This window comes from Thamnophis elegans, chromosome 1 (assembly GCF_009769535.1).
Source record: "Thamnophis elegans isolate rThaEle1 chromosome 1, rThaEle1.pri, whole genome shotgun sequence".
Taxonomy (NCBI): Eukaryota; Metazoa; Chordata; class Lepidosauria; order Squamata; family Colubridae; genus Thamnophis; species Thamnophis elegans.
Window position 1 is genome coordinate 68130064 of NC_045541.1, and position 274133 is coordinate 68404196.

A 274133-nucleotide genomic window follows, 5' to 3' on the forward strand; every position below is an offset into this window, starting at 1 on the left:
GTCCAGGGCATTCTCTATCTCTTTTTTCAAGGCACTAACTTCTCATCAAAGGGCAGAAGACAATGCCCAATGGCTTTTATACACCATGAAGCAGGTTTTGGACCCTGCAGAAGAAGACAGGGAGAACTAGTATCACTTAAGTTTTTTACAATTAGAAATAAGGCGATAAACTTAAAACAGGGATGGACAATCCATGCTGATTTTTTTTTTGAGGGTGGTAGTTTTTCAGAATGATCATGTCAATATTTGGCAGCAAGCAGCTGAAACATAAAAAAATAGAACTCACATATTAATCACTAGAAAGAGGGAAAAAATGGCTTCACAATCATAAATCTTAAAAAAAAAAAAATATTCCCAAGCCCTCAACTCAGCATACTTGCTTAACATCAGTATGCTATTGTTAGCATTTTCTGTCCTGGCTGCCTAATGTAATGCTGTTTGCCCCTCTGGCTGTCCATAAGTTGGTTCCCAGTGATCTAAAAGGTCCCAGTGAATTAGAGGAAAATGTGAGGCCGGATTTCTGGCTCATACCTTTAAGACCTATCTTCAGCCAGAAAACAAATGGATTTTAAAGTCCCCTTTGCATACATTTTAACCTACTTCTGAAAGCACACACTGAATTAGACTTTATTTTCACTTAACTTGTCAAAACAAGTAAAACCACAAAATAGAGCTGAAGCGATTGCTCGGAGCTGTCTGTAGAGCAAACGTGAATGCTCAAGGTTTGGGGAGCTGATCTCAAAACCACAAAGATCATTGCAAAAACAGATGTTGAAAGATAAGGCAGCAGAAATGAAAAACAAAATCACCCCACAGTAAATCTATTATACTGTAATTTTCCCAATTATGCACCTTCCGGAGTTGTTGGAATAGCACCATGATATTCCAGAATTCCTAGCTGGTAAGATCTTTGGCATCTTCGCTGGAAATTCTGGGTGTTTCCATCCTAATATATCTGGTGGAACACAAACTCTGTCATCTTGCATTAGCCAAAATGCATGCAATGGGTTGTTGTTTTTTTGCAACAGAATATATCATTTTGCAGTTTGTTTGTGAGACAAATGACTAGTAGATTGAAAAAAAACATTTCTACCCTTTTGCTTGCATCACCTAGCTCAGTTTGGGTTTGAAATGTACCTTTTAGGATTGTTTTTAAAGCACATGTGATGTGATGTGATGCCCTACTGTACACCATCAATAAATTCTTGTGACTCATAGCCAAAAATGAGTTAATAGCACAGTTGGTCTTCAGAAATAAAAATCCCCAAATCATTTTACAGGAATACTTCTATTGGGAAACCTCACAGATTACAAAATAGTACATAGTGTTTCAAGAGAGTCAGAATTCTTCATTTGGTAAAGTAAAATTAAAGCAGGTTTTGGGCAGTGGGAAAGAAGTTGCTTGGGTAAAATCATGGTGTTAATATTTAAGGTGGGGGGAAGAGCTTGGTTTCCAAAGGCATGTCCACAGCAGCAATAGAAATCGGTAAGAGCTGGGCAGAGTCCAGCCCTTGCTGGATTCATGGCAGAAGTATCACCTATCAGGCATTTAGAGAGGCTTATGCTAGAAAAAGATAAGAGAACATTACTTTCACATGAGATCTGAAAATAAGTCCACCCAGCAACAGGTTCGACTAAAAGAATGCCTGTGCCAGGCAGGCATGTCCTTCCAAGAATTTACAAGGCATCATTGAGCCAAAATTAGGGAATTGTGTAAATGTCCCCTTGATGATCTTATGAAGATAAAGATAACATTAGGCTTTAATAAATCCTTCAATGTTTTCTGGTTCACCTAAGACTGCTCTTAAAATTGCTTGGATGAACAAATAAAGAATAGCCGATCTGCTGTTTCTGAAAATATAAAGTGGGAATGTTATCCAGACTGATCTCCATCGTATGTCAAGTAGACAGGGGTAGAGCACAGCCAGGCCGGAACAACTGAGCTCATTCCCTGTTAATCCCACTTGATAGAGTGATAGCAATCTGTGGAATGAAGGCTGCAGTATATAATGATGGCCAAAACATAGCAGCAGTGGCCCAGTTAGAACATTTTCATCTGTGAGCTTATTGGTTTTATGTACCATTATTCATGCACATCCACAGGCTCTTCTGCCGACAGATGTCCTTCAGATGGTCTGAACCTCAGTGTTGTATTTGTACCCAGTACAGGTTAGGTCATGTAGATTATGGGGGTTGAAATCCAAAACATCAGGCTGGAGAAAGCTAATGCACATAGTAATGTGTATAATGTGCTTTACTTCAACATGTGGTAAGCTCAGGCTCCTGCATTCAGGAATTCAGCCAAAGTTGAAGAGCAGCAGTTGCAAGGCTGAGCCGGAAACTGTCTAGATAAGCGATGGGTAATGGGCCTTCTCTGCTGCCACTGCTGCCAACATCTATTATGAGTGATGATATTGACAGTTCAGGATACTAAGGGAGAGGTAAAGGGCTGGTATACCCAAGGAGCCCCTACAGTAAAATCTTTTTCAGTGGCTCTTAGCACTGTTGGGAGTTTTTTTAACATCAAGAGTAGGCAACCTGATATCTGCACATTACTCTGCTCCAAGAGCTTAGCAGTTTCCTTGTTCACCTTGCTTTAAAAAATGCTTTCAATTAAATTAAATAATAATTAAAATTGCAAAATGGTGGAAAGCTGAATCTCTCTCTCTCTCTCTCTCTCTCTCTCTCTCTCTCTCTCTCTCTCTCTCTGTGTGTGTGTGTGTGTGTGTGTGTGTGTGTATGTGTGTGTGTGTAAAATCCCCAGAAACAAAGACCAAAGTCTCCTGGGAATGACTTGGGGAAGGTTCTTGGGGGACAGAGGAATGAACACACTTGCCTTTTGAAAGTAGATTCTTGTGATCAGCAATCACTCCACAAAGACCACTTTGTTTACAAGTAGACCTTCAAATGTGCTTTCCTGCACCAAATGTCTGCTTATCAATGTTAGCTTACACACCTGCTTACCATTTGTGCAGAAGCCTCAACGCCAGGAAGATCCCCAAATTGCACACAGGTTCTGTCTGGGGTGGTACAATCCTATCCAGAAAAAGAGATTAAAAACACCCCAGTCTCTCACCCACCCTTCAAAAACACTTGATCTTCCCCACCTAGATGCCCAGATCTTCCAGGCAGCAAAACAGGACCTCCATGACATTACACAGTACAGCTCAGGTGGCCTAGGATGGAAATGTAAAGCTGGATATCACAATAATTCACACTGAACCATTGGATGATCTCACACAGCAGTTTTTCTTCCTACCCGGCACCACACAATGCAGCTTCTGACAGCCTGAATCAGCTTTTTTCTTTTATGAAAAGACAGTTGCAAAATAGGAATTATGAAGCTAAAACTTCTTGTTCTGCAGTATCATCTTGCCATCTTTTCCAATCAGCAAACTGACTGTTTCCTTGACTTTCCTTGTTCCACATATACCCCCAAAATGCTTTATAGTGGTTGTTGCTATTTCTTATTTTGGGCATTTATTGGAAGCCTCACTTCATTCTTAGCTTTAGCCTTACATATTTTCCCTTCAGGATTTCCATCAATGGTATGTTTCCTATTTGTCCCGTTTCCCCTTATTGAGGAAATCTAGACTACTAATCTGTTTGCCTTCAGTTCTCCCTGCCTGCAATATGGTGAATTTTAGAATCACATGGTCAGTTTCTACCAAGGCTCCTACAACTTCCGTTTCTTCAATTATTTCTTCCCTCTTAGCAAGTCTTGAGTCTAATGTAACTGATCCTCTAATTACCTCAAGTACATTTTGGACAATGATGTGGCCCATAAGACACATCAAGAACCTGTTGGCTTCCTTACTTGGCTGCATCAAAGGGTTTACTTTCCATGTGATGCTGGGATAGTTGAACTCTCTCACTATGCCAGCAGTGATTTCTGGATTCCTTGCCCGTCAGACTGGCAAGTATTTCATTCCTCTCTTTGGCTTGATACATGGCCTGTATGTCAAGTGCCAGGAAAATCAAGAGATCCATACAGTTCAAATAGATATAAACATTTATTGTAAGCTTAAGCTCCCTACAACCATCTGAACCATTAGGGCCCAAGAGAAATTAGCAGGAGATAAGAGTAGAAGGAATTCAAGGTAAGTTGGACCTCTTGTGGGTGCGAAGGGACTTGAGACTGATGATGCATTTATCCCCCCCCACTTTGGTTTCAGCCTGGTCATCTCCTACACTGTAGCATCCTATCATAAAAGTGTCATTTATAGTTAGGTTCTTTTCCCCACCCCCACCCCCACCGCTTATTTTCATCCAGGCTCCTTCAGTAGAATTTTGATGGCATGAATCTTCGCACAGGTATAGTCATTCTTTACATATAATGCAAAACCTATAGTTGGCTTTGTTTCTTTTGAATAAATTACATCCCGATGAATGCTATTCAGATGAAAAGTCTGGAATTGTCTTTGTGATATATCTAATCTTTTCCCTTTAATTTCTCTAAAGGGTGTTGACAGCCTAAGGCCACCATATAAACCACATGACTGAATAAGGATTTGCTCTCATGCTTCTAAATTTAATTTATCTACTCTTCCACCTTAGCTGGAACAGTAGCTATGTGCAAAGAATGTACAGTTCTTCTACCAAAATATAGATCAAGAAATCAAGCACATTTCTTCATGCTGCTGTTGTCATCGCTAAAGAGAGCAAAGATTAGTGTTATGTAGAACACCAGAACCATGGTTTATACACTTTTATAATCATCTAAACTCTCATGTATTTGTAATCCTTCTTTTGCAAGCTTAAGGACTAGAAACATTGCTAGTGGAAAAAATAGACAAATTCAATTTTCCAGGCTAAGCAAAAGCCTCTTCATAGTCAAGCTATTAATGCAACAGAAACTATTTATAGCGAAACCAGCCAAACCAGCAGGTGCAGCAAATCAGCCCCCCTTCTTTTTCTAACCAGCAGAACACCCCTCTCCCACAAGAAGGCAAATGGGGCCCCGCATTTCTGCCCAGCTTGTGCTATTCTTTCCTTCCTGAGCTCAGGTGCAAAGGCTGCAGCGAGCTCTGGGCATCTGGTTCCCTCTGCTAGGCCCAGGCCAGGAAGTTCTTGCCGCCACATTGTCAACACGTGACAGGAAACCCAACAGCTTATGATCTCTTCCCAGCTGCTATAGTAGCAGCACCAGGCTGAGATGGCCGCAGCACCAATTTACTCCTGCTCTGGGATCCTCGGACTCCGCTTCCCCCATGTCCTCCTTGCCTTCTGGTGCAGTAAGTGCCCTGAAATAGGCCTGGACCCCTTCCTTCAAAAGAGCCCTATTTTCCTCCAGATCTCACTATCCACCCTCGCCTTAATTCCTCCATGGTTCCCTGGGCTCCTCTCTAGCCTCCCCACCTGATTTTGCCTTTTTCTTTCTCCTTCTTCAGCCTTTGTGGACAGTGGCTCTGCCGTGACAGTGACCCAGACTCCAAACTTTGTCACTGGCCCAACCGGGCAGAAAATTTCCTTCAGTTGCTCTGTGGATGATACAAGCTACGGGATTTTTTTGTATCGCCAATTGCCTGGGGAAACAGAACTGAAAGCCCTGGGGTACCTCCCCCGTGCTAGTAAAACATTTGAAGATATTCCACCTGAATTGAAGAATCGGCTGAAAGGACAGGGTTCTAGCCAGAATTTGAATTTCGAATTGTCAAATCTTCAGGCAGATGATGCAGGCTTGTATCTGTGTGCTGGGGTGTACACAGTGAAAGAGGAAGGAACAGTGGCAGGTGCAAAACTGAGTATCAGGAACAAATCTGCCCTTTACTCTTTTCTATTCATATCCATCATTTACCTGACATCCATGGGTAGCCCTGTTCTACATCCTAATGGTCTCACATTTAAAATAGCCTTTGGTCAGTTTATGCCTTTTGAATGCCCAGAATTGCCATTTTTACATAGGCTGTGGGATGAGACTTTTGAATCTAATAAATTACAGGACCACAAGAACAACCCCACAAAACTACTTTTTGTATTATTTTTACTACCGGTTTACTCATGGGCCGAACAAGCAGCAACCCATCTCTGCCACACAATAAGGAACAGGCTGTTGTAGGCTACCATTTCACATCTCACACAGGGGCCAGAGAGATCTCTCCAAGCTGCTGTCAAAGAAAACATGGATACTGTTCTTTTCCTGTAACTGGAACTTGAAGGCTTGGTGCCCCTAACCTACAAGTAACATTGCTTTACAAAAGACAACAGATCCTGTCTGGTAAAATGGTTGAGAGTTTGGATCAGAACCAGAAAAGGCCAACTTTGTATTGTATTGTCACCAAAAAAAAGTGCATAAACGTGGGTAAAAAACATAAGATAAATTGGATGAATGATATGGGACCCCGCCTCTTTCCTCAACTTCATTTTGGAGAATATTGATATATAAGTTGGAAGCATTCCTGTTTACTGTAGCAGAACATTAAGGGGTTGTGGGTAATGTAGTCCCATAAATCCACAAAGAAATGTTCTCATTAATACTGTAAGCAGTGAAAGACATTTTAGATTTCTCAGGTGGAAATGATGCACTTCTGACAAAACACTGGTACCAAAAATCTCTATACCTTGAAATCTGAACCAATTGCTGAAAATAAGCACAGATACCCAAGGGGTACACAGATGGGAGTCAGCAGTGTCAAAATGGTGCGATTGAAGTTCTTCCCCTTTTAATGTGCACATTTTGCAGGTATCAAAAAGAACAGCAGCTTCAATCTCTCAATCATATCTACATTTTTGATGATGATGCCCTTCACACACCTGAAAATAGGTTTTTGGGAGTCCTGGACAGGAACAAACAGTACAACTATCCTATATAGGCTGAGATCTCCCTGACCCTCTGATTTCAAATCCATCTCTAGAAACATGATTAAGGATAGACAAAGATGCTTCAGAATAAGGGCATTTCAACCTGTGTTCAAAGCCAAATGAAATCACTGAATGGCCTTTTGGCTGTGTATATAGAACCATCACCTTTGAAGGAACAAATGAATGTATGAATGACTTTGCCCTTAAAATTACTTATAGCCAAGCCAGCAGGTGTAGCAAACCAGCCCCTCTCCAGCAGCTTCTTTTTCTAAGCAGCAGAAATCCCCACCCACATGTACACAGAAGGCCTTTTGCTTTACAAAAGACAACAGATCCTGTCTGGTAAAATGGTTGAGAATTTGGATCAGAACCAGAAAAGGCCAACTTTGTTTGTATTGTCACCAAAAAGTGTCCATAAAAATGGGTAAAAAGATATGTTAAATTGGGATGAATGATAATGAGACCCCGCCTCTATTCAGAGGCAAAGGCCTTAAGGGGGTCTGGGCATCCGGTTCCCTCCCCCAGACAGTTCTTGCAGCCCCATTGCCAACACGTGAGAGGAAACCCAGCAGCTTATCATCTCTTCCCAGTTTCTGCAGTAGCAGCACCAGGCTGAGATGGCCGATATACCTCTTCATTCCTGCCCTCGGTTCCTTGGACTCTGCTTCTACCATGTCTTCCTTGCCTTCTGGTGCAGTAAGTGCCCTGAAATGGGCTTGGATCCCTCCCTTCACCGGAGCCCAAATTTCCTGTAGATTTCACTGTCCTTCCTTGATATAATTCTTTCAGAGACTCCTTGGCTCCACTCTAGCCTCCCCACCTGATTTTGCCTTTTTCTTTCTCCTTCAGCCTTTGTGGGCAGTGGCTCTGCCGTGACAGTGACCCAGACTCCAAGCTTTCTCACTGGCCCGACTGGGCAGAAAATATCCTTCATTTGCTCTGTGGATGATACAAGCTACAGGATTTTTTTGTATCACCAATTGCCTGGGAAAACAGAACTGAAAGCCCTGGGGTACCTCCCTGCTTCTGGTAAAACATTTGAAGATATTCCACCTGAATTGAAGAATCGGCTGAAAACACAGGGTTCTAGCCAGAATTTGGGTTTTGAATTGTCAAATCTACAGACAGATGACGCAGGCTTGTATCTGTGTGCTGGGGTGTACACAGTGAAAGAGAAAGGAACAGTGGCAGGTGCAAAACTGAGTATCAGGAACAAATCTGCCCTTTACTCTTTTCTATTCATATCCATCTTTTACCTGACATCCATGGGTAGCCCTGTTCTACATCCTAGTGGTCTCACATTTAAAACAGCCTTTGGTCAATTTATGCCTTTTGAATGCCCAGAATTGCAATTTTTACACAGGCTGTGGGGTGAGACTTTTGATCTAATAAATTACAAGACCACAAGAACAACCCCACACAACTGTTTTGGTATTATTTTTACTACCGGTTTACTCATATGCCGAAGAAGCAGCAACCCATCTCTGCCACACAATAAGGAACAGGCTGTTGTAGGCTACCATTTCACATCTCACACAGGGGCCAGAGAGATCTCTCCAGGCTGTTGCCAAAGAAAACATGGATACTGTTCTTTTCCTGTAATTGGAACTTGAAGGCTTGGTGCCCCTAACCTACAAGTAACATTGCTTTACAAAAGACAACAGATCCTGTCTGGTAAAATGGTTGAGAATTTGGATCAGAACCAGAAAAGGCCAACTTTGTTTGTATTGTCACCAAAAAGTGTCCATAAAAATGGGTAAAAAAATATAAGTTAAATTGGGATGAATGATAATGGGACCCCGCCTCTTTCCTCAACTTGATTTTGGAGAATATTTTCACCATACATTAATTTATATATAAGTTGGAAGCATTCCTGTTTACTGTAGCAGAACATTAACCTTCACAATGGGTTGTGTTTAATATAGTCCAATCAAATCCACAAAGAAAAGTTTTCATTAATACTGTAAGCAGTGAAAGACATTTTAGATTTCTCAGGTGGAAATGATGCACTTCTGACAAAACACTGGTACCAAAAATGTCTATACATTGAAATCTGAACCAATTGCTGAAACTAAGCACAGATACCCAAGGGTGCCTGCAGATGGGAGTCAGCAGTGTCAAAATGGTGGATGCCATTGAAGTCCTTCCCCTTTTAATGTGCACATTTTGCACATATCGATGAGAGCAGCGGCTTCAATCTCTCAATCATATCTACATTTTTGATGATGATGCCCTTCACATACCTGAAAACAGGTTTTTGGGAGTCCTGGACAGGAACAAACATTACAACTATTCTATATAGGCTGAAATTTCCCAGACCCTCCAATTTCAAATCCATCTCTAGAAACATGGTTACTGATAGATGAAGAGGCTTCGGAATAAGGGCATTTCAAGCTGTATTCAAAGCCAAATGAAATCACTGAATGGCCTTTTGGCTGTGTATATAGAACCATCACCTTTCAAGGAACAAATGAATGTATATGAATGACTTTGCCCTTAAAATTACTTATAGCCAAGCCAGCAAGTATAGCAAACCAGCTCCTCTCCAGCAGCTTCATTGTCTATGCAGAAGAAATCCCCCCCTCCTACACACACAGAGAACACAATTACGGGGGGGGGGGGGATTTCTGCCCAGCCCCCCCACTTCTTTTCTGCCTGAATTCAGGGTCAAAGGCCTTAAGGGGGTCTGGGCATCCGGTTCCCTCCCCCAGACAGTTCTTGCAGCCCCATTGCCAACACGTGAGAGGAAACCCAGCAGCTTATCATCTCTTCTCAGCTGCTGCAGTAGCAGCACCAGGCTGAGATGCCCTCAACACCTCTTCATTCCTGCCCTGGGTTCGTTGGACTCCGCTTCTCCCATGTCCTCCTTGCCTTCTGGTGCAGTAAGTGCCCTGAAATGGGCTTGGATACCTCCCTTCATCGGAGCCCAATTTTCCTCCAGATTTCACTGTCCTCCCTTGACCTAATTGTTTCAGAGACTCCTGGACTCCCCTCTAGCCTCCCTACCTAATTTTGCCTTTTTCTTTCTCCTTCTTCAGCCTTTGTGGGCAGTGGCTCTGCGGTGGAAGTGATCCAGACTCCAAGCTTTGTCACTGGCCTGATTGGAGAGAAAATTTCCTTCAGTTGCTCTGTGGATGATACAAGCTACAGGATTTTTTTGTATCGCCAATTGCCTGGGGAAACAGAACTGAAAGCCCTCGGGTACCTCCCGCCTGCTAGTAAAAAATTTGAAGATATTCCACCTGATTTGATGAATCGGCTGAAAACACAGGGTTCTAGCCGGGATTTGGGTTTTGAATTGTCAAAACTGCAGGCGGACGACACAGGCTTATATCTGTGTGCTGGGGTGTACACAGTGAATGAGAAAGGAACAGTGGCAAGTGCAAAACTGAGTATCAGGAACAAATCTGCCCTTTACTCTTTTCTATTCATATCCATCTTTTACCTGACATCCATGGGTAGCCCTGTTCTACATCCTAATGGTCTCACATTTAAAACAGCCATTGGTCAGTTTATGCCTTTTGAATGCCCAGAATTGCCATTTTTACACAGGATGAGACTTTTGAATCTAATCAATTACAGGACCACAAGAACAACCCCACAAAACTGTTTTTGTATTATTTTTACTACCGGTTTATTCATGGGCCGAACAAGCAGCAACCCATCTCTGCCACACAATAAGGACCACGCTGTTGTAGGCTACCATTTCACATCTCACACAGGGGCCAGAGAGATCTCTCCAGGCTGCTGCTAAAGAAAACATGGATACTGTTCTTTTCCTGTAATTGGAACTTGAAGGCTTGGTGCCCCTAACCTACAAGTAACATTGCTTTACAAAAGACAATAGAGCCTGTCTGGTAATATGTTTGAGAGTTTGGACCAGAACCAGAAAAGGCCAACTTTGTTTGTATTGTCAACAAAAAAAAGTGCATAAATGTGGGTAAAAAAACATAAGATAAATTGGGATGAATGATATGGGACCCTGCCTCTTTCCTCAACTTGATTTTGGGGAATATTTTCACCATACATTAATTTATATATAAGTTGGAAGCATTCCTGTTTACTGTAGCAGAACATTAACCTTCACAAGGGGTTGTGGGTAATGTAGTCCTATCAAATCCACAAAGAAATGTTCTCATTAATACTGTAATCAGTGAAAGACATTTTAGATTTCTCAGGTGGAAATGATGCACTTCTGACAAAACACTGGTACCAAAAATCTCTATACCTTGAAATCTGAACCAATTGCTGAAAATAAGCACAGATACACAAGGGTGCCTGCAGATGGGAGTCAGCAGTGTCAAAATGGTGGGTGCAATTGAAGTCCTTCCCCTTTTAATGTGCACATTTTGCACATATTGATGAGAGCAGCAGCTTCAATCTCTCAATCATATCTACATTTTTGATGATGATGCCCTTCACATACCTGAAAACAGGTTTTTGGGAGTCCTGGACAGGAACAAACATTACAACTATCCTATATAGGCTGAGATCTCCCTGACCCTCCGATTTCAAATCCATCTCCAGAAACATGGTTACTGATAGACAAAGAGGCTTCAGAATAAGGGTATTTCGAGCTGCGTTCAAAGCCAAATGAAATAACTGAATGGCTTTTTGGCTGGGTATATAGACCCATCACGTTTGAAGGAACAAATGAAAGTACGAATGACTTTGCCCTTAAAATTATTTATAGCCAAGCCAGCAAATGTAGCAAACCAGCCACTCTCCAGCAGCTTCATTTATAAGCAGCAGAAATCCCCCAAAACACACAAACACACAGAAGGCAAATGGAGGTCCTCATTTCTGCCCAGCCCCTGCATTTCTTTTCTGCCTGAATTCAGGGGCAAAGGCCTTAAGGGGGTCTGGGCATCCGGTTCCCTCCCCCAGACAGTTCTTGCAGCCCCATTGCCAACACGTGAGAGGAAACCCAGCAGCTTATCATCTCTTCCCAGTTTCTGCAGTAGCAGCACCAGGCTGAGATGGCCGATATACCTCTTCATTCCTGCCCTGGGTTCCTTGGACTCCACTTCTCCCATGTCCTCCTTGCCTTCTGGTGCAGTAAGTGCCCTGAAATGGGCTTGGATACCTCCCTTCATCGGAGCCCAATTTTCCTCTAGATTTCACTGTCCTCCCTTGACCTAATTGTTTCAGAATCCCCTGGGCTCCTCTCTAGCTTCCCCACCTGATTTTGCCTTTTTCTTTCTCCTTCTTCAGACTTTGTGGGCAGTGGCTCTGCCGTGACAGTGACCCAGACTCCAAGCTTTGTCACTGGCCTGATTGGAGAGAAAATTTCCTTCAGTTGCTCTGTGGATGAAACAAACTACAGGATTTTTTTGTATCGCCAATTGCCTGGGGAAACAGAACTGAAAGCCCTCGGATACCTCCCCACTGGTAGTAAAACATTTGAAGATATTCCACCTGAATTGAAGAATCGGCTGAAAACACAGGGTTCTAACCGGGATTTGGGTTTTGAATTGTCAAAACTGCAGGCGAATGACACAGGCTTATATCTGTGTGCTGGGGTGTACACAGTGAAAGAGAAAGGAACAGTGGCAGGTGCAAAACTGAGTATCAGGAACAAATCTGCCCTTTACACTTTTCTATTCATATCCATCTTTTAGCTGACATCCATGGGTAGCCCTGTTCTACATCCTAGTGGTCTCACATTTAAAACAGCCTTTGGTCAATTTATGCCTTTTGAATGCCCAGAATTGCCATTTTTACACAGGCCATGGGGTAAGACTTTTGAATCTAATAAATTACAGGACCACAAGAACAACCCCACACAACTGTTTTGGTATTATTTTTACTACCGGTTTACTCATGGGCCGAACAAGCAGCAACCCATCTCTGCCACACAATAAGGACCACACTGTTGTAGGCTAGCATTGCACATCTCACACAGGGGCTAGAGAGATCTCTCCAGGCTGCTGTCAAAGAAAACATGGATACTGTTCTTTCCTGTAACCGGAACTTGAAGGCTTGGTGCCCCTAACCTACAAGTAACATTGCTTTACAAAGGACAACAGATCCTGTCTGGTAAAATGTTTAAGAGTTTGGACCAGAACCAGAAAAGGCCAACTTTGTTTGTATTGTCACCAAAAACGGTGCATAAAAATGGATAAAAAAAACATAAGTTAAATTGGGATGAATGATAATGGGACCCTGCCTCTTTCCTCAACTTCATTTTGAAGAATATTTTCACCATACATTAATTTATATATAAGTTGGAAGCATTCCTGTTTACTGTAGCAGAACATTAACCTTCACAATGGGTTGTGGGTAATGTAGTCCTATCAAATCCACAAAGAAATGTTCTCATTAATACTGTAAGCAGTGAAAGACATTTTAAATTTCTCAGGTGGAAGTGATGCACTTCTGACAAAACACTGGTAACCAAAAATGTCTATACGTTGAAATCTGAACCAATTGCTGAAAATAAGCACAGATACACAAGGGCCCCTGCAGATGGGAGTCAGCAGTGTCAAAATGGTGGGTGCAATTGAAGTCCTTCCCCTTTTAATGTGCACATTTTGCACATATTGATGAGAGCAGCAGCTTCAATCTCTCAATCATATCTACATTTTTGATGATGATGCCCTTCACATACCTGAAAACAGGTTTTTGGGAGTCCTGGACAGGAACAAACATTACAACTATCCTATATAGGCTGAGATCTCCCTGACCCTCCGATTTCAAATCCATCTCCAGAAACATGGTTACTGATAGACGAAGAGGCTTCAGAATAAGGGTATTTCGAGCTGCGTTCAAAGCCAAATGAAATCACTGAATGCCTTTTTGGCTGTGTATATAGAACCATCACCTTTCAAGGAACAAATGAATGTATGAATGACTTTGTCCTTAAAATAACTTATAGCTAAGCCAGCAAGTATAGCAAACCAGCTCCTCTCCAGCAGCTTCATTGTCTATGCAGAAGAAATCCCCCAAAACACACAAACACACAGAAGGCAAATGGAGGTCCCCATTTCTGCCCAGCCCCTGCATTTCTTTTCTGCCTGAATTCAGGGGTAAAGGCCTTAAGGGGGGTCTGGGCATCCGGTTCCCTCCCCCAGACAGTTCTTGCAGCCCCATTGCCAACACGTGAGAGGAAACCCAGCAGCTTATCATCTCTTCCCAGCTGCTGCAGTAGCGGCGCCAGGCTGAGATGGCCGATATACCTCTTCATTCCTGCTCTGGGATCCTTAGACTCTGCTTCTCCCATGTCCTCCTTGCCTTCTGGTGCAGTAAGTGCCCTGAAATGGGCTTGGATCCCTCCCTTCATCGGAGCCCAAATTTCCTCACGATTTCACTGTCCTTCCTTGATCTAATTCTTTCAGAGTCTCCTGGACTCCTCTCTAGCCTCCCCACCTAATTTTGCCTTTTTCTTTCTCCTTCTTCAGCCTTTGTGGGCAGTGGCTCTGCAGTGAAAGTGATCCAGACTCCAAGCTTTGCCCATAACTCAGGAGGGGAAAATATTACCTTCCACTGCTCCGTTGATAACACAGAGTATCATTTCTATTGGTATCGCCAACTGCCTGGGAAGTCAGAGCTTGAAGTCCTTGGATATCTCTACACTTACAGTAAAGCACTTGAAGGTACTCCACCTGAACTGAAAGCCCGGCTGAAAGGACAGGGTTCAAAGTTGGAGAACCCACCTAGGCGTGAAATGAATTTGGAATTGTCAAATCTTCAGCCGAATGACGCAGGCTTGTATCTGTGTGCTGGGGTGTACACAGTGAAAGAGAAAAGAACAGTGGCAGGTGCAAAACTGAGTATCAGGAACAAATCTGCCCTTTACTCTTTTCTATTCATATCCATCTTTTACCTGACATCCATGGGTAGCCCTGTTCTACATCCTAGTGGTCTCACATTTAAAACAGCCTTTGGTCAATTTAAGCCTTTTGGATGCCCAGAATTGCCATTTTTACACAGGCTGTGGGGTGAGACTTTTGATCTAATAAATCGCAGCCTGTACAATAAGGCCCAGGCTCTTGTAGGCCAGCATTTCACATCTCACAGGGGGCAGCCAGATCTCTCCAGGCTGCTTTCAAAGAAAACATGGATACTGTTATTTTCTTACAACTGGAACTTGAAGGCTGGGTGCCCCTAACCTACAAGTAACATTGCTTTACAAAGGACAACAGAGCCTGTCTGGTAAAATGGTTGAGAGGTTGGACCAGAACCGGAAAAAGCCAAATTCAAACCCATCCTCAACTATGGAAGCTCTCTCTGGTGACTTTGGACCTTCAGCCCAGCCTGTCCAAAAGGGTTGTTATTGTGGAGAAAGCTTACAGAATGGAGTGACATGCATACCAGCCTAAGCTCCTTGGAAAATGATGAGTTGTAAATCTAACATCTTGATAGGTACATCCTTCAGTCCATATTTAAAGCCTTCAAATCAGTAGCCACTGCTACAACTTAGTGTTGTACCATGAACAGAAGGATACCTTCCTTTTTGTGTTCTAAATTCTCTTCTCAAGCAGCTACACTGGCTGACATCTGGACCGACATCTATGAGAGAAGATAAAGCCTTCTTCCTGTCTACTATCTCCATGCCATGGATGACTTTAAACATCTTGGTCATGTTCCCCTCAACCTCACTTTTTCTTATAAAGAAATGGTGCATCTTCCTTCACCTTATTTGAGAAAACAGATGGGCAGTAAGGAGATATCATTTGGTCCAGGGAAAAGGCACTCGTTTGCACAACTACAGCATTACACTGGGTTTGCACCCCCTGTCATCTTTCATTTCAGAGTCATCACGTGAAATCGATTGACAGTGCACTTTGGACAGGGATATAGAAGCAAACCTTCATCTCCCGCAAAAAAATGTGGCAGATCCAGGGGAGGGTTCCTGTACCGATTGGTACCAGTTTGCTTTGCGTGCTCTTCACACGCGCTTTGTCTAGAAACATAGTTACTGACAATGGTAGAAAAGAGAAAATGCTCAAAATAAGGGCCTTCGCAGCTGCATTCAAAGCCAAATAAAATTATTCAAGCTCTTTTGGCTGGATATATAGAACCATCACTTTTGAAAGAATAACTGAACGTATGAATGAGTTTGCCCTTAAAACTATTTATAGCCAAGCCCTCTCCAGCAGCTTCATTTTCTAAGCAGCAGAAACCCCCAGGCATAAGAAAGCAAATGGGGACCCCCATTTCTGCCCAGCCTCTGCTTTTCTTTCCTCCCTGGGCTCAGGATCAAGAGGCCTGGGAGGGGTGAGCTGGGCATCCGGTTCCCTCTGCCAGGCTCTGTACGCCAGTCTGCCCTTGCAACCACATTGCCAGCACGTGACAGGAAACTTATGATCTCTTCCCAGCTGCTGCAGTAGCAGCACCAGGCTGAGATGGCCGAGATACCTCTTCATTCCTGCTCTGGGCTCCTTGGATTCCGCTTCTCCCATGTCCTCCTTGCTTTCTGGTGCAGTAAGTGCCCTGAAATGGGCCTGGATCCCTTCCTTCAACAGAGCCCAATTTTCCTCCAGATTTCACTGTCCTCCCTTGACTTAATTCTTCCATAATTTCCTGGGTTCCTCTCTAGCCTCCCCACCTGATTTTGCCTTTTTCTTTCTTCTTTTTCAGCCTTTGTCGGCAGTGGCTCTGCTCAGAATGTGATCCAGACTCCAAGATTTGTCAATGGCTTGACAGAGCAAAGTATTTCCTTCAGTTGCTCTGTTGACAAAAACTATAATTTGTTTTGGTATCGCCAACTGCCTGGGAAGACAGAATTGGAAGTCCTTGGGACTGTCTACTATTACAAGAAAGAACTTGAAGAGATTGGAAATGATTTCAAGGGTCGACTGAATGGAAATATCGCAGAGAGATCAGGCAAGCTGGAAATGCATTTGGAATTGTCAAAACTGCAGGCAGATGATACAGGCTTATATCTGTGTGCTGCGGTGTACACGGTGAAAGAGAAAGGAACAGTGGCAGGTGCAAAACTAAGTATCAGGAACAAATCTGCCCTTTACTCTTTTCTATTCATAGCCATCTTTTACCTGACATCCATGGGTAGCCCTGTTCTACATACTAGTGGTCTCATATTTAAAACAGCCTTTGGTCAATTTATGCTGTTCGGATGCCGAGAAATGCCATTTTCGCACTGACTAGTGCGGGGGCGGGGTGAGACTTTTGTTCTAATAAACTGTAAGACCACAAGAACAGCCCTGCACGATGAGGGCTAGGATATTGTCCATGAGAGTACATAAGACTTGCATATAGGCGGGAACCTATGCACTATGGTAAGGAACACCAAAATCAAAGTTGGAAAAGGCAGGAACAAATCTTTTTGGTGGTTTCACCAAGTAGGTCAAGTAGTCCTTGACCTATGACTTAGTAACTGCTCAAACTTACAACCAACTCGGAAAAGGGGACTTATGATTGGGATCCAAAGTTCTGATGATCATTCTCTACCCCCTTCAGTCACGTGACTGCCCTTTGGCATTCAGCAACATGGCCACATTTATGCCCTCTTGCCGCAAACAGTGATGGCATGAATATTGTTTTATGACAGTTTTGCCAAGAACTATTCTTTGGCAAAACTGCATCGCACAGCTATCCATGGATTCACCTAAAAGCCACTAGGTTTGCTTAATGTCCATCTCATTTGTTTAATGATGTGAGCAAAAGAAAATCATGAATTGAGGTCAGTCGTGTGACCAACCAATTTACAAGCCTTAAGACTTCTGGCTAGGTTGAGAAGGCTCCATTATGGTTGTAACCTGAGGACTACGTGTCACCATGGCTTAAAAAATAATATAAATTTGGATGCCAGATAATGGGACACCTATTCCCCATATCCATTTTAGGGAATATAATTTATTTTCACCAAATACATTGATTTATATTTAAGTTGGAATGGTGGTGATATGCTACCGGTTCAGACCGGTTCACCCAAACTGGTAGCAGAAATCGTGGATGGCCCTGCTCACACACCCCTGCTCTACGGCATCCCATTTAGGCCCTTTTTTAGGCAAAGCGCATGCCCTGAAATTCACTCACATTTGCGAACCGGTAGGGAAGTTAAGTGATTACCACTCCTGAGTTGGAAGCATTCCTGTTTACTGGAGCAGGACATTAACTTTCACATAGAATTTCTGGGTAATATAACCAGTTCAAAGCAACAAGGAAATCTGCTCACTAATAGTGCAAGCAGTGAAAGAGGAGCTTGTCCATTTTGTACAAATATGTTTATCTAGGATGCAGAGTGTGAGAAACATGATCCAAGAAAAACTAAAAAATTTCAAAGAGGAAATGAAGCATATTACAGTGGGTGCTTTAAGAATAAACAAACTTAATTGAATTGGCATAGCCAACTTAAATCAGATGATTACATGATGTATTATTCAGGTAATGAAAACATACAAGGAAATGGCATGTGAATGATATCCAAAAATCCAATCAGTATGTGCTTAGTTATAGCCCAGCAAACAATGCCATAATATCTGTTGTTATTAATGAATGATATCTATTCAACATCTGTGTTATGCAAGTATAGGCACCTGTTACAAATGCAGTGGGGAAAAGACACTGAGGAAAATGACAAGAGCTGCAACATGAAGAAAGTATTTGAAGCCTTTTCATGGAGTATTTGTGAAGGTTGTTTAATGATGAAGTATACCCTGGTGATGATTTATGCCATTTTTTGTGTCATCAGGCCCTCACAACCTCCAGATACTCATTGACAAAGAACCTTGTTGGTATCAGCTTATCATCCCAGGGTGGAGATGTATCATAAGCATACTGATTATATCCAGTCCTGTACCGACAATTTCCCTCAGTAGTATAAAGTATAAAGATGTTGGATAAGAGAGAAGAGCCTATATAGCTCTGAGGAACTCCACAAAACAAGGTTCTCATCCTTTAACAACCCTGGCTTGAACCACCCATGAAGGAAGGAGGAAATCACTATAACACATGCCTCCAATTCTTAACTTCAAAAATCACTTTGGAAGAATACTATGATCAACAGTATTAACAGTTGCTAAGAGATCAAGAAGGGATAGGATAGATGCAACACTCCAACTTGGTCCCACCAAACGTAATTAATGCCACTTTGATATTGTATCCTAGTCTGAAACCTTATTGAAAAGAATTCAGATAATTCATTTCCTTCAGGGCCCTCTGGAGTACAATTATTCAGTACTATGGAATCCAAGAATGGCTTATTGAGGAGGAGATGGATCACTGCCTTTTAAATCCAGCAGAATCCCCCAACTCTCACGGAAGCATTCACCATCATTTTGATGCTCCCATATGCTTTCTCCTGGGAGGCATGAATCCAACCAGAAGCATGGATCCAATATGCAGGTGCCCATGCTCACAGACTCAAGGACCCTATCCACTTCCTCAGGACCAACAGGCTTGAACTCTTTCCAGATAACTATGCTAGAGCATGCCTCACTCAATTTTCTGGGATCTGCACATCCAGAATCTAACTCAGAGCAGATTTGAGTGACTTTATCTGATTGATGCCTAGAACTGTTTCACAGTAGTAATATAGATGTTCCTCCAGCCCATTCTTTTTGAGGAGTTACCAAATCATTGTAAACAGGGCCACCAGATAATTCTCTACACATACAATAAGAACAGAAGACTCACTATAATTTTTCACATTTATCTTTACAAGGTAACTCTTAAGAAAGGCTCTTACCAAAGTCAATCAGATTTGCCTTCCAGCACTCTAGACATGTCTTCATCTCTCAGAATTATTCTAAAAACCAAGGATTCATGGATAGAAAGAATCTACACAGGGACAATTCAATTCAGGGTCATTACCATTCCCTCATTCCAGCTGTGGCCAAGACTGCTCAAACTATGCATCATATAGCCATTAGGCAACTAGGCAAATAAAAACACTGTGGATGAAACAGATTTTTTAAAAAATGAAAAACTAAGTAAACCCATCAAGGGCAAAAAGTATAAAAATTATTGGGTGAAAAGGGAAAGAAGAGAAGCAAAGTTTTAATTCAGCTGACAAGCTCAAGTTATGATTCCTCTTCTCACTGTAGCAGAATTATCTAAAAATAGTAAGCATACATTTCTATACTTGTGAGTTCTACTTAATGCAATGAAAATTTCTCAACAGAAGTGTACAATATCATTAGGCAATAATGATCTGGGGAATAAAGAAACTTCCACAAAGGTAAGCAAGCAGCCCTGTAATTCACGCTCTCTTTAGGATAGTTTAACCTAAGTACAGCAGCAGTAGGCAAGTTTGTGGTGAAGGTTCAGAAATAAATCTGAGCCAAAAAAAAAATAGCTGCAACAGCATCATCTGTACAGTGTACCACTGGGCATTGTCAAAGTCTTCATTTTCATTTTCCTTATAAGGGGAGAATAACAGAATCATAGAATCAAAAGGAGTCCTAGGAGGTCATCAATTCCAACCTCTTGCTCAGCATAACAGCATCTCTGAAAAATGACCACCCAATCCCTACTTGAAGACCTCCAGCAAAACAGAATTCACTACTACATTTGGCAGCCTGTTCCACTGGCAGACAACTAATATAATCAGGAAATTCCTTCTGATGTCTAGCTTGAACCTCCTTCCTAATCATTTTAATCTATTGCTTCTCATTCTGCTGTCTGGGGTTCTATTTGACACTGTTTCAGATTCTGAAGAGTGCCATCATCTCTCATTGCATTGTCTTTTCTGTAGGTTTAAAAAAATCTCCTTAACAATGAAGATACTGATGTCACAGATTGCTTCTGCCCTTTAGGATCAACCATCAACAGTAAGGAACTAGCAGTCAAGAAAGACATCACAGAGTAAGGACTATGAAGGCCTTGGAAAAAATATTCACATCGTGTTAGGTAACTACATCTGTAACAATCAAAATCATACAAGGTGTGGTATTCCATGTGACAGTCTATGTAATCAAACATTGGATTTTGAAGAAGCACGATAGGAAGAGCATTGACACTTTTGAACTTTAGTATTGGGGAAAAAAATCCTGAGAATACTACAGAAAAGCAAGAAAACAAAAATCATAAAACAAATGAACTTTTGAGCTCTCACTCAAGGCACAAATGGCCAGGTTCAGATCACAGTAGTTTAGACATTATATGAAGACTTACCTCTCAAGTTTATAATGCTGGGAAGGTGGAAGAAAAGAGAAGAGGATGACTTTAGGAGCAAGGTGGAAGGACTCAGTTACCGGACTGATCCGTGCACCCCTAGAAAACCAGAAGACCCATGTTGGGGACAGATTATCCTGGAGAGGATCTACCTACATGGTCACTATCTTGATGGATCATAATCAATCAATCAAAATAAATCCCAGATCTCATAATTGTCCTTTATAAGGCTTGATTTCTAGATCTTTTCAGGCTTGGTAGCCTTCTTCTGAATTCACCATATCTGTCACTGTTGGGACACCATACCTAATAGGGTAGGGAAGGGCTTTTCAAGCCTAACTGTCCATCAATCCCATAAAAGTTGCTCTATGGGCAGCCTTTCCCTGCTTGCACCTAACTATAGCACTAACATGTTCCAGAAACCTCTTTTTTTCTGCCATGTCCTCATGTTTATCTAATCTGAAGCAGCATAAAGTATTCCTTAATTGTTCTGATTTAACAATAGTACCTTCCATTTTCAACAGCTAACAAGGCTCAGTAATTTACCTGGTGGATATTCTGACATATTTAACTGATGCTGAAGTCAGTTGACCCCATTGGGTGACATCAGTCCATCATCCTATTGGCCTCTTTAAGCTGGTTTGGGCACACTCTTCCCTATCACTCCCTTGACATTGTTTTTGAGGGGCATTCAGCAGCTGATCAGTAGTGGCAATGGAGGACTGTTCAGTAGAGACACATAGAGAAAGTGTTTCCCTTTGTCACCCCTTGACCTCTCGAACTGCTTTGGAAATGGGTTTGGCCCTTTACCACTCAAACGCCTCTTCTCAAAACTTTGTTGCCTACCTATTAATGTAGAGAACAGAAACCTCCAGTGGGAAGCAATGCAATTCATACAAAATATAAATACCGGTACCAAGAAGTTCAATACTTTGAACCCTGAACAAATTCCTGAAAATAAGCAGAGATATGCAAGGGTCTCTGCAGATGGGAGTCAGCAGTGGTGGGTGCAACCCAGCGATCGAAGTGCTGCCCCCTTTGGGTGTGCACTGCACACTTTGCAGGCATGAAAAAGAGATGCAGCTGCAACCTCTCAATCTCATGCACCATTTTGATGCTGTTCCCTTTCTCCCCGCTGCAGACATTCACTAGCTGTTGTTGTTTTGGAGTCCTGGAGAGAAGCCAACGTTAGGGAAACCTATATGCACTGAAATTTCTCCGACCCTCCAAATTCTTCTGAGAACTCAAAGCCATTGCTTGTACATCTTCAACCTTATTTTTGCAGCCTTAAAAACTAAAAAACACAGTTACTGAAAATGGCAGAAGAGAGAAAATACTCAAAATAAGGGCCTTGGGAGCTGCATTCAAAGCCAAATAAAATCATTCAAGGGCTTTTGACTGGGTACATAGAACCATCACTTTTGAAAGAACAACTGAAAGTATGAATGAGTTTGCCCTTAAAAGTCTATTTATAGCCAAGCCAGCAGGTGTAGCAAACCAGTCCCTCTCCAGCAGCTTCTTTTTCTAAGCAGCAGAAATCCCCCCCCCCCATACACACAGAAGGCAAATGAAGGTCCCCATTTCTGCCCAGCCCCTGCACTTCTTTTCTGCCTGAACTCAGGTGCAAAGGCTGCAGCGAGGTCTGGGCATCCGGTTCCCTTCCCCAGACAGTTCTTGCAGCCCCATTGCCAACACATGACAGGAAACCCAGCAGCTTATCATCTATCCCCAGCAGCTGCAGTAGCAGCACCAGGCTGAGATGGCCAAGATACCTCTTCATTCCAGCTCTGGGCTCCTTGGACTCCGCTTCTCCCATGTCCTCTTTGCCGTCTGGTGCGGTAAGTGTCCTGAAAGGCACATGGACCCCTTCCTTCATCAGAGCCCCATTTTCCTCCAGATTTCACTGTCCTCCCTTGACCTAATTCTTTCAGAGTCTCCTGGGCTCCCCTCTAGCTTCCCCATCTAATTTTGCCTTTTTCTTTCTCCTTCTTCAGCCTTTGTGGGCAGTGGCTCTGCGGTGAAAGTGATCCAGACTCCAAGCTTTGCCCATAACTCAGCAGGGCAAAATATTACCTTCCACTGCTCTGTGAATGAAGCAGGCTACAAATTTTTTTGGTATCAACAATTGCCTGGGAAGACAGAACTGACAGCCCTCGGGTACCTCTCCAGTTTTGACAAAGACCTTCAAGACAGACATAAGGATTGGCAGAATCGTCTAGAAGCAAAGTGGGAAGGCTCAAAAAACCAGGAGATGCGTTTGAATCTGTTACATCTTCAGGCGAGTGACACAGGCTTCTACCTCTGTGCTGCCGTGTACACGGTGAATGAGGTAGGAACTGAGACTGGTACAAAACTGAGTATCAGAATAAGCTCCCCCGTCCCCAGCTTTTCTTAATTTCTTCTGATATCATCTCCATGCAGATTCAGACTCTGGAAACCTCAACTCCACCCATCGTCTCCAATCATAGTCTCTCCGGATGAACAAGACTATAACTTCCAAGCTGGTTAGGGACAATGGGAGTTGTGCTCCAAAGCATCCAGTAGACATCTGGTTGAGGAGGATCCACACACTGAGGACACCCAAGCAGCCTAACACAAATTCATTTGCATTGTGCTAACATTAGCTCAAAACCATTCTATAAAAATTCCATGGTATGAAATATAACATCAGTTCCCACCTTATTCCAAGCAATAATGTATGTGTGGGGGTGTTTCCTGACAGTGTATGGTGAATTCAGTCCCTATGGTTCTTATAGGTTAGCATATTAATGGTGGTTTTTCAATATATCATGATTAAATACACAAAACGTATATTATATGTACAGCTGGTCACCAAACACCTATTTTGTTCTTGAATATGATGATGGGCAAAGAATAGAATAGAATAGAATAGAATAGAATTCTTTATTTGCCAAGTGTGATTGGACACATAAGGAATTTATCTTTGGTGCATATGCTGTCAGTGTACACAAGGAGAATAAAATACATTCATCAAGAATAAAAAGTACAACAAGTACAAGTCAAGGTTACTAATAAGCTATCGAATCATACTAGGAAACAAATAAAAACAATATAAATTGAAAGATACAAGAAACATGGTTATAGTCATAAGTGGGGAGAGATAGATACTAGGAAGGAAGAGAAGAATAATAGTGATACATTCTTAGTAAATTATTGGTAGTGTTATGGGAATTAGTTCTTAAGCAGAGTGATGGCATTCGGGAAAAGCCTGTCTTTGTGCTCTGGTGTGCAATGCCCTATAGCATCGTTTTGAGGATAGAAATTGAAACAATTTATGTCTAGGATGTGAGGGGTCTATAGATATTTTCACAGCCCTCTTTTTGACTTGTGCAGTATACAAGTCTTCGATGGAAGGCAGGTTGGTAGCAATTGTTTAGAACCCTAAAATCAGTCTTCATAGGCCTAAGGTTTAAGGTAAGAAAGGTTTGTATAAGCGTGAATGATGAAAAACAATGAATGAATGAAGAAGCAAATTTGTATTCTTGCATAATAGCTTGTAAAGTATTGGACTCAGCATCTCTATCTCCCAGCTGCTTCTATGTAAGGCTTATTGTATTCCATCAACTAGTGAATAAGTTGGGAAACAGAGATTCATCCCAAGACATCCAGAAGAACTTTGCGACTGAGAATCTTCACAGGCTGGACCTGAGACAGTTGGTACCACATTTAAGTAACTGGATGAAAAGAATATGCTGCTCAAAAATGAAACAAAAAATGGCAATGTTAGAACCCAGTGAGCCTCAAAAGGAAGTGAATAGCCAAGATCCCACTGCTGGGAAAATTTGGTCATCCTTTGGATTTCTGTTTGTGTTGTGTCTCCAGGAAAGAAAATACTGAAGCTCTCTTCATATATAAATTATAAAATTAAATAAAATTATAAAATCTTAATATAAATTAACATATTCAATGACATTCTTCAAATATTGGGGCTTAAGGACTGAGAGGATGGTTTAAAAAATGATCTGCAGCTCAACTTTAACTTCTTCTTTGGATTAAACCAATTATTTAAAGTGCTGGAATTCAAATTACTCTTTGGAGGGATGGCTTTTCTTGTTTTAATACACAGATAGTCCTCGAATTATAAAAGTTTGTTTAGTGACCGTTCAAAGTTACAATGGCACTGAAAAATGTGACTTATGACCGTTTATCACAGTTATGACCTTTGCAACATCCCAGGATCATGTGATCAACATTCAGATGCTTGGCAACTGATTCATACTTATGACCATTACAATGTCCCAGTGATCATCTTTTGCAACCTCCTGACAAGCAAAGGTCAATGGGGAAGCCAGATACACTTAACAAACGGGTTACTAACTTATCAACTGCAGTGATTCATTCAACAACTGTAGCAAAAAAAAAGTAATAAAATGGGAGAAATTTAAGAAATGTCTCACTTAAGAACATAAATTTCGGCCTCAGTTGTGGTTTTAAGCTGAGGACTATCTGTACCTTTATTGTGACATGTATTGTGGCTTGGAAGCTCAACATCTGGTAGTTCAGCAGCTAGTCCTCTGTGAGGGGTTGAGGATAATTCTGGGAATGACTGCAGTGACCAGCTCATGCCTGTCCCAGTAGGCTTTTTCTATGCCTTTTCTCACCCCCTTTTTTGTTTGCCATTGTAAGATTTTTAGTAACGGTTTTGTGGGGGTGGAGCTTAAAAGAGAGAAGGGTTTACACTCTAGAACTAGAACATGCAAGCAGAGACAAAGACTCCTTCGCTTTTTAGCAAGATGGAGTCAGCTGGACAGCAAGCAACTAAAGTCATAGATGCAGTCATTCACTTAATGGTGAATGTTACAACCTCTGGAGAGAAGCCCATCAAGACTGAGGTTGCTATAAAAGGCAACCTGAACATGGAGAGTGCTGCTGTTTAGTGCCCTGGTTTAGTGGGGCTTCCTTAAGAATAAATACTCATGTCCAGGATTATTGCTCTACTCTATCAAATGGGCTAGATATTCAGGGACTGTTGAACGCTGAAATTCAGCGGGGTCTATGACAATTCACTGTGGCCCACTCGCCACGGCTAACTCGCCATGGGACAACTCACTGGGAGACAAGAGTTATACTAATATCAAAGAAATGGTGGAATAGAATAATTAAAGAAAAGATGCAAAAGGAGGGACAGAATGAAATGTGAATGGCCAAAATTGAAATATTTTCACATTTATTTTAAATAATTCAATTGAATTGTTAAATTGTCCCTTGGCAAGTTGGCCATGGCAAGTTGTCTTGCGGCAAGTTGGCCATGGTGATTGGCCGCGGTGAGTTGGCCATGGCGAGTTTGTCACAATGAATTGGCTGCGGTGAGTTGCCCCATTCTGAACCCCGCAACATCTGCAGTCCAGAAGCTGCCTTTCCAAAGCTTGCATGCTTATTTACACACATCCCTACCTAGGGGGAAGTGTCATTGTACTCATTGAAATATCCGAACAAACATGCTAAGAAAAATGAAACCTGCTCAGAATTATTGATTTCCATGATTGTTTTCCATACACAATGGCATCACAAACAGGACCAAGAAATCTAATTGAGTAACTACGCTGAGTGGTAAAGCACACAGTGGAATCCAAGCCTGCAGGCAGGAAGTAGTATTGGGCTCAGTGGACCCATAGCTACCCTAGAAAGGAGAATAGAGCCGGATGGTGTATCAAAGTTACTGGCCACCCAATGGGATGAGCTGCCCTCACTCGTGTGATGTCTCTGATCTCAGAGCACTTCTAAGTGACTTTGAAGCATTCAATTAGCTGACTTTTGCTACTTTTGAATAGAGCTGTTCCCATGTCAATAGAGAACTGGGAGGAAAGAGAATTGAGAAAGAGCTGCTCTGAATGATCAGGAGTATTTGCGATTGTGGTGGCAAGGATGATTATAATTGCAAAAGCCTCATGAATGATGGGAGTGCCACAAGATGAAGGCTCTTTTTTCCCCTTAGCAACTTCAGTGGTGGCCGGTATGCTTTCTTGTTGCCCCACCTGAATCCTCATTTTCCTCCCTCATCTCATGTACCTATCCTGATCTATTTCTCAGCCCAGCATCATCACTTAGCACTCTGAATTATAATTGTAGGTTTTTTCCTGCATGGACCCTGTTATAACAGTAATGTATATCAGAGGTGGTATTCAGCCAGTTCCGACAGGTTCTGGAGAACAGGTAGCGGAAATTTTGAGTAGTTCAGAGAACTACTCAGCCTCCCAGCAGATCTTCTTTTGTTGCCGTGAACAGGAGAATGGAGTTGGAAAGCAGGTTAGTAGGGTGGGGAGGCAATGGGGATTTTGCAGTCACCTTCCCCTGCCGTGCCCACAAAGCCATGCCCACAAAGTCACACCCACAGAACTGGTAGTAAAAAAAATTGAATCCCACCACTGATGTATATAATATCTAACAATATTATAATCTATGTGGGGAGCAAATAACTTAGGCAGCTTCTGAGGACCCAGATTGTTGGGGGCAATATGCTGACTCTCTGTAAACTGCTTAGAGAGGGCTGAAAGCCCTATGAAGCGGTATATAAGTCTACTGCTATTCCCCTAGGTATAGTTATAGCCCGATAAAGTCCTGGTTCTTCCCTCAGTTCCTTGGACAGCATCACCACCCCATTTCTACTTCCACATAAGAAATATACATGCTCCCTCCTTTCCATTTTCAAAGTCAAATTGGCTCAAATGGGAAGTTTGCTCTTAATGTTGTACTTTTCTTTTAAATGAATAGCTCATTTAAATGGGAAAATATTTCTATATTAAAAAGATTGCAATGAAGGTATATTTTCTGATACTCCATAAGGAAAAGGGATGGTTTCTTAAAATGTAAGAAAACATGTTCAAATTTAATCAGCCTGCCACTCATTGCCAGAAGGAAAGGCTATTTTGAAATATTTTCTTTCTCAAGTTTAGCAAAACAGAATCTTATTTCTTATTATAGCAACTTCACAAAATGACTCCAAAAATGAACACGCTCAACTTCCAGCATAGTTAGAGAAATGCCTGCTTTAAAAGATGTACTGACACTTTTACTTCAGACCAGCAACCAAAACAGACACTTAGTTTAGACATATTAAACCACTCTTGGTTTAAATCATAGTTTATTCAGTAACCATAGAAACTTCATCCATACAAAACATTAAACCAGAGATGGTTGGCTGGGGATCTGTTTAATGTTAGCAGCAGGGCCAATCTGAGCAGATGGGAACAATTGGCTCAAGGGTCACAGACTATCCATTCTTCTGTGTTGCCATAAAAGGGGTACCCAAACATTTGGAGACCCAATGAAGGAGCCATTTTAAGCCTAGCCAAGCCCCAGGAAACTACATGATAATTTGGCAATGATGGACCCAATCTAGCACTGACTTCCAATTGCTTGCATTCCTACTGAAAACATGAAATCTCACCCGGAGATGGAAAACATCTGTTAAAACTACCAGGAAACCCCACTTTTAAGTTTCCTCTTCATCAACGTGCTACAATGAAGGCAGCAGCACATCTGCGTTGACTGCACAGCCTCAGATCTCTCAGGAATCTTCCTGATGTAGTGGAGGATAGGTTTAATTGGCAATTAAAGCTTTGACAGATTAATCACATTAGTGCCCTGTTCCAGCTGAGGTTAGTCATAACAAACGATTTTCTTCTATTGGTTTAATGGGACATGCAGCTGAATCCTCTCTGCTTACCTGGCAATGAATCTCACTTGTATCAGAGGCAGGGGTGGGCTGCTACTGGTTCGCCCAGGTTCGGGAGAAGCCATAGCTAACGTTATGGTTGGTTCGGAGAATCTCCAAATCCCACCTCTGCTTGGCCTGCCCACCCCACCCCACTCCCCTCAGGAGTCTCCATATGGCCCATTTGGGATGTGAGGTAAGTGCAGGGCCCATGTAGAGGCTTGGGGAAGGGGGAAAACGGGCCTCCTGGAAGTTCTGGAAGGCCAGAAATGGGTCCATTTCCGGCCTCGAGAGCCCAGGGAAGGTAGTTTTCGCCCTTCCATAGGCTCGAGGAAAGCCTCTGGGGCCTGGGAAAAGTTAAAACGTCCCCCTCCCCCAGCTGTGGTGCAGAAAGTCGACTAGGCCATGCCACCATGGCCACGCCCACCCAGCCACTGGGCAGAGAACCCATTGCTGAAATTTTTGAAGCCCACCCCTGATCAGAGGGGCTCATTTTCATGGAATTCTGGAGTCCACGGTCCAGCAGATGTATGGAATTTCTTTTGTTAAAAAATATCTGAGAAAAGAATAGGAGACATTCAACAATCATCCTCACTGGGGCCACTGAGCTGGTTCGCATCAAGGTCATTACCTTGCTTTTAGATGGCAAGAACCATTTCATAATCAAATCTACTTACACGATTCAACTTTAATGGAAAGATGAAACTGTACCCATGTTTAACTGTTGCTCCTTCAGTTGCTCTCTCCACCAACTCATTCGGACAGTGACTCATGCCCTTATCACCACACAATTAGATTACTGCAATAGTCTGTATGAAGCGCCCTTTCATATGAGCTAGAAATTGCTGTTGGTACAAAATGCAGCAGTTGGGTTACTAGCAGGGACAGCCGGCTTAGCAGCACAACTACAATATATGATGGTGCAGTGGTTAGAGTACAGTACTGCAGGCTACTTCTGCTGCCTGCCAGCTGCCTGCAATTTGGCAGTTCAAATCTCACCAGGCTCAAGGTTGACTCAGCCTGCCATCCTTCCGAGGTGGGCAAAATGAGGACCCAGATTGTTGTGGATAATATACCGAGTCTGTAAACTGTTTAGAGAGGGCTGTAAAGCACTGTGAAGTGCTTTATAAGTCTAAGTGCTATTGCTATTGCTAGTGCAAGTACTGTACAGTATTGGTGGACAAAAGGTTCCTCTTAAATCTATAAAGTCCTACATGTCTTGTCTCCTGCTTGCTTTCAGAACTGTCCTCAACTGGAACTGGCTGCCCTAAATATTTATTTCAAATGGTTGAGGGAATGGGGGGACTAGAGGAAGATGTTCTCATTGGTGGCCCAAATATAATAGAATAGTTAGCTCTTCAGGTCTATTGGGTGCCTACCCTGGCTCCTACAAACCTCTTAAAAATGGTCCTATGCAGACAAAGAATTTAGACACTAGTAGTGAGATTTGACCATCTCTTTTCATCATTTATTTTCGTGGATAGAATTGGACTCTGATTAGAAGTTATGTTAATCAGATGATAAGGATCTGAATTAATAAAAGTATAGGAGTATAATGGCATTATAAATGTTTAGTGTACTTCATTCATGTAAACATTTTGGAGCCTTTATCAGGATACACATTCTCTAATAAATCAAGGAATGATGAAAGCTCGGCATCTCTAAATGATCATCAATGATACTGTCATGGTAAACAGTCCATCTCGCTCTGGAGAAATAAGAGACCAGATCTAGAGATCTTGGCCTTTCAACATTCGCAGTAACAATATCATAGGAATTTGACAATACAAAGCCGAAATAACATTTGCTAAACCTACCACTGCAAAAATTCAGTTCACCACTAGATAGCAATAAAAATATAAAGAAACCTCTGGCCATTCCAGATTTTTCCAGCCTGGATATATTTACCCTAAATATTTGACAGCTCAAGCTTTGGTGAAACCTTCTAAATTGCAAACAGGAGCACTGACAGAGGTTTCAGTTTTCATAGCAAGAAAGACCAAAGTGAAATCAATGATCATAAACACAAGTGTGGTTCAAGGTGATGGTCAGTGGAAGTGGAGAGAATCAGATTATAGTAGAGGGTCTCTTGCATGGACAGGGGGTTGGATTAGAAGATCTCCAAGGCCCCTTCCAAGTCTGTTATTCTGTATTGTATATTCTGTTTTCTATTCTGCCTTCAGGCCTGGAAGCTCACTAGGTAACTTTGGGCTAGCCAATCTTTCTGGCTCCAGGTTGTTGGGGAAATGGGATGAAGGCAGTACTATGAAATGTACTCGGAAATGTAGGATATAAATCTAACAAGCAAATTAAGCTCAATTTGGATGCAAACTTTATCTAGCAGAGAGCTGCACTTCAAGTAGTTTACTCCGGTAAATAGGAAGGCTAGGATAACAAGAAAATTGGATTAAATGTAAATGAATTATAAATTAAATCATATTAAATATATAAATGTAAGTCATTCCATGAATTTAGTAGTTTCCTCCCTCTGTCACATTAAAATAACCTGCCAACAATTTTTTGAAGGACTTTTGAGATTGTATGTAATCTGTGGCTGTACCAGAGGTGGGTTGCTCCTGATTCAGTCTGGATCAGGCGAACCGGTAGTAGCTGCAGTGAGAGGCTCCGCCCACCTGCCCAGACGCTTCTGCACATGTGTAGAAGCATTGCGCATGCACATGCATGCATGAGTAAACCGGTAGTAAAAAAAATTGGAAACCCACCACTGGGCTGCACATCATTCATTGTCTAAATTCGCATTGAACTAAAAAAAAATGTTTTACAAACCAAAATGGCAAAGTAGAATGTGAAACAGACATATGTGTCATGATATCACACTGTTCTCATATGCTATGCAAACACAGATTATCATCTTGCAATTGGGGCTAAGATGATGAGAAAATGAACTTACACCCGACTAAGATCAGGAGCCAGTTAAAGAAGGCTTTCTCAACTAGGCATACTCAATGTGTGGCAGACCACAACTCTCATCATCTTCAGCCAATACATTGGGAGGGAGTGTTAAGTTTTGGGATCCTCCTTCCTTCTTTGGTGGAAAGAGGGTTACCTACCATATTTTTCAGAGTATAAGATGTACCTTTCCCCCCCCAAAAAAGAGGGTGAAAATCTGGCTGTGTCTTATACACTGAATACAGTATTTTTGGCCTACCAAACCCCACCTCTTTTGCAAAACTGGACGTGCAGAGGGTTTGGGAGGCTTGCAAAGTGCTCTTGGGCGCTGGAGAGGGCAAAAACGAGCAAAAAATGGGTCATTTTTGTTTGTTTTTGCACCCCCCCAGGAGCACTCTACAAGCCTCCCAAAGCTCTGCAGCCCCCCCCCTTTTTTTTTTTTTTTTTTTTTTTGCAAAAACCAAGGCATGCAGAGGGTTTGGGAAGCCTGCAGAATGCACAAACCTTTTTTTTTTAATTTACCTCTTCAAAATCATGGTGCTTCTTATACTCCAGTGTGTCTTACAGTCCAAAAAATACAGTATTTGGAAAAGGCCAGTTTACAACATTCTACCACAATCCCCTTTCCATACTTTGTTGCAAGGCATAGAATTGCCCTGCAACAAAACAAAGCCCTGTTGTTTCTAAATCCAGCCAAAAATTCCCGCATCCTTTGCAAATAAATTATGTTCCTGGTCCATAGTGCCGAAGTCTGAATTCACAAAACCCAGCTAACTTGTTGCCCTCTACTCATTATTTGGATTTCTGCAGCCATCTAGCTATAGGTATGTTGGAGCAGCAGACAAAAGTGCTGCCATGAGGTTCAGCTGCAGAAACGGTTTAGAAACTTTCTAGAGCCCTCCTGCAAATGGCGGATTGCAATGGAATCTCGACTGGGGCTATCAGACCTAACCTACAGAAATCCACACAATTACAAAATGGTAGCCAAAAATGATCTGGCAGAAACCTCTTTAGTTTTAAACCACAAATTACAACTCAGTACTGTATATTTAACTCACCCATTCTGGTTTATAATAAACCATGATTCAACAGATACACAGACACACAGACACACACACACACACACTCAATCATGGAGGGAACCAATCTAGAAATAAGGAGAAACTTCCTAACAGTGAGAACACTTAACACTTCTGAAGAGCAGCCTGCTTTCAGAAATTGTGAGTGTTCCATCATTGGAGGTTATTAAGAAGAGGTTGGACAACCATTTGTCTGAAATCATATAGGGTTTCCTGCTTGAGCAGAGGGTTGGACTAGAAGGCCTCCAAGATCCCTTCCAACTCTGTTATTGTGTTAAACCTTCAGCAAGGGCTCATGACCTGCCACTCAGGTTTCACTTTTGGTTAGATATTCCCCTCCCCCACTGCCCGCTGACAGACTGACAGAAGTTTCCACCAAGGTCCTCTGTTCCAGTGGGAACAGAGGTTGAATCTCATTGGCTAAGAGGTCTGACAGATCCCTTTAAAAGGGGATGCTGCTCGACCATTCCGCAGCCGGATGTTTACTTGACTTGCAATAAAGAGCTGTTGTTTACTGAAGCCTTTTGTGCCTCCTTTACCCAATCTAACACTTTTCAAAGAGCAAAGAAGAGGAAGTATGTCTTTTGCTTAAAGTAGTTATGGATAGCAAAATTCTCCTTCATTTTTTCTTTACCAGTTCTCATTTAATTTGATGAGAGGGTGATGAGGGATTTTGAAAACATTCTCAAGAATGGAATGTAGCATCCCTCCATTTATTTAATCAGATGTAGGCAAGGGCGAAGAAGACGTGGCTTTTTTTGACTGTACAGTGGGCTCTCTCATCTGATCTGCATTCTCCTTGGCTTTCCATCTTTTCCCAAAGGAAGACTTTATAAATCAACTCCTATTGTTTGTTTGCGTCTTTGTTTTTAATAGTCCTACTTTTCACTCCTGTTACTGTGGAGGAGGAGTCCTACACCCTTGAGAAATTGTTAGAGAATTTATCTTTCTTTGAGGAGGGGAAATGAAGAAATTTTCCACCTAATGCAGTTGCCAACAAAATGCTTTGGTTTAAAAAGTAGCATTAGAGTCTGTTCTATTTTGAACTTTAATATGAGTCAGAGTGGAGAGAGGTCCAAACCTTTCCCTGATATTGCTTATAAATAATGTAACCAAAGAAGCTTCAGGATAGCAATTCTCCTTTGTTTTTCTGCCTTTTCTTCCCCCAAAAGATGACACCTCTCTGTTTCTTTAAACTGTTTTTTTTTTACTCAGATTGAAAGTGACACTCTTCAGACTTTGTGAATTCCAGCTCACCAAAATATGAATAAACTGTTCAAAATCTGAAGGTGAATTTTCAGGAATGCAAGCCCAGCATTACTGATTTAAGATTTTCAATCGCACACTGTGCTATATGCAGGGGGCTGAGATTTAAAGAAGTAGAAAATTCAGAGTCCACACAATTTGATGTATGAGCGTATATGATCGCCTCGGCTTTTAAACAGGCCTGACAGGAAATTTGATAAGGGTTATATAGTTTACTGGTAGGTTTGGAAAGAATATTAAACTATCCAAGGTGGTAAAAAAACTAAAGGTGATTATGAAGAACTGCAAAAAAAATCTTTAAATGGAGTGATCAACAAAATGATGAATGAGATACAATTGAGATAAAAATAAAATTACACATATTGGGGTAATACCCTCACTTTTCAAATATACTTCCATGGGGTCTGAGCTGTCTATTACTAACAAGAAGATCTTGAGGACATAATATTAGCTCAAAAAAGATATTGACTCAGTATGGCAGTTCGGGAAAAGACTAAGGATTGGTGGGAAAGGGACAGAAAATAAATGCTAAGACCATATTGCCCTTAAACAAATCTGCATCTGGAACAGTGTGTCTACTTTTAGTTGCTATCCTTGAAAAATAATATATAATAGAGCTGGAAGAGGAAATACTATATAATAGTGCTGAAGAGGAAAGCCAAAATTATCAAATGACTCAAATTGCCTTTACTGCAGTACAAAACTCTAGGATGAGGCATCATCCATCTGACTGGAAAGAGATTTAAAACTGGCCAAAGGAGTAGAGAAAAATTTTTCTTGAACAATTAATTTGGGGGATCCATTACTGGAAGACATAGCAAAGGCCATCCAGCTTGAGAAGACACTATAGTATTTCTCAGTTGTCTGCAACATGCTGCCATCTGACAGTTTCAAGAGGACAATGATGAGAAGAAGTATATCTCTATTTCTTGCTGGTGAAAACCCTTTGTCCATGTGGCTACAGATCAGATAAAGTAATTGAAACCAACACATCAGAACTATTGAAAATTAGCCTTTACCAATTTAATACCTTCCTTCATGAAGGGTTTAGAGCAGTGATGGCTTACCTTTTTGTTGCCGTGTGCTGAAAGCATGTGCACGCACACGACAGCATGTGCATAATGCAATGTGCTCATGACAACTCCTGCACGCCACGCCCGCGGTGTATGCATATGGGCCTAGCAGGCCTTCCTGAAGCCTTCTGGAACCAAAAATGGGGTGCAGGGTGGTGCACCGCACCCCATGAGCAACCCCCCTGCCCCTGCGTGTGAGAACTCCTCCGACCCAGTGGTGGGATTCAAAAAAATTTACTACCAGTTCTGTGGATGTGGCTTTGTGGCGTGGGATGGCTTTGTGGGCATGGCAGAGGAAGGATACTGCAAAATCCCTCTGCACTCCTGAGGGAAGGTTACTGCAAAATCCCCATTCTCTCCCCACCCCTTTAAACTGCTTTCCAGCTCCGTTCTCCTGTTCAGAGCAACAAAAGAAGATCGGCAGGGAAGCAGGGAGGCAGCAAGGGTGAGGCCAGCCTATTTACCAGTTCTCTGAACCACTCAAAATTTCCACTACCAGTTCACCAGAACCTGTCAGAACTAGCTGAATACCACCTCTGCCCCGATTCCTGCACATGCATACACCACCACCCCCGCATATGTGTGTGACCCTGCACATGCGTGTGACCCCCATGCATGTGCATGCATCTCCCGCATGTGCCCTGCCCCCACGTATGCGTGGCCGAGACCCAAAAATCAGCTGTCCGGTGGGAGGCATGTGTGCATGCATGTTGGAGCTCATCTGGGGTGATGGCCGGCCTGCCCACAGAGAAGGCTCCGCTTTCCACGGATTTGGAGGATCTTGGTTCAGGTGCCAAGTAATGCACCCATTACAAATCAAACTCAGGCATTGCATTTCCTCAAAGAACAAATTTATTTAGATACATCATCTTGGCACTACTGGTGGAAAGCCAGTACTTTCCACCCCGATATAAGTAATAGTTTCTTCATTTTCCAAAACAAATTGTCACATTGTCCAGCCAAGATGAGAGCTGGTTGCTTGGCGACGTCTCTCCTCCTCCTCTGGCTGGCCAGCCATTGGAATGTGCTTGACTCATGGGCTAACTATGTTGTTTTGGCTGAAGGCTCTATCCTCCTTGGCTCTCCCCCCTTCAGCTCCAAACTGTGTCAAACTGAATTCATGTTAGAGTACCCAAAGATACAAACAATCCCACACACCCCAATCATATTCAGGCTTGACATTATCATTCAAAGGCATTTGTAGTCATTCTGGCTGATATTGATGCATCTAGAAGGTACCAGACTGGGAAGAGCTTATCTAAACTGAACTTTATATCTGAACACATTTTATATCAGAATGGGCAACTAGGCACCCATCAAATTCAGAGGAATACTATTCCCCAGCCCCGCTCTGTTGGCCAAGCTAGGTGGGCTGATGGGAATTTGAAGGTAAAGGATTTCTTCATCCTGCTTTGTGTACGGTAATTTCTGAAGAGTTAATTTGGGGGGGGGGGAAATCTCAGGAAATATAAATGGTACAAAACAAGAAATGAACTCAATTTGTTATAGCCAGATTTACTATAGCAGAACACTGTAAAATACATCTTTCTTTAAATAAATGATATTTACAAGTGTGAGAAATAAAATGGGCTGAAAAATTAACACAGCAGCACAGCCTCTTGAAGAATCCTTTAATTAAAGGATCATCTTATTCCTATTTGATCTCCGTTTTTCTTTGTTCCAGCCCAATGAAAAGTGAGAAGGAAATTATGTACTGTAATTACTAATTTGGTTTTAGTAAAATCAATAAAGTAATTCCTATTTGATTAACTTGATCCACTTCAGTGCTTTTCTGGGTACAAATATTGAATATGAATGTTGAAAATTATGTAGCTATTTTTTAAAAAGTACATATATGCATGTATGTATGTATGTATGTATGTATGTATGTGTATATGTGTATATGTGTATATAGGTATATAGGTATATAGGTATATAGGTATATAGGTATATAGGTATATAGGTATATAGGTATATATGCATATATACATGTATGTATGTATATATATGTATTATTTATCAGCACAAATAAAACACAAATATAACAAAGGCAACAGTAAAAATATTGGGTTTCTGTCGTGATGGATTCTTGTGACGAGTCGATTGACAGATGATGGAAGCAGTTAGCTTCCTCCCATAATTGGGGCTTACCAGGGGTTGTGACACTAAATATATACCTTCTTCCCTGGCTTCAGCTGATAAGGAGGAGACCTGTGGCTTAATGGCTAAGACGTTTGCCTAAGATGCAATACAGCACAGGTTTGAATCCCAGTAAGGGTGTGGCTAGCTGATGAGAGCTAAATAGCTTGAAATAGATCTATACTAGTCTCCCTTTATTTATTTATCAGCACAAATAAAACACACACACATACATACATACATACATACACACACACGCACACACACACACACAGACCATTTGTTTGCTTTTTGCCTTTGTATAATTCTGCTTATGTTTTTTTAAATTCTTATGTCTTGTTGAACACTTCTTTAGGTAACTTAAGAAGTCATCTTCCAAATTTTTTCTCTGCCATTTAAACAAGATCAAAGAAAAATCACAAGGATAATGGCAGTTCACTGATGGAATGGTTTTTCAAGACACATTCACCTGTTGTAGTTTGGAACCAAGCAAAAGTATATCCAATTTCTCAGACTTTTCAGAATCATTAAGAATCAATGTTCTACTAGAGGATTTTTTTTATTTTATTTTACCAGCTGAAAGGACTGCTGCTATTTCCTTATACTGCATTAGCTTGTGTTTTTCTTGTTTTGTTGCTGCTGACTCTTACTACATTGTTCACCATTCTGTGAACAGCCATTTATATTGAAGAAATGTTAGTTAATATATCTCTTCTGGATATAATAAAGAACTATTTTTTTATTTTGGGGGAATCGCCAGCTTGGTTAGTTGCTTGTTTCTACCAAACTAACCAAACTTGATTTGTTCCTTGTTTCTGCATTATGAAGAAAACTAGAAATAGATATGCATATCAAATATTTTGCCAGGAGTTCTCCTGTTCTGAATATATGCCCATGTAAGAAATTGAGAGAGCAAAGACTTTTCAATAAGAGCAGCCATTTTCCTTTCCAATGGCAGCCCACTCAGGGTCAAGATGGCTTTATTTATTTATTTCAATTTATATAGCCATCCATTTCACTTATGTGACTCTGGGTGGCTCACAAGTATAGAACTGGTCCAGTTCCATCTGGGATGCTTCCAACATCTGGTCTCCTCTTTCTGGTTCACATAGCATGGTCAAAGCCTGAGTGTATGAAGTGAGAGCAAAATGTTGATGCCTGGTTTTTGTCTTCTCATTCTTTATTGGTTCACTTTAGTCTCCAGCCCTGCAGATCTTGTCCAATTTCTTGACTCTGTGACCAGTTTTCTCTTCTCTTCCTAATCGCCGGTCAGCAATAATTCAGCGCTGCAAATTGCCAGCCAATTGCAGGACAAGGCACCCCAGCTGTCAGTCCAGATGGGCATTGCAATGATCTTCCTTGCCAATTTCCTAGGTAGGCAACTTTAGGACTTTCAATTACAAGGAGAATGCCTTGGAAAAATAAAAAGGGTAAGATGAAGCACTTGCTGAATGGCAATCAGAATGTCAGTGTTGCATTAGCAAAACTTAGAAACTTACAGCCCATTGTTTCAAGGGAGTAGCTTGCCAGTTTTTGGCAAAAAGGTCATAAATTATCGTCACTTGACTGATGGGTGTTGCAAACGACGATAAATGCAGGCTGGTTGCCAAGTGCCCAAATGCAGTCACGTGACTGTGAGGAAAGGTAGCCACCAGAACTTTGCAACGAGGTCTTAAGTATCTTTTGGGGGAGGGGCTGTTATAGATTGGAGACTACCTATATATCCCTCTCCATATTGATCCAGAAAAACACACCATTTCAGCATAAAAGGTAAAGGTTCCCCTTGCACATATGTGCTAGTTGTTCCTGACTTTAGGGGGCAGTGCTCATCTCTGTTTCAAAGCCAAAGAGCCAGCACTGTCCGAAGGCGTCTCCATGTCTGGTATGACAAAACACTGAAGGTGCATGGAACATTGGTACCTTCCCACCAAAGGTGATTCCTATTTTTTCTACTTGCATTTTACATGCTAGGTTGGCAGAAACTGGGACAAGTAACTGGAGCTCACTCCATTATGTGGCGCTAGGGATTTGAACTGCCAAAGTGTCAACCTTTCTGATTGACAAGCTCAGCGTTTTAGCCACTGAGCCACTGTATTCCACTTCAGCATAGGAAACTTTAAGTCCACAAATGCAGCCAAACCTCATATATGCTCAGAGTCAACTATCCCTTTTTTTAAATAACTGGTCTCAAACTCACAAGTTCATGCTTGCACACATATATTTTTTGCTTCATTTTGAACTGTTGCTTGAAAATGCAAGAGCTGCTATTTTGTTTTGCTGGTCTCAGGTAGCTGGCAATTCTCGATTCCCCATTAGAAATATTGAGAATTTATTAAGGACTCACCAGGAGGCTACAACCAGGAGGCATCTAGGAGCAGTTGCCCATTCAGAAACTTAAATAATATCCTGGAGCATTTAAAGAAGAGGCAGAACATTTAGCAGGAAACAGAGTCTAAAGTATGTATATAGAAATGTGTTGAGACCTTCTAATAAACAACATGGCTTCCAACCAGTATTTTCAATGTTCTGAGCAGCTGGAGGCACTTAGCTGATCTTGACCAATCCTGAAAAATTCAAGGAAGATCAGACCTGATTATTATTACTACTTGCGGTGGTCCTCAAGTTACAACAGTTCATTTAGTGACCGTTTTACACACTTACAACCGTTGCAGCATCCCCACAGTCACGTGATCAAAATTCAGATGCTTGGCAAGTGGTTCATATTTATGATGGCTGCAGTGTCCCGGGTCGCACTTCTGCAATCTTCTGACACGCAAAGTCAATGCGGATGCCAGATTCACTTAACAACCATGTTATTAACTTAACAAATGCAATGATTCACTTAGGAATTAGGGCAAGAAAAGCCGTAAAATGGGGCAAATTCACTTAACAAACATTTCACTTAACAACATAAAATTTTGGGCTCGTGGTGGTAATTCAAACACTGCCTGTACTTGGATGGGAAATCACTAGGAAATATCAGACAGTTGGAGTGTTGTTTTTTTTTAAATTAACCTAGAAGAAGACAATGCCAAACCACTTCTATTCAAATAGTCCTTGAATTGTAACTGGAATCTGCCCATTATGGGCACAAGTCATAATGGTCATTAAGTGAGGAGATAGTATGGGTTTGCTCTCTCTGAAGAGGAGATTAAGTGACTGCATGAGTCTTTAAGCAAAGCATAGGGCTAGTGGGGGCCTTGGAAACCTAGCACAGGCATCTGTCTCCCATTTCACTTCATGAAATGCCCTGTGTTCTTTTTTCTGCCCTCAGGGTCTCTGCAGACCTTGGCCTGCTCCACACCCTGCCATTCACCCAACCAAGAGAGCCTATAGCTGGGTAGCAGAAGCTACCAGTATGTCGGGTGGCTACTGCTTGTAGACCGAGGCCTGCTTCCCACTAGTTCCCACCCAGGAACTTAGAAGGACTCAGAAAGCACCCAACTTGTTGTTGTTGTTAGTTACGAAGTCATGTCCAAACCATCACGACCCCATGGACAATGTTCCTCCAGACCTTCCTGTCCTCTACCATCCTCGGGAGTCCATTTAAGCTCACACCTATTGCTCCAGTGTCTCCATCCAGCCACCTCATTCTCTGTCGTCCCCTTCTTCTTTTGCCCTCAATCTTTCCCAGCATTAGGCTCTTCTCCAGGGAGTCAAACTTACCCTTCTATTTTCTGCAGAGAGGCTCTTGGCCAATGCATGGCTTAGCTTTCCTGAGGCTGTCTCTCAGCAACCATGTGCTATTTGGGGGTGGGGTGTCACAAGAATAGCATCTTATTTACAGAATATTTTAAAATTTGAAAACGGGTTATAAGTAGCTTTTAGGATGGAAAGGCCTGTCGTAATTTTGAGCAGCCGCTAAGGAAGCAGTCAGGACAACTTTGTACTGTTGCCAAGAAAATTACACAGACATGGGCATGAAACAGTGCTGTGCATGGGGAGGTGGGTCAAAAAAAGGGAAAATTGGTGGCTGTAGTATTGCCTCTTGTCTTTTTTTGACCCTATCCCCAGCTCTATGGAACGATAGGAAGTCAGCACATGGTAAGCTTTACTTGATATAAGACATGTTAACTTTCTATCCTGTTTCCCTGAAAATAAGACCTCCCTGGAAAATAAGCCCAATTGGGCTTTGGAGCACATGCGCTAAACTAAGCCCTCCCCTAAAAATAAGCCCTCCCCAAAAATATTGCAACACAGCAGCAGCCATGATGTGACTATGCTCGGCACCTCCTGCACCTCAAAAATAATAAGACCTCCCCCAAAATAAGGCCAAGTGCTCATTCCAGGGGTCAAAAGAAAATAATACCCTGTCTTATTTTTGGGAAAACACGGTAATGAGAAGCGCACTCTTCAACTGTACAGTAGAAGTGGGCACTGGAGATTCCTGATGGGGAGGGGGCTATGCTTTTAGGAGATGAGGCTGGAACACGAGAGAGCCAGAGATCTGAGGAATAAAGGGGGGGGGCAGGAAATGTTGCTGCAACAGATAAAAAGCTGCATTATTTATTTAATCATTAGGCAATGTTTCTGATATATTGCTAAACCAGGCAGTGGGATGCAGTGAAAAGCCAGGAGTTTGCAGAAACACATTATCTGGAAGAGTTTTAGTAGATGAGAGAAGTCTCCCTGTGCCCTTCTTTATGACATAAAGAAAAAGTCATAATTAAAGAAACAACAGCTCAGAGATTCACTGTGTTAAAATGCAGCATTTACATTGAGGCGGAGAATGGGGAGAGAAAATGCCATCCTCCTTCCCATTTTAAAGTTCAGGGTGGACATTACTTCTTTAATTTACTTTCCAAGAATAGATTTATAAAGCACTTTTTTATTATTTGGAATGATTCTACAACATAATTTTAACTATATGAAATTATTTTAAAAGCTCCTAAGCCACAGAGGCACATTTGCTGTACTTGTTAATTGCTGCACATTCCCTCCTTATTTAAATTCATATATGTTTATTGCTTATTTACTGTATGTTTATCCTACTTTCCAGATAATTACTATGTTCAAAACTGGCTCACATCAACAAAAGCAAGACTGAAGGAATGGCTTTGCCAGTGGGCTTGCAAACTAAGTATGCATGACTCACAAGGGAATATATGGTAAAACAATTGAAAAAGAAATAAAAATGAAATGGAGATACATTAATCCAAAAAAAGGAATGTATTTGCCAGAAAAAAGTTTTAGGTATTTTTTTTTTAATTTAGAAAAGTTTTACCAAATATTAATTGGTGCATTTCTCATTTGAGGAATGGGTGAAACTGCTTTAGTATAGAAACATGCACATTTAATATAGCTCACCATTGGTGTTCCTATGCAAAAGAGTGAGCGCCTTTGCAGGAAACCATAGCTTCCATTTTTCTGTTAGTTTAGAAAAGCTTCCATTGTCTGTTAATTCAAGACCAAGAGGGCTGCAGTTGTGGCTTTGCCTGCCTCTGTGCTTATCCAATGCCTCCTCCTCTTTGTAGCCCAGCAGTGTGGTAAGCATTGGTGTATCTGAGGAGGGAGGTGGAAATATGCATCTCATCCAATAATATTGGGATGACCTGTCCAACACAGGATAGGCAAGTTGCTCTCTTTCTTTCATCTTCTTCCTCCTCTTCATCATGAGGGCAGATTCCCATCTTCCACACCCACTGAAGAGCCGAGGTGGCGCAGTGGTCAAATGCAGCACTGCAGGCTGCTTCAGCTGACTGCAGTTCTGCAGTTCGGCTGTTCAAATCTCACCGGCTCAGGGTTGACTCAGCCTTCCATCCTTCCGAGGTGGGTAAAATGAGGACCCAGATTGTTGTTGGGGGCAATATGCTGACTCTGTAAACCGCTTAAAGAGGGCTGAAAGCCCTATGAAGTGGTATATAAGTCTAACTGCTATTGCTATATTGCTATTCTATCTTTCTAGGCCTGGTAAACAATAATTCTGGAGTGAATTGACCTAGCTGTTATCTCCTGCCATACTACTGAAGGGGAAGGACTAAAATTGGACTTCACAGATCAACCAAGAGAATTGCTATGTATGTTGATATGCTTGCTGCTTGAACAGATGATCCTCCGGCATCTGGGCACGTTCTGAAAAGGCCTACAAAAGCTGGAAGACCTGGAAGCTGAGCAGTTGTGGAGTCAATTCAGTCACTGAACAAAAGGCAAGGATTGAATTTTGAATCTGAAAAACCTCCATTGAAGTGGCTAAGGATTCTATCTTTGTGTTGGCATGGATGACTGCGGAGTTGAGATAGGAACAGGGGTTGGTAGAAATCTAACGGGCATCTGTGTGCTTCTTGTATTCCCCTCACGGGATACAAGTCCACACACATACTCAAGGAAGATCCCTTTTCTTCCCTCTGCATACCTGGGCCATCTCATTTCAAAGCTGCTTCATGAAACACAGAATACAAAGGGGCCCTAGTTAGCCAAAGAGTTGGAGGACCAGTCACATCCTAGCTAGAGGAGGAAAGAGCTTTAACATATCTAGCAATTCTTACTATCATTGTTGTTAGACTTTCCCAACCTGAGCCCTCTATCTCAATGGCTAGAGATTCTCAGAGTTGTAGTTTCAGTATATCTGAAAGCCACCAGGATTGGATGGGCAGTTCTGGACCCTATTTCTTCTTGATTGGCAACAATGAATTCCTCTCGATCCTAGTTTTTTCCTGCTATATGAAAGAGTAGTAGAAGTTTCTTCTACTCCAGGATAATCACTAACTTTCTCTTTCTCTCTTTAATTGATCTTTTACTCTACAAGAAAGTTCACAATTCTATTCTACCTTTTGTACTGTAGAAAATGGGTCTAAACATCATATTAAGCCATAATTTGATTAATGATTGTGTATCATGTAAACCTTGATGGCTGAGTTTACACAACAAGCTGAATTAAGTTAACTGCATTAAGACATAATGCAATATCAAAGCCTAGCCCCAAAATTTGCCTCACAACATTCAATGATGGCCACCAACTTGCCATACCATCCACAAAGCATCTGCTCCAAAAGTAAGCCCTATGGCATTCATTGAGAATTATTTCCAGCCACGTAAATGACTATAAGATTGTAGCTTCTGATGGTTTCAAAAAAGTATACAAATACACTGGAATTTCCCTAGCCTGGTGCAGTATATCCCTTTTGAATTCCAACTGGTGGATTAGAACCCACCATTGTATCTCAGCCAAGCTATGGTAGATTGCTACACCAACATTACCATTTTGAAAACAAATAATAATCAGTTTGAGATGAATGTAAATCATTAGTCTGCAAAGATCGACAATTCTTTTTGAGTTAACATCTGGTCATCAGTATTGAAAATAGGTAGCTGAATTAGACTTACCTATCTTACTTTAGCAGCTCTAAAATGCTGCCCTAGTTGCCAGACAGATAGTGGACTGGAGAATGTTTCTTCTCTCTGGGAAATCCTGCCTCTGAAATACCTGCCTACTAGGCAGTTATTTATAGGGAGAGAAGGAGACAATGGTCAATGGAAACACAACGAAGAGGAATTTCGGGCTTCCAAATAGACCTAGTGAGATTGCTCCAGAGTTTCTGCAAAGCAGTCAATTACTGTGTTTACAGGGATCCACTATGATACAATAGCAGGAACTGCCTTTACAAAAATCTCTTGTGGTGGGAAAAATGAACAGCTGGTTTTACCTTTGAAGGCATAAGCAAAACCTAAAAGGAAGCAGACAGTTGACTCTTTCCTCCCTGGAAACATCTGGTTAGATAAGTCACTAAAGCTGTTGTACAAAATTGTTGTGATCCTGAGCAAGAAAGAAGGGGAGGTGGAGGGAAAGAAGTACTAACTTTTCCCCACTATTTCTTTCCCAGTTTAAACCTTCTCTCTTTCATTCTGATTCTTTTTCTGTATACATAAGAAAATGGAAATTTGGTCTGCCTAATGCTGGATAGGATCAGATTGCCTAACTACTGATGATGAAGTTGGCTATTCTTTCCTATTCTTTCCTTATTCATGTAAATGTTCAGAAGACAAGCCAATTAAATAATGATCAACATACTTTTTCTGTAACTGGTTCACTAATAGTGCATAAAACAATTGTACCTGCATCATGCCTTTGTAATGAGCATATGCTGCCCTTCAAACTAAATGAATAATGTATTTATGTAGCACTGATGTTGTTATCTAATTGATGTTTGGTAATGAAACATCTGCAGGAAAACCACCAAGCTCAGAGAAATCAAAGATCCCACAGTTCAACCCTGTTACAAATATTTTCTTCTATCATGCAAGTATTTCAATGTAATAAAAATAATTATCTTAGAACAGCAACAAGTGTAAGCAAACTAAACAAGTATAATAACTAGACCAGTGGTAAAATTCAATTTTTTTTACTACCGGTTCTGTGGGCGTGGCTTGGTGGGTGTGGCAGGGGAAGGATATTGCAAAATCTCCATTCCCACCCCACTCTGGGGCCAGCCAGAGGTGGTATTTGCCAGTTCTCCGAATTATTCAAAATTTCTGCTTCTGGTTCTCCAGAATTTGTCAGAACATGCTGAATTTCACCCCTGAACTAGACTCACAGATCATGCTGAATCTTAAAATTAGCTTTGGCCTAACCCAAATCATCCATCCATATACTGTATGCTGCAGACTGGACAGGATGGCATTGGGACAGCATCTTGTTTAGCCCAGCATCACTAGTCTCTGTGCATTATTCCATTCTAAACAAAATAAATAGAAATAAATAAATGGGCAAATGCAACCTCCAGATATCTTTGAGCTTCCCTGGATATAAATGGAACTGTCTTTCAGCTGACTTAAAGGTCATTGATGATACACTTCATTAATTTGCTCAAAGTAAATAATAAGTTTTAATGGCCCTATGCAACCAAGAACCAAGCCCTGGAGGATTATTTTTATGTGATCAAATGATATCTTTTTGGTTCAAAAAGCATGGCTAGCAGGGTGCATCCAACCAACTTTTGAACAGGACAGGTAGATTAAAGATTAAATTAAGGTGCCTATGCACCCAAAACACCTCTGGGCCTCAACGTCATGTAACAACATATCCAAGAAAGTGGGCTTAATGTGGTGGGACAGTTTCTCCGCTGGCCCATCCGTGCATGACACAGTGGGTGGTAGCATATCAAACTAATTATTCTTCAAATAGAAACAAAACAGGAAATGGGCTTATATCTCTGCAGGTCACAAAACTTATTTGACCTAGGCTGATCCCCAAATTTAAGCAGGATTGGATTGGTTAGAATTTGCATGGGAACAATCAGCATTTTGACCTGGAAACAAATTTGGAGCATTGATATTATGTTGTTCAATGTACTACCTCCATTTAATAGAGGGGGGGGTGTCTTATTGGAGGAGTTGAAATATAAGTATCATTTGCCAGACAGTGCAGAGAGGCAATATCTTCAGTTAAAACATTTTTTGACATGATCTAGATGTGGGCCAGCAGCTTTAAGTGCTTCTCTAGCTCTAGAGGATTTAACATATTGTTTATAATAATAAGCCTGTAACAGCTATTTATAAAAGGCTATTAGAACACATTAAAGTAGACATCCAAGAATATTGGGAAATATTGGGTATGTAAGCATTAATGTTTATCACTACACTGTCTTCTGGGCCTGCGTCACATTTCCGTATGTTTAAAATTATGGTTAATTCAACATCAACAATGCAATTATTTCGCACGTGGATACCTATCATTTTTTAAGAAAGAAATTGATAGTTTCAACTCACTACTGGAGACGTTATGCTTAAAAAGCAACACTGGTTCATGCCAGATGTCACCAAGCGCCACAAGGGTACTCTCTGGATAGAAATTGTTTTATCATTAATTCTGTTCTCAGAGACTCATTCCTTTTATAGAGGCTTACATTCCTTTGAATTATATATCAATGGTTTGGAAACTAACAGGAAGATAATGGAAATAAATATTGTCTGCTTTTATGATCACAAAAAAAGGATACTATAAAGCTGGAAGAACATCCATTTGCCATCAATTATACAATGGTCTAAAGAACTCATTTCTCTTTCTATATTTGAACATAGATTTTATCACCAGGAGTCCATCTTGGAGGACTATTTAGAAATTGGACCACATATATGAGTGTATAAGATTTTCTTTTATATTGTTGATATTATCAATAATTTAATTTATGATGTGATATGACTATATTCTTAGTTTTATTTAGTACCTAAGAGGTGTATGTGGCTTTTTCCCCCTTTTCCCCACTTTGAGTATACACATACATGGATGACAGTGGTGCTGTCTTCTGATTATACATAGGTTTGGATTGTGGGGGAGGAATCAATTTATAGTAATCCTTAGCATAACTCAAGTTGTTTTCTAACTGCTAGTTAGAACACAATCACCCCATTCTTGACTTGGCATTAACAATACCAACATAGAACTGATAGTTGAGCCCACTGTCAGTTACATTGAGCTGACTTCTTTCCTTTTGTTTGAATCATTGCCCAGTGGTGTTGTCCTGGTTTGTGGGTGAACCACTCATTAGAAGCAGTTGGTTTTTCCTCTTTGTTCTTCTCCCCTTCAGCGTATGGCCAACAGAGGTGGTATTCAGCCAATTCCCTTCGGTTCGGCTGAACTGGGAGCAGCTGCTGCAGGAGACTCCACCCATCCCGACATAATGTGCGAGCACTGTGCATTTGCAGAAGGCTGTGCGCATGCACAAAAACTCACATTTGTGAACCAGTAGGTAAGGTAAATGAATCCCATCGCTGATTGCCAACCAATGTAAGAAAACAGCAATCAGGAGCCTGTAGTGTCAGGATTCCAAATAGCATCCAAAATTAAATCAGAGTCCAAGGCAAAGTATTGCTCAAAGTTCCAATTTATTAAAAGAGCCATGTTGGCACATCTGGGAAAACCTGAATCTGAGCTTCCTTGGTTCCCCCTACCCAGTTGAGAGTTCATGATCTTGCCCCACACCCACAAATCCATCACATGGTCCAATCTTCCACTGCCATGCTGGCAGTTCCACCCATCCAGTTCCGGTCAGGTGCAGAGGTGTACAGACAAAGGATGACATTGGATTCTAGAAAGGAATTTTATTTTGACAACATCTCATTCTACTCCTTACTATTTCCTTTCCCAATTCCCCACTATTGAAACAGCATAGTAGAATAGAATATTAGTGTGGCAGGCCAAAGATTGAATTGAATTGAATTGAATTTATTGGTCTTGTATGCCGCCCACTCCCGAAGGACTCCGGGCGGCTTACAATAAACAAAGGAAGGGGATAAATAGACAAATAGACAAACAACAATTTAAAATACACAACATCCATAGTTCCCGTGGGGCTGACTATTTCAACAGCCCCCCAGCCTGCCGGAGCAGCCAGGTCTTTGTGGCTTTGCGGAAGGCCAGGAGAGTAGTAAGGGTCCGGATCTCGACGTGGAGCTCGTTCCAGAGGGCTGGAGCTGCAACAGAGAACACATTGGCTGGCAGATGGGATCCGGAGGAGGCCTAGTCTGTGCGATCTGATCGGTCTACAGGAGGTAATTGGCAGGAGGTGGTCTCTCAGGTACCCAGGTCCGATGCCATGTAGGGCTTTATAAGTAACGACTAGCACCTTGAAGCGAGTCCGGAGACTAATAGGTAGCCAGTGCAGCTCGCGGAGGATATGTGTAACGTGGGTGTACCTGGGTGCACCCACGATCGCTCGCGCGGCTGTGTTCTGGACTAGCTGAAGTCTTCGAACACTCTTCAAGGGCAGCCCCATGTAGAGTGCGTTACAGTAATCCAGTCTTGAGTTCACAAGGGCGTGAGTGACTATCTGAAGGGCCTCCCGATCCAGGTAGGGTCGCAATTGGTGCACCAGGTGAACCTGGGCAAAGGTCCCCCTGGTCATAGCCAACAAATGGTGTTCTAAAGTCAGCTGGGGGTCCAGGAGGACTCCCAAATTGCGAACCCTCTCTGAGGGGTGTATAATTTCACCCCCCAGCCTGAGAGATGGAATACTTGGCCAATCTTTGGGAGGGAACATCAGTAGCCACTCAGTCTTGTCTGGATTGAGTGCCAACTTGTTTACTCCCATCCAGACCCTAACAGCCTCCAGGCAGTGGCACATCACTTCTACTGCTTCACTGAGTTGGCACGGGGCGGACAGATACAGCTGCGTATCGTCCGCATATTGGTGGTATTTGATCCCATGCCGGCGTATGATCTCACCCAGCGGTTTCATGTAGATGTTAAATAGGAGGGGGGACAGGACCGAACCCTGCGGCACCCCATAGTTGAGGGGCCTTGGGGTCGACCTCTGCCCTCCGACCAACACCGACTGCGATCTGTCCGAGAGGTAGGAGGAGAACCACCGAAGGACGGTGCCTCCCACTCCCACCTCTCGCAACCGTCGCAGAAGGATACCATGGTCGATGGTATCGAAGGCCGCTGAGAGGTCAAGGAGCACAAGGATAGAGGGGTGACCCCTATCCCTGGCTCACCAGAGATCATCGATCAGCGCGACCAAAGCAGTTTCCATGCTGTAACCAGGCCTGAAACCCGACTGAAAGGGATCCAGATAATCGGTTTCATCCAAGGACCGTCGGAGTTGAGAGGCCAAATGTTCATCCAATGTACATCCATTGGTGATAAGCCAGTTTTGCACTATACAGGCAAGCTTGGCACAACACTATTGGAATCATAGAATGGTTACTAGGGACAAGGCCTGTGTTCATGGGGAATCCTGGCTTGCCAAGGCCATTTAGTATTGATGAAAAATGCAATAAAGGAGATCATTTTTGTCTATTAAGTTGCTGATCAAACTATAAGATCAAAGCTAATAGGGGTGAGGAAATGTATTCAAAAAGAAGTACAAGTATTTTTAAAAAATACATCTAGGGGTTAAGGTAGAGAATAAAGAATGGCACAAATATCTCATGTTAGTGTTAGAAGCTATGGTGAATGGGAAAATATAAAACTGCAATTTAATAATCTTAAAACTTAGTAGAACATTCTTTAAAACCAAGGGCAGAACAGTTTGAGCAGAAAGAGTGTTTATTTGGACTCAATGCAAAGTGGGTTGTTTTAAAACCCCGAAGTAAATAATATTTTAAGGAGACAGGTTGTCTTTAAATGGTTATGTATATTGAAACTCATAACTGCTTTTGCATACCAGCAAAAAACAAAGTTTGCTAATTCTGACTTTAAAAAGAGATGTTGGCATCTTGCACATTTTAAATCATTTATAGCTTTACCACAGGAAATGGAGCTTTGCTCAGCTGTCAAAATAAAATAAGAGTTTTTATCTACAGAAAGGAAAATGCAGCATAGTTAGATATGCACTTCTAAATTTCAGAAAAGCCCTTTAAGAAGAACTTAGACAACGAGCAGCATCTCATAGATAAAAATCTTTAAGTCAAAGGGAGTACATAAGATTTTGAACTTCCCATAATTAAGGTACTGAAAATACAACTGCATATTATTTCAGTGAATAGTAAATATGGATGAGTGGTTTAAGAATCATTGTAGATGCATAGGGGGCCTTTTGACTATGCTAAGAATTAAAAGGGGCAATGGAAGCTGGGTGCAATCACTAAGGAAGGATACCAGAAGATAACTAAAACCGGCAGAAAGCAAAATTAACACTCAAAAAGCTAAGAGTAAGGAAAAGAGGGTTCTTTTTAAATTATGTAAACAGTAAGAGGAAGAAATAGGAAGAAGTGGGCTTGCTTCTAGGAGAAGATGGTGGTGGGGTAACAGGTGACACAGAGAGGACATCCTACTTTCCTACTTTGGACTTCTCTGCAAAGGAGAATGGTGTTCAAATAGACCTAAAGATAAAGCTGATATAAGCAGGAAGTGGCACTTCAAGGTAAGTAAAGAGGTAGAACATAGAATAAGAGAGTTGGAAAGGACCTTGGGGGTCTTCTAGTCCTCCAGCCCACTGCTTGAGCAGGAAAGCTTATATCATTTTAAACAAGTAGCTGTCCAGTCTCTTCTTAAAACCAGCAGATAGGGAATCCACAACTTCTGAAGGCAAAGCATTCCACTGGTTGTTCTCATCATTGGGAAATTTCTCCTTGGTTCTAGGTTGTTTTTCTCTTTGCTTGGTTTCAGTCCATTATTTCTTGACTTGCCTTCTGGTGCTTTAGAAAACAGGTTGACCCCCACATCTTAGTAGTGAGGAAGCATCAGCTTACCATGAACAAGTTAAACCTTTAAGGCAAGAATTCTAACCTGGTGCTTCCTTGCTACTAAAGATGTGGGGGTCAACCTTGTAGTGTGTCATTTTCGCTGTGATCTGTGAGAAGAGTTTGAAACACATATGGTGCCAAACAACTGGAAAGGAGTTGATGCAATTCCAAAAGTGGGGGGGAGGACCTGAGTGCAAACTTTCTTGACAATAACTAGTTCGTCGATCATGCAAATGCAGTGGACATAATATATCTTGATTTCAGCCAACCATTCAACAAAGCCTTCTTTGTGATTCCAATCAAGAAGATGGCAAAATGTGACTGTGCTAAGCTATCATTACTTGGAACATGCTTGATTGAACAGGAGCTCCAGGGTTAAAACATTATCAGATTGGCAGGTGACAAAAAGACAGGAGGATAGCAACCCTTTAAAGCAGGGGTTTTCAGGCGAGGTGTACAGTTTGGAGAGCTGCAGAGAGAGTGCAAGGGAAGGGTGAAGAACCTTTTTATTGTACATTGTTGCAATCAATCATTGTTTCTCAAAGTTTCATTGAATTGTTTTCATTGTTCATGTGTGTTCATATGGAGGCTTGGATTTTAAAGGGATGGGTGGGTCTGTATCAGGGGTGGGTTTCTCGCCCCGTTCCAACCGGTTCGGTTGGAACGAGGCCGGCGGCGTCCTCGCGCACGCACGCGGCGTCCTCGCGCACGCACACGGCACGCGCGTGCGTACTAGCATCTGCACGATGCTCCAGCTGCTCCTGGAGGATCGCGCAGGCGCTGTATGCATTCTGCGCATGCGTGGAAGCGCAGAATTCGTAAAAACCGGGTAAGGAGCGGGCGCGGGTGTGCGGGCGCGCGCGGGCGTGGGTGGGGGCTTCGCCGTTCCCGGAAGTTACTTACTTCCGGGTTCGGCGACCAACCGGATCGCAGGGACCGGTGCGAACCGGTTGAAACCCACCCCTGGTCTGTATATTAAGATTATACTAAAGGGAGGTGCAATGGCAATAGCAATAGCAGTAGACTTATATACCGCTTCATAGGGCTTTCAGCCCTCTCTAAGCGGTTTACAGAGAGTCAGCATATTGCCCCCAACAATCTGGGTCCTCATTTTACCCACCTCGGAAGGATGGAAGGCTGAGTCAACCCTGAGCCGGTGGGATTTGAACCGCTGAACTGCTGATCTAGCAGTAGCCTGCAGTGCTGCATTTAACCACTGCGCCACCTTGGCAAAAGGTTTAAGAACTCCATCTTGAAGGGAATATTTAATAACAAGCTAGAAAAATGGTCAGAAACAAGTAAGATACATTTCTTTTTTAAAAAAAAATCCCCCAAAACTTTTACGGTGGTATTTTCGGACTATTTAGAAGACCAATTTGTGGAGATAAACTCCATTGGAGAGTGAAAAGGTCGAACACAGATAGCTCCAGAGCTGATGATGGGCAGAAGCTGGAGTCCACAATCTTCTGGTCTGGCTTGCGCTGATCTGCAATCTCGTATTTCACTTTCTCAGTATCAAAAACTTCTCCCTCTTGATGTTTGGGCTTATGCAGCTTTTTCTTCTTGAAATAAACATCACTGAGATGCTTTAGAACTTTGACCCCCGAGATATCAACCTTAGTCAAAGTGGCAATGACAAATTTTTGGTGAGCTCTGTGCAGAGGGACACGGTTGATAGCCAAAGGGCCCTGTCATAGGCAACAGTCCACTTCCAAGCTGCTTCAAGGAAATCACCCGCTTGCCCCTGTGGCAGCCAGTGAGAAGAATCACCACCATTCCCGGGGAAGATACATTTCATCAGGAACAAATATAAAGCTTTTTATTTGTGCATGAAAAACGTAAGGCATGGATATAAGCAGCAGAACATGCAGAAAAGATCTGGGTGTCTTGGTGGTCCAACATGAGCCAATACTATGATGCAGCTGTAAGAAGCAGCAAATACAATGCTGCATCAACACAAGAAGTATAATCAAAAGAAATCAATCAATCAGAATGGAGCTGGAAGGGATCTTGGAGGTCTTCTAGTCCAACCCCCTGCTTGAGCAGGAGACCCTATCATTTCAGACACGTGACTGTCCAGTCTTTTCTTAAAAACCTCCAATGGTGAAGCACCTACAATTTCTGAAGACAAGCTGTTCCACTGATTAATTGTTCTCACTGTTTGGAAGTTTCTCCTTAATTCCCGGTTGTTTCTCTCCTTGATTAGTTTCCATCCATTGTTTCTTGTCTTGTCTTCTGGTGCTTTTGAAAATAGACCCCCCTTCTCCTTTGTGGCAGCCCCTCAGATACTGGAATGCTGCTATCATGTCACCCTAGCCTTGCTTTTCTCTAGATTAGCCAAATTCCTGCAACCGTTCTTCACACATTTTTGTCTCCAGATCTTTAATCATCTTAGTTGTTCTTCTTTGCACTTTTTCCAAAGTCTCAACATCCTTTTTGTAATGTGGTGACCAAAACTGGATGTGGTATGACAGGTGTGGCCTTACTAAGACTTTATAAAGTGGTACTAATACTTCACATGATTTTGATTCTATGCCTCTGTTTATACAACCAAGGATTATATTCGCTTTTTTGGCTGCTGCTGCACACTACTGGCTCATGTTTAAGTGATGATCCAAGGTCCCTCTCACAGTTATTGTTTTTGAGTCAGATTTCATCTAATCTGTATTTTTGGTTTTTCCTGCCTAGGTGAAAAACCTTGCTTTTCTTAAATTTCATTTTGTTGGATAGGGCCCATAGTTCAGGCCTGTCTTTTTGGATCCTGAGCTTGTCTTCTGGGGTGTTGGCCATTCCTGCCAGCTTAGTTTTGTCTGCAAATTTGATGAGTTCCCCTTCTATTCCCTCATCTAAGTCATTTATGAAGAGTACTGGGCCCAAGATGGAAACTTGTGATGTCCCACTGTTTACTTCCCTCCATGTAGAGGTTTAGGGACTACTTGTTGAGTCTGGTTTGTCAGTCAGTTACAAATCCATCTGGTGGTGATGCTGTCTATCCCACATTTTTTTAGCTTATCAAGAAGTACCATATTTTTCGGAGTATAAGATGAACTTTTCCTCCCCCCCCCATAACAACATGGAAATGTTGGTCTTCCCAAAGACCCTCCCCGCTTCCCATTTTTGCAAAAAACAGGTGAATAACGGAGGCATTTTTGCCTTCCCCCAGCTCCCAGAAGCACTCTGCAGGTTTCAGCAGGGCTGGGGAAAGGCAAAAATGCCCCCATTTTTGCAATAAAACCTGCCCATTTTCTGCCCATTTTGCAAAAACTGGGGCATTTTTGCCTTCCCCCAGCCTTCAGAGTGCTCCTGGGGGCTGGGGGGGGGAACTTTTTTTTTTATTACTTACCTCTTCGAAATATTGGTGTGTCTTATACACTGGTGCATCTTATAGTCCGAAAAATATGGTAGGTTATGTTCTACTTTGTTAGATGCCTTACATAAGTCTAATTATACTATAACCATACTATGTCCACAGCATTTAACTGATCTACTAATTTAGTCACATTGTCAAAGAATAAAATAAGATTGGTCTGGCATCCCTTTATTCTTTGTTGGTCTGCCCATACCTAGAAAATTCGGTGCCCTGTTTTCAAAAGGACTCTGAAAAACTGGAGTGTATCCAGAGGAGAGCAACCAAAATGATAGGCAGAAAAAATCCTATGAATAAGACTTGGTGGCAATGAATGTCTACCTAGAGAGAAGACAGGGATGAGACATGGTAACTGTCTACAAGCATCTGAAAGGCTGTTGAAGACAGGGCAGAATTATTCAAAGTTATTTCAGAAGACAGCACAAAAGACAAGGGATTTTAATTACAAGTCAAATTAGGTTGAATATCAGGAAGAATTTCCAGATAGTTAAGAGCTGTTCTCAGCTATTGAACTGACAGCATGTGATGCACCTAAAGTTTGGATAATCATTTGCTAGGGGTACTGAAGTAAGAGATTTCTGAATTGAGCAGGGAACTGGATTAGAGCATCCTTATTCCTCTATCCTACAATTCTGATGTTCAGTATGATTCAATATTTCAGCAATTACAAGTTTCAAACCACTATCAGCATCATCGGCATGATCTCATCCTCCATCCTAATGTGCTGCTTTTGAGCTTGTGGGCGGGGAGGTGGATGCTCTTCTTAGGAGGGCAGGAGCAGAGGTGGTATTCAGCAGGTTCTGACCAGTTTGGGAGAACTGGTAGTGGAAATTTTGACTAGTTTGGAGAACCGGTAAATACTACCTCTGACTGGCCCCGCCCCATCTATTCTCTGCCTCCTGAGTCCCAGCTGATCGGGAGGAAATGGGGATTTTGCAGTATCCTTCCCCTGCCAGGCCTACCAAGCCATGCCCCTCCAAGCAATGCCCACAGAACCGGTAGCAAAAAAAATAAAATAATCCCACCACTGCAGGAGGCATGTCATGACCCGCTGAGACCAGAGGCTGGCCTTGGATTCTTCTACAGGTAAAGCCCATCCTATGTCACCTCCAGCCTGTCCACTTGGTGGACCTTTCACCTCAAAAGCCCTGCCCAGCACTATCACATTTTACTGGGGTGGGATTCCTGGGAGGCAGGGGTTATAGCAAAGGTTGAAGAAGAAAAAACCACAGGCACAATACAGTAGCACTGGCAAACACCTTTTGTTCAGCATCCTCTGGGCCTTTGACCAATCCCGATTCCTAATCCCCAATCCTAGAAATTGGAAGAGGGGGAGAGCATTGCAATTAAAAATGGAAATCGACGATTTCAAGCTGGGGAATAGATAGGAGACATGAGAACCACCTGAGCCGCTTAAGGCTTGCCCCCCCCCCTACACCCGGATCGTAGGACACCCCACCCCCGGCTCCCGGCAGCTAGTCGGCCTCCGAAACGCCTAATATCCAGCGACCGTCCGGCGTCGGAGGAGGGAGCGTGAATTAACGCTGTGGGTGCGATTTGGATGTTCGGGGCTTCGCACAAAAAGTGGAAGGAAGTTTTTGCAGCGCCTTGCCTGTCTGTGTACAGTACAGCGCACGGTGGTATAAGGCGCTTCTCATACTCCGGCCAGGAAGGGAACTAGGGTGGGGGCTGCTAGGAGCCGCGGAAAGGGGTTCCGATCCCGGTCCGGTCCCGGGAGAAGAAGTCGAAGGGAGCCGGACAGGTGTCGCGGCGCAGGGCCTTTTGGCAGGCTGCCGAATGGGAAACTAGGACTCCCGCTCGCCGGCTGCCCTTTCGCCGGCCTGAGCGTTTGCAACGCTCTTGGCCGAGCAGAGCTCACACCCTTGCCTCCTTTTGGACGGAGCGGTCACTAAGCGCGGTCCGTCTGGTCGTGGGAAGCCCCGCGGGCGAAGGGGAGCGGAAAGGCCGGCCTTCAAAGGCTCGAAAGGTGCCGGGAAGATTTTGCAAAGGCGCCCGGAAAGATTGCAGCGCTGTGAGAACAAGCTCACTTCGCTCCCAGCGGGACGCAGCTCCTGGTCACAGGTGAGTCTCAAAGCGCTCCGCTTCGCCTTCTCGTCCTCAACTCCCCCGGGAGGGACCCCCATGGCTTGGCAGGGAGCGAGGCTGGGTCGTTCCGAGTGGCAGAGGGGTCAGATCGCCGGGCGGAAAGTCTTTCATTGCCGCCCCGGGTAGTAGGATGGCTGGGTTCGTCTTTCCCAGGGATCCTCCACACTCTCCTTTCGTTAGACGTGCGAAGGGAGCGCCCAAGGTGCCCGCTTGGCTCCCTCCCAGCAGGAAGGTCCCGCAAGATGCCTGGAGGATTCAACCCAGCGCGGCGGTGGGTGGATGGATGGGAGAAAGCAGCGGAGGAAACGCTGGAGCCCTCCGTCTCCTCCCCAGTTCATGCAGCAGAAGGGCTTTCCGCTTGCCCTGGCCGGTGCAAAGCGTCAGCGACGTCCTCGATCAGTCCGCTTGGGCGAAGGACAAACTGCACCCGAGGCTGGGGAAGAGGCAACCCTCCTGTCACAGGATCTGATCCTGCGTTGCCGAAAATAAGCCGGCAGGTCCTCCCGACCAGTCGCCTCTTTCGCAGCTTTCGGAGAACTTGTTGGGAAAGGCTGGTCTCCAGTGAAGCTGGAAAGAGCGGCGAGGTTTGGAAAGGTTTGGCCAGCTGGTCGCTGAGATCCGCTCTGGAAGTGGACCCCTGGAGCCTCCCAAGCGGTTCTGGCTTTAAGAAAAACTCCAACTCGGAGGCAGCTCTAGGCAGGTTTCATGCCGCCTTTCCCGACCAAGTTGCTTTTCAGTTATACTAGACCATACTTTCCATTATGCTCAGGCTATTGGGAACTGCTGTCCGAGGCGCATGGGTGGTTGCTAATTAGGAAAGGCTGATTTAATTGAACTAATGCTTTTAGTGGTGGGATGCTTTCCAGTCATTTTTTTTTAAACTCCTGGTGAGGCTCCAAATAAGACCCTGCAGTTTTCTTGGCAAGGCTTTTCAGGAGTGGTTTTCCATTACCTGCTTCCTAGGGCTGAAAAAGAGTGACTGGCTCAAGGCACCCAACTGGCTTTGTGCCCAAGGTGGGACTAGAACTCATGGTCTTCTGATATCTAACCGATGTCTTGGTCACTATAATCTGTCTCTCAGTGCAATTTAAGGGTTATCAAATTTAGATCATCCAAGCAACTTTAAAAACAAAGCAGTAGCAAGACCACACTTTATATCTAACAGTTAAAATCAGGAGACCGACTGAGTCTTGCGCTAGTTTATTCACTGTTGTTGGCATTTGTTTGGCCTATTTATCTTACTTCAAAGTTTTTTGGGGGAAAAAATCTAGAAAAATGCTGGCTTAAGGAATACTTTAGTATAAACAATTTTAAAAGCAAGCCCAGCCAGAGGAAATGGATGCTGCCATTCACAATTTTGAAAATACCCTGGAGCTAAAACCAGAGACTTTATTCTGTTTTAGTCATCCTGTTCATTCATATGATTCAAGGGTACCATTGCCATTAATTGATCTGCTTAGTAAAAGCATCCATCCAAGTGGTAGCAAGTGACATAATTAAACTGAAGTTCAGTCTTCTCCAACTTCATGCCTGCCAATACACACACACACACACACACACACACACACACACAGTAAGGATACAAGCAACAATTTGTTTTCGTAGATTTTCACAGGTACAGGTATGCAGGTCTTGGCATATTCGGGTCTTTTTCTGTGTAAGATTGAGAGTATTTTAGCAATGTTTTGATGAGGTCCCACTCGCCATCTTCAGGCTGGTGCATTTGGCTTCGTGCTTGTGCTTGCACGAGCACAAAGCCAATGGCACCAGCCTGAAGATGGCGAGTGGGACCTCATCAAAACGTCGCCAAGATACTCTCAATCTTACAATACGCCAATATATATATATATATATATTTGTGTTTTTTTTTTTAATTTGTGCTGATAAATAAATAAAGGGAGACTAGTATAGATCTATTTCAAGCTATTTAGCTCTCATCAGCTAGCCATACCCTTACTGGGATTTGAACCTGGGCTATATTGCACACTAGGCATGCTAGGCAGAGATCTTAGCCATTAGGCCACAGGCTCTTATCCGTTTATCAGCGAAGCCAGGGTGAAAGGTATCTATTAGATTTTTTTTACAACCCCTGGTAAGCCCCAATTATGGGAGGAAGCTAACTGCTTCCATCATCTGTCCTTCAGCTCGTCACAAGAGTCCATCACGACAGAAACCCAATATTTTTACTGTTGCCTTTGTTATATTTGTGTTTTGTTTTTTTTAATTTGTGCTGATAAATAAATAAAGGGAGACTAGTATAGATCTATTTCAAGCTATTTAGCTCTCATCAGCTAGCCATACCCTTACTGGGATTTGAACCTGGGCTATATTGCACACTAGGCATGCTAGGCAGAGATCTTAGCCATTAGGCCACAGGCTCTTATCCGTTTATCAGCGAAGCCAGGGTGAAAGGTATCTATTAGATTTTTTTTAAATCTAAGGGTATGGCTAGCTGATGAGAGCTAAATAGCTTGAAATAGATCTATACTAGTCTCCCTTTATTTATTTATCAGCACAAATTAAAAAAAAACACAAATATAACAAAGGCAACAGTAAAAATATTGGGTTTCTGTCGTGATGGACTCTTGTGACGAGCCGAAGGACAGATGATGGAAGCAGTTAGCTTCCTCCCATAATTGGGGCTTACCAGGGGTTGTAAAAAAATCTAATAGATACCTTTCACCCTGGCTTCGCTGATAAACGGATAAGAGCCTGTGGCCTAATGGCTAAGATCTCTGCCTAGCATGCCTAGTGTGCAATATAGCCCAGGTTCAAATCCCAGTAAGGGTATGGCTAGCTGATGAGAGCTAAATAGCTTGAAATAGATCTATACTAGTCTCCCTTTATTTATTTATCAGCACAAATTAAAAAAAAAACACAAATATAACAAAGGCAACAGTAAAAATATTGGGTTTCTGTCATGATGGACTCTTGTGACGAGCCGAAGGACAGATGATGGAAGCAGTTAGCTTCCTCCCATAATTGGGGCTTACCAGGGGTTGTAAAAAAAAAATCTTATATATATATATATATATATATATATATATATATATATATATATATATATATATATATATGTGTGTGTGTGTGTGTGTGTGTGTGTGTGTGTGTGTGTGTGTGTGTTTATTTGTGCTGATAAATAAATAAAGGGAGACTAGTATAGATCTATTTCAAGCTATTTAGCTCTCATCAGCTAGCCACACCCTTACTGGGATTCGAACCAGTAAGCTAGCTGATGAGAGCTAAATAGCTTGAAATAGATCTATACTAGTCTCCCTTTATTTATTTATCAGCACAAATAAAAACACAAATATAACAAAAGGCAACAGTAAAAATATTGGGTTTCTGTCGTGATGGACTCTTGTGACGAGCCGATTGACAGATGTTGGAAGCAGTTAGCTTCTTCCCATAATTGGGGCTTACCAGGGGTTGTGACACTAATATATATATATATATATATATATATATATATATATATATATATATATATATATATATATATATATATATATATATATATATATAATCTCCAGCTGGAATGTTTCCAGACATTATGCGACTTCAACATGGAATATCTGCTGCCACTCCAAACCTTTCTTGGAGGGTATGAAGCTTTCATGATAGGCAGCTTCGTTTCTAAGTCTTAATTCTAATCACAGGTTAAGGTTGGCTGAGTCGATAAGGGCAAAACACGAGTTATTTCTCCCCTGCAGATCCAGAGTGTGACAAACGGCCACAACCAAGCGTCGTTCTCCTGAGACCTTTATGCCACAAAAAGCGTATCACCCTTGTGTGCCTGGCCCAGGGCTTCCGCTACAAGTGGCCGCTGGATGTGATCTGGAAGTGCAATAACAAAAAGATTGACCGACTCTCCTCTGCTACTGAGCCAGTCAAGAAAGAAGGGGAGTGCAACTTCGCCACTGCCAGCCGCCTGAGTGTGTTGGCAGAGGAGTGGCGGAAAGGCTACAACTATTCCTGCCATGTCAAGCAAACGGAGGAGGAGATGAGTGACTTGGTGGAGAGCAGTCCAGACCACGAGACAGGTAAGGAAATGCTGGGCAATTAATCAAGCAGCAGGGGCATGAATCAACTAGCTGAGTTCTGCAATCAGGAAGATGTGGCCAGAAAGTGGCTTTGTCTTCTTCCTTTCTGCGCCTTGGAGGTTGATTTACTAATGGTCAAGCCCATCTGCCTCCCGCATCCATGTAGCTGTTTATTATTGGATCAGCCATGTAAAGTCAGAGTTTTACAAGGAAGAGGGTTGAGCAGAACTGACAAAATGGCAAACTATACCCATCACCTCTACTGCCATATACATACACAGAGGGGAAGAGGGAGAGGGAGAGAGAAAGAGAGGGAGGGAGGGAGGGAGGGAGGGAGGGAGAGAGAGAGTGGGGCCTGCTTAGACTCCAACAGTCAAATTGTTCTGGCAGATGGCTGGGGCAAAAATCCTGCAATTTTCCCTAGAAGCACCAGTAATAAATCACATTTTAAAATTAACAATTTGCTACTTTTGCATGACCTATCCAAGAGGACTGACCAAGACCTGTTACTTATTTATTGAAAGGATTAGCATTCAGTAGAATGATATGGAAAAAGTCCAACTCAAAACATTTGGATTGCCAGCTTTACAAACTGAATGGGGGAGGGGGTATTAAAATATCAGCCTGAAATGTCTCCTTAAGCGTGCCGCTAGCTTCGGTTACAACAGCAACCTCTTCTTTCCTTCTAGCTTCAGAATCAGCTTCAGGTATCTCTGAGGTTCAACTCAGCCTTTATGCGGGGCAGTTTATATTCCTCCTACTAGGGGTCAAAAGCTTGGCCTACAGTGCTATTCTGGGCATCTACAAGTTCTATAGAAAGAAAGGTAAGAGACAACTGTCTGGGCTAACAAAGAACATTTTTTTTTATTCTGTTTAAATATCATATTGATAGTTTAATTATAATGTATTAAATAAACCACAAATGACTTTACTCACACAACATGCTAAAGCTAAACCAACAAATTATGGTGACATCTTCACGCTAAGGGTAATTAAACCACATTATAGTTTAATGTGAAGTACAAATCCTACCTTTGTATAGCAAAGGCCCTGATAGTTGTTGGGTATAAAGTAAACACTCTCTGAGGTGTCTTATTTGGGACATACGCTTAAGTGACAGGCAACCATGTGTTGATGGTCATTGCTGACTGTATTCCTACATCTAAATTTAATTCCTTTGTAGGTCTCTAATTGTGTTACCTGCTACAGCAGTATTCACTCCATTACCAGCCAAGGCACAGATTTACATCTAGCTGCAGGCCTTTCCCAGTGAAGATCCATTCCATTCTGAAGTTTCCACATCCTTCATCTCAGCATCTTCCTTCCAGAGGGACTCATTGGTCACTTTATATTAAATTGTTCTATGCCTTGAGAAAATTTCAATACATATTTTCTGCCTCACAATAAAGATGTTCTGTTTCCTGATTTTTGTGTGGAAAGTATTAATCCAGGTGGGTTTTCATACGGTCTCCGAATATTGGGTGAGCAAGAGGAAACTGCATCTATTCAGAGGAAATTATGATGACACATTTTTCCCATATAGCTCTCTTCCAAATCACATCACCGCTATCGTTAAATCCTGGGTCGCCTGTACTTCACATGTTGGTTGGACTTCATGGCATTCAGAATCTTCTGATGTCCTCCATCAAGGCAATGTGAATGTAGAAAGGAACAATGTCACGGTTGGATGGGCAACTTTCATAAAATGTGCTGGAATATGAATCCTGATAATAGCATCATACTGTGCTTCTATCACCATAGTCAACGGAAATGAAAACACAGATGGTTTCATTAGAACTGGTTCAGGGAAAGAAGGAAATAATTGTGATGGTTGCATAGTGGGAGTGAGGATGGATGCCATTCAAGTCATGTCAAACCTATTATCTAAGCTAGGTTTCAGCCTTAGACTCATCCAGGTGCATTTCCCATAATTTCCCAGCCAGCAAGTCTGAGGGTTGGAGGACAAAGTTTGGGATTAGACTTAAGTTATCATTTACAACAGCCTAATGAAATCTGTTTGTATATTGGGAACAAAGCTGATAAATGAACAGCACTTTCAGTTTTCATTTTATAGTGTTGTATAGAAAGTACATTGCATCTGCAAGTATCTAGTTAGGTGATTTGAGAGAAATCTTAATCTTATTCTTTTATATTAGTTAATGAAATGTATTGATTTTATTTATCTGTTGATAAACAAATAATTCCCTCAACACTGTCAAACTATTTACTAAGTCTGCATTACGATTACTAATAACCTTCTCATTGTTCCTATCACCCATCTCCTCCCACTTGTGACTGTAACTTTGTTGCTTGTATCCTTACAATTTATATTGATTGTTTCCTAGTATGATTTGATTGCTTATTTGTACCCTATGTCTATCATTAAGTGTCATGCCTTATGATTCATGGCGAATGTATCTTTTCTTTTATGTATACTGAAAGCATATGCACCAAAGACAAATTCCTTGTGTGTCCAATCACACTTGGCCAATAAAGAATTCTATTCTATTCTATTCTATTCTATTGATTAAATCAGATGTTAGGTTTTTTAATGTGAAAGGATAAGGATATAAGTTAAAAGCATGTTTCAAACAATAACCAGTAATCCTTCAGATGAAGAATTTTGCTATGTTCATATAACAAATTGATTCTTGGTTTGCTTAAAAATGGCTTCTGGAATAAACCATAATATGTTTATAAAAGTGAATCTACAGTTTAAACACTGCATTCTAAACCCAAATCCACATAGATTGATAATAAAGTCCTACTTAAATCTAGAATTTTTTTACAAAATTTCAAAAATATAACACTAGATATATATTTAAGATGGAGAAAGTTAAAACAATATTAATTAAGAGAAATCATAGTCATTAAATTGAACATTCTGCCAAGGTTTAATTTTCTGTCCAACACTCCCAATAAAAAATTGAAAATAAAATATTAAATGGTGGATAAAGACAAGTAACAATTTTGATGGACTAATAAATGATTGAGAATTAAATTTAAGTTACTACTTAACTTAAATTTGAAGGAACAAGAGGGTTCAGCAACTCCAGCCACCTTATTGTCTAACTTGGATTACAGATTGGATCATATCATCATAACATCTTATGGTTGAGTTGCATTTATTGAAAGAACAGAAATCCCAGATGATTTGTACAAAAATCTTTGGACTGATACAACAGAAATAAATGGCTTATAGAGAGATCATGCAATAATAAAACACTGTTTTTAAAAATGTGCTAAAAACAGGAGAAGAATGACTTATTTCTCACCTAGTTATTAAAAATTTATTTTAATAAAGAAGAAGCAAACTCAGTAGGGAGATAACAATTTGTATAAACTGCAAGATTTGATTATTAAGAAAATATTTTGAAACTCTCTTTGAAAATGCCCGTTTTCATTTTTCAAATAAACATTATAGATGTAAAAAAAAATCTCAAGAAAACAGTTAAAAGAATCTCAAAAATGAGTGGGAACACTTGGAGACTCTTAATGAATTTGAAAACCCTTTAAACCAAATTCAGAGCATTTTCCAGGGCTTATATATTGAAATATGTTCAGAAACCAAACAATTTAAAGAGGCTGTGATTAAATGGATGAAGATCCTACATATAATATTTATTATATCTCAAGAGGAATTTCAATGGGGAAAAAAACATTAAATTCACACCAAACATACTTAGAAAAAACTGGTATCAGGTATTTTATTGCTGATGTTTCATTCCAGCATTGTTTGCTAAAATGGGCAGTTCACTCTCTAAAAATAGTTGGTAAAGTAACAGCCAGGTTGGATCATTTTTCCATACTTGGTGGCAAGCTGGACAATTCCAATGATTGAATAGAATGAAACAAATTCATAAACCTGAATTTCTTTTCCAACTTGCTATTAAATACTCAGTCATTTAAAACTAATTAAGAAATATTGAAAAATTGAATCTAAACCAATCATGCTGGTAAATTCACTATTTAGTTACTCTAGGTTTTCTTTTTTTTCTTCTTGTTTCTCTTTTTCCCCTTGTCTAAAAAAAATAGTTAACAACATACAATTAAAACACACACACACACAGGCATTTTGGTTTAGTATGCTGTGACCACAGGGTTTTATTCCCCTGTTCAGGCTAGCCTAGCATACGAATCATGAGGTGCAGGAATGGTTCTGTCCCTCCTATGTTGCCAAGGCATTGCATTGGATTCAAGTTGGATACTTTAGGGATTTAGTGAACAAATAAATTAAATTTCTAACTTAGACTATTTATGATTGGGATGACACTGTACATTTCTCACCTCCTGCTGTTCTGTACTAGTCTGCAATGTTTTACATTTAATTTCTTTGCAGCCTGAAGTTCAGCAATAGATCTAACTTCAAAGCATGTGTGTTGTTTCAAATTGGGGGCCACATGCGACCAGGATAAATAAATGAATGGTGAGGAGAACAGAACCATATTTAAATTTAATTAAAATGTCAAAACAACTATTGTCCCAAAGGTGCTTTTTCAGAGGCAACTGGACTTTCTGGGGTTTCTTTGAAGATGTTTTACTTCTCATCCAAGAAGCGAAAACCAGAGAAAAACCAGGAAGTCCAGTTGCCCCTTGACAATAAAGCAACTTTATTGTTTCTGTGTTAATACTTTTCTCCATCTATCAAGTTGAGACTTAACATGTGTTATTATGGAGGCAGGGGCTGTGAGGTAGGGACAAGCCTTTGGGTGAGTCATTTTTATTTCTGAGATTTCTAGCAGTCTTTTTTTTTTTTAAAGAATAACTTCCCTTCCAGGATACTTTAAAGTATTCTGGTGATTAGTTAATATGCTTAGAACACCACTGAAGTGGTGGCTTGTTTATTTATATTCATTTAAACTATACACACAACACATCTTATTTTAAAACAGCTCAAAATAATTAACACATGCAACCATTCAATTAATGCAACATAAATTAAATTCAGTTATTTTAATCAGCAGCATATCACAGTAAGAGAGGGGAAAAGCAACAACATGAAGTCAAAAATATCACAAGAGTGTTATTATTTAAAACCTGGGACACTAACAGTATCTTTGCCTAGCATAAAAAGGCAATAAAATAGTAACAGATGTACCAAAAACAACCAGCAATAAGTCCTACTCCCAGGTAACCATTTGCCATCCAGCTGTAAGCAAGAACCACTTGAAGGCAGTTGTAGCTACACCTTGTCTGGACAATAAGATGCCAGACCAATGGTACTGAAAATTGCTGAGAGATCCAGGAAAATCAATAAAGTTCATTTATTTAAAGCATTTTTATGGCTGCTCAGCTCAGACAATGTGACTCAGTAGCGTACAAAAGAAAGACAAATCTCCCTGTGTGTCTTTCTGGGGGGGGGGGGTATGATATGTGAAAGAAATACACACATACTAACATACGTGTGCGCACACACAAACACACCAAGTAGACAACAAATGGTAAAAATGGCTGATGTATAACACCTAAAAATGAGAACTATATTCATCCTCTCTCTTTCCCGCCAAAGAACATCCAACAGCAAACAAGTTTCTTTAAGTGCCAAAACTGAACCTGAAATATATCTGTGATAGGTCTACCTAATCTATTTCATCAAAGAGCATTTGGAACCAACCAACCACTTTATTTCATCATATATTAAAAATATATGTTTGAAACACAAATGGAACGCCCGGCAAGTCAAACTTGTGTTTATTTAATCCTTGTCAGCTTCTCCCAGCAACTGTTGCATCCCAAAGCAGAGCAAATGTTGGGGGTTCCTGCTAATTTTATTGTTGCTGTTTATAACTGTAACATTAGGGGAAAAAATGCTTCCTCCCCCCCCCCCCCCCCACGCTTTGACTCATTTCTAGCTTCTCTATCTGGTTGATCTGCAGCTGCAGGAACTGTTTCCTGCCGCAGAGATGCTTGTTTTGTTATTAAGAACAGGGTTGCCTCCATTTTATGAAAGAAACAAAAATTGTAAACCTGACCTTACCCATTTAGCACCTGCATCATCAAGGCAGCTATTCTACCACAACACGATCACATTGTACCACTACAGCTGCCGAGGGTGGGGGGTGGAAAGTGAGATTGGCCTTAAAAAAAAATAGCATTCTTTCTCTGTTGTTCTTAAAGAATGCTGTGTTTTCCCTCTTTGTACATTGCTGAATGTTTCTCAGGTTGTTATCAAATAAAAGCCACATTTTAAGATGCTATTATGGCTCCAAAGGTTTTTGGCTCCGTTCATGAGAAATCATAGCGTGGATGCCCAACGCTTGTATTCATTGATACAGAGCGGTATGTCACACTGAGCTCTACCTCCTTTTCTTAAGATTGCTTCAAGCTGAGCTGGTGACTTCATGCTCAGATCCAAGCAGTTTTCTTGGCAATCCTATAAAAATGGTTTGGCACTGCTATCTTCTCGGGGTGTTTCTTGATTTTCCCATATACCAACAGCCCTGACGTTCTCTGGAAATCTCCTGGTGAAGCACTGGGTCTAACCCAGAAGAAATCTGCCAGGCAGTGCCACCTGCTTAGCCTTCCTCCTGTTGAGACAGGTTCATTCAGCTTCTGCTATCAATGAGCTGGCTGGGAATATACTCAAAGTCTAAAGTGCATTTTGAAGGGTATGTTGGCTAAAAGGAAAGAAGTCATCAATATCCACTCCTTTCCTCTTGAAACACAGGCTTCCAGTAGAGAAGGAGAACTTGAGAGAAATCAGAGGGTTTGCCTTTAAAGCCATGCTCTACTTGGGCAGGAGAAAACACGCTCCCACCTATTCACTGCATCACAATGTGTTCACATCGCCCCCCGCTGGATTGTATACAAATCATATCAATGCCACTTTCTTTTTGTGCCCCGAATCTTCCTCTTTCATGTTACAATAATTTTATTAGCTACGATGTGATACTGATGTAAAGCATGAGCCACCCATTTAGAAGTTTTTGTATTTTAGTACACTTGAAAGAGAGGCACAGGCGGTTATTCCATCCATTGCTTGTCAGGTAAGCGGAAGTGACTAAGAATAGCAAAAGGAAAAGGTGATTCATGTTAAGCAGAATTTTCCTCTGCTGGAAACTGACAAACCTTTCCCCCCCCCCGCCCCCAACTTTGATCTGAAGGGAAGAATGGACTTTTAACTAAAAATTATTCATAGAACACCCTGCCTCTCAAACTAACCAGCCATTGATTACATGCCATGAAGTTGTTTTCAACTCCTAAGGACCGCATAGATTTTTCACCATGAGCATCTGTCCCAAACTGGTCTTTCAAGTCCCTCAAAGATGTGTTCATTGCCACTTAGCTGAGTCATCCACCTTGTGGCTGGGCATCCTCTTCTTTTTATTTCTCCTTTCCCAGCATTAGAGCTTTTTTCCAGAGAGCTAGGTCTTTGCATCAACCATACTTCAGCATATTATGGACACTTAGAAAATTAGGAGCACCGCAACATGCTTCCACTTTGGTCCTAAAACATACATACATACATAATACATACATACATATGTGTATATATGCAGGCTTTAAGCTAAAGGGTGAGTAACCTCGGCTGCCAGTTTCGGGGCATGAATGGCTCCTTCTGAGTCATTCTAAACATGCAAATCCATAGTAGGATATTGGTACCATTAGTCAATATGGCCTAATAATGCCACATATCCTTCAGTTGGCACATTGGCACACACATTCTGTATAGCTGGATGTACAATTGTTGGGTTCATATTGGGTTAAGCAGATGACTTGTGCAATATGTGAATTCATCCAGTAAGGTTTCTTTTGCCTTCTAGAGGGTGCACATCCAAACCAATTTTCATTCTTTAGAAACTCTGAACAAGCGATAGCTTTCACAGACACAGTTTCTAAGAATGGGATTTTTCTTCCTTATTCCTAAGAGTGGGATCTCTTCAATGAACTGATATGTATTTTGTAATATGATCCCTGGAAATGTGTATTGGAAGAAGGGTACGAACATTTAAAAATAAACGTAAATTAATGAATATTGAATATTTGCCATAAATCTAGACAAAGCTTTCTGGCCTAATGACCATGTAATTGCTACTTCTGTTTTGTTCCATTTCCATGCTCATGAATATTCCACATTAACTGTACCTTTAGTTGAAAGGAGTGTTTTTTCCCTGATACTTTGCCTTTCAGTTTAATTGAGCTGTTTCTGACTCGCATATTATGAATAATGGAAAACAAAGGAAAACTGCTTGACATTTTCTAGGCAAAGATTCTTTATATGTGTGGGAGAAAATACTATTTCTAAAATATAATCAAATGTTCCTGAAACCAAGTTTTTAATTATTCATAGATGGCAATCTTGTTTGTTTTAAAGTCCATTTCAAGAACCTTAAAGCAAAAATTTCCAGCATTTTTGAGGTGCCCAATTCTTCCCTTTCATTAAATGAAGGCACACTATAAAGGTTTATGACAGTAAGAACTCAGAAAAACCAATCATACATTAGCATAGACTCTGGTTCATAAAAAGAAGATCTGCTTCAAGATTATTTTGAATCCTGGTGACTTAATGAACTCCTCTATAAAGGTTTATTGGCAGCCACATGGAAGTGGTTTGCTGTGGCCCTCTTCCAAGTTATTTTTTACTTCTTTTTTTTTGCAATTTCCAGTCTAGCCTACAGCCTCAGTGTTCCCTGGCAATCTTCCATCAAGTACTAATAAGGCCTGATGCTTCTCAGCATCCAAGCCCAAACAACAGGGCCCTAAATATGGATTGAAGGAGAGGCAGAATTCTATCCAGAGGAGACCACATTGTTTCTATGAAGTCATCTAGATAATTTTACACTCCATGAATTCAACCACCTGCAAAATTTTAGGCTCAAAGTATTCATCATGTTAAACCTCTGGAAATCATTAATCAGTGCACACCCAGTGCTATTTTACACCTGCCCTTCTGCAATGTTTACCTTTTTATAACTAAATTTAGAGGCTTTTGCTCAGGTGCATGATGTCATCTGAACCCAGAGTAGATGCCATTGTTAATTTGTGGAAGCTGGAATTTAACTTCTAGGACAAGCATGGCTATGGATTGTTTGCCATCTTTGACCAAGCATGCTTGCTAGATTCATGCAGACTAAACCCAAATCACATCATAGTAGTTTACTGCATTAGGGAACCCAGTTTCTAAACTTTTTTTTTGCTCTGTACCATTACGAAAATTAACTTTCTTCTCCTTTTTACTGATTTCCCCTTCCCATCCAAATAAACAAAGCAGTTTATAGTGCTGCATATTTTTTCAGAAAGTCACATTGGTGACAGTTGTATGTTGCCTACAAAAACAGACAACTTGGTGGGCAAAGCATTAAGAACCTAGTAAATAAACTACTGAGAGAGCTCTGAAGGGCACCAAAGAAAATTGGCAAATATCCTTCAGAATTTATTTTCAAACTTATAATAAAATGTTTCCTCAATAGCATCCCCCAGCTGTCCCCAATCCTACAAACTGAAAGGCCAAAATGGCAGCACAGCTAGTCTCTATCATGAGAATGGGCTTGGGGAAAAGAATCCAGCAATAAGTTTGTTCCGTTCTGTACGCTCTGTACACACTCCTCAAAAAGAGCTCACAATTCAACCAGGCAGGAGGGGGAAGGTGCAGCCAAATCAGCCACACTGTGTTTGTGTGTGTGTGTGTGTGTGTGTGTATGTATATGTGTGTGTGTTTATACACACACACACACACACCTCAGAGAGGGGGGAAGGAAGAGAGAGAGAGAGAGAGAGAGAGAGAAGCAGGAAGAGGGCATAAATTACTTTGCCACTCCAGTAATTGTGTCATGGATGCCTACTAGATATTCCCTCTAACACTTGTAGAACCCTCGTTAGCTATAGATATACAGATTTTGTGAGTTGCCTGAGGGGGAATCCTTGGATCAGAAAGATAGGATATTAATTAACTAAGCAGAAGGAGATGTCTTATACAGAGTCAGACCAATTATTCATCTAACCCAAATCTGTCTAGCTTGATTGGCAGCAGCCTTTCGAGGTCTTGAGCAGAGCCGTTTCTCAGGCACATTTACCTGAAAACCTTCCACTGAAGGTGCCACAAATTGATTTGGGGACTTTATATATGCAAACCCATCTCTGCCCCTGAGCTACATCCTTTCTCTCTGCCATGCTACAGTCACAGTAGCAACAGGTGTACCACCTGGAGAAAAAGATGGCACTTTCTAAAAGAGAATGTTCTCCAACCACACCACATCCTTGGTGATCCTCATGCCTGCTGTTGCTTGCTGCTCTCCAGCAAGTCAGTTCAAAAACTTTGGTCCAAAACCAGAAAAATAATTACTGCCATCTGGGGAATGGACAGCCAGACTCACATGGTATATGCTCTCTCCTTACTTCTGAATAGGTGGCTGTGTAAGACTGCAGGCACACAACCAAGAAATGGCTGCTCAGCCCTTTGGATCAGCCTCCTACATGAAACCAGAGGTCCCTGTTTTTTTAAGCCTTCTGGAGGACCTCTGTTTTTTCCCAAGCATGTGGGGAGAAGCTGTAAGGATGCTTGGTCTGGCACCTGGGGGAAGGAAGGATACTTTTGTTTTTAACCATGGTTTTATGGAATGCTGTGAGCCAACTAATCATTATATAAAATACGCAAGCCATAGAATTTCTCTTTTTTGTAAGTCACCAAAAGTCACTGAAAGTGAGTGGGCAGCCATTTAAATTATCCAAATAAATTAAAATTAAACAGAAAACAACTATCAAAGGATGCCCTCCATCACCACCCTGAAAGCTGGTCTTGTTTTCCTCACTGAAAACAATTGCACAAATTAGCATTCAAAAACAGCAAATATCTTGAATATCATTCCCAGGTTATAACCACACATTATGGTACACACTGCAACCTGCTTCTGAACACGAATGCAATCAACTCAGAATGGTTGTCCAGCTTTCTGAAGTGATTTTGAATTACATTTTTTTGTCTCCTTCGAGGCTTGAGACTTCTTTCTGTGTCACGGCATCTGGCCACCTTTTATTCTCTACAGTTTTTTGCCAGTTCTGGTCCTCTTCTTGATATACGTGTGATGCAAGTTGCAAAGCTCCTAGTGAAACTCTTCCCTCAACCACACATACCAGCAATCTGGTTCAGTCAGGAAGATTTATGCAAGCCTTCAATAAAATAGATTATTCCCAGAACTAAAGCATGTTGGATTAATATCAGACAGAATATACATGGAGTTGCTTTGCTTTTGATGTCTCGTGAACATTTAGCCTTATCTCCATTTTGGTGCAGTTGGACATGTGTGCAGGTACGCCTCGATTTATGACCAGCCACTTAGCAACCATTCAAAGTTCTGATAAACCTACCTGGGCGGCGGTGGGAAGGGGGTTGCTTATGACCCAGATTCAAAGTTCCAATCGTAGGCCCTGCATGGGATCACATGACTGAATTTCAGGTAGTCCGTAACCAGGCCACATCTGCAACTCTTTGTAGCATCTTGTAGTCACATGACCATGTTTTACAACAGTTTTGCTGAAAACTGTCATTTATTTCTATTGTTTGGTAAACCCACACTCATAAATGAATCATTGGTTCACTTAGCAATGACCACTGCAAAGGTTTTCTGACCCCATTTTATGACCGTCGTGAGTTACATCCATGATGGACAGGTTCTGCTACGATCATTAACTCCAGGTTTACATCTAAATGCCTTTTTAAGACATAACTGGGATTAGAAGCAGGTTAATAAGGATGGGTTATTTATTGGTAGCACCGAGACTCTGCACATTCTGGCCTGTCTCAGATTAAGTAGAAGTATTAGCAGGGCTACAAACTTATTTGCCTTTTTTTTTTGTTTCCCCTGACTAATGGTGGAAAAATAGATACATATGTTGATTACCACATACATTAATAGGCTTAATGTGCACATCCCTTGCATTGATGTGGGCTAACTAACTTTAACCTGTTCTGGGTGTTTGTTTATTTTTTAAGCTCAGCACTGATGCTGGGAAGAAGCTTTTTGGATGAGAAGTGCCAAGTCTTCAAAGGAAAACCAGAAAGTCCAGTTGCCTCTTGAAAAAAGCACCTTTGGGATGCTGGGAAATGAACAATTCAGAACGAGGGTAGCTGACTAAGGAAAAGTAAGCCAAAACATCAAACAAATAATGGCATTGTCCTAAAACAAGTCCCCATTACTTGTGTTCTGAAACTTGCCCACAACACATAACATTTTAGCTCTGGAAAACTTCTAAAGACACCATGAATAGAATCCTTCCTATCTTCTGATGCCAGATCAGACAGCATCCCACTTAGAGAAAGGCAATTCCTCATTTGAGGCTGGATGGACTGGGAATATCACTATTTCTATGTCTTTGCCATGTTCTAAAGTAACCCCCTAATTAAATGCTTCTTCTACTACTTTTAAAGAGGCCTTCTCTCATTCTCTATGTCTTGGCCATTGGCCTATTCTTATTCTTGGCTAAGGTGATCAGGTGGACAGTGATGTATCAGCTCCATTTACTCCGGATGAAATGAGTAAGATAAATCCATTTCACTCTGGTGTTCATGATGCAGACTGTTCCAATTGCCCCTGGAAGGCAGGCCTGTATTGAGGGACAAGAAGATCTGCTAAGCACTTTCTAATGGGCAGTGGCTACAGTGTCTTCCTGGGCTAGTCGGGAGCAAAAAGGTTTTGCAGAAGCCACTCTTCTGTCTTGTAGCAAAATGGCCCAGCGGGAAGAGATCCTGGAAAATTACTGGCCTTCCCAATTGTACTGCAGGCCTCTACCTCCTCCTTCTGCGTTGGTGCAAAATGATTTAAGAAAAAATAATAATTAAGAGGAGTAGAAAGATGGACCCATTTAAAATAGCATTACTGTGTTTTTCCTCTCGCAGCCCATCAGGCATGAGAGCATCACTCATCAGAGGCTGCTTCTAAATCAGATGAGTGACAAACTGAAGTAATGTCACTTTGTGTTTAATACACAGATGAAAGATGCACACACACACACACACAATATGAATAGGTAACAGACAGATGATTGATAGATCAATAGATGGATAGATGGATATTGCTCTAAAAGATTTGATGAATTGAGGTAGAAATGGTAGGTATAACCTGTCCTGGTTGCTACATATATATGCAATTTAAAAGTAACCCTGGAAACATTACTTTTAGACATCCAGGTAACTGGTATATCTGCAAATATACCAGTTACAAATAGGATCTTTTTCCAGCTTTGACAATTGTATCAGATGAACTCTTTTCCAACAATTACAGACTCGGTTATTTTCACACAGGTTCCACTATACAGTAGTAAAATGCTGTCAATGGGAACCAATATATCAAGGGATACTTTTCTTGGTATCTAGCAACCTCCACCCCCACCCCCAGTTGGCATTATACATAACGGAATGATGTACAACAAAATGCCAAATTCTAGTTTCACATTTATTTCCAAAAACGAAGAATATTTCTGAAAAAGGTCCTAGGTATTCTTAGAAAATGATGAAGGATCAGCATCATTTGTTTGGAAACACTCCTAACTCACCAGAAAAAAAAAAGACTGAGCAATGCTGGAATGCTGGGTGAGAAGTATTACAAGATCACCTCACCAGTGTGTCTCCTAGTAAATGAATGTTTCGTGACTAAAAGGCCCACCAGGGTAGCCATTCACAAGTAGGCAAGTCCCACGATGCCATCCATTCAGTGACAGTGCTGTAGTGTTTCCAAATGCTGCTCATCTAGCAATTTTCACACTTAGCTTCTGCAGTATGCTATATACAGAGAGGAGTCCTTGAAACCATTTCAAAAAAATCCCAGTGATTCAGAATGTGGCACATATTGAGCAGGAACAGGCCAAATATGATTTGCCCTGGCTACCATATTAGCTGAAGGTAGATGACTTTGACCTTTTAAGGTTGAAGTTGCCAGAGTTGTAAAAGTGGGGTGAACGGATCCTGTCCCCTCTGTTGTTTTGGAATTGAATATTTATCACCCACAGCCATTAGTGCCTTCTCATCATTTTTTTCCAAATGGAGAAAAGAATGGACACTTGCAGGTATTTCTGAGTAGGCCTAAAACATTTTCAGGGTTGGTTCTATAGTACAGGTAATCCTCTACTTCCAACACTTTACTTAGTGACTGTTCAAAGTGAGAACAACCCCCTCAAAAAAGTGACTTGGGACCATTTTTCACATTGTATCAATGTTACAGCACACAGTCAGATGCTTGGCAACAGATTCACATTTATGACGGTTGCAGTGTCCCAGGGTCATGTGATCACCTTTTGTGACTTTCTGATAAGCAAAGTCAATGGGGAAGCCACATTCACTTACAGTAACAACTGTGCTATTAATTTAACAACTCCAGTGATTCACTTAACAACTGTGGCAAGAAAGGTCGTAAAATGGGGCAAAATGTACTTAACAAATGTCTAACTTAGCAACATAAATGTTGGGCTCAATTATGGTCATAAGTGAAGGATCCCTATATATAGAATTTACACCCAGTTGGCCCAGTCCAGTGAAATGCTTCTTTATGTACCTCATAAAAAAATTTTAACCATGTTTCCACCATTTCTATTTTTAATTGACCTACATTTTATCACTAAGTTGCCAGTTGGCTTCTTTAGTTTTTAATATATTTGTTGGTTTTAATGTTGCACAGAAATTTATTTAATTTTATTGTTGAATTACTGTATGGCTTTATTTTGTTTAAGAAAAACCACAGCCTGCTCTTAATAGAAAGGCAGCAACACAATTTCCATATAAATAAATAAAAAGTTTGGCTGGGATCTACCAGAGCAAATCCAGTTGCTAGGATTTAAAAATTTATTTTGGAAGGGCCCAGGCAGAAAGTCAGTCATGAAAAATTGGCACTTCTATTCTTCTGACACAAGTCTTGTTAAATCAATGCCTTCCTACATTTCTGTCGTATACAAACCTTGTCACACTTGCAATCAAGACAGATCAAAGAACAATATCTGGAAAAATTCACAGCACTCAAAAGGCCATTAAATTCATCTCTGGGGGACAATTCATGGGGAGGTGGCTTGTCTTATAAAGCTCAAAACAAGATTGGGGGCTAAGGCACAACCTGTGGTATTCATTACCAAGCATTGAATTTTTTGACACCCGAACATTAGTTGCCCAAACCCAGGGGAATAGTCTCACAAGGGACTCCCTGGGACTGTTGGCAAACAATAATCCCTTTGAATTGACTTCTAGGAGTGGGCAGACATTCCCTGATTTTCTCTGTCATAATTATCAGGCAGGGAGGAGGGAAATGGTAAGAGTCCATTTCCTTCCCAGGGCCAAACAACCCTGGAAAACTATGACTGGTGAGGGATACCTACGGTATTCTATCCTGCCAATTCTTCATCCAAGATCTTTTCATAAATGCTTCTTGGTCTGCAATGCTTAGTGACTGATGTTCTAATTGCTTATTTAAAAATCACTGAGCTTTTTAAAATACCCTGCAAAAAAATAGAGTTTTGTTTCTATATATAAAAATATAGATATAAATATAGATAGGCATTTGTTGAGAATTAAAAGCACCTCAGTTATTTTCATAGTTCCCAAATGTAATGTTCTCACAGTATTGTCTCATCCCTTTGATCACGGCGCCTTGCTCCATCTGTTAGGCTCACCAATTCTGCATTTGGTTCTCCATCATCCACAACTCCCCACTTTCCCCATGCTTGATTTATAAAGTGGTGGCTTCGTTGTTCAGCAAGCCATTGGCAGCTGCATTGTCCTGGAATTTCATAGGAGCACCATCTTTGGCCATTTGCTTCCGGATAAGTTTGTAGCGGTAGTAGAAGAGGTAGCAGGGGAGGAGGAAGCCCGCAAATGAGAGGATAAGGAGGGCAAGATTCACCTATGAATAAAGCAAGGAGGATCATTTCTCTAACATCACATCCATAAATTATGTCCATTTATGATCAGTGATAGTTACTGGTACAAAATTGCTAGTTTTGTTTCTGGACTAGCTTCCTGAAAGAAGACTGCTTTGATTGCATCATACCCCTAATTTTGTGTTAATATTCTTTAATTCAAAATAGGATTGCATACATTTACCATATTTTTTGGAGTATAAGTATAACCTTTTCTCCCCAAAAAAGAGGGTGAAAATCTGGGTGCATCTTATACACTGAATACAGCATTTTTGGCCTACCGAAACCCCGCCCCCTTTGCAAAAATGGATGTGCAGAGGGTTTGGGAGGCCTCCAAAGTGCTCCTGGGGGCTGGAGAGGGCAAAAGCGAGCAGAAAACAGGGCATTTTTGCTATTTCCCCCCCCCCAACCCCCAGAAGCACTCTACAGGTTTCCCACAACTCTGCATGTCCCCCCCCCTTTTTTTTTTTTTTTGCAAAAAACGAGATATGCAGAGGTTTTGGGAGGCCTGCAGAGTACAAAAACTTTTTTTTTAAATTTACCTCTTCAAAATCATGGTGCATCTTATACTCCAGTGCGTCTTATAGTCCAAAAAATACGGTGCACTACTACATGCTCATATGAATCGTTCTCCCTATCCTGCGACAACTTCCCAGAGAAAAAGTCAGATGACAAAGCCAGTCAGAGCAATTGTGTGGAGCTTATGTGACATCACCAATACCTCTCTTTTTCCAAATCTGTAAAGCACTTTTTAAAAACCCTTTTTAGAAAGTGGTTGATATGGAGCGAGAATTGAAAATTAGACACAGAATGTATGTGGGTTTGGGTCAGTGGTGGGTTGCAGGCGGTACATCCTGATACAGGTGTACCAGAGCCTGCCCGGAGCATCAGGTACCATTCCGGTACGGTGCCCCGGAGGGCCCACCCGTCCTCCCGAGCTCCTTACCTGTTCTTTAAAGCCTTCAGCACTTCCGCACATGTGGATGGCGCGTACAGCACCTGTGCAACGCTCCGGCGAGCAACTGGAGCATTGTGGAGGCTTGCAGAGGCATCGCTGGAAGATACGACGCATGTGCGGGCCACACGCTTTCATGTGGAGGACGCCGGACCCTGTTGCAACCTTACTGATTGCAATGGGATCCGGAACCCACCACTGGTTTGGGTACAACAGCTTTGGGGAAAACAAGGTAAGGGATACACTGATACGCAAAGTACAAAATAAGAAAACCGACCAAAAAGAAGGCGGGGCTTAGCAGTGAGAAGACGGACTTTCAGGCATCTCCTGAATGACCATCTATACCGGAGTCTTTTTTGGAGGATTCGTTTGAATCTAAGCTGTCCCGTAGAGACAGTGACGTGGGGGGAACTCCAGTGGTCCCAGAGATGTTCGCAAAATCTCTGGGAACCTAAGGAAAGCCTTCCTAATCCAGTGACTTCCGGATCGGCTCTATACCGACTGCAACTGCGATAGCCCAGACAGAGAGCTGGATATGGACATGTCGTTTGATGTGAGTTTTAAATCCTTTTTTCTTGTTGGAAAGAGAACACTCTAAATTTGGAAACTTAGTTTAAAATAAGGCTGATAAGTGAGAAAAGCGGTGGTGATAAATGTTTGCCATTTGGAAGTTTATTTTTCTGTTCCTTTTTTTTTAATTCCTGGAAGCCGGGCTGGACTTTCCTGTAATTTGAATCGGCCTTTTGCGTTTCTTCTCTTTGTTGTCGATACCTTTAACTTTGAATCGAATGGGGCACTAAATCTCAAACCTAAAGTGCTTTGAAGATCTGGGTTTTTCTTTGTTTGTTTTTCTTCGTTGCCTTTTAGCCCTTTTGATGTTTTGTTTTTTTTAACAATTAGTAATTAACAAACGCCACGACGGACTAAAACAAGCTGTAAACTACAAACTACAAGCCAACACTGCCATCTTGTGGACTCGAACTTTGTTATTAAAATCCCCCCTGTAATGCATTTGATTTACGTGTTTACGCAGCTGGGAACCTGTGAGATAAAACAGCAAAGCTGAGAGTGACCTTGGAGAGACTCTTATCTTAGGGGGGGGGGAAAGAGTCCGGAAAAAATCATTTGTTTTAGCTTGTTGGCATCCTTTCATCTCCCAACACCGTTCTCATATTACCGGCTGTGGAGACATCGACATTGAATTTTTCTTTTTTGATCATCACCATCGACCTTTTGATCTTTTACATTTTTTTTCTTCTCTGTTTTGATTATTCTTTTTAACCTTTGGATCACCTCTTGACTATTTACATTTTTTCTGCTTCTTTCTTTTCTCACTTGTAACTGAAACACCCCTTCTCCCCTTTTTGGAGGGGGGGTGTCTTCCTTTTCTTTTTTACTATTTCATATTCTCTTATTTATATATATATATATTTTATTGCATCCTTACTGCATTTCATCTTTGAAACAAAAAAAAAGTTTCCTTTTCTTTCCTTCCTCTTCTCTCCCTTCTCTCTTTTCCTTCCCTTTCTCTTTTCCCCCTTTTCTTATCTCCCCCCCCTTTTCCTCTGTGTACTTTACGTACTTAATCCACCATACTTATAACCCTCCACCCTCTAATACTAATTGGCTATGAGTAGAAAAGCAGCTGCCTCTGGCTTTACATCAACCTCTGCCCCCTCACCTGTGGGAGGCCAGAGGACAACACAGACGATGTCCCATCAGGAAAAAGAGAAGGAAGCCAACTTTGAAACGCTTATACAAATGATGCAGAAAATGCAAGCAGGAAATGATACACTTGTAAAAAAAATGGAGGCAATGGAACAACAAAACCAAAGCATAGTGCAAAAAGTTGATAATATGGAAGGAAAAGTAGAAAGTATACACAACTGGATGCTGAAATACGAAAATAGGATTCAAAAAATTGAAAATAAGATTCAAGAAGGAGAGAAGAAAACTGAAAAGCTAGAGATCAGACTAAGTGATGTAGAAAGAGAGAGCAGTGGAATATTAAGATGGGAGATGGACAGGTCTGAATTTTTTTTAAGATTTCAAAACATAGAAGAAGAAAAAGGAGAGGACTTAGTTCAGATAATTTCAAATATTTTGATAGATGTTCTGGGGATGTCCCAGGACCAAATAAAAGAAACAATTGATGAGACTTTTAGAGTATACACAAGATATGCAATGAGAAATGCTCTTCCAAGGGAAGTGCATGTAAGATTTACTAAGAAAACAATTAAATCACAAATCTTACAGAAAATGAGAGATAGAAAATTAGAATATAAAGGTAAGGAGATTGTAGTACTCAAACAAATTCCAAGAGAGGTGAGAGAGAGGAGAAGAGAATATCAATTTCTGACCAAAGTATTGATAAAAAAAGGTGTTAACTACAGATGGCTCATACCGGAAGGTTTATTATGTACTTGGCAAGGACAAAGATACAGGATAGATACAACTGAGAAGGCAGAAGCTTTCTACAAAGAATACTTTAGAGAAACGGCGGAGAAAGCTGGGAAAGACGATGCAGTGATACAAATACTGGAACCACCTGTAACCGCGACCGAAAAAATAGAAGGAGCAGTAGGTGGAAGTGAGAAAGAAGGGGAGACAGGGAATGGGAGCCGCAAAGAAAAACGAGAAACTAGATCCACTAGAGCGATAAACCCTGTATATAAAGCATAAACATGGAAGAAAGAAAAATGATTACAATTAACATTAATGGACTCAATTCGGTAACTAAAAGGAAGAAAGTATTCCATAAATTAGAGAAATTACAACTTGACATAATCTGTCTGCAAGAAGTACATATTCAAAAGAAATATGAACATTTACTAACTCAACCAAAGCTTGGGAAAATGTTTTCATCATTGGCAAATTGTAAGAAAAGAGGAGTGGTCTTCTATATTAAAGGCAACATCCCAACAAAAGTAGTATACGCAGAGGAAGAGGGAAGAATTTTGATGGTGGAAATTATGGATACCAAAAAGACACTCCTAATTGGAATCTACGCCCCCAATGAAAAACAAGATGAATTCTACAAAAAACTACACAAAAAAGTTTTGGAACTAGACTATGCTGATATTTGTATGATGGGAGACTTTAATGGCATTGTGAATCAAAATATGGACTATAAAACACATTAAAAAAAAAATTAAATAGGAAGCCTCTGCCGAAATCTTTTTTTAGGATGACAGATGAACTAAATTTAAAAGATATATGGAGAGAAAGAAACGCTAAAAAAGAACAATATACCTTCTACTCAAATAGACATTCTTCATTCTCTAGAATAGATATGATATGGGTCTCAGCGGAGTTGAGCTCCAACATAAAAGAAATTGAGATTGAAGCAAGTACCTGGGCGGACCACAATCCAATTTTAATTAAATGGAAAGGCCAAAGGGCAAGATCTAGATGGACACTAAATAATACTATATTGAAAGAAAAAGAGTTTGTACAAAAAATGGAAAAAGAGCTAGTCCTTTTTTTTTAAAGAAAATAGGAAAGAAGATACGTCGTTGCAGAATCTCTGGGACACAATGAAGGCTGTTACCAGAGGTTTGACAATAGATTACACAAGGAAGAGAAACTCAAAAAAAAGACAAATGCATAAAGCTTTAGACAATGACTATAAAATACTTGAAAGAGACCTACAGAGAGCACCACAAAAAAAAGATGTTAAAATAAAAATGGACATAATTAAACACAAAATGGACCTATTAGAAAAGGAAGAACTGGCACAAAAAATTAGAGGTGCCAAACAGAATTATTTTGAAAATGCGAACAAACCAGGCAGGTGGTTAGCATATAAGATGAAAAAAGAGAGAGAAACAAAGAAAATACCTCAACTAAGAGATAAGCAAGGAGAAATTCAATATGGAAATACCGAAAAAAAAAAATTATACATGACTACTACGTTAAACTCTATGAACAAGAGAAGGTGGAGGAGGGACGAGTCAAAAAGTATTTACAAGATGCTAATCTCCCCCAGGTACCAGATGAAACTAGAACAATGTTAGAAAGAAAAATAACAATGATGGAACTAACAGAGGCTCTTAAAAAACAAAATAATGGGAAAGCCCCAGGATCAGATGGCCTACCCGTGGAATTCTACAGAACATTTGAAGAAATATTGACCCTCCCACTCCTACAAGTCATGAATGAAGTGATGACTGAGAACCAAATGCCGAAGTCATGGTCAGAAGCGTATATCACATTACTACCCAAGGAAGAGACTGATTTAACACAAATCAAGAATTATAGACCAATTTCTTTATTAAACTCAGACTACAAGCTATTTGCATCTATACTAGCTGAGAGACTTAAAAAATACTTAAATGGCTTCATCCATTCAGATCAAAATGGCTTTTTACCTAAAAGACAAATCAAAGACAATATGAGAATAATTTTGAATACCTTGGAATACTATGAGGCCCACCCAGAAAAACAATTGGCACTGATGTTCCTCGATGCGCAGAAGGCCTTTGATAATGTGAATTGGCAGTTTATGTTTTTGCAACTGGAGCAGATGAACTTTGGCAAGAAATTCACTCAAAGTATACGAACGATATACCAGAAACAAGCAGCAAAGATAATGGTAAATGGAGAACTAACAGAACCGATTGAAATAAAGAGAGGTACAAGACAAGGCTGCCCACTATCACCGCTACTCTTTGTCCTAACACTAGAGGTCTTAAATAGAAAGATCAGAGAAGAAGAAGAAATAAGAGGAATGAAAATTAAGAGAGAAGAGTATAAACTGCAAGCGTTCGCAGACGACTTAGTTTTCATTCTTGAAGATCCATTAGAAACCGCACCCAAATTGTTAGAAAGAATAGAGGAATATGGAGAAGTAGCAGGCTTGAAAATAAACAAAGATAAAACAAAGATCATGACAAAGAATATCCCAGCTACACAAAAGGAACAGTTGTCAGAAATGTTGCAGATTCAAAACGCAAGTAAGATTAAATATTTGGGGATACATTTATCACCTAGATAAAGAGGATAATTATACCAGATTAAAACGACAAATAGCAATCGATTTGGAGAAATGGGAAAACTTGCATTTATCAATGATGGGAAGAATTTCCACAATTAAAATGAACATTCTACCTAGAATTCTATATCTGTTTCAGACAATCCCAATTAGACTGGGTAAGGATTTTTTTCTAGACTTAAATAAAATAGTTTTGAAATTTATTTGGCAAGGGAAAAAAGCTAGAATAAAGCTTAAATTACTACAAGATGTTAGATCAAGAGGAGGTTTTGGGTTACCCGATTGGGAGCTATACTATCAGGCAGCAAACCTGATGTGGATTAAGGAGTGGATATCATTAAAAAACTCTAGATTATTGAACGTAGAAGGTCACGATTTGCTGTTGGGATGGCATGCTTTCTTATGGTATAAGGGAACTAAACCACATGGTTATTTTAGAAGACATTATATAAGGGAGGCGTTGTTGTTAAATTGGGAAAAGATTAAAAAATTACATTATTTAAAAATTCCAGTCTGGACATCAACAATTGAAGCATTCTCGTATCCGATAATACATAAAAAGGAACAAACAGTTAGATATATAGAATTATTGAATACAGAGGGTGAGCTCAAATCTAGTCAAGAGTTGAAGCAAGAAGGGATGGAAATGAACTGGTATTCATATGTACAGATACAATCTAGATATAATGAAGATAGAAAAACTAAAGGTCTCTATAATAAAATGACTGAGCTAGACAAAATTCTAACAGGTACCGATGAAAAAGTAATTAAAAAACTATATGGATATTTATTGGAGTTTAAATTGCATGAAGAACAAGTTAAAGAAACTATGATTGCTTGGGGGAAAAATTTTAAGTATGGGATTGATTTAGAGAATTGGCAGAAATTGTGGTCTCAAAATTATAAAATGACAATGTCTACTGCATATAGAGAAAACTTGTATAAGATGTTTTACAGGTGGCATCTACCCCCGACCAGAATCGCAAGAATGTTCAAGAATAAATCAGTAAAGTGTTGGAAATGTCACCAGATACCTGGCTCATACTACCACATGTGGTGGACTTGCACTGAAGCCAAAAGATACTGGACTAAAATCCACATGTGGTTGGAGAAAATGATACACAAACAAATAGACTTTAAACCAGAGGTCTTTTTATTGGGAATTTTACCAGAAACCTACAACAAAGACTTAAAATATTTGATTGTAAATGTGTTAACAGCAGCCAGAATTGTATTTGCAAAAAACTGGAAAAATGAAACAATACCAAAAGAGGAAGAAATCATTCGAAAAATAATGGACTGTGCCGAAATGAGTAAATTGACATTTGAAATTAGAGAGCAAGAGGATGAACAATTTTATAAGATATGGGACTTGTTTTATGAATGGCTAAGGGGGGAAAAACAAAATTTTGGAAATGAAAAATGATACACTTATGCCTTAATTGGAAAAAGTAAATGATGATATAATTATGATGTGAAATAATTCAACAATGATATAAGGAAGTACTAATATAAGGTCTGGTGATATAATGTATAAGGTTAAGAACTTATTATAATGATATTTCGCTGCTGATAAGGCAATTCCAATAGGGGAACAAATGAAAACTGGTATATATAGGCAGTGATGCTTTGTTGAACAATGAAGGAATAAGATCTCTGTTTGAAGGTATGAAATGCAAGGTTAACAATGAATAGAAGTATATTCTCTGGGGGAAAATAACGCTAATGTTAACTGAATATATATTGTAGAAGGAAAATGAGACCTTTAGTTACATTAGAGGAAATATCTGAGATGGTAAACATTATTTGAAGATGTAGATGTTAAAACAACCGTAATCAAACGACATGCTGCATGTGATGATGGTTTGTTTTTTTTTTATTCCCTTTCCTTCTTGGACCTTTTTTTGTCCTTTTTGGCCTCCCCCCCCCTCCCCCTACCTTTTTTTCCCCCTCTCTCCCTTGTTTTATTTTGTTGTTTTTTGTTTTTTAAACCCTAGCTTATTGTGGTGCTTATTAAATATACAATAGAGAGATACGGGATGTATAAACTTAATAGGGATGCACCTGTGATTAAACGACATATTGTATGTGAAGATGGGTTTCCCCTCCCCTCCCCTTTTTTTTTCCCATCCTCTCCCTTTCCCATTGTTGTCTGTGTAACAAAAAATAAAAATAATTAAAATAAAATAAAAAAAATAAAATAAGAAAACCGAGAACCCAAACATATTGTTAGTATGGGAAGAAGCATATCAGCTTGGCACTGAGCTTGCTTGAGTGTTTGTTAGTAACTCTAAATAATGAAGTGGATTTCACACTGGATGTTAAAAAACACCATGTTCCTTCTTCAAGAAACTCTTATCTTCATTCAAACAGCTGAAACTCACCCAGAAGGGATCCCCGTGTAATGGGCCCACCATAGTCATGAAAAGTGGCTGTTGGAGGAGAGCAAATACGGCACTGATCAAAGACTGGAGTCCGGTCAATGTACCAAAGTGATTGGAAGGGTACCTGGTGATCCAACATAATACGAAGAAAATGACTCTCAGAAAGCCAGAAAGGCTATTGACAACCCTTACCCCAACATCTCCATGGAAATAGCCATTCTTAACAACCACAAGTTTCTATTTTGTTTAGGGAAATGGAAATCTATCACTTGTTCAGGGTTGGGGAGCCTGTGGTCCACTAGAAACTGCTAAACTGCAACTCTCTGCAGCCCAGTCAATATGTCTAATGACGGAGAACGCTGGGAATGATAGTTCAACAACCTCTGGAAGGCCACAGGTTCCCCACCCTGCTCAAAAGCTGTCCAATCTATCAATATTATAAAGATTTAGAAGCCTCGATGGATTCAACGTGTATTTAGGTCTAAGAAAATGCTAATGGAAAATGTAAGAAGAAGATAAACCGCCACTTCTTCTTTAAAAACCATGAACAGTATTTAGACTCAGTAATTGGAACAGAAATTTAACTGATGCTCGTCTTCTACTTCACCCGCTTCCATTCTTAGGGAAGATTCGCTCTCTTGGGGAAAAAGACAATAAGCAAGAAAAGAAAGCCAAACTCACACGGCTTTCTTCTTGGACAGACTACACTGCTCAAACTAGAAGGACTACCCCATTTTAACCTGAGTAGCAGACCATTCTACCAAACTAGGCCAATCCCCTTGCACCCATTCTCAAGTGCAAAAGATTCCCCCACAGTGGCATAACTTACACAGCAGCATAGAGAGCTCCACAGGCAGAATGGAAAAAGCCGCGCACCATGGTGTGAAGAATGAAGGTCACATACTGTAGGGGAAAAGACACAAAGAAAGGAGGAGGAAATCAACAGGAGTCATTAAATGAAAAACGAGCTAAGGAGCTAAGGAGGGTGGGAAAACAGCACTTAGGCAACTGAAGAGCATTATCAAAGGGATGGAATATCAAGGAAAATCAGAGGAACAAAGAACACAATAGAATTACCTGCAGAGGAAGGTTGTTGATCAAACAGGTGACACCAAACCCAACCAACAGAAGGTTGGTGGTGACAAAAGCTCGGATAGCATTGGTGAGCTTCTGGATCTTAAGGTAGCGGACTTTAGGTGGAATTCCTTTCACCTCAGGACTAGAAAGATAAAGGAAAGTCATCATTGGTCCTTCTGTTAAGTGCCCCAGTATCTCTACCCTCAAGCATGGGTTGCATTCTACATTTGCTGTTTTGACATTTGGAAATTATCCAAGTCTCACTTGATAGATCCAGCACGGTTTATATTTCCTGGTGCATCCACACAATCCTTTATGCGCCAGTCCATCACATAGCCAATGAAGGGACAAGTGAGAAGACATAACAACTGCATGACACCAAAGATGGAAGAGTAGAAACTGACTGTCCAACAAAAAAGAAAGGAGAGAGGGAATGAGAATATAATTCAAAGAACCAGGAGAAATATTCCTTCCCTAACCCAAATAAATAAAAGCATATTATTCTAAGTTCGGGGCAGTGGAGGGGCAGGGAGGATGGGATAGAAGTATAAAATCACATCGTAACAGAAATGAAACATTCAGAACAGCAGGAATTCTCTTGTCCAGCTTATTTACACACTTGGATCAATCTGCTGACCATTTTATCCCTTTTGCCTTGAGCCTCCCATTCCATTCCAGGAAGCTCCTGTTAACATTCACAGTGATAATGATGGTTCTGCTCTTTCAGCACTTTGATTTCACTAATGTGAAAAATCATCCCCTTACATCTACCCAGTAATCAGAGAAACACAAAGGGGTCAGATGTTTGGCAGTGCTTGAGCTCACAGCAATGGCTAGAATTTTTGGAAGGACATCTGGAAGGTTTGCTTCCTGGGAAATGGAGGATTTCACCTTAAAGCTTAGACAGAGAACTGAATGCAGAAGTCCTTTATAAGATTACATTACACAGATACTTTGAGAGACCTATCTTAGCCCCAGGCAATTAAGGCTCCTGCCTGTTTTCTCGGTTGTATCCTCCAATTCTTTTGGCACTGGAATAAAAAGGAAAGAAAGAAAAAGCCCACATCAGATTAACCAGATTTTCTTTTCAGGATAGAACTTTCAACTAGAACCATGATGGCGAACCTATGGCACAGGTGCCACACGGAGCCTTCTCTGTGGGCAAGTGAGCTGTCGCCCAGCTCATTTCCTGCCAGCTAGCTGGTTTTTGGGTCTCTGCTGCCTATGTGGGAGACACACGCGCATGTGTGAGAGAGGGGGAGTTGCATGTGTGGGGGCAGCATGGAGGGGCAGCGTACACACCCTGCACCCATTTTTGGTTCACAAGAGGCTTCAGGGAGGCCTACTAGGCCCAAAATGGGGCATGGAAGGTGTCACACTCATGAGTGGGGGGAGCAGGGGGGGGGTTCGTGTGTGCATACGCAGGGGATGGGGCACTTTGCATTGTGGGTGTGGGCATGTGCGCACGCTGTCAATTTCAGCAGGCGAGAACAAAAAGGTTAGCCATCACTGAACTAGAAGTTCATTAAGCAGGGAGAAATGTCCTTCCTCCCATTGCTTCCTTTTCTCCTGCATTGTTTCCAGAGATGCCCTTCCTTCCCCATTGAGCTCACCTGGGTCCACGCCACCCGTCACCTGGAACTCCAGCATCTTGTTCATGGCTGCCATATAGAAGATGATTCGCAACTGCGTCATGCCCATTAGGATGAGGCTCCATAGAAAGATGGGAGAACAGACACTACGGCAGAAGGGGATGGAGCCTGCAGCCAGAAGGAATACGTTGTGGTGATTAGAATGCTTTTTGGACAAACAAATGAACATCCTTTCCATTTTACTTGTACGGAGGAATTGGATTGTGTCTCCATAAGGTGCTTTATGACTATGGCCTCCAAGACTTAGCAAGCTGTCCCAGCCAATCTATCTGGCATCAGACTGAGAAAGACTGATGTAAACAATCCTTTCTTAGCCCTCTGCTTTTCAACAAGGTCGGTAATAAAGATTCACCTCAGGGTCAGAGATTATGATCTCTTAGGAAGAGATCGGGTATGCAGTACTTCAGGAGGCTTTAACAGAAAGGCAGTGATGCTTAATGCAGGGTGTCCTCGCTGAGCAACTCCCCTGTTTAGTGACCATTCAAGTCATAATGGCACAGGAAATATTTCCGACTAGTCTTTGCACTTGTGACAAGTGCAGCATCCCTGTGATTATGTGATTAACATGGGGCACTTCGTAACCAGAGGGCATTGGCAACCAATGGAATATCCCATGGTCACACGATCACCATCAGCACACTTCTCAACCAGCTTCCGATAAGCAGAGTCAATGGAGAAGCCAGTAGTACAATTGTAGTTGAGATCACGTGATGATTTGCTTAATGATTGTGTCGGTTCCAACTGTGGTTATTAAGTGAGAACTACCTACAAGTAGAGAGGATTTTTGTTTCACTGTATTTGTTTCTTAATCAATTAAATAAACCTTTTCTATTATTTACAAACCTGGATTGAATTCAAAGCCCACAAAGGTACTGGCCACATTGCTTAGGTTTTTTTAAATAAATTTCACTATTTCCCTGGCTGATGTTCTAACCCAGGGTGTCAAACTCGTGGCCTGCAGGCTGGCTGCGTTATGCACAGGCCACACCCACCCCAGCTCCGCAAATGGGAAAAACGTCATGTGACAGCAACCTGATACCGCAAGTTTGACACCCTTATTCTAACTTATACTGCTGCAGGATTGCTAGAAACCTAAGACAGAAAAGACCTGGTTCCTTTAGGAGAACAATGCAGAGTTAATTCAACTACAACACCAGGTTTTTTGTTGTTGTTGTTGGTTTGCTTGCTTATCTGTATGGTCAAATGAACAGTAGTTGGACTGGTGATCGACATCATTCCTATTTCTATCTGATTTTTGTTTTGTTTTCTTTTTCCACTCACCACTGCCTAGGAGGAGGTGTTTCCCTCCAAAATTAGGACTAAAACCAACAAACAAAAATGCTGGGGCTGCCTCCTGCCAACAGATGGAGCCAGATGCCAGGGCCTGTCCTCATCTGTGGCAGCCACAGCTAACAACTCCCCCTGATGCAACAGGCCCAAATTTGGAGAGGGGAGGAACAGCTTGGAGGGAAGATACATCTTAGTGCCAAATCTACAAACTGTAGAAGTTCCCACTTCTTAGGAAGGCTAGTACCAGCCCCCAAACCCCGGCAGCCTTTCCAGAAGCAGCCTTGCAAGTCAGGCACATGACAAATTAAACTGCAAGCTTTGTGAAAAAGGCTCCTTGACCACATCCTCTCCCTGCCCAGCTTCTCTCACTGAACTGAGGGACGGCGAAGAAGGAGGAGGAGGACTCACCCTGGGCAGATTTGGTGGGTCCTTGGCAGAGGTCCTGCACTGATGGGTAGAGTGCCTCTTTGCCCCCCTCCAGCTGCGGCTCCCTCTGGCTTAGCCGCTGCCCCACAGCCGTCACGTGCATGTAGAATCGGTCACCAGTCACCTTGTGATCTAGAGCTAGGCTGCTCAGTTTGATCTTCTTCCTGTATCAGGGATAAAGGATCGAGGAAGAGGAGGAAGAGAGATAGAGTTGGACTCACACACTGAACAAAGCCCTTACATGGACTCTTTGGCTTTTGGTAGTCTCTCAAGTGAACCCAGCCTTCATGAGTTACATGAGTGACCATCTTTTATTGGGGTAAAATAGAGGACAAACACAAAAAAGAGGGCAAATCTGAAAGAGGTCTGCAGGGATTTTAAAAAATGTTTATGTTTATAATTTTGCTTTACAGAGGAAAACTTAAGAGCAAAACCGAGGACATAAATAATTAAATAAATCTAAAACGTTTCTGAAATAAAGGATTGTCATTTATAATTAAGGACATAGGACCACTGCAGTTAAAAAGCATGGCAAATGAATTTTGTCTTAATCGCATAAAACGCTGCTTGTTTAATAAACTACAATTATGCAAATCATAGTGTATATAATGTATGATTATGGTCAGAAATGATCCTGGCAATGTCACCTCATATTAGCTAAAACCAAGCCTGAGTTTTCTCTACTGCAGCTGATTAAAAAAAGGGGTTTTGTTAGGGATGTAATCCTAGTCTTGGGTTGGCAATATATGTATATATATATATAAGCCTTGATTGAAATAATGTATCTGGCACTTTAAATGCTGAAGTGAGATGTGATTGGATGCTGTTGCTTTAATCGGCCATAAGAGGGAGTAGGAACTACTACTGGTTGTTCCTGGTTGTTCCTGTATGTTCTCCGTGCTTGTTATTGGAGTTGAATACTGTATATTGGATGGTGGCTACTCTGTATGTTAGTTACCTGTCTACATGGTGAATCGTGAGTTGAACATCTGTAAACCAACGTGTTGTATCATAGACTGTGTATATAATTCAAGACTACTTAGCGCTTGTTTTGGAGAATGTTTATCCTACTTTATTTTTGTTAATGCAAGTAAAGTTATCCTTGTTTTAACTTCGGCGGCTGTGATTGATAGTGTGACTATTCAGTGGCACATTCCTTGCTACCTTCTGCCACTCAACTCTAGTCTCCAAAAGGAGATATACTTAACAGTTTTCCCTCCCTTAATTTCTGCGACTTGGCAGAAAACAGAGGTGAAAAAAGGACAAGAGAGCCTGAGGTACAATAGAACATGTACTAGAAGAGTCTGATGGGACCCAAGCCAAATACAAGGCGGTGCATTAGGGAGAGCCTCAAGACTTGTGGACTATTCCATGGGAAAGCAAGCCTCTCTTCAAACTCTTGAGAGAAATGCCTTGGGGTTGAAAGGAAAAGCTGAGCCAAGGCTGGCATCAACATTTGGCACCTTTAGGAACCTGTCAAGGTTTGGATTGGGGGGGGGGGTACTATGCCTGTTTCAGGAAGAGTGACAGATGTTTGGGTATACCATCTTTTTCATCTCTTCCCTGAGTCTCTGACCCAGGGGGATACTACAGAAGTAAGAATCGCTTTGAAAGCCTGAAGTTCCTCTGCATGCTAAGCTTTCTGTTCATCATCAACTAATCAGAACATAGAGTTAAGTAACCAGTAGCAAGCCAGTTTTCTGCAATGTACACGATGTAAATTTTAGCAAAAAGTAGAAGAACAGAACTTCCCAAAATTGAAAAATGGTATAAATTGTTAGATGATAGAAATAAAAGGAATAAGAAATCGGGAAATGTAAAATGTATAGTAGAAGAATTAGGATACAGTGGTAAGAGGGTAGGAAAAATAATTTAAGATATACAAATGTATATACAAAAGATATACAATATAACAAAGGGAATATGATAGTCTGATACAAATAACTAAACATAAATAACTAAGGAAAGGAGTAAAAAACAAGGTGACCACAAATGTAAAATTAGAATGTATAGAAGGGGAAACAATAACTAAAGATGCACCGATAGGTATCTGCTGTGAGAAGGAACACTCAGTTACGGTGTTGTTTGTAAGTTATGTGTATGTTTTTGTTGATGTGTTTAAGTGTTTAAAATAAAAATAAAAACTTCCCCAAATCAAGCCAGCACATGGCAGCAAAAAGCATGCCATCAGAATACAGCCAAAGCAATTTTTCTCCTAAGCATAATACCAGAGGGGTTTAAGAAAAATGTACTCTATCTAATTATACATGTACTAACTGCGGCGGGCATAACTTTTGCACAGTATTGGAAAAAAGAAAATACACCATCAGAGCTAGATATAATCAGAAAAGTGTTGGCCTGTGCAGAAGCAGATAGGCTCACTCTTGAACTTAAAAATAAAGGGGAATCAGAATATTTTGAAGTCTGGAATAATTTTATGATTGGTATAAGACAAGGTGACAAGACTGAAACAAACTGTATATATTGTGATTGGACAGAAGGCTAGATAATGCAATAAGTAGGCTAAGTTAATGGTTGAGACTAATTGTGTATAATGTGAATGTATGGTCACTTTGACTCTGCGGTACTGCATTGTTTTAAATGTAAAAATAATAAAAATATATTTTAAAAAAAAGAAGACAGCCAAAGCAATTCAAAAGGAAACAAAGTCTGTGACAGAAGCTTCACAGAACCTGACACATCTCTCTCTAATAGGACTACTTAAGATACTAAAGCAGAGAATGCTGACCCTGACAGGCAAGAGATTACATATCAGCCCAACTTCCATTTAGCATAATGTACTGTAACTGTCCACAAGCTGATGTGCTCCTGAACTCCCAAAATTTCTAAAGAACGTGGCAAATAGGCAGAAATTAACGGTAATAAATAGAGCACATCTGATGGGGATAGATTGGTGCAGTGTCTGCAATAAGGAGGGAGAAGAGCCACAATATAAATTCTTGAGAATCATCATTCTTGCACTCTGTTTAGCAGATGGTTTGCCCCACTCTACATTAAGTGGGGGAGGGCTGTTTAGAGCGTCTCCTCTTTCAAATTCCTGGGAGTGCACATTAGCCAAGATCTCACCTGGAAAAATAATACCTCCCAGGTGGTCAGGAAGGCTCAACAGGGACTCCATTTCCTTTGGGTCATGCGGAAAAATCAAGTGGAACAACCACTGATGACTTCCTTTTATCGGGCTTCAATAGAAAGCTTCCACACATATTGTGCTACGGTATTGTATGCTGGCTTGACCGCCACAGACAGAAAGGCATTATAGGGAGTGAAGAGCACAGTACAAAAAATCATGGGCTGCCCCTGACCACACTGGATGAAATCACCAGGACTCACTGCCTTAGCAGAGTGAGGAAAATCCTCAGGAATGATTCACACCCTGGTCAGCGCTTCTTTACTCTCCTACCATCCGGCAGGCGATATAGAAGCATAGCCAGCCAAATGAATAGGCTGAAAAATAGCTTTTATCCGTGGGGCGTAACTGAATACAACATAACACCACAATCAGGTTTAATATGATAGACTTGCAGGGCCAGCACAACAAGCAACATATTTATACCAGTGTAATTATATACATGTATATATATGGGAATGTGTGCTGGTTATTACTTATTTGGGTTTAGGGATTTCTTTTTCTTTTACGTAGTGTGTTATTGAGATGTATTCAATGTCTTGGGGGGGGGGGGGAGTGGAAACTGCACCAAGGGAGGGTCATTCAATTTCATTGTACACATGTTGTATATTGACAATAGGGGTTTGATTTGATTTGATGGTTTCCCTATAGAAAACAGGTACAATTTTGATTAGTTAGAGTTACATTGGCATGCAATTTCTACTTACGTATAATTGGCCTCTTCTGGAGCTGGGAAGGACTCCTTAGGCCAGTTGATCACGCAGTTGAGGAAGATGAGGCAAGCCAGGCCTGACCAGACAAGCATGATAACGATGAAGGAAACTCCTGCATCATAGATCAGCTAATAGCAACATGACAAGAGGCAAAATAAATGTGAGAAATGGTAGAAAAGCCACAGAGAAAAGATGGGATGGCTTTGGATAATTATGCCTACTTCCAATAAGTAGGCATAAAAGAGGCTAATGAATTATCTAATACCTATACAGAAAGCAATTCCTGTGAATTCTGTGCACACAGTTGAGAAGGTGCACCCATCTCTTCACCTAAACTTGGGAAACAATGACAAACAATGTCTATGAGATTCTCAATCATCCAGGTTATAGTTGTTCCAAAGGTGTTTTTCCAAAGGGGACTTGACTTTCTTGTTTGTTTTCCTTGAAAACATTTTGCTTCTCACTCTCCGAACTGAAGAAGCTTCTTGGATGAGAAACAAAATGTTTTTAAGGGGAAAAAACAAGGAAGTCAGTTGCCCTTTGAAAAGCACCTTTGGAATGACAGGTGATTTGTTAATCAGGCCTGCTTTTACTCTCCCTTCCTCTTCCCAGTGGTAGAATATCCTTTGCTGGTAGACCACACATCTGGATTCCTCTAGTGTCTCTCCCAGCCTATCTTTCTGTCTCATCAGCCAAGAGAGAAGCATACAGACATACAACCCACAGCTGCCTTTGACTCTCCGGATCAGGAATTTGGGATTAGGACGTTCCTTGCTGCATCATCCGGTTCTACTACATACCTTAACTCCAGGAAAAGTAACAGCAGAAGAAGCATAAGAGCCAATCAAGAGTGCCATGAAAGTAGAACGCAAGTTTCCAAACATGTTGGGCAGCTAAAGAGATACAAAAAGACAATAAACAGAAATATATTCCCTAGTCTGGTCCTTTCAAGTTACTCTCTTTTAGAGCCTTTTATTTTATGTAGACTATAAATAACCCTAACGGTAACCCAAAAAGCTGGATCCTTCTTTATTTTCCATATTCTCATCTAAATCATTCCCACTTCTTCTACATTCTGATTTTCCATCAGATACATATTCAAACCACATGTATTATCACTGCCTAACGATTTATAGTGCAAAGCTTCACTTGTGTACTCAGAAGCCAAGACCCAATGAACTAAGTGGCCTACGATAGTAGCATTAACTAATACAATGTTTATTTTAAAATTAGATACTACTGCCTTAAAAATCTCAAAGCATAAAAACCAGCAATTAAAACAATAACAAGTTGCTTAAAGCATATTGTACATTAAAATGTTATAAGTAATATACAGAATCTATAACAAAATCATAAGAAAGGTAGCAATAGAAGATCTAAAAATCACACCGACGTTATAATTAAAAGACTGGGGAAAATGAAAATATATCTGCCTGGCACTGAGTCAATAATAGCTCACTTGGGAGACTTTTCCAAAGTCCCTTGAGATGACCTTGTCAGGTCAAAACCTATTGGAAGAGGGATTCCTTCAGATACAACAGTCCCAAACTTATAAAAGGCTAAAATCAGCATTTTGAAGTGGAAATAAACTGCATGACCATGGAGATCATAAAGAACTGGCATGATGTATTCATATTGCCCAATTCCTTTCAATACTCTTGCTACCAGAGTTCGGTGCCAAGTGAAGCTGCTGAGCCGTCTCAGGGTAGCTTTACATACATCCCATTACAGTAATCCAACAAGAAATATGTAGAAATAATGTTTTGAAGTTACTATACATCTATCCAGTTAGGGCTGTAGCTACAGTACCATATCAGCCTAAACTGATAAAGGAACTACATGCCACAAAGACTACCTGGGCCTCTACAGTCAAATATGGATCTGCAAATAGCCTTTTGCTATGAACCTGATCCTTTAAGGCACATGAAAGACCATTCAGAGCAGACTCTGGGCATAAACATCACTAACAGCACCCTGTCTGCTCTGAATTGAGCTTCAATCTGTTGCTCTTCATCATCCAGTCCATTACCAAATGAAGTTTTTGGTTCAATGTAGGTATTGACCAACATGGGGTATACACTGGAACCTGTGAGGCCCCACAATGGTCAGTCAAAAGGCCTCCATTGTCATCTTTTGTAGCCATCCATCCAAAATGAGAACCACATCAAGGGTGGTTCACATCTAAAGTGAAGCTGTTTAGTTGTCTCCAGAAAGATTCCATGGTTGATAGTCAGCTGCTGAAAGAAGCTGGGGAATCAATGAAGTTTCACTCCTCCATCTTCTCCAGGCAAAGATTATCAAGGCAGTTTCCATGTCAAAACCCCTAAACCTGATTGAAATGGATCTAGTAAATTGTTCTGTCCATTAGCATCTGCAACTGATCAGCTATTATCCTTGTCCAGGAAGGGAATGCTGGCCACTGGCCTAAAAATTATTTAGATCCTCTAGAGTCACTGATATTATTCCCAGAAATAGGCTCACTACACCTTCATTTAATGAGGTTAGCATCAGTTATGTAAGCAAGATTTAACTTTCAGACCAAACTGAGCATGCTATTCCTGCTGAATATAATAAGCCATAAAGGATAACAGGCAAACAGATGTGGGGGTGGCTGAATTACTCAAACAGTGTTAACAGGCCCTAAAAATAAAATATCCAAAGAAATCTAATGAAAACTGAGCCCTGAACACATCTACAAATTGGTCTGAAGCTGCCGAGTCTAAATTATGACTGTGCTCAACAGTTAACATGACTCAGCTAGCCATCAAGGATTATGATCTGTATTCAGCTGGATCCCAAACAGCCCTCAACTATTCAGAAAAACTGTGCTGGATGACACTGGGAAAGGATGCAATGCTGGAAGAGAAACTGCTTTCTGTTTCCATCACCAACACAAAGTACGTTTGATAATGAGCTCTTATGTTTGATCAGATTCAGGATGTGCTTTTCCTCCACTTGTGTATTAGTCATCTCCTGACTTGCCCTCATATGTATCAAGGGATTGAACAGGCTGTATGACATGGGAGAAAATGTTCAAGGGGCAATAATAATCAATCTCTATATTCCACAGGCAGGCAAATCATCAACAGAAACACGAACCGCACTAGTTGAAAAATCTGAAACCCATCAACCTCTGGGGGAGGGGTGGGGCAGACCACTCTAACAGGTTAGCCAACTCTGCAGAGAATAATAGTCTCAGTAAGAAATAGTCCAAGCAAGGCAAGAGAGCAGATCAGAGGTGGGTTGCTCCCAGTTCAGCCTGGATTGGGCGAACCAGTAGTAGTGGCGGTGGGAGGCTCCGCCCACCTGCCTGGATGCTCCTGCGCATGCACACAAATGTGCCTGAACCAGTAGTAAAGAAATTGGCAACCCACCACTGGAGCAGATGTAAAGGAGATGTCACATCCTTCCGCCCAGTATAAATACAAAAAAGAAACCCAAATCCCTGAAGTCCAGAAAATCCACAGGCCAGGAAATCAAGGGATGAACAGTAAAGCATTCCAGGAGTCTTCAAAATTAAGCCCTAAACAATTATTCAGATTGAGAGGCTGTTGAATTAGGCAGGGGTGATGTTAACAGGTAGTCCTCAATTTATAATCACAATTGAGCCCACATTTTCCACTGCTAAATGAGACAACTAAGCGTCCCATTTTATTAATTGTTAAATTAATAACACAGCTGTTAAGTGAATCTGGCTTCCCCATTGACTTTGCTTATCAGAAGGTCACAAAAACAGATAACAGGATCCCGGGACACTGCAACCCTCATAAATATGAACCAATTGCCAGGCACCCAAATTTTGACCTCGTGATCATGGGGATACTGCAATGGTCATAAGTGTGAAAAAGGGTGGTAAGTCACTTTTTTTAGTGCTATTGTAACTTTGAAAGGTCACTAAACAAATGTCAAGGACTACCTGTATTATCAGTTTTAAGCTTGTTTCTTTTCCTCTAGAACAGCTCTAAGGAAGGCATGGTGCCAAACCTAACATTGGATTTGGGTAAACAGTGAAACAGAGAATGGCTCCTTCTCCAGTTCCCCAAAATACACCTCTCTTTCCAAGGCGAAGGGGAAAGGTGTGGCCCTTTATTCTGCCTGTTCATTGGCTGGTACTCCCCACCTGTGCCCTGAGGGTGTTTTTCTGCCTATTCCAAAACATGCCTCTGTTGCCTAGTGAAGCAGGTATAATCTTTGTATGTTTTGTATCTATGTGCAATGTCTTTCTTATGCATTTTGCAATGGAGTACAGCAGAGGGCTTGGAAGAGCTGTTGGTCAGGTCACCTGGACAAGCAAACAGGGAGAGAGAACTTCCTGCCAAGGTCACAATCCTTACATGTGGGCTTTGCAGAACCTGAAGTGACCAGAGCCACCCTGTACCTTTATAAATGGTGAACAGCAGGAAATTCCAACAGATACAGATCTTTGAGCCCTCGCTGATAAAGTGCCACTAACCTCTCTTTTGTATGGCTCTTAAAGGCACAGGGTATCTTTGGTCACCCAAATGTCACAGTGTTGTCTCATAAAAACACGGCATTCAAGGAATCTCATGCAGGAGAAGAGGCTCATGACCTCTGCCAGCTAGCCAGAGTGACATACACCACACAACCCATACAGCTTATACCACAATATACACACCGCCCAACAAGGAAGATTTAGAAACACATGTAACACGCAGAGAGAAAGAGCAAGATGTTTAAAATTGTATGTTTGCATTTTACTATTTGTTACATAAGGGTTAAAAATTGCTAAAAATTACAACTGCAGATATTTAAATTCACTTGTTATCTCTGTAAATTACTTAAATTATAGGAGCACAGAGAAATGCTAATGAGAGCCAGTAGAGCTGAGACAGATTTAACATAAAAATCTCATAGGCATGTGGGTGTTAACTGTGATTCAAAGGAACAATGTTCAGATTTTTAATGCTTTTATCCTATAATATTTTGTTTTGCTTTGGATTTACCTCTAGGAAATAAAGTGGGGTGGGGGGTGGGAAATAAGCACTTCTATCTGCTGATAGAGGATCACATAAGTGGATAATGGTCAGAACAGAAAAAGAGAAATCTGGCATGTTAGGAAATACTAGACATCCCATGCCCTAGTGTGTCATTGTTTCAGAGGTATTTCCTTACCTAATCAGAGAAACTGAATTGGCAAATAGTAACAGGAACAGGAGCAACTTCTGCTTTCCAGCTGGCTTTCTCATTGAATGTTCTTGTGAGAAGCTGGTAAGGAGCACTAGGAATTCCTTCCTTCCTTCCTTCCTTCCATCCATCCATCCATCCATCCTTTCCTTCCCTGTCATTCTGACATTTCTCCCTCCCTTTTTTCCTTCATGCTATCCTTCCATTCTTCCTCCCTTCTCTTTCTCCCTCCTTCTTCCCTTCCTTCTTTGCATCCTTCCCTCCTTTCTGCTTCCTCCTTCATTCCTTCCCACCCTGTCATCGGAGTGCACAACATGTATTGTATTGTAGGGAAGAAACTCAAAGGGGGTGGTGCGAATCATGGAAGGCGCTCAGAGGGTGGCACACACCCATCGGAGGATTGGCATGGGCTGAATAGGATGTGTGTGAGGGAGGATTCCTCCTTCCTTCCTTCCTTCCTTCCTTCCTTCCTGCCTGCCTGCCTGCCTGCCTGCCTTCCCAGCAGGCAGGGAAATGGCTCCTGCTGGAGGGTGGGGATGGAAGCAAGGGATTATGAGAGTGGCTTGGAAACTGTTATAGAATATTCCAAATGAACATCACATGATGAAAGCAGCATCCCAAACCACAGCATCAGCCTGAAGCAACCCAAACCTTCCCAATTTTCAAATCTCAAATCATGGGTCTGGATTTTGCACACATTCTGTAAGTTAACCCATTTGAGATATCTCAGTTTAAACACTGTTACCTATGATGCACTGTTTCACCCAATTAAAAGCCATAACAATAAGAGTTTTAGTAGTATATAGATAAAACTTACTACCTTATCTAATTGATTAGTATACTAATATCCCAAATGTATATTTTCTTTGTGCATGAATGGTTTTTTTCTAATTTGTCTGAAAAAACACTCAGCCTTTCAAAGGGAGACAAAGATTTTATTCTACTCCTTAGTTGTTCGGCTCCAAAGCAATGCTATATTTATTCTCTATTCTACAAAAGCAAACTCCTGTGCCAAGAAAAGCCATGGATATTTTGTAAATTGCCTATTGTTGGAGTGAGCAATAGTTTTAAAGCAAGGCCAGACATTAGAGTAGTTTAATTTTTTTTTCATCCTTTGACAACCACAGGTATCGTGGCTGGTAATGTGACTTTTCTAGCCAAGGGTCTGGGGTTTGGGATTTTGGAGGGAGGGGAGAAGAAAAGTTAAGGAGGAAATATATATATATCATAAATGTCATGGAAGCTAATTACATCAGTTTTGTCCCTCATTATGGAAAATACTCCACGTAATGGAGTGAGCTCCCATTACTTGGTCCCAGCTTCTGCCAACCTAGCAGTTTGAAAGCACATAAAAAATGCAAGTAGAAAAATAGAGACCACCTTTGGTGGGAAGGTAACAGCATTCCATGTGCCTTTGGCGTTTAGTCATGCCAGCCACATGACCACTGAGACATATTCGGACAGTGCTGGCTCCAGCTTTGAAACGGAGATGAACACCGCTTCCTAGAGTCTGGAAGGACTAGCACATATGTGTGAGGGGAACCTTTACCTTTAATGAACAAAATGATCAGAGAACTCTGTTGCTGAAAAGCTATGGCTGTGTCACTAAACTTGGGCAGTATAATTTAGGAGCAAAAAAAGTGGAGAAATAGCCACATGTAAACTGTCGGCCATGGGCAACCTATGTGTCATCTTTACTATTTATTTGCAGTTGTTTTGGTTCAGAGAGCTGCTTAATAGAGTCCAGTTTCAAACTTACAAGGGAGTATGCCCCATTTAAATCATTGGCACTTCTTTCATTTGCAAAAAAAAATGTTCAAAGTCTGCTGCTCGTTGCTTAATGCAGAGAATTTTTAATCAGAGATGATCACTATTAAAATTATTTTTGGCTTTTTTTACTGTAATAAAGAACTGAGAGAAAGAGAAAGACAAGCAAATTTTCAGGGAAAATTTGAGCAGCCATTAGGACAACAATAATAGAAGAGCTGTGATGGGCAAATAGGTCAACAGCATAAGAATAGCTAAAGAAACAAGCCTGTGGAGAAAACTCAGCATCTTTCCAGAGACTGGTTCAAGGCCCGCTGTAAAAACAATGCCTCCTTGAAAACCATGTTCAAAAGACTGGTCACACATATATGATTACTTACGATTATGTGTCTTGCACAGACCCTTCTAAATACATATTTTTAAAGAGATAAGTCACTATCAATTCAAAGGTCATACCCCCACCTGCTCAGGCTGCCAATGTGGGTGGGGATGCAACTTTATGGTGCAGCTATAAAATCATTAAGTCAGAGCACATATTCTCATAGATCATTGTGTTTTGTAAAGAGATGCTCATATCTATGCCCACAAACTATTTGATGACTTATAAATTCTGGAATCAAGCAAGTGATTCCCCATGATTTTTCAGGCAGATAACAATCAGTTCCTGTCAAGGTGTGTTATCATCATTCACATTATCCGATATTCATATCGTAATTGTTGGCCAGCTGTCTCATAAAAACCAGAGAAACAGAGTTTTATGTGCAGTGTTGCCATTGTTGCTGTGCAGGGTTCCAGTTTTAAAATTTAAAATTGGAGGAATGTGAAGCACTCCTGTAGCATCTTCTATAATGCTTTAAAGAAGCTGCATTTTACCTAGGTTTAGGAGGTCTGTTTAAAGACATGCAGGCAGGGACATACAAACAGGTGCCACGTGAGCAATCCCTCTGAGCCCAAACTCCAAAGGTTTAATTACCATTGTGAAAACAAAAATAAAAACCACTCAAACATGAAGCACAGATGCCGAAAGATACTCTTGGGTATTACACAGAAGTTATGTAAATTGACTTGAAGGAATCCCAAAGAATGGGTTTTGCACCAGCAAATTAACAGCAGTAGAAGGAAAATCTTTTCCCTTCTCTGATATTATCTTTCCCTTATAACCAAGGGTGGGCTGCTACAGGTTTGCCTGGGTTCGGGAGAACCCGTAGCTAATGTTATGGCCAGTTCGGAGAATCTCCAAATCCCACCCCTGGCTGGCCCCACCCACCACGCCCCTCCTAGGAGTCTCCATGCAGCCCATTTTGGATGCAAGGTAAGTGCAGGCCCCACGCGGAGGCTTGGAGAGGGGGAAGGCCTCCAGAGCAGGGGGAAGCAGTTTTTGTCCTCCCGGAGACTCAAGGAAAGACTCTGGAGACTGGGGAAGGCGAAAACATCCCCCCCCCCGCCATGGTGCAGGATGCCAACTAAGCCATGCCCACCATGGCCACGCCCACCCAGCAACAGGGAGAGAACCCATTGCTGAAATTTTTGAAGCCCACCCCTGCTTATAACCCTTAGTCTCTTTCTAGGGAACGTCTGAATGGACTTCTCGACAGACTTCCAGGGCTACCAAGGGTGATTTAACAAACCCCTCTCATACTTCTCTCTTCTGCCACTGAAGGTGTCTTCCTGCAACAGGAAGTCTCAATAGATTTCACAGTATAATTTCAATTCTGATAAGACATGCATAAAATCACTGTAAAAATATTACCGGTGCAAAAACAGATCTGAAGCACAAATTGTCAAGAAAGTTTTTAAAAACTGCCAATGAAGAACAGCAGTATGCTTTTCCAAATAGTGCTGAGACAGGTTTATCTTTGGCACCTAGCGGTTTTTCTCCCCTTTCCCCCACAAGTAAAAAGCATGTAGAATTTAGAATTAAGTACCATATTTTTCCGGAGTATAAGACGCACCAGAGTATAAGATGCACCAAGATTTTGAAGAGGCAGTTTTTTTTTAAAAGTAGGTAGGTAGATAGAGGGATAGAGAGGGAGAGAAAGAGAGAGAAATACAGTAGGTAGGAGGGAAGGAGGGAGGGAGAGAGAGAAAGAGAGAGAGAGAGAGAGAGTCGGTAGGTAGGTAGAGAGATAGAGAGAAATACAGAAGATACGGAGGGAGGGAGAGAGTGTAGGTAGATTGGTAGGTAGAGGGACAGGGAGAGAGAGAGAGAGAGAAAGAAAGAAAGAAATACAGTTGATAGGTAGGGAGAGAGAGAAGGTAGGTAGAGGGAGGAAGGTAGATAGAGGGGGAGAGAGAGAAATACAGTAGATAGGTAAGGAAAGAGACAGAGAGTGAGAAATACAGTAGGTAAGTAGGGGGAGAGAGAGAGTAGGTAGGTAGGTAGATGTTTCCAGGTGTTATCTATGTGCTGGAGAAGGAAATTGCTGACAATTTGCAGCACCTAAGACTTTGTTTTGGCTGGCACAGCATTTGATCAATATAATTCTCAGCAATCAGTTAAAGAGCTTTCCAAAAGGGAAAAAAATGTTTTTGCACTCTACAAACCTCCCAAAAACAGCCAGTTTTTGTAAAAATGGGCCCATTTGTTTAAAAAAAATGCATGAATAGCCTTGGGGAGGCTTGCAGAGTGATCCAGGGAGGCGTGGGGGGGGGGGAAATGAGCAAAAATCAGCCCGTTTTTTGCCAAAAGAATTTACATGTATAGCCTTATGGAGGCTTATAGAGTGTTGCTGGGGGCTGGGTGGGCAAAAAATGACCCGGATTTTGTTCATTTCCGCCATCCCCAGCCCCCAGGAACTCTCTGAAAGCCTCCATAAGGGTATGCATGACCATTTTGGTGAAGGGGCGGGGGTTCTGGAGGCAAAAAATGCTGAATTCGATGTATAAGATGCACCCAGATTTTCAGCCTATTTTTTGAAGAAAAAAGGTGCGTCTTATACTCTGAAAAATATGGTATATCCTTCCAGTGGCCCAGAAGCACAATGCATCCTGGCTTTTACGTGGAATCATGTCTAATCAGAGCTCATGGTGGCTCTGGCATCCTCTAGTGCCAGACGGTGCAGGATGCATTGCAAAAATTATGGATCCATGCTTCTTGGAATTTGTTTGGTCCAAGCAATTCGATTTGAAGCACAAGGACATTCATTGTTGTACAAGCAAATTACAGTGGCTATTTAATCAGCCCTGCAAGCCATGAATACAAAATCATGCAACATAAAGCTCTAACCAGATTGATATGCTCCAGAGCCCATCCCTGAAGAAATGCCACAAGGCTGGACTGGAGCTCAGAGATGTGCTTTCTCTGAGGCTGTTTCCACCCTCTGGAGCACCATCTGCCCCACCCAGCCCTATGTGGCCTGTTAGGGAGGCCTTGATATCTTGGTTTTCTTCAATAGGTTCTGGGACAAGGCAATTAATGACCTCACTTGGGGTATGTTGCTCTACACTGATGTTTCCCCAATGTGAGTAGTTGATGTTCTTTTCTGCTATGCATGTTAAACCAGTTTTTGTTTCTTCTATTGGTATGCTGCTTAGAGCTGCTTCCATGTATAATAAACTCAAGCAAGCAAGCAATCAGCCGGTGGATCAAATTACAGGTGCAGCAATTCCCAGCAGAGCTGTGGCAGCAGTAGAGGTCTTCACACAGTCTCCTCCTTTTTGCTGAAAGGCACTTAAAGCTACAATACTGAACTTTGGATTCCTATTGTTTTTAGAAGAGGACCATACAGATGTGCATTGTAAACCTCAAATAAGCTTAATGATGTTTTAGAAACAAAAAATTAGCCAACCTTCTCTCACAATCCATTCAAGACAGAATATCCCAGCCCAAGTCCACAAAGTAGACACTCTGTTTGAATTGCCACATCTGTGGAACTAGTTGACTTCAATCCTTCTGCCCACCTGATATGTTCAGATGGAGTGGGGCCACTTCAGATCATGTCAATTAAATGCTCTCTTTCTTGTGGGACTGAGGAAGCACACCTTGTGTATCATAGCTCCTGTCCTCTGGAAAGCCACATCTCTAAGACACACATCCTCCCGACTCTCCAATTGTTTGTGTTATTGGAACCCCCATTACAAACGCTTCCATGTGTTTGTTTATATTGGTATTTTATTATTATGACTCTTTATACTGTGCTGAAACAGCAATAACACTTATATACCACTTATAACACTTTACAACCCTCTCTAAGCGGTTTACAGAACCAGCCTATTGCTCCCAACAATTTGGATCCTCATTTTACCGATTTCAAAAGGATGGAAGTCTGAGTCAACTTTAAGCTGGTGAGGACTGAACTCCTGGCAGTCAATTGAATTAACTTGTAATATGTTTTAATGTATGTACTGGATCCAGAGTCTTTGGGGGCTGCTATAACAAATCATCACTACCCACTATGGCCCTTGCCCCTTTCCCCAGCCACCAAATAGTTCTTTACTATCCTATCCCTGCAATCACAGTCAGAAAGAGCTCTACAAGTCACAAAAAAAGAGGTTGGGGTAGTGACCTTTCACTTCTTATGTAAATCAGTGGGAATTCAGGAAGAATTCGCTTCTAACTTATGACTGCACTACAAAAGAACTGGTTCTAATTTATAGATCTGTTGTAAGCTTAGTGATCTGAGGAATCTCTCTCTTTTTGGTAAATGCTTTCTGTAATATTTACATTCTAAAAGACATGAGATTCCTGGTGTGTCTTTCAGTTCAGCCAAGAGTAAATCTAGGCTCAGTTAAAAATAAATGTGTAATCAATGTGTCTGAAATGAAGTGAAACAGACACACCCAATCAAAACAGGCCCAGACCCAAAGCTGTGGTCTCAGCTTAGTAGAAATTTAGTAGAAAGTCTTGGCAAAGCCAATCAATTACAGATTGTGCCTGAAATTTCTCAAGTTGAGCAATATAGAAAATCTGAGTAAAATGAACAAACTAATTAAGCTCTGAAAACTAAGCCAGTAGGTCTTTAATCCAGGGATGGGAAAAATAATTTAAGACCAGAATGATCCACCCTGACCTCAGAACAAGCTGTTTTGATCTTGCTGGAAGAATTCTAGTTAGACAGGCCAAGCGAAAGGTTATTTCAGTACTTACAGTTAAGGAGGTGAAGGTCAGGCAGATTCCACCAAAACCATTTAAGGAAAGGCCAAGAAAAATCAATGGAGAAAGAACTGGGAAGGAGAACAGAAATATGGGATGAGAAGATGGATGGTGTTCACAAGGAATGGAGATTTGTGAGAAATAGAAATATAATGGAAGACTCCTGGGATAGCAGAAAGACTTGAGAACATGGTATAAGTTTTTTTTAAGGAATAGATCCATCTTTTCCACAAATGTCCCGTTGGGGAAGACACAAGCTGTAATCTAGCACATTTGAGTGTGGAGATAGTTGAAGGGATTTAAGATTGCCAATTTAAGAACCTGTCTTTTTAATATATCTAGAGCCATTAACGATGAAGCCATAACCCTCCCAGGGCCATTTCTCTATGAACCGAATTACTCATAATGCACATGTGGGGCCACAAAGGCAGGAAACCAAATTGAGTGGGCTGAGTTGTATGATAGAACCAGGAGAAAGTCAGGAGAGAGAAATCACAGAAGAGAGAAGACTTTCCCATTTGTAAGTAATTAAAAGTTACTAATTCAATTAACACAAAAATTCTTCTCACCTAATGGGTTGTAGGCAGCCAGAGCCATAAGAGCACAGGAGAGAGCAAAGCTGGCACTATAAAGAAATAATAAGATATATCAAATCATTTATGTCCTCAAAGCAGTTTTCCTCAACCTGTGCCCTCTTGATATATAGATAACAACTCCCAGAATTCTAGCAGCCATATTGTGAGTTGCTGTGCAACACAACTGAAAAGCTCCGAGTATGAAACTTCTGCCTCAAAAAGATACCAAAGGTTATTGAAAATTATCCCCCAATTATTTCACAATTACACTCTCCACATTAAAAGTTGCAGTCTATTGTCAATTCTCCCTCCCCGTTCCAGTGCAGTTTCTAATCTACAAATTCACTTTCTAATACTTATTCATTTCTACTGAAATGAGAATTTGTGACCTAGTAACCTCCAAGGCACTTTTTTTTCTTCCTTCCAAGTATTTTCTTCAATAGGCCACCATGCCATTTGCTCCAGCGTAGAGACCTTGTTCTTCTTACCTGCCAAGTAGGCGAAGTGGCCTTGGTCCAAGTCGGTCCATCAGGATGCCAAGAGGCAAAGTAGCCGCACTCAAGAGAAAGGAGCCAATGGTGAAACCCAAGGTAAGCATTTCTTCCTGTGCCACACAACTGAAGGGATGGGTCACATTAATCACAATTGAAACATTGGTGTTACTCTTATCTAAAGAGAAATGACAAAATAGATTAAAACATTGATTTCAAATCCCATTTTACATTTATTCTACCCTAGGGCATGGTTGTTTTTTGTTCCTAAAGAAGCACAATCAAGTCCTGTTGCACATCTTCCTTCTTGCTGCATTGAAGAAACACAAAATTGTGGAGGTCTTTGATGCTCTCTGAGCTTGGTTGTTTTCTTCAGACACTGCATTACCAGACTAGGTAACATCATCAGTGGTAGAAGGCAATGGGCTTTGCTCTCATTTTATATACTAGTGGCTTGCCCTCTCAGTGTTTGTAGGAGTTGGTGGCACCTTGATTGGGCTGTTTATTATTAGTTTGTTTTTCTAAGTTGGTAGTTCCATGATTGGCGAATTATTTCTTGATTGTTGGTTCAACATTGTTGATTAAACACAACATTCTCATGCACAGCAGAGAAAGCAAAAAGAAGAGCAGAATGACCTGGGAAGGAACAGGATCTGAATCACATTCTGAGTGTTCCAAATTATTGCTGTGGGCTCATTCTGAACCTAAAGGGATTGCTTTGCTAGTAGAATAGCCGGCCAAGAAAGGCGGAGGGGGGGGAGGGTGTGATTCTAAGTTAAAGAGAATGCGGGCAGGGAATAGTAATGGATTTGGCCATCATTTATAGTGAGAGCAGCTCTTTCTAAAATTTTAATAAAGTCAGACAATAATCTGTTTCTTGTCAAAGATTTAGGAGACAGGCGGTGATCTGAGGTGCTGTATCACAAGAAACAATAAAAGCCTGACTCCAAAAAATGAGAGGTTCAGGCACTTGGAAGAATTGTAATCTGTTTTTCCTATAAATGCAAGGTCAATTTTATAAGGAAGAACACTGTTTTAAGATTTCTCGGGGTCCTTGAGAAAAATAGTAGGAAAATAAGAGCTAATCCATCCAGTGTGTTTATTACAAAAAGATGGTTTGAAACAAGCTTTGTGGGATTGTTAATCTCAGATGGTCAGAGTAAGGGACCACTGCTACATCCTGCAACATGGAATGCTTCACAGCTTTAGCACAAATTAGGATCATGGGAAACTGCACTTCACGGGGAACTACAATGTGGAGATGTTTTATGAAAATTAATGATAAAGGACTCCACAGAAACTGTTTTAAGCCATTACTATGTAATAAAACCAGCTCTATCAATTTGGTACTAATTCGTTTATTCTCCCATCTTCAGTCCCTCACATATGTTACAAGATTTGGGTAGAATCCTTGGAAGAATCATATGAATGCCAGACCCCAAGGCTGAAGCTGCTGAATCCATTTGCATTGAGTTTCCCTCTCTTTTATCAAGTACACAATATTAGTACAAGTTACTAGTCAAAGTTCTGTCAGATTCATTCTTAATTCTGTCCCTACCGAGGCCTTATCAATAGGACCCAATCTGCTTCATCTGCAAATGTTTTGATAAGTGCAGAATTGGGGATGGGGCAAGCAAGGATCTGTAGGAATAAAAAATGCAACACTTTGCTCAGAATAGCACCCGCAATCTCTACACAACCCACATTATCATTTCATTTCACCTAATAGGCTCAGAAACACCCCCCCAATCTTACTCACCTGTGCACATATGGGAGTAGAAGCCTTCAAGTTTGAGCATAATGAGTAAGGAGGCCCAGCCCAGCAAAACAGCAGAGAAAAAGAGATTTTCCACCACCGCAGTACAGGCCATCCACCAGCGTCGCCGGTATGCCTGATGCAAGGTGGGTGCCATCTTCCTTCTGGCTTGTAAGTGGAGGCTGCAAACAAAACAAGATCATCATCTTTCTTGGCACCCAGGTCTTATTTATTATTCCACTGATTTTGACCTGGAAATTACAGGTAAGATACAAAGGAGCTATAACTCAGTGGTAAGACTTGCTATAGCAATAGCACTTAGATTTACAGATGAAACTCGAAAAATTAGAATATCGTGCAAAAGTTCATTTATTTCAGTAATGCAACTTAAAAGGTGAAACTAATATATGAGATAGACTCATTACATGCAAAGCAAGATAGTTCAAGCCATGATTTGTCATAATTGTGATGATTATGGCGTACAGCTCATGAAAACCCCAAATCCAGGATCTCAGAAAATTAGAATATTACACACAATCAATAAAACAAGGATTGTACATAGAACAATATCGGACCTCTGAAAAGTATAAGCATGCATATGTACTCAGTACTTGGTTTGGGCTCCTTTTGCAGCAATTACTGCCTCAATGTGGCGTGGCATGGAAGCTATCAACCTGTGGCACTGCTGAGGTGTTATGGAAGACCAGGATGCTTCAATAGCGGCCTTCAGCTCTTCTGCATTGTTCGGTCCCATGTCTCTCATCTTTCTCTTGGCAATGCCCCATAGATTCTCTATCGGGTTCAGGTCAGGCGAGTTTGCTGGCCAATCAAGCACAGTAATCCCACAGTCATTGAACCAGGTTTTGGTCCTTTTGGCAGTGTGGGCAGCTAGAAAATGAAGTCAGCATCCCCATAAAGCTCGTCTGCGGAAGGAAGCCTGAAGTGCTCCAAAATCTCCTGGTAGACGGCTGCATTGACCCTGGTCTTAATGAAGCACAGTGGTCCAAAGTCCTGTTGCTCCTTGGTCCAAAGTCCTCTTTTCTGATGAGAGCAACTTTTGCCAAAAGCATCAAAAACTAGTTCAATGACCGTGGGATTACTGTGCTTGATTGGCCTCTCCATTCTTCCTCCCTACTATGGGTCCTTGGTTTCCAAATGAGACACAAAAGTTGCTCTCATCAGAAAAGAGGACTTTGGACCACTGTGCTTCATTAAGACCAGGGTCAATACAGCCGTCTACCAGGAGATTTTGAAGTACTGAGTACATATGCATGCTTATACTTTTCAGAGGTCCGATATTGTTCTATGTACAATCCTTGTTTTATTAATTGTATGTAATATTCTAATTTTCTGAGATCGTGGATTTGGGGTTTTCATGAGCTGTACGCCATAATCACCACAATTATGACAAATCACGGCTTGAACTATTTTGCTTTGCATGTAATGAGTCTTATCTCATATATTAGTTTCACCTTTTAAGTTGCATTACTGAAATAAATGAACTTTTGCATGATATTCTACTTTTCTGAGTTTCACCTATATATACTGCTTATCAGTGCTTTTACAGCCCTCTCTAGGCAGTTTACAGAGTCAGCCTATTGCCCCTAACAATCTGAGTCCTCTTTTTACCAGCCTCAGAAGGATGGAAGGCTGAGTCAACCTTGAGCCGGTGAGAATCGAACTGCCAAACTGCAGGCAGTCGGCAGTCAGAAGAAGTAGCCTGCATACTGCATTCTAACCACTGTGCCACCACAGCTCTTACATGATAAAGGCCCCAAGTTCAATCTCTATTCCCTTCAAAAAGGGTTAAGAAGGAAAGCCTATAGATCTCTGCCCATCACCACCTATATTAGATGGAACAACAGTCAGATCTCATAGCAGGAGATTCCTACTTTTAAATAATGGGATACAAAACTCTTCCGAACTCACTGGAGTTATTAAAAATCTAGACAATGAATGAAGCAGCATTCCAGCTTGACACTACACATTGGGGTGGTGATTCTTGTCGATCACTATATCCTGGAAGGCAAGACCTAGCAGCAAAATACTATAAAAGGGGGCATATATAACCCTGAAAACTATTTTTAAAAAAGGAAATCACTGGCCCAGCTATTGGCCTGAGGGCAAACAGCTGCTAGGATTTCTTCTGACAGAGGTCTGAGCCACACAATCAGTTGACTTATAGCTACTGGAGTTAAACAAGGGCAGCCTGGCAGCTGCTGCCACTCACAGGGCAGGAGCCACCAAGAGGTTGCAGCTCTCCCTTCGCCCTGCAGAAGCACAGGCATGATTGGAGCCTCCATCTGTTTTGTGAGTTGCCATCGTCCCCTTCACCCTTTCATTTTTCATGAACAAAATGGAAAATAAAATATAAAGCCATGCAGATGAGTCGTGGCAAACTCTGCCCCATGGAAATGTCAATATACATCCCTTCTTTTACATGCCTGGGTTAGAACGTCACTGTGGAGTTTCATATACTATGAAAGGAGATCTTGTTCCTTGCTTGCTGGCAAAAACCAGCCTAGGCCAATTTGCTCGTTTTCTGCTTGAAATTGCCTATCACAGGCTGAGAGTAAACTGGCTTCAGTAACTTGTAATCTTTTTTGCAGCAAGGATATTTCAAGTACCACTTTTTAAAAAACAAAACAAAACATGCTCCTATGAACTTTTTTAACGTGTTTATGTTCTGAAAATCAATTACATAAGTGGACTTCATCAGCTATAGTGGAGATGCTCATTTGTATACATATCAGGGGTGGGATTCAGCCAGTTCACACCACTTCTTGTTAACTTTCTGATCATTTTTGTGAATTGGTTGTTGGAAGAAATCATTAGAACCAGCTGTTAAATTATCTGAATCTCATCACTGCTTATAAGGTCTGTGACTGTAAATCCTCCCTTGAAAGACTTTGCTGGATGTATACTAAAGCTTATAGTTTATTTGTATCAAGTAATATTTTGACAAGAGAAATCTTCACAGAACAACTTAGAGAAAAAATTACAAAGAATTACACTGAAGTCATAAACCGATCATAGGTAAAGTTTTTAGCTCAAGGAGAACCATTCTAATGTAGCAATTAGAGTACTGACCTAAAGATATTTGCCATAAATTCAAATCCCCCACTTGCTTATTTGAATGATCTTGAAATACTCTGCCTTTCTCAGGAGAATACTGGGAGGATGACAATGGCGAAGAAGAAATCACATTCACTAAGCAATGTCTCTTAGAGAAAAGGGTATGAATATTTACATAATCCAAAGGTGGCAATCTAAACATTCATTTTTAAAACCTTGAAAGAGTCTGCAGAAGTAAATCAGGACATTTTAGGTTAAAGACCTATCTGGGAGGCAAACTTTCAGAAGTTCTGCTAAAAACCTCAAATGTCAACAGAGAACTTAAAAATGTAAATGTGTAACCTAAACATGTAAAAGTCAGATTGTCCTGGCACAGAACTTTGATTTTATTGTGCCAACTTCCTGAATTGTGAATGTTAAGTTTTTCATTTTGAACATTTGGTTTGGGACTAATATTTCTGAAGTTCCAGAAATGCAAGGTGGTTCTTGATTGATTTAATGCTTTAGGTAATGAGGCAGAATGGATTTGGATTTTGGATTTTATTAATATTTGTAGGCCGCCCTTTTCCCTGAGGGGACTCAGGGCGGCTCACATAAAATCGGGGAGGGGGAATACAGACGTTAAGATAGAGACATATAATAAAATAGTCAACAACATACATTCATCATTCGGGAGGGGTAACTATCCTTGTCCCCAGGCCTGACGGGCGAGCCAGTTCTTAAATGGGAAGTAAACAGCTTGGTAATGAAATTCAGAGATGACATCAGATCCAGCAGCATTTGTAAACAAGCACAATAGGGGCAGAGAAGGAGATGCTGATAGCTTTTACACCAGAAAGAAGGGGAAACTGGAAGAAACAAGACTGCATCATTTAGCATGGAAGCTTTAAATAAAGGAACCTTCAAGACAGATGTTACTTGAAAGTATCCAGTGCCAAAAAGCTACTGCTGCTGCTCGAAATGTTTAAGAATCCATATTACAGGAATGTGTTGTCAAACATTGGAAGCCTGAGACTATACACTGCACAGCACTAGTAGGGTAGGTGTGACCAAGTTCCCTTCCTAGAAAAATGTGGGCAAATTTTAAATGCACAAGCAGTGCTCTATCTGGGTTCTATGCTCTGCAATGCTAAGATGTTTTATATTTGATACACTGGTCCCATTACTCGGATCTGGATTAGAGAATGCACTAAGCTGTAATTTTATTTTTGCTCCCCCTCCCTTGGATTCCTCTGCAACATTTTTAAGAGTTCACTGAAAACTGCCTTCCAGTTTTTTGAAAGGTTATTCTCACACCTCAGAAAAAAGGGTTTTGTTTTATACAATTTTATACACACACACACACACACACACACACACACACACACACACACAAACATACACACACACACATATTGGAAGTAGTGATCTTCTTCCCATATTTGGGCATACCGGGGGTTGTAAATCTAAATAGATACCTTTCACCCTGGTTTGGCTGATAAGGAGTTGAACTCTGTGGCTCAATGGTTAACACATCTGCCTAAGATGCAATACAGCACAGGTTCGATTCCCAGTAAGGGTATGGCTAGCTGATGAGAGCTAAACAGCTTGAAATAGATCTATACTAGTCTCCCTTTATTTATTTATTAGCACAAATACAACATATATATATATATATATATATATATATATATATATATATATATATATATATATATATATATATATATATATATATATATTTTCTTTAGCGATACCTGAACTTCTTTTGTTATTATGAGGCATTAGAGAATTCTTGTAACTTGCGGGATTCCATGACTGCTCATATGTCCTAAGAGTAAAAAGTGCTGTGGAATAAACCCCTTCATGGTGTCATTATTTGAACTTTATAGAACTTGGGATATTGCATATCAATAGAAATGATCACATTATGCTTAATTCTTGGCCATCTTATAATTACAAAATTTACCCTTAATGGGAAATTTTCCTTCATGGAGGAAAAATAGTAAAATTTATTTCATTTCCTCCAAAATGAAGTGAAATGACTGAAAAGCACGGAAGAAAATCTCTCTATTCTATAAAAAATATTTTGCTGTATTAAATCAGAATATCCCTTAACTGAATAAGTTGGGTAACAAGAAAATGATGTATTTTGGTGCTATGTTCTGCAAAAGATGGAAATTCTTTGGATACAAGCTTCAAATCTTAGCAGATTCTGACCTAAGGCTTTCAACAACCAGATCAAGTTATAGAAATAATGTAGAATATTAAAAATTTGCACAGTCCTTGACTTATTACTATAATTAAACCTGGAAATATGGTTTATACATTGTTGCAGTCATTAAACAGGTCATTTCATGACCGGACCTGATTTTACATTTTTTGTGATGATCATTAAGCGAATACCATGGTTGTTAAACAAATACATTTACCCAATGGATGTTTTTTCCTAGTGAGTGAGAGAAATCAGCAAAAAAAATAAAATGAAAATCAGTGACATGACTACAGGAAGCTGCAAAAGCCATAAATATAAGAATCCTGCAAGCTGCCATGAGGCAGTTGCCAGCACCCAAAATGCAATCATGTGACTGCAGTGTGTGTGATCATTGTTCAATCAGGTCATACGTAGTTTTAGGGAGGATCCAGCGTAATTTTGAACACTTGCAACCCAATCATAGGTCAAGGACTACCTGTACTGTACTTTCCAGATTTCCAGAATGTTAAAACTGATAAAACTTCCTGTGCGTTGAAAACTACTGTATAGAAGTTAAAGTCCAACACATTTAGAGGCCACCAGATGGAAAGGTTATGCTATCCTAACAGACCTCTTTCATAACACTCAGCTGATCATTTAATGTTTGGCAATACTATATTTGCAACTGTGCACACTATTCATTGAAGAGAATGAAACTAATCTTTTCCAGCTGCTACCAACTATCCGTTATCTAAATAGAAAACTTGTTTGATGACTTCTTTCAAGAAAAACAAGGATCTAGAGCTTCTGATTTTGTGCATATTCCATAACTACAAAGTGCATGGCAGAGCCTTACAAATCATTAAGATTCTAAGATGGGTCCTCTGAACTTCCATTTATCTTTATACATCCCAAATAAAGTAAATAAGCAATTATTGCTGATTCTTTTTTTTAACAGAGCATGAGGTCAGATGGAAAGATCCTTAGACTGAAGCAGGCAAGTACGTGCCTATGCTTTTATCTCTTTACTGCACAAGGCTTCTGACTGTATCTTGTTCAAGCCAGAAGGGTGTGTATGTATGTATGTATGTATGTGTGTGTGTGTGTGTGTGTGTATGTATGTATCACATCACATCACAAAAATAATAAATACCTTGCCCTGCATTTCATTTAGTGAAAGCAAAATATCCTGTGAAATTCAATAAGTTACAGTAATAAGCTGGAAACCAGGTTTCTGGTTGTTTTAGGGATGGAAAGCAAGATTCTGTCCCTCGTGGAGTAAAGGAAAGAAAACTTTGGAAATACCTAGGCCCGTGATGGTGAACCTATGGCACACATACCCAAAGTGACACGCAGAGCCATGTCACCTGCCATGTGCAGCGGCGGCTGTTCCTCTTCCGGGTTTCTGTCGCGCATGCATGCGTGATGATCAACCGGACTTCATGCATGCGGCCGTGCCAGAAACTGGAAGAGCTGGTCTCCTGTTTTCAAGTGTGAGCATGCGTGCCAGCCAATTGATCGCCATGTGCGTAGGCGTGCTGGAAACCGGAAGTTCATTTTCAGCAGCTCCTTTTCCAGGTTGCAGCCCAGACGCACGTGCTCGGTGCCAAAAAGGTTAGCCATCACTGACCTAGGCTAAGGCTGCTGAGATAAACATCCAAGAATGAAACTGTTGGGTTCCACACAACTCCAATGTGTGTGCTCTGCCAGGTAGTTAAAAATCTATTCCGCTTTTAAGTTAGTTAAGTACAACAAAAGAAAAAGAGAAAGGAGGCTTTTAACAGGAAGGCAGATTCTTTCTCTTGATTCCTTTTCTCTTTGTTGAAAGAATCAATTTATCAGACTCCCATTATATCAACATCCCTACCCCATATATAACTTTATATAAGCAGCATTTTCTGTGATACAAACCCAAATAGGGGACTGTTATGCTTCAAAGGAAACTCAACTTAGAGGGATCCTGTAGGCATCCTTACCAAGAAGAAAATGAGAGTGGTTGCTATCCAATATTGCCCAATTATATTAAAACGAACAATGCATGCATTCAAGGATTCCACCTCTAAGTAAGCAGTGGTCCTCCTATTTTCAGCAGCAGGATAACAGCATACAGGTGCCTGAGCAAACTATGAGCCAGCAAACACCACTGTTTCCTTTGATCTTAGCAAAACTTGTAAGTGAATCTAGTTTTTCCACAACTGCTTGTAATTCAATGTGAGAGCAAGAGAAACAGTATATTAGCAGGGAGAAAACATTACACTTTTTTTTAGAATTATAAATATGGCTGAAAAACCTCTGGAGAACCACTGCTTTGCTTTTTAAGAGAGGAAGATTCTAAATGGGCACTGCCATCTCAGTAGTGGCACTAGGTAATGATCTCACCTGTACGTCACAGGGAATTAACTAAGCTAACCAAAGATAATTTAATAGGCAGAGGAAGGCACTGATCGTATTAGAGTAATGCTACAGAACTGCACATTGTCAAGCATTATTCAGGCAGAAAATCCAATACATATTTATTTAGAAGCACGGCTCAGAGGAACTTACTTCTGAGCTGCCCTAAGTAGGATATCAATGCAAATCTACCTTTATTATTATTTGAGGGATGCAATTTAAGTTTCCCCCTCGCACTACATTATTCTTGGCAGTCCATGAAAAAACACAGAATTGTCATGATAAATGGGTTGGGTCTTTGGCTGCCTTAGTGTAACTTCAAGCTTGGCAGATGAACAATGTAACTATTATAAAATAGTGAGTCTTGTTTATATTGTTCTGCTTCTGTAACAGAAGTCTGTAATTGTTTCTGGGAGCTGTAGAGAGACGATAAGATAAAATAAGATAAGATGAGGGTAACATCTAGAGGGGAAAGAGTAGGAAACAAGAGCAATTGGATGGTGAAGAGATAACCAAGGGCTGCCTTTGTTATGATATGGCCAAGACTGTACAGAGACAAAGGATAACTTTCGTATGGATAGGCCACTTTGGACATCTGGATCAAACATTTTAGGGATGTGCTGATACAGATACTCCCTGACAGAAATCAAGGTGGGGGAGTTCAAAAGGACCCAAGTACCAGTCCCTGATCATGAAAAGTCCAGGCAGACTTAACAACTGAGTCTACAGACTTTGAGGGGCAGGGAATTTGCTTGCGACCACTAAAAGCAAAGTTTGTACTGTACAACTGCTGGTCTTACTGACCACTGTCACTGACATCAACAAATAAACTGCTGTAAGACTAGGATTAATCAATAAAACCCCATCATATCTATAACTCAAGTTTTGGCTAATTTCTTGGACCTGCTTCACTAAAGGTAAAGGTTCCCCTCGCACCTATGTGCTATTCGTTCCTGACTCTAGGGGTGTGTGCTCATCTCCATTTCAAAGCCAAAGAGCCAGCACTGTCCAAAGACGTCTCTGTGGTCATATGGCCAATATGACTAAACGGCAAAAATGCACGGAATGCTGTTACCTTCCCACCAAAGGTAGTTTCTATTTTTTCTACTTGCATTTTTACAGGCTTTCAAACTGCTAGGTTGGCAGAAGTAATGGGATCTCACTCCGTTACGTGGCACTAGGGATTCGAACCTTCACTAGACATGCAGATATTTTCACTGCCCCTCCCTCCAAGGCTGATCATCTTGAAAGGTCAGGAACAGGTCATCTGAGCAGGGATAAAATTGTACCAATGTGGGACAATATTTGTAGCTCAGGGTTGAAATGAGAGATTCTTGATGCTCTCTCTGAGCTTGGTTGTTTTCTTGCAGAAGTTTCATTACTCAAACTGGGTAATATCATCAGTATTAGTAGGCAGTCGGGTAAATCCTATTCCCTGCTAGTACTGATGATGTTATTGTTACCCAGTTTGAGTTATGAAACATCTGCAAAAAAAAAAATCAACCAAGCTCAGAGAACACCAATGACTCCTCATAAAACAGTCCATTTGGCTTAGATTTATGACTTGTATTCAGTGAAAGTTACATGTATGGCAAATTTAAAATCAAGTCTCAGGCATCTCTCCCTTGCATGTGAATCTACGAAGGGGGTATCACACTTGTATGGTGGTCACACATACAACTATGATTCTACTCAGCTACTGACAGTGGAAAGAAAACACCCCAAATCCCTCAGCCTTGTGCAGTTAATCTGAACACAGATAAGCTTTTGATCTGAAAATATCAGGCAAAATTAACAGAGAGAAGGAACACAAAGTGCTCCAGGAAACTGACATCTGTTTGAATTTAAACTATGAAAGTCTAAAGGGGGTGAACAAAAACAAAAAAACGGTATTCAGTAATTAAGAGTATAAAGATGCTCTTTAGAAATCTACAATTCCCTTACCAATTATGCAGATCCAATATTAGCACAGTCAAGTTCTTCTGCAAACTTCTGAGAGATCTTTAAAAGCTGGAGGGGAAGCACAGTTCAAGCAAAGTTTGAGGCCTGAGACCTCTCCTCTTAATGCCAACCCAGCAAGGGAGGAGACGACCCCTCAGCGCCCACAGCACGGACTCCAGCCATAAGCGGGTTTAGCAAATCCTGTACTCGCTTCCCACCCCTTTTCTGTGACCCTGTTTTATATCCAGAGGGACATCCCAAAATCTGCAGGGGAGGGGCGGAGGTGGGGGAAAGCCAGGCCGTTGTGGACATCCCAGTTCTTCACATTCTCCAACGCGTTATCATCGACACCCGGGAATCTTTCCTTTTAAAACTCGTCCCCTCCTTTCCCCACTCGGGCTATCCTCCCCCACCCCAATTCACCCCCTTCCTCTCCCCGCTTTTTTTCCCCCCCGCCTTAGGGGCAGGGAAAAAGAGACGGCCTCATTTCCCAACTCGAGCAAACCCAACACTCCGCGAGGGGCGAGCGTCAAGATATGGCTGGCAGGGCTCGCCCTCCACCCAAGTCAGCGCAAGCTGGAAGGAGCCGCGGCCGCTGCCACGTGGAAGCCGGAGCCCTGCCTAGTAAGGGAGTGAAGCCATACAAAGAGGGCTTTCGGGCAACCCCCGGTCGCCTACGCTCCCAACCCCCACCCACCCCGCTGCCCCTATTTAAGCCTCCCTTCTAGCCTCGGGTTTCCAAACTGTTCCCCAAGTTCAATCAACTCACTTTCCGCTCCAGCCCTTTGGAGGGCTGAACTGAAGGCGCGCCGATTATCTGCCAACGGGGCTGCCCCGAGCGCGGGCGGGCGGGCGGATCCTCCCCTGCGAGCCACGGAGGAGGCGATTCAATGCTGCCGGAGCCCGTTGGCGTCGCCGCTTCGCTCGCCTGCCAGCTGCGGGGTTCTCTGCTCAACCTGGAGAAAAGAGAAGCGCGTTTCCCACGCGGTGCCCCGGGCAGGAAGTGTTCCTTGCTCGGGTCCAAACGGGAGGAGGGGGGACAGGAATCGAGAGGCTCGCCTGCCTGTGACTTTATAAGGTCATCGGTGCGTGTTTGGGTATCCCCCCCATACACACTAAAAAAAAATAAGAACGTGGAACTTGGGGCGAGATAGCGAGGAGGAGGTGGAAAAAGTACACGGCAAATATGCAGAGAGAGAGAGATGGGCTTATCTTGGAAGGTTGCCCGGTTCGTTCGCCCAGGTATTTCGGCTCTGCTGGCTTTCGGGTTCGGCCGCTTTCGTCCCGTCCTGGCTCAGTGGCCAATAGGGCAACTTCGCTTGGAGGGGAGGGGGAGTCCTCATTTCAGAGGTTGCAACGTCACCTAAAGTTGTGTTGGGCACCCTCACCATAAACGACGGAAACCAGATAAAGGAGAGAAACCGACTTACTTCCCTACTTACCCAAGTTGTTGTCAGCAAATACAAGCACAAGAGGTCTAACAATATAAATATTGCTATTATAACACAGGTGCAGAAATATACGTCCCATGGTGCCGTGATGTGATGGTTACAGGGCCGTGCAAAACATGTTTGGGGATAGTCTTAAGTCTAAGAAACAGAGAAAATAGAAGAAAACACAAAGTATTGTGACCGAGAACAAATAATGCATTAAAGCACATATTTCTATCCATTGATTCAGTTGAGCTAATGCATGCAGTGGACAATAGGTTTCAAAGTGTCATGCTGGGCTGCTTGCCTTTGCTCCAGGATTAAAAAATAAATAAAACATTATGTTTCTCCTTTCCTTCATGCTGTCAGTACAACCACAATGGGGTGCGGAAGGAGCTGACATTAATTCAAAGTATATTTTTCAAGCACTTGCCATATGGTAGTGTGATCAGGATCTCTGCAAGCAGGTGTGCAAGTTGTGCATTGCACGAAAGGGCCATAACACGAGGAGAGGGGGCATCAGAGTGAGTTTTAAGAGTCAATTCTCCATTCTGAACATCAATTATGTGTGCTTGGTTACGTCAGATTTCACTTCTTGCAAAAGGAGTGTTATATATCGGTTCAGAGAAGCTATGTGTATGCATTGCACAATCTGAAACTATCAGTGTTGGTGTGCTTATTGCTGCAATTCCAGGTAGCTCATCCTAACAAATATGAGCTGCATGAAGCCATTTTTCTACAACGCAACAAAACACCCTTCTTTCCATTGGTTCCTGAGTTAGAGCTTATTCCAAACTTCCTGTCTAGTCTTAATCATTGACCTGTTGCCTCAATTTACGAGAGTAGCAAATGCAAGTAATCTTCGCTTAACAATCACAATTGGGACTGACAACTCCTTCCCCAAGTGAAGGAATTATTAAATGTGACTGCACCAGACTTGTAGCATCAGTTCCATCATCGTCATTAAGCAAATCACCTGCAGTTGTTATGTGAAACATCAGATGACTGTGACCTAGGACTTATGTGACTGTGACTTGTGATTTCTCCATTGACTGTTTGTCAGAAGCTGGTGGCAAATGGAATCGTGATTGTGGGACACTGTGACACTCATAAGCTCATGGACCAGTCATAACAGTTACTTTTTCAGCACCATTGTAACTTCAAACAGTCATTAAATAGGGCAGTTGTACCTATAAAACTCTTAAGGGAAGGAGTCATCAAAACAATATTTTGCCAGAGGTGTATTATAAATCAGTGGCAGTCCATAATTTTAAAAAATGAAATGGCTTGCAAGCTATCTCACAGTATAATCCCCCCTACATAGATTTTTCTTGTTTTTCTAGATTCCTTTCTCCTAGAGTCTAGTTAAAAATTGCTTTCCGAGAAAAGAGGATAAGAATGACATATGCCCTGTGACAAAGAATTCTAAGAATATTGCTTGACGTTCTAAGCCACATATATCCACAGCTCCCCACTGTGAGCTCTTGCTGTGAAATTACTGTCCTTTCATCAAACATATTTGCTTAGGTTTCCCCCTCCCTTCTTATGTCTCTGTGGTTTGTGTTCCTCCATCAGTTGTTGTGACATACCCCTCATGAGTGTTCACCCATTCTTGTATCATTTCAAGAACCTTGAAGTTTTGATCCAATGAACTGAAAGACTTTGAAAAAGACAAAAAAGGCACTGAGAAAGACAAAGAGACATTGAAATTCTCTCTCTCTCTCTCCCTCCCTCCCCTTCTCTCTCTCTCCATACATATACATATACATATATGTACATAGATACATACATATTTAAAACCCTTTAAATTTCCTATTCACATTCTTAGGTCCTCGGGTGCATCACAAAGCACACTCTCTAAACTGGTTATCTCTTGAACTTGCCAGACTAGCTAAGGCAGCTGAGCTCACGTCTAGCAAGAATGAGTAAAGAAACAAGAGTCAGGGGAGAGGGGGTGAGATAAATAAACCACTGATATCCATGTGTGGGAAACTACTTGTTGCAACTATGTTAAATATTTGTAAGTAGTTTTAGTAGCACGGTAAAGTTAGGAGAATCATATTACAGGCAGTGATGGGATTCAAATAATTTAACAACCGGTTCTCTGCCCTAAGGATTTCTTCCAACAACCAGTTCACCAAACTGCTCAGAAACCTAACAACCGGTTCCCCCAAAGTGGTGCGAACTGGCAGAATCCCACCACTGATTATAGGCAAATGCAAGTTAAAGCATGGTACAGCCTGAATGACATGTTATTTGGAGACTAAAAGCATTTATGATTGTATGTGTGCCTGAACAGATGGAATAAGCGTTCCGTTATCATAAGACAAGTATAGATATTAAGGCTCTTCAACTGAAGAGGCTGCTAAAATAGGATGTGTCTTAAGGCAGAAGGATAATTCACTAATTGCTTAGCAATATCCCTCAACCACAAATATTATTTCAGAGCTTTACATTTCTGTGCCTATTTAGGGTTCATGCAATGAGCTCAGTTGGAAACTGAACTGAGGAGCCTGCTCAGTGTTGTTTACTCAGTTCGACAAAACTTCATTTTTAAACATTCTTCTCCTCCAGCCATTCTGTGCATCTGATGAAGTGACTGCAGCTCACAAAAGCTCGTGGCTTTTAATTAAATGGATTAGTTGGAAAATGTGCTACCGGACTCCTCCTAATTTCTTGAGAAGACAATACAATTGAGACTTATGACTATTTGGCAAGCTATATGTAACCTGTCTCCTAAGTTACCTGCATGTGCCAACCAACCTCTCTCTTCCACCCTTCCCTCTACTGACCTCACTACAATTTAAATACACTTTATGTATCTGTTGAAGTGAGCTGCAGCTCAAAAAAGCTTGTGTCTTTAAAAAAAATCAGTTAATCATATAGGGTGCCATTAAACTAATACATTGGTGAAGGCTTTCATAGACAGTGTTTCTGGGACAACACTGCCCCACTGCTATAGACTCTGATTTTTTGTTACAAGATGGACTGTGTCAAGTAATTTCGAGATCCTAAAAGAAAATTTGTATCCCACATGAAGTTGCTCTCACCAAGATAGTGAATATATCAGGGCCTCATTTTAGTCAATAAAGGTTAAGAAGATCTTTTCCAAATAAAATGGATATATGACCTTTTACTTAGGCAAAAGTTTCCAACCATCATAGTTTATTATTTGTTTAAACACAATTTTCTAACAGATGTAGCAAATGGGCAGCATATTAAGATCTTGTGGAAGACTGGTGCCTAGTATTAGAAACGCAATCCTAGATAACACATAGAATCAGTATCCCAGTGGTTCAGAAATATCATTTTGGAATGCAAAATCCCCAGATTTGTATTATGTGCCTATGTATTAATAGCCCGAGCAGCAGCAGAAGACAGTAGACATAAATGCATCTTGTCCCTCTTTCCCCAAAAGTAATTGCCTCTCACTAACCCGGTTGCTTAATGCTATTATAGTGGAAACCTCTGAGAGCTGTTTAGATAAGTAGGTCCAGCTGTTTGGCTCATTCTATGACATCTTATCTCCACCATGGTATCCTCAAAGTGTTGTCCAGCAGACTTGTTCCAGGTAGTAATATTTAGCATTTGGTTAGCATTTTACTTGGTTGGATGTAGAAGTGAAATTCTTGCCCATCTGCTCTGATAAATTGTTCAGTACTTACAGATTAACAGAGTTGGAAGGGACCTTATAGGTCATCTAGTCCAATCCCCTGTTCAAGCAGGAGACCCTACACCATTTCTGGCAAATGGCAGTCCAATCTCTTCTTGAAAGTCTCAAGCGATGAAGCCCCCCACAACTTCCGAAGGCAAGTTCTTCCATTGGTTGATTGTTCTCATTCTCAGAAAGCTCCCCCTTATTTCTAGGTTGAATCTCACCTTGGTCAGTTTCCATCCATTATTCCTTGTCTGAGCTTCAGGTGCTTTGGAAAAGAGCTCCCCCCCTCCTCTCTGTGGCAGCCTCTTAAATATTGGAACACTGCTATCATGTCTCCCCTGGTCCTTCTCTTCACTAGACTAGCCATGTCCAGTTCCTGTAACTGCTTTCATATGTTTTAGTCTCCAGTCCCCTAATCATCCTGGATACTCTCCTCTGCATTCTTTCTAGAGTCTCAACATTTTTTTTATAGTGTGGTGACCAAAACTGGATGTAGTACTCTAGGTGTGGTCTTACTAGGACTTTATAGAGTGGTATTAGTACCTCATTTGATCTTGATTGTATCCCTCTGTTAATGCAATTTAGGGTTGCATTGGCTTTTTTGGCTGCCTGCTGGCTCATTATTTAGCTGGTTGTCCACTAAGACTCCAAGATCCCTCTCACAGTCACTGCTATTAAGCCTGGTCTCACCAGAAGGAAGGGAGGGAGTGTACTGGGAGAGAGGAGTGGTAGAGGGGGAGGAGAAGTAGGGTAGAGGGGAATGTTGGAGGGAAGATGGAAAGTTGGAGGGGGGTGAAAGAAAGGGTGTATGGAGGGTCGAAGAGCTACATTGGGTTTCTATTTTTGGGGGTATTGTTGACAAGAGGAATGGCTGTGTTTATTGTTTAATGTTATATGGCCCCGGTTATGCACAGTATATATGTGACTGTACGAAATGAAAATGGAAAATAAAAACACATTTACAAAAAAAAAAAAGCCTGGTCTCACTCAGTTTGTATGTGTACTTTTGTTTTTTTCTTACCTATGTGTAGGGCTTTGCTTTTCTCTACATTGAATTTCATTTTGTGAGATAGGGCCCAGTGTTCAAGTCTGTCAAGATTCATCTTCTAGGATGTTAGCTATTCCTGCCAGCTTAGTATCATCTGCAAATTTGGTAAGTTCCCATTCTATTCCCTCATCTAAGTCGTTTATGAAGACATTGAAGAGTACTGGGCCTAAGACGGTACCCCTCTGTTTACTTCTCTCCATGTAGACTTAGACCCATTAAGGACTACTCATTGAGTATAGTTTGTCAGCCAATTGCAAATTCATCTGGTGATGAAGCCCACTTTTTTCTAACTTACGAAGAAGTAGGTTGTGGTCTACTTTGTTGAATGTCTTGCTGAAGTCTAAGTATATTATGTCCATAGTATTTCACTGGTCTACTAATTTACTCATTATGTTGAAGAACGAAATAAGATTGGTTTGGCATGATCTGTTTTTAACAAACCCGTGCTGGCTGCTAGTTATTACTTTATTCATTTCTAGGTTTGAAACTTTCTAGGTTTGAAACTTTGAGAAGGTTTCTTGTATCTAATCAGAATTTAACTGTTATTGAAGACTTTCTAGATGGGTATCAAAAAGCATTTCCTAGTCATATATGGATTGTTGGTTTCAATTGGCAAGGCTTGAAAAAGAAGATAAATGCTTGAGTCAATCTGTTCTGCTATATGCAGTCTTAATCATTTGGCTTACAAAAGCTGGCAGAAGAATTTGGCTGGCTGGTTGAAAAGATAGGGGGTTGTTATCTAAACAGGAGCAGGGGGTTATGAAAAGCGATAGTACAGTCTCTTCAGATAAAGATTTCCCTGAACTCAGGTATAAAAGGCAAGCAACCAGTTGCTTTCCAGATAAAATGCTGAGATGATGACAGGCAATCAGCTTCAGACATCTTGGAGAAATTATCTATGGATGATGACCATTCACTCATGTTCTGGAGGTAAGGTAAGGTAAGGATTCTAGACTGAAGTAGTCTTACTTGACCTGATTGGGAAGGAAGATGAGGTAATTGCCATCTTGCTAGGACACTTGTATCTCTCTCCAGTTTGTGTATAATATTATTAATGAAAATAAATTATTTAAATAAAAAATTTTTTTGCACTAGCTATGAATGGTACAAGTTGGTGGCTGTGATGAGTTCACACTGGGTATATGCTGATTCCAAAAACTGAAAATGTAGAGATTATAGTCTAATCTCTATATGAAGCTGCTAGCTGAGATCACCAGAATCAAAGGAGGGTTCCTACCAGTTCAGACCAGTTCAGCCAAACCGGTAGTAACTTGGTGGCCTGGGTCACTGCCACGCCCCCAAACCGGCTCTCCTAGGGGCCACTATCTTGTTTTTCAGTTCTGCGCATGTGCAGAACAATTTTCAGTGGAAATTTTTTTTTCATTTGTTAAGGTTTTGCACATGCGCAGACCTTTTTATTTGCAAATGCACACGCACGTGTAGCACGCATCTGGTGTGTGCGTGAGCAAAGCAGCGCCCGTGTGCAACATTTTTGAGGCACCAAACTGGCAGCAATGCTGACAGCAACCAACCCCTGACCAGAATAGTACAGTATAGAAAAATGTACTTGTTGGATCACTGTTGAAGGCTATGAAAATTTGATGAGGAGTCCACACATTGGTGGTAGAGCTGTGACCTAATCACAATACAAGGATTTATATATTTTAGAGTACTCTCGTGTACTTCACCTGGGTTTACTTTTGAGAACATTCAAATTGAATCTGATTCGAAGTATAGTGGTGGCTTGGTACCAAAATCATTCCTGGTTTTAAAGGAATTGCTTGATTTCCATTATGCTTCCAGTCAGAGTTATTGTTAATGTTATGGCACTGTTATGTTTGAGGGAATGTCTTTCCCTATGTCTTCCCTTGCCTGAGTATTAATATTTGCTAAGGAACTGCTTCCTCTGTTAGGGGTAAAAGTTGTCTACAATGTGGGGATGCATTTATTTGTTTAAAGCATTTATAATAGTCACCCATCTTATAACAACTCTGGGCAGCTCCCAGAAGTGAGAATATGGCCACCCAAAAAGCTAACAGTCCAGAAGTCAGATTGCTTACATTTTTGACGGAAGTTCGAGGTTTTTATTGTGCTGTTTTTTAAATAGATGTAAAATAGAATAGAATAAATAGAATAAATTGTTTATTGGTTGATTGTTTTAATGACTGCTTTTATTGCCTTATGATTACTCAGATAAGGAGATGATGGTATATATACTCCAGTAGTATTCAAACACATTATAAAAACATTTTTGATTAGAGATAATGCTGGTACATTTAGAAAGCTTCACAGTGTAGGATATAGCTAGCAAATTCAGTGTATGTGTTACTCAAGTGTTTCTGAACAGCTGGGTTTGCACCACAAATTTAGATATCATTAGCTTAAGTATAATTTTGTCCATCTACAATCATTTCTGCAATTATGAACACACTGAGCTTATGAACAACATCATAGGCTGGGTTCAGGCAACTTGCCAAGTTGAAATGTGTTTAGCTTCAGTTAGAGTCAGAGGTGGGTTTCTACCGGTTCGCACCAGTTCGGTAGAACCGGTTCGTCAAATCTACCGAACCGGTTAGAAGAGGTTCCACAGTGGACCGGAAAGCAGGCCACACCTACAGAAGATGTTCCAAAAATTTTTGAAACCCACCACTGGTTAGAGTTAACAAATGGCTTGTCTTATCTAGGCATTTATTTGCTTTTCCTATCACTTAAGCTTATAACTTGGGAACTTGTGACTGCTGAACTACAATAATCCTCATCTCTGACCCAGGGGTGGGTTTCAATTTTTTTTTACTACTGGTTCTGTGGATGTGGCTGGGGGGGGGGGCATGTAACTGAGTGGGCATGACCAACGTTGCATCACTTATGCGCACTCAGTCACAACCTAGCCACACCCACAGAACCAGCAAAAAATTCTGTTTTGCCATCTGGGAGGCTGGCAAAGAAGCCTTGCTTTCCCGGCCCAGGGTTTACTTCCCTTACTACTCACCGCCGCCACCCCTGCTGGATGGAGTGTTGGAGGCCAGGCCAGTCCTAGCTGCCCACCCACTCATCCGTTGCTTTCCCGCCCGCCCGCTGACTAGGAGAAGCCCAGGCTGCTCTCTGGAGGAGAGGGGGTGCAAGTGGGGCGAGATGGGAGGTGCCCCACCAGCAGAGGCTCTGCATGGATGGCGAGGGAAGGGTGCAGTGGCAGGGGAGGCTGCCCATCCCCCAAGCTGGCTCTCGGAAGAAGAAGGTAGGGATACCAGCCCAGACCTAACTTCCCTTACAGCTCACCACCATCGCCCATGCCAGATGGAGTGTTCAAGGCCAGGCCCGTCACAGCCAGCCACCCACCCACTCGCAACTTTCCCTGCCAGGCGGGGCCCATGCTGCAGCTGGCTGGGAGGGGGTGCAACATGTGGGAGGCTCCCTGCAGTTCCTTGGCTCATCTGGGCTGCAGCTGAGCCCGCTGCCCTCTCCTGCTGCTACCACTGCCCTCTCCTGCTGCCACCCTCTTCTTCAGCTGCCACCCTCTCCAGCATGTGAAGCTCGCCGGGCTGAAATGGCGATGGCTTCAGGAGACGCTGGCCGGTGGGGAGGGGGACTAGACTAGCGTGAATGCTTACTTGTGTGTAGGTAGGAGTGGCAGTTCTGTGGATTCACATGGCGAAGGCAAGGCAGAGCGAGTGTCAGAGCGGACCAGTTTGGGGGCATCTACTGGTTTGGCAACCCATGCCCACTTTCCACTACCTGCTCACCCAAACTGGTCCGAACAGGGAGGAACCCCCCTCTGACCACTGATGAGATGAAAATTGACATTAAACCAATGGGAATAATTTTGGATAAAGCATTTTCTCTCTCAACCCATCCTACCTTCACAAGTTTGAGAAAACTAGAAGCTAGCACATTGTCTACTGTGTCGAACCTCTTGAATGAAAGGCAAAATATAAATCTAATAAACATTTTCCCATCTCTCCTTTCACAGAGTGTCATTTTAAAGTTGTCAATCCAGTCCTGCAGTTTTAACAGTGACATTGATGTTTTAATGTTGTTTTTGAGTAATTTGATTGTTTTGTTTAACTGTTCGATCAAGGATTCCTACCGTTTTGCCATCATACCTCCCTTCAGTGTAATCTTAATGTACACACCTTCCCTGAAAATCCAAAAACCAAATGAATACAAATGAACAAGAAAAACAATAGTTAAACTATTTTCAACAAAGACATTTAAAAAAAATCTTCACACCTCCTCTGGCCTCTAATTGCACCTCCCCAAGGCAGGCATACCTCACATACCTCACAATTTGAGAAATCCTGAGTTAACCCCATCCCCTTATCAATGTTGCTTTGAGATTTATGAATAGCATACGATGATGCACAGTTAATTGGTTGTGGGGGGGAACTATCCTTCCAATACCCCTAGTTTACCATAGCTAGGTTACTACCCCCATTTTTTAACCTGGCACCTATCCACCATACAGGCAGCTGCCTCTCATTTACATTTCTTTTATTCATGACAATGTATGTGAGATTGTGTCAGAAGCAACATATCCATAGTCTTTCGCACAATGCAAAAATATAACTCGTTGCAGATAATTTCAGTGTACCAGGTATAGATCCAGTGGTGGGTTCCGGATTCCGTTCCAATCGGTATGGTTGGAACGGGCCTGGCGTCATCCACATGGACGCGCACAGCGCGCGCATGCATCGTACCTGCCTGCGACACCTCTGCAAGCCTCCTTGACGCTCCAGCTGCTCGGTGGAGCATCGCGCATGTGCCATACATGCCATGCGTGTGCACAGAAGTGCCAAAGGCTTAAAGGATAGGTAAGGAGCGAGGGTGGGCAGGTGAGCCCTCCAAAGCACTGTACTGGAACGGTACCTGGTGCTCCGGGCAGGCTCCGATACGCCCATACTGGGGTGTACCGCCTGCAACCCACCACTGAGACGATCCTGCCTGCCCTTGTATTGGCCAAGCTGCCCATTAAAGATGTCAGCATAGTCCTTGAGGACTGCTGCTACATCAGGGGCAGTCCCACCACACAGTGCACTCCTGTCAGGGATAACCCTAAAGGAGAGAACCAATCAAGGCCCAGGATTGAGGGAAGCAGTTTTAAAACAATGAGGGCTGGGAGGACTGCACACTGGCTCCCATAGGAAACCCGCACCCCCATAGCACCCCAGGGTGTAATATTCGACCCCTGTAGTCCCTTAAGATTGCGTCCGCTGGAGAAAGCTGGGACTTAGACACACGGGGGGCAAAGTTTTGTGAATGTAGCCAGGAGAGGAGGGAGCGAGAGCAACATGAAAAGTGCCTTCATCCATAGAAGAAAATACTGTGCTAAATAAGGAAGATCTGACTGCTGAGCATAAGTAATTATGAAATAATCCTCTCTCTCACTGAATTGAATAGGGGCAGCATCTCAGCTGATTATTTAAAAGACAGGGTTGGAGACTTACAGGTGGTTAATGAGTGAAGGAATACAAAGCAGGAACTGCATGCACTTGAATATAGAACAAGCATTTTGATGGTTAAGGTCAATGGGTGGACACCAGTGGTTGGTTCCTACCGATTTGGACTGAGTCTCCTGAACCGGTTCTTTGTTCCCTTGAAAGGGGGCCGCCCACCCGCCACTGGGTTATACTTTATTTCAGCTTCTGAAGCCCAGCTGATCCAGGGTGACAGCTTGAATTGCTGCTCCTCAGCTGTTTTCCTTTTTTTCTCAGTATTTTTCGTTCAATTGTACACTCACCGAACCGGTAGTAACACCGGTAGGAACAAACCACTGGACGACACAGAATGGCAATGCCACAAAAGGTGAAAAAGCCTGAGATATATGGCTCTAAGCTTAATTGATCTGTAAACCTTGCATATAGAACTTGAGCCATACGTTCAGCTTTACCCTTTGTGGAAAAAACATGGATTTGCCTTCCATTTAGAAGTCGTGGCAGAGGAAATTAGTTCCTATTAAGCCCCTGATAAAGGAAATGCAGGTTTTTACTGCTAACATGACAATGGCAAGCGTAAAGCTAAGGCTGACAGATTTGGGATCAACAGTAATGCAGATTAAAATTTTGGAAGCAACAGAAGGGGACAGACTGAGCCACGGTCTCCCTCTGAATGTGTGAGGTTTATACTCTTAGATTAATAGGCCACCATGAGGAATGGACCTGGAGGGGGAGGAATGTAAATAAGGAAGCCATCAAATAGGAGGCAAAACCTAAATGGGAAAATACAAAGCATTACATGTGTGAGAAACTAGAAAGAAAAATTCGCCTGATGACACCCCAGCCTGTTCAAGAAACATATTAGATTCTTGCGCATATTCCCCAAAAGGAATATCTATAATCTGAAAGACATCTTGCCCCTACTGCAGGAAAGGACCTTTCCCCGCTTGTATCTAACAATAGCACACACATGCCCTGGCATCATTTTCTACTGTGTCCTCTTGATGTCACCTTCACCTGGTCCCCAGCCCACAAGATGATGATCTTAAGCTTTCCTGAGCCATACTAAAATACTGCTTTCCCTTAAGCTAACCATGTTCAGTGGACAACTATGAGATATACGGTAGTTTGCTTTGTTACCCATTAATTTGGAGGAAGTCAGATGACTGCTGGGCCTTGAAAAGAGAGACGGTAGAGAGCAAGATAGGGATTGGCAATGAGGATGGCAAATTTCATGCCAGAGTCTTCTGCTAATTCAAATGGTTGTAAGCACTTCAGGCCAGCAATGGTGAGAAAATCTTTAGAGGTGCAGATGAGAAGTTAGTTTGTTCTACAGCACAGGGACGTGGTGGCTCAGTGGCTAAGACGCTGAGCTTATCGATCAAAAAGATCGTGGTTTGAATCCCTAGTGCCGCGTTACAGAGTGAGCTCCTGTTACTTGTCCCAGCTTCTGCCAATCTAGCAGTTCAAAAGCATGTAAAAATGCAAGTAGAAAAATAGGGACCACCTTTAGTGGGAAGGTGACAACGTTCAGTGTGCCTTCAGCGTTTAGTCATGCCGGCCACATGACCACGGACAGAGGTGGCTCTTTGGCTTTGAAACAGAGATGAGCACCGCCCCCTAGAGTCAGGAATGACTAGCACATATGTTGAGGGGAACCTTTACCTTTACCTTACAGCATAGGATGAGTTTATACAGGCCAACATGAAACCAGGACCTGCATGATCTGGTCAGAAAATTGAATATGTATTTTTATTGTATTTTTAATTTGTAAAGTACTTATAAAATATATTTATGGAAGATTTATGATATATAAAACAGTAGTGGGTCTATTGGCAAACATCTGAATGAAAGTCTATTTTTGACTCCTAACAATTGGAGTACAGGTAGTCCTCAACTTACGAATGCAATTGAGTCCAAAATTTAAGTTGCTTAGCAAGACAAGTTAATTTTGCCCCATTTTTATGACTTTGCCATAGTTGTTAAGTCAATCGCTGCTGTCGTTAAGTTAGTAACATGATTGTTAAGTGAATCTGGCTTCCCTATTGACTTCGCTTGTCAGAAGGTCCCAAAAGGTGATCCCATGACGCTGGGACACTGCAACCGTCATAAACACATGCCAGGTGCCAAGCATCTGAATTTTGATCACATGGCCACAGGGATGCTGCAACTCATAAATGGGAAAAAAGGTCATAAGTCACATTTTTCTGGTGCTGTTAACTTCAAACACTTCAATTCTCCAAGATTCTCCAAGATTCAAACAGTTACCAAACAAATGATTGTAATTCAAGGTCTACTGTAGTACCTTCCTCTCAGGGAAATGAAACTGAAGAATAGAAGTGAACTATTATGAATCAAATCTCACGTCTTATTTGAAACATGCATTGGTTCCATTTCTCTTTCCTCCTCCCACTTTTGCCCAATCATGGAATCCTGTGAATGTCTTGCAATTTTGCTGTTGCCGCTGTGTCTTAAACTCTGGTTGCTCTCCCCAGCCCCTGCAGGGGGCATACAGGGATCCATGAAAGCAACTGCAGCATAGCATCCTGCCCCGGGTAGAAATAAAACCACAAGCAAGTGTTGCCAAATAATTTCCAGCAGGTGGTTTTAAATAACTTCTAATTGCTTTAAGCAGCTCTAATTGAATAAATCACCCTCTGGCTAAGTACCGCTATTTAATTAGAAAAGGTAGAGCGAATCTAAAAGAAATCTAAAGGGCCCAATTATGAACCATACTCATTAAAAAATTAGCCATACCTTAAAATTTGTTTGTTTGTTTGCTAAAAGTGGTGCTCAAGTCTTTGTTGACCACTGACCCCTGCTGGCCAAAAGCTGTACCAGTGTGCTTAGCTGGATGTCTAAGGGTTTTGGGTTCAGAAATCTACTCAGTTTTCTTTAAAAAAAAAAAAAAAAGCTGTGAGTGCTGACACAGAATGGCAACAATGATGCTGAAGGACAAAATAGCAATAATTTGCCCGTGGAATTAAGTGCCAAATAGATGGGTAGCAAATATTGAAACCGAGGCTTTCTGCTTCCATAGAACCTCAAAGCTGGGGGAGGGGGGGGGAGGCAAACGGTCCTTCTGCCTTTGCCAGCCAACTCATTTCTCTTACTCCCAAGTCAATGCTTACCAGCTCAATTCACCCCTTAAAAAGTACCAGTCACGAAGTTTTGTTTCACACTTGGGTCTGTGTGCATGTGCACCCATCTTTTTTCCCCCTTCCGTTTTTCCATGGTCTCCTTCACCCAGACCTCTTTCACTGAATTTTCTATTTAATTGCATTGATTTTTTTTAATTCATGGTTTTATTTCTATTTTTCCTTCCCTCCCTCAAATGCACGCACCATCCTGGACCAACCCACGCTTTTTCACCTTCCTCCCATGGCCTCCATCTGTTTCTCCCCCCCCCCCTTTCACATTTTTCTCCTACAAGCCACAACAGGCATAATTTAGCCTCCACAACCCACAAATATGCTGTGAAATTCAAAGGAAAGTGGGTGTGTGCATTAAGGATCCAGAAAGGCGCACCAAGCAGGCAAAGAATAATTGCTGTTCTGAGAGACCATTTTTAAAAATATCCCTCTATGGCAGAGTGGGGGGGAGAGAGATTGCATAGTGATCCCCATGGCAGTCTTCTGAAAGCACCTATATGTTCACAAATGTCACACTAGAGACTGCAGCACCCAGAACAATGCAGAAACACAGAGGCATTCTTCAACAGAGATTGAATTACCGAGTGCATTTGAGGCAAAAAGCTATTTGGAAAGCAACTACGTGCTGCACCTTATTTCCAGCAAAATTAAGAGCACGTGAAGAGAAATAGGATCTCTGCTTCAAATTACAGAGAAATGATTTGTACCCTCCAATAAAAAGCTACTAGGATATAACAAAAAATTGCTGGTTCAGTAATCAAACAAGAACAGCAGCAATATTTTAGCCAAGAAGCTAATAATTTCAGTAATCTTTCTTTGAAGAAGTGGTTGAATCAGAAGTCACTTATCAAATAGTCTGCAATTCTCCAAGATACACTGCTCGGTCTTTGCCTGGTGTCCATTAAGAGTCCCACATATGGGGGCTCCTAGTTCCTGAAATCTGTAAACCAACCAAGCAATCCTGGGGCCTTCAAAGTTGCAGACTCTAGTTCCCCCTTCCGATTATCTATTGCAACTGCAGCCAGTTTTATCAATGAGCCCAAAGACAGGAAACACTCAGCTCACATCAATTATTTAAACATTAACAATTACGCTATCAGGCATTATCATATAGGCCAGCATGTTTACTGCTCTTGTTCCTTTTCCTTTGTGGAAAAATCTGCTTTTGAAGCATCTCATATTTGAAATTTGGAGAAAGGGAAGATTCTACCTCTCCCCCTTCCTGACATTGGCTGGTAAATTGGATTGTTTTCCTCCCATTTAGCTTGGCTGACTACTTAGATTAGCTCAGAGATAGTTGTGTCATGTGATGAACCACTCCCATTCCCCATGGAAGTGAGTTAAATGGTTCTGTGTGCTGCAGGAGTAAAACTATTAGAAATGCCCTAATATCCCTCTGCTGTTATGTTTCTAAACCGGGATTTTCTTGAATGTTGGACTTCAATTTCAACTTCCAGAATTCCAGCAATGATCATATTGGCTGGGGGGATTCTGGGAGTTGAATTTCACTTTTCTCAGAGTTGCCTAGACAGGGAAAAACTTTTCTAAACAGAAAAGCCTGCAGTTCTTTGACGTCAAAAGCAAAAGGGGGACACCTGGGGAGATGCACACAGCATGTCTAGAAATCTGTTTGGTGTAGAGTACTGTAAACAGATTTCAGGAAAAGATATAGCAACTGCTCTAAGGAAGTAAAAGCAGGTGCTACTCAAGTACCCTGCCTAGTCCTGAATTTAAAAACGGAACATAACTTAATCAATAAGGGTGTTTTAACTAAATGACAATAAACTGCTTCTTTTTTTCTGTTAGTGTACCAACGGAATGGAAACAAGCCAGAAAATTCTGTGAAGCTGGATAGGAAGTGTTAAAATAGCCCACTAAGCAAACCCAAAGATTCAGTTTCCAATGTTCAACAAGAAAGAATAAGCTAAACAAAGGGTTCCAGAGATGAGCCTGTTTGCCTTCACAAGGCATAATCATTTATCAGGCCTAAAAATGGAAGGCAAAGCTTCAGCCCCATTAACAGCTGGCAGAGGAAATACAGCATGGATGTTTTATTGGCAAAAGCGAGAATTAACACCAGTCCAGACACAAGATGTAGAGATAGGCTGGGAGAATTGGAAGCAAGAGCTTAGGCAGGTCCAGTCCCTTGTTGCATCCGTTTCATCAGTTCTTCATCCTGCATTGAGAGTTCTGTCAGTTTCTTGCCCATCCGCTCATGAATGTCCAAATACTTGGAGACACAGCGATCCAGGCACACAGATTCTCCTTTTGACAGTTCAGCTTCTTTGTAGTGTGGAGGAACACATTTACGATGGCAGGCATTGGTCATTCTGTGATTGTGCAAGAAAAAAATAACTTGAGAAAACGGGTCATTCTTCATATTTCTACATCTGATTTTCATTCTGACAACATAAAACATCTGCAGACCATCATGGCCACAACTCTAATGGTATCTAAAACATAATGTTTCCTGCAAGAGTTTAACAATCTCTGATGCAGCTTTGGTTTCCTAAGCATCAAAATTACAGAATGAGTCATTTTTGATCTACAAATAGTCTAGGCTACACTTTTGGCTAGAAGCTATCAATTCAATACTGAATTTTGTATATTATGTATAAAGCACCCTGAGTGACTTAGTTTTATCACAACTTAATATTCTAATCTAAATGATACTATGATGGAATGAGTAGCAGTACTTCATTCAGAAATCCATATTTTGCCTCAGTAACTGAATTACAGTAAGTTTCTTATTCTATTAAGAATTCTCCAAATGCTTCTCTGCCATCAGTACCATCTTCTTTTAGCTACCATTCTGATGAAAAAGCACTATCCAGTCAGTAACACAATTCCTGTTACAGGTTGTAAAACCACAAATTATTGCTATTCAAATGGATTAAACTTAGAAAATCAAAGAAAAAAGGTATATCAGTAAAATATGACCTAGGGAGCTACATAGTTGAAACACAAGGTACAGATTATTATACTTAAATTATGCAAAACTAAACCTGACAAGGTATGGTAAGAAGAGATCCTATGGAAACCAAACCAAAACCACCAAAAATTTACCAAGGAAAAGGATTCAAGCTGTCATGATAGCTGAGGAAAGATCAAAGAAAGGAAATAAGGATGTATGAAGACTGGACACAGACATTCGATATCAAAAAAGGCACAAAAAGTTAAGGTTGTGAATAAACAGGGGCAAGTATCAAGAAAAAGAAAAGTACCAGTAAAAAAAATCAAGGGAAATTTTTTCAGCTATGGTAAAATATTCAACACAAATATAGAAAATATCTGAATGGAAAAATGAGATTCAAGGAAGATGAAAAGACTACACTTGGATCGTTTACAAAAGAGATTGTAAATTGACAAAGACATTTGAAGGGAGAGGGAATATATTTAGGAACTAGCTCGACAAGAATGTGACCCGATAGAATAGCTTCAAACGGGAATACATCAAATGCAGATGAAATGCCCACTGAATCCTTTAAAGCTGCAGGAAAAGAGGTAGCTAATGCTAATATCTTTACATGAGGCTTAGACAGTTGAAAACGAAGTGTATCTACCTATATGGGGGCTAAAAACCTGGGACATATACACAAAAAATACTGAAATCCCACAAGGTAATAAATATTTACTTAACTTCTTACAAAAAGCAGCCATATAGGTAATCCTTGATCTACAGCCACAATCAAGCCTCCAAATTTCCATTGCTAAGCAAGACAGTTGTTAAGTGAGTTTTGTCCCATTTTACAACCTTTCTTGCCACAACTGTTAAGTGAATCACTGCAGATGTTGAGTTAATAAGATACTTGTTAAATGAATCTGGCTTCCCCATTGACCATACTTGTCACAAAAGGGGCTCACATGACCCTGGGACAATGCAACTGTCATAAATACATGCCAGTTGCCAAGCATCTGAATTTTCATTACATGAATACAGAGATGCCGCAACAGTCGTAAGTGTGAAAAACAGCTACAAGTCCATTTTCAATGCTGTTGTAACTTCAAACAGTCACTAAATGAATGGTTGCAAGTTGAAGGTTACCTGTACATAGAAAAAAAAAGCCGAATAAAAACAAGTTTTTTTAAAAAAAATAAAGAGACGCGCAAAACTTTTCATTGTTATGTATTTCAAGCATGAAATTTGATGAAATGTCCTATTTCTAGGGCAAAATTACTCTTTTGGATTGGAAATATTTTCCAAAATGCTTGAAGGGATCCATTTTATGCTCAAGGCAGGGAATGCTGTGAAGTTTTAAGAATGAAAAAATTTCAAATGAAGTATTTTACACAAGCCTACAAACTCAGCAGAGACCCAATATCAGGTAGTGAGCATAAGAAAAATAATGGAGCCAGCATGAGAATTACAAGAAGAAGTCAGAACATGGATTATATTAATAATTTATATTAATGAATATTAATGATTCAAATTAATGAATCAGAATACTTGAGTCAGTGGAGTAATCTTTACAATGAATGAGAAGCTATCATAAAGTTTAAAATAGGAGAAGTGAGACCAGGAAGCATTTTGTCTTCATATCCATTTATCTTGTTCAGCAAATATGTCACATACAAAGCAGAACTAAAACAATTAACAGTTAAAATTAAAACTGTGGCCAAACAGCAATAATTTGAATCTGCGGTCGAGCTGTGCATTGCTTTGGATTCTAAAATATATACATTAAAAAAAACTTTAATTCCTTAAATGAGGTCCCAAGAAAAAACATCTTTTTGCTTCCAGATCCAAAGTAATACACAGCCCTAATATGCATCCATGTCACTTTATTAGCTGTAAGTAAGACTTAGATAGTTGAAAAACAGAAGAAAAACATTGGGTAAATATTAAGGGGGTCCAAATAATTATAAACATCACAAAATGGCAAAGGCAGAAAAGGGGGAAGTTAGAAATCAAACAGTCTTTTCACTTTTCCTTTTTGCTATTTTCTTTTTTCTTTTAATATGTACAAACAAAATAAATAACAGTACAGTGGAGACCTTTGTATTAAGAACTGTATTAACTTTCAGACATAAACCTTCTCATATAGTTTGATGTATCTTGCTGTATCATAAATACACGCCAGTTGCCAAGTGCTTGAAATTTGATCATGTGGCCCCGTGGATGCTACAATGGTCATAAGTGTGAAAAACGGTCATAAGTCTTTTTTCAGTGCTATTTAACTTTGAATGATCATTAAATGAACGGTTGTTAAGCGAGGATGACCTGTATTCAAATAATACAATGTACTAGTTATATTTACAACAATGCAATAAAACAAATTATAGATGATTTTTTAATAAGTAATTCCAACTTATATTTAATGAACGTACAGCTTGCAGCAAAAAAATGTAATGCAATCTTCAGTTTCATTTTGCAGGGCTTCAGAATAGATATTGATAGATACTGCACTCAGAAAACAAAACCTGAGACTATTCTTAGAAAGAAATTGCAAACTCAAAAACCATCATGGAGGATTTCAATAACAACAAATGTCAGCATAGTTAAAGCAATCATAGGGTACAGTTAAAAAAAACTGGACAAGAAAACATGAAAGAAGATGGATACCTTCAGATTATGGCTTTGAAATGGTTGCTAAAAACACTATGGGATGAAAGGGTCATTGGTTTATTAGTTCTGGACCAAATAATGATTGACACTTACCCTGGATGATAAGCAGCAAAAGTTACGGATGGTCCGATCCTACCATCCTTTCAAAAGGCTGTGAAGAATTGCCTCTTTGCTCAGAGATTGAGCCAGACTGTAGTTATTGAAGCTCTAGTCTGCATTTATGGCCTTGGTATCTTCTGAGATTTGTAATGAGGGGCTTCAGCTTATATGACTGTTATTTTTAATTTTTTAATTGGTGCCCAGTTATTAAATGTTTACATCAATTCATCTTGTCATCAGCTCCCCAAAATAATTATTGGCTCTTCTGCTCTCCGTATACCATATTTGTTACTTTCTTCTCCCCTCCCTACCTCCTTTCTTCCCTCTGTCACCCTTCTCTTCTCTACTTCCTCTTCCTCTTTCCTTCTCCCCCCTCCCCTTTCCATTCCTCCTTTCTCCTCCTCTCCCCCCCCTGCCCTCTCTCCTATCCCTCTCTTCTTCCCTTACCCCTCTCCTATACTTCCCACTCTTCATCTCATTTACTTGGTGCATTTCAGTTTCTGAGCAAGCTCCATTTTATGTTGATGGTATTTATAAGTACAATCTTTATTGTCATTGTACTTAAATACAATGAAATTTATAATTCCTTTTCAATAGACATATTTTGTTTTAACATGTTCTTTTTTTAAAAACTAGAACAAAAAAGTATACATATATAGTCATTATACTTTTAACACCTACCCACCCCATCCCCCGCCTAATTTTGGCCGAGATGTAGACCTGGTTACAATTCCCAGCTATTCTCATCATGTTTATAATTATACATCCTTCCACACCCCCACTTAGTAATTCTATCTTTAAATCTCAATAGTTTCCCATTGGAAGTATATTTCATGTTCCCTCTCCATTTTTCCATATCTTGGTTTAGATTACCCTTAATTATCTATAAATGGCAATCCTTACTGTTCAATGTTCATTACTGTTCCCGTAATCTACTATATAGAATAACAAGCAGTACACATCTCACTTTGTTCATCATCTTAAAAGTTCTATATATGTCCATGTTTCATATATTTTAACCCATGCTTAATTGTCCTTCTATTGTCATATTCAATCAATTAGCAACTTAGTTTAATTATCATGTATAAAAGTGAATCACAAAGCTCTGCTTTACAATATCCCCATATCAGTTTCACATTTGTTCATATTCCATATGTTTTAACCGTTATTTAATTATCTTTCCATTATCATATTCAGTCAGTTAGCAACTCCATTTTATTGTCATATTTAGGAATAAACCCCTTACCTTAGCTTTATATTTTCCCATATAAAATTTCTAGTTGTCTGATTTTTTCCTAGTAAGTCTTTTGTCCCACTTCTCTATTCCTGCCTTCTCCCTTTTCTTTGTTTTGACATGTCCACCCTTTTCAATTTTCCCCAAGCCTCTGTCAAAAAGATCTTTTACATTTCTCTTTGTTGGGGCATAACCTCCTATTTCAATTTTCCTTATGCCACTGTCAACCTCCAAAACATCTTTTTTCTGCTTTTTATTCCCTTTTGTTGGGATAGATCCCCCCTTTACAATTTTCCCTATACCACTTCCAAGCCCTATGGAGTTTTTGTCTGCTTTTTATTTCCCAGTTTCTACTTCTTGTTTCTCCCCCCCACCCCACTTCCTTTCCTTCTTCCTTAAATACCTGCTTCTCTGAATTCAGAATTCTATTTAGGCTTGATTTTAATGATTTATGCATATTTTTTTATAATTTCATGTAGTTCTTCAAATTACCACATTTCCATAGTCTCTAGTCCCAAAGTTAAGTTAGTTATACAATTCTTATTTCAGAGTTCTGGTACACCTTATATTTATCTACTTCAGCTGCTATGGGGAAGGGCGATGGGAGCCATCTCTCAATGCACAGATAGGCAACCATATAAAATTAATACAGTAGTCCTCTGCTTACGACGTCAATTGATCCCCAAATTTCTATTACTCAGTGAGACAGTTGTTAATTGGGTTTTGCCCCATTTTACAACCTTTCTTGCCACATTTGTTAAGCGAATCACTGCAGTTGTTAAGTTAGTAACACGGTTGTTAAGTGAATCCGGCTTCCCCATTGACTTTGCTTGTCAAAAGGTCGCAAAGGGTCATCACATGACCCTGGGACGCAATCGGCATAAATATGAGTCAGTTGCCAAGCATGTCAATTTTGATCATGTGACCACGGAGATATTGCAATGGTGGTGTGAAAAATGGTTGTAAATTGCTTTTTTTCAGTGCCGCTGTAACTTTGAATGGTCACTAAATTAACCATTTTAAGTCAAGGACTAGCTGTAAATGAAAATAAAAAATTGAATAAACGGGTACTTATATACTTTGGGGATATGATGCAAGTAGTGGATAATAGGTATGTTTGGCACTGTATTAAGGTGTAATAAAATAGGGAAAAAGATAATGGTGGATGATATTGAGGGAGCCAACACATCTTATCAAATTTAGACTTCCCAGACATCCTTTCTTACCTGTCCCTTTACCATATAACTGTTACTGCCAGTGTGTGCCAGTTCCAGTTCCTTTTATTTGCATGTTCATTTTTCATGTTTTATGTTTGTTTCCACAAATTCCTGAATGTCTGCTTAGTTTGCAGATATAAATATACATATGTTTATACATTTCTCTGGAAATAAGAAGCCTGTGTCAGCATATAAAAAGCCTATTCATATGAAAGGTCAATGGAAACCAGGGAATTAAAAAAATATGCAAAAACAAGCAAAACAGGAAAATTTCAGGTGTCTTGCATTTTTGTATTTATTAATCAATGACAGTGACTGGAAATAAGCAGTTGTAATGGAACAGGTGGATGACTTTGGGGAATGAGGAGAAGAGATGCTACCTAGGAAACAATAAGAGAAGAGAGGCAGGTGCCCCCTGAGGCTTAACAGTCAGAGAAAGAAAATTGGGAAGAACCTGCCCCAAAATATCAAGCAATTAAAAGTGATAGTGGAAAGTTTGTACTTTCAGACTTGCAAGATTGTTAATTCATTCTAGTTCTATTTCCTATCTGATTAACATGGGGAAAATGTCATCAACCTTGCAGCATTGAAAGCACTGTTCAAAATTCCTGCCGCTACTTTTAATTGCTTGAACCAAAATTGGCAGATAGGTGACCATTCACTGAATTTTGGCTAGCGTTCTCTTTTTGGAATATGAGAGATTGTGAGATCTCTCCTTATATCTCTGCAGTTGGGGCAGGTGCTTCTTCTTGAGAATAGACGGCAAGAACCGAGGTTTTTGCAGTTGACTCATGAATGGGGTAGATGATATTTCAAGTAAAATCACAGCCCATATGGATACAAAGTTTGCACAAGCTTCCTTTCTTAAAGAAAAATGGATGTAACTAATTTTGAAAGGTTTTTTTTTGGTAAAAGTACTTTTGAATAAATTGGAGACCAGAGGTGGAACTGATAGTTGGGGGAAACAAGTCATAGAACTTTGTTGTTGATCTGATACCTGCAGCAGCTAACTCCTCATTAATATAGTGGTAAGTATCCCTACCAGTCATACAGGAGACCTGGGTTCAATTCCCCAACAGGGAGCCTTCAATGCTTCTAGGTTTTTGTGTTCTGGCCATACCTCCAGGAATTGCCTCCAAGTAAAGAGGGCCCAACAGACTGCATAGGCTTCCTTCTCCCAAATAGCCCATCGTCCCTCAGTCTCAGAGAGCTTGCAGAAGGTGTGAGCACATTGCTGTAATTCTCCCTTTGCATTTTACTGATGAAACACTGCCCCCACGGCCACATCGTTGGCATCCGCTTGTATTACAAAGGGCTCATCTTGGTCAGGGTGTTTTAGGACAGGTTCGGCGGCAAAGAGAGGTTTGAGCTTCTCAAATGCGGCTTGGCACTCCAGTCACCAGTTTAGGCATTGGCTGGGCCTGGGTTTAGCTTCCTCTTTCGTTTTAAATACATTTGTGATCGGTAGGGCTATTTGAGTGAACCTGGGGATGAACTGATGGTGCAAGTTAGGGAAACTGAGGAAACTTTTAGTTGTCTACTTGTTCACAGAGGCTCCCATTCTAGGATCGCTCAACCTTCCCAGGATCCATCTCTATGCTGTTTTTCAAGCTTTGATAGCCTAACCCTAGGAAGTCCAAGCTGGTCTTATGGAAATCACATTTGGACATGTATGCCCAAAGAGGAAAACATTTAGCAAAATCTATGAGGGAAGAATGGTTGGTGAAGATGACTGGAACTTGCTGAGATAGCCAAATTTCTTGAGTAGAGAAAAGCCACTATCCATGTTAATTGCTGATTAAAATCCCCTTATGGACTTATTGCAGAAAACAAAGAAAATGAACTTATGATTTATGGCTTTGATGATTAAACAGAATAGATGATAGAAAGAAGGCAGACATTTTGTAATTTTAGAGAAAGAAGGACACTTATCATTGTACTTATAACTAGTATAAAGAAGTTTGGAAGCCACTTCTTTATATCTTTTTCTTTATTTTCTCTTTTTAAAAAAAAATTCCATTCTTGAATTTTAGCTTTTGATTTTTCATTTCTGTCTTGATATATTAGTTTTTATCTTTTAAAAAAAACTTTTAATAAACTTATTTTAAAATGAAAAACTATGCATCTCTATTAAGAGACAGGTTGAGCTGGTGAGACTGTTCATTCATTCACCTAGGAATCAGACTTATGGTGCCATCTTAAACACTATTTCAAATTCATCATGTCTTTATCTCTCATCTGAAGTTGATATCCCTAAACTTCCCATCACTTGTGTAGATTATTTTAATGTGAGATGTTAAAATTTTGCTTTGAACATGTGGCTTTAAAAACAACCTAATTTTTTCAGGAAAAAGAATAAGTAAAAATACAGTATATCCAGCATAAACATTCTGCATAATCAAGTTATGTAAATTTGCCCAGTTTAGAGGAGGTGAAGGACGTTAACCAATAGTCATTTCTCCCTTTTAGCCTCCAGCTGTAAAATGAAACCACTCCTATACTAGTATATCTATTAGTTTGTTCAGTTTTGCATCCCCAATGGACACAAATGAAACTACAGCACAGCTAGCTCTTCCACCAACCTCTGCATGTTGGCTAGGACTAAAAAGGACTGTTATACCTACCTTTTTGTTTTTATCATAAAATGTATTGCAATGGTTAGGTACTCAAAACTGTCCCCAGCAAACATTTATACATTGTGATTCTTTTATCCATATTATTGCCAAACACAGCATTGTTTAACACAATGAAAATATGCCTGTATTACTTACTACTAAACTGACCTGTTAATCTGTCTCAGAAAAACCCATACCAGACCATCTTTTTAGGCAGGTGCTATTTTGGCATATCTAATTATGATATTTATCCCCACATAAACCCTTTATGGACTTCATGAAGTTGATATACTAATATTAAATAAAGAACAATGATAATAAATACACAGCTATATTAATACAAAAAAGTGCTTAAGTTACCATACTATTTATCCCAAATTCGATAACCAGTTAACACTGAGTCATTCATTACTCAACTATCGTCACCAATTACAAGTTCAATTTTAAGTTTTCTTTCTATAATTTTACCTCTAACAACCATTTGAGCATGAATAGCACTATAACATAAATATCTAATCAATAGTTCCCAAATAGCGGGCCATAGACTCCTGAAAACTGCAGAGTCACTGCAAGGGGCCCACAATACACACGAAACATTTAAAAAACCCACTTACAGAGTTTTGTTTTGTTTTTTGGTGGGAGAGATATTGGCAAAAAAGTCAACTTCACTGCCTGCATTGAAATGGAAGGGAGCAAAATACTGGGCTGGTCTAGGAGACTAAAACAAATAACAGCAGCCAGTTTGTCTGACCCTTCCTTTTTTCCTGGGTAATGCTAGTATTTCTCTTCCTCCCAGCATGCAAGTCTCCCTGCTATTGCCACATTCAATGCATCATGGCTGCAAATTGCCCATACATGCTCTTGCCCCAAATTAGTGATACTTACTATACTCCCCCTCTGCTTTCTTTGTCTCCCAGAATCATCCAGGTATCTCACCAGGCTTCTTAGGTATTTCATCTGCTCCAGTTTATCTATTTATACTTCATATTTCTAAAAAAAAACCATCTCCATCAAAGAGGGGCTCAGGGCAGTGTACAATATAATACAACTGATAAATAAAACAACATAGAAATATTAAAACTAAAATTGAATGATAGAATAATGACTATGAAACATCAAAAGATTTTTTAAAAGTTCCTTCTCATATTTTCTTTCTCTCATAAATTGACAGCCTCATTCTCTGGTACTTGCTATGCTTCGTCATTTGACTTACCACCAGAGCTACAGAAGTAGAGGAGCCCACACCTTCTCAGTCATATCACCAGCATCTCCAACAACTGAATGCTCCTAAGCCTGTCCAGTCATCTGAGTGACAAGCATGGAGGTCTCACTGAGCTCCAGCATTTCATGCATTGGCCACCATTGCCTAGCAGAAAACATCTTCTACGGTCAAAGTTCAAAGACAATTGGAGTTTCCTTATAAGGATCTAAATTAGTTTTGCCATTTTGGCATCAACTTGGCTAACTGCAGATACCTATGACAATATTCCAATAGTGTAGTCCAAAATGAATGAAAGAGATAATAGCTCTGTTAGGTTTTTCATGGGGTTAAAAAACTAAACCAGCTTTAAAAAAATCTTGAACTTATAAATGTTAATACCTGTTGTACATATCAGCCATCATCTCCACTTCCAGCTCAGCTGCCAGTTGCTGAGCCCTCAGAGGATCCATCACAACTTCAAGTAAATGGCTTCTTTATAGCTGGAGAACACAAATATTAGAAGCTAGTAATTCTATCACCATAAAAATATGTACACACACATTCATTAACTCAATGAAATTGTACATGCTCAGTATTTTAGAAACCTCTTTTGAGAACCTAATCCTATTTGAAATCTCGCTAATAAAATGTGAGAATGAATCAATCACTTCAAGTTCTATTTCCCACTTTAACAATCAGTGTCATGGCAAGAAAAAAAGCCACTATATCAACTCTTGAAGCAGAAAGAGATGGGGGAAGAAGTTTAAAAGCCTCAATGAGGAAGGGAGAAGAATAAGATGACAATTACTTGGATAGGAATTAAATGTAACTTGTACACATTGCAATCCTGTATTTATATTTTAAATGTATATCATATACAATGCTTTATTTTAAGGGATGTGGTGGCTCAGTGATTAAGATGCTGATCTTGTCGATCAGAAAGGTCGGCAGTTTGGTGGTTTGAATCCCTAGTGCCGCGTAACAGAGTGAGCTCCCGTTACTTGTCCCAGCTTCTGCCAACCTAGCAGTTCAAAAGCACATTAAAAATACAAGTAGAAAAATAAGGACCACCTTTGGTGGGAAGGTAACAGCGTTCCATGCGCCTTCAGTGTTTAGTCATGCCAGCCACATGGCCACGGAGACGTCTTCAGACAGCGCTGGCTGAAACAGAGATGAGCACTGACCCCTAGAGTCGGGAACAACTAGCACATATGTGCGAGGGGAATCTTTATTTTAATCATGATTCTATACAAACTTGATAGAAAGAGGGGCTTTCTCTCTTAATCTTCTAAACACTTAAAAAATTTTTTTTAAAAAAAGCCTTGAAATAGAAAGACGGGTCTCAAAGCTTTTTCGCTCAGAGTGAGGTCGTTTGGCGGCTATTGCTGGCGATGGTGGAGGGAGGCGCCTCTTTTTACTAGCTTCCCTAATGAAAGTGAGCAAACCTATTGAGTGTTTCCTATCTTCCTCCCTTTTTCAGTTCCTGTGGCTGCAGCCTCGCCTCCACCAAAAAAACCCCGCTCCATCCCTTTTCTGCCTCTCCAATAAACTTCTATAAACGCCTTCATCGCTATCCAAGCTCACCTTCGGCCCAGGTACCAACCGGAAGCACGAGGAAGCAGCACTTCCGCCAGTGTGCCTTTGGTTTCATTCCCTTCTTCGATACCATAGAAGCTTTCCGGACGGAATCTTGCCTTCTCTAGGCAGCCGGAGAAGTTCTCGAATTACTTCAGTCCAATACCGTAAGGCTCTTGACATCACGTGCCAGGCGCAGAGCTATGCGCAGCTGCAAGCGTGATGGAAATTATTTCTATTTCAAACCATAGAGAGAAGGAGGCCGCGAGGAGAAGACTGAAATACGGTGGCTAGAGCGCTGGATCGCGGTTACCTGAATTCACAGCCGGCATGGCGTCTAGCTAGGGAATTTTGGGAGTTGTAGTTCAAGAGGTCAAAGAAGGCTGTCCTGATGTTCCGAAGCACCATAGGAAAGACAGCAAGCCAGGAGCGATCGGGTGTTTTTTTGTTTTTTGTTTGTTTTACTGAGAGAAGCTCAGGGCTGCTGTTTTATCAATGAACCTTTGCACGAGACGTGGTCGCATTTGCAGCAAGCGCTGATTATTCACTGTACTTTTTCAACACCACGTTTCTGAGTTTGAGCGATAGACGGAACTCTAAACTAATCAACCTGATGAGTTTCTCAGAGCACATAGAGTAAAATGCAGTTTCCAGTCTATGGGAAATAAGGCTTGCACTTTATTCTACTTTGTACAAGGAAAATAAGAATGTGATCTGCAAAGATAAATTTATAGAATAACTTTATTGTCACTTTGAATGTACACTAATCGGCATACATTAAAATGAAATTTTGTTGCATACAGCTGTCAAAGGGTCACCTCTAATATACATTACATAAAAATATTGTTACCTTATTTATCCCACTTTTAATGTGCATGCAGATAGAGAGATCAACTAAAGATGTGAATTATCTTCTAGCACTTTTGGAATATGTCTCTAGAACACATATATGCAAAAGATGATGACATGTCAACATTCTCAAAGGCTTTTTGAAAACCAAAATTATCCAAAACCGTCAAGGCTCTTGAGTAAATGTAGAGATCATGGGATAAAAGGATCTATCTCTTTATAATTACATAATCTATGTAAAAAGGACAACCAAAAAGCTGTAAAAATAAATAAGTTTGCTCAGTGGAGAGAAATAAGAACTGAAGTCCATTAAGAATATATTTGGGATCAAGTGTTTTTTATATAAATCACTTTAGACTTAAGGGTAACAACAAGGCAGCCAAGTTTACAGTTGATCCCAATTGATAGTTATTCAGGGAGATGTTTTGAGCTGTGTAAAACCTTCATCTATCAGGGATACTTTAACATGAATGCCTGTATAATTCAAATACTACAGATCCAGGCTCAGTAACCCTATAAAAATCCCTAGTTGTTACATAATGTTGGGATAATGTTAACAATGTTTATTTTCTAAAAAGGAACTGCATTAATTAACCTGAATATGACAAAGCTTTTTCTATTCTAAAAAATGTAGTTGAAAGAACTATTCAACTCACTGAATCTCTTCTGCCTAGTGTTATTCTCACACTATGGCAGGTTTGCTTATTCAACTTATTGGGTTTACTTCTATATAAACATGCACAGAATACTTGATTTCAATCTTCCTATTTTTCACCTAGTTATATAGCTTTTGTTACTCTCTTCTCCTTAGGCAGGTTTGTCATCCAAAGATAACTGAAAATTTAATATGATTAGGGACTGATAGTTGTACTGAATATATTTGTTGGTTTGAAAAAAAAAGAAATTGTAAGTTGACAACTTTGGAAACTGAGAATCATCTAAAACCTTTCCATCTGTCTCATCAAATATAAAGCCAACATTTTGGTCTCCTACAGATTCTTGGCAGCATGCCCATCATTATGCCTCCCTAACAAAACCCCATGGTGCATGTATGTGATAGTCCCCTAAGCAAATATTTTATTACACTCTAATACAAGAGAGTGGCAGGTATTAGTCATGGAATATGCAATAAAATATGATAAGGTGTTTGTTGATATTAGACCAAAAAAGAATGAGATCCAGCACAGACAGCAACATTATTTTTCAAAATGTTACATACTTGCATTTATTACTGTTTGAGATGTTGATGACATCTATTATACCAGCAGTCCCCAACATTTCTGGTACTAGGGACCAGTTTCGTGTCCCTAGTGGCAGGGGCAATTTGTGGAGGAAATTTTTCCACAGACTGGGAATGGGGGTGGGGGTTGTAGAATTGTTTCAAATGCAACTTAAATCCAACGCATGCTCAAAGGAAACTTCACTCACTCACCTGCCACTTGCATAGCTGGTTCCTAAAAGGCCATGGATTGGTACTGGTCTATGGCCTGGGAGTTGGGGATCCCTTTATTATTCCACTCCTAAATATTTTCATAACACCCTTTCTGGTCCTCATAGAAAGGCATTCTCAGTAGCAAGATTTTAAAGTTGTGAAAGGAAAATCAAGAATATCCTACTAGAAACGCATATACAAGTACCCCAGCAGCTTGTATTTTGTGAGTTGCCCATTCTACGTGCAAAACTAATTTCTCTCATTATTAAATACATGAGATGACCCCAATCAGATATTTTAAATTGTTTACTGAAGAATCTGAGTAGCAAAGTGGTAAAAACTTCCCTGTTGCAATAATTAGGAAGCATTGGTTCTGTGTTATGCAAAGCCAAAAGAAGCTTTTGATAAAAGATGTTACATTTATTTTGTAATGATTTTTCACCCTTGCTAATTTGCTTTCAGATACCTCGTTCTAAGATTTATATTGAATGTGTCTGTGGCCATATAGCGAACAAAAAAATTGTACTGATATCTCTGAAAAGAAACTGCAGGAAACTAACTGTATTACACTACCTGCATTGACTAAGCTGTTTAGATGTTTGTTTAGATGTTTATTAACATTTGTAGGCCGCCCTTTTCCCTGAGGGGACTCAGGGCGGCTCACATAAAATCAGGAAGGGGGAATACAAACAATGACGTAGACACATATAATAAAAATAATAAGCAACATTCATTCTTCATTCGGGAGGGGCGGCTATCCTTGTCCCCAGGCCTGACGGGCTAGCCAGTTCTTAAGGGCTGTGCGGAAGGCCTGGATGGTGGTGAGGGTACGAATCTCCACGGGGAGTTCGTTCCAAAGGGTCGGGGCTACTACTGAGAAGGCCCTCCTCCTTGTAGTTGCCAGCCGGCACTGGCTGGCCGATGGAATACGGAGGAGGCCCAATCTATGAGATCTAATTGGTCGCAGTGAGGTAATTGGCAGAAGGCGGTCTCTCAAGTATCCAGATCCACTACCATGCAGGGCTTTATGGGTGACTAATAGCACCTTGAAGCGCATCCGGAGATCGACAGGTAGCCAGTGCAGCTCGCGGAGGATAGGTGTTATGTGGGTGAACCGAGGTGCACCCACAATCACTCGCGCGGCCGCGTTCTGCACTATCTGAAGTCGCCGGATGCTCTTCAAGGGCAGCCCCATGTAGAGCACATTGTAGTATTCCAGCCTAGAGGTCACAAGGGCCCGAGTGACTGTTGTGAGAGCCTCCCGATTCAGGTAGGGTCGCAACTGGCGCACCAGGCGAACCTGGGCGAATGCCCCCTGGTCACAGCCGTCAGGTGGTGGTCAAACGATAGCTGTGGATCCAGGAGGACTCCCAAGTTGCGAACCCTCTCTGAGGGGTATAAAATTTGACCCCCAGCCTGAGTGATGGAATATTGGTCGAATCTTTGGGAGGGAAGCACAACAGCCACTCGGTCTTTTCTGGGTTGAGCACAAGCTTGTTAACCCTCATCCAGTCCATAACAGCCTCAAGGCCTCGGTTCATCACGTCTGCCGCTTCATTGAGTTGGCACGGGGCGGACAGATACAACTGGGTATCATCCGCATATTGATGGTATCTGATCCCGTGCCTGCGGATGATCTCTCCCAGCGGTTTCATGTAGATGTTGAATAGTAGGGGGGATAGGACCGAGCCCTGAGGCACCCCATATGTTAGGGGCCTAGGGGACGATCTCTGCCCCCCCACTAACACCGACTGCGACCTGTCCGAGAGGTAGGAGGAGAACCACCGCAACACGGTGCCTCCCACTCCCACCTCCCGCAGTCGTCGCAGAAGGATACCATGGTCGATGGTATCGAAAGCCGCTGAGAGGTCAAGGAGGACCAGGATGGAGGAATGTCCTCCATCTCTGGCTCTCCAGAGATCATCGGTCAATGCGACCAAAGCGGTTTCTGTGCTGTAACCGGGTCTGAAGCCTGACTGGAAGGGGTCGAGATAGTTTGCTTCCTCCAAGGACCGTTGGAGCTGGAAGGCCACCACCTTCTCAACAACCTTCCCAAGGAAGGGAAAGTTGGAGACTGGGCGATAGTTATTAAGAACAGCTGGATCCAGAGATGGCTTCTTTAGGAGGGGTCTCACCACTGCCGCTTTCAGTGCAGCGGGGAAGTTCCCCTCCCGAAGAGAGGCGGCCACAACCGCCTGGATCCAGCCTCGTGTCACCTCACTGCTGTTAGTAACCAGCCATGAGGGACACGGGTCCAGTACGCAGGTGGAGGCACTTACAGCCCTCATGGCCTTGTCCACATCCCGGGGGTAACATCCTGAAACTCAACCCGAGATGTTCTACTTGATCCTCTTGTGCCTCGGCTGGAACTGCAGGGATGGAGTCCAAGTCCGACCGAAACCGAGCAATTTTGTCCGCTAAGAATTGGGCATAATCCTCAGCTCTGCCCTGCAAGGGTTCCCCCGCTTCCCTTTATTTAATAGGGAGCGGGTTATCTTAAACAAGGCGGCTGGGCGAGACTCAGCGGACGCAACCAAGGTGGCTATGTGAGATCTTTTCGCTGCCCTAAGTGCCCTGGTGTATTCCTTGGTGCAGGTGGTTACCATTGCTCGGTTCGAGCTGCCCAAATCCAGTCTTTGATGAACTCTTTCCTTAGATCTAGTCTCAGGGTAATAACTTCCCTGGATAAAAATGGGAACCAGGGCTAAAGCCAGCCAAGGAAGGTGGTTCCAACACTTCTGGAACTTAAACCTATGTTTTAGACTGATATCTTTGTAAATTATGTCCTAACACAAGAATGAACTGCGGCTCATTTTGTGAAGGGCTATTCCTGTCCTTTTTTCCTTTGAACGTGCAAGGAAGCAACCTAGAGGGACAGATTGTCTGCCTGATTATTTTCTGAGACTAGATAATTTCCTGACTTTGGGGTTACTGTAGGTCAGCGCTGAATGAAATTTGATTTGCCTTATGTCTGATTAGCTTCTGCAATGGCAACTGATATAAGCAGACACTTCATTGGTACTGTTCATGATGCAGAAGCTTTAAACCTCAGATAGTATCTTTAAAAGTAGGCCATGAGACGTTTGGAGACAAAAAGAATCAATTGGTCAGATAATTGATCATTCAGGTTGCAATATGGGATGAGCTTGAGCAACCTGTAGGCTTGTTCTCTTTCTATATTCTGTATTTTGGTTGGCACAAACAATGATACCACTCAGGAAAGGAGGTTAAGGATGGAACCATAGCTCCCTCCATAGCTCAAGAAAGGACTTGTTTCGCAAGGAGAAGATTCTAAATTCTATTCCTGACACAACAGAGCAAAGGAACTCTAATGGACAGGTGTTAGTTAATAGTCCTTGGGCAAAGATGCTGTCGTTTCTGGGATGAGTTGGATTAATGGACAAGTAGCTTGACCTGATGCAAACGTGTTTCTGTGAGTTGCAACTAGAATGTAAGTTTCTTCTTGAATCCAAATAAGTAAATGTACACATACACATGCTAATTTATAATGCTTGGACTATGCAATCTTAATTAGCTGAACAAGACTAAGATTACTGTTATGACCAAACTTTGCTTGTCTGTCAGTTAGATACTACTTTTCTTCCATGAACAAAATAATTTACAGAGGAATGTTTATATTTATACTTAGAATAGCAATCCTTGGAGGTGAACTGAGATAATGTAACCTGGTCCAAAGTAATCCAGTGAATTTCCATGTCTGAGAGTGGACCTGGATCTTCCTACTACTGGTATGTTACCTTATCATTACATCACACATAGCACATAGTATTGTGGTCACTGAAAATACTTGGCACTCCAATTAAGTATATTTAGTTCATTTCCATTGTTCTCCTCTATATCCTTTTTTTCTCTTCAGTTCAGTCATGTTTAATTGTGAAGATTGCCTGGACTTCCTGCAGTTTTCCTGAAAAATTTTTTCAGAACTGGTTTGCCATTGTCTCCATTTTCAGGCTGAGAGAAAGTGACTGGGTCCTATTGGCTTTGTGCCTAAGGCACAGATGGAGTAGTCTTCCAAATTCTACAGTGATGCCTTAACCACTACATCAAGCTGGCTGTCATCCTATTATTTAGATATGTTTATCATCTGTTAATTCATAACAAACTGTAATGCATCTAATGAAGGGGACTCTCATTTTTAATGTTCATTCATTATAAAATGTGTACTCTCCAATCTGCAACAATCATTTCTGTTTTTTGTCTTTCTTCTTAAGACTGAAATATGTTGTATAGGATCTCTACAAGTATATGCTGCTCCCAGGACAGTGGGATCGACAACTTCACTACATCTGGACAGCAGGTAGAGTGGGGTGGCCCAAAGGGGGGAGGGGAAATCTGGCAATTATCATGGTTCAGATTTAAATTGTCTTGTTAGCTGTTCCGTTTCAAAAGCCTAAATGCTCTGCATGTAACAAAAATATTGTAGCAGTTGCTTTCCTGGGAATAGGTCTGCTATTCCTAGACCTAAAATAGTTCAATGGTTCTTCCTTCTGCCCATGGACAAACACACAAACTGATTGATTCTCTGGATTGGAATAGTTACTAGGCCTTTCAGAATCATGTTTTGCTCTGTTGCAAGTAATGCCAATTCATAAGTCAAATGCCTTGTAATGGCTGTTGAATAAACATAGGTGCTAGCAAAGATTAATTATACAAAACATGTCATTCAGACTATTTTAATCTAGGCTAAATTTGGAAGCCTGAATGACAAATTTGTCTGTTCTTTTGCCCAACTAATTGCAGTCTGTCTGCCTGTGACTCACTGAAAGAGAAATCAATGTTTCTTGAGTTTGACCACAACCTGGCTGGAACTGGTTCTTCATTGAGTGCTTGTATTAAGGAGAGTTAGAAAATACCTTTCATGCAGTAGCTTTTACTGGCTGACAGTGCTTTTATATTTAGCAAGTAATTTGAGACCATCTTTGTGAATCGTGTTATGTAAAGAGCAAATAAAGCCATTCTCTCTGCTGCCATGAATCAATACAGACTTGATAAGAAGCTCATCCCAAATAAACATGATTTGTTTACTTTAGACAAAAACCTGCAGTGTGATAAAAAAGAGAGTTCCTCTTGATCATATAACAAGTGAGATAGGCTGTTGAAATTTCTCTAATTAGTAAACCAATTCCTAGCATCAGGTTTTAATTTGTTTGATTTTATTGGGCTTATGCCAACAATGTTTCTGAGCAGATGATAATCCTATCACTCTATCTTAATCTAAGTAAATAAAATTATAGTAGCAAAAAGTCCAAACTAATAGTTTTAAAGTACTACATAGCTTTCCTATGCAAGGAATCGCAACCCTGTAGAGTAATATACAGAAGTCATCATCTCCCTGTCAAAGGTCCTTTTTTTTTTTTTTTTTTTTGTTTTTTTTTTTTTTTTTTTGAAATAACCGAGTTTTAATTGCTTCTATAAATTCTAATAATTTGGAGCATGTTTACAGAATCTAAAAGAATTCTGGAGACGAGGTTCGGAGTAAGTAATAAATTCTTCTTTATTTTCAAAAATCAAAGCTAATTTGAAAACGGTTTGCAAAGCGTTGGTGGGTCTCACCCTGACTTCACCTGAGTCACAAAGGAGAGCCACACCCACAATGAAAGTGAGACAGCAGTTATACCCCCCTAACTCCTCCTACTCCCATATCAGCTAGCCTGATCGGGGCGTCACAAACCAGTCAGCAATAGTAACGCCCTAACTATTACCTTATATAGAATTATGACATTTAACCAATCAACTTCTAACATTGTTTTTCTTTAACCAATTAAATGATTACAAAGTTCTCTTCTAAAACTCTCTCTTGGCTCCCTCTAGTGTTCATACAAAATATTAACTCTTTTTCAATTTCATTCCATCAATTCCCCCATCTCTTATATGGCAATTTTCTTAATATTTCCCTTATTTCTTTCAACCTTTCTCTTTCTATTATTGTACTTTCCATAGGGAATGTATTCATACTTTCCAATAATTGGATCTGATCCCCAATTTCTTTCAATACCATCATTGACTTTTCATGTTGCTGAGCTTGTATTATGCTTCCCACCGTGGAGGTGACAACATTTCTTATTATGGGAATTAAACATGGTAGCATCATTAATCCAATAAAAATTATACCAACCATGAACAATGCTTGTTTCCAATTGTTAAAAATACCTCCAAGCCAACCATCAGTGTCCAATATGCCTTTCCAAGTTTGTACAGGAACATGTGCAGTTTGTATCATAGTTCGAGTTATTTTTTCTATCACAATTCCAGAATCATCAATTTGTATACAACAATTACTAAGATTAAATTTACCACACACTCCGCCTTCGGCAGCAAGCAAATAGTCTAAGGCTAAACGATTTTGCATAATATAAGTTCTTGACAATACACTTTCTTTTGCAAGCTTAGTTAATGCCAATGCAGTTTCATTTGTAATTATTTCTAATACAGCTTGTAATCTAATAATGCGATTTATCATGTTATAGGCGTTCTATATCCCCACGAACCGTCTTGTGCCCACGTCGCAGGATCATAATGCAATAATTCTCTCAGGGGGCCACTCATCATCCTTCCAGTTACCTATTTTTATCCCTTTAAAAGATTATTGTACGTTTACGTCTTTCAAGAGTATCATATACAGGGACTCCCAATTTTTGTTTTTTCTCTATAGGCATTAGGAAGAATGATGGTTGAATCGCCCCTAAGATGCATGACCCGTACCACCCTACGGGTAACATATTATAGGCAAAATTACCACATATCCAATATAACCCATCAGGTGAATTCCACACAATAGTATCATTTTCAGGGTCTGAAAGTCCTCGTAACTTAGTTACTTCCAGCAATGAGTTTTCAGGTTTGGTCATATTAGTTTGTGAAACCCAAGTGTATTTTCCCACTCATTAGAACATTTTAAAAATCCCATAGGTTTATTTCTTTTTGTGTTATTTTTATTTCTGGTATAACATATGTGACCTATTATATGAGAGGTAACTTGCCAGGTTTCATTGAAGTTGTTATTAAAGGTGAAGTTCCCTTTCCATTGCTATTTCAGTATAATTTGCTTCTTGTACATGCCATGGCCAGCGATCTCCCATAGTGGTTCCTCCACATACAAAACAATTTTTTAACATAAGTTCTGTAGCAACTTCTTGAGCCAAATTAATAAACATATTTTTTGCTTTTGGAGGTGTAGGTAGATCGTTAAGTTTAGCAATCTCCTGCTCATAACTCCAAAAAAACTTTACAGGTTGATTTGTCAATTTTGTTGCTTCAGTCTTTACAATGATATCCATAAGGATCCTTTCCTGCTTTATCTATACCAATACCATAATGATAGTATCGGGTGCCTAAAGTACCTTGCTACCTGTGCAGAAAGGCAGAGTGGTGTGCAGTGATGGGATTGACAATCAGTAGTGACTGGAGTAATAGAAAGATCGAAATTGTTAGGTCCATAGCACTTGTATACCAATATACACTCGTTGGGTATAGCTCCATTGCTGAGAGTGTCGAGCGAGTGAATAAATATCTGTGGTTTTGGATATATGATTGTTCCCACGACTGTCCTCCACAGGTTACCCCATCGGATCCTGTTCCTTGCCCTATATCAATTGCTAAACATGCATCAAAACAAACAGTAACAGGTGCTATTCCCTTTGAAACATTATGGGCTATGTACCCTGATGATTTTGTGCTTGAATAAATTGATCTCTTAATTCGATGATCCTCCTTTATAGCCATAAACATAGATGCTATTTGTTTATAGGTCCTACCGCCTTTGGTTCATAACATTGTATCCCATTTGATGTATAACACTGATTGTATTGTGTATTGTTATGTGTGCATGGTGGTATTATAGTTCCATTACATTCAGGCTTCATAGTATAATATATTAAGGTCATGGAAATTTTTGTGCTTGTTTGGTTTTTTGTAAACAGGCTGTGCAAATGTCCTCTTTTATCTCTCTTTTTGTAAGGTGGTGAGAGCTGTCTCCTCCTATCTCTTGTTGATAACTCAATAATGTTAAAAACCACTCACTAACCGGGGAAATTTTATACTTGCTCTTGAGGTTACTTCTGTTTTTTTTCATTTTATTAGGTAACCCTTTTGGTATTGTATGCATGATACCAACCTATAGAATTTTCTGTGATTCTTATTCTAATATGTGAAGAGCAGCCATTCTCTTTCGGGTGTGAAATACCTCTCACATTTTGGATTGCCTTTTTGTATTTTGCAGGCAAAAATTGCCATGTAATTAAACACGCTGCAGCTGGATTTTTCAAATTACAAGTTAAGGTAACTTGTGTATTGGCTTCTCCGTATGTATTGTGAGGGTAGATGCATATCCCTTGAGAATTACAGTTTCCCCATGAAGTATGGAATGATCGCTCTTTTTGAGCGATTCTGTTTAGAGGGAGGTCCATAGAAATCCTCTACTATTCCCTCCTTATTTTGATATTCACATGCTCCCCACACCACCAAAAGTAACACACCCATCATTATTGTCATGCCTAGAAAATGCAACAGGAAATACTTGCAAGATGGTTGAGGAGCCCAATAGTCCCAAAATCCCATTTCCTGTCCAGGTAACAGTCCTCTGATGGAAGGGCATCGTGGTTTCATCTTCTTTAGGCCCCGGCGGCGTGATAATTGTCAGAAAAGGGATTATCAAGCGCTCTCTGTACTGTTGGGGTAATACGGAGGTCTGTGGTGAGAGCTGTTGAAGATAGACTCGGATAATAAAAATATGCCGCCAGGTATTGTTCAATCAATATAATGTCACAGGGGATCCGGCAGTGGATACAAAGTACACAGTCAATACAATGGGAACAGCAGCAAGCTTCACACGGACAAGAACAGAACCAGCACATTGGTCACAAGCCAAGAACTCACGGGCCTTTCCTTTAGAAGAATTACTGCCTTTTCAACACCAACTTCAATGGCTCCTTCTGAAAGGCCTTCCAAGTTTCCGACTCCTCCAAGTTGGCTCTCTTCGCTCTGGTGTAGTGGGTCCAGCCTTTTTCTTCCGTCCGGATGGCAGTGTCTGTGGTCAGCAACACCAGGAATGGTCCATCCCACTTCGGCTTTAGGGAATCGTCCTTCCAAGTTTTATCCACACCTGGTCTCCCACTTCATGGAATGTACTTTGAAGCTCAATGGAGGAGTCTGTATTAAATAGCCCGCTTTCCTGAAAGAGTCAAAGTCTGGGACAGTATTTGCAAGTATTGTATCAATCCTTTGTCTTACTAGGTAAATTCCCCATTCGTATCCCAGCATTCCTTAGTGGCATTCCAAATAACATTTCATAAGGTGAGACTCCCACATCCCTCCTGGGTTGTGTTCTTATTCTAAATAAGGCTATCGGCAATGCTTTATCCAATTCACTCCTGTTTCCAAATACAATTTTGTCAACATTGTTTTAATCTTTCCATTCATATTTCCACCTTCCCACTAGAGGGCGGATGCCATGGACTGTGTAAGTCCCATTTTATTCCCAATACGTTAGCCACTCCTTGAGTAATTTTCCCCGTGAAGTGTCTTCCCTGGTCACTATCAACTCTCTGAACAATCCCATATCTGGTATAATATGTTCTAATAATAATCTAACAACAGTTCTAGCAGTTTCATCAAAACATGGGTAGGCTTCTACCCATCCTGTCAAATGATCTATAATAACTAACAAATATTTATATCTTCCCACTTGTGGCATTTCGGTGAAGTCTATTTGTATATTTTGGAAAGGATAGAGCGCTAAAGGCCTCCCTCCCTTTTGTTTTTCCCTTAATTGATTTCTATTTACCCTTTGACAAATTATACATTTTTGAGTTACTTGTTGTGCTGCCGTATAGACTTTTACTCCTGCATATTTTTTAATACTTCATCAATCAAGGCTTGAGTTCCCCAATGACTCCCCTCGTGTAGTCTTTCAAAGATTTGTCTCATGAGGGGGTAATTGAGAATTTGTCTCCCATCTGGTAACCACCATTTCCCATCTTCATCTTTCGTTCCCCCCATCTGTTTAATTTTGTTTTCCTCTTTCTCATTAAAAATTGGTATCTCCTTCATTTCAAATACATGGGGAATCATAATTTTAATTTGTTCAATAACTTCATTCATACCAGCTTCTTTAGCTTCCTGGTCTGCCAACCTGTTTCCCTTCTTCTCAACCTCATCTCCCTTTTGGTGTGCTCTCAAATGCACTACAGCAATTCTATGGGGCAGGGCAAGGGCTGATAACACCTTCTCGATTAATTGCTGGTGGATCAGGTCCTTTCCCTGACTTGTCACATATCCCCTTTCCCTCCAAATCTTCCCAAAGGTCTGCACCACTCCAAACGCATATTAGAGTCGGTGTAAATCGTTAATTTGATTTTTCCCCCAATATGAGAGCTCTTTTCAAGGCATACAATTCGGCTGCCTGTGCAGACCAATGGTTTGGCAATCTCCCCCCTTCTAGAAGAGCCCATGTGCCCTCCTGGATTATAGCGTATCCATTTTGTCTTTTCCCTTCTACCACTTGTGAAGAACCATCAATGTACCATCTTTCTCCTTTTTCCAAAGGGGTATCCTGTAAATCTGGCCTGATTTTTGTTTCTAAATCTACTATTTCACTACACCAGTGTTCAATTTCTTCACTTTCAGATGAACTGGTTTTGTTGAGGAATTGGGCTGGATTCAATGCTGAGTCAGTTGTCAGGACTAAGTCAGCATGATCCAGTAACATCCCCTCATATTTTAGCAACCTTGAATCAGTCAACCACCTCCCAGCTTTTTGTTTCAACAATGTTCTCACTTGATGTGGGCTGCTTACAATTAGCGCCCCTCCCATTGTGATTTTCTCACTCTTCTTTACTAATAACGCTACTGCTGCTATGGCTTGAATACATGTGGGCCATCCTTGAGCTACAGGGTCAAGGTTTTCGGACAGATATGCTACTGGTTTCTTTGCCCTGCCCAACTTTGTGTCAAAATCCCCAGGGCTGTCCCTCCTTCCACTGACGCAAAAAGGTGAAATGGTTTCTCTAATTGGGAAGACTTAAGACTGGGGCACTGACTAACAAGTGCTTAAGTCTCTGAAAGTCCTCATCCAACTCCTTGGTCCACCCAATTTTAAATGGTTTTGTTTGAGTTAACTGTTCATATAATCCTTTGGTCCATTTGGCATAATCTTCTATCCATAACCTACAATATCCAATTAATCCTAAAAACTTTCTCAACTCTTTAAGGTCTGTTCTAATACTTGTCCAAACAAATTTGGAGATTCTGTAAACCCTTGAGGCAACACTGTCCATTGATACTGCTGTTTCCTCCCAGTGAAAGGGTTCTCCCATTCGAATGCAAATAGAGCTCTACTGTCTTTGTCTAAAGGACAGGACCAAAAAGCGTCTTTTAAATCTATTACACTAAACCAGCGGTGTTCTACAGGTATTTTGCTCAAGATAGTATAGGGATTTGGGACTACCGGATGTCTGGTTTCTACTATTTTATTTAAAAGTCTCAGGTCCTGCACCATCCTGTAAGTACCATCTGGTTTTCTCACAGGCAATATAGGGGTATTGTAAGGTGACATAGTTCCTTCTAATAATCCGTCGTTTATTAGTTGGTCTATCACTGGTTTGAAGACCTTTTCTTCCTTCCATCGGAATATTATACTGTCTTTGGCTTACTACCTCACTATTGGGTTTCAATTTTATCTTTAGAGGCTCTATCTCTAACCCGCCCCTATTTCCCGTTGCACCCACACTAAAGGGTCGATCTTTTGTTCTTTATCTTCTGTTAGAACATACAACTGTTTCACTTTTGTCAAAGCTTATTGTAATTCCCAAGGCAGACATCAGGTCTCTTCCCATGATGTTAATTCCTGCTTCAGGCACATACAATAATTTTAGAGTCCGGATCTCATTTTTCCCATATCTTATTTTCACTGGTTCTAACTGCTTTACATTAAAAGCTTCCCCCTTTACCCCACTAACTTTTATTTTTGCTTGATCATCAATTTTTCCCTCCTTGGCATCACACACATAGAGGTGCGAGATGCTCCAGTGTCCACTAAGAAGGTATATTCCTGGGTTCCCACCTCCAAATTTATCAAGGGCTCCCGGCGGGAACTCCTAATGAAGGGCCCCTGACTTCCCTAATATATGTCTTCATCTTCCTCCATCAATTGGTTAATTTGCTCCTCCCCGGCCAGAGTGGGACATTCTCTCTTAAAATGTCCTGTCTTGCCACAATGGAAGCAAGTTCCTCTTTCTCCATTGTTCCCCTTCTCATCATTCCTCGGTAACTCCGCCTCTGCCTCTCATTCCGAGCTTCCCTCTAAGTCCGGTATCGTCTCTCCCTCGTCCGTGTGGCACCAGCCCCGCCCCCTTCCTTGCTCGGGCTGTGTTTGCATAGCCCCCCTTACTGCTATAGCCATCATTCGACTTGTACCTCTGTCCGTCCCTTTTCACTTTTTCCTCTTCCCTATTCACATATATTTTCTGCGCTTCCTTTAACAAAACTTCTAAAGATTCTGTAGCCCAATTCTCTCTCTTTTGTAATTTCCTTGCAATATCTGGCCATGCTTTAGTTACAATTGAATTTTAAACTATCTGTACATTTAGGGCATCGTCAGGATCCGCCCCCGCATACTTTCGCATTCCGTCCTTGAGACGTTGCAAAAATGTAGCTGGTGCTTCTTCCTTTCCCTGCTCTATATCCATGGCTTTAGCCATGTTCTGAGTTCTTGGTATTGCTCCCTCATCCCCTTTATAATTATTGATCTTAAATCTTGCATGTTTCTTCTCCCCTCTGCTTCATTATTATTCCAATTTGGCTTTACCAGGGGATATTTAGTATCTCCTCTATCTTGATTCCCTCCCGCCACCACAGGGTTTTCTCTTTCCCACACTGCCATGGCGGCTACTCTGATTAAATTTCTCTCTTCGGGGCTAAACAAATACCCATTATATTTTGTATTTCTTCCCAAGTATATATGTTAGGTCCTAATAGGGAATCCAATTGATCGCTAGCTGTTAATGGATCCTCAATGAAGTTTTTCATTTCCTTTTTAAATGCCCGAACCTCCGTTGCCCTTAGCGGTTCGTGTACATATGTTATAATTGGGCCCCTTGGGCATTTACTCCATTCGGGGTCTCTCTTAGAGGAAATTGCTTAACCTGTTCCTCTTCACCCAATTGGTTTATTAAATTCTTCCTTGCACTATCCAATTTGTCCTTTGAACATCCTGTCTTCTCATCAACCCCCGGAGAGTATGGCATTAAGGACGGGATGGGGGGTGTGTTGCAATTAGGAGTCCAAACTGGGTTCTCCCTCCCTGTGGACTTAATACTGCATCGGAGAACCAGGCCACTGCCCTGGGGTAAATTGGCTTATCCCTCCCTGCATTCCAGGATATAATGGGGGAGTTACTGCATTAGCCGGGTGTGGGGGATTTTGGATATGAACTGGATTATACGGAGGAGGAATATTTTTCAACAAATCCCTTTTTGGGGTTTCTTCCTCTTCTTCTTGCTCTCCGGGCTTCACCATCAGAATACGTTCTGATGGCCAAAGGTCCGGGTTCCAGAGCAGAGCATAATCTAACTCATTGTCCAAATGTTTACACTTTTTCTGTTTCACATAATCATATAGATTATGGCATTTAAAGAAATTCATAGAGCCGTCCCGCGGCCACTCAACATTATCATCTTGCCACCAAATAAAACAGCATAAATTTACCATATTTTCTTTAATCAATCCTAATCTCAAAATTTCCCGATTATAAGGTGGGGACCCCCATCCAGCCAGCATTTGGCCCAATGGGCCATTCGGGTCAATTTTAAGCTTAGGATTCTTTCTAATTTTCTTACACACTGTGTTCCTTTCTCAGCTGAACTTGTATTTCCCCCCATCTCTTATATGGGTAGGTAGCCCTCCCTTAAGTGTGTGCTTCTGTGTCCCTCCCAGCAGCTCTTTTCAATTCCACACGTCACCGTCTCCAGATATTTACAATATCCCATCACTCACTCCGTCCTCAAAAGGACTTATGCCCAGCCCCACTGCCAGTTCTCACATTCACACACTCCCTGACCGCCCTGGGTCTTTTCTGGTGTTTTCAAAACCAGTACTCACCAGGGTCCGCGCGCAGGAGTTATCCGGTCTGTCTTCAGGCTTTTTCTTATTTTATTCACTCCCCTCCTACTGTTCGTCTATGACACAATTTTACGGGCTTCCAAAAGCTACGTAGTCCTCTGGTGGCTCCCCTCCTCTCAAAAAAGGAAAGGGGTGCACCTGAGGGGGACCCCTCAGAGCCCCAACGCAGATTGGATCCCGGACACGAGCCCCCAATTTGTTTACAGAATCTAAAAGAATTCTGGAGACAAGGTTCGGAGTAGAGTAATAAAATTCTTCTTTATTTTCAAAATCAAAGCTAATTTGAAAACGGTTTTGCAAAGCGTTGGTGGGTCTCACCCTGACTTCACCTGAGTCACAAAGGAGAGCCACACCCACAATGAAAGTGAGACAGCAGTTATACCCTCCCTAACTCCTCCTACTCCCATATCAGCTAGCCTGATCGGGGCGGTCACAAACCAGTCAGCAATAGTAACGCCCTAACTATTACCTTATATAGAATTATGACATTTAACCAATCAACTTCTAACATTGTTTTTTCTTTAACCAATTAAATGATTACAAAGTTCTCTTCTAAAACTCTCTCTTGGCTCCCTCTAGTGTTCATACAAATATTAAACTCTTTTTCAATTTCATTCCATCAAGCACATCAATATATCCAGAAGGCAGCTTAGAAAGAACAAAAGTAATAATCAGTGCTTAGGAAGAAGATTACCAGAACCCCCACATGGTTTCAACCTCCAATGTGTATAATTTTTCTTTGGAGACAAAACACTAATTACAAGTGAGTCTTTTTCTGCTTATAGATTATTGATGTAATAAACTCTTCCTATACATCTGGGCATGGTGGCTTCATAATGTATTACCTGCCTTTCTTCCAGTTGTATTCTGGCAAGGAAGCTCCTGTGTAATAAAAGTAAGGTTGTTTTTGTCTCTGGATCACAATGCAGTTCTTGTTATTGTCTCCATCCCTACGTCTTCTCCCTGTTATAGTCTAATTTTAGGAACTTGGCCTTGTTTGGCCACAAGGCGTCAGAGTGGCTTCAGAAATGTAAAACCAAGTGGACTTGTATGACTATCATACGGAAGAGGTTAATCCCATAGTTTTCACCAGATTTTCACTGTCACCCCAGGAGCACATCATAAACTAAGCCTACCAGAGTCCTTGGCAAATCATATATTTAAACCATGAGTTCCTTCCAGCAGAGAGCTATCTCAGTTTTGTTCCCATAGCAGTGTTTACAGCAAATACTTTCTGCCAGGTTGTGAAAGATGGAAAAAAGAGTGTTGACAATATTTGTGCAACTTGCGTTGCCAGTGCAACATAACTCTATTGTAGAATATTTTTTTCTTCAAGAAAACCTAATTGAAGTGATGATATTCAAAAACATATTTGCCCAAAACATAATACAAAAGTGTTTTTTGACATTGTGTCCCTGGAAATTGCTATCTAAATGCTAAATATGATCTGCACAGTTAGCATGTCTCTTAGAAGAAGGCTTCAACTCTAATAGATATTGTTCCCCTGAAGCCAGTGGGAATCCACATTGAAAGGAGATAGAATGGAGGTTAGTTTCAACCGCAAACATGCTTTGTTTTCATACTTTATATATAATGTATCAAAATCCCCAGGTATCTCAATTTTTTGATATGTAAGCTACAATATCAACTTAAAATAATTCAAGCAGAGCTCTCTTTGCTTTATCCAACATGAGTGAGGTGCACTTGTCTCTTGATGAACTAAATATTCAACTTCATTCAGAATGGTGAAGTCTCAATATTCCTTCAGACATTCTCCATTTCTGTGAAATTGACTGCTTTTCAAGAATAATAGAGAGTATCCTGGGGCTTCTGTGGTGTTCAACCCGTCCTAAAGAGAGTGCAAAAATGAAGCACGGCGAAGTCGGTTCACCCAACATCCTGCATTGTATCATCTCTAATCCTCAATGGGGAAGAAAAAGCACTAGAGCCTGGATTCCATCTTTTATTTATTTAGAGTTTTTCTCCTCTTACCGAAACCCAAAACATCTTATGCATTAACTAACAAAAGGGAAGTAAATGGCAGTTCTGCTCTAAATGGAGACATTTCATATACTTCTACAGCTCCTTCTATCCTCTTAAGGATATGTCTTCTTTTTAAAAGTATTCTGGCAAGTTCCTTTGCTTTTTATATAATGTTCTTTGACTCCCTGTAGGCCACCTTTCAAATTTCCTTCGAATGTCTGTTGTTTATCAGAAATGACAAAGGCTATGGAAACACTGTATATTATTAATAGCACTGGAGTATTCTCCCATACAGCTGATGCCTCAAGAGACTGAAAAATCTCTTACAGGCAGCTTGCTAGACATCACTTGCCCCCTAAAAGAGAAAATTGTTCTTTCTTGTGGTTCCCTTAAATGTTGAGCTGAACTGCTAAGAGGCTGCTAGCAGCTATCACTCTTTACCTTGTCCTAGCTCCATCTGGCCCTTCTGAGAAGTAGGGCTATGATTGAAAGAAGCACCTGCTGGTTCCCTGATAAAAATAGGAGTGTTTAGTTACCCATCAAAGAGTGGAGGGTGGCTGTATCAACAGAGTAGTAAACAATGAGAGAAATGCTGAAGGCTGGCATAGCAATAGAAGTGGGGATTGAGATACTGGCAGAAGAAGCCAGGAGAAAGAAGACACAAAGAAAGTCAGCTAGCCTCGGGGAAGGACCTGCCAAAAGGTAGGTAAAGTTTGATTTCTATGGCATCATCATCTTTCTAAATGGTCCATAGTAGACTCTGGGCTCGCTAAAGAACTGTTCCTAGGTGTGACTTCACGTAAATGTTTATTCCCAAGATATAAGGAGATGTCCATTTGATGACTCCTACACCATGTTCAGGTCCTAGAGAGCTCAGGTAGGATTCTTAAACTCTGGAAGGAGAACTAGAAATGGGAGGGAAACCTCATGGTGAAGTTACACTTAAATACATATCCTGTTCTCCTGTCTCCCCATCCCCACCCCAAAATTTAGGAGACATAAGAAGAATGGTTATATATGGGAATTAGCTATTCTTTAAAGCATTCACTGAAGAACACTGAGAACTAAAAAGAAGAAAGTAATGAAGTGTATGATGCTGAGAGTTCTTCAAAGGGAAAAGATGGACCACATTTCAGGGTGACAAGTAATGGCCAGAAACAGAGCCTTCTCATGTATGGCACTCTGGCTATGACATTAGTTGGTCAAAAAGGCTCAGCTGGTGTTTATTCTAGTTATTTCAGCAGCACACTCAGAGCTTTTGATTTCACTGAGTCTTTAAACCAAATATATATTATCCAACCTATTTTATCCCTGATTATTTTCCTGTGCTTTATGTTTTATTGCTGATTACTTTTATGTTGCCTTTTTATATGCTGTATGGAATCCTTGTTCCTACTTTTTAAAAATTGTTTTTACTATACATCTGAGATTATTTTGGAATATTCAGCCTAAAGATTCATTGAAAGCTAAGTTAGGCAATCCTTTTCCTCAGATAAAAGATAAATGTGTTGTCTCTATTTCTCTGAATCTGTGAATTCTTAGTATTCTTAGTGGTAAAGGTATATTTTAGAAGGTACACCATTTGAATTTCTGTTTATTGTGTAGTGTTGAAGGCCAAGAATCTCACTTTTTTTTTTACAATGGAGACACGTCTGGGAAAACTGATGCATGAAGGAAAATAGCCAAATGCTCTATGATGGAGCTCTCAGTGAGTTTTGGAATATATCTTCAATTTAAACTGATTATTCATAGAGTTGTAAATCATTTTAAATTTAAAATGCATGCAAGTCAGCAAGGCATAGAACTTTCTGTTTTTTGAAGAGAGAAATAAATATACCAAAGTTGGTACAAATCTCATATAAACCAATTTCAAGAAAGTCACACAGGACTATACTGTTTAGGATTTGCCCATAGTTGCAGACTTTAGTTAGTTTGGTTTCAGGGAATTTATGGCATGTCTGCATATTCAAAGGCTGGAAAGGCATCAACTGGTATTAAAAGGAGAAGAATAAGGTAGGCAGTAATACTCAATCATTCAGCATTAACCACAATATTCAGCATCTAGCCCAAATAATGCCCTATATTCTGGTTGACTGGCATGCACAGGTTTTAATAATTTATTTCTTCAGTGAAATGGTTTTTAATCTATTCAAACTGTTTCTGTCACTTAGTGATTGTATCTATAGTTCCAGTAGAGAAGTGAAATTTGCACCATTATCCCAGCAGACATACTCTGATACTTCCCTTAAATCTGATTCAATTCTTGATAACTTTGTGGGTATATCTTATTAACATTACAAAAATGATTTGCCATTGCCCTTCCAGGATGCTTTTTCAATTTCCCAGTCCTGCCTACAGACCTGACTTTTCCCATCCTGATTCTAATGAGCTCCTCTCTGTTTAGCATTCTTAAATCATCTGAAGTCAGCTAAGTGCTACCTCTTAGCTGAGCAAAATATATTTTCTCCCAAGAGGGATATTCTCATACTTTAGTAAAGTCCTACAATGAAAGGGCACCTGGAGATTTCTACAGATGCTGTAGTGTGACTGAGTTATGAGTATGCCACTGGAAATCCAAAGCAGAAATGTGAAGATGAAAGAGAAGAACATGAGCATAGTTCAGGAAGGATGACCCCTGAGTGGGGATTGGCTGAAAGCAAAGTAGGAAAAATATTTTTGAAACCAGTCAATTGACATACACAATTACCTGTCAATGATTTTTTGGATGATTGCATAAGATTCCCATCTTTAGACAAATTACACCCAGTCATCATTGTTCAGTGAGGCCCTTTTTCTTGTAGCTCTTCTTCTCTCACTCACTTTTTCAGGAAAAAGTTTTTTTTCCTGAAAGCAATAGGAAGATTCTCCTACAATTGAGCAAACAGGATAGCAAAAGCATGGACATAAAGAACAAATCATAAACTGCGTGGCTTTTTTTAACTGAAAGAGCACTTTTTTTTAGCAGATTTTAATTATTATTTTTCCCTTCTACAACACCTTACAGTCATTATATCAACATTGTTATGTAATCATACCTGTACATGTATATAATATTTCGCTTCTATATTTACACAGTTCTATATATATTTATATATAATGTTTTTTGGCTTAATTAATTTTATTCTTGTTTTGCAGCTATTTGTACCAATTGTTCCAAATTTCATAATATTCCGACTCTTCTTTATCTTTTAATTTCAGTTTTAATTTGTCTATTTCTGCACAATCCAAAGTTTTTTTATCACTAATTCATCTGAGGGGGGGATTATTTTGTTTCCAGCATTGGGCAAATGCTATTCTAGCTGTAGTTAGCAGATGTGTTAATATGTACTTAATTTTCTTTGTATATTTCCCTTTGATTATTCCCAGTATACTGAAACAGCACTTTTACTGACAGAGCAACAGCAATAGCACTTAGACTTATATATCTCTTCACAGTGCTTTATGGCCCTCTCTAAGTAGTTTACAGAGTCAGTCTTTTGCCCCAAACAATCTGGGCCCTCATATAACCGACCTCGGAAGGATGGAAGGCTGAGTCAACCTTGAGCCATTCAGAATTGAACTCCTTACCATCAACCCCCAAAGGCTATCATTAGCTCTTCTGCTTCCCATATACCATGTTTATACCCTATCCATTGCTTTCTTGCCCCTCCTCCCTCTCTCCTCCCTACCTCCTTTCTTCCCTCTATAATATTGAACCATACAAAATGGTGTTGGTTATGATGTAATGGTATACATGTGGTTATTTGTATGAAAATAAAAAAAAGATTAAAAAAACTTTAAAAAAAAGAATTGAACTCCTGTAGTGAGCAGTGAGTTAGCCCTGCAGTACTGAATTCTAACCACTGTGGTGGTTTTTTTTTTTTACTAAACTACCATGTGTTTAGTAATTAAAAACTAACAAATTTGATTTTGATTTTCTGCAATCCAAACTTGATTGCAGAAAATACGACTTCAGCAACAGAGTGGTCAATGCCTGGAATGCACTACCTGACTCTGTTGTTACATCCTCAAATCCCCAAAACTTTAACCTTAAACTGTCTACCATGGACCTCACCCCATTCCTAAGAGGTCTGTAAGGGGGCATGCATAAGCACAGCAGCATGCCAACATCCCTGTTCTATTGCCCCATTTGTCTTTACTCATTTCTTATGTATATACTTATACCTGCTTATATTTATATGTTTACATGTTATGTTCATATTTATACTTGTTTTCTCATACATGCTGGACAAACCCAAAAAAATAAAAATAAAAAAATAAAAAAGTAAACAAAAAAAATATCCATTGCTTTCAATAGAATATGGAGTTACAGCCCATGGAAGACTAATGGGGTACCAAGTGAAATGAGCTGAGAGACTTCTAGGCATCCTGACCTCTCCACTGTCTTTGCAAATGTCAGGAGGGTATTTTTAGTTGGTGTTACAGCAACTCACCTGCCCCCTTTTCCCCAGAACTGCCTCTTGCTCTTTCCATATCTGAGTCACTGGCTGTTCCTGGACTTCATTGGCAGGTTTTATTTAAAGATGATTTACTAAGTGAGAAGAAAAGAAGAGGACAGGAGTTTCCCAGCCTCCGAGGACCTATCTTGCGCTTCAGATAGTTTGCTCCTTTGAAGTGTTCTCAGACGGGACCAATCACACCATTAGGAGAAAAAGGCAAGAATAGCAACTTCTAAAACTTTTATGACTGCTGTGTTTTTACTGCCATAAGAAGAGGAGATTGTCTACAGGATTGCTGCCTTACACCCCAAAAGACTTTATACTGAATTTACTTGGAATAACACCATGTATCTATGCTGGGGATGAGAAATATTTGCTACCCTGTCATAGGCAGAAAAATGTACCGGATTAACCCAGATAGAGGTTGGTGAGTTTAGCTGCGCACAGCTCTGCCTGTTAATACTCAAAGAAGGGTGGATTAAAGCACATGTTGTCAGGTTCTGTGTTAAGCCACATTTTGTGATCTCAGACATGAAATATGAGACTGTAGGTCATGTTTCCTTTGTTCAGAAGCATAGGGGGATGCACATAAATGCAGCCCCACTTGCACTAGAATGTCCAATAAAGGAGGTTATGCAACTGCAGTTCTGAAAACTTTAATACAGTTCTAATGGCTTATGATCCAATTGTTCTGAAATACAGAAGTGCAGAGAATAGCAAGTTGTTTTTACTGCCTTGGATGTGATTCCTATGTAAGGTGATTTTCAGCACAGCAAAATCTCCAATTTGGCAATAGTTATAGAATTTTCTTAGCTGCATGTCATATACTTTAGAAGAAAGGTTTTGTGAAATTAACCTCTTCCATATTCCTCCTCCTCCTCCTGGCGTCTACAGTAGATCTTAAGGAGTAAAATGTATTCAGTGCAATTGACACACACACAAAAACACACACACTGATGAGTGAATAGTCCCTCATCACATTAAATGCCCTCAGCTTTTCAATAGAGTCAGATCACACATTTAACTGCGAATTAAAGATGCCAAGGATTGCCCAAGCAGTTGGGACAAATTAACAGTTACAATATACATTATTAATTTGTGTAAAAAAAGTGGAAAACTTTTAACACTGAGATTTCATGTTTTTTTTCACTGTATATTTCCAGGAGTGGAGCATCAATAGGCCACTTACTTTGCACTCCATTGGAACCACAGAGAAACCTGGTATTATGGAGGCTGGAGACACCAAGGAACAAGAGAAAAACCAGCAGATCAACGGGCTGCAGCAGAAGTCAGAAATGACTCAAAATGCACTTGAAGGGGAGAGTGAGGCAGGAAAAGCAGAAACTGGTGAGAAAGAAACTAAAGAGAACAGAAAGTTTGCAGAAGAAACTGGGAAAGAGGTGGATGATGCAAATGAAGCAGAGAAAGCAAAGATGGCTGCTGAGAATGAGGTGCATGGAGAGAAGGAGGCTGGGGAAACTGAGTCTGCTGAACTTGAGGCAAAGCAGAAGGAAGAATCTACAGAAGAGGCTTCTAAATCTGAAAAGGGGGCGGCATCCAAGACAAGCCAGAGGGAGAAGACAACCAAAGACAGCAGCCAACCTGAATCTGAAGGTGTATCCGAGACCAAAGATGATGCTTCTGGAAAACCAGAAGACCTACAGAAAGAGGAAGGGGAAAAGGCTGATGTTTTGAAGAAAAACGCCAAGGAAGAGGTGAGAACAGAATGCATTTCAAATGGTAGTCATTTGCTTCTTTTCTTTCAAGAGAATTAGCTCCTGTCACTTCTTTTCTATAGAACATCAGGAGTATTTTTATCCTTTTTGCTCTTATATTTTCATGTCACATTATTTTAGTCTATGTAACTTTATGTTGGTGGGCAAATAGACAAAATACACTTACCCAGATTTATATATGTCTGTCACTAATTTTAATTTGTTTCCCTTTAGCTATGTGCCAGCTTATATTATGTTTACAACATACAAATACAAAACTTACAGTAAGGCAAGTTTTAGTATACAGGTAGTTTTCATGATCACAATTGAGTTCAAAATTTTTATTATTAAACAAATCATTACAGTTGTTAAGTTAGTAAGAAGGAAGGGAGGGAGGGAGGGAGGGAGGGAGGAAGGAAGGAAGGAAGGAAGGAAGGAAAAAGGAAGGAAAGAAGGTAGTTTGTCCTTGTTCTATAGTTGCATAGCAACCTCTAGAGGTTTCTCTGAGCTTATGAAAATAGGAGATCACTTTAAACTAGCATTACTTACTTATAAGTGAAATTGGGTAAACTTTGGATGCAATTTTTTAAAATGAAAATTGCATTATTGCTTTGTAGAGCTCTCAAATTATGCAGAACCTTCCTACTACTATTTAAAATGAGCTGAAAATGCAAAACTAACCTATATATCAAGAGGACGCAATGGCTCAGTGGCTAAGACACTGAGCTTGTTGATAAAAAAAGCAGTAGTTTGGCAGTTCGAATCCCTAGTGCCGTGTAATAGAGTGAGCTCCCATTACTTGTCCCAGCTTCTGCCAAGCTAGCAGTTCAAAAGCATGTAAAAATGCAAGTAGAAAAATAGGAAACACCTTTGGTGGGAAAGTAACAGCGTTCCATGCACCCTCAGCATTTAGTCATGCCGGCCACATGACCATGGAGATATCTTCGGACAGCGATGGCTCTTCGGTTTTGAAACAGAGATAAGCACTGCCCCCTAGGGTCGGGAATGATTAGCGCATATGTGCGAGGGGAACCTTTACCTTTACCTAACCTATATATCATTATTATTAACTATTGCCTTTCTAACATCCTTTGGAAAAATGACTTGAAGCCTACAGGAAATGATGAGATTTTACCAGATGAGTTTACAAAAGGTACAATGCTGTATATTTAAAACTGAGCAAAAAAAAAAAGAATTTCCTGCTTACATTGTGAAACTGATTAGAAGTCAGAATTTCCCGCTCTGTAATAACTGGATAAACTATTGCTCCTTAGGCTAGAAAGCACAAGGGAAAAATAGCAAGGGAAGTTTTTCAATAGAAAGAGGAAATCCATGTACGTAGAAGTTTGTAAACTATCATTTCTGTTTGTTTGTTTTATTTATCAATATATGAATACATAACAAAACAAGAACTTTAAAAGAGCTGCAGTGCTTAAGGATTTAGACTGAGGGAGACCGGAGCATCTCAAACTGAAGGAAGTGCATTAGATGACTTTGGGACAATCTCTTTTTCTCTGCCCAACCTAATCACAATGGGAATTATTATGGGAGGAGATAATACTATGCATGCTGCCTTGAGATGCTGAAGGTAAGGGAGAATATAAACCTAGAAAATCAAATGAAGGAAGAAATTAATCTGGTTGATTTTCCCCATCCTCCTTCCCTACCTGCAGGGTCAAACTGGCAGCACTTCTGATGAGCCTCTTTCACCAGAACCTGAGGAGGAAGAGGAGGAATTCTGGCCAGAATTCCCTCCTCATTCTCCTGAAGCAAGTCCACAAAGCCCAACCGAGCTCAAAGGTTTGGAGACAGGTAAGGAAAACATCATTCAGCAAACTGAGAAAGCCAAATATACTAAAGCGGGACAGAATAGACTAAAAGGAGAAGTGATACACTGCTTAAATTCTTGCTTAAAATAATACCTCTTAGAACAACTTAGGTATTTTATGGGCTACATCTGACCCTTTGTCTAGCCGTCTCCAGCCTGTAGCATAGTGGGGTACAAAGCGGGGCTCCAGGGGCAGGGGCAACATCAGCGGCCCTCTACAAGAGCCCCAGTTTCTCATGTATCCCCTTGGGAAAATTAATTGCCCACCCTTTATCCTAAAAAGTCTGCCTGGACCTTAATTCTGAGTAAATCATTTTATTTATTTATTTTACCAGTGAAGCAACAATAACAAAACCCTCCATAATTAGTGTTTCTAGACTGCATAACTTCCAGCATTATTGCTCAGTCCTGAAAACATTTTTTTTTAAATTATTTTTATTTTTTATTACACAGACAACAATGGGAAAGGGAGAGGATGGAAAAAAAAAAGAAAAAAAAAGGGGGGGGAAGGGAAAACCCATCTTCACATATAATATGTCAAACATTTTTCTCATGACCTTCGCTGATACCTTGTAAGCAGGAATTCCAATTTTTTCCCCTGCCCCCGTCAGGCTGGTCTTTTCTCCATTTCCCTGTAATGATTTATGAAACCATCTGCTGCTATTTTCTATACTGCAAAACATGGATGAGGGAAAGATACCGAGGAGATTAAAGAGACCATAGTTCAGACATGGGGCAGAAGTTCATTCACAAGGTAAGAAAAACTAATAATCCGCACGTCTGTAATCCAATCTAGGTGGCATTACTCCACCAGCTACTACTCCAGAAGCTGCTCCAACAGAAATCACCAGGTGAGATAAGCTCTGGAAGCCTGTCTACATTTTGCAGGTGGGCTGCATTTGAGATGGGCAAGATTCGGGTTTACAAGATACATCGGGATAGATGGCCACAAGCCTGATAATTGCTTATCAGAACCTGATGCAAAAGATATATCCATAGTCACTGAATATGAGAGGAGCAGGAAATAAATTTTCTAAATAAATAAATATACACCTAAGAATTGAAGTACTGAGGAGAAAATTGAATTTCAGAGTTAAATATAGCTCATACTGCTAAACACAGGAGCCTTTCTTCCTAAAAGTTTCCCCCACACACACTTCAGGTCTATCATTAGATACTGAAGGAAGAAAGCAGGGGTGAATTGGTGGCTCCTTTTTTTAAATTATGAGGAGAAAAGGATCCTTGGCAATTGACTGCAAATCATTTTCTATCAGCAATTCTGTATCTTTTGCCCATCCCAGAGGCTGCATTACAACTTTTTACTCTGCAGGGGGCACTCAGAAAGCAAAGTTCAGCAATGACTGGGATGACCAAAATGGGACAAGAAATAATAGGAACAGTGAGGAGAACTGTTCCCCCCAAAGGTTAAACCTTGGCCTCCAAGCTGCTATCAAGGACTTTAGATTTCTAATACATACCCTTCTGTGGCCATTAATTGGTTGCTGAAAAGTTTCTTAAAGCTTGGAGGAGAGCAGTGCCGTGAGCATATGATGTCAGGCAGGGGTGGGCTTCAAAAAATTCAGCAACGGGTTTATTGCCTGGTTGCTCAGTGGGCATGGCCATGGTGGGCGTGGCCTAGTCGGCCTCCTGCACCACGGCGGGGTGGGGGAGTCTTTCCTCGAGCCTCTAGAAGGGGAAAAACTGCCTCTGCCGGGCTCCAGAGGCTTTCCAGAGCTTCTGGGAGGCCTGTTTTCCCTCCTCTCTGAGCTTCCATGCAGGCCCTGCATTTATCTCACATCCAAAATGGACCACATGGAGACTCCTGGAAGGGGTAGGGTAGGGTGGGCTGGGTGGGGCCAGCCAGGGTTGGGATTTGGAGGCTCTCCAAACCAGTTAGCTATGGGTTCTCCTGAGCCCGGGTGATCCTATAGCATCCCACCCCTGATGTCAGGCATCCAAAGCATTAACTCTCAGTAGTCTTTCCAAACGGATGCTTTCTGGAGATGCTGGGGCTAGAACTTCATCTTCTGGCCCTAATAGATGAAAGGTCAAATCAAGGGAGGATGCTAATAAATATGTGAATGCTCAGAAAATTGGGAAGGGCAAAAAGAAACATTGGAGTGGTGAATGAGAAAAATTGGGAAGAAGTCAAGACTGGAGACAGTAGTGTTTCAGCTTTTCCTCAGATCTTCACATTTCTAGCTGCAAGATATGGGGATTAACACCATGATTTTCTAGGGAACTAGACATAAGGCATAGACTAAGACATAACAGGAAGCATGAGCCAAACTGTTGGTATTCTTTACTGAAGAGCAGGCAGAAAGGGGATTTTCCCTTTCTAAGCCACCACACCAGTGGTGGGATTCACTTACCTTCCCTATCAGTTCGCAAATGTGAGCATACACGCTCTCTCTCTCATACACTTCGCTCGCACGTGTCGTGTCTATACATGAGCACTGCCTTCTGTGCATGCGCAGTGCTCGCACATTACATCAGGGCAGGTAGGCGGAGCTTCCCATAGCTGACACTACCGGTTCTCCCAAACCGGAGAGAACCAGCTGAATACCACATCTGCACCACACCCATCTCTTCTGAGAGACTCTCCCTGAATGCCCAGGATAGAGACTCACCTGGTGTCACTTCTTCTCCAGCGCTTTGGACTCAGGATGTTTTTATTTCTGGTTCTCAGCCCTGAAGCTGTCCTGAAGGGAGAGAAAGAGCCCCCTTCTGCTGCACCAGAGGAAGCAGCTGCTGCCAAAGAGAAAAAGAAGAGGCCCGCTTTTAACCAGAGAGAGATAACAAGGCCGAGGATGCCACCCAGGGGACAGTCCCGCAAAGCCATTGTGGAGAAGTTTGGAGGGTAAGGCCGTTGGGTCTCAGGTTCTGCCATAGCCCGTTTCACTACAGTTTGTTCAGCCCTGCTGATGGATATACTGATAAACCTTTCTGTAGTTTGGCTTACAAAACACGAGGGCTAAATGCATGCCTTACAGTAAACTGAAACCAAGGCAATTATATTATGTCTTAGCACTGGAGAGGGCAGTAGCTCTCCAGCTGTATGTGGCCTGCCTGACTTGCCAATGAAACTCAGCGGCATGGTTTCCAGACATTTTGAGACTGAAAACAACTGAATAATTTAACATAAGCCCTAAAATAGGCTGTGCATTGAGCTCCTCCGGATGATAATTTGTTCCATTTGCAAAACAACCTTAATGTGCTTCATTTCATTCTCACAGTATGCAACTCCCAAATGTGTTTATCATACTGTCCGATTCAGTGCCATCCACTGCTTGCTTCTCTTGCCTCACTTGTTAGGTGAATCACTGCGGTTGATAAGTTAATAACCTGATTATTAAGTAAATCTGGCTTCCCCATTGACTTTGCTTGTCAGAAGGTCACCAAAGGTGATCATACAACCTGGGGGCACGGCAACAGTCATAAGTAGGAACCAGTTGCCAAACTTTCGGATTTTGATCATGGCGATGCTGCAAAGGTCATTACTGCTAAAAATGGTCATAAGTCACTTTTTTCAGTGTTGTAGGAACTTTGAACTGTTATTAAATGAACTGTTGTAAGTCGAGGACTATCTGTGGTTTACACAACATTAATCAAGGCAGCCTGCTATCTGGCTGGTCATTGCAATGGATGGATTGCTTTGGGGAATGTGCTAGGAAATGCTGAGAAGCCAAGAAAGATTCTTCTTCTATGGTGCCATATCAGCCTTGACAATGAATGTAGTATTCCAACAAATCCTGGCAGGAATGTATGGTTTCATACCAACATAACTGCACTTGAGAAGTTTTCTCCAAGTTTGGCTGGCTGAAACATAAGCTATGAGACAAGGGGTATGACAAGCCTTCTGTTCAATGAGAAAGCAAAGAAAGAAACTGTGCTTCACACATAGCTGAAGTGAGAGATTAGCAAAAAAAAAAAAAAAAAACCCAACCCAAATCTGATTTTCCAAAGCTTTTAAGGAAGTGGAGTATTTAGAACTTTACTGTATGAGACTGCTACTTTATTGAAGAGCCATTCAATAAAAGGAAGGTATCATGCAAAGGAAATGGAGCATATTCATCACACAATGCATCTTAACATTGGGAAAAAAACCCAATCCAACCCAAAAAGAAAATCCTAAAATTCTAGATACATATATTTATGTATCTATTAGATTTTACAACAAATATATTTATGTAGCATACACAGTACTGCCTTGTTTGCCTCACTATATCACCCAAATCTGCTCTTAACATAGAAAAACTCTATAATCCCTGAAGAGGTCTTAGCACTCTTCCACCCATACTTACCACAATATAAACACCCAGCCTTCCCCAGGCAATATCCATCATCCGCAGACAGCACTGGCCACAATTATCATCCAAGGCCATGTTTAAGGAGTGTGACTAAACTGCCACAATAAACTTCAGATATTGGTCAATGATAACCCATACCGCTATACTCCAGAGATCTCTGCACAGCCAGGCAAGCCCACCAGAACACAATCATATTCCACACCTCTATTAAAAAAAACCTTTCTCTAACCAAGTGTTTCTCTTGCACAAATTATAAAATGCATACATATTTACAAAATCAAATTAGATAGCAGATATTGCTACAAATCAGGCAGATCTCTGTCCCACCGGATGTTCAGCAGAAAAGACACTAATGGAGGAAAAGGGATTTATACCAGCCAAATCTCATAGGATCTGTGTATGATTAAAAAATACATTTGTTTATTCTCTACCTTCCTATTCCCTCCCTTTCTTCCCCTTAATTATCTCCCAAAGGGCTGCAACTGGTCCTGCCCCCAATATCAAGAGGACTGGAGGTACAAACACTGTGAAGACCATGTTGCTGGAATGGTGTCGGGCCATGACCCGTGGCTATGAAGTAAGGTATCAGCTATGAAATGAGAACCAATCCAGTGCCCTTAAATGTCTCTGTGAAGTGAAGTAGGCAAATTGGTTTCCCTTGGAAGGTGAAATCAGGCTTAGGGGGCATCAGTAATGCAACAGCAGGAAGGCCAATGTGGATGATCAGAATTTAAGAGATGTGATAACAATATTCCTCTAGTTCTGGCAAACTTACTTCAGCATACTTTACTCAGAAGTGAGTATACACCTTTCTAAGTTTTAAAGAGTATTTGGGAAAGCATCAGTACCCAGAGTTAAAGACTATGAACTTGTAGCACCTGCCCCCTCCCTCAAAGCCCTCTGATGCTACTTTTTGTTTGTCTGTTTGTTTGTTTGTTTGTTTGGAGAGAGGAGGAGAGAGAGAGAGAGAGAACATTTCTCGATTCTGATGGTATTCCAAATTCTTGCCCTCTTTTTGATCAGAATTGGAGCGTAAAGCCCTGGAGGGATCATAGTAGAATAATCTCTTCTGTGAACTAGGTCAGGAAATACTGTACTTCTTTGTGCACTGTTGGTATTTTATTGTTATTAACCAGCACAGACTCACTATCATGTGAATATGAAGACTCATGTGTGCAATTTTAGCCTGTACTGTTTTCTTATTATGCTTTATATTCAGATGTTGAATTTCAGTCAAAGAGTTAAGAGAATGAGCTCATGAACTAAAAATCTTAGTTGAAAGCCAATATAACTCACATACTGAGATTGTAAAGATACTTTGAAGTTATAATGCCTAACCTTTAGTGAAACTGTTAGGACACAGTGAAAATGGTGAAATATGTGTTGATAATTCATCTACTACAAAACACAGGGCCTATCACAATAGCACGAGCATCCAGGTGAATAGATGAAACCATCTCTACATGCAATGTGTGCTGTATATCAGAAATGGTGGCTTCACAAACCATGACCTAATATGCAGGCAGGCTTGAAGGATTACTGAGAGATAAATGATGGAAGCATTATGTGAAATTTTAAAATATAAAAGTAAGGTGAAGTAAGAATGCTGAGCACACGGGGGCAGTAAATTAATTCTCCATCGTCCTTACAATTTTTCCTTTCACTTCCAAGTTAAAATTAACAGTGCTCAAAAAGGGGAGGATGTCAACACAATAATCTAGATTCAGAATGCTCCCCAATTGCTGCCCTGTTTCATGTCATATGTAAGTAAATCCATTCATGCAACTTGTTCCAATCCAACAATGTGTTCTACCAGAATGATAAGTTTATATTAAATAGACAGGAATGCATGTTTCAGTCACTTGCTAGTCCAGGAAAACCTAAAAAAGGAGAAATGGTTGACCTTTTGTGCTCAATATCTCTTTTTCTCATTTTCAGCATGTGGACATTCAAAACTTTTCTACCAGTTGGAAAAGTGGCATGGCTTTTTGTGCCCTCATCCACAAGTTCTTTCCTGATGCCTTTGACTATGCAAACCTTGATCCAGCAAATCGCAAAGAGAATTTCACCCTGGCCTTCTCTACTGCTGAGTAAGCACTCCCCTCCATTCTAGACCTCCGGCCACAACCACAGCTATAGGGCAGGCTGAGTCAGGGATGAGTACTGACCTCCAGAAAGTGCACTGTGGTGTTGGTAAATGCGTGAAGTTGTTCTCTGGAGTAATTTTGTCCTACTTTCCAGCTGTACTGTTTATGTAGTTCATATGAAATAACAGTGTTACAAAAGATCAAAACCGTGTTCAATAACTGATCAATTAAACTGGCAGATGTGCAAATGTTGCCATTTTTAACAAATTAAAATTGCAACTTGATCAAAAGGCCTTCTATTCATACAAGCAGCAGGATGTGGAAAGGGCAGGGAAGCACATAACCAGTGGTGGGATTCAGCCAGTTCGCACCACTTCGGGAGAACCAGTTATTAAGTTTGTGAGTAGTTTGGTAAACTGATTGTTGGAAGAAATCATTAGGGCAGAGAACCAGTCGTTAAATTATTTGAATCCCACTACTTCACATAACCTCCCTAACTAGGGAAACCTAGAGAAAAACATATAGAATTATCTTCATATGCAAGTACAGTTGTGTAGATTTTATTCTGTTACTTGAGCTCCATACCATGTGGGATGTATTATCTGAAATCTTACAGCTTCCTTTTAAATTGACTGGTGGCTAAAAGTTTGGCACCATATATTTCTAACCACCAATCCTATCTATATTTAGCAGAAATATTTTGGATTAGGTTTAAAGTTTATGAAAAATCTCCCTAGGCAACCCTATGTGCAGCAGACTGCAATAATTTAATCTTATTGCTGTGAGAAAAACATAGATCACCATGGCCTAATTATCTTTACAATATTCAGGGGTATCTTACCACTGACAAATGACTTTTTTTTTGCTCACACTTAGCATTAGACATCTTCATCAAAGATTCACATAGATCCATCAAGCTGAGAACCTGAATTTTAAAAGAAGAATAGACTTTTACAAAGAGACTGACCTTCATTTCTCCAATCCATAAAGTTATCTGCTATTAGTTTCCCAACTTGTTTTGGTTGGCCCATATTCCTTCTCAGATAGCCAGGATCATGAATATAAGTATAATCAGAAGTATTGAAACATCCAGCTACAGAACATCTATGAGAATTAGAATCTAACATCTATTAGAATGAGAATGTCAGAACTGAGAATCAAAAAGTTTATTCGACCCAAAGCTAAGCTTAAAACCAGACTATGAAATTAAAAACCCGAAGTTATTATCTTCTACTTATTAGCATCTCTTGTTTCAAAAAGAAATGATTGTAACTGGGCACATAGTGACGTTTCCTAAGGAGCTCTTCACAACTGCTTAACACAGTAGGGATTGCTTTACATTTACAAGGAAAAAGTAGTTATGCCATAGTTGATCAACCTTTAACTGTTCAGCTTGATAAAACAGGAAACTTCAAGAAATCAACACACCTTCAAGAACATTATCATAACAACCTAAGTGTCCTCTGGATCAAATTAAAGTCTTATCTAGACCAGAATTGTGTTCTGCAACAGTTAAACATAAATCTTGAGTAGCAACCTCCCACTTGTCCTTCAATAGTGGTATTGACATGCACACTATTGTATCTCTGAACTTGGGGATAGTATACAACCATCATAAATAATAATCAGTAATTATGTACTCTACAAAGAAAAGCAGCACATTTTTTAAAAAATGCAGCAGACTCACACCAAGCAGCAACAGGACACCCCTTATCAAAATCCTAAATCACTGGCGAGGTATACTGGTGAGGCTGAATAAAGCTTCAAGATAACATTAAGTTCTGAAGGAGAGAATTCAAAGTCTTTGAATAGCCAGAGTTAAGGACCCATTCTGAAATAGAAGCAGGAGTCCTTGCTAGATAATTGAACAAAGGAAAATGATAGTCAGATGATGAAAAGCAAGAGTAGGTTTTATATATATATATATATTGTGTTCCCCAGAGTTTCAAAATAATTTCAGTGACTTGTGGTGTTCCCAGTGTGTGACTTTAGTGCAGGGTGTCAAACTCGTGGTGCCATGTTGTTGACACGTGACGCATAACAATTTTTGCCCCTTCGCTAAACCAGGGGTTGCCATGGCCAGCACATAATACATCCGGGCCACACACCGCAAATTTGACACCTCTGCTCTAGTGCTATAATGAAATGTATTCAATGTAAAAGGGCAAGAGGTTCAAATTAACTATCTCATTGGACCTTGCCATGATTTTGGAAACCTTTGCATCCTGATCCAGTTCTCTAAAATAATGCTTGTTAATTCTGAGAATGAAAAGCTATAATCAAGCTGCTTTGCCAAATCTTTGGGGTATAGTTGACTATTTCTTCATCTTTTTCCAGGAAATATGCAGACTGTGCTCAACTTCTGGAGGTAGAGGATATGGTGCGCATGAGTGTTCCTGATAATAAGTGCATCTACACCTATATCCAGGAACTTTATCGCAGCTTGGTGGAGAAAGGGCTAGTAAAGACCAAGAAGAAATAGAAATGCAAACCAGGCTTTTGTTTGGGGTTCATTGGAAGCTATAGAAAAACTTGGTGGGGCAGGTAAGAAGGGTTCTGTGGTTCTCATCATCAAAGGGACTAGCTCCTTGAAATTCTAGAATCACACTAAGTGCAAATATATAAAACCAAAAGAAATGGAAAAATAGTAGAAGGTTTGAGATCTTGCTCATTGGTAGCACATTGCAAAGAAGAATTTTAGTCATAATTTGTTTTTAAACTATTCCTCCATCTTCCAGGTCTGGCTCAGAACACTTACACGTGTTTAGATATTAGGGCTAAAAAAATTAGGGTTTCATATTTAACTTAAAAATCTTCAACATACACCTTGGAAATCTTACCATATTTTCTTTTTCACCCATCCTCACAATTTGGGAATGATGCTCTTATTGGGATATAGTACAATTTCCTTCATGGATCTCAATACCATGTTAGTTTATTAGCTACCAAGTAATATAGTGTCTCTTTAAATGGAAATGTCACTATTTTAATAGGTGGAAAACAAGAAAGGGTAACACATAAATGATTAAGAAATGCTTAAAGATGTTAAAGGTGTTTCACTGCTAGACAACAAAAGTCCATCGTGATGGTAGGGATCTTAATGTTTTCATTACTGGGAAGTTAAGCCATTTTGGCCTGCAAGACCATTTTATTTCTAGACATTCTGTTTAAATAAACAGAATAGATAGAAATAAAATAAATGTTGCTGTTTCCACTTCTAGGTGATTATTAGCAGTCTAGCTGGAGCATATTAGTGCAGTAAAAATGGCACATAAAGACAGTTACTTGTGAAAGAGTAGTCCCAGGCAAAAGCATTCTAGCTATGACTGACCAGGTGTCCTGTAGCAGGGGTGAAATTCAGCAGGTTCTGGAGAACCGGTAGCGGAAATTTTGAGTGGTTCAGAGAACTGGTAAATATCACCTCCGTCTGGCCCCAGAGTGAGGTGGGAATGGAGATTTTGCAGTATACTTTCCCCTGCCACGCCCACCAAACCATGCCACACCCACCAAGCCACACCCACAGAACCTGTTTGAATTTTAAAATTTCACCGCTGCCCTGTAGATATGAGACTTCATGCATTAAGATCCCCAGTCAACATGTCCAACACACCTGGAGGGCTCTAGATTGGGAAAAAACTTTATTCAACAGCTGGATCCTTTCCACATTAAAGCCATATTTCAAAGAAACAGAGGGCTGTGGTTCTTCTGAGGGCTGTGGTGGCCTAGAGGTGGAGCTCTCGCCTCACAATCAGGAGGCTGTGAGTTTGATCCTAGGTAGAGGCAGATATTTCTCTCTGGGCACAATGAGAATATATCTGGTGCAAAAAAAAACACCTCCGGGTAACAGGAAGGGCACCCGGCCAGTAAACATTCAGCTCCATTCAGTTGCCCAGATTCCACTCCCGCAAGGGATTATGGGGTGATTACAAGAGGATGATGATAGGGCCATGGTTCTTCTGTGTCCAATTGGCAGGTAGGCTGGCCTTTATACCCGCTTAGAAACACCGTAGAAATTGTAGCAGTTGTTGGAACCATCCACTGTGCTTGGCTTCTGTGTTTCCTCCAAGACACCTCAAATTTGGATGTCTTTTTTTTAATTTTTCAGATGGAATGCAACATGGGATGTACCCAGGCTAAAAGACATATATATATTCTGCAATTTCCTGAATATTGAATTGACCAGTGCTACTTAACCCCGACTAAAGTCTGCTATGCGCCAATCTTCTGCCACCTAAAAAGAGCAGGAAAGGAACGCTTGCTAAATGTCACGTCATCATGTCAAACATCTGGTGTTTATGGAAGCAGAACTGAGCCTGCCCCAAGGACACATGACTCAGGAGCAGTCTGTCCTTCCAGATGTTACCATCAGCAACTCCGAGTCCTCTTTTCAGATTGCAAAAGCCTTCCTGCAACCCATGCTGCAATCACCCTTCCCCTTACCAGGCACCAGTTCCATTAAAGCACAACTATACCAAGTCAAGGCTGTCACGCTGTACTTTTATGCTGCATTCTGTTTTAGCAACCGGCAACTCAGGTGGCCTACAAGAGTGGTTTCCAAGGGAGAATGCAAATATGCTCTGTCTTAAGTCGCTGCCCGGGCACATTAGAATGTTTTGAGCAACACAGCATACGTGGCCCAATCTTATGTTTGTTTCCTAAGAAATAAGCTCTCCTGCATTCAGCTACTCCCCAAACCATTGAACTTTGAGCAAAGAAATCACACTGTGCAGATAAGAGGCTAAGAATAAACAAGCTGACTGGAGGGAGCGGGGGATTCCCTCCTTTGTTGGTTTACAGGAAAAGTGCTGGGCAAACATCAATGTGTGGCAATGAAAACCTCTCCGGAGGCAGAGATTTACATGTGGTGATTTTGCCCTGTTCTCAGCAATGTGGAAGGATTTTGGGGAGGAACAAGTTGAAATTGTTTGGAAGACAGCTCATTTTACGAGATGGCAAACAGGATCTAATTCAGTGTAAAAAAATCCCCCCACTTTGCATCTTCTTCCCACTTTTAAATATAAACACACTATATTTAGAAAGGGAAGAGGAGGAGGAAGAGGGCTTTAAACCCGAATTAAAGAGGAAGGAGAGCTGCAAACTGTTTCTTATTTATTGAAACCAAAAGACAGGTGTACATGCTGGTATTTTAGTTTGCAGAAATACATACACCTTTACAGGCCTATTTCCAGAGGCCAATGCAGATAACATTCAGAGGAAAAGCTTACTTTAAAAAGGGGGGAACTTGAAAAGAAAGCAAGTCCTAGGAAAGTCCTAGGAAAACATATCTAATGCAGTGATGGTGAACCTATGGCACATCTGTATCGGAGGTGGCACACACAGCCCTCTCTATGGGCACGTGCATCGTCACCAGCTGATCTTCGGGTTTCCAGCATTCCAGCATGCACACATTCTGGTTTGGGTTCTCAATGCCAAAAAGTTCACCATCGCTGAGCTAGTGGTTTAATTCTGCTCTACTGTTGATGTCTCAGTGAGATTTCTGCTGCCAGAAGCCCTTCAGCTCCAGCCCAAAGTAGCTGTCTTTTCTAAGTAAAGAGAGGCAATTCACTGCTTCTCCTCTCCTAGGTCAGATATGCTGAGCTAAAACTTAAAGTGGTATGAACTTTGGAGGTAGTTTTAAACTTTTTCCTGAACAAGTGAAAAAAGGAAAGGGAATAAAAAAAGAATTGATGCAAAAATATAGTGTCAGTAAAGTGGACCAGGAGCTTACAATTAGGGCTCAGTGTATTGAGCCCTAAGGGATGGGATGCTGTGGCTCAGTGGCTAAGATGCTGAGGTTGTCGATCAGAAAGGTGGGTAGTTTGGCGGTTTGAATTCCTAGCGCCGTGTAATGGAGTGAGCTCCCATTATTTGTCCCAGTTTCTGCCAACCTAGCAGTTCAAAAGCATGTTAAAATGCAAGTAGAAAAATAGGAACCACCTTTGGCGGGAAGGTTAACAGCGTTCTGTGCGCCTTCGGTGTTTAGTCATGCCAGCCACATGACCACGGAGACGTCTTTGGACAGCGCTGGCTCTTCGGCTTTGAAAGAGAGGAGTACCGCCCCCTAGAGTTGGGAACGACTAACACATATGTGAGAGGGGAAACCTTTACCTTTATATTATTGATAAAGAATGAACCATTTAAATATATTGGATTTTTCTCATGGTTAATTCTTCATCAACAATAAACTGAGCACTTCTACTTATTACTTAAAAGGCATCACAAAAAAGTGAGAAACAAGCACTACTGAAAACATTTTGAGTACTTTGCTACTGACTTCTCCTTCGTTATATCTTAACGTATACTTAGTATCAATAACTGAAACTATCTTTGGAGACACTGGACAGTCTTGGTGCAAATCATTGTGATCTATGAGACTGATTCAATTAGACAACAGCTCGCTCATTCACTCTCACACACACACTGCATTGACTAAGAACCACTGCTTGAATTCTGGCCTATTTTTAAGCACTGGACCAAGGAGGAAAAGCATCAGAAGAGGCTTGCTTTGCCTCCTCAATAGTTCGCTCTTCTATAGCCACTCCACCAACTGAGGTATTTCAAAATCTGAACGATATGGCCTTCACTTAACACCTCCAACAGAATAGCAGAATAACAGAGCTGGAAGTGGGGGCTGTCAGAGTTCTTCTAGTCCAACCCCTGCTCAAGCAGGAAACCCTATAACAGGGGTGTCAAACTGGATTTCTTCGAGGGCCAGAGCAGCATTGTAGTTTGCTGTGGGCTGAGGGAGGGGGAGATGGGCCCTGTTTTGGCCAGCAAAATGCTGCATGCTGCCCCCATGCCCCATTTTGGCCGCCAGAGGCACCATTGCCCAATCCTTTGCTATTTCCAGGCTGGCCCTGTGGGCCAGATTTAAACACCCTGCAGGCCAGATGTGGCCCACGACCCTTGAATTTTATACCCCTGCCCCAATGGTGGGATTCAAATAATGTAACAACCGGTTCTCTGCCCTAATGACCATCTAGGTAGGCGGGGCTCGGTAGTCATGTGACTGGTGGGTATGGCCAACTCAACGTCACAATGGGTGCTTCGTCTTAGCTGTTAGAATGTAATAAGGGTTAACCGGAGAGGCAGTTTCTGTAAGCAAGGTAATAAAAATTAGTCTAGAAACACCAGCAGAATGTTTCCTTCCTGCCTTCCTTGCAGGATTAGCCTTGTAAAGTGGAAAAAAACAAAATAAAATTTCTTCCAACAACCGGTTCTCCGAACTGCTTAGAAAGTTAACAACCGGTTCTGCCGGCTAGGTGCAAACTGGCTGAATCCCACCACTGCCCTGCCCTATAACAGTTCAGACAAATGGTTGTCCAACCTCTTCTTAAAATCCCTGTGTTAGAGCAGCCACAAATTTTGGAGGAAATACAGTTACACAATGTTGTATTGTTGACTGATAATTGCTGTGTCAGGAAATTTCTCCTTAGTTTTAGGTTGGTTCTCTTTGATAAATGTTCATCCATTGCTTCTTGTCCTCCCTTCAGGTGTTTTGAGAATAGGTTGACTCCCTCTTCTTTGTGGCAGCCCTTCAAATGTTGGCAGACTGCTATGATGTCACCTAGTCCTTCTGTTAATTAAACTAGACACACCACTATTAGCAAAACTCTCTTATACTTCAGAGAACTGCTTCTTAGTGATTACTGGGTATATGATTCATTGTAGCAAGAAGAAAATTCAGATGGACAAAAACAAGGCCTGAAATAATGGTCTCTTTCTCTCTTTCTAGGGGTACTTATGTGCTTTGTCTACACACTTTGCCTACTGATACAAAACTGATGTCATACCAATACAGTTACACAATGTTGTATTGTTGACAATATATGTGATTGTGAAGCCATATGTATTGCTAACAGTTGTTAGAACTCTGCAAAGGTGTAAAATCAAATTCACAGAGAGAAAATGAAAACAAAAAAAAAAACACCAGGAATCTGTGATGTAGTAATATATCATTATTTGTAATCTATTATAGCTTACATTTATTACAAAACAGAAAGTCAGCTCAACATATTTCACGATGACAGGAGGAAAGTTAAAAAGCAACACAACCTACGAAATTACTAAGGTTTAAGAAAAAAGGGAAACACGACAATACATTAAATAAATTAAACTTGGAATTGAAAAGGAAAGATTTGGAAACAATCCTAAAATACTACAGGAATGACTATGAAAATGGAAACTTATATGAAGAAGAACAAATTAAAAAGAATTAAGAATGTGTTTCATTTTCTTCATCCAAGATAAGATATACTAGTAAGAGAATGACATGCAATGAAATGCATGCAATATTCTTTTTTCCAGGAGTATTCCTATTGGTCTGTTCTGATAAATCGTTCTTTGCTTAGAAAGTATTTGGAAAACAGAAAACTTAGGACTTTTTCTCTGTGAAATACATCCTATGATGTACTCCTGTAACTTTGCAAATGTCCTAATTTGTTCTGTTCTTTTGAGGGAAAATATTATTCTGTTTTAAAAAAACTATGTCATTTCCTCAATTCAATTTGAAATTTATTGAAATCCAATACTGACTTTAAAGCCAGAACTATCCTTTCGGGTAATAGATTTTTAGCTCCAGGATGGGGAAAGTAACACAGGTTTTCATCCGTACCATGAAGAGTCACAAATGTTTAACTTAATTCAGATGCATCTGTATTTTAACATTGAACCTATGCTTATTCAAGCATATAAATGTTCCTCAAATGAGTAGTTCTGGCTTTAAACTCAGAAAAGTCCAAATTTTCATCATGCACATTTTTTTTGTCTGGTCCTTCTTCTCTACTATCCCATTGGTAGACAAGGACTTGTGAAGCCAAAAAATTATATAAGGTGGACTCCAGTTGCTGAGCACAGGTCACTCACATGGGCGCTTCTCACTGAATTTACAGGTGTGCTCTTCAGCTTGTAACAGGAATCTCTCATGGTCTTCGTCGAACTCCTTGGCCAAGTCTGCGCGCAGTGGATGTTTTATATCAGGTTTATTTACCAGCTCTATCAAGGCCTGAATTACTGCAGGAAAGATTAAAAATGACACTTCCTTGAAACAGAGAAAAACGTACACACAGTGGCAATTGAATGAAAGTCATCTGGCAGCCCCAGCTCTATCCATCCTGCCCAGGTCATACCTTGGTCTATCCTTGTCTTAAGATTCCACTTCTTTGCGCTGATGATTGGCAGGCACACTTGACCCATCTCGTCCACATTGGGATGGTAGAACTTGGTTTTGAAGCTTATTTTAGGAGGCTTGAGTGGATACTCACATGGAAAACTTATCTCAATCCAGAAGGCCCCTTTATTGTATGGAGGATTATCCTGGGTATAAGGACAGGAACAAGCATGATTCATAGGAGGCTAAGGAATGCAATTTTCCTTGCAGAACAAACTAAAATTAAAGATGTCAGTCCCATCCCACATGGTGAATATGTAAGGCCTTTTAGTACCCCACATTGAGCATATAATCCACTCCCACTGAAATAAGGGCTCTGATACTTTGTGGTATTTTCATGATAACCTGTGGGAAGTTATCATCCAGCCCTCTCCCAGAAAAATGATATATCCTAGGAAATATTGAAAAGGCAGAATATTTTTCTGGATATGAAAAGAAGAAACATGTTTTAAAAGACAGAATAGTTTCCTGTAGCTTCCTGTCCATCCCCACTGTTAATAGGCCATTAAGGCCAAGCTAGTCCACTTTTACATAATAAAGACTTCTCCACTGCAGCCCCAGAGGGGATGGGAGTAAAGGCATGATAATATTGGCCCTTTACTCAACTGACCACATGGCATCTGAGAACTCATCCATACCTGGATTCAAAACACAGCCTAGAGAGTAGCCCCTGCATGGCCCCATGGGAGTCTGACAACCAATCAGAATACATTTCTTACACAGGAACAGGAAACAGAGAGGTGGGACTAAACAGGTTATAAGAAGCCTAGCAAGCCCCTTCCTCGGCCCTTCTCTTCTTCTCCACCAATATTGAAGCATGTGATCACCTTTTCTGTTCAGGGCTCAAGCCATGTGGCCCTGTCCAACAATAAACCATCTTTCCAAGCAGCCTCCATGTCTCCAGTGTCTTTTTCCCCACTTGGAGCTGAACCCAGAAGGACATTTCTTTCATCAAACCCAAATCATTGTTTTGAAGTGACAGCATGCTAGGTTAATTTGACTAATACATTACACTCTCCTGCAAGCAGTCAGACTCAATTGTTCTTATCCAGCTTCTTTGAACTCACCGGCACTAAAAGTCCTTTCCAAAGGAGAATATTGGTCACATCTGCTTGAATATCCCGAAAGTATCGTAATCTTAATTTCTTAATGGCATCAAGTTCCTGAAAAGACAAAAATGAATGATTAAACGAACGAATGTACGAATACAACAAAACACACACATACACACAACACAAAGTATTTCCAAGATCATCCTGACAACAGTAGGACACATTTCAAGCAACGCAGGGATGTTTCTATGCTAGCCTTGCCCCAACCTAAGTGCTGTCATCTTGGATTTAAGGAGGAATGATGCCAGTTGAAATACAATGAATTTTCTTTTCATTTTCCAATCCTTGTAATAAAAAAAACACACACCCCGCAATGGCTTATATCCAGCAGCGCACAGCTCTGTTTTATGGCTTTTCTGAGTCGCTTCACGTTATCTGAAAACAGCTTTTCAGTTCGGTTTTGTTTCCTCCTCCCTCCTTTTCAAGGAAAGCTTTCCAGCCAGCAGGAAACGAAACCGAAAGCGCCTAAGAGCTTCTTTTCTTCGTCGTTTCAAGCATTTTCTTTCAAAACAGGGTTACCCGCTCCAAATTATCCCTGTCCGGCTCTAAAGGAGGCGTTCTGGACACCAAACTATGAAAAATGTTAGGACAGTCTAGACAGATGACCCAAAACGTATAGGAGAGCATCCCGTTAAAGCTACCCTCTCCCTAGCCAAAACCGAAGCGAAGTATTTAAAAACGGAAGCTAAACCATTTCTGCCGAAGGCTCTCTAAAAATAAAAGGCGCGCAGTAAAGCCCCTCCAAGGGGAGGCTTGCCGGAGACTGCTACCGCCTGCCCACCCCATCCCGGTTAAGTCTCCAGAACTGCCTGGTTGCTTCAAGTATCTCTACTCCTTGAGATGCTGGAAGGGCTTCTCCCAAGTCCTGCGGGTTGGAGACCCCGTCGCCGCCTCCTCCTCAAAAAAGGCGCCTCTTATCAACTTCAGTCGCTTGCGATCTTCCTGCAGCACCACCGCCTCTTCTTCGAGATGCCTCCGAAGCCCTAAAAGGGTCTCCCAACCTCGCGTCATCAACTTACCTTCACCACCCTCCGGCTGGCTGCGTTCATTTTTCTTCGATCCGATCCGAACGCGCACGAGTTACCCACACACACACCCCGATCCCTCTCGCGCCCCAGGCAGAGAAAGGAATAGCGCCGCGAAAGGATCCCTTCCTGCTACTGCGCTGCGCTATCTTAGACGGAAATCGGCGTTTCACCTCAGCGATCAACTCTTCCCCTTATAAAGAGATTTGTGGTCAAATCCAGGTCAAAGATGCCTTTTCAGGAGGCAACTGGGCTTTCTTGTTTTTCTTTGAAGAAGTTTCGCTCCTCATATACATTTTGCCATTCCCCACCATGCAGTCAGAGCTGAAGAAGCTTCTTGGATGAGAAGCGAAACGTCTTCAAAGAAAAACAAAGTCCAGTTGCCTCCTGAAAAAGCAGCTTTGGCAGGGCCCTCTTAACAGCATTATGTCCCCACACTCCCTGCAAAGCAATGTATTGGGGTCCTTAAGACAGGAATAAAAATGTAAGTGGTCGATAAAATTAAACATATATTTATTTTATTGGCACTTAGGTGTTGAAACATTAAAAACATGCTGTGCAGCAACAACTAATCAACATGATGAACATTTGAACAATGAAGAGGCTTGAAAAACAATAATCTCAGTCATATAGTTGCTGTATTTATATGATATAAGGTGCATTAAAGGGTTAATGAAGGAGTATATGAATCAACATGAATCAGTATTGGCTATTTGCTTTTATTATGAATTGCTTATGTTACTATATAATTGTTACTGATTAAACCAATATTTGCTATATGCTTTTGATATGATATACTGCTAGAAATCATTTATTAAGAATTAAGCTTTGTTATTGGCTCCTGCTTATATTATTGTATACTGTCAGAAATTAGTTGTTTTCTAGCCTAGCAGATTGTAACCTTAATACTGGATGGCATTACTGCAAATGTTATCACAAATGTCTCGCCTCTATTGGCTTCAAAGCTAGGGTCATTCTTGAAAACATAGAAGAAATTGTTACATGGGAACAAGAGATAAAGGAACCAAATTAGGGAGGTTTCCTGGCTCATAAATCCTTAAATCATTCTGCAGAAAAGCAACTTGGCAAAGGGGGACTTCCACCCCCTACACAAGGCTATAGGAATATTCATTCCATAGATAAGGTAGACAGAGACAGGAGCCTGAACAAAAGAACGCTTTAAAGATCACGTTGGTAACGATTCTTTGTCTCTGATTGGATGAACTTTGTTTCTATCTGCCTAAAATGTATATAATACTCTGAGCCACTCTGGCAGGCTGTGGCTATTCCTTACATGCATTTGTTTGTATGTTTTGGATTTTGTCACCCAGCTTTTTCTATGGCCATAAATAAAAGCTGATACTTTTTGCAAGCCTCGTCTTAAGTCTCACTCTCTTTGGCATTTCAGTGGCTCAGGGAAACTGTTGGAACCCTACATTAACATACACAGGTTACTATGGAATCCCTATGCTCATGGGTCCCATGGGCAAGTACCCATCAGGCCCATGCATTAAGACAGCCCTTTTCCTTGCAAGACCAGATTCAATTAAATTCTGGCTAGGGTCTGGAAATACACTTTACAATACAGTTTCTTGGCTGCAGAGATCAACACAATAAAACCTTAAACAAAGGAATAAAATGAAAGACCTGAGAAACATTCTAGTGTAAACCGAGGAGATTATGTCCTAAGCAGTTTCTAACTCTGTTTCTTCTGTACCGAGCTATTATGAGGAACGTGTCTGGAAAAGATAAGGGGGCCCTTTCTTTTCCTTTTTTTTTTACTCCTCCGAGAGCAAAAGCTAATCTCTCATGGTAAAAAGTGAGATGTGGATGAGTCAAAAATATTTTCCATTCTTGCATATGAATTGCCTTCTCTGTTTGTGTTTCATTTTCATAAACGTCTTCGAAGAATGTTGTTTGAACAGTTTTGTGTAGGAGCAGGAGCAGGGTCCATATTTCAGCCTTCCATCAACCTGGTTGAGGAAGATGTTGTGGGAAGTTATCATCCAGCCCTCTCCCAGAAAAATGAAATATCCTAGGAAATATTGAAAAGGCAGAATATTTCTCTGGATATGAAAAGAAGAAACATGTTTTAAAAGACAGAATAGTTTCCTGTAGCTTCCTGTCCATCCCCACTGTTAATGGGCCATTAAGAAGGCCAAGCTAGTCCACTTACATAATAAAGATTTCTCCATTGCAGCTGCAGGGGAGATAGGATTAAAAGCATGATAATATTGGCCCTTTACTCAACTGACCACATGGCATCTGAGAACTCAAACCTGGATTCAAAACACAGCCACTAACTCATAAGGTAACACTAGAAATAAAATTAGAAGGATATGTCTCCATTCACATTATTAGCTTGGGGGGGGGGGGAAGTACCATTAATTAGGAAAACTCCATATACAACAAATATACAATTGTCAGCAACTATGTGAGCAAAAAGAATTTTCAACACCTCAGTCTTAGGACTTCGAAGAGGCAGGACAGAAAAAGTATTAACACTTTTGAAATTGTGTATAAGAGAAAGTTCTTTTGAGAATACCATGGACAGCCAGGAAAACAGACAAATCATCAAACAAAGCCACAAGTTCTCACTCAGAGGGCAATGATTAGACTTACCCCACTTCAGACACATTTGATAGCCTAGTTTCTGAAGAAGGTTTGGATGTTGGAAAAGGTGAAAAGAAAGAGAAGAGAATGAACACAGCAACGTAGGTAGTTATAATGGAGATGGGTACACCATGGGAGGCTGAAAGACCAGGTTAAGGACAGATAATCATGAAGAAAATATGTGGGTATGGTCATAGAAGTTAAAACCAGCTTAATAATCAGCTAAATAACTGCATGTATACTTAAAAGCCTATCCTCCAAGTTCTCATTTACCGTGTTTCCCTGAAAATAAAACATGGTCTTATTTTCTTTAAACCCCTGGAATAAGCGCTTGGCCTTATTTTTGGGAAGTCCATTTAATCCATTTGTGAGATAAAGTTGCTCACAATCTACACAAATGAAGAACATGTCATCTGCAAAACAACATCAAAATAAAATACATGATGAAGAACAATTGAATTCCTTTTGAGGGGTCGTTAGTGCTTTCTAAACTTGATTGTGTTCTTGCAGATGTTTCATTACCCAAACTAGGTAACATCATCAAAGATGATCAAAGATTTAAAGTATCCTCTTAACTGTAAGAGATTCATCTAAGGAGTGCAGATATATAAGGAAGAAACATGGTAACTAATATAGCATGATACATGCTTGATAGCATGATACAAAATTGAATCCTGTGAGCCCAAGGGAAGTGTCTATGCACACATTGGTACCTGGAGTTAGACGCTTAATTATTTGAGAAACTAAATAATCTAAGAAATGAAATGAAATCTCGCAGAAATAGAAAATAACAGTGGTAGCAATGGGAAGATTGCTCCGAATATACTGTGTTTGTCTGTTTCTCTGTGTGCGCAACTATGGGTGTGTTGTGATAATTATACATGAAAACTATTTTCCCCTTGTAGAAGCAAGATGACTACATTATAAAAAGTTTAGTTTAAATTATACTTCCACTTTATTGTATGCTGGTCAGACCAGTCTTGTGCAGTGCTGTGTCAGGCAATGGGTAATATATTGAGGAAGGACTTGAGCAAACTGACAAGATTTAGAGAAGAGCACTATGGTGATCAAGGCTCAAAAAAATCTAGCCTCACCAAGTACTGAGACTGAAAGGAATCAGAATGGTTAGCCCCAAGGACGCAAGACTGACTGGAAAATATACATGCCCTCTTCAGCAATTGAAAGTTGTCATATAGAAGGCCAAGCTCTGCTCCTTATCATCTCAGAGGGCAGAATAAGAAACCGTTGGTTTAAATTACATAAAGGGAAATTCACCTCTGTGTGTGTGTGTGTGTGTGTGTGTGTGTGTGTGTGTACACACATAAATATATGTATATACATAGAGGGAGGGGAGAGGGAGGGGAGAGGGAGGGAGGGAGGGAGGGGGAGAGTGAGTGAGTGAGTGAGAGAGAGTGAGTGGGAGGGAGGGAGGGAGGGAGGGAGAGAGAGAGAGAGAGAGAGAGAGAGAGAGGGAGGAAATAGCTGTCGTACACCACTACATATACAGTAGCTTGGCCAATGGATCTCAGTGGAAGGGTGATACAATATAGGAAATTGAATGGTGTGTTAAATGTGGTTGGCAGGCATTTGGCAAGCTAAGTGTAATTTTAAGAACAACCTCCCTCCTATGCCTGAAGATAAAAGTTTTCAATCAGTGTGTGCTACCTGCTCTAACCTTACAATCGATGCAAAAGCTACGAGGGACACAAATAGCCATGGAAAGATACATGCTCGGCATCACAAGACAAGACAAGATAGAAAGACCTGCAACGTGGATTTGAGAACAAATGAAATTATACGTTGTCTTGAGTAAAAGAATGGAAATGGAAATGGGCCGGTCACATAGCAAGAAAAACTGATGGCAGGTGGCCAAGGCTGTCATAGAATGGATCCCACCTGATTAAAAGCATCCACAAAAGAGACCTAAAACAAGATGGATCGACAATATCAGCAAGTATTGAGAGCCCAACTGGCAAAGGAAAGCTCCAGACCGTATTGGTTGGAAGCATGCAGAAGCAGACTTCATCCTGCAGTGGACAGAGAATGTGTAGAATGGAGATGGATGATGAAAGGGAATTTCCAATTGATTCTTAGAAAAACTTGCCGACAATGATAATAGTTGACAGTGAAAGCAAGTCCCTGACTGTGAATGATGGTGGTCTCTCTTTTACTGTGCATATTCAGGCACAAGCTAACTACTGTAATCTGATTTCCTTCACTGAGAAGAGGGTTGGATTTGATCTGCATGGCCCCTTCCAACTCTGTGATTTCACAATTCAAAGATTTAAGATTGACACCATGAAAAGGAATATTATTTGCTCTGCTTGCAAATCTGCTTCAGATGGCTCAAATGTACTCAAGAGTCAGATTAAACAATAACAATAATAAACATGTTCCAAGACTAAAAAGATAACATCATTACAAAAGATGCTGACACAATAATCACAAACAACTATAATCATCTTAGTGAAGCTTTCTACACAGTTCACTGCCAGGGCATTTTATGGAGACTTTTTGACTCTATGAATATTGTATTCCTGCCAGGAGCAATGGGACGCCCTAATAAGCCACGTTGAACAAGCAACCTCTTCTTTTGTTGCCTCCACTTCCTTCTTGGCTGGAACCCCCTAATATTTGGTCTCTCTCTCTCTCTCCTTAGAACAGATTGTCCCGCAACACATGCTTCTGGGCAAGGCCTGTTATATTAAAGGTGCTTCTGCTAAACTTAGTCCTGGGATTTTTCTCACTGTATTGGTTGCCTTTTGTTTCAGAGCGTGCCATGAAAGGCATTTATCATTCCAATTGTCATTTGCCCTATAGATAAGTCAAATAGTTCTTAGACAGCATCCACAACAGTGGTGGGTTGCAGGAAGTATGCCCCAGCACAGGCATACTGGTGCTGCTGAGAGCCCCAGGTACCGTTCCGGTATAGTGCTCTGGAGGGCCCACCCGCCTGCCTGCTCGCTCGCTCGCTCTCCTTGAGCTGTTCAGGGCTGCCGCTCATGCGCACGGAACATACGGCGCCTGCCTGATGCACCGCCGAGCAGCTGGAGCATTACAGAGGCATCACAGAGTGTTACAGGTGGTAAGTACACATGACATGCTGTGTGTGTGCGCACGTCTGCTGCTTGCGTTCATGTGGTGGACACCTGGCCCCATTGCACCGTACTGGTTGCACTGGGATCTGGAACGCACCACTAATCCACCACCACAGCTTCACAGTTCTTTCCTGCCTTAGGGAGAAAACATATTCAGATATGTACATGTCACATGCATGCATATAGCACTGAATATTCTGTTCCGTTCTTCCTTTATTTTTAGATGCACTAGTGGTTTCATATATGCACCTTGCACCTAAAAAGCATTTGTAAAATTTCTCCAAGGCATCTTCCTGAAGGAACGGTAGTTTCACCCAGATGTAGCTCATTTCCAGTTATAACAACCTCTAGAGCAGTGTTTCTCATCCTTGGTAACTTGAAGATGTCCGGACTTCAACTCCCAGAATTCCCCAGCCAGCATTCACTGGCTGGGGAATTCTGGGAGTTGAAGTCCGGACATCTTCAAGTTGCCAAGGTTGAGAAACACTGCTCTAGAGCCATGCAGACCTCACTGTATTAAAATACCAGCATAATAAAATTTCACTTTGATATAAGTGATATAAATAAATCACTAATATAGAAATAAAGGGACTTATGCTCAAGCAAACCACTGTTGTTTGTTAACTGAAAATATTTATATGTTCCCTTTTTGTGTAAACTCAATCCAGGGAAACCATTTTATTTTTCGATAAGGCCTAAGCAGGGCTTCAGAGGTAATACCAGCATTTTAAAATGCTTTGGCCAAGAAGTGTTTATTGATATAAGTGCCACTATCAAATCATCTAGTCCTTACCAATGTCCAAAGGTCCTGATACCACAGCAGAGAAAAACCTACCATCTCTTGATGGGAGAAAAGTGCAACAGAATATGTAATATTATATAGAAGTTAAGTGTTGGAAAAAGAATGCTTCAACCCTGCTTCATAATGGTAATTGTTTAATTACGAAGAACAAAGGGGAAATGGTCTATTTTCCAAATTACCAAATTATTTATATAGAAGGCTTCACTTCCTGCATCCCATAATTTCTCCTCTTCCACCTCCTCCTTTTTTTGAAATCTGGCTGCAAAGTCTAGTTAAAATATCTCTTTTGGAGCTTGCATAATGTTTGAGATGTCATAATAGTAATACACATGGACAAAGGGTGGGTTGCATGTCTGACATATTTTTGCAAGAACAGAAGATGAGTCAGAGAGACCATGTTTGCAGAAGATTCTGAATGGAAACAATCACACTGCTTTGGCCGAGACAAATCCCAGTAATAAACGGTAAGCAGCTACCGATAATATGCAGTTTTTCCAGTCATGGTGGTAAAACAATATAAAAGCTTTGTTAAATTTTGGACCCCCTTGTGAAAACGAAACAGTATATTTCAGCACAGTCATGATCAGAAGGAGAAAAACTGAAATTAAGCTGTAGATTCAGGAGATTTATGAAAACACACATCCCTGAATCTATGTACAGACTGCACATACTTGGTTGGTTTTGCTGAAATGAACCAGGAGCAGAGTCAGAAGTGAAAAAAAATAACATTTTGAAGTATAAAGTTGCTAAAGAATGTGCTCCCGTTGTTAAACTAAAATTTGTAGTTTTAGAAGCAGAAGCCTTTGTAGATCTTCATGCTATTTCAAAAAGAACTTATGGCAGAAGGCTGCATGCAAGGGATACCCTAGCAATTCTGGAAATTGCTAGGGTATCTTAAAGATGCCACGGTTAAGAAACACTGCCGCATATGCTGAGGGGATCATCCAAAAGGAACGTGTTTCTGTGCTTAACCCAAAGTCATATGCTGGACCTAGTGAGAGATGGAAATGAAAGAAGTGACAGAAGGGAGCAGCGATAGGGTTGAAAACTGCCATGGAAATACCTTTTAGTCACATTACCTTTCAAAAGAGGCAATTTTTCAAAAATGAGGAAATTAGCAGAAAGGAAGTAAGACACATTATGTCAACATAATATGAACTACGAAAGTATAATGCAAATCAGGGAAGTCTAGGAGATCAGAAGCATGTTTAATAAGCAATGTGCAGAGGTGGTATGGGACTCCCTGACTGGGAGCTTTATTACAAAGCAGCAGCACTAACATGAATCAGGGATTGGATAAATTAAAAAATAAAAGAATACTATCATTAGTATCATTCCCTTCCTTTATTTTAACTTTTTATCTTTTTAGTTCTGTATCTTGTAAGCCACCTGGAGTCCTTCGGGATTGGGTGGCATATAAATTCATTAAATTTACAATTTACAATTTACATTAGAGGACCACGATTTGCAAATGGGATGGCATTTTTTCCTATGGGAAGAGGGTAAAAAGAAACAAAAATACTTTCACAGACACTATATTAGAGATGCACTGATGCAGGTCTGGAATAAAATTAGAGAAAAACACTATATGAAAATACCGACATGGCTTTCCACTATGGAAGCCATGACACATCCCAATACACTAGAGCTATCAAAAATGGTTAGATATAGTGAAATTTTAGACATCCAAGGAAATTTGAAAACAAATCAGGAATTAAAGGAGCAAAATATAAATTTAGATTGGTGGCCATATCTCCAACTACAATCGAGATACAAAAAAAAATGTAAAAGAATATGGAATATACACAGAATTACAACAAATAGATAAAATTTTAATTGGCCTGGAAAATAAATTCATAATGAAAATTTACAAATATTTATTAGAAGTAACATTAGAAGAAGAAAAAGTTAAAGGTTGCATGATAGCGTGGGCCAAAAACTTTGGTTACAATATAGATCTAGTAGATTGGGAAAGAATTTGGAACACAAATTATAAACTAACATGATCAGCAGCACTTAAAGAAAATATATCCAAATATTTTATCATTGGCATTTACCACCAATGAGATTGGCTAAAATGTACCCAAACATGAATCTGACCTGCTAGAAGTGTAAAAAAAATGCAAGGGACTTTTTATCACATATGGTGGATCTGCCTGGAAACACAAAAATATTGGACAAAAATTTGGAAATGGGTGCAAGAAATTACAGGAGAACAGATAAAATACAAACCCAAAATCTTTCTGCTGGAAATAATCAAAGGGAAATATACAAAGAAATTAAATACATATTAACACATCTGCTAACCACAGCTAGAATTGCCCAATACTAGAAACAAAATAATATCCCCTTGGACGAATTAGTGATAAAAAATTTTTTGGATTGTGCAGAGATGGACAAATTAACACTAAAATTAAAAGATAAAGAAGAGTCGGAATATTATGAAATTTGAAACATTTGGTTCAAATGGCTGCAAAACAAGAATAAAATTAATTAAGCCAAAAAAACGATATATATAACTGTGTATAAAGATGTGTAAACATAGAAGTGAAATAATATATACATGTATAGGTATGATGACATAATAATGTTGATATAATGACTGTAAAGTGTAGAAGGGAAAATAATAATAAAAAAGAATAACCGTAAAAAATAAGCAATGTGAAGAAATCTATTAGACATATAGAAACACTCAAAGATCATTTCACAAAGTGGAAATTTGGTGAAATGCAGATAACAGAAACGGAATATATGTATGAAAAAAAAAAGAAAGGCAAATAGGCAATAAGAATTTTTTTAAAAATGATTTTAAGAACTTGTTCAAATGTTCATTAATCATTATGACTTCATCATTTCATTAAATAACACAGAGACAGAAACAGGCAAACAATTTGGACTGTTGGATATGAATGGCTTACTAAGGTTGGTGGGGAGGAGATAATAGTATTTTATTCATTATAGAAAATGCAAGATAGATATTTGTGGGAGAATGAGAACCTAAGGCTGGAATCATGAATCATATTAAACTAAATCCTGGCTGGATTAGCAGAAATACTAAACCATAAAACATGGGTTAAACCAGAATGCTAGGTTCATACCACATACTTAAGAAAACTGAAGCAAACAATGCATCTATGCATATATGAATTATTAAAACAAATATTAGTGACAAAGGTAAAAATAACTTTATTAACATATTTAAAACCAAGCAAATAATGGCATCTATATCTGAGTTCACATTTCATTCAAATGTGAAATTGCTAATTTTCTAATTATTATCTTTTATAGGCTTTAAGATTTAACTTGTCGCTTGCTTGCTGTCTTCATTTTTTAAAGTATTTTTCCCAAAGTGTTACAAGAAAATTGAAAAATGGCATAAAATCGGGAACATCGTTCATTTATAACTTTGCCTTAATAATAAATTGTACAACCATACCTGGAATATTATGTGCAGATCTGTTTAAATTTACATAATATCAGTTGCTAAAAATTCTAATTTCAAACTTTCACATTAATGATCATGGTAGTAACAGAATGTCACTCTTTTCTGAATGAATACCATAGTTGATTTATAGAAAATGTTAATGAAATTCAATAGCTATTTGTCTGAAGGATTATAGGGACTCCAGCTTGAATAGCAGGTTGGACTAGAAGACCTTCAATATCTCTTCCAAATCTGTATTTATTTATTTTTACTTTGAAAGCCATGTGCTGGGGATAATTCTCAGGCCTACTTTTATCCTCAGATATAAGTAGTCCACTGGTAATTGTATCACTCTTATGCCCAACTGATCTGTACAACCACTTCCCCCTATTCAACCATTTGTAAGCCATGGTTTATGGATGACCATGGAATGATATAATATATGCAGGAGTAGCAGCAGCAGTTACCTTCTAAAGCTAATTGGCTTAATGGATGAAGATTCCCAGAAGCTCATAATTTCATGAGGATATTCAAGAGTATTATTGCCCCTCTAGGTGTGGAGCTTCCCTGGTATGCGGAAAAATCAAGAATCTTTTGCAGGAGAAACAAAAATGTTTCTTATAGCTTTATGAAGACAGATACATTCAGTTTTATATGCTTTTGTGGATCACAGCTATTTTGTTTAATGCAGCTGAGAAAGTGACCTTTTCATGATTTAAAGCTACTATTAGAGTATTGGTTGTAATACTTGAAAACTATCTAAATAAATGCTAAACAAAGTGTTCTACTTGTAATGTTTTTAAGGATGTTGTGACTAAATTCACACATTCCAAGAGCCACACCTGTTACCCATTATTTATGGGTACAAACACCGTGCACCCATTATTTATGGTCTAATCCATAACTGACTGGGTTTACGGAACATGTTAAAGTCAAACCAAACCAATCGGTTTATGACATGTGTCCTTGAATGCACCAAGATAGCCTGCTAGCCTTTTCTAGAGGAAATGTCCTCCTAAATTTTCATCCTTATCTCATCCCGCACTCACTCCTTAGCCATTCCAGTTTTAAAGTAGTATTTTCTGTCTCCTCTTGGCACAAGCCTGCCAAAGAAATAATTTCTGACACTTTGTGTACAACATTGATGCTGGCACCTATCAGGAATATTTTAAGTGCAAGTAGAATAAAGAGACTTCAAGACTTTGCAGGAACTTTAAGAAATTCAACAGAGGGTGTTACACAGTGGTGGGTTTCAAAAATTTTTAGAACCTCTTCTATAGGTGTGGCCTGCTTTGTGGGAGTGGTTTGCTGGCCATGTGACTGGGTGGGAGTAGCTTTCCGGCCATGTGACCGGGTGGGAGTGGCCAACTTGTAAAATGTGGTGAAACTCACTTAACAACGCTCTTGCTTAGCAACCAAAATGTTGGCTCAGAAACCCTGGCATTTGAAGCACGCAAGTCTTAAAGCTGTCAAGTGACAAGACCCTTGCACCACTAACCCTTTTCAAAAAAAAAACCCCAGGGGTGTTCAAACTTGACAGCTTTAAGACTTGAGGACTTCAACTCCCAGAATTCCTCCTCTCGCTCTTCATCTTGATGATGTGCGGACGGGCAGGGGGAGGGAGCTGGAACCGGTTCTAAATGGCACTGTAGATTTGTGGAACCTCTTCTATAGAAGAACTGGCAGGAATCCACCCCTGGTGTTACATGAAAACTCAGATCAAGAACTTGCTTACACAGTGAAATAAAAAAGGAGGAACTGATGCTGGATTTGCTACATGAGAAGAGATTTAATAAGTATAACTGAATAGGTATATAAATCATGTATGTATCATAGCATTTTGCTACATGTTTGCAACCAAGGATCATAAAGTGCAAACTGGATATAGACAGTTGAATGATTATGAGACGTGGAGTTTTTTTAACGTGTTGTTATTTCTCTTCATAGAAATTGTTTTTGTATAAAAACCTGTAGCCTATAGGTTGCATTCCAGATCAAGTTTACAGTTGCAAAATGTCATTTACTAAATTATCTTCCCAATTCACAGAGCCTTCTTAACAATAATAATTTTTAACACTATGCAAAAGCATTTCCTTGATTTAAGCAATCTTTTTGAAATAAGTTGCGAGAACACAATAAGCAGTTTGCAGTCACAACTTGTTATTATTTACCTATTGCTATCTTTCTTTTTTATGCATGATAGAATATTCTACAAGCTGACCCATGATTATCCTTTTATCCCCACCCTCTTGATTTACGGGAATTCTAATTGAGAGGGAAATCGATCATTTTTAATTTTTAACTGATTACATTTAAAGCCAACCAATGGACTGTTCATAGTTCTCAGATTTCACTCCCTCTTGTGCCATTCTCTCAAGGTAAGGTAATATATGTCACAACTGTTGGTTCTATTAGCTATAGAAGTTTGCAGGAAGACAGTTGCTTCTTGTTCTCTTGTTTTTCTTCCATTCAGAGAACTTCCTGTTTCCCCTCCTTATTTGAAAAAATCTCTTTATTTCATCATATTTTTCTAATTGTTCCTTTTCAGCAAGATCTGCTGGAGTAATGGAATTCCCCCAAAGAGAGTGAAACTAAGTTGGGCTTAATCACATGATCAGAGATTGCGAAAAATGGGAGAGAGGAACTTGCCAACAGCCAGAGTAGAACAACAAGGAGTTATTTGAGACAGAGAGAAAATAAGTGGCTGCTCTTCAGAATTCCTCCAGCAAGAAACTGTTTTGATCCTTTTCAAGGAATAAGATCTGAGAAATAGGAGAGAGGCCTTTGTCTTTGGCTGGGATTAAAAACGAGAGTCATTTATTTGGTAGACTTTCTGCCATCATGAAGACCTGGCTGATCCTTCTGTGTTTGGCCATTATGACCATATCAAGTCTTCAACAGGTAAGTGCCCATTATTTACCTTATTAAGAGCAATGGAGAAGATCTAAACTTATTAGATTTCTAAGAGTATGCAGCATCTTAATATTTGTTGTTGGGATAAAATGAGAGAGAACACAGTCACAGAAACAAGCCAAGGTCACGGGGGCAAACATCTGGGATGTTTGTAATGTAATGCCTTACCAATGCTTTTATAATGCTTGTTGGATATTATATATGCTCTCCCTATGTGCAACTTTAGTGATGATGAAAGTTCTAGCCTTGTAGTGCTCCAAAGATAGTTTGAAACAGGAGAGAAAACTGCATTCTGGCAGTTTACTTGCTGCTGATTCTGTCACCAATGAATGCTTTGCAGGAATGGGGAGGTATTCTGACTATGAGGTCTTCTTATGGCCATTGCTCTTGGGGTATGTGAAAGTTATTCGCTTTCCAAGGACTGGATATCCTACAGCATAGCAAATCTGTACATAGTGCTTTACTGCACCACACACTTTCCCCAACAACAGGCTATTGTTCTGGGTCAACTCTTCTAGGACTTGCAAGTTGCTGCTGCCACTCAATCCTTTATGCTCAGGCTTTCAATAATCAATCCTATAACTTTCAGCTCAAACAACAGTCTTAAAATGTATAAAGTAGCAAATAGTCGTTATCTTTTTCCGAAAGGTTCTGCAGTGGTTGGGATGAAGTGTTGTTTCAGTGTGGTTGCTCTTTTTCTGGTTGCTACTGAGCTCCCAGCAAAGTTCCAAGCTCCAGGCAGGAGTCTCATCAGGATATTCTGCCCCTACGTAGCTTGAAATTCTGGCAATTGAACCCACTTGCCCGCTTGTGAAAGCTACCAGTTTCCAGATGTTGCCTCTGCTTCCCTGTTTGTATGCCATTCGGTTATCACTTTTCCTCTTACCCCCCCCCCCCGCCTCTGCCTTAGAATTTGCTTTTGTAAGATAAGGGCCTGGGTCAAATGAAGCTGCCCCCAAGCATCGGCACACCCTTAAAACGCCAGAGTGTGGCTCCATTATCACAGGCAGCTGGACACACTGGCTTGGATGCTTGTGAGTAAAGTTGGGAGTGAATGTACGATTGCATATTAAGGGAAGTGGTGTTGGGAAGCATTTTTGTCTGGATGCAGCTGTTTTCAGAGCACAGACAGCAACCCCAACTTCACAACCTCATAGGGCAAGGGATGAGGCAGCCCATTTTGCCTAGTCTATTATCGGTCATTGCCGGCACTGAATTTCCTTTGCAGCACTTGTTCCTGCAAAAATAGTTACTGATCTGAACCCCTCCGCCCCTTCCATCTCAGGGTCCTCCTCTGAGCCTAGAACCTAATTGATAAATCACATACAGGGAAAGTTGTGGGGTGAGTGACAAAGAGCACCCTGGTGGTTTTCATGAGCCCACCTCCATGCGTGTCACCTCTTCCAAACACAGGTCTAATTACTTTTGAAAGAGCACTAAACCCATGTCCAAAACTAGCCTGGACGACAGGTTGAAAATGTGAAGGAAAGGCACATTATGAAACTGGAGGAGCACGTCCATATTTATCAACTGTTAGGCAACTAAGCTGGCTAAACCCATTGCTCAAACCACTCACTTTTATTTGCCCAACCCCATCCAACCATACATTACAGAGAGCAATTGCTATATGGTCTCCCACTAGCAGATTGTATTTAATGGTAAGGGAAATAACACCAGAAAAATGCATCAATTGCTTTCCTTAATTTGTCTTCATTAAGACTGTTAAGGGCAGCAATACATACTAGCAGCTCAATAGGCTCAAATATCAGGGTAGTGTCATTTATATCAGCACATTCTTCTGCCAACTTGTGGACTGGAGAAATGCACATTAACAGTCCCTAGTTAACTCCCTAGAGAGGAGCCAAGAAGCTATAGGATTCCTAGTTCATATCCTTTGTGACCTGATACTGCCACCTTGTGGTTCAAATCAGATGTTCAATGCCTTCTGAGAAAGTGCAAAAGAATGGAATGGAATGGAATGGAATGGAATGGAATGGAATGGAATAGAATAGTATGTTTATCTCAAAGGAGAGTGTCTCAGTGTAAGATAATCCTCTCCACAAAGGAAGAATGAACAAGAAAATCTCAGCCTGTTTTCAGCAAATCTAAGCCTGTATTTTAAGGGTAAATTATTAGGGTGGAATAATATACTTTCTTCAACTATTGAAGATTTAAGTGTTGACTGTTAAAAATTGTTGAATTATCAATTTGTTAACCAAACCAGAAAGAAGTGTTGATAAAGGAAATACATGGTTACTATTTGGGGTTTTTTAAATGATGAGTATGCATTTAAATAACAGGGATGTATTTCTCCATCACACCTTACCTCAAGGTTGCATCCAGAAGAGAAACAGTTGCTGAGAGGACTGAAGAACTTAAAGTAGTCAAATGCCAGAATGAAACCAGATTGCAGAAGATCTGGTCATGGTTGTGGAGAAGGAAGAAGGTGTGATTCAAAATTCAGATCACAATTGTGTTAATTCTATCAACTAACACAGTTTTGTTTATTCTCCAAAAGCACGTCTAACTTTTCCTCCAAACTTTGTGCTAAAAACTAACATAACACAACTAATTTCTCTTTTAAATCAGAAAGAAAATGTATTGTTTATGATGAAAGCAGACTACTAATGTGGATTTATTTTTCCAAGACACCTTGCATCAAAGAAGATAACGATATAACACCCACTCCCTTTCAAGATGTTGAGAGAAGGGAAGAGCCAGCTCTGAATGCAGATACTGGTACCAACTATGAGAATAACTTGGATTATCAGGTGTGTTGGCTAAGGGAAATCAGAAAAAGGATTTTTTAAACTCAGCTTTCTTTTGCATAGAAAGTAACAGTGAATTTATTTTAAAATTTTAGCTGTTCTACTATCTTAGGCATTACTAGCCAACAGCATTTTCATTCTGTTTTAGAAACATTATTGATAGGTTTCAAACTATTAACCATATGGTCATGAAGAAATAAAAGAAAACATTTATTTATGTGCTCTGGTTAGCAGACAGGAGAAGATATGTACTTTCTACATCTCAGAATCAAAAATTTAGAAAGAGTCATTTAAGGTTAAATGTCTAATCTGTTCACAGCAATAATCAGTGTCCAGAATTGTCTATTTCTGAAAATCCATTCTCCTGCAACTTTTCCCAGGAGAAAGCAATGAAAGCAATGTAGCAGGCTGCCAGCCTGTTGAAAAACCTAACTTGTACTGAACATAAACTTCTAATTTATTTTGTTTTGTTTTAAGGAACAAGGTATTGAAGTTTAATCTTTTAGAGTTCCTTTTATATGAAACATTTCCAAAACTGATTATATGTCAAACTCATCTAAACTGCAAAATGTCAAAACATTTAATTGTGACTAGTATGCAATATAGTGCCAAATATGCTTTTTTTTTAATTTAAAACCTAGGTATTTGGAGTCAAAAAAATGCCAATCATTTTTGCTTTTACTGATACATAAAAGCACACGTTCATATGTGTATAAATGTAATCCACTATTACTTAATATCAACATTTTATAGGAGACTTTAGTTAAGACTACACAAGGACCCCCACACAAGGAAAATGGAGAAGAAAAAGAATCTGCTAAAGTTCCAACAGAAAGACCAACCACAGAAAATACTAGCCCCATTCCCACAGTGTCTGATACCAGCTGTCCACCCAATTCATGCTCACAGCGCTGGAAACCATGGCCTACATGTGCTCAATCCACTCCAGAAGATGAACAGAAGCTGGCTGAGGCTCTATCCAGATTTTCGCTTGAGTTCTATAAAATAGCAGTCCAGAAAAATGATGGTAACATGGTTTTCTCACCCCTAAGCATCATAACAACACTTTCCAATCTTCTATTAGGTAAGAATACACCATTGGGGCCGCTGCATTATTCCCCCCCCCCTTACCTGAAGGATCTGAAGTGCAGTGTGAATGGGTCTCCTGCTATGTAGAAGTCCACAAATGTGTGAGCTCCTTGATTTATGTTTACATGAAAGGTCCTCTTGTATGCTACACATCAGTATAAAAAGATGCTATTAAATACTATGTATCTAAAAAAAACCCGGAAGTTATGAAACATCCCTTCTCTCATATGCATCCTTGTTTCAGATAGCATTACTAATATAGTAGACACATTTCTATCTTCCAATCTCATTTTTGTTATAAGAAAGTTATAGTACTAAACTATGGACAGCTTCATTTAAATTAAATTCCTATCTTTCTGGAACTGAGTTAGATTCATTTGGGAATCATTGGCAAGCTAAATAAAGCTTTGGACAGATTTTTCCAGCATTTATTCAGGACATATTTGTCTCTCTATTGTGTCAGGCTGCTAAGCACAATCTATTATTCTGATTACTGTTGCTGAAAATCCATGGAGACACAATTCATTTTCCACTAAAAGGTTTTGCTCCAACAATCAAATTCCAGCTTCAACATTTTTGTCTAATTTCTTTCCTTCTACGAGGCCTTCAGAACAACGAGGCAGTGCTGCAAACTGAACCTCTTGTTCCTGGTGTTTCCTAAGGAGTTTTATGCTCCTTAGAAAACAAACAGTCAGATATCGCCCACATAACTTGGGCTAAAGTGCCAACAGTTTTTTGCCTGTTGGCCATACCAGCTGAAGCTGATAATGTTAAGGTCTAAAATATCTTAGGGCACTTGAATGTCTTACTATATCTTAGAGGAAACTATTGCTGTACTTTCACTTAATCCACATCTCCAATGCTGGCAACAACAAGCTGGGAAACTGGTCGCATTGTCACACTAAATCATCCAATGGTAGTGATTGATGTCACATGGGTTTAACATGCTCTGTTGCTGGGAATTGTGTTAATATACCCGGAAAATGTATCTTTTACCTGATTAACAAAAAGAAACACCGGTACTGGTGTTTTCCATACAATGTGAACATTCAAATGTGGCTTTGCAACATGGAAGTTCATTAAAGTGAAGGGTAAGGTTAATGAAGAGATATATCTCAGTCTAGATCTCAGAATCAAGCCCGTGAGTTACATTTGGCAGCCTTGAAATTGTCAAGTAAAGCCTTGTAATTGCCATAGCAAAGGCATTGTTATAAAATCCAAGAACTTGGGAGGTGAAAAATTAAATAAGTAGGTTACAGGGGAAAAAAATCTGTGTGTTTGCACAATGGCATATAACCTCTCCACACACATATCTTTACCATTCAGGAGCCTGTGATGAAACCAAAGTTCGTCTTGAGAATTTGCTGTTCTATCCTAAAGAATTTGCCTGTGTGCATAGAGCCTTGAAAGCACTTGGCAAGTCTGAAGCCCTGACTTCAGCCAATGCGATTTTTTACCAACCAGGTGAGTAACAGTTGGTTTATTTTAACTAAAGGCCTGTTTTTTAAAAGTTAGCATGTTCCCAAATGGAAAGACAATATCTTCTTGGAATACAACTGAAGTCTGGCTTTCTCCATATATCCAGCAATAGATTAATGCTCAAATCCCAAAATTATTTACTTCAGATTGTACAATTAAATTCTGCAGAAGTAATATATGTTCTTTCAGATGTTCAGTCCCATCACTAGGTTAAACGCTAGAGCAGTGGTTCTCAATCTGTGGGTCGGGACCCTTTCGGGGTCGAATAACCCTTTCACAGGGGTCATCTAAGACCATCGGAAAACACATATTTCTGATGGACTTAGGAACCGAGACACCAATTTTATGGTTGGGGGTCACTACAACAGGAGGAACTGTATTAAAGGGTCGCGACATTGGGAAGGTTGAGAACCACTGCTCTAGACCAAGATAAAATGGCAGAAGGCCTTTTTTAGCCTCCTTTCTGTTTGTTGAGCAAATGCTACAGTAGTCTTCCCTAAGCTGATTTGAGGCCACAGTTACTACATTCGTTTTTTAAAGTTCGAAAAAATTAACTTATGATAATTGGATTTTTAGCTAATAAATGTTACTGGTAATAGTTCCTTTTTTTTTTACCATTCATATATTCCTAAGGCCCTGCAAAAAGGTTTGTGTGTGTAAATATGTTATAAGCATTTTTAAATTTTGAACTTTTTAATATTATTATAACTATATTTTCTTTGCCCCTTTGACAGACTCGGCCCAAAAATAATTTTAACATGTTTTTTTAAAAATACAAATGTAAAATACAGCAACAGAACAAAAGTGAAGGCTCGGTACTTTAAAGGAGAAGTTATGGTTTTCCTTTCTTCTAGTGACATTTTTGGACTTATTATGATTGAACATTTTTGTTGCTAATTTTCTCTTTTTACCTGGATCCATAAGCAGGATTCTATTTAATTGCTGTTTATAGATTTTAGCTAAGAAAAGTTGCTTATTCAGATCATTTCCCTTAGCTTAGTGTGAATCTATAAACAGCATATTAATTCATAGAACATAGAATGAAAGGGTTGGAAGGGACCTTGAAGGTCTGCTAGTCTGACCTGCTGCCTCTTCTGGACAAATGGTTGTCCAGTCTCTTTTTGAAAACTTCCAGTAATGGAGCACCCACAATTTCCAGACACAAGCCATTCCACTGATTAATTGTTCTCCATTGTCAGGAAATTTCTCCTAGGTTGAATCTCTCTTAGATCTTACATCTGTTACTTCCTCTCCTGCTCTCAGGTGCTTTGAAGAATAAGTTGACCATCCCTTCTCTGTGACAGCCCCTCAAATACTGGAAGTATGCTATCATATCACCCCTAGTCCTTCTCTTTGTTAGACTAGACATACCTAGTTCCCTAGCTCGTTTCTCATATGGTTTAGCCTCCAGACTCCTTATCTTTTTCTTCTCTGCACTCTTTCTAGAGCCTCAACATTTTTTTGTATTGTGGTAAAACCAGAATTGGAAGCAGTATTATCACTTCAAGTGATCTTGAAACTAACCCTCTGTTGATGCAACTTAGGCTCCATTTAGCCTCTTTGGCAGCTGTAGCACACTTAAATGATGGTCTATTGGGACACCTACATCAACTCTCATAGTGGCTTATCTAAATGGATAGGTGTTCTGTTACCACTTTCTTGTCTGTTTTGAGTTTCATTTCTGTTCTGTCTCCTATGATGCTGCTTTTGGTAGGTTGGGATATTGTTTCCTTTTGCACAAAGACAGATGCAAAAAATGAATTAGTGCTTTCCAGATTAGTACTTCCAAAGAAAATTCTATAGCTTATAAAGGAATTGATTATAATTCTCATATAAGAACATCCTTAAAAAGCACTCTTCTGGTCCCTTAAAGAAAATGAATTAATGACAGTATAACATATTATCTGTAAATGAGCCACAGTTGGAAACCATCCATCTTTATCTTTTAAATGAATAGCAAACTATAAAATCTTAGGAAGACAAGAATTATCTGTATTGTAAGTGGTACATGCCTGCTATTTCAATTCTTTTAATCTACATTTTTGACATGCAGCATTTAAGATGGCCAGTGGATTTAATAATCTAACGAGTACATTCTATCAAACCAAGCTGAAGCTCCTTAGTAACAACACACAGCAGGCAGTGACTGATATCAACTCATGGGTGAGTGAACGTACTGGTAACAAGATCAAGAAACTCTTGGATGACCTGGATTCTGATACCCAAATGGTGCTCCTCAACGCTGTGTACTTCCACTGTAAGTAAAATATTTCTAGGGATTCTGCCCTTGACATCTAACGTTCTCTGATTTTCTGTAGAAGGAAAGTGCTACAGAAAGGGGATCAATTAATCTAGAACTCACTGCCACCATCATTTTCTCTGGGGGAAAAAGAGAAATAAATAATTGTATTTCTTGTACTGCACATACTGTGTTGCTGGATCTGGGATTAAGAGTGGCAATCATTAAAGGATTAAAAATATAACAACCCAGTTATATTGTTATACTGTTATTATGTTATTAAAACACATAGAGAAATTAAACATTCAGATATTGGCATGTGTTGATGAGCTTGTACAAGGCAATTGTACTTGACCTCAGTGTGGTGCCTCCTGTCCCAGAGGCAATATGATTTATCACACTTCATGACACCAAAGGCCTCATATGGCAATTCCAGTATCTGAAGAGCCTTTTTCACCAGTTTTGTGTAAGATTCATCTGGTACTTCCAGTAGCTGAACTGCTGAATGAAATCTAGAGCAATATGAAGTCAAGTAAATGTCAGCCTTGCTTCCCTTTTATAAGTGGAGATGGAAGATTGCTTCTCAGGGCAGCTTTCACAGGTATGATTTGCATAAAGTATTTTCAAACCAAAGAAAGCATTGTACAATCCATTGTTGAGTTACTTTTACAAAAATACTAACAAGAGGAGAGAAACATGGGAGGAGGGGAGACTGTGACAATACTACTTTCCATGCTGTTATAATTACCTTCCTTAATTCTATAAGGAATTTCCTACTAAATATTGCCAAGCCAAGCTGTATCCTTATAACCTAATTACTACCTGGTTTATATTTGCATAAAACATGAAGGTTCACACAGCTTCTTGGCAGTTCAGATGCCTTACTCAAAGGAACACTAGCAATTTCTTGTGTGCCTCACAGATGCCGCATCAGATTCTTCTCTGCACCATCTCCTCTATACTGGGATGTCATTTATCCCTAATACACACTATTTCCGTTCATGTTTTCTGATACAGGAAGCAACATTAGTCCTTTGTCCCTCAGTATATTCTTATGACTTTTTTTCTTCTTCCAAGTCTTTTTGATAATCTGTCCCTCTATTGCTGACACTGTCTTTGAATATTATTATCTTCCATTCAGCATCCCTTAGATAACTAGTCCCAGTGGCCAATGGTGACACTGAGAATTTCCTATGCACATTGAAATTCTAAGTTACATCATGCAACCTGGATTGATGCAGGGAACTTAGTTAGCTAGACCATCAAGTTGGGCCTGAACCATCATGACAGTATTGGCAAATATCTGCCATGCTGACTTGTGTCCAGTAGTAATCCAAGAACAAATCAAGTAAGTTTTGTCTAGTAATCATTTTGGTCCCCAAATTGTTCCCAAACTCTTTCATAAGGCAGCCATCCATCATTTTGAGATCATTCTTAAAATTGATTCATGCTACACCTCCTAAGAATGATGAGACTAGCAACTGGTTATTTATTTATTGAATGAATTTATATGGCTGCCCAACACATCCATGGGTTGTTACTCTAGGTGGATTAAAAAATTAAAAATCCTCAATACAGAAACCCATAAGCTCACTCCACCCTCTGTTGATGTGATTCCACATTTCATGGAACCTTATTGAAATTGTTGATTAGAAGAGGAAATGGAAAGAGATGATTAAGCTTCATCCCTCCAACTGTGAAACCAAGGGATGCTTACTTTCCCTAACAGATAAAGGAAAGAATCAACCAATAATACCATTTAAATATTTGCATCTATATTTGTGGTTACACATACCCCCCCTCCCTTTAAATGTTTGAAAGCATAAAACAAATGAAAAATGCAGTGGCAAGTTGCTTTGGTGTTTTTTTTCAAAGCAACACGAATGGTCAACAAGATATCAAGAACTGAGCTCAATTGAGGAAACTTTTTTTTAAACTTCATTTAGATATTACAAGTTTATATAAACTTCACCTAATTTAAATTTATTCACTATTTAAATGTTATGAGTTGAAAGGTAGACTTACCCACAAATTTAAGTTGATTGCCCTGCTTTCAGGTCAGTTTTTACTAATAATCGAACAGCGCATCTATCTAATCCTTGAAACTCATCCAGCACAATTTTCATTGGATAAATTAAAATTTTTCTTATATAGTTGGTGTGTGCGTGTGTGTATTTGTGTGTGTGTGTGTGTGTATACCCTGTTTCCCAAAAAATAAGATCTTCCCCGATAATAAGCCCAATCTGGCTTTTGAGCGCATATACTAAAATAAGCCCTCCCCTGAAAATAAGCCCTCCCCCAAAATATTGCAACACAGCAGCAGCCATGAGGTGATCACTCTGGCTGCCTCCTGCACCTCAAAAATAATAAGACCTACCTGAAAATAAGGTCAAGCGCTTATTTTGGGGGTAAAAAAAAATAAGACTCTGTCTTATTTTCAGGGAAACACAGTGTGTGTATCTGTGTCTGTGTCTGTGTGTGTGTGTAAAGGCATGGGTGCATAAAGAGCTTCCCTCTTATCCAAGTTCTTTAACTTTTCAGCCAAATGGAAAACTATATTTAAAAAAAAGAATACAATCACTGAAGATTTCTACCGCCCTGATCTCCCTTCCATCAAGGTACCCATGATGACCAGTAAGAAATATCCAGTGACTTCCTACTTTGACTACAATTTGCAGGCTAAGGTAATGTGCACATGACAGCCTCTTTCAAGTCCCTTTTATCTGATCCATGCTTTCTATGAAGTATTCACATTCCATGAATTCCTTGACAGATAAGTTGTAACAGGGACCTAGGAAGTAAGACTTTTCTATCACAACATCTGCCCTCTGGAATCCCTGGCTGGTCCCAACCTGCTAACATTTTGTAAAGCCTTTAAAAGGTGGCAATTTTCCCATCAGGGAGCTGGGAAGTTAATTGGTTCTGGGAAATTGATGTGTCAACTGCTGATGTTTTATGTGGTTCTCAGCTGCCATCATGTGTATGTGTGCATGTGTGTGTGTGTGTGTGTGTGTGTGTGTGTGTGTATGTATGTATGTATGTATGTATGTATATGTGTGTATATATATATGACACTAAATATATACCTACTTCCCTGGCTCAGCTGATAAGGAGGAGGACCTTGTGGCTTAATGGTTAAGACATCTGCCTAAGATGTAATACAGCACAGGTTCGAATCCCAGTAAGGATATGGCTAGCTGATGAGAGCTAAATAGCTTGAAATAGATCTATACTAGTCTCCCTTTATTTATTTATCAGCACAAATACAACACAAATGTAACAAAGGTAAAATATTGGGTTTCTGTTGTGATGGTCTCTTGTGACGAGTTGATAGACAGAGAATGGAAGCAGTTAGCTTCCTCCCATAATTGGGGCATACCAGGGGTTGTGACATATATATATTAGTTACATTTGAATTTTTAGTCCTTTTTAGCTGCTTAGAAATGTAAAACAAAAATAAAAAGTAAGAATGGGGACAACAACAAAGGCAATGCATTTAAATGCAAACCCATGGCTGCCAGGGGTTTGATACCCACCGGCTCAAGGTTGACTCAGCCATCCTTCTGGAGTGGGTAAAATGAGGACCCAGATTGTTGGGGAAAATGTAAACCACTTCGAGAGGGCTGTAAAAGCACTGAGAAGCAGTATATAAATCCAAGTTCTATTGCTACCAGTAAATACTCTACCTATACCATGAGAGTTATTGTTCTCTAGAGATACATGGTTCCTAAAGCATTCATGGAGTTCCACTTTCATGCCCAGCACTTTTGCTCTTTTGAGTTAAAAACCATTATTGGACTGAATAAGGGTTAGATTGTCTATTGTTAATGTACAAGCAGGAGATCTTTCTTTTTTAGTATTTTAAAAGCCCAAATAACAAATGCTGCAACCCTTCTTGTACCTCTAGTAAAAAACAAACAAAACAAAGATAAAAGATAGAATTAAACCAGAACTTTCAAACAAGGCTATTGACCATGCCATTTGGATGGATGGATGGATGGATGGATGGATGGATGGATGGATGGATGGACAGACAAACAAATAACTAGATAATCACTTCTCACTCCTCTTCAGAGGTGGGTTTCTGCCAGTTCTGCCCAGATTGGGCAAACCGGTAGTGGTGGCAACGGCAGGCTCCACCACCTGCCCATCATGCGTGTGTGTGTGTGTGTGTGTGTGTGTGAGCGCACGGGCATGAGCAAACTGGTAGTAAAAAAAATGGAAACCTACCATGCGGACCTCCCAGGCTCCATTTTTACTGGCAGAGGGATGCAGGACGCCGTCGCAACTGAAAATGAAGCCTCAATGAGTGATGTCGAGCTGGCCATGCCCATTCTGGGCATCCCCCCACACCCATCCCCCCCGAGGTCAAACACAACCCTGATGTGGCCCTCAATGAAATCAAGTTTGACACCTCTGGACTAGTGGCTGATGGATATTTGCTTCATCAGGTTGGCCAGTTTCAGCTGCATGACGATTTGAGTTTGGTGATCCTCGTCCCTCGCTCCCAGTTCATAAACCTCTCTGAGATAGAAGAACGTCTCACTGTAACAACCGTCATGGCTGCTCTGGATAGGCTGGAGGCCTTGCATGTGAAGCCAACAATAGTAATGCTACCAAAATTTAAGCTGGAATCATCCCAGGATCTTGCTGAAATCATTGGAGAAATGGGTAAGCAAAATTAAGAAATTAAATCAGTGGGAACATTAGAGATGAGGACAATATACCTGTATTTTTCAGAATATAAGACACACCTTTTTCCCTCAAAAAAGAGGCTGAAAATCTGAGTACTGAATATAGCATTTTTTTGCCTCTTGAAACTCTGCCCCCTTCACCAAATGGCCGTGCATAGCCTTTAGGAGGCTTCCAGAGAGCTCCTGGGGGCTGGGGAGGGCAGAAATGAGTTAAAAACGGGCCATTTGTTTTGATTACATGACCCCGGAGATGCTACAATGGTCGTGAGTGAAAGCTCTGGTCATAAGTCCTTTTTTCAGTGCTGTTGCAACTTCAAATGGTCAATAAATGAGTGGTTGTAAGTCGAAGACTATCTGTAACTTTGGAAGATAATGAGGAAATAGGAAAAAAACATTCCCTCTTGCTCTGATTTCAGTGCAATTCTCTTGAATAATAGAAAATTATTAAAGTTGGGGAATGGAAAACGCTTTTGAGACTTTTAGGATTGTCATTTTGGCCTCCCTTGTGAGAGGATACTTGGAAAGATGGCTGTAAAAGAAAGAAAAGAAGAAAATGACAAGAAAAGATAAAAAATATATCACGTGCATAAACATTAGGTAATAAAAGTTGACTGGATACAATATTGAGCCTTTAATTAATGTTTAATTAAATAAGAATTATTCTAACTGGGAGAGATTGCAGAATCGGATTGACTTGCCAATATGTGTCACAGAAAGACCTTTACAATGAGGGCATTGCGAGTTTTTAGAATAGTGTTTTACAAACAAATGTCATAATTCCTCTTTAAATAATTCTGGGAAAGCAACACACTTCAGCTATGTATAAGCAGGTAATATGGACATTACCCGAACATGTTGTTTTGCAGATTTAGATATATTTTAGTACTGTTTTTCTTTCAAATGTTGAGCCATTTCTTATGCATCCTTTCAACGTTTCCTTTTAGATTTTGGCCTTTTTTATGATGCTGATTTGTGTGGGATGACTCAGGGCGAACCAATAGCTGTGTCCAGTGCCAAGCACAAGTCTGTCCTACAAGTCTCAGAGGAGGGAGTAGAGGGAGCTGCTGCAACAGCCGTCAACCTAGCACGTACAGCCACAGTCTTTGAAGTGCAACAGCCGTTCATCTTTTTGTTTGTGAGGGATCATAGAGTCCCAGTCTTTATGGGACGTGTCACTAACCCACTGGCATCCTAACTTTTCCATGCCCTCCCAATTTCCATTAATGGGACGAAGCCAGCTTGCATATTACCCTAGCTAGCTCAACCTGAAAAATATAATCAGGAGGTTTGTGGAACTCTGATTCCATGGAGCACATTTATTTAGCATCTTCAATTAAAAGGTTATTTTATTTGTTCGTGTTATCTTTTTTTTAAAGATCTGTTCTCTGCTTCTCTGTGTGTTTTGTATATCCCTTTTGCATCTATGAGCCCAAGAGAAATCCATCTCATTTATGCCAGACATGAAGTATATGAGTGGGGCTCCACCATGTCTGTATGTTTGACCTCTTCTATCCCTTTTGGTCTTCTAAGAAATAAAGTATAATTGTATTGTCTCCTTGGACTGTTATTGCTGTATCTCAGACTAAGATTTACTGGAGAGAATTTGGGGTAAAAGATTTCTGTCAATAGCTGTTAGATACCGCCCCCACCACCACCACTGATAGAGGTTTCCACCACGGTCCTCTGTTCCGGCGGGAACAGAGGTCGAATCCCATTGGTCAAGAAGTCTGACAGATCCCTTTAAAAGGGGATGCTGTCCAACCCGTCTTCAGCCGGATGTTTACTTGACTTGCAATAAAGAGCTGTTGTTACTGGAGCCTTTGTGTGCCTTCCTTTACTCAATGTAACACTGGTGACGAAGGTGAGATTGGAAGGCAACTAGGCAAACAAAAAAAGCAACCGGAATCTTGCAAGTACATCCAGCCCGGAGTATCCTGTGTGGCATCGAGCAGACCATCGCTGAAGACGAAATTAAATCAGGATGGCTATGCACGCCCCACCAATTCCATATGATCCAGCCACTGAGCACTGGGAATCGTACATGTTACGATTCGAGTGTTTCCTCGAAGTGAACAATCTCACGGGAGTTCCAGAAGCCCTCAAGAAGAACATGTTCCTGGGTTACTGTGGCTGGGAAGTGTTCGAAACAGCAAAAAACATCTAGGAACCAACTCCGCTCCAAGCAGTGTCCTGGTCTGCACTGCAACAAACACTGGAGACTCACTACGCATTCAAGCCGTCCAAATACGGTCGGCGGCACGAGTTTAACATCCGGAACCAGGTGGAGGGCGAATCTATCAATGAGTATGTAGCAGCACTCCGAAAAGCCGCAGCCTAATGTGAGTTCCGAGACCTGGACGAGCTGACTCTGGACCGCATAATTTGCACAGTGCGAGACATTTCTCTGCAGAGGAGGCTACTCGCTAAGTCTAACCTCTCTCTGCTGATTGCACTAGACGAGGCTAGGGCATCCAAATCAGCTGCCAAATCGATGGAAACCCTACAGCGTCAGAGAGCACCTCAAGACACGTGGAAGAGTACCCGCGTACATCGCGAGACTACCGAACTCGAGAGCTCCAAAACCAGGGAGGACGACAGCTACCGCATGTGCAGCAGCCACGCCAAGCCAGCGCGAAAATTCAACTCACAAGCTCTGCCTGCGCCAGCTGTGGAGGAGACCATGCCCGAGCATCCTGCCATTTTCATGAAGCAACTTGCCAGCGATGCAATTGGAAGGGGCACATCGCCAAGGTGTGCTGCAGCGACTTCCCTACTGCCACCAGACAGCCCAAAGGTTCACAAAGCTGCCAACAGCGGTCCAAACCAGGGGCTTGGCAGAAGTACCCACGACAGTCAGAAGGTGACGATAGGATCGCCAACCACACGTCTGTCACACAAATCCGCTCCAGGCGCCTAAGAAAGCTGAATGTCACTGTCCCAGTTAGACAAAAAGGTGGTCAGCAGAAACCTTCAAAGCCTCCTGGGGCTTGATTGGTTCCAAGCTTTGGGGATGGAAGTGACCGGAATCAACTCCATGAGGGATGAAGGCACTGAAGCCCTCTTTAAAGAGTTCGAGGACATTTTCAGCACCGGCGCTGAACCCTCTTTAAGGAGTTTGAGGACATTTTTGGCACCGGTCTGTGTAAGTACAAAGGAACACCAATTTCCTTTAGCTTCAACCCCACAATAGCCCCAAGTAGGCTAAAATCCAGGAGAGTACCTTTCGCTCTCCGTCCTAAAATAGACAAAGAAATTGACAAGCTTGTGAGCCAGGGGATCTTAGAACCAGTCAATCACGCACGCTGGGAGATGCCAATTGTGACACCTGTCAAGCCTGATGGGTCTGTCCCAATCTGCACGGACTATAAGTGCACAATTAATAAAGCATTACAACAAAGTGCATACCCTGTACCCATTGTGCAGCACCTTCTACATTTGCTCGGCCCAGGAAAAATCTTTGCAAAATTGGACATGGCACAGGCATACCAACAATTGCCAGTAGATGGCACTACCGCGGAGGCCCAAACCATTGTGATGCACAGGAGTGCATTCAAACGCCACTGCCTGCAATTTGGTGTTAGTATCGCCCTTGGACTGTTCCAAAGCATCATGGAATGACTTTTGCAGGGGATTCCAGGAGTCGTCCCCTATTTCAACAACATCTTGGTATTGGCTGCAAATGAGGCACAACTTTTAAAACATGTACGCGCAGTTTTGACCAGAATTAGAGACAATGGTCTCTGACTCAAAAAAGAAAAATGTCAAATTAATGTACCAAAAGTCAAATTCCTTGGGTACCTGATAGATGGGCCTGGAATCCACCCAACCTCACAAAAAATTAAAGCTATTAAGGAAGCTCCCACACCTCACAATCAGACTGAACTGCAGGTGTTCCTCAGGCTCCTTAATTTCTACAGCATCTTTCTCAAACCGAAAGCCACTGTTGCTGAACCATTACATCGCCTCCTAGTCAAGAATGCAAAATGGCCCTGGGGCAAAGCCGAGACTGCCGCATTTACCTCAGTAAAATGACTTCTGTCAGTGGATTCTTTCCTTGTACAATACAGCCAGACCCTGCCATTAGTGTTGACATGTGACACCTCTCCTTTTGGTGTCGGCGCTGTCCTCAGCCACCGCATGCCCAATGGAACTAAAGCCCCCATTGCCTTTTATTCCAGGACATTGTCCGCCGCAGAGCAGAACTACAGTCAATTGGACCGTGATGCTTTGGCTGCAGTGGCCGGAGTTAAAAGGTTCCATGAATACCTCTACGGCACGGATTTTGAACTGGTTATAGACTATAAGCCTTGGTTAGGGTTACTAGCTGGGGATCGCCCCACCCCGGTATCATTATCCCCACGAATGACCAGGTGGACTATTTTCCTGGCTGCCTATTCCTACTGCCTAATTCACTGACCTGGCTCCACTTTAGGGCATGCGGATGCCTTGAGCCACTGCCCCTTGCCTGAAGTTCTCGCCGACCCCACCCCCAAAATGATGGTCCACCTCATTGACTGCTTGGAAACCGGACCCGTCTCCTCTAGTGACGTTGCATGCCACTCTGCAAAGGATCCACAAATAAAGTAAATTTTGAACTGGGTGTGGAGGGGGTGGCCCAAGAGGCCTGTCAGGGCTGATTTCAAAATGTATTTTGCCAAAGTGATGAATTGTCAGTTATTAACGGGTGTTTGTTGGGGGGGGAGTAATTATTCCCAACAAACTGTGCATCACAGTACTAGAAGCATTACATGTAGGGCATCCTGGGATAGTCAGGATGAAGTCTCTGGAAAAACCCAGAATTTTCAGATTCAGGTTTTCTCAGATGTGCCAATATGACATCTCTAATAAATTGGAACTTTGAGGAATCACTTGTTGGGGGTGTTACTTGGAACCCTGACAGGCCTTGATTTCCCCCCTTGCATCAACACCAAGGAAGGAGCTAGGAGGAAGGAGTAGAACTACCATCCCACTCTGAATCCCCAAAGATCATCCAGAATAATACTGTGACTTGGAGCAGCCGCTGTCATTCAGTCCAGCCCGCTTCACAGCATTGTTGTTTTGTGGAAGGTAGGATGAAGAAGGAGAACTGACAAAGGTAGTATTCAACCAGTTCTGACCAATTCTAGTGAACCAGTAGCAGAAATTTTGAGTAGTTTGGAGAATCAGCAAATACCACCTCTGTCTGGCCTCACCCCCATCTATTTGCTGTCTCCCGAGTCCCAGCTGATTAGAGTCCCAGCTGATCAGCTGTGTCTTCTTCTGTTGCCCTGCACAGGAGAACAGAGCTGGAAAGTAGGTTAGTAGGGTGGGGAGGGAATGGGGATTTTCCAGTATCCTTCCGCTGCCATGCCCACCAAGCCACACCCACTAGAACCGGTAGTAAAAAAAAATTAAATCCTACCACTGACTTGGTATATTTTCCACCTTGAATTGTTTACAAAATAAAGGTGGGATATAAATAAATAAATGAATAAAAAATTATTAAAAGCGACTGCTCCATGAGGGCCAGAATGGTTGAACCACTCTTCCAAAGATCGTCCACAACTGCAACCAACATAATTTCAGTGCTATGTCCCAAGCTGAACCCAGCTTGAAAAAGACCCAGATAATCGATTTTATCCAGGGCCTTTTGTACCTGTGTGCCAACCACCCCTTCAGTGATCTTCCCTAAAAAGGGAAGATTGGAGACTGGACAAAGCTTGTCTAATATTGTTAGGTCAAGGAATGGTGTCTTGAGAAGGGGATGCACCAACTGCCTCCTTCAGGTCAGCACCACCCTTTTTGACAAAGAGACACTTTATAATATCAGCTCTTCCCATAATAACTGCCTTTAACCTCCCATCACAGCAACATGGAATGGGAGGGGGCACGTAAAGAGAGCAGAGGGCAGGAGAGTACCGCCATCTTTAAAACTGTCCTTTTAGACCAGAGGTGGGTGACTATTGTCCCTTTATGATCTGAGGACTTCAATTCCAAAAATTCCTGAGCCAGCAAGTTTTCCATAAAGGGCCATAGTTGCCCATCCGTGCTATAGGCACGAAGTAGGAAAAATGAGAGTTGCTGCTTGAATAACTCAGAGGACAAAGCGTTGACTGAACAATGATTTTTGTGCATTCTGGTTGGTTTGCTGGGGAGTGGAAACAGTGTTGTGTAAAAGTGCTCCTAAACTAATTCTCACAAAAAAGTGAAAGGAATAATTAAACTGGGTTAAATTGTTTAGACTGCAAATGGGCATTAGCATAACTGAATAGTCTTCTAGGGAAAAAATAATTATTTCTCTCATTTCAGTGAGCCACTGGGGCCTTATTAGCAATGGACTGTTGATGCAGTATTATTAATTAACAACAACCAGAGAGCAATGTTGTCTGAGACCTAGCTATAATCCTGGTTTCTTATGTTTTCAATTTTTTTTTTAAGTATTCTTTTTTTCTAAATAAATAAACAAACTGTGTTGCAATATTCCAACCCAAGAGCATTCATTTTATTTTGAACGCAATCTAAATTGCCTGACTTAAAGATTACCCCTTATGTCAATGCAGCTTTCTTAAGTTTTAGCAAGCATCATTTCCATAATCCTGAGAAAGAGCATTAGCTACATTAAGTACTACTTGTCTGCCTGATATTTGTGGATGAATATGAGGCTAACACAGCAGGATGAATGTATCTGAATAAAGTGAACGCCTATCATTTTTCTTCTGGGAAGAGATATGCAATCCTTTGTAAACCATACACTATTATCTTGAGAGTCTTTCAAGACTTCCAAATAAATAGTTATTTCACTATCAAACTTTATGATGAGGTAATAGGTGGGATCACTCATGGAATTATGGACTTACATGGAAGAAACTGATTAGACATGTACAGATATTATTCTAGTCAGTAAGAATGTTCAGATTAGTCTTAGGAAATTTCTATTCCTTTGAGAAATACAGCACAAACAACTATTTAGAAAAGAATCCAAGTTTATTTTTAAAAATGTTAAAGGTTTGTACTCTATCCTTACAGATACCAGAGAACTAATGAGTAACCAAACAAAAATATTTATTATTATTATTATTATTATTATTATTATTATTATTATTTATATATATAAATAATCAAATAACAAAAATCAGTTCAGCTGCTTTCATCTCTAAGTTGCACATTGCGTCAACTTTCCTGAAGCATTTACTTCATTTCAGATGAGAAAGAGCCATTAAACTCAATGAGACTGACTTCCTAAAAAGATATGTACAGTATTGCACTATTACAGATCATTTCTGCTTGTACAAAACACCGCTTCAACATATACAGAAACTGCCTTTCCACTATAACAAAATATAAAATAAATGCTCTCGACCTTTCCTAAAAAAACTTTGACCTCCGCTGCATGACCTAAGACAATAATCATTCAGTTCAGTGCTGGTCATCTCAGCTACAAGAAAGGTTGAGCTGTTCCAAATATGCAAGCAATTCCTGGGCCAGGTGGGGTCCTTTGATGAGGTCCTGCCATCGGAGATCCGTGGAGGACCAGGAGATTCTGCAGTATGTGGTGCACAAGGCTGAGTGGTGTGGCTGAAGAAAGAGTGGAAAAAAAACATTACATGACTATCTACCTTTTCTCTAAGGAGCTTAAGATAGCATACATCTTAACCCATAATAATAACTCTACGAGGTAGGTTGGACTGAGAAAGAGAGCACATGACCAGGAGTCATCTAATGAACTTCAAGTTCATATGAATTTTCTGAATTTAAGTTTCTCCTCCTGAGTCCTAATTTAATATTCTAAACTGTACAAGAGAAAAAATCAACTGTCCCAATGTACTTATACAGGTTTAGCAATGTTGAGTAACAGGTAGGGTGGTACATGCAAATGAAGTGGGAGAGAATCCTATTCAATGTTAGACAATCTCGTTGTAGAGCTTGCTAAGATTTCCCAAAAATTTTCTCTAGGACCACTCTTCTTTTGTAACATGCAGAGCCTGAAAGTCATTTTGGAAAACCAGCAATTGTACAAATAGGCCCAAAGGAACCACTCTTACCTTCATTTTTTTAATAGTATTTTCCAGTTGATTGAGGTACTTCCGACAATATTCAATGCTGGGTTGCAGTGCCCTGGACTCTCCAATGATACCTGCAAAATGCTGAAAGCATCTGCTGTATTGACACAACCGTATATCCTGTAATACAAATGGAGGAAGGGGAGAGAGACACTGAGCAAGGACGTTACTGGCCAGACTCAGGTCATTTTTTTCACTGGTGATTTATATTCCTTCCTAGCATTAGCGTCATCTAAACACTGTGCATGTGTAACCCGTCTTGAGGACAAATGCAGGTATCATTTTTCAGTGGTGGTTTATGACATTAGAAGACTCTAAAAACCACTAGAGAAAAACGTTTTGGTGACATTTTCAAGCAGAGGAAAAATCTTTGTCCTTGATGGGAACAAAATTCAGGGCCTTCATGAACACATAAAGTCCTACTCTGGAACTGCAAGAATACAAATCTTTCGCTTCTGACAAGGCAACTCTTGCCAAGGATGTCACTACTTTATTCCAATAGCATCTGTGGATGAGAGGGATGGACACCACACCTCACAGACAGGGGCTGTAGCAGAGGAGGTATTCAGCAGATTCTGACCAGTTCTGGAGAACCGGTAGCAGAGATTTTGAGTAATTCGGAGAACAGGTAAATATCACCTCTGACTGTCCCACTCCCATCTATTCTCTGCCTCCCGAGTCCCAGCTGATCGTGAGGGAATGGGGATTTTGCAGTAACCTTCCCCTGGAGTAGGGAGGGAATGGAGATTTTACAGTAACTTTCCCCTGCCACACCCACCAAGCCACACCCACCAAGCCATGCCCACCAAGCCACACCACGCCATCCAAGCCATGCCCACAGAACTGGTAGTAAAAAAAAAAATTGAATCCCACCACTGGACTGTAGGCTTGCTATCCAGTTAGAGCATATCTTTAGTTGACTATTTTTAAAAAACAGCCTCCAACTTCACCAATGCCAGGAACCTCAACAATACTTGGTTCAAAGCACCCTGTTTTCCCTGTGCAAATTGCCAATATCTCATTCTTTCTTTTGCCCAGACTGTAGAACATTTCAGTTTTTAAACTTCTCAACACTGCTGAACTGAATGAGTATTCATTCATTTATTGCTTTTGAGAGTTGACCAGAGTCAGTTGCTGAAGTCTAGAGAGGCAATTCTGAACTAAGTCTGTAGCAGCCTTCAGGCTAAAGGTTTGAAGATTTATTTTATTTATATGCCGCCCTATTCCCTGGGGGACTCAGGGCGGCTCACAAACCCAAGGGGGGGGAGGTAAACACAAAGGAAATACAACAAAAAGGTACAAGGGAATTTAAAAGACAATCAACAGTCACACAATTTGAGAGGGGAAGGGAACTCATCAACCCCAGGCCTGCCGGCACAGCCAGGTTTTAACAGCTTTACGGAAGGCCTGGAGAGAAGTGAGGGTCCGAATCTCTGCGGGGAGCTCGTTCCAAAGGGCTGGAGCAGCCACAGAAAAGGCCCTCCCCCAGGTAGTAGCCAGATGGCATTGGCCAGTAGATGGAACCCAGAGGAGGCCTAATCTGTGGGATCTAATGGGCCTTTGGGAGGTAATTGGCAGCAGGCGGTCTCTCAAGTACCCAGGTCCAATACCATGAAGGGCTTTATAAGTGACGGCTAGCACCTTGAAGCGTATCCGGAGACCAATCGGTAACCAGTGCAGCTCGCGGAGGATAGATGTAACGTGGATGTACCGAGGTGCACCCACGATCGCTCGCGCGGCTGCATTCTGGACGAGCTGAAGTCTCCGAATGCTCTTCAAGGGCTGCCCCATGTAGAGCGCATTGCAGTAATCCAGTCTTGAGGTCACAAGGGCATGAGTGACTGTTGCGAGTGCCTCCCAGTTCAGGTAGGGACGCAATTGGTGCACCAGGCAAACCTGGGCAAATGCCCCCCTGGTCACAGCCAACAAATGATGTTCTAAGGTCAGCTGTGGATCCAGGAGGACCCCCAAATTGCGAACCCTGTCTGAGGGGCGTAGAATTTCACCTCCCAGCCTGAGCGATGGAATACTTAGCCAATTTTTGGGAGGGAAACACACCAGCCACTCGGTCTTGTCTGGATTGAGCGCAAGCTTGTTTACCCCCATCCAGACCCTAACAGCCTCCAGGTACTGACACATCACATCAACCACTTCACTGAGTTGGCACGGGGTGGACAGATACAACTGGGTATCGTCCGCATACTGATGGTATTTTATCCCGTGCCGCCGAATGATCTTGCCCAACGGCTTCATGTAGATGTTAAACAGGAGGGGGGACAGGACCAAACCCTGCGGCACCCTGTATTTCAGGGGCCTAGGGTTCGACCTCTGCCCCCTGACCAACACCGACTGCGACCTGTCCGAGAGGTAGGAGGAGAACCACCGAAGAACGGTGCCTCCCACCCCCACCTCCCGTAACCGCCGCAGAAGGATACTATGGTCGATGATATCGAAGGCCGCTGAGAGGTCAAGAAGCACTAGGACGGAGATCATCGGTCAGTGCGACCAAAGCAGTTTCCGTGCTATAGCCAGGCCTGAATCCAGACTGAAAGGGATCCAGATAATTGGCTTCATCCAAGGACCGTCGGAGCTGAAAGGACACCACTTTCTCAACAACCTTCCCAACAAAGGGAAGGTTGGAGACTGGACGGTAGTTATTCAAAATGGCTGGATCTAGAGATGGCTTCTTCAGGAGGGGTCTCACCACCGCTGCCTTCCCATCTACTCAAATGCCTTCTTACCATATCCATAGATTGGTCTCTGAAACCACCAGTACATACAGGTCCTCTTAACTCTCTAACTCCAAAGCCTTCGTCCTGCAAATTAGAAAAAGAATAACAAAGTCTGGATTAAAGAATTGGCCCAAAGTCATTTCAGTTGTAAAACAGTAATGATTATTTTCCATTCCTTTGGTTCATTATAAAGATAATCTTCTAGTAGTGATTTATATTCCTAAAGGTTGACCTTGTATCATCCATACAGAAGGGGGGGGGGTGTCTCGTGGTTTAAAGCAGGATTTGCAGAAGTACAAATGATCCTTTAGAAGAGGAAGAATTGCCCAGTAATAGCAATAACACTTGGACTTAACCACTTATGGACCTCTCTAAGCGGTTTACAGAGTCAGCATATTGCCCCCAACAATCTGGATCCTCATTTTACTGACCTCAGAAAGATAGAAGGCTGAGTCAACTTTGAGCCAATGAGAATCAAACTGCCAGTCAGCAGAATGTGTCTGGAATACTGCATTCTAACCACTGAGCCACCACTTTAAGAGTACTTCCTCATGACCATGTTAACATGCATTCCTCCCAGAAAAGGAGATAGAAAAGGGACTAAATGAAGAACAAGAAGATATTACAGAAGAAAAAGAGATTGAAAAAGAAAAAAAATACTCAGATGATTGTATTGGGATTTACAGTGACACACCCAAAGGAGACAAGGGGGAAGTGGCCCCCAAAAAGGGAAAATTAAGCAGCAAATGTGGGAATAATGGGGAAAGACTGGGGAAAAAACTGGGGAAAGTTACTAAGACAATAGAACTAAAAGGAGAAAAAAGTGGGAAGAAAAAATATAGAAACTACAAAAAGAAGAAAAGCTAGGCGAATGGGTGTAAAGAAGAGAATATAAAACAAGTGGAGTTCCTGAGAGACTAAAAGAAAATGGTTGAAAGGAGGAAAGAAGGAAAAGGATTTACTAGTAGAATAAAATAAAATACGGTAATATTGCCAATGGTATATAGCTAATATGATGTGAGGGAAACAGATTAATACTATTAATTGTGGATAATTAACTAAGTGAAATGTTTACTATACAAAATTAAATTTGAGGGTGTTATGTTATCGATAGCAAAATAGAATAATAGATGGAAATGAAATGTTAAATGTGATTTACTTGGAAGGGCAAAAAATGATATGGTTTATATATGAAGAAGAAATCAAAGTTAAGTTGGAAAATATGGAAAGAAAATAAGATGGCTAAAATCTAAAATGGAAACATGATGTAAAATGAATTATGCATAAGAGAAGAAGTAAAGGGGGAAAACCCAGACAACACTTCCTTTATAAAAGAAGTTAAAATATGTAAAAAAAAATAACATGCATTTCCTCCTTTCTTGAGTCAGTGGAAAATTAGGTTAGCAAACATCTACTGCCCTACTCAAACAGCCAAGCTTCACTATGTCTCAGCCACAAAGCTGGACAGTGAAACTTTTCTCAGACACTTGGCAACCAGCTTGTATTTATGATGGTTGCAGGTCAGGTGATCCACTTTTGCAAACTTCTGACAAGCAAAGTCAATGGGGAAGCCAGATTCACTGAACAACCGTGTTACTAACTTAATAATTGTAGTGATTCAATTAGCAGTTATGGCAAGAGAGATTGCAAAATGGGGCAAAACTCATTTAACTGTTTTGCTTAATAATGGACATTTGGGGCTGAATGGCAGTCATAAGACCAGGACCACCTGTATAGCAAAACAAAAAGCAGAAAACCCATAACTGTCAGTCAAGAAAGTGCTCCCACAGAGATTGACAGAGTTTTCTGTTGATTATGCCACTTTGTTTGTGTGGTCTCCCAAATGGAAAATGGATAGTTCTGTGGCAAAAAGAAAATCAGAATGGAGCTTGTAGGCAGGGGTGTATTGATCTCTTGGAAGACAGGCATTTGATCCGAAAGCACCTTCTGGGAAATCAATATATCTGTGTCAAAAGCAAACAATTCAACAAAAAAGGTGTGTAAATCAGAGAGGTGGCTAATCTTTCTCACAGCCAACCCAAAATAGGCTTATGGCTCTTCTGCTACAGGCCTGCAAAGGCCAGTTCTGCAAGCTCCAAATTTTTCTGTTTTCCCTGCTTAACCTCCTTTCGAACTCCAGCTTTTTTGCTAGCTCTTGACAAAGAAAATAAATGACACTGGAAGGAGAGGCATATCTAATATGGGTAATATATGTTGGGTTGATTCTACCCTCCACCTGACTATGCTTCTGTCAGTAAGGAGAGTGAAGCTTTTCGGATTTAATACACCTTGAAACTGTTGCTGCTTTCTGTCAGCTTAAGCAAAAATACTACTACAGTACACCATGTAACTTCATGCACATGAGGACAAGGTGATGGTAAAAATGTTGCCAGCTCCTACAATGGTTAAGTACATGAACCTTAGTCGAGCAGAAGGCACAATTCAGGGAGAAGAAAGAGCCTACCATCAGCTCTTGTACATACCACTAAGGTCTTGTAAAAGTCCTTCAGGCTCTTCTTCAAGCGATTGATGATTGAGATAGCATTGGGCAATTCTTCCAAACAGGTGGGTCCAGGTCCAATGGGACAGCCATGAGATAAACTCCAGCCAACCGCCATCAATGACATCAGCAATACCAATTTTTGCTGTCCTACAGGATGTGAGCATTGAATCATTAAGATATGCCATTAAAGGTAATTAAAGTACAGAACAACTATGTGTGCTTTTCTGCATGAGTACTGGTCATTAGATGGACTCAGCCAGATTTAGCCAAATACACAAAGGGTTGCATTTCCACAAAAGAGCCCAACCTCAAAATTAGTCTTCTTCAACTGGCATCTTAGATACATTGGAACTTCAATTTTCGGAGTTTCCATCCATCCCAATGGATATAGAGGCTGTCAGATAAGAGCAGGGTGATGGAGGTAGTCATAATACAATGGAACATAGATTTTCTAGTTGAGGGACAAGGACTCTGCCACAATTTGAAATTACTGTGATTTCCACCATCCCATGACAGAGTTGAGCTGGTTTATCCCTGGCTTAGCATAATGTATTTGAAACCATGGTAAAACTATGATAGTGCTCTCTTTGCAATACTGAGACTTTCTGGTGATAGTAGGTTCATTCACCTATTTTGAGGTACCTCTTCCTCTTTCCATCTCCTGCAACTTCAGCCATTCAAGCACATCTTTCTGAAGAAAGAAAGTTTGATAACTTTGTACTTCCCCTGCCACCCACTTATGAACTGCACAGTTTTTTTTGTATTGGACCATACAAATATATAAAGAATTAGATGTAAAAGTGTGTGAGAGGGGATATAATGTATTACATGTTTCTTTGGAGCAAATTAAGAATTGGGGGAAATGTTTCTCCAGGCCCTGCAACAATTCAATTTTAAAAAGTGGTTTTTTTTTTCTTTTTCTTTTTATTCTCAGGAACAGGAACTTAATGGAAGTGAAGATGTTATGATATGGCTTGTCATCAAACTGAGGGATTGAATAGTAAAAAATTGTGACAGTGTGAATGTGCCTGAGCGATTACTGCATGGAAGAATATTCAACAAACTATCTTTTCATTTCATTTTAAAAGTTGGATTATAAAAGCTTCTTTTTCCAATATTTGAAGCAAGTAATGAACTGAAGCACTTAAATACTCTTATTTTAGGTGCAAAGATCTTTTTATGTATCCAAAATCCCTCCAGAAGGAAAGGGAGATGCTATAAACCTTAGCTCACTATTTAAAATCCAAGCTTTGATTCATTGTTATTTTTTTGCTTTGTGAGAAATATGTAATGAGTTAAAAAAAATTTCTAATAAAATTAGGATGGAATTATGAAATGTGCATTTGGTTTTGATAGGACATTCATTTATAGGTAATAACAAGTAAGCATAATTTAGTGACAAAATATAAGTAGATTAACTTAAATTCAGACAAGTTTTTTAAAAGTCCTGCTTGAAAATGTAGGCAAAGCACTAGTCTCCTAGAATAGCAAGTATGCCTAGTTAGTATGACTGAAAGCTACCTTAGATGTCTTGAGATGTTGTGGAACTAAAATATAAATGATAAGGAAATAAATGCTCTGCAAAATGAGCTACAGCTGGATCTGCCATTCCCATCAGGCTTTTTCAGAATACATTGGGGTCCAAAAGTCATTTAACATATTGAACAATGGTATGGAAGCCTTAATAAATGGCTACCAATGGGTTTTGTGCGAAGTGCTCCAAACAAAATTTCTAAGATCTCTAATTGCAGCATTAGTGGGGTTGCCAGTGCCCTCCTCCTTGGTCTAGAAAAGGGGATGCCAAAAATCAAAGTTGATGTTAAATTATTGGCTGAAAGTCCAGCTCTTCCCTCTCAAGACTACTTCTACTAATAGTAATCAATGGTTGCCCCTTGAGCTGGAACAATATCATAGAACAAAACCTAATGAGTTATGGGTTATCGTCAGAGCATCTATGAACCTTGAGCTATAACCGTACCAAACACAACTTCTCCAAAGATTTAATGTCATTGAATTTCAGGCAGAAGTAAATACCTTGTCACTGAGAAATAGGACTTGGATGACAAAGAGCTTTTGGGAAACAGTCAATTGTCTCTTTTCACTTGACATTCCCCAAACTAAGAAAAGGTCTCTTTTGGACAAGGCATAATATTTTGCCTTCAGCATTACTATAGGGAGGATACTCTTAAATTTCTGTTTAAGAAACATGCCCTCCAAAATGTGTCATTTTATTGTGCCTTCTCTAGAGATATGTGTAATGCCTATATCCGACTCTCTTTTACATCAGTGCCCTAGGTGATCTGACATTCCTTATATCTTCATCTTTTTTTTTCAGATTGTCAATTGTAACTCAGATCAGAGTAAAATACTGAGCAGCAGCCCTGAAAATTTGACATCAATTGGGGTAAGTCTCTCACAGTTGTAACTATACTGAACACTGAACTATACAATTACCTATATTAGGTAAAAGGTAAAAATTCCCCTTGCATATATGTGCTAGTTGTTCCCAACTCTAGGAGGCGGTACTCATCTCCATTTCTCAGCCAAGGAGCCAACGTTGTCGGAAGACATCTCTGTGGTCATGTGGCTGGCATGACTAAACGCCGAAGGCTCACGGAATGCTGTTACCTTCCCACCAAAGGTAGTTCCTATTTTTCTACTTGCATTTTTACTTTCAAACTGTTAGTTTGGCAGAAGCTGGGACAAGTAACGGGAGCTCACTCTGTTACGTGGTGCTATGGATTCGAACTGCTGAACTGCCCACCTTCTGATCAACAAGCTCAGCTTCTTAGCCAGTGAGCCACCACTCAGACTATATTAATCTACTTTTATTTCATTGTTTTAGTTGTTTTTAGTTATACCTTCTATTTCTGGCCTTTGGCTGTAATGAAATTTTTTTTCCCATGAGGTTACATACCTTCTACATTCTATAAAAGTAACAGTCTTGGTCGCAATGTTTTTTGCAAGATGCAATCTATTGCACATTATTTTTCTGATCAACTTGCCATTTTTCCAAGCAAAGCACTGCAGTGCAGCTATTTCTTTTTATTTTATTTTATAAACGATAGATGTTATTAAGGCTCTTTTGGAGGAACTGGTGCTTTGCTTTATAGCATGTTATATCGTCTCCTTCTATTTATTTATTTTACCAAATGAAAAGTTAGCTCAGAAAATTTCTATCATTTGTCTGTTGACCTATTTGCATATTTAAATATCTGGGTAAAAGGGTTTTCATTTTATATAATAACTTGCCTATTACATAACCTTTGCAGGGGTAGGTTGCAATTTTAAAAAGTCAAAAATAATTTTAAAAAAACATTTAAAACTTGTTCTTAAAAAGTTACTTTGAATGAGGCCAGGATATATTTTTTGTTTATGCTTTCCATTAACCCTTTCTCTTCCTCTAGGCACTCCTCATCCTCATTGACATTAGAGATAGCTATCTTGTAGTAGAAAGACACACACACCTGCCGTAGGAATTTGAGCCAGGCGGCAAGGTTGTGAGATCACACACATACCCTACCCAGAATGATATACTACTTCCTTTCCTGAGAAAAAGGAGAAACTTTGTTTATTTACACCCTGGAGCAGAATGAGTCTAAAGGGACTTGCCCAACCCACTCAGCCAAAAGGAAAATAGAATATTAGCTACTGAAGTTAGGACTATAAGAAGCAAAGTATCTTAGTTTATGGCTGTTGTCAACGTCAAGCAAAGCTGCCTGAAAAGAGATACTACTGATATCCCATGCAACCAATATGATGAATTGTTGGTCATTTCATCCATAAAGCTCCCACATACCCACACTTGATACTAACGTGTGCCCTGTCCGTAACAATCTACACCGAGAAAGCTCTGTACGGGTGGGCTTCTCAGAATTTCATCTTGGCAAATATACAGTAATAGCAATCTACAGGGAATAGACATGAAAACATTTCTCCAAACAATCAAGTTCCAATGCCCCGTTTCTCTCATTTCTGCCTCATGCCAAAATTTCTTGCTAGTGCAAGGTGAACAGCATTTTGTTCTTGGCACAGATCCTACAGTTTTACATCCTTGTGCTGGGGAGCACCACCTATTTAAATTTTACCACTGCCCTGCCAGGAAAGAGAAATCAAGTGGCAATCCTAGACTCACCCACTCTAAGCATGCACAGCCTTGTTGACATCTTAGCAGGCCCCAGGCATTCTCTTACTTTACTTACCACAGTGGGCAAAATATGATCAACGCATCTACCCTCTGTTCCTAGGTGGACTAAGCATACCACAGAAGTTCAACAACAAAAATCCTGAATCAGCAAGGGAAGCTATTAAGAATCTTGGACAGATGAAAAAAAAACCAAACAACAAAACAACCTTCTCAGTTTTCATTCAAGCACCCAAACAAGATTCCTGATTTTCAGCACAACTCAGCAGTAGAGGTTGTTGACAACTCTGCTTCCACTGATGAGAGCTCAGCAGTGAATTGCACTGAGCAACATTTGTCTTCAGAACTTGCATTGCTTCCCAAAGTCTCTATAGAGATCATCCCAAAGTCTCTATGCAGATCATCTCAAAGCTACTACAGATATCAGCCTTAGTCTTTGATCTCCCCTTTCCTAAAGGCCAGCTGGTTGAATAACCCCTTTCCTCAGCTATCTAAACCTAAGACATTGCTCACCCAGACAACCCAACTTTCCACTTCAGAGCAAGAGAATACAATGCCCTACAGCAGCTTCTACTCACGCTGCTTCATCCTGCTCCAAGTTAGGTGCTTTCCCACTTCTTAATTGTCCCTCTACCTTTTGCCTTCCAGGGTCTTTATATCTTACCTGTTTGCTTGAGAGCACACCCCTATTCTGACATCATTCTGGGTTTCCAAGAAAAGCAACTGGAATGGACAAGAAGTAAACATGTGACCAAAGATAAAAGATTTTAACGTTTGGACACTTCTGGGTGAGGCAGGACAAGGTGAAACAGGACATGACAACCTATCAATGGTCTCCAGGAGAGAATGACGAAAATGAAATGTCCAAGGATTGGAAGACAGTGGTCAATTTGGTTTTTTTTTTAAGTGGGTGGGGAGGTTCCGAAGATGAGCTTCAGATCAGATTTCTGGCTTCAAATAGGCAAAGATTTGAAGTTGTTGCTGAGACTTCAGTTCTGAATTAAAACTGAAGAGAAGGTCCAGAAGAGCTATTTAGCAATAGTCTGGAATACACCTTGTTGTATAATTCAGACAAAACAGTTTGATACAAACCCCCCCCAACCCCTCTCTAAGTTTCAGTTTCAGTTTCAGTTTATTGGGATTTATATGCCGCCCTTTTCCCTGAGGGGACTCAGGGCGGCTTACAACCACAGGGGAGGGGAAGTGCAAGGTCAAAACAAACAATTAGTGAACAAAAGAAAAATGATAAAACACAACTTTCATTCAGCAATCAAAGTTAACGTATAAATGTAATATTTTTGAACTAATTGTACTGAAATAGATGTAATGTTAGAGATTCTTGGGCTAACTTTGTGCAGGCACCTCTTCCATACTTCTTTCTTTTTTTTTCTTTTTGTACCATTCAGGCAGTGATGATAACTACCTGGACTGGTCCCTACAATTTTCTTGACAATGTTTATCAGAACTGGTTTGCTATTGCCTTCTTTCTAGCATTGAGAGAAGTGACTGGCCCAAGATAGGACTAGAACTCAGAGTCTCTCCGTTTCTAAACTGGTGCCTCAATGGCTACACCTAACTGGCTCCCTGTACATAGTCAGAGGATTTGTGGGGCAGGAGGAAGGAATATCATAAAGCCATGAAAATGATTGTGCCTTTTGATATATACCCAAATGCAATTGTATTTGGAATTTACTCGTACATTTCTAATTGTTCTTTATTAAGTAGAGTTAATAGAATAACAGAGTTGGAAGGGACCTTGGATGTCTTCTAGTCCAACCCCCACTTAGGCAGGAAACCCTATACCACTTCAGAGAAATGGCTATCCAATATCTTCTTAAAAACTTCCAGTGTTGGATCATTCACAATTTCTGGAGGTTGTTCTACTGATTAATTTTTCTAACTGTTGGGAAATTTCGCCTTACTTCTAAGTTGCTTCTCTCCTTGATTAGTTTCCACCCATTGCTTTATTAATACTACAAGATTTTATTTCTTATTTATTTATTTATTTATTTATTTAGTGTATAGCATCTACAGAGGTAGATGACCTGATAACACAGGTAGTCCTCAACTTACAAGGGTTCAGTTAATGACCATTCGAAATTACACAGGCACTGAAAAAAGTGTCCATTTTTCACAGTTACGACCTTTACAGCATCCCCATGATCACGTGATCAAAATTCAGATGCTTGTCAACTGTTTCATGCTTATGACCATTACAGTGTCCCGGGGTCATGTAATCACCTTTTGTGACCTTCTGACAATCCAAGTCAATGGGGAAACCAGGTTCACTTACCAACCATGTTACTAATTTAACAACCGCAATGATTCACTTAACAATGGGGGTGAGAAAAGTCGTAAAATGAGGCAAAATGTACTAACAAATTTCTCACTTAGCAACATAAATTTTGGGCTCAACTGTGACGTAAGTTGAGGACTACCTGTCTATCAGCGATCACATGACCTCTGTAGATGCTATGTGTTACATAAATAAATAAATAAAATCTGCAAGATTAAAAAAAGGGTTGTAAAAATGGTGGGGGGATGCATTCTTTCTGAGGAGAAGTTGAGGGTGTTTGAGGTTTGAGGTTCTTTGGTTTAAGAAAAAAGATGACTAAAAGGGGTGGATTCTTGACACATTTTTATAAAATTAGTATGAAGGAAATGGACAAACTATTCCTTCCTCTCCATTTCTTGTAAGTATAGGACTCAGAATGACTCAATGAAGTGGATTCAGGACAAAAGGAAGCATTCATTTATTTATTAAACTTCTATTGTGCTGCAATCAAATGACTCTCACAGCTTACGTAGAAAATAAAACAAGTTAAAACATCTACAGGCTGATGAAAATCCCAAAGAGGGGCCATCAAAAATGACACAAACCAGAGATAACAAAAAAATAAGGACAAAAAGTAGCAAAAAGAATAAATGTACAAGCTTAAGAAAAGGTTCTTCTTCAAAGTAGTTCTGTCTTTTCAAAATCCAGCAGGGAGTAGTTATCCATTGGAAAAACCATTCCAAAGAAAAATCTGACTACAGGAGCTTTTTTTCAAAAGGCAACAGGACTTTCTCTAATTTTCCTTGGAAACAAAAGAAGTCCAGTTGCCTTTTGAAAAAGCACCTTTGGGACAACCATGATGTGGATGATGGAGAATCTCCATAGTCATCTAACTATGAATGACTAACTGAGTCCAAGGAGGGTGTAATGGCTTCATAAAGGAATAATTAGTTTACCCTAGCAGTGAGAACCCTTGGCCAAGGACTCTATGCCAGAGCCCTGGCTTTGCCTCTTGAATTTTAATTCGCTTCATCCAGTGGTGGGTTCCTAACCGGTTTACTACCAGTTCACTGAGAGGGTGTTTTGCATGTGCGCTGCACACTTCACTTGCTCATGTGCCCTCCGCACGTTGCTGCGCATGCACAGTTGACTGAAAGCTATTCTGCACATGCTCAGAAACATGCCAGCGACTGCAGAAGAGACCAGGGAACCGGTTCAGGGCCATGGCGGGACTGGGTCGCTGCCGGTTGTAGTGACCCAGGCCGCCATACCACTACCAGTTCGGCCAAACCAATCCGAACCAGTAGGAACCCACCACTGGCTTCATAAGAAGCAAAGGAAAGTCAGCCTCTCATAGACTTAACTAACTTACAAAGTACACCTCGGAATAGGCTTAACGAGCTGTCTCCTCAAGGGATACACGGTTGTTCTTCCCCTTGTGTTCATAGTCTTCCACATTCTTGTCCCCTAACTTTTTGTGAATAGCATGCTCTCATGACTTTGCCTTTTTTCCTTCCTAGCCCATTACAGAGGCAATTTTAAGTTGCATTTAACTATTCCAGTTTGTTTCACCAAGTGTCAGGGCAGGGATCAGGCACCCAGGCAATTGCTTCTTTTGGATCCAGAGACAATGAACTAGATGAACTAAAGTAAATAAATGGGTTTTAAAGGGACTTTAAAAGGGATAATAAAGGGATTTTATTATTAGCTCAGGCGAATAGATTTTAAAGCATAACATAAAAAGCATACATCCCGAACAAGATAATACCCAAATCTATTACCAGCTGGCAGGAACAGAAATACCCCAAGGGTGGCCAATTCCCACAGTATTCAGTGATAGGTTCTATCAGTGGTGGGATTCAAAAATGTTTACTACCAGTTCAGTGAGTGTCACTTAGTATGCGTGGCTTGACTTGGTGGGCATGGCAGGGAAAGGATACTGCAAAATCCCCATTCCCTCCCCACTCCTAGGGGAAGGATACTGTAAAATGTCCATTTCCACCCCACCTCACTAACCTGCTTTCCAGCTCCTGTGCCGGGCAATAGAAGAAGACCCAGAAGACTTGGGAGGCAGTGAATAGATGGGGGCAGGGCCAGCCAGAGGTGGTATTTTCCGGTTCTCCGAACCACTCAAAATTTCTGAACTGTCAGAACTGGCTGAATACCACCTCTGGTTTCTATGCAGCAACTTTCAACAAATAGCAACAACCCCAAGGGAACATTTGACTGTAGGATGGGACACAAAAGTCTGAGCTTTTCACAATGAGAAAAGCTTTGGACGTTTGTGAAGACTCCCACATACACACACACACATACAAACTTCTCTTTTATTCAATAAACAGGAGTAAAAAAAATAAGCAGGCTAACTCAGAATGTGCTCTAAACTTCTAAACTTTTCTTAATATGGATAAATCAAAACATGTCACTAAACTCCTAGCAATAACAATGGCTATTTGCATTGCCACTACAAAGTTTAAAAGGAAAGCTCCCTTTTGTCTCAGCACAAATCTTGCTGACTGAACAATCTTATTGATGATGCTGGGGATGATGAAGCCAATAGCTAGGATCTGCCACATTCTTGTTTGCTTCAGGTTGCTGAGTATGACTCCTCCAGTCTATGGGTGTTATTTCCCAAGGACATTGTGCCTTTTGCACAGGACCAGTGGTGAGATTCAATTTTTTTTTACTACTGGTTCTGTGGGCGTGGCTTGGTGGGCATGGCAAGGGAAGAATACTGCAAAATCCCCATTCCCTCCCCACCCCACCAACCTGCTTTCCAGCTCCATTCTCTGTGCAAGGCAACAAAAGAAGACCCCGCTGATCATCTGGGAGGCTGGGAGGCAGCAATAGACCGATCACACCAATCATCTGGGAGGCAGCGAATAGATCAATTGGGTGCCCCAGCCTTACAGGCTAGGCCTCCCTGCAGACCCCTGGGAGCAAAAACGGTCTGTGGGGGGCCTGCGCCATACCCTCCTTCACTCTGTTTAGGGCCTCCCTGCAGTTCCCTGGGGCAGGGGTGGGGCCAGCGAGAGGTGGTATTTGCCAGTTCTCCAACTACTCAAAATCTCAGCTACCGGTTCGCCAGAACTGGTCCAAACCAGCTAAATACCACCTCTGCACGGGACAGTCCAATTCTTCCAAACCAGCTCTCTCCCTGTCCTTGCTAAATCACCAGTACCAAAGATCATCTTCCAGAGATCAGTGACTTCTCAGCTGAACACGTGGCTCATCACAAGCGCTAATCCCCAATGCCGGTTGAAATAGCAAGAGAAAGGAAGGCTACTATTAAACACAGATTAGCCACCCTTCTGAAAAAAAAATACTAAATCCATGTTTTAAAGTAACCCTTCAAAGAGCTGATGTGTTAGGATGGTGTAGTGCAGCCTTCTCTGTACCTTTCATGATCGGCCCACGGCGTCTCTATTAACTACCGTATTTTTCGGAGTATAAGACGCACCTTTTTTCCTCAAAAAGGGGGCTGAAAATCTGGGTGCATCTTATACATCGAATACAGCATTTTTTACCTCCCGAAGCCCTGCCCCCTTCACCAAAATGGCCCTGCATACCTTTATGGAGGCTTTCAGAGAGCTCCTGGGGGTTGGGGAGGACAGAAATGAGCAAAAAAAATGGGCCATTTTTTGCCCCCAAGCCTCCATAAGGCTATGCATGCAATTTTTTTGACAAAAAATGGGCCCATTTTCATGAAAACAGGCCTTTTTTGTTCATTTTTCCCCACCCCCTAGGAGTACTCTACAAGCACCCCCCCAAGGCTATTCATGCCTTTTTTTTAAAAAAAATGGGCCGTTTTTGGGAGGTTTGCAGAGTGCAAAAACTTTTTTTTTCCTTTTGGAAAGCTCTTTAACTGATTGATGAGAATTACATTGATCAAGTGCTGTGCCAGCAGAAATAAAGTCTTAGGTGCTGCAGATTGTCAGCAATTTCCTTCTCCAGCACATGGATTAATACACCTGGAAACATCTCCCTAACTACCTACTCACTCTCTCTCTCCCTACCTACCTATTGTATTTCTCTCTCTTTCTCTCCCTCACTATACCTCTATCTATCTACCTACTTTTTTTTAATTTGCCTCTTCAAAACCTTGGTGCATCTTATATTCCGGTGCATCTTATACTCTGAAAAATACGGTTTTTGATTTTTGGAAGTAGCTCTTAAACCAAGTTGGGAGAGAATTGCAAATGAGGGGGCAGAGAAGGAGCAATCCTACTACATCAAGCATTGTGAAGTAAAGCGGAACAGCCGTACCTCTGCTCCCACCCACCTTGTGAACCAGGTTTTAGCAGATGGCTCAATTTAAGAGTCTAGCGATTTGTCAAAACTCATCTCTTCCCCCAGCCCCTTTCCTTAACCTGTCCCAATCTGCAGGGACAGTATCAGTCACCAGCTTTGTCACTGAAAAGTGTCACTAACTAAGGCTGGTCCTTTAAGGCAGACCAATTTGTACTGACATACTTTTCTGCTGACTCAAGGACAAAAAGAATGCTGTGAAGAGGAGTCCTTGTTGCACTGGAGGCCAGAAAATACTTACTTATTATCCAGACACTCAAATGTACAAGCACAGATTTACAAATGTTATTATTTATTTCCTGAGCTAAAAATGCATACCTATCCAACTCAGAATCTAGCAGACCAGAGTAGGTTTAAGTTCCAACTGAATTCAGGTATTATGTTTAATTCTATATCGTGGCTTCAAAGGATTACAATACCTATATATTCATATATCTTCCAACAAAGTTTAATCAGTGTATCAAACTATCTGCCCAGCCAATTTGATCTGGCAGGTTTGGCACACACAAGGTTTCTTTAATTAAACGAAGTGTTTATTGGAGCTCTCATAACATGCCTTCTTTGTGACAGTGCCTGTCCTCTGGAATTAGATTTCCCATGAAATTTGGATAGGCCACCCTTCTGGTGTTTCAAAGGGGCTTGAAGATCTGATTCTTCTCCCAGACCTTTAGACAAGGTGAATTAAAACTCCTTGGATTGTGTGGCATTTTTTTTCTTTCCCCATTGCTATCTGATTCTTGTCATCTTTGCCATCTTTTTTTTTTTTTGCACTTTTATTTGAGAACCACCCAGTATCATTGGGAGTTGGGCAACATAAAAATTTAATAAATAACTAAAGTTTTGCCACTTCCACACAGCACTATCCACATAATTTCTGGTATATTTCCACTCAAATACAATTGCCCGGCAAACACCTGTTGTTTTGGAAACCATGTTCTGTTGTGAGAATCATAACTTGCTGGTTTTTTTTCTCCAAATCTTCATTCTGGTACTTTTCCATATGCATCATAAATTGAAATATTTTGAGTAAGATTTTGCCTCCATGGCCTAGTTTTAGTAAGACTAACATGCTCTATCTTTCACATATGTTCCTTCACAGAAATCCAAAGCATAAACTTACACATTATTCCTACATCATGGAATTATAGAATAACTGGCATTACATGTTTGTGACAATATACTGTCATTAAAATACTAATACACAATTTATTGAAGCACGATGGCTCACGCAATTAGAACACATTCAAGACCCAAATGCTGCTGTGTAGTGGGGTGAGCTCCCATCATTTGCTCCAGTTCCTACTCACCTAGCAGTTCGAAAGTGTGCAAATGCAAGAGGATAAATAGGTACTTTAATGGGCACATTAATGGGGACATGAAAGGAGTCTCCAATCCAATGCAATGGGGATGTCATTTGCTAATCTTTTCTACTCAGAAGCACCTTGGTGCAAGGAACAAGACAGGGCACAATTTATTAGTTTCTATGATTCTACATAATTAGTAAACCATGTATTTGTATGGTCATCACCACCATCGCTCTACAAGTCCTGCAATACATTGAGGTGCAGAGAATGCTGTTAATGGAAAAGATAAATAAAGGTGGACAAGAATACATACTCCCAACAAAGTCAGTCAAGGCATGGTGGTCATCCCAACTGCCCAGCTAAAGCTGGCAGGCCCTTAAATCAAGCAACAGAGGAAAATGCTGGAGGCAGACAATCTCTTAATTCTCAATGGTAAAGGCATACTTTCATGCTGTATGGGAGACAACAATGATAAGCCACTTTAGCATTTTAGCAAACAGTCACATGAATCAATAATACAACATGGTTGATTATAATACTGCCATGTAAAGATCTCTCAGGTCAGATAACACTCAATCTGCTACTGAGAAATAGCTGAGGTTCTTTGGTAGTATTTATGGTATATTCATATTTATGCCACAGTGTGATGTTCGCAATTCCATGGCTGGACAGTCGGTTCTCACCATTGATACATCGAGTTGCTGATGTTGTTGTGCAGGGAAAGAAAATACAAAGTTGCAAAGAGAGAATTGCAGCGGCAATGTGGAGCATAAGAAACATGGCGATAGGAAAGCTCAACATGGTGAAATATCAATGTAACTACATATTGACAACGAATATTAGAATGGATTGAAATTATATACCCAGTCAGAAAAGTTGTAATATTTTCTATTCAAAACATGAAAAAAGAGAAGGAATAGCATTTCTTTCATAGATATGAAGGATGTAACAAAGGCAGCATTCATTGCAGTCAGTGACTGCATAATATTAATTAGACTTCATGGACGATCTTTAACATGACAGTTATCCATATTTATGCTCCAGTCACTGATGCAGAAAAAAGGAGGTTAATGAGTGTTATGGTCAAGTTCAATCTGAATCAGCAAACACGGAAACAAGTTGTACTGCTTGCAGCTGGAGATTGGAATGCCAAAGTTAGATATAGTAAAGAGGAAAACATAGTTGGACTGCATGCCCTAGGAAAGAGACGTGAAGCAAAGTAAAAACTACTGATTTCTGCCAATCCAATAATTTCTCCTTTGCCAACACAATTTTAAAATAGCCTATATATAAACATGGACCTCAGCAGGCAGATCACATAGAAATCAAATTGGCTATATTATTGGCAGAAGGAAGTGGACAATGATATAATCAAATATCCATATATAACAAGGGGCTGGCTGTGGAAATTCTGTATAATAGAAATGTCACATCCAAAATATCTTGGAAGATAATCCTTATGTACAATAAACTCTAATACTGGAAGATGAACTTAGAACAGTGCTCTGGTCATTATCAAGTCAGAAAGCTGCAAGAATCGATGGAATATCTACAACTCACATATCAATACCAAAGAATAAAAATTTAACAGAATTATGCAGATTATCACATAATACCCTTAATTTCACATGATGATAAAATGATGCTTAGGATCATCCATGCAGATTTGAACCTTACATAGGAGATACCAAAAGTTCAGAATGGTTTTAGAAAAGAATTGGGAGACTTTATCAGAGACATATGCTACCATAGATAATTGGAAAAAAGATTTAAAAGAATTCAATGTGGGTTTTGCTATTTATAGAAGGGTCTTTGATTGTATTGCAAACCTTGGAATGTCCTTACAAAAAAGGGAACTTAGGACATTTCATTGTTCCCATGTGAAATCTATAGATACACGACGAACCCACCCTCTGGGCAGAACATGCTGAGGCCAATGTCTCTAAGTTGGCAAAGGAATGTAACAAGGCAGTATATTCAATAGTTTATTCAATTTACATACCGAATATCAATCGGAAGACCCTGGATTGTTGGCATTTTAAAATTAGAGGAAGAAACATCAAAATCAGTGCTATGCTAATGATACTATTCTAAGGTAAAGGTAAAGGTTCCCTTCACACACGTTTGCTAGTCATTCCCGATTCTAGGGGGTGGTGCTCTTCTCCTTTTCAAAGCCTAAGAGCCAGCGCTGTCCAAAGACGTCTCTGTGGTCATACAGATGACAAGCTGTACTGCTCTATTGGAACATGCTGAAATTTAAGCGGTAACTTCCTTATTAAGAGCCAAGGTGGCGCAGTGGTTAAATGCAGCACTGCAGGCTACTGCTAGATCAGCAGGTCAGCGGTTCAAATCTCACCGGCTCAGGGTTGACTCAGCCTTCCATCCTTCCGAGGTGGGTAAAATGAGGACCCAGATTGTTGGGGGCAATATGCTGACTCTCTGTAAACCGCTTAGAGAGGCCTGAAAGGCCTATGAAGCGGTATATAAGTCTACTGCTATTGCTATTGAATATTACATCTCTGCTCAGTAATTGCTAACTGCATTTCAGATGGAGGAGATTTCACAGAAATATCTCTAATGGAGACAGTAATAGTAGGCAGAACCAAGAACACAGGACAACCATTGCATTTTATTTAATAGAATTTAGATTTACTAAGAAAGCCAGTTTGATATTGTAGTTAAGGCAACGGGTTAGAAACTGAGATACCATGAGTTTGAGTCTTACCCCACACTTGAAGCCAGCTTGAGCCCATCTCTCTTTTTCAGCCTTTAGTAATAAAAAACCAGTTCTGAAAAACTTGCCAAGAAAACAGCAAGGACCAGTCAAGGCATCAATGAGATTCAATATTACTTCAAAAGCTTCATAAAACTGTGTGGATAGAGTAAATAGGATTACTCAATATGTATTTCACAGTACTCAAATCTAGAAGTGTTTTTCAACTTTTAATGAAGCCTTTGTAGTAATTAATCTGAAAAGTTGAACTGAAATACTTGCCAGAGACACTGAGCTCTAGTCCTCTTTTTCAGCAGAACTGGGTAAATAAAATATTGCTTGGGGGTTATGCTACTTGGAATCAATAATGCTATAGAGGAGTGCTGATTAATAGTGATCCCCTATTAATTGTTATAATTAAGAGTGATCCCCTAAAGTACTCTGATGTAACTATTGTGATAGTTACTACAGATTGCAGCCATCTTCTATCTGATTTAGAAGATTAGATTTGAGCTGTTCTAGATAGTAATATATTCCATCATTGAGGATCAAGTTCAGAACTGATCTTTGAATCCTTGCAGAATATAATTTAGTTATATTCTGATCACATCTAAGCTTCATTAGTTTGTATTTTCTGGATATTTTCTGTTTGTTTTTAAGACTTTCAAAAATTCTATTATCTTAAACTGATTTAGTTATATTTTTGACTGAAAAGGACAGTGTAAGTCATAGCCCATCATTTTTGAAATACAATTATGGATTTCCCATACATTTCTAAATGTAGTAAAGGCACTTATTTTCTAAGTGTCACTTTCGGGTTAGACCTAAGGACCATATGAATTTCACTAAATGTCAGTTTATGAAAAAATACTTCTGAGTTCTTTCATCTAACAAAGTCAGGCAGTAACTTTCAGGACATTTCAGTGTGGATCTATTTGTGCCTTTTGGCACTAAGAAAAACATATTTTTAAAATAATTTCTTTTTAAAAATATTCTCCATTATTTTGTGCCTGGTTTAAATTATCACTTATTATTACACTTGTTTTATATTAATCCTGTAAAAAATGAAATGATTTAGGACAACTGATACACCAGATAAATAAATGAATTGGAATTCACAGACACAAACATGCTCAAGGCCACAAAAGTTACTTTCAAGATGGATTAAATATATTCCCAGAGGAACTATCTGCCATTAGCTATAATTACTAAATCTCAAAGTTTAGAGACAGTGTATTTCTGATGCCTGTGGCTATATGATAACCAGCAGGAAAAGAAAAATCTCATGCATCACTTCCCCATAAATACTTGCTAATTGCCATGTGAAACAGGCAGGAAAAATCCCTCAAAGATACACAACACAGCTGTTACCACCAAATCCATCCATCCATCCATCCATTCACTTTTGTATAGATTTTAAAGTTTAAAAATCAGCATGAAAATTACCAAAGATGGACAAATTAAATAGAATCTACCTCCACCCCATTATATACCTCAACCCATCTTAGATATTTTTCAATAAATCTTAATGTAATATTTATTGTTTTAATTTTTCATTATATCATTTTCTCAGGTTGTAAGCTACCCAGGTTCGGGTGACAGCAAGATAGGTGGAAAATAAATAAAATAAAAAATAATAAAAAATAAAATAAAATAAAAAATAAAATATAATAAAAAATAAAATAAAATAATAAAATAAAATAAAATAATAAAATAATAAAATAATAAAATAATAAAATAATAAAATAATAAAATAATAAAATAATAAAATAATAAAATAATAAAATAATAAAATAATAAAATAATAAAATAATAAAATAATAAAATAATAAAATAATAAAATAATAAAATAATAATAAAATAATAAAATAATAAAATAATAAATAATAAAATAATAAAATAATAAAATAATAAATAATAAAATAATAAAATAATAAAATAATAAATAATAAAATAATAAAATAATAAAATTAAAATAATAAAATAATAAAATAATAAAATAATAAAATAATAAAATAATAAAATAATAAAATAATAAAATAATAAAATAATAAAATAATAAAATAAAAATAATAAAATAATAAATAATAAAATAATAAAATAATAAAATAATAAAATAATAAAATTAAAATAATAAAATAATAAAATAATAAAATAATAAAATAATAAAATAATAAAATAATAAAATAATAAAATAAAATAATAAAATAATAAAATAAAATAATAAAATAAAATAAAATAAAATAATAAAATAAAATAATAATAAAATGAAATAAAATAAAATAGACACGCAATAGCCACTATGTCCTATTCTTACAAATGGGGTAAATTAATCAATTTGTTGAATTCATCATGAAGATTTGAAGGCTGCCATCATGTATGCAAAACCTTCCAAGGAAAAGGAGAAAAACAGCAGCAGCAGCAGTGACTGATGAGTGAGACCATGGCCATTGTTACAGAAATCACCCATATAGAGGGATGGGGAAAATTGCTAAGCGGAAAGGATTCCATAGTGTTTCAAAATGCAAATAAGAGAAACTTCCAAAGTATGCAATAGCTGTGGGCCTGAGCTCGTGATGCTTAGAAACATGTGGGGCTGTTGCACAAGATGTTATGGACAATATGAACACACGATGAAATTTGAGAGCTGCCCAGAGGCAAAGGAAATGATAGATGAATGAATTTAAAAAAATTTAGATGGAGAAACATGTAATTGATTTTTTATTCAGTGAGCTAATAGAGAGTTCTAGGAAGTTACTGAGGTCAGGGGGGAAACGTACAGAAAAGGTGCAGCTGACTAGTTGTCCTTGCTGTCCATTTACTGAAAGCAACTTTGGGGGGGGGGGAGGAAAGGAAAAGCAAAATTTCCAGGCAGGATCATTTGCCATAGAATGAATTATGAGCTCATTGTTGGCAACAGTGGCTTCAGTGATAACATCTTGTGGTTACTGATGAATTCTTCCAAAGCTTTCCCAAGTTGTTCCCAAATAATCCATTTGCATGTATAGCTAAAGCTTAGCCTCCAGAGCTGCTGTCAACTTGCTTTTCAGTGATGTTTGAAGGATGCACCAGTCCTCATCCACTATCAAATTCATAGTATTGTACACACTTCCCTAAGATTGTTTTATATTACTATATTACATTTTAAAGTGTGACTGCACATACAATATATTGAGCATGGCAAGGAGACTGAATATTTTATAGAGGTTATACAAAGAATACCTATTCTAACATGTACAATCTGGGCAGCCCATTTTTCAGAAGTCAGACACTCATTCACCCGCTTCCTTGCAGAGTAGGATTTACTCCCAGGCAGGGGGGGCTGCTATGGTTTGCCTGGGTTCGGGAGAACCCATAGCTAACAATATGGCCAGTTTGGAGAACCTCCAAATCCCACCTCTGGCTGGCCCCTCCTGTCCCTCCCATCACGCCCCCTCCCCAGAGTTTCCACGTAGCCCATTTTGGATGCGAGGGCCCAAAGTGCAGGGCCCATGCAATGGCTTAGGGAAGGGGATAAATAGGCCTCCACGGAGGGCCTCTGGAGCCTGAGGGAAACAGTTTTCGCCCTCCCAGAGGCTTGAGGAAAGTCTTCAGAACTTGGGGAAGGAAAAAACACCCATCCACCCCTGCCGTGGTGCAGGAGGCCAACTACACCATGCCCACCGTGGCCACACCCACCCAGCAACTGGGCAGAGAACCCGTTGCTGAAATTTTTGAAGCCCACCTCTGCTCCCAGGTAACATGCCTAGGATTGCAGCCACAGAAACCAAGTTCTAAACAGTCAGATTGGCCAAGAGAAAACAGGAATGCTTGTTTTTAAACCCCCCACAAGTCTAAATTCTAAATATTTCAAAATAAGAAGCTGTGCTTGCCAAGGACTCCTTTTTAAGATATATAGAAAAGAAGGAAGTCAAAAACAAGTACAGTCAAAGTTAAGTGATTATATGAAGAGAAAATATTATTGTTGTTTTAAAACCTGTTAGAGGATACATCAATTTCCCAACAAAAGAAAGCTCAGTGGATGAAAAGAAAGAGAAAGTGAAAATTGTTTGGAACAGAAAAGAATTATGTTATAGAAGTGTGTTAAATTATGCTAGTAGGGGGTATATAAAAAAGGATGCCTTGCCTGGTAGAATGTATAAGTGGAAGTAGCTGGAGTTGAGAAAGAAATGCAAGAGAAGGGTTCATGCAAAATGAAGGTGAGACAAATATATAATATAAGGTGTATTGAGAGAGAAAAAGAAAGGGGCAAAATGGAAACAAAGAGTCTGTGAGAATATTAGATACTATTAAAAAAACTAAGGAAGTGCTAAACAACTTTTAGTAAAATAAATAATTGTTGTTAAACTAGGAAGAGTAAAGAAGGTTAACCCAGGAGCCTCCAAAACAGGAGCTGTAAGGGAAAATAGAAGTGATAAATTGTTTTGGGATGAAACTAAAGAGCATGAATGCTGGAACAAGCATTACAGAGATATGGGAATGATAGCAAACACTGTGGAATTGAAATGTTAGCATCCAAAACTGCATTGATGAAAATAAATGTTATAAGAATGTTGAAGAATAGTAATGCTGCAACTGTAGACGATGGGACAGGCAAAGGATATGGATGTGATTTCACTATGGTGTGGCTTTCCAATGTATATGTGAAGAGTGCATCCGTGCCTTACCATTGGAAGAATGGCATTATTGTTCCCCTAGGTAAGGGAAAAGATGGAACCATGATTAGAAAGATAAATATCGTATGTACACCTAGGAAATTATTTGTTATAATTCAGATTGAAAGGGTATAGGAAGCGACCATATTCAAAATTTGACAAATAAAGTGCATCTTTATGTCAGGAAGAGTGTGGAAAGAGCAGATTTTTTGCTCTTCAGGATGTCACTGAGAAAACAATTATGATGGAAGTAAAGCATGTGTGAGAATAAAGAGAATACTTAGTGTATGATTCAATACTGAATATAGAATAAGAAAGGATGTGTCATATACCTTTGATTATCATATATATTTATGATGAATGAATAGGCAATGTTGTGGTAATGTTAGAGACATGTTGATTAAGATATGGATGTTTACTTTTGTATGCCAATTATGCCATGGTTTGGCTGAGAACCCAGATGATTTCTAGTGAATGTTAGGTAGTTGAATGATGCAATGAGAAGAGGGAAGATGAAAATTAATATATCTATATAAGTACAAGATAGTTGTATTTGACAAGAAAAACCAAGTGAGCAATTGCAAATTAAACATCAAGGGCAAAAAATCTTAATAAATGTGTGGTAAAACAAGAGATAAAGAATGAATGGATGGTAAATGCATGAATGAATGAATGAATGAATGAATGAATGAATGAATGAATGAATGAATGAATATGGATTAAATACATAAGTGAGCAAGCATTATAAAACAACACATTGTGATGGAGAATAAATTTTCCCTCCTGCCCTTTGGTTTACAAGTTTCTAGCCTTTTTCTACGCTTTCTATATCATTGCTTAACCTGAAAGGAATACTGTGTATGTGTTGAAGTACATACATATGACACATACACTATTTCATTACCTGCCCAAGCACTTAATTCCACGTCAGGTTTACTGACATTTAGAGGAAGATTAAATTCATGAAATGCAAATAATTCATTGCTAGATGACAGGCAAGGGCAGGGCATGGTCTTTGAACTCATCTTGAAATTAAAAGGTTAGTTTGGGTGAATCAACATGGGACACAGTGGTTCTGTGGCTGAGACACTGAGTTTATCGATCAGAAAGGTTGGCAGTTTGGCGGTTTGAATCCCTAGCGTAATGGAGTGAGCTCCCGTTACTTGTCCCAGCTTCTGCCAACCTAGCAGTTCAAAAGCACATTAAAAAATGCAAGTAGAAAAATAGGAATTACCTTTGGTGGGAAGGTAACAGCTTTCCATGCACCTTCAACATTTAGTCATGCCAGCCACATGACACAGAGACCTCTTGGGACAGTGCTGGCGCTTCGGCTTTGAAACAGAGATGAGCGCCACCCCCTAGAGTTGGGAATGACTAGCACATATGTATAAGGGGAACCTTTACCTTGGGGGAATCACCAACATATTTTTAAAGGCATTTTTCAGTTTTATTAAATGCAACAGCATGCCACCAAAGTTAAAATGTGCAGTGTGCTTCATTGCTTGATCCTTTTTAGTCTACATGTTTTTTGAATATTACTTACAATGGACTATGAATAAAATGGGCATGTTATGGGTTGTGTTGTCTAGACAGCTACATTTAGCGGGCCCTCGTAAGTGGACCTTCTCTGCTGTGGCCCCTGCACTGTAGAATCTCCTCTCCCCCCCACGCCCCGAATTGAGGATGGCTTCAGTATTTCTAAGCTTCTGATGGTCCTTCAAAACCTGGTTATGCCAACAGGTCTGGGGATCTAAGGGGATGCGTGAACTAGTGAGGGGGCTCTATTACTATTAACTGCCTTCCTCTATTGTCCTTGTTTTAGCTGTTATTATAGCTTTTAAGCATTTCTATTATCTGCCAATGATAATTATTTTAGATATTCATTGTTTTTGTTTTGTTGTATGCTATCTCAAGTAACCCACTATGAGATGGGTAGCTATATAAATTAGAAAGATAAATAAATAAGTAATTCAAAGGTCAATTCCGGGCATCTAAAAAGTTTCCAAAACATGTTCATTATTCTTTTTGATTAATGCTTTTGTGATCGTTGTTAACGTCTTGAGCTCTGTGTGCCTACATTTCTTAAGTTTTACCTGTAGGTCTTTTCCCAGACTAATATCTCCTTCAAAGTGTGTTGCTGCAGATCTCACACTTTTCTGCTATTTCCCATGCTTTCTTCCTATTAGGAAAAGCAGCAGGAGCATTGCTCGAGGCGCCTTCTTACTGTAAACTATCAGAATGGTGCGTGGGAAATTGTTTTTCTTATGTAGGCAAATGCCTGTGGGAGGTATTTCCAGGGAAATAATGGAAGCTAGTGCTTAGTTTTCCCAGCATGTATAACAGGGAAATCATTTCCCCCAAAATATACAAAGCACTTTTGACCGGGTCTGGAAATCTCTTGTATTGCTAAATTGTATTGAATATAGCTTAGAGCCCATCTGTTTGTGGTCCATTTATAGAATCATCTTGCTTCTTCCAATGAAACAAAAAAAATCTAGATGGAAAATTCCTTATTGCTTTCTTGAATTATTCTTCAAAGGTTTACATCACAGAGGAGCAAAACATTAGCAATGGGGTCAAGAGATGCATTCAGAATGTGATGAAGCAGCTAAGCTACACTGTTTCTGAGAACATGGAGACTGTTGGCTGACTCTCTGGAAGAAATAATAATCTTTTGATGGTATAGCCACATTTGTCAATTTAAAAATAATCACAGCCTAAAGGATTTTTCTGTACATGGAGATTTGCCAGATGATCAAAGTAAGCCCCGCCTATATTGAAAAAATAATAATAAAGTGTTGATCCCTGAGGAAAGAAAATATTAAAATCCATGGTTGGAAAATACTTTTATTAGATCCAAACATATTAACACAGAAGAGTGTGCAAGATTTGAGTTTTCTGGAGTCATTATCAAGCAAGGTAACATATCTGCTTTCTTGCACTCAGTATACGCAGAAGCAAATTGGTTGGATCTGTTTATTTAACAACCTCCCTGCTTCACACTTGCTTTATTTTATTTATGGGTTAGAGTTAGATCCCGCTTTTTCTGCAGGAGCTCAAGACAGCATACACATTTCCCCCTTCAATTCTTTCTTACAACACCAGAGAGAAGTAGTGTGGGCTGTGTCAGGTGCAAAGAATCAGGATCGTTTGTAAAGTTGCAGCATAGAATATTTATTCAAACCTATACATAGGAATCTGGTCAACTTACAGGCAGCACTAAATTAGTGCTGAATAGGGTTAATGAAATTCTAGAAGGACTGGATTTAAATCTCTTGTGGCAGCACAAAGATTCTAAACTGATGATATGTTTAACTCTGCCTCCCAACCCTGCCTGCTCTTGTCTTGCAGATTGATAGAGTGACTGTCCCAAATCCTCCAATGAGATTCTTGGCTGAGGATAAACATGAACCTTGGTCTCCCCTGGTCCTAATCCATTATGACGCTATGTGGGAGGATAATAATATTAACAATAAAAGGATGGCAAGAGAACAGAATTCTCCTCTTCCTGTCTTATCATCATTCATTCCAGATGTTTTACTACAAGCCTGGTTTAATTTCTGATTAAAATTAAAAGTCAAATATTTTATGAATATGTATATTTTAGAGAGTTGATTATAGTATTTTAAGATATTGGTATTACAAAGCCTAAATTTAGAGAGAGCTTGTTGAACTGTTATTATCTCTGGACTATATACATACAAAGAAAAGTAATCAAGAAGGGAAGAAATATGTTTCTTCATCTTCTTCCAATCAACACATCTCAGCTGATATTAGAGACAAAGTATGTGTACAGTACAAAGCAAAAACAGAGCATGCATTTTTAAGTTATGCCTTTCTTATTATGATGGTTATTTTGATTTTTCTGATTTTTGATTGAATGAAGGACTTATTTATTATTCTGAAGTGATAGAATATTAGAATGGACACCTTAATGGCATCCATAATGGCTGCCAAAAGATTGAGAGGTTTCCTAAAACAACATAAGGATAAGGGTGTTTCACTAGATTTATTGCAGAAAATGTTTGAAGAATTTGGCAAAAAATGATTGCAATGGTTGCTAATAGTTTGGATGATTTTTAAACAGAAATGGAAGAAGAGGAATTTTAAAAAAGATATGAAAGAAGTAATTAAGAAGATTGAAGAATCTGTAATGCAAAAAGACCCAAAACAAGATACTGAAGTGGAATTTGAGAGACAGAAATTATCAATAGAGAAATGGAGAAACATTTGTACAACACTCCAGTTGACATTACTGGAGTTAAGAAACTTAAAGCAATACCAGAAGAACATGGACAATATAATAGAGAAAAGATTGTAAAGATTCTATATTGTTTATTGGATTGGGAGGAAAATGACACTGACACAGAAATTAATTAAGTTTATAGGATAAATACATGTTTTTCAAATTACCAAATGATCCAAAGGACATTATTGCGCAGTCAGGAAAAACAGAGACCAGGTTTTGCAGCAGTATTATAATACTAGATTGAAGATGGATAATACAGATGTAATTGTACTTAAATAAATTCTGATTAGAATACCATGTAAGAGAAAATAAGTTTTTTTTCCAGACACACTTAAATAGAAGAAAATCTAACTTACATAAGTTGGAAGAATTGATTTTTACTTTTAAACACAAGGGGTTCAGACTGAACTCTATGCAGAAAACAAGATTTTTTTTGGAAAAAATTTAAAGAAATGAACCAAATATAAACGGAAATGACAGATATGATCAAACAAATGCTACAACAGATACAAGACACTGAAGAGGATTTCACACTGGATGCTACAGATATTGTCTTTTTTTAAAAATCTGGCTTTACTATGGATTATAAATGTTTAACATGGAATATAAATGGAGCAAATACTCCTCAGAAATGAAAAAAAAATACTTGAAAAGGTTAAAAGAAGATGCAATTTGCCTACAATAGCAATAGCACTTAGACTTATATACCCCTTCACAGTGCTTTACAGCCCTCTCTAAATGGTTTACAGTGTCAGCGTATTGCCCCCAACAATTTGAGTCCTCATTTTACCCACCTTGGAAGGATGGAAGGATGAGTCAGTCTTGAGTTTGGTGAGATTTGAACTGCCAAATTGCAAGGGGGGCAGCACTCAGCAGAAGTAGTTTGCAGTACTGTACTCTAACCACTGCGCTGTTGTGGTTCACTGGCATCCTGCAGAGCTGGCAGCAGAGTCAAACAATGAGGAGGTTGGAGAAGAACATGGGCCAGTCCTGGAGTCTCGGGAAGGCTCGGATGAGGGCTGTGTGTCGGAGGCAGAGAGGACCTCTGTTGCTTCTGGAGCCTCTGGAGTCTGATATCAGTGAGGCAGAAGAACAGCAGGAGCCTGTCCCCAGTGTACACATGCGCAGAGCTCCCAGAAGGTAAGAACAGTTAAGAAAACAGGGTCGACTCAGGAGTAAGGGTTAGGGTTAGTAAGGATTGGAGATGATTGGCCCCTCCCATAAGACATAAAAGAGGAGCGAATGGGACATGAGCTTTTGCAGAAAGCAATTAGTTCATCTGGTCAGTTCAAGCTTTGAAAAGTTCTGTTTGACTCTGTGCTAAGTTTGGCCTTGCTCTGCATTTGGCAATTAGGTCTCTGGCAGATAAGGTGGGTGTTTATCAACATTCCCCTGAAAGACTTGACAACTTGAGCAGAGATCTGTTGGAATCTTCACAGACTGTTTGTGAAGCATTGCGGACCATGAATGACCATAATTTACAGCCATATAAATAAAAGAGAGCTTTTCAGATTAAGCTTGTGATTTATGCTTTCTTGGGAAGCCTAGTCAAAATATGTGCCACCATAGAGGGGTTATACAAAAAGCATATATTATGAAAAAAAACATAAAATATTTAAATCACAAAAATGTGTGTGAAGAATTTGTTTCAGCAGGAATGGAAAATGGATATAAATCCCCAACTATGTCCACAACTCATATTGATTGTGAACATGGTAGATATATTGGAATGCAAATTAATATACAGGAGATTAAGACTTTGATATTAGGAATGTGTGCCTCAATTGAAGATTAAGCAGCATTGTATAAAGGTTTATGGACAAATTATTTGATTTTTCATATGAAAATTGGTGTTCCTGGGAGATTGCAATAGAGTGGTTTGCCCACAAAATGATACAGGTAGCCCTCAATTCACGATCACAATAGAGCCCAGAAGCTTACAATCATAAAAATGCATCTATGCATATACATTAAAACATAAATAGATTAAAACCAAGCATCAAAATCTAAGAACACTTGGGTAGGGGAGGGGCAAAATGGTGGGGGTGGGAGTGGGATCTGCACTTACTTGATCAACCAACTCTGCTGTGCTATTCCTCCATTGGCGGTTGAAGCCAACGGGCAGAGCCATGCCTTACGAAAGGAGAGTTGGGGCTGAGGATTGTTAAGTGATCGATAGTAAGTCTAGGGCTACATGTAGGACATCTGAGAAAAATATTAAACATACACATGATAAGGATTCTTTATTATTATTTAATGGATAATTTGGAATTTGTTGATGCATGGAGATATAAAATGGTGACTCAAGAGAATATACCTGCCAGCTTGGTCAGTTAAAAAAAAAGAATCTCAACTCCATTCTTAGTGAAAGTACACTATACTAAAGCCAAGTGGTTACAGCATAGCAAAGCTGAATCTGTTTTTTTTTGCACTCAAGCATCTACTTAACTCTTCCCTTCTCTCCTTCCCTTCTCCCTCCTTTCCCCCTGGGTATCTCCCCTTGCCCAATTACATTCAAACATATTATTTTGATAACAGTCCTTATTACTCTGACCTAGGCTTCCCAAGAGCATGAAGCAAACTCGTTGTCCTGACAAAAAACCCTTTTATTAATTTACTGTGAATTCTGCTCATTCACACTCAGCAAAGTCTTTCAAGAGAGGATTTACAGTCACAGACTTTATCTGGCTTGCAGAGCTGACAGGCTGATATCTGCAAAACCTGGCAGGGAGTCTTGGAGAGTCACAAACCAATTAAGTGAACGTATTTTTCGGAGTATAAGACACACCAAGATTTTGAAGAGGCAAATTAAAAAAACAGTTTTTGCACTCTGCAAACTTCCCAAAAACGGGAAGTTTTTTTCCCCCTCAAAAAAGGCAATAGCCTTTAGGAAGCTTATAGAGTGCTCCCGGGGGCTGGGGGGGGGTGTAAAATTGAGCAAAAATCAGGCCATTTTTTTTGCTCATTTCTGCCCTCCCCAGCCCCCAGGAGCTCTCTAAAAGCTTTTTAGCGACTCTCATGGCAATTTTGGTGAAGGGGTGGGGTTTTGGAGGCAAAAAATGCTGTATTCAGTGTATAAGATTTTCAGTCTCTTTTTTGAGGGAAAAAGGTGCATCTTATACTCTGAAAAATACAGTAATTGTCTCCTGCAAACTCTACTCCCCTTTCCCACTTTTATTTCCTCTGGGAGGGGCCATTTATCATCCACCTGTAGCCTTACTCACAAGTCATCCCCTGTTCTTTTGCTGTTCCCTGCATCTAGCAACTCTGTACATGGGCACACTGGGAATGGGCTCCAGCTGTTTGGATGCCTCACTGATGTCTGACTCTGAAGGTAGCTGATAACTGGCATATGGCTCTGCCCCCCTCTCTGCCTCTGACACAGAACCCTCAACAGAGCCTTCCCCAGACTCCAGGACTGCCCCATGTTCGTCCTCCAACCTCCTCACTGTCCGAATCTGTTGCCAGCTCCACTGGCCACTGGTGGGCCACAACAACTATCTTGGCAGTCTGGAGAGTGTTCCATGGTGTCATGGAATGGCATGATGAATAGTTTCAATTCCCCTTATCCCAACTCCTTGCCTCCCCGCAGCTCCCTCCCCCTATTGACTATGGCAGACTGGTATCTGGTAAAGCATTGCTGATGTAGCAGGACGGCAATCTTGAAAATATCTGTTTTTCTGAAAGTCTGATCTTTCTCAAGAATAGATATGATTTGGATTTCTAAAACTTTAGCTATTAATATTCATAAAATGAAGACTTTATCAAAGACATATTCAGATCAAAACCCAGTGCCTTTAACTTTTAAAAGGGAAAATGGAACTTTTAGGTGGAAATTGAATGAGAGGCTACAAACGAAAATCATTGCAGAGTATTGCAAAAAGAAGTTAAAAGGGTTTTTTTTAGACTGATCTTAATAAAGATACAGAAGAAAGGATGATTTGGGATGCAAATATCTTACAAAAGAGGATATTTTATACAATGCAATAATGAACTTAAAAAGAAAAGGCAACCTCAAATACAAGTCATTCTGGGTGAGGAAGAAATTTTTTTTAAAAAAAATCCCCAAGGATTATAATTATTACTCACCAAATTAAGCTTCTCCAGAGGCAATTATCCATGTTAACAGTGAGGGAGATGTAATTAAAGATGAACTATGCAAAACAAAGGAATTTTGAATTTGCAAATAAACCAGGAAAATGGTCTGCATATAAATTGTAAAAACAAAGAGATATTAAACCTATAAGAGGGAAATATTGTAATGACAGATAATGCAAATCTGTGAAAAATATTTCACCAGTATCATTCTACTTTATATAAAGGTCAAAAACATTCCTCAGAAAAAGTAAATGAATATTTATATAAACAGACTTTTCCAAAAATTATAGAGTATCAAAGATAAATTTTGAATGAACCTATACAAGGTAACTGTGTGAAGTTATTAAAAATATTATAACAGGAAAGTGCCCCTTCCAGATGGGTTGCTGTCCTCTTACTATAAATGTTTTTATGATAAGCTTTTAAACCTTTACAACAAACAATGAATAGTATTTTATAGAATGGAAAAATTCCTGGTAACTGAAAAGATGTTAATATAGCATTAGTACATTAAGAGGCAGAAGATTTAACAAGAAATTATCAACCAATCTTTAATGAATCATGATAATAAATTAGCATGATTTTAACCAAAAAGTTGAAGATAATTTTACAGGACTTTATTCATGAACACCAATGTGGGTTCCTACAAAAAAGACAATTAAAAGACAATATTACAAATGTTTTAGATGTAAATTAAAGCACTTTGGTATGTTAAGGGTTTTAAAATTAATAATCAGAAGATGAAAATGTTAACAAAAAAAATGAAACCGGAAGATCCAATAGAACTGATAGAGAAAATTCATTTGATTGAGAAAAAAGTAAAATATTTGGGTTTAATATAAATATAAATTGTATGTTATTTCAAAGTAATTATGTTAAAATATGGAATGAAATTAAGGATTGTTATTTTAAAATTGTCACTGTTGTGCAGAATTTCTGTAATGAATATTTTGCATAAAATGGCATTTTTTTACAACTGATATACCATTTAAACAATGGCAAAAATATATGTCTATATTGATATCGCAAGCGGGGGGAAGCAAGAATTAAATGTAAAGTGTTACATGTAAAGGAAAGAGGAGGGCTGGGGTCTGAAATTGTATTTTGCTGCTTGTTCTATAGTCTATATGAAAGCATGGGTATGTTTTGATACTCCATTGAAGATATTGATGGTTGGCTCTTCACAAACTTCTAAATCTTTCTTGTTGACCATTACCAGAAATCCTTGCAAATTTATTTAGCTTCTATATTACATTTCCCAAAGTTCATGGAAATTGAATGGTTTCAGATTTACATTCCAAATATCCACTGGGAAATGATAATGTATTTTTAATTCCTCAGCATATAAAACTCACAGCCTTTAGTGAAATAGCTTGCCATCAGAAATTGGGGTCGCACCATTAGTGGAGGTTTTTAAGAAGAGACTAGACAGACACATATCTAAAACAGTATATAGGTTCTCCTGCTTGAGCAGGGGGCTTTACTAGAAGACCTCTAAGGTCCCTTTCTATTCCTATTCCATTCCTATTCCATTCCATTCCATTCCATTCTATTCTATTCTATTATAATTCCAACCTGTAACCTACCACTACCACATATGATCTCCACCAGAATATTCTGTCCTGTGTCAAATATGCAGACTGTACTAGTGGAGTTGGAAAGAAGGAAGCATAGCCCTTAATTTGTTCCCATTGATTCTGTGACTGTAACTATAAAACTTACTTGTGGAGCTGAGGTGCCAGTAAAATACTACTGCCCTGTAGAGTCCATCTAAAAGAGTTTATTAATGACAATTTACTCAAAAGCTTTACAAACCTTTCTTTCTCCCCACTGTTACATGTTTTTGGTTAAGAAGAAAGATAGTGCCCCATTATATAGTCCATGATTGCATGGTCCTTAACTCTGTAATCATCATAGTTCACTGCTTTCTTCCCCAATTTCTCAGTTCTTGGAATTGCAAAACGCACATAATTCTAGCCAAGTGGATCTCAGTTTTAAAAAGCTTACAATATGACTCACCTGAAAAAGGGCCAGGAATCAATTGTCTTTTATTTTCTGTATAATAAATTTGAATATATATTAAGTAGTTAAAGACTGATCAATGTGTCCACATGCAATTTATGTATCATGTTTTTCACATTCGTTTGGATGATTTTTTAAATTAGTTAGTTAGACAATTTATTTATTCAATCCAACAAGCCTCTTCTATATGAGAAAAGTTCCCAGAGTTTTTTTTTAATGAAAATTTTGAAAAAAAACAAACTTTTACAAATATTTACTTTCCTCCCCCCACCCTCCCCCCCGAACCCTCCCCCCAACCTTCCCCCCGCCGACTTCTCAGAACCAATACAGGGTATAGATCTTTAACAAAAACATTCTAAAATAAACTTAAAAAAAAGTTAATATCATCTTTCATTTGAGCTTTAACTCCTCCTTGCTAGGCTAGCTCTAAACAAATTATATCATTCCTTGTTTCTTTAGTCATAAGCTATCTGAAATTTCTTAGTCCCATATTTATTTTGAGTATAGTCAATCCATCTTCTCCAGTCCAGTTTATATCTCTCATTTGAATGGTCCTTGAGATATGCAGATATTTTAGCCATCTCAGCTAGGTTTGTTACTTTCAATGCCCATTCTTGAATAGTAGGCAAGTCTTCCTTCTTCCAGTATTGCGCCACCAACAATCTAGCTGCGGTTATTAATTGCAAAATCAGGTTAATCTCTATAACTGTACAATCAGTAATTATACCTAACAAAAATAACTGAGGGGTAAACGTTATCCTTTTTTAAAGAACATTTTGCATAATCCACCATATTTTTATCCAAAATGCTTTAACCTTTTTACAAGTCCACCATATATGAAAGTAAGTAGCATCAGCACAGTCACATCTCCAGCATTTAGGTTGTAAATTCGGATACATAGAGGCCAGTTTTTTAGGATCTAGATGCCATCTATAAAACATCTTATAAAAATTTTCTCTCAAATTTTGGGCTTGTGTAAACTTTACATTTCTTACCAGGATCTTTTCCCATGTATCCAACATTATTGGTTCTTCAAAATTTTGGGCCCACTTTATCATACAGTCTTTAACTAATTCTGTTTCCGAATCCATTTCTATTAATGCATTATATAGTCTCTTTATATGCATTGAACTCTGATTTCTGATTTGTTTTAGTAAATTATCCTCATCTTGCATAAAACCGATTTTTTGATCTCTTTTCCATCTGGCCTTTAACTGCCCATACTGAAACCATGTTTGAATTACCTTTTCCTCTTTTAGTACATTCAAGGGTTTTAATTGTAGTACACCTCTTTCTAAGGTAAGAAGCTGTCTGTAGGTTAGTACATCCTGTTTTTGTACTATATTTATGTTTTCTATTGCGTGTCTAGGAATTGCCCACATGGCAATCTTGTCATTTAATTTGTATTGATACTTTTTCCAGACCCACAGTAGAGCATTCCTTAAAATATGACTTTTAAAGTTCTTATCTACCTTTTTGTTATATAGCAAGTAAGCATGCCAGCCATATACCAAATCATGCCCTTCGATATTAAGTATTCTATCATCTGTTAAATTAATCCAGTCACTAATTACCGATAAAACTACTGCTTCATAATATAGTTTTAAATTGGGTAATTTCAAATCTCCTCTCTCACAAATTTATTAATGCCCTTCTGCCATTCTAGCAAATTCACATCTTTTTTAAGTATTGGTATCATTTGAAAAAGAAATAAAAATTTAGGTAGAATATTCATTTTCACTGCTGCTATCCTTTCCAGCAAAGATAATTGTAATTTCTCCCAATTTTTCATCTCTTGTCTGTATGCTACGCCAAGTGGTTCATAATTATACTTATATAGCTTCCCTTTTGAAGTTGAAATATATACTCCTAAATATTTGACCTTTTTAACTATTTCACATCCTGTCATTCCTTCTAAGTCTCCCTTTGTTTAGTGTTCATATTTGTAACCAGCATCTTTGTTTTCCCTAAATTTATTTTAAATCCAGACACTTGGCCGTATTGATTAATCATATTCATTAAAACCTTACTAGATTCCTGTGGTTGGGTTAATGTTATAAGTTTTTCAATGCCTTAATTTTTATACTAAACAAAAATCTGCCTTTGATTTTCATGCATTCTGTAACTGCATTTCCTTGGAAGGAATTTAGATGGATCCAACTCAAATAAAATCTATTATGGCTTGAAAATTCTACTTTACTATCAGAGAAATTCAACTGTTCTGAGCTTTGTCAAGCTTGTTTACCACAAGCTTTTTCCTCACTCTAGTACTTATGCCACAGAGAGCATAAGTCTCTTCATCCTAAAGGGAAAAAGTGTCCATTTACTGTAAGTGAAATAGTGATGTTCAACAAATGTTTGCTGTACAGGTAGTCCATGACTTAAAACCTCAATTGAGTCCAAAATTTATGTTGCTAAGACAGACATTTGTTAAATGAGTTTTGCTTCATTTTATCATCTTTCTTGCCACAGTTGATAAGTGAATCACTGCAGTTAAGTTAATAGCATGGTTGTTAAGTGTATCTGGCTTCCCTATTGACTTTCCTTGTCAGAAGGTAACAAAAGGGGATCACATGACCTCAAGACACTGCAACCATCATAAATATGAGTCAGATGCCAAGTGTCCAAATTTTGATCAGATGACCAAGGGGAAACTGCAATGGTTGTAAACATGGAAAATGGTCATACATTACTTTTTTCAGTGCTGTTGTAACTTTGAACAGTCACTAAAGAACTGTTGTAACTCAAGGACTACCTGTAGTCACATAGTCCTTTCTTTGTCAGTTCATCTTGTCATGCACGTCTAACATATCCTTGTTCTATAGGCTGATGTCTTCAATTTCATACCGAAAACAATGTTTTTACAATTTGCTGCAAAGCTGAGAACAGTTTGCTCCATTGCACATTCTGTTCCAGGCAACTCCTGCCAGCTGAACAGACTATATTTTTAGCAAGGTGCTTTTGGCCATCAAAAAAAGCTTTTTACACATTGATCCTATCTTCTCAAACAACAAAAGCACCCTACTGAGCTCCAAATAATTTGGAACACATACCAACTTTTTCGTAAACTCACTCAGTATCAACTCACATGAACATAATTCTTGTTTAATTTTGCATTTCAAAAATTTGCAGCAAGTAGGCTGATGCTTTATCATGTAAATTACAATATTTTTTACTTTATGATCCTCTTTCCATTCTTTACCTAAAATTTGTTTGTAGTACCAGCACTATTCTGTGACCTTCTTACCTAACTGATTGAATCAGTACTCAACAAAGGAACTATAAGGCTTAGAAATATAACCTTCAGACATTCCTGTTGTCTTATTATTTTTCTTGGGAATAGGGGGAAAAGTATAACTACTGCCTACATTTTCCTCTTCCCTTGAGGAAAGCAGTCTTCTAACTCTTTGATTATAGATGAACCTTTCTGAATGTTTAAAATGACCAATCTCCTTCTCTGAAATCTTGTGACATACCTAGATTTCTCCTTGCTATACTTATCATGTGAAGCTTCTGGGCAGCAAACCATCTGGATTTTGGCATCCTCTAACTTTCCTACAGGGAATTGTATTAGGTTCAAAGGTTAGATTATCTCTCACTCTGCATTCCCAAGCAAATTAAAAAAGGTTAGATCAGTAGAGTTTTTAAAACAAAAAAAAAACAAAATTTCAATAGATGTTTAGATGTCTATGGAGATTCTCAATCATCCAGATCATGATTATCCCAAAATTGTTTTTTTTTTCCTCAAAAGACAAATGGACTTTCCTGGTGTTTGGTTTTTTTAATATTTCATTTCTCATCTAAGAAGCTTCTTCTGAACTGAAGCACCTTTGGGAAAATAGATATTTAGATTACATTCTTTTCAACAAAACATAATGCTTTAGAAATGACCTTAATTGCATTTATGTTGTTGGAGGTACGATAAAATTAATGTTTTATTTCAATGAATTGTTGCATTTTGGTAAGAAGCAATTATTAATTGAAGGTTGAGATTTAATATTTTCAGATGTGTATATTCTATCTGCATCATTTGGGAAATGACCTTCAGAAAAGGAATTGGATTTACAATCAAAAGTCTTACTGTTCAGCATTAGAAAGGCAAACATATAGCTCCACCTATCCAATGTTTTGCAGAATTGATACAGATCATCTATGACTGTATGAATCATGATTTAAATTTAGTAATGCATGTATATTTATAAATATGTGTCTTGTATGTATGTGTGTATGTATGTATGTGTGTGTGTATGTGTGTATGTATGTATGTATATATGTATGTGTGTGTGTGTGTGTGTATATATATATATACACACACACACACACACACATACATATATACATACATACATACACACATACACACACACATACATACATACACACATACATACAAGATACATACATACAAGACACATATACATATATACACACACACACACACACACACACACATACATACATACACTAATTCAAAAAAATCAGGTGGAAAAACATAGGATTAGCTATATTCTGATCCTGAAGATTCTGATTCTGATTTTAAAACTGATGTCTGAAATATAGATGTACAGGGCTTGAGTCCTATGTTCTACGGTAGCGCTACATGTAGCATTCCCTACTAAAAATAAGTACAGCACTGATCAATTTGGACATATTTTAGCCAGCCCAATTTTAATTTTGATTATGCTGTTCCATGCACATTAGGACATCTGGGCTAGACTCCTTTGAACCCAATTAACTGATGCCCAAATCCCCATTCACTAGAATATATAACCTAAATACTGACACATACTCAGGAGGGATGAGTGCTGGGCAGTACAACTTTAAGTATAAACAATTGCTACCAGCCTGCCTTCCATTGTGGACCTATATACTGCACGAACCAGAAAGAGGGCTGTGAAAATATCTACAGACCCCTCACACCCTGGACATAAACTGTTTCAACTTCTACCTCAAAACTATGCCATAGGGAATTGCACATCAGAACAACTAGACACAAGGACATTCCCTCCCCCCCATGCCGTCACTATGCTAAACAACTAATAGCAACAACACTATGAAACTATCTAGTAAGGCTGTATTACTATTATTCTTCTCATCTTTCCTATTACCTATCTCCTTATCTTCTTATGACTATAACTTTGTTACTTGTATCTTATGATTGATATTGTTTTATTTAGTATCCTAGTATGATTTATGTTGATTGCTTATTTAGTATCCTATCACAAAGTGCTGTATCTTATGTTTTATGATGAATGTATTTTTACGATGATTATGATCATCATTTATCACTTACTGTTTGTATGTACACTGAGAGCTTATGTACCGGAGAAAAAATTCCTTGCGTGTCGAATCACACTTGGTCAATAAAGAATTTTGTTCTGTTCTATTCTATTCCATTCTATTCTAATTTGTAATGAAAGAGTTGGAGAAAATTTCACAACTGCATCAGGTTGTAAAATTGTAATAAATGTCAATCTTCCTGTCTGGGAATAATAATTGGCCTCTGGCCAATTATAATTGGCAGCTGGGCGATTTAGAAATTTTTTAAAAATAATTAAATTAAATAACTTCAACACACCAGAAAAAGCCTTAGCTTTGGAAAGGATGGCCTTTTGGTTAAATATGTTTAGATAGGCTATATCAGTATGTCTGCATAAAAGGCTGATCCACAAATGAAGAAATCCCACTTTAGTCTATTGTGATGATGTAACTCACAAAATTGAATAATAATAAGCTTATAGCTAAGTATTATATAAAGCCAGAAAATTGAATAGAATGAACCACAGGTAAATTGATCATTAATAAGTGTTATCTAGATATAGCCACTCTCACAAATTTCCAAAAACTGATTGGAATTTTTTGTAGATTTCTGGATGGTTTTCTGTAGATTGGCAAGAGTTTCAAATAATAAAAAATGATTTATTCCACCTAATTTGGCTCCAGAAATCCTAGATTCTTCCAAAAGCCCTACTTGAGCCAAATCTGTGGGTTTTTAAATTTAATTTGGAAGATTTAAAGAGGAATTTAAGGGGTAAAGTGGTACCTTAAGTCTTTTGAACATTAAAAACACTAATTTCATCCCATGAAACTCCTGAAACCCCACCCAAAATTAGTCCTGTCCCCACTCACCTTCAAAGTGCAGTCTTCAACATACCAAAGCAAAATCTGGTGTAGATCTAGAGCTGCAAGAAATTAAACATCATACATATACTCACTCCTGGTTCAGTGTTGTCTCATCACTCTGGCTTTGGCAAACACTGAAGTAACTTTCCAGTGGGAGAGAAGGAAAAAACCTCCATCTCTCCAATAAACAAGAAGCATCTCCATAGTTTAATAAATGCAAATCAACATAGGTCATTAATCAATGTACTGGCATTTGATTATGGACAAATGAAAATACAGAAATTTGCCTCATAGGTGGGTGGTACAAAGTGTCTCCAAGGTTCTTTAGTTTGAATAATATAAATACAAAGTGTTCTACCTGGTTTGCTAATAGTTTATGTTTTATGAGGCAATATACTCTATTACTTAGATGTAAATACAATGTGTCCCAACTAGTTTGTTGACAGGCTGGATTTTCTGAAGAAATGTGTTACAACTTCATGCAAGATCCTAGTTCTCAATAGTGTTTTGGCAACAAGTGTTTTGGTTCCTCTTGTTTGTGGTCAGTTAAGGTCATTATTTAAGGAGAGTGCCTGAGGGTTGACCTGGAGTACTTCTATTCACTGAACAAATCATTTGTTTTCTTGAACATCACATAACTGCTGCTGACACTGCAGTTTGAACTGAAATATCAGTATTGTCGCTATGTATGTGCTTTCTTTGACATATTTTTTCAGTTAAAATCTAGCTATTTCTCTAGTTATTTTTAGTTAAAAACTACTTTAGCTATTAAGCTTCTAGTATTGTTCTGGTTACCTTTCAATTTGATGAATTAAAAATAGAAGTTTACTTCTGCAAAAATGAAACTAGCTTGGATAAAAAAGAGTTTATAATGAAGATTAGCATATCATCTAACTTTAAAGGTTCTGTTGGACTTTCTTCCTCAAGGAAAAGGAGAATAATGAGTGCCCTAAAATGTGGGTAAACTATGTTACAGCTGAGAACAAGTTTTCCACAAATTTTAAAAGCATCAGTACTCTTGCTGCTTCTTCAATATCTAATATTCACCTCCATATAGTGTCTGCCCTCTACAATTTATGTAAATTGTAAAATGTCTAAAGTTGGATAAGTAGACACATCATAACATATGAATATCTTTTTCAAGATCTTCATGGCTATTTTATCCAGTGTTAGTCTATGAAAAAAACTGTTGTATGCTTGTTCTTTACTGTTGACTTTGTAGATTTTAAAAGGCAGAAGTTAATACCTAAATATCTTTGTTGTCAGTTCTAAGGTTGACAGCTGTACCTTTTGTCATTAGTTTAGCTTTCTTTATATTTAAATTTAGTGTCACTTTTATTATGTCTTTGACTTTTATTTCTAGAGATTGCAGATTCTTTGCATTTTTGGCTATCAGGGTTATTACCATAGCACAGATTATTGATGTTTTGATGTTTCTTCTTCCAGTTTTAGAACCATGATCATCTTCATGTAATCTTACTTCCCTTAATATATATTCAGAATATAGGTGAAATAAATAAATGGAGCAGACACAGTTCTGTCTCCTTTGCCAACCTGCAGCCCATCTGTTTTCCCATATTCTGCCTATACTGTGGTTTCTTCACCTACCTATAGGTTTCATGTGAGGACAGTGAGATGTTCTAGGATTCATATTTTGCATGCATAATTCATAGTTTGTCATGATTTAACATAGTTGAAAGCATTTCTATAATCGATGGTTCATCATTGTTTTACTCTAGGATATTTTTTTGTTTCCTATTTCCCAGTAAATTTTTCCCAGAGAAAAACCAATGATAGCCTTTGGACTTTCACTTAACAGGAGCTGTTTTCTCTTCTGTGAGCTGGATTTCTAATGTGAAGCGTTTGAATCATGAAGTGCAACCCTACTATGTATGATCTAAATCAAAGTAACACCCACTAAGTGTGTTAATTGGTTTACTTACATTATTAGCAGCTCTTATGAGTAGGCATTGAAAATCATGTATAAAATAAAGCTTGCCAAGGTTTTTATTCTGTGTATTTCATTTTCTTCTAATCTCATTTCAGTGTCCACATTATCATCCCTCTATACTACACCTATGCACACATATAGTACTTGCCAACTGCCATGTTAATGCATTTGATGAACTGGATCATAGTCCACAACAGCTTGCGCTATATAAAGAAGCAAGTGAGGGGTGATGGTTAACAATTCACTAAAAATAATTGGATTAAAATTGACCCTCAGACACAGAAGCACAATGGGAAACTTTTTGACCAGTTATTCTTTCAGTCCAATGTATTGCATAGGATTATTTCAGGAAAAAGCAGTAGGAAGGAGGGCTTTGTAGGCTGTCTTAATTCCTGAATGAAAGGTAGGATTATAAATCTAATACTCATTACAAATGTCTTCAAAAGAGTAAATACAACTTATTTTCTGGAAATGACGTTATAGGGCAGATGTTGTTAAGCAGAAACTTCTCAGATGTAAATTTACATCGGAAATGATCCTTACACACTTGCTTTACAGGTCTGTTCCCGAAAGGTGAGCCACAAATGCAAACATTTTTTTTAAAGTAATAGTAATAAGCAGCCACCGGCAGGGAATAATAGTCCCGCGTCTCTATTTCTTCCACGCATAAAGTAGACAAAATAAGTCCGCTGCGTTTACATGCAAAGTCCTACTGCTGTGTCAGACGTTTGCATTCAAAGAAAGGTTTCTGTGCAGAGGTGGTAAGCCACAAGAACAGGCTGGGGTCTTCGTGATTGTCATGGATCTTCTTCGCGTGTACATTCGTCCTACACGAGCTTCTCGGTTAATTTACCGAAATACGATGAACAACCCGCCACAGAACAGAAGGAACGTCTAGACAAAACGCGGGGGGAGGGGGCTCAGGGGGGAGGCACTGAAGTCGGGGGTGGAGGAGTGGTCGAGATGAGCCCTGCGTCCAATGAGAAGGCGAAGGGTTAACGGGCAGCCAATCTGAGCCGCGCGCAGCGGATCCCGCAGGCTCCATTCAAGAATCTCAAGTATTCAAGATGGACGGAGCGGAATGCGGAGAGAGAGAGTGAGTCGCGGGAGCTGTTTAGTGCCCGCCACTTTCTTGCCCGGGCAAAGCGGGGGGAAAACCGCCAAAGTTTTAACCTCCACCGCGGGGCCATTGCGAGAGACGAGGAGAAGCCAGAGAGCTGCCGAAAGGGTAAAGATGGCCTCGCTGCCGGGCACAAAGGGATTGTCCCTCCAGCACAGGCAAAGGCGCTTCGCCCGATCCTGCTTCCCTTTCACAAACGCGTTTCAAGCGCAGGTTTGATCCAGAGAGCTTACATTTTGTTTGTTCACTCTAAGGAGAGAGAGAAAGCGGGAGAAGGCTGCTGGAGACCCGGGGTGGGGGCGACCGGCTGGGCGCTTCGGATACCGGTCACCCCCGTGGACGACGCCCTGAACTAGAAGAGGTGTGAGGAATGGCCGAAAATACGGAGAAGGGCTTTTCCCACCCCTCTCCAACACTTCATGCCCTTGGCTATAACTGGGAGAAGGGACGAGTGCCCCTGATTATTCTCTGTTCCAGTGTGGCCTAGCCCTAGAACAGTGTTTCTCAACCTTGGCCACTTGAAGATGTCCGGACTTCAATTCCCAGAATTCCCCAGCCAGCTGGCTGGGAGAATTCTGGGAGTTAAAGTCCAGGCATCTTCAAGTGGCCAAGGTTAAGAAACACTGCCCTAGAATCAAAGAATGGTGAGAGCAGACTTCCTCCTCTGGATCTCTTCAGGCTCTCTCCTAATAATATTTCCAGATCTTCTTTTGGTGGTATTCAAAGCATTTTACTTTCAATGCTTAGCCCCATACAGTGTACTAATTGCTGGGTTTGCGTAAGTGTGGTTTAATTGGGCAAATCACATTTTACTGAGTTCACATCTGACAAAACATTGGTTTACAGACCATAGTGGCCAGCTTCACACAATAGATTAAACCCAAACCATTGCTGTGGTTTAGAACATGGGGTGTCTCTGGATAATAGTTGTGCTCACTGATGAATATTAACGCAAGGTAGAAAATGGGAGTTTCCAAACTTTATTATTTATTGTAGAAGGGGAATGTTTGTCATGCAGGGTCAAGGAATTGAGCCCTATTCAGTAGAAGCCAACCTTCTGACCTGTACGCCTTCCATGTATATGCTTGTGCATTCTTGGCACAGGAAATTCAAAAGATGCTGGAATGCTACACATTATAGAAGGTGGGAAGGCCTTCCCTCAAACATCATATTTTCCATACTCAATAAGTATACCGCTTCTCTGTCAAGATAACTGGAATTTCTGAATTATGTATGGGATGGAAGGACTAATGACAATACACAAATTTAAGAATTATCAAAGTTCATTTGATAATTGATGATGTGCTATCAAGTTGCTTTTGACTCCTAGTGACCACAGATCTTCTCCATTATAAGGTATTCCTAACCTGTTCTTTCAAGTGTCTCAATGTTGCACTCATTGCCACCTTAACTAAGTCCAACCACCTTGTTGGTCATCCTTTTTCCCCCCACTTTTTCCAGAGAATTGGGTATTTGTGTAAATTGTAAAATGTCTAAAGTTGGATAATTTGAACCTGGTCATCTCTGCGTCAAATGAGAACTCTGAGTTGATTTGTTCAATGAATCATTGGGGTTTTTTTCTTGGCTGTCCATGGTATTATTAAGAGTTTCCAATACCAAAGTTCAAAGGTGTCAACATTCTCCCTATCCTGCTTCTTTGAATTCCAGCTTTCACTTCCATAGAGCGTCACAGAGAATACAATGGCTTGCCACAATTCTGAGTCCTTTGATAAACTTTATGAATTTCTAGGAAAACATTAAATATTGGAATAATTATTAGAGGGCCCCATGTGGGCATACTTCTGCCTGCCTAGAGTGCAATACTGTATAGAGAAATAATACTGTACTAAAGTGTGAAGGTTTTACAGGATTTCTGCAAGTTTTCCGTATTCTGAAAAGGAAATTTCTCTGCAGCACTTTTCAATGAGTACCTGCAAAATTCTATAGCTCACAAAGACTATAAAACTTTACCAACCAAGCAACTTTCTTTACTTTAGATAATTTAACCTCCTGAAAATTCCAATCTTTGCGGGGGGGGGGGTTGTTTCTTATGATGGTATCATTGCATCAGAGACAAAAGATTCCTATTTAAGGAATAATATGTACATTTGTTAGTATTTTTCCCCCTGTCTGGAGTGATTAGTAGCCATAACCTGATGAAATGCTCAGTTTTCTGCAATTTATCATATAGCTAGAGCATCTACCCATAGAAAGATAATTTCAGGTTGTATAAACAAAAACAGAATGGGTGGTATATATTCATTTTTAGAAAAATTGAGAATATTAACCCTAATCTAAGTGACTTATTCTTGTCTTGCATGAAATCAGACAAAATACAATCACCGTGACATATTACTGTTTACAGAAATGATTTACAAGATTTATAGTACTAGTAGCTAAATCACATTGGACTAGACAGCGCCCAATCATTTGCAATGAAAATTCAATTTAAACATAATAAAGTTTTCACTAAAGAGTTTTTGATTTAAACAAAGGGAAATGACTATAATTTGCAGAAATTAAAATCCAATAAGAATGTTTCAATTTGCTAAATATTTAGCAGATATTAAAGAAATCTAAACTAAGATTATACACCTTTTGAAATGGGCTTAGTTAATGTTCAAAATATAATACAGTGGATCTTTATAAATTGTGATGAGACACTTCCACACAAGCAAACTTAGACTATGAAAAAAAAAAAGGTTGCCAGACAACGGGGGGGGGGGGGAGTTATATTTCTTTTTGTCTGTTCATCCATCTAGAATAGTAGCTAAGAAAAAAAGTGTTTTTTTCCTTCTCTGGCTTATTTCATCTGTGAGTTATTAGGGAGTAAATATGTACTCCCATAGTGCAATACATGAATTAATTGAATCGTAGAGGTGGCAAGGGCTATTTAATTTTAGGCCATTAAGACCACCCACTGTTCATTGTAGCTATACAAATTAAAATATCCCAGATTGATTACTTTCCAGCCTTTGCTTGAACACTTCCTATGAAGGAAGAGCTAAACATCTCTCGGGATAATTTATTTCAGTGCTGAATTGCTCTTTCTGTTAGAAAGTTTTTCAGTTAATTATTATTGCAAGGTCAAAGATGCATATAACCCAATGTAATTTGTTTTGTGGGAAAATTAAGTCTGCAGTCTCTGTTTGAGGGAAATTAAATGGTAACCAAAAATATCACAATAAGATTAGAAATGTTAGTGGCTCTTTGGAGATCTCATAACAAATTGTTATCTCTTTGCTAAATAAACAATGTTTATTTATATGGAAATATAACACTGTATCAATGTTTGACTTGAACATTTAAAATATCATGAGTTGCAGATGTTGAAAGCTGGTATTGATCCCTTACTTCCCATCATAAGGCAGCTATATGCAGAGATCAGCTGTTGATCCACATGCTTAAGCCCAAGTGGGACCACTTAGGTGTGAGAAGAGAATTAGAACATTCTGTACATACTAGAGAAGAGGATCCACAACTTGCTTCTGAATACTTGGGTATCAAATGAAGTATAATGAGCATACTTCTTCTACTTAGTTTGTATATTTAGCTTCATGTTCTAAACTATATACAGATATTTGTTTCCAAGGCGTGAATAACTACTTGTTTCTGAACACCAATAAAAGAGACTCTCTTCAGTTTTTACACTTATTCCTCACATTCATTTTTAACATGGAAAAATCATTGTGAAATAGAATTTTTGTACCCAGCTTTAGCATCTATCTGGTCTATGCTTTATATATGTTTTAATTGATTTGTACACTATTTTCCTCAACCCATGCATTATTCTACCGGTATATGATAAATCTGGACCAAAATTGTTTTTGTGTGAAACATCGTAGTTATATAATTCCACAAAGTAACTAAGTGATGTCCTCATGCTACAATTCATGTATGTAATTTCATGGAATGATACTAGAAGGCTGTTTGAGCTGCTCTAAGCAATCATATGTGTTAATATTAAGCAAAGGTTGATGGAATGTGTTTATAATTCCAGTGGCTTTAAATAATTTAAAACATTCATGACATGAAATGAGTGAATATGGTATTGACTTCTTCATAGAGGGGGATATATTCATTGTTCAGAAAACAGCTACTCTATACATAGTGTATACTTTTTGCCTTTTTCTTAATTGTTCATGAATAATATTCTTGCTATTGATAGAATTAGTTTTGCAGAGCAGATCAGGAATATGGTTTTTTAAAATGCTTCGCACTAAATAAAATATTTATACTTGCAGTTGGGAGTTTCATTCTCTTTTATTCTTTGTCTGCCCTCTTCTGTCATGATTTATCTGAAACCAAGAAATGCTATGCTTATTTTTTTCTGACTTTTACCACCTGTCCTATTATAAAAATCACACATCTGAAATTAGTAAAAACTTATTCAAGTTGAGTTGATTTTATCAAATTCAAGTATATGTCTCTTTTCTCTATTTAGATTAATGGGAGTTTCATACTTAAATCTACATATTCTGCTGTTCTTTCATAATCTTTTATAATTTCCAGGAATTTATGGCTTGTTTCTGCCGCATTGTTTTTATCCATTTGTGATTTTTAACTGTTCTTTTAGTATAAAGATATTGAATGAATACTCCATTAACATAATTATTTCTAAAAGTTATTTTTATTAGCAATGTATTAATGGCATGGAACTGTTTAGGAAAAACAGCAATCCAGTGAAGTCTGTTTATGTCTTGGTTAGCTCTTTGCAGTAATTTCTAATCAATGCATTTGCAACTGAAAGCTGGTTCCAGCAATCAAACAAAATATATTTTATATGTATATATATATATAATTGAAATGCACAGTTTCCCACCCTGCCAAAAATGATGTAGGACAAAATAGAAAAGATTTTAAATGGTTTTGCAGTCTCTCACTTCTTGTCTGAATCTGATAGCTGTTTCTGTTCTCCCTTTGCTCTAGAAACTTGTTATTTCCCAAATTCTGTTGCTTCATATCTGGTGATAAGGTTCAACATCATTGATAAGGTGAACGACCTGTCAATGAAAAACAAGGACATCCTGTTGCATCAGTTCCCAAACACTAGGTATAAACAATCTACTTTCCCTTCTGTTGTGCTGTTGCTTCCAGCTAAACTACTATGCAGCTAGAAACAATTTTCAGATAGCACTTCCTTTGGTTAAATAATGCAATTATTCTCTCAGCTACTTATTAAAGATTATTTGGCAAAACAATTTGATAAGATGTAATCTTGGAGAAGGGAATTCTGAGTTAGTTTTTATTCTGGTTATTTACAGGAATCAAAGTCCACAGCCTTGTTACACAACAGAGTGTGGCTTTTTGTGAAGGTAGTGCTATGACAGAATCCTAGTTTTACCTGATTCTGACCATTGCTTTGGAATATCAACCCCCTCCCCCTTCATATTTAAGGCTTATTTGCTATCATATGCTTGCTTACCTATTTACTTGATTTTTTTTTCAATTCACAGTATCTGTTACTCAATATTTCAGGACTACTTGCAATAAAAACTCTGAATGTTAAAATTATTCCAATAGTAATACTGCATATTACTATCTTCTATGGTGATTCAGATGAATATTATAGATTTCATATGTATACAATGGCTATTGCATTGGAATGTATGTCTTTGCTTGGTGAAAGTAATAGAGAAATGCAACGGATGTGGTTTTAGGTCAACATAAATGATTGACCTAAGGTGTATGTGTGTGTATCATTCATATATATGTGTGTGTGTCTGTGTGTGTGTGTGTGTATATGTATGTATGTATGTATGTATGTATGTATGTATGTATGTATATATGTATATATGTATATATGGTTTCTTGTGTATTGAATAATATAGAGAATTTAAGACATCCAGTGGAAGCCACAATGTATCAAAATATGGTGGAGCGCAACTATCCTGGACTGAAGACATAAATTATATACTTGTGAAATATGTTGTTTACATGATGATGTAGGAAAGAACCAGGCTGAGCATCATCAGTCTGGAGTCCCTTCACACTCACAAAGTGATCTAATGATCCAGCCCACCTTGAATTTCATTCAACCTTATTTATTGCCAATTTGACTAACCATTAGTAGTTCAGATTCTTGTAGAGAGGGTTAGCATGCAATAAACCTTTATTCATTTGAACCACCTTGGCTTATGATTTCTGTTCTTGACAATGATATCATGACCCAAAGACCTTTGTGCTCACCTTCTCCCATGAGTGTCCATAGCTACAATGGCTTAGAATTGAGAAATAGGCTTGGCTGTAGGCTTTTTCTTTCCTTTTTTCCTGTTTTTTCAACTATATGATGGAAATGGGTTGATTTTGGTCCTTCACATTTTAATTCAGAAGATGTGAAGTAGAGGCAAAACTTGTGTGTAAAAAAAATTACATCCAGAAAAATATAAATTAATTATATTCATTATTCTGAAGTTGGTAATTTGGGACTCAATAGTTGTCTAGATGAGATAAAGGGTAAATCAATTGTAATTTGAATCAACTGTGATTGTCTTAAGATTTACTATAGATATTTATAAAGATATGAATGTAGAAGAAACAGGGCTTAGTTTTATCATGTATAAGTAAGGTGACTGTTAGGATTTCATATAAGAAAAATCTGTCGTTGTATTGCAAATTCAAATTTAGTGATAATTGTTGAAGAATTCGGGGGGGGCAGTTAAATTTTTGGGGAGACTGATTTTGAAGGTTCAGGCTTTGTGCTTCTTATTTGTTTGGTAATGCAGCTGAGAAACTGCTTATTTTATAACTGACGCTTTTTCTTTGAATATAGACTTATACTATGAATTCTAAATATTTTTAAAAATCTTGTAAAGAGAACTGGTTATTTTGTGTAATGCTGTTCCAAGGCAGAGTTAAAACTCCTACACTGCTTTAGGATTGCAACTATGTTGTAGTAAGAAAGAAGACTTGATGGTAGATGCACGTTA

The 274133-nt window shown here is 40.0% G+C and overlaps 6 protein-coding genes, 1 long non-coding RNA gene and 4 gene segments (V, D, J or C); 7 read left to right on the top strand and 4 right to left on the bottom strand.

Annotated features, from left to right (window-relative positions):
* Positions 1-7342: 7342 nt before the first annotated feature.
* Positions 7343-9183, top strand: LOC116505043. The segment is given in 3 exon segments: positions 7343-7497; positions 7651-7992; positions 9146-9183. Coding segments are annotated over 3 exon segments (459 nt in total).
* A 4777-nt stretch (positions 9184-13960) lies between these two features.
* Positions 13961-15328, top strand: LOC116505050. The segment is given in 3 exon segments: positions 13961-14045; positions 14202-14561; positions 15285-15328. Coding segments are annotated over 3 exon segments (483 nt in total).
* An 820-nt stretch (positions 15329-16148) lies between these two features.
* Positions 16149-20575, top strand: LOC116505061. The segment is given in 3 exon segments: positions 16149-16227; positions 16384-16734; positions 20523-20575. Coding segments are annotated over 3 exon segments (483 nt in total).
* A 2000-nt stretch (positions 20576-22575) lies between these two features.
* LOC116513321 lies at positions 22576-23811 on the top strand. The segment is given in 3 exon segments: positions 22576-22718; positions 22875-23209; positions 23302-23811. Coding segments are annotated over 3 exon segments (474 nt in total).
* A 28698-nt stretch (positions 23812-52509) lies between these two features.
* Positions 52510-52925, bottom strand: LOC116505069 (60S ribosomal protein L6-like; the record flags this gene model as incomplete). Its single annotated transcript, XM_032212388.1, is given in 3 exon segments — positions 52510-52585; positions 52587-52834; positions 52836-52925. Coding segments are annotated over 3 exon segments (414 nt in total), but the record flags the coding sequence as incomplete, so codon positions are not given.
* Positions 52926-55992: 3067 nt separating this feature from the next.
* Positions 55993-62424, top strand: LOC116503108. The gene is made up of 4 exons (XR_004254653.1): positions 55993-56595; positions 60333-60662; positions 61352-61486; positions 61846-62424. It is a non-coding gene; the product is annotated as an uncharacterized LOC116503108 (long non-coding RNA).
* A 12778-nt stretch (positions 62425-75202) lies between these two features.
* On the bottom strand, positions 75203-118816 carry SLC43A1 (solute carrier family 43 member 1). 3 transcript variants are annotated; one of them, XM_032218982.1, is made up of 16 exons: positions 118310-118816; positions 117544-117609; positions 107964-108142; positions 106202-106382; positions 105708-105763; positions 105133-105209; positions 93935-94027; positions 93129-93262; positions 89256-89437; positions 87519-87665; positions 86901-86936; positions 86170-86308; positions 85906-86047; positions 85658-85731; positions 84829-84952; positions 75203-76480 (listed from the first exon to the last, which is right to left on the bottom strand). In XM_032218982.1, exons 3-16 carry the CDS (start codon positions 108115-108117, stop codon positions 76307-76309), a joined length of 1713 nt encoding a protein of 570 aa, XP_032074873.1. In that variant the 5' UTR covers positions 108118-108142; positions 117544-117609; positions 118310-118816; the 3' UTR covers positions 75203-76306. The 3 variants fall into 3 exon arrangements, with proteins under 3 accessions (XP_032074873.1, XP_032074883.1, XP_032074865.1); XM_032218992.1 differs by lacking the exon at positions 117544-117609; XM_032218974.1 differs by lacking the exon at positions 118310-118816 and having other exon boundaries at positions 117544-117940.
* A 5709-nt stretch (positions 118817-124525) lies between these two features.
* Positions 124526-183019, top strand: SMTNL1 (smoothelin like 1). 6 transcript variants are annotated; one of them, XM_032219004.1, is made up of 11 exons: positions 124526-124606; positions 151695-151794; positions 152278-152363; positions 169767-170318; positions 171992-172130; positions 172943-172997; positions 174836-175006; positions 176931-177033; positions 178395-178546; positions 180881-181087; positions 182649-183019. In XM_032219004.1, exons 3-10 carry the CDS (start codon positions 152286-152288, stop codon positions 181023-181025), a joined length of 1395 nt encoding a protein of 464 aa, XP_032074895.1. In that variant the 5' UTR covers positions 124526-124606; positions 151695-151794; positions 152278-152285; the 3' UTR covers positions 181026-181087; positions 182649-183019. The 6 variants fall into 6 exon arrangements, with proteins under 6 accessions (XP_032074895.1, XP_032074927.1, XP_032074903.1 ...); XM_032219012.1 differs by having other exon boundaries at positions 124538-124616; XM_032219019.1 differs by having other exon boundaries at positions 124538-124611.
* On the bottom strand, positions 134194-145860 carry TIMM10 (translocase of inner mitochondrial membrane 10). Of its 2 annotated transcripts, none has more exons than XM_032219057.1 (3): positions 145774-145860; positions 144589-144689; positions 134194-134587 (listed from the first exon to the last, which is right to left on the bottom strand). In XM_032219057.1, the coding sequence occupies exons 2-3, from the start codon at positions 144657-144659 to the stop codon at positions 134386-134388; spliced, it is 273 nt and encodes a 90-aa protein (XP_032074948.1). In that variant the 5' UTR covers positions 144660-144689; positions 145774-145860; the 3' UTR covers positions 134194-134385. The 2 variants fall into 2 exon arrangements, with proteins under 2 accessions (XP_032074948.1, XP_032074956.1); XM_032219065.1 differs by lacking the exon at positions 145774-145860 and adding an exon at positions 145261-145302.
* Positions 183020-186934: 3915 nt separating the features above from the next.
* Positions 186935-189985, bottom strand: UBE2L6 (ubiquitin conjugating enzyme E2 L6). Its single transcript, XM_032237237.1, has 4 exons — positions 189844-189985; positions 188780-188875; positions 187672-187858; positions 186935-187555 (listed from the first exon to the last, which is right to left on the bottom strand). Exons 1-4 carry the CDS (start codon positions 189871-189873, stop codon positions 187401-187403), a joined length of 468 nt encoding a protein of 155 aa, XP_032093128.1. The 5' UTR covers positions 189874-189985; the 3' UTR covers positions 186935-187400.
* A 12086-nt stretch (positions 189986-202071) lies between these two features.
* Positions 202072-216521, top strand: SERPING1 (serpin family G member 1). 3 transcript variants are annotated; one of them, XM_032219085.1, is made up of 10 exons: positions 202072-202164; positions 202335-202687; positions 205032-205145; positions 205348-205470; positions 206221-206551; positions 207883-208020; positions 210089-210292; positions 212816-212958; positions 214726-214945; positions 215913-216163. In XM_032219085.1, the coding sequence occupies exons 2-10, from the start codon at positions 202628-202630 to the stop codon at positions 216161-216163; spliced, it is 1584 nt and encodes a 527-aa protein (XP_032074976.1). In that variant the 5' UTR covers positions 202072-202164; positions 202335-202627. The 3 variants fall into 3 exon arrangements, with proteins under 3 accessions (XP_032074976.1, XP_032074968.1, XP_032074983.1); XM_032219077.1 differs by lacking the exon at positions 202072-202164 and having other exon boundaries at positions 202189-202687; positions 215913-216521; XM_032219092.1 differs by lacking the exons at positions 202072-202164; positions 205032-205145 and having other exon boundaries at positions 202189-202687.
* Positions 216522-274133: the final 57612 nt, after the last annotated feature.

What these genes read in the sequence shown, in the direction of transcription:
- SERPING1 (XM_032219085.1), top strand. Translation starts at nt 202,628, where the DNA reads ATGAAGACCTGGCTGATCCTTCTGTGTTTGGCCATTATGACCATATCA. An exon ending in ACTTTCCAATCTTCTATTAG is followed by an intron (nt 206,552 to 207,882) that starts GTAAGAATACAC and finishes TTTACCATTCAG; the next exon opens with GAGCCTGTGATGAAACCAAA. An exon ending in TGAAATCATTGGAGAAATGG is followed by an intron (nt 214,946 to 215,912) that starts GTAAGCAAAATT and finishes GTTTCCTTTTAG; the next exon opens with ATTTTGGCCTTTTTTATGAT.
- SLC43A1 (XM_032218992.1), bottom strand. Translation starts at nt 108,117, where the DNA reads ATGGCACCCACCTTGCATCAGGCATACCGGCGACGCTGGTGGATGGCC. An exon ending in GGCTGCCTACAACCCATTAG is followed by an intron (nt 105,210 to 105,707) that starts GTGAGAAGAATT and finishes TCTCCTTCCCAG; the next exon opens with TTCTTTCTCCATTGATTTTT. An exon ending in TACACGGGGATCCCTTCTGG is followed by an intron (nt 76,481 to 84,828) that starts GTGAGTTTCAGC and finishes CTTTATTCATAG; the next exon opens with GTGAATCTTGCCCTCCTTAT.
- SMTNL1 (XM_032219004.1), top strand. Translation starts at nt 152,286, where the DNA reads ATGTTGTATAGGATCTCTACAAGTATATGCTGCTCCCAGGACAGTGGG. An exon ending in AGAAAAACGCCAAGGAAGAG is followed by an intron (nt 170,319 to 171,991) that starts GTGAGAACAGAA and finishes CCCTACCTGCAG; the next exon opens with GGTCAAACTGGCAGCACTTC. An exon ending in GCTCCAACAGAAATCACCAG is followed by an intron (nt 172,998 to 174,835) that starts GTGAGATAAGCT and finishes TCTGGTTCTCAG; the next exon opens with CCCTGAAGCTGTCCTGAAGG.
- UBE2L6 (XM_032237237.1), bottom strand. Translation starts at nt 189,873, where the DNA reads ATGAACGCAGCCAGCCGGAGGGTGGTGAAG. An exon ending in CCAGCCGGAGGGTGGTGAAG is followed by an intron (nt 188,876 to 189,843) that starts GTAAGTTGATGA and finishes TTGTCTTTTCAG; the next exon opens with GAACTTGATGCCATTAAGAA. An exon ending in GGAAAGGACTTTTAGTGCCG is followed by an intron (nt 187,859 to 188,779) that starts GTGAGTTCAAAG and finishes CCTTATACCCAG; the next exon opens with GATAATCCTCCATACAATAA.
- TIMM10 (XM_032219057.1), bottom strand. Translation starts at nt 144,659, where the DNA reads ATGGATCCTCTGAGGGCTCAGCAACTGGCAGCTGAGCTGGAAGTGGAG. An exon ending in ATGGCTGATATGTACAACAG is followed by an intron (nt 134,588 to 144,588) that starts GTATTAACATTT and finishes GCACAATCACAG; the next exon opens with AATGACCAATGCCTGCCATC.